The sequence below is a fragment of the Macaca mulatta genome, chromosome 13 (genome assembly GCF_049350105.2).
Source record: "Macaca mulatta isolate MMU2019108-1 chromosome 13, T2T-MMU8v2.0, whole genome shotgun sequence".
NCBI classification, from domain to species: domain Eukaryota; kingdom Metazoa; phylum Chordata; class Mammalia; order Primates; family Cercopithecidae; genus Macaca; species Macaca mulatta.
In genome coordinates this window covers 54,398,131-54,624,327 of record NC_133418.1, presented here as the reverse complement: position 1 = coordinate 54,624,327, position 226,197 = coordinate 54,398,131, and the positions used below count along the sequence as shown (strand labels likewise).

Here is a 226,197-nt window from a genome sequence, read left to right as displayed (position 1 = left end):
CACACCTGTAATCCCAGCACTTTGGGAGGCCAAGGTGGGCAGATGACAAGGTCAGGAGATCAAGACCATCCCGGCCAACATGGTGAAACTCCATCTCTACTAAAAATACAAAAATTAGCCGGGCGTGGCAGCACATGCCTGTAATCCCAGCTACTTGGGAGGCTGAGGCAGGAGAATCGCTTGAACCCGGGAGGCAGAGGTTGCAGTGAGCTGGGATCAAGCCACTGTACTCCAGCCTGGGACAGAGCTAGACTCCGTCTCAAAAAAAAAAAAAAAAAAAGTAACCATAGAGCTTAAGAAACAGGGCCTCCACACTGTAGGTTCTCAGTAAAAGTTTTGAAATGAATGAAGGAATAATGGCACTGCTATTACCTTAGTGATATTAATTTGTAACAGGCGCCAGGCACAGTGGTTCACGCCTGTAATCCTAGCATTTTGGGAGGCCGAGGCGGGTGGATCACGAGGTCAGAAGATCGAGACCATCCTGGCTAACACGGTGAAACCCTCTACTAAAAATACAAAAAAAATAGCTGGATGTGGTGGCATTCGCCTGTAGTCCCAGCTACTCGGGAGGCTGAGGCAGGAGAATTGCTTGAACCTGGAAGACGGAGGTTGCAGTGAGCTAAGATTGTGCCACTGCCCTCCAGCCTGGGCGACAGAGTAAGACTCTGTATCAAAAAAAACCCAAAAACTTAGTAACATGCACCCTTATTGTTTTTTGATTAGTTTTAGTTCTTTGATTAGTTCTGTTTTTCATGTGAGTCTCTGGAATTTTCCACATCTACAAACATTGGTAACTGCCTTCTTTCCAGCAAGTGTTGCCCTTCTTTCTTTCTTTTTTTTTTTTTTTTTTTTTTTGAGACGGAGTCTTGCTCTGTCACCCAGGCTGGAGTGCAGTGGTGCCATCTCGGCTCACTGCAATCTCTGTCTCCCTGGTTCAAGCTCCTGCCTCAGCCTCCTGAGTAGCTGGGATTACAGGCCACCACGCCCAGCTAATTTTTGTATTTTAGTAGAGACAGGGTATCACCATGTTGGTCAAGCTGGTCTCGAACTCCTGACCTCGTGATCTGCCTGCATCGACCTCCCAAAGTGCTGGGATTACAGACACTAGCCACCGTGCCCGGCTATTTCTTTTTCTCATAAAATTTTATCAAATTGAATAGATCTTCCAGAATAATTCTAAATAACAGTGATGGCAGTAGGCACCTTTTCTTGTTTCTAACTTTGGTAATGCTTCTAAGTGTTTCGTTGTTAAGTAAAATGACTACAGAAAGAACAAACTTGATGGGAGAAAATAATGGGTTCCATTTTGGACATGTTTAGAAGGATATTAGTGTGGAAATGTCCAGTAGATGGAGGGACATACAAGAAATTTGGGCCCGGCGTGGTGGCTCATGCCTGTAATCCCAGCACTTTGGGAGGCTGAGGTAGGTGGATCACCTGAGGTCAGGAGTTCAAGACCAGCCTGGGCAACATGGTGAAACCCTGTCTGTACTAAAAATAAAAAATACAAAAATTAGCTGGGCGCGGTGTCACATGCCTGTAATCCCAGCTATTCGGGAGGCTAAGGCAGGAGAATTGCTTGAGCTCAGGAGGTGGAGGTTGCAGACAGCTGAGACTGCGCCACTACACTCCAGCTTGCACAACAGAGCGAGACTCCGTCTCAAAAAAAAAAAAAAAAAAAAAAAAAAAATCCGAACTAGAGACAAAGATCTGGAAGTTAATGTTAGATAGATAGTAAAGCCTTGGGGTAGATAAATTCCAGCTGGAGAGAAGGCCAAAGATAAGAATTGGGGAACAGCAATCTCAAGGCTGAGCTGAGGAAGAGGAAACTAGGAAGAAACCATCACAGAGATGAGTGGAATCAGTAAAAAAAGGAGTTACCTGAACCACAAGATGAATTTCAAGGGAGAGGAAACGATGATATAGCCACAGAGCAAACAGTGGGGAGACTGAAAATGGGCAAGGAGGGGCCAGGCACAGTGGCTCACACCTGTAATTCCAGCACTTTGGGAGGCCGAGGTGGGTGAATCATCTGCAGTCAGGAGTTTGAGACCAGCCTGACCAACATGGAGAAACCCCGTCTCTACTAAAAATACAAAAATTAGCCAGGTGTGGTGGCGTGTGCCTGTAATCCCAGCTACTCAGGAGGCTGAGGCAGGAGAATTGCTTGAACCTGGGAGGCGGAGGTTGCAGTGAGCCGAGATTGCGCCACTGCACTCCAGCCTGGGCTACGGAGAAAGACCCTGTCTAAAAAAAAAAAAATTCCTGATGCCCAGGTCAAAAACAATTAACTCAGAAACTTTGAGGCCTTTGCTCTTTGACCAGGTGGATTTATGATTTACAGGCTCAGACGGAGCCATAGGCTCTGTCCAGCAGTCCTTCAGTACTCTGGAGTCCACACCCCCAACAGTTTCCAGGCCCAAGAACAGTGATTGGACATCACCGCTGCTCTCGGGGCCCCTCTGTCCTTCTTCAGCCAGTGTGGTTGAGAAAGCGCAGGGAAAGGAACGCTCCTTGTCTCCTTTTCTCCCACTTCAGAGAAAGCTAGCAGCGTCCCCGCCACTGCTGGCCACATACTCTGTGCCCTCTGTGCTTTGCTCCATATGCTTTTTCCTCTGTCTCTTTCTCAAACATTTAGTCTGTTTATTGGTCTTTTCCCCTTCAGCTTATGAACATCCTTGTGTCACTATTACCTAGAAAACCCAAATCCTTATCTCCACTCTGTCTCCCCTTCAACTTAGTACCTCACCTCTTAGCTTAGTGGCCACTGCTGGGGCTTTTTCTTCTTCTTTTTTTTTTTTTAGACAAGGTCTCGCTGTACCGCCCAAGCTGGAGGGCAGAGGCGCCATCACGATTCACTACAGCCTGGAACTCCCAGGCTAAAGCAGTCCTCCCACATCAGCCCCTGGAATAGCTGGGACTACAGGCGCCAGCCTCCACACTGAGCTAATTTTTTTTTTTTTTTTTTTTTGAGATGGAGTCTCACTCTTTCACCCAGGCTGGAGTGGAGTGGTGCATTAATTTTTGTATTTTTGTATTTCTAATAGAGATGGGTTTTTACTGTGTTGGTCAGGCTGGTTTTGAACTCCTGACCTCAAGTGATCCGCTTGCCTCGGCCTCCCAAAGTGCTGAGATTACAGGCATGAGCCACCGCACCCAGCCTCACTCAGCTAATTTTTGTATTTTTTATAACAGAAAGGGTTTCACCATGTTGCCAAGGCTGGTCTCAAACTCCTGGGCTAAAGTGATCCTCACGCCTTGGCCTCCCAGAGTGGTTGTGGTGTGTGATTGTGGGTGTGAACTCCTGCCTGGCCATGCTAAGCTTATTGAAGGAGCAGCCCAGAAGCAGTCTGCATATTGTCACCTCTCCTCAACCATCACAGGTGGCTTTGGCCGCATCCCAACAAAGATACTCCCCACACTCACTAAGATCACCAATGACCTCCTTGCCACCAAATCCTTCCTTGCTCATTTTCTTTCTTTAAAAATTCCTGATGTGGCTGGGCGCGGTGGCTCACACCTGTAATCCCAGCATTTTGGGAGGCTGAGGCGGGCAAATCACAAGGTCAGGAGATCGAGACCATCCTGGCTAACATGGTGAAACCCCGTCTCTACTAAAAAAATACAAAAAATTATCCGGGGGGCGGCTGAAAAAAAAAAAAATCCGGGCACGGTGGTCGGCGCCTGTAGTCCCAGCTACTCGGGAGGCTGAGGCGGGAGAATGGCGTGAACCCGGGAGGCGGAGCTTGCAGTGAGCCGAGATCACGCCACTGCACTCCAGCCTGGGAGACACAGTGAGACTCCGTCTCAAAAATAAATAAATAAATAAAGCTCCCTGAGTGAGTCTAACGTGCAGCCATGGTTGAGAACCAATGGGATTAAGAAGTGAATTGAGGCCGGGCACAGTGTCTCACGCCTGTAATCCCAGCACTTTGGGAGGCCGAGACGGGCGGATCATCAGGTCAGGAGATCGAGACCATCCTGGCTAACATGGTGAAACCCCGTCTCTACTAAAAATACAAAAAAAAAAAAAAAAATTAGCCGGGCGTGGTGGCAGACGCCTGTAGTCCCAGCTCCTTGGGAGGCTGAGGCAGGAGAATGGCATGAACCCGGGAGGCGGAGCTTGCAGTGAGCCCAGACAGCGCCACTGCACTCCAACCTGGGCGACAGAGAGAGACTCTGTCTCAAAAAAAAAAAAAAAAAAAAGTGAATTGAGACGTATGGAGACTAAATCTCCAACCCTGGGTGGGAGGACAAGGAGAGGCTCTGCTGCCCTGGCTGGACTAGTGGGGCCTGTTTGGGTTGTGGACATCCCCTCAGTCATAGGAGGATGAATTCCTGCCTTGTTCCTTTGGTTGGATCTGAATTCTTCCCCAACCTCCTGACCTAACTGAAAGCATACAGAGCTTCCCAGACAGAGACCATCAGCCCCTAGGGTGGCAGCGAAAGGCCAGATTCAGGAATGTGATATTAATTATGACAAACAGTATGTTCTCCCACTTAAGAACTAAGGCTGGTTGGCTGAGCGCGCATGTCTGTGAGTGTGTGTGTGTGTGTGTGTGTGTGTGTGTGTGTGTGTGTGTCCAGGGCTGCCTATTCAACTGAAAAACAAAAGCGGCTCTGAGTCTGAAGCTAAAGTTTAACAAGTGACCAAGATGACTCATGCTGCTTGGCTGCAAAGGCCACAAGGTTGCCACTCCCAGTGGGGCAGGGCCTGGATGGGAAGAGTCACAGGTACAGAGGCTTCTGTGACATTCCCACTCTGCCCCTGTATAGACTGCCTTTGGGGCCAACCAAATATTTTGTGAAAATTAAGACAAAAGGCTGGGCGCAGTGGCGCACACCTGTAATCCCAGTACTTTGGGAGGCCGAGGCAGACAGATCACGAGGTCAAGAGATCGAGACCATCCTGGCCCACATAGTGAAACCCTGTCTCTACTAAAAATACAAAAATAGGCAGGGCATGATGGCTCACGCCTGTAATCCCAGCACTTTGGGAGGCTGAGGTGGACTAACATGGTGAAACCCTGTCTCTACTAAAAACACAAAAACTTAGCTGGGTGTGGTGGCCTGTGCCTGTAGTCCCAGCTACTCAGGAGGCTGAGGCAGGAGAATCCGCTTGAACCCAGGAGGCGGAGATTGCGCCACTGCACTCCACACTGGTGACAGAGCAAGACTCCATCTCAAAAAAAAAAAAAAAAAAAAAAGCCAGGCGTGGTGGCTCACGCCTGTAATCCCAGCACTTTGGGAGGCCGAGTTGGGTGGATCACAGGTCAGGAGATCGAGACCATCCTGGCTAACACGGTGAAACCCGGTCTCTACTAAAAATACAAAAAAATTAGCTGGGCGTGGTGGCGGGTGCCTGTAGTCCTAGCTACTCGGGAGACTGAGGCAGGAGAATGGCGTGAACCTGGGAGGTGGAGCTTGCAGTGAGCCGAGATTGTGCCACTGCACTCCAGCCTGGGTGACAGAGTGAGACTCCGTCTCAAAAAAAAAAAAAAAAAAAAAAGAAAAGAGAAAAAGAGATCGAGACCATCCTGGCCAAAATGGTGAAACCCTCTCTCTACTAGAAATGCAAAAATTAGCCGGGCATGGTGGTACGCGCCTGTAGTCCCAACTACTCGGGAGGCTGAGGCAGAATTACTTGAGCCCCAGGAGGTGGAGGTTGTGGTGAGCCAAAATCATGCCACTGCACTTCCAGCCTGGTGACAGAGTGAGACTCCGTCTCAAAAAAAAAAAAAAACTGACTACATGTTGAAGTGTATTTGGATATGGAGTTAAAGGAACTGTACTGTTAAAATTAATTTCCCTTGTTTCATTTTACTTTTTATAATATGGCCACTAGAAAATTTGAAATTATATATATGGCTTTAATATTTCTATTGGGCCGGGCGCGGTGGCTCAAGCCTGTAATCCCAGCACTTTGGGAGGCCGAGACGGGTGGATCACGAGGTCAGGAGATCGAGACCATCCTGGCTAACACGGTGAAACCCCGTCTCTACTAAAAAAATACAAAAACATAGCCGGGCGAGGTGGTGGGCGCCTGTAGTCCCAGCTACTCGGGAGGCTGAGGCAGGAGAATGGCGTGAACCCGGGAGGCGGAGCTTGCAGTGAGCTGAGATCCGGCCACTGCACTCCAGCCTGGGCGACAGAGCGAGACTCCGTCTCAAAAAAAAAAAAAAAATTTCTATTGCATAGTGCTTCACTAAGCCCATCAACCAATGAACTTTTATTGGACAACACTTTGCCCAAGGAAACATGAAATACGAAGTCATATATAAAAATAACAGCAGCTCCAGTTTTTATAAGGTTGACTACTTGCCAGGTACTTTGCACTGATTTAGTAACTTGCCCTAGGTCAGAACCCCCGTTTGTTAGCTTCAGAACTCCCTGTTAGCCATTAGGCCAAACTTCCTCCCTGATGGCAAAGACCTTAGGGAGGTCTAATTGGGGGGCACCACAGACATATGTCCTGATACGATACAGGCTGCCAGTATAAGGTGCTGGGCTGAAAACATTCAAGTTAAAAATTCATCCTCCTCCGTCTCAAAAAAAAAAAAAAAAAAAAAAAAAATTCATCCTCAGAAACACTTACTTTTTTATTTTATTTTATTTTATTTTTTAAGACACAGGGTCAGCTGGGCGCAGTGGCTCACGCCTGTAATCCCAGCACACTTTGGGAGGCTGAGGCAGGCAGATCACTTGAGGTCAGGAGTTCAAGACCAGCCTGGACAACATGGCAAAACCCCGTCTCTACTGAAAATACAAAAACTAGCTGGGCATAGTGGCACACGCCTTTAATCCCAGCTACTTGGGAGGCTGAGACAGGAGAATCACTTGAACCTGGGAAGCGAAGGTTGCAGTGAGCCAAGATGGCGCCACATGGCCGGGCGCGGTGGCTCAAGCCTGTAATCCCAGCACTTTGGGAGGCCGAGGTGGGTGGATCACGAGGTCAGGAGATTGAGACTATCCTGGCTAACATGGTGAAACCCCGTCTCTACTAAAAATACAAAAAACTAGCCGGGTGTGGTGGCGGGCGCCTGTAGTCTCAGCTACTTGGGAGGCTGAGGCGGGAGAATGGCGTGAACCCGGGAGGCGGAGCTTGCAGTGAGCCGAGATCACGCCACTGCACTCCAGCCTGGGAGACACAGCGAGACTCCGTCTCAAAAAAAAAAAAAAAAAAAAAAAAAAAAAAAAAAAAAAGATCGCGCCACAGCACTCCAGCCTGGGCAACAGAGCGAGACTATTTCTCAAAAAAAAAAAAAAAAAAAAAAACTCTGTCACCCAGGCTGGAATGCATTGACAGGATCCTAGTTCACTGCAGCCTCTAATTCCTGGGCCCAAGTGATCCTCCCACTTTAGCCTCCTGCATAGCCACCCTGCCAGCCTTAAATGTTTTTTAACCTGATAGAAACATATAGCAATCTGTCTGCTCTCTTTCCTAGTCTTCCTTTTTTTTTTTTTTTTTAACAAAGATTGCCAAACATTTATGACATGCTGGTAGAGTAAGAGATACAGCAAATACTGGAAAAGAAAAAACAGTGGTTCTCCACCTTGGTTACTCAGTTTAATCGCCTGGCTTTTTTAAAAAAATAATCTTAATGTCTGGGTCCAACCCCTAGAGATTCTGATGTAATTAGTCTGGTCTGGAGCCTGGGCTTTGGGATTTTTTTTTTTTTTGAGACGGAGTCTTGCTCTGTCACCAGGCTGGAGTGCAGTGGCGCAATCTCGGCTCACTGCAACCTCTGCCTCCCGGGTTCAAGTGATTCTCCTGCCTCAGCCTCCCGAGTAGCTGGGACTACAGGTGTGTGGCACCATGCCCAGCTAATTTTTGCATTTCTAGTAGAGACAGGGTTTCACCATGTTGGCCAGGATGGTCTTAATCTCTTGACCTTGTCATCCGCCCACCTTGGCCTCCCAAAGTGCTGCTGGGATTACAGGCGTAAGCCACTGTGCCCGGCCTTTTTTTTTTTTTTTTTGAGATGGAGTCTCACTGTGTTGCCCAGACTGTAGTGCAATGGCAGTCTTGGCTCACTGCAACCTCCACCTCCTGGGTTCACACAATTCTCCCACCACAGCCTCCCTAGTAGCTGGGATTACAGGTGCGTATCACCACACCCGGCTAATTTTTTTTATTTTTAGTAGAGACGGGGTTTCACTGTGTTGGCCAGGCTGGTCTTGAACTCCTGACCTTGTGATCAGCCCGCCTTGGCCTCCCAAAGTGCTGGGATTACAGGCGTGAACCACCACGCCCCGCGGCTTCTCCATGCCCAGCGGCTTTGGGATTTTTAAAAGCTGCCCAGTTGATTCTAATGTGCAGCCAAGGTTGAGAACCACTGGAGTAAAAAGTTAATCAGTGCGTATGGAGACCGGATTCCTCAACCACAAGCTCTGTTGTTTGTTCTCTCCTAGGCCACTCTGCCCACCTAACCATAACCATTTGAAACGGTGCTGATGTCTTAAACTAATGACAAAGGGGTGCTGGAGTGAATGGAGTTCATTAAAAGGAACAAAGGGAGACTGGGCCATAGAGCTTCTCAGGGTGAGCATTTTTACCCAAACTCTTGTGGAATCAGTACCTTTTTTACATTCTTAAAAATTTCAGGTGTGATGACTCACACCTGTAATCCCAGCACTTTGGGAAGCCGAGGCAAGCATATCACCTGAGGTTGGGAGTTCGAGACCAGCCTGACCAACATAGAAAAATCCCGTCTCTACTAAAAACACAAAATTAGCCAGGCATGTTGGCTCATGCCTGTAATCCCAGCTATTCGGGAGGCTGAGGCAGGAGAATTGCTTGAATTGTGGAGGCGGAGGTTGCCGAGATGGCGCCGTTGCACTCCAGCCTGGGCAACAAGAGCGAAACTCCATCCCCTTCCCCCCGCAAAAAAATTATTTGTAAAGAAGGGGTCTCGCTATGTTGCTCAGGCTGGGGCGCAGTGGCTGTTCACAAATGTGATCATAAAGCAGTACAACCTCAAACTCCTGGCCTCAAGGGATCCTCTCACCTCAGCCTCCAGAGTAGCAGGGACCACAGGAATGCGCCACGGCACCCAGTGTGGCACCTTTTAAAAAATGCAGCCATTTAAGGGCACTTTCTGTCGTTTTATTTATCTCTCAAGTTTTACTTATTTATAAACCTATGCACACATACACATGTACTATTAGATGAAAAGAGCAAGAGGCTGTGGAAAGGATACTTGGCATAAAGCCAAGAGCACTTGTCTCTAGGTTTGATCTCCCACCTCCTGGGGCTCCATTTCCCCATTCATAAAATGGGTGGATTGGCCTAAATAGGCCTAAGGACCCTTCCAGCTTAGACACTGCAGGGTTCTAGATTGAAGTCGAACTGTTCCTTAGATTTTGTGTCTGATCCCATAGCCAGAGAGCAGGGCTGGTTTCCTTGTTAGCGCAGATCCAGTGCTGTCAGCCACGAGAGACTTCACCTTTGGAACAGAAATTTCCATCTGCACCCTCTCTGCAGATCATGCCTATCCCTCCTCCCCACTCACACCCCTCCTCATGTAAATCAGCCTGGGGAATCAGATCTTGGAAAAACTTCGATCTCTTTATCTGGAAGGCACAAAGATAGCATTGCAAAGCCTGCTGCTGGTGTGGAGGTGGTGTTCAGGAATGCTTCACATTTTTCTAGCAAGTTTCATTCCTGGTAGTATAATCTTGAGGAGAGGCCTTCCCCGAGGGAGGCTTTGGGGAAACTAGCAATGGAATGAGGGAAAGAGCATGGACTGGGTGGGAGACAGCCTTCTTTAGAAGGAAATACTGGCAAAATCCGGTATTGCAAAGTTTTGAAAAAATCCATCCTGTTGCATTTGCTTAGAAAGAATCTGGGGCTGAGCTGTCGGCCTGGCTCTGTCACTGTGTGATTTTAAAAGACATTTAATGTTTCCAAGCTACTGAGTACAACAGGTTTCTCACTGAGCTTGATTTTGCACCCCTCCAGCCCACCCTCTCTCTACAATGCTGCCAGCACTGACTCTAAAATGCACATGACTCCACCTCCACTCCCACCCCACTGCCTCCATTACCTGTAGCAAAAAATAAAAGAAAATCTAAACTCTTCTCCATGACATTTGAAGCCTTCAAAATCTGGTCCCAGGCTACATTTTTAATCTCATCTCATACTCTCCAGCTCACTGAGCCCTTCCCCTATTGTCCCGAGTCCATATCTGCCTCTGGACAACCATGAGCTCCACTGGGAAGGACAGTGGCTTGGCCACCCCGGCTGTATTCTTCCCCTAGTACTCTTTCCAATTCCTGGCACAGAGGCTTAGTAAAGGTTTGATGCCTGAATAACCAACTAAATGGGCAATCATGTAAATCAAGGAAGGCCCATGGACTGGACAACTCCTAAATTCCCTTCCAGCACTAACTTCTGAGTACTGTTCCCCAGGGCAGAGCTCAAAACTGCTTAGGACTTGACCTAGTTCATACCATTACTGCAGTTTGAAAAACAGAGACAGGTGGTCTGACAAAGGGTTTAAAAGTTTTTTATTCATATGACAATTTTGCATATGGCAGAAAAATTAAAATGCAATGCAATTTAAATATTTAAAATCGTTTTAAAACAAGATTATCCTATGGTTACACAACAATGTGAATGTACTTTTTTTTTTTTTTTTTTTTTTGAGACAGAGTTTCGCTCTTTTTGCCCAGACTGGAGCGCAATGGCGTGATCTCGGCTCACCACAACCTCCGCTTCCCAGGTTCAAGCGATTCTCCTGCCTCACCCTCCCGAGTAGCTGGGACTACAGGCATGTGCCACCACATCTGGCTAATTTTGTATTTTTTGTAGAGACAGAGTTTCTCCATGTTGGTCAGGCTGGTCTGGAACTCCCTACTTCAGGTGATCCGCCCCCTTTGGCCTCCCAAAGTGTTGGGATTACAGGCACATGCCATCGTGCCTGGTTAATTTTGTATTTTTAGTAGAGACGGGGTTTCTCCATGTTGGTCAGGCTGGTCTTGAACTCCCGACCTCAGGTGATCCACCTGCCTCGGCCTCCCAAAGTGCTGGGATTACAGGCATGAGCCACCGCACCCGGCCAACAATGTGAATGTACTTAATGCCATGTGCACACTTACATGGCTGAGATGGTAAACTTTATGTTATGTGTATTTCACTACAATTGAAAAAAAAAACAAAAAACGAGACTGCCAGGCACGATGGCTCACACCTATAATTCCAGCATTTTGGGAAGCCAGGATAGGAAGATCACTTGAGGCCGGGAATCCAAGACCAGCCTGGGCAACATAGCAAGATTCCATCTTTACAAAAAAAAATCGTACAATTAGTTAGGCATAGTGGTGCATGCCTGTGGTCCCAGCTACTCAGAAGACTGAGGCAGGAAGATCGCTTGAACCCAGGAGGTTGACGCTGCAGTGAGCAGCGTTCGTGCCACCCCAGCCAGGGTGACAGAGTGAGACCCTGTCGCAAAAAAACAAACAAAAAACTCAAGACTATCCTGGATGTGTAGTTGCTACTACCATGCCCCTGGCCCTTCTGTACAAGGGGATTTTAAAGAGATAAATATCTCAAGTAGGAGAAGTATTGAAACCTTTGATTCCTAGAGAAGATGGAGAAAGAAAGGATTCTTGGTTTAACAAAATGTTCAAATTTAGTGAAATTTAAAGTACCGTAATATCACCAATGCCCAGAAGCCTCAGCCATCTGTCACACTGAGGGCTAGGAAATGAGCAAAAATGGCTCTGTGGGACCACAAGAAATATCACTAGACTAATCGAAGAACCAATTTTATGAAGTAGATGATCCCCATTTTAAAAACTGTAAAGAAAGCGTTTACGTTTTTGTTTTTATTTTATAAAGACAGGGTCTTGCTGGGCACAGTGGCTCACTCCTGTAATCCCAGCACTTTAGGAGGCTGAGGTGGGCAGACCACAAGATTGAGATCATCTTGTCCAACATGGTGAAACCCCGTCTCCACTAAAAATACAAAAGTTAGCTGGGTATGGTTGCACACGCCTGTGATCCCAGCCACTCGGGAGGCTGAGGCTGGAGAATCGCTTGAACCCAGGAGGCGGAGATTGCAGTGAGCCGAGATTGCACCACTGCACTCCAGCCTGGATGACAGAGTGAGACTCTATCTCAAAAAATAAAAAAGACAGGTATCCCTCTGTTGCCCAAGCTGGAGTGTAGTGGCGCAACTATAGCTCACCATAGCCTCAACCTTCTGGCATCAAGCGATCCTCCCACCTCAGCCTCCCAAGTAGCTAGGACCCTAAGTGTGTACCACCATGCCCGGCTAATTTTTTTTGGTGGGGCTGTAGGGGAGGGGTCACACTATATTGCCCAGGCTGGTCTCAAATTCCTGGCCCCAAGCAATCCTCCAGCCTTAGCCTCCCAAAGTGCTGGGATTACAAGAGTGAACCACTGCACCCAGTGGTTACCATTTTATAGTCAAGGAAATTAAAGCTTAGAAAAAAGTAACTTGTGGCCGGCTGCCATGGCTCATGCCTGTAATCCCAACACTTTGGGAGGCCAAAGGGGGCGGATCACCTGAAGTAGGGAGTTCAAGACCAGCCTGACCAACATGGAGAAACCCTGTCTCTACAAAAAATACAAAATTAACCAGACGTGGTGGCGCATGCCTGTAATCCCAGCTACTCGGGAGGCTGAGGCAGGAGAATCGCTTGAACCTGGGAGGCAGAGGTTGTGGTGAGCCAAGTTCGAGCCATTGCACTCCAGCCTGGGCAACAAGAGGGAAACTCTGTATCAAAAAAAAGAAAAAGTAACTTGTGTAAATTTATATATACAGCTGACCAGTTGAAAACAAAGATTCAAAACTACCTTGGGTGTGGGAAGAGTTAAAAAAAAAAAAAAAAAAAAAGACCCAAAGTCCATGCTGTTTCCAGTGCCCCATGCCTTATAATGGCTTTCTTGTTTGGCTTGGTTTTGTTTTGAGTCCTCCCAAAGCAACTCTGACTACCTAATCCAAACAGGACATTATTGGAAGGAGCCTAGGGTGGCTCCGGGGACTAAAGGAAGTGCTAACAAACAGCCCTAGACAGGCAGGGACCACGGCAGCTGAGGGACCTTCATTCTAAAACACGAGTGTCCATGTGACACAGCTCCACGCTTGCCAGGCTCGGAGATTCTGTCCAGGTTTCAAATTCCCAGGACAGAGAATCTGATTTGCCTGCCTGGGTTAGGTGCCCACAGCCTTATCAGTCAGCTCTGCCCAGGGAGACAGAGTCCCGAACCCAAGACATGGCCACTGGGGTGCATCCTAGGTGTTGGCTCTTCTCAGAGAAGGGAAATCCCTGTGGATCAGGCAGTCCCCTCAGATAAGTCCCTAGCAGAAAATTTTCTGCGGGGAGGAAAAAGGGAACAGAAGTAGCCTGTCACCCGAGAAGCCTCCATGGCAACATTTGGAGCTATCAATTCAGCCTCAGCTTCACAGTTTGCTCCCTTCAACGTTTCATCATTATCAGGGGCTGCAAACCTGGGCAGCATATCTGCAATTTTGGCATCGCTGTATCCCTCAGTGTTAAAACTCATCTTAACTACACCAACATTGTTGGAGCTTGTCTTCCAAAGGCACCCCTGGGGACTTAGTGGGTGCAAGGGCCGCTCAGGGAAAAGGAAAATGAAAGGCACACAACCAAGAGAGCTCAGAGGTACCTGGAAGGCAGGCTGTGCTCACTCTCCAGAAATCCCTGAAGGCTCTTTTGGAAGAAAGAAAAGAAAAAGTGTGCCATGCATTTGACTCGGTTTAGCTGTCATGGCATGGAAACCTGCCCATGCACAGTCAGCCCTAACAAGCAATAACCAGAGGTGCCTGGCCTAAACTCTAAAATGCTCTTAAGGATATTAGAACCATTAACTCTAACTAGAGTTAATCTATAGGCACAAATCACTCACCAAATTAACTGGCCAGCAGTTTAACAGCCTTTCAAAGTCAGGAAGGCCTGTATATAAATCAACAGCAGGCCGGGCGCGGTGGCTCAAGCCTGTAATCCCAGCACTTTGGGAGGCCGAGACGGGTGGATCACGAGGTCAGGAGATCGAGACCATCCTGGCTAACACGGTGAAACCCCGTCTCTACTAAAAAATACAAAAAACTAGCCGGGCGAGGTGGCGGGCGCCTGTAGTCCCAGCTACTCCGGAGGCTGAGGCAGGAGAATGGCGTAAACCCGGGAGGCGGAGCTTGCAGTGAGCTGAGATCCGGCCACTGCACTCCAGCCTGGGCGACAGAGCGAGACTCTGTCTCAAGAAAAAAAAATAAAATAAAATAAATAAATCAACAGCAGCGACTACCACTGCTTAGCACCTTACTGCTATTTCAATTGCATTGCTCTACAATCCTGAGAAAGCTGCTATTGTTATAACCATTTATGGATAAGAAAGATGAGGCACAGAGTTTTGATGTGACCCAGGACACACAATGTTGGGAAATTCCAGACAGAATGGGGACTTGAATTTAGGTCTTCTGACCCCAAATCCTAGACAGATGTTTCTTATGAGGACTTTCTCATGGATTCATCACTTCTTTACTCCCTTTATGTCATCAGCCCTTTTTCTTCAGAGTAAGTTACCTAATGATTCTCCACCCTTGCACAGTGGGGCTGGCTTCTCCATGCCAGTGTAAAGTACATACAGAGAATGCATCGGATTAGTTTCTATGCCCAAGAAAGTAGTGTCACCCTTGTCATGGGCTCTAATTGCAAGAACAGCTGAGCTGGAGCAGATCCTGGTGACCATTTGTTGCCAAGTCCAGGATTACACAGTGGACAAGAGGAGTTTTCTAGGACTACACTAAAGTGAGTACAGTTAGGGTGAAGATTTCAGGACTATGGAACTAGAAGGAACTTTATTCTAAACCTCAGGCTTGAAATTCAAAACCCAAGTTTTTGCCCTTGCCTGTTAGATGTCAATCAGAGCTTAGTTCAGCCTGAGTGCTCCTGCACAAGTCTTCAGTGTTCCTCTATGGATTTATGATTGTCTGGCCTCTCCATCACCCCTCTGGAGTGGGCAATAAGTGACAGTGGCATGGAATGAGGTATGATTTAGGCAGAGAGAAAAATCAGCCTCTTCATGGTCCTGACCTGTTTTTCAAACTCTGAGTCAAGAATCCATTGATGGGTTGTTAAAGCAATTTACTGGGTCAAGACCAACACTTAAAAAAATAATAATAAGATAAAATTAGTCAAGCAGGAAATATCAGATTATATCACATGTAGTTATGGTAAATAATGTTTCACAAAACCTTTTAAAATAATTTTCAAGAATAAATATATTTATGTACAATGGTTAGCTATGTAAAAATGTTTCTTTTTTTTTTTTTTTTTTGAGACGGAGTCTCGCTCTGTCGCCCAGGCTGGAGTGCAGTGGCGCGATCTCGGCTCACTGTAAACACCTCCGCCTCCCAGGTTCACGCCATTCTCCTGCCTCAGCCTCCCGAGTAGCTGGGACTACAAGCGCCCGCCACCATGCCTGGCTAATTTTTTTGTATTTTTAGTAGAGACGGGGTTTCACCGTGTTTGCCACCATGGTCTCGATCTCCTGACCTCGTGATCTGCCCGCCTCGGCCTCCCAAAGTGCTGGGATTACAGGCGTGAACTACTGAGCCCCACCGTAAAAATGTATCTTTTACCACAAGTCTTAGTTTAAAAAAAAAAAAAAAAAGTTTGAAAGGCACTGGCTAAGTGGATTGAGAGCTGGAATGTCTGAGATTTATAACCCTCTCCACTTAATATGAGATCTCAGATGTCAGGGAATATTATGGGGCCTATTTAAAGCTTGCCACCCAGAAACATGAAACCAAAACCGAAAGCTGCAAGGAAAAAGATTTTGAAACTAGATTTTGTAAAATATTTCTAAATTGTCTATGTTAAAACATATAATAGAATTGAAAGGGGTAAAACTGAAAAAACATCTGCACCCACACGTCAAAGTGTCATATTCTTACTATTAAAATAATGATTATAAATCAAGAGGTGAAAAAGTCTGATATCCCCACAGAAGAAAAAGGACAGAGGCGAATCGTGAGAACAAGGGAAATCGATAAAAAGATGTTCGCCGGGCGCGGCGGCTCAAGCCTGTAATCCCAGCACTTTGGCAGGCCGAGGTAGGTGGATCACCTGAGGTCAGGAGTTCTAAACCAGCCTGGCCAACATGTGAAGCCCCGTCTCTACTAAAAATACAAAAATTAGCTGAGAGTGGTGGCACGTGCCTGTAGGCTCAGCTACTTGGGAGGCGGAGGCACAAGGATCACTTGAACCCAGGAGGCAGAGGTTGCAGTGAGCCGAGATTGTACCACTGCACACCAGCCCGTGCAACAGAGTAAGACTTGGTCTCAAAATAAATAAATAAAAATAAAAAGGTGTTCAACTTCACCAACAATGTCAATTAAGACAGGATCTGGGCCGGGCGCGGTGGCTCAAGCCTGTAATCCTAGCACTTTGGGAGGCCGAGGCGGGCGGATCACAAGGTCAGGAGATCGAGACCATCCTGGCTAACACGGTGAAACCCCGTCTCTACTAAAAATACAAAAAACTAGCCGGGCGAGGTGGCGGGCGCCTGTAGTGCCAGCTACTCAGGAGGCTGAGGCAGGAGAATGGCGTAAACCCAGGAGGCGGAGCTTGCAGTGAGCCGAGATCACGCCACTGCACTCCAGCCTGGGCGACAGAGCAAGACTCTGTCTCAAAAAATAAAAAAAAAAATTAAAAAAAAAAAGACAGGATCTAATTTTTTTTCAACTCCCAATGTTTTTTAAATACCCAGTTTTGTCAAGGATATAATACTATAAAGGCACCACATACTGCTGGTGGGAGTATAATTAGGTAAACCGGGAGAAAAATTGGCAATACACACCAGAAGCCTTGAAAATTGTACCCTTTGTCTTAATAATCCTTCTTCAAATAATTTATCTCAAGGAAACAATCATGGGTGTGTTCAAGGTTGTTAACAATACTAAAAAACTTGAGGGAAAAAAACAACCCTGGCTCTCCAACAATAGGAATGTTATGATCTTGTGTACAAAATATAATTAATTAATTAATAAGGTAACTAGCAAAGCCCCAACCTGGGGCTTGAGTTTGGGCCATTTTGGGGGCTGAAAACCTGACCACTCCTTTGGGAGTTCATTTTCCTGAGCTGACCGATGAAGGCAGAAGGAGGGAGGAGTTTGGAAAACACAGGCTTGGGGGTGGTGCGATGCAGACAATGGGACTGTTGAACCTCAGAAGAGAGGGGTCGAGATGGAAGCCGAGAAGCTATTTTCAAGAGATACTTTGCAAGACTCTAAATCTGAGGCCTGGGATTAACAAAAAAGACATCATAGGTCTGTTGGTAAAAAGTGCCCTGGAGAAGAGTACGGCAGACAAGAGAGTCTAGGGACTGTGAGGGACTTTGCAGGTTTATTTAGGGTAGGCAGGGAAGGCCCCTCTGATGAGTTGAGATTTAGCAGAGACCTGAAGAAATGGTGAGAACTACCAAGGGAGGCTAGGCAGAGGGAACAGCCAGTGCAAAGGCCTTGAGGCAGCACATGCTTGCTGTGTTTGAAGAACAGCAAGGAAGCCAGTGTGGCTGGAGTGTGGTGAGCACAGGTGACACTGGCAGGAGACCAGAGCAGTAAAGCAGCCAGGTTGGGTCATTCTGAGGATTTGTCATTTACTCTTAGTGAGATAGGAAGTCGTGGGAGGATTTTGAGTAGGGAAGGGACATGTCCTGACTTAGGTTTTTATTATGTATGTATGTATGTATGTATTTTTGAGATGGAGTCTTGCTTTGTCACTAAGGCTGAGGTGCAGTGGCGCGATCTCAGCTCGCAGAAACCTCCACCTCCCGAGCACAAGCGATTTTCCTGTCTCAGCCTCCCTAGTAGCTGGGATTACAGGCGTGCGCCATCACGCCCAGCTAATTTTTATATTTTTAGTAGAGACGGGGATTCACCATGTTGGCCAGGCTGGTCTTGAACTCCTGACCTCAAGTGATCCATCTGCCTTGGCCTCCCAAAGTGCTAGGATTACAGGCATGAGCCGCTGAGCCCGGCCTTGACTTAGGTTTTTAAAGGATCACTCTAGAGAGTGCAATGTGGAGGACAGGCTTAGGGGACAGCTGTGGGGGCTGAAGATAGAAGTCGGATACCAGTTAGGAGGTTACTGCAATAATCCAGGTAAGAGGTGGTGACTTGGACCAGGATGATGGCAGAGGAAACAGTGAGATGTGTTCAGATCTTGGATCTATTTTGAAGGTAGACTGATAGAATTTGCTAATGGATGGGGTGAGATTTTGTGTGTGTGTGTGTGTGTATGTGTGTGTATAAGCAAGAGAACAGGCTGGGCATGGTGGTTCACGCCTGTAATCCTAGCACTTTGGGAGGCCAAGGTGGGTGGATCACTTGGGGTCAGGAGTTTGACATGGTGAAACCCCATCTCCACTAAAAATACCAAAATTAGCTGGGCGTGGTGGTGCGCACCGATAATCCCAGCTACTCCGGAGACTGAGGCGGGAGATTCACTTAAACCTGTGAGGCAGAGGTTGCAGTGAGCCAAGATTTCTCCATTGCACTCTAGCCTGGTCAACAGAGCAAGACTCCATCTCAAAAAAAAAAAAAAAAAAAAAAAAAAAAGAACAATGGGGCCCACCTCACCCCACATGAACCAGATTCTCTGCAGATAGTTCATGATATTTCTTTTCTTTTTTTCCCTCCAAGTTATTTGTGGAGAAAGTTCATGGTATTTCCTAAACACTCCCCAGGAGACACTAATGTGCAGCCAGGCTTAAGAACCACTGCTCTAGATGGTGAGGTTATAGGAAACTTTTATTCCTTTTTTTTTTTTTTTTAGATGGAGTCTCGCTCTGTCACCTAGGCTGGAGTACAATGGCTCTATCTCAGCTCACCGCAACCTCTGCCTCCCAGATTCAAGCGACTCTCCTACCTCAGCCTCCTGAGTAGCTGGGATTACGGGCGTATGCCACCATGCCTGGCAAATTTTGTATTTTTAGTAGAGACGGGGTTTCTCCATTTTGGTGAGGCTGGTCTCAAACTCCTAACCTCAGGTGATCCACCTGCCTCGGCCTCCCAAAGTGTTAGGATTACAGGCCTGAGTCACCGTGCCTGGCCTGGAAACTTTTATTCTTATCTTTATGTTTTGTGTGTTTTTTTAAAAAATATTCTTATCTTTATTTTCCACATTTTCTACAATAAAAGTTTTAATAAGAGGAGAAAGGGGGCTAGGCTTGGTGGCTCATGCCTGTAATCCCAGCACTTTGGGAGGCTGAGGCGGGTGGATCACGAGGTCAGGAGATGGAGACCATTCTGGCTAACATGGTGAAACCCCATCTCTACTAAAAACACAAAAACAATTAGCTAGGTGTAGTGGGGGGCACCTGTAATCCTAGCTACTTGGGAGGCTGAGGCAGGAGAATGGCGTGAACCCAGGAGGCGGAGCTTGCAGTGAGCCGACATTGGGCCACTGCACTCCAGCCTGGGTGACAGTGCGAGACTCCATCTCAAAAAAAAAAAAAGAGGAGAAAGGATATTTTAAACAAAACATCTCCCCCCACCCATCTTGAACTATGAAATGTAAGATAATACCAATACAACTTTCTTTTAATGATCGTATCTCCACTTGCCAAATACTTACCATCCCCTGACCAGCATAAATGTCACCTTCTCTCTGGAGCCCCTTGCACTTCCCCAACCACCAGTGACAGCTCATTTTTGGCCTCTCCTCCTCTGTTTGGAACTTAGTTCTCTCTCTTTTTTTTGAGATCGAGTCTTTCACTCTGTTGCTTTGCCTAGGCTGGAGTGTAGTGGCGTGATTTCAGCTCACTACAACCTCTGCCTCCTGGGTTCAAGCAATTCTCATGCCTCAGCCTCCCAAGTAGCTGGGATTACAGGCACGCACCAGCACGCTCGGCTCATTTTTGTATTTTTAAAAGTAGAGACAGGGTTTCGCCATGTTGGCCAGGCTGCTCTTGAACTCCTGACCTCAAGTGATCTGCCTGCCTCGGCCTCCCGAAGTGCTGGGATTAGGCGTGAGCCACTGCACCTGGCTAGAGCTTAGCTCCCTAGTGTTGGTACTTGCAGCCTGCTTTTTTGGAGGAGGTCTTTTCTATAAACCCACTCTGGAAACAATGTCAAAGCAGGAAGTGAGAGATTGTGTTTGAGGTCCACAGTCCAGCTGGAAGAAGTGGTAGAGAGAGGACCTTAGATTGTCAGGCCATTGGGCCACAGAATCAGGGCCTGGATCTGGAACAGTCCTTGGTCTCCCCTGAGGTTCTAGGCTCCTGGTTCACCTGTTTGGAATCCTTGTCTCTTGGGTGGCAGGGAGTGAGCTATTTGTGTAAGACTAAGGCCTTAGAATATGTCCCAAGCTCTCTGGCATCAGGCACCCCACTCAGGGGCCAAACAGAAAGCTGTGAAGGGTAGTGAGAAAAGTCTCTTCTTACACCTCCTCTTTACCAACACTATTTAGTGTCTTGCTTTTTTAGCTTTCATGTTATATTATGACTGGTTTCCCATGTCATTAAATATTCTTCAGAAATTTAACTTTGATGATAACATATTATCCCCATTAACCGTAACTTTATCATCCTCCAACTGTTCAAAAGTTACATTATTTCTAGCTTTTACTATTATAGTATATTTAATCTCACCTGGTAATTGATCTAAAAGGAATAATTAGGAATCAGTCCCCAAATTTTGAGATGGCAACCAAGAAGTCTTTTTCATTTTCTACAGCTTTCCCACATTTTTGTTTTTTTTTGAGAGACGCTCTGCCACCCAGGCTGCAGTGCAGTGGGATGATCATAGTTCACTGTAACCTCAAATTCCTGGGCTTAACCAATCTTCATGCCTCAGGCTCCCAAATAGCTAGGATTAATGGCGCATGCCACCATGCCAGGCTAATTTTCTTATTTTTGTAGAGACGGGAGTCTTGCTATGTTGCCCAGGCTGGTTTTGAACTCCTGGGCTCAAGCGATCCTCTCACCTCAACCTCCCTAAATGTTGGGATTATAGAGGTGAGTCACCATGCCTTCTTTTTTTTTTTTTTTTTTTTTTTACTTCTGTTTTGGAAAGGATATCCCTCTTGCCACCATCTGAATAATATATATCTTTACTATTATAATTTATGTCTGTAAATAGCTTTACAGTTCACAAAGCATTTTCTTATATAGTGTCTCAGCTAATCAACACAGCAACACTATGAAATAAGCTATTATTTCCATTTTACATTTGGGGAAATTAAGGCCCAGAAAGGCTATGTGACATGTTCAAGGTAATACATTTAGTGTCAGAGCTGGGATGTGGACCCAGGTCTTGGGACTTCCAAAACCATATCCTTTACCGTGGGCAAAGTGCTATGCTGGGGTCTTGCCAGACACATAGATGGCATTGGAAGAAGGGCAGGTATGGAACAGCACCCCATGCATAGTGGGCGATGCCATTGGTAAGATACAGAGAAAGTGCTACAGACAGTGGCTTTGCAAGGACAGAGCGGTTCCTCCCACAGAGGGCATGCAGTAGGCTTTGGGAAGAAACGTGGCCAAGTCGGGTCTTCAAAGGTGAATAGGATCTAGATATTCAGAATAAGAGACAGGGCTTTGCACAGGCTCAGTGAATGGGAAAGGAAAGTGTGGCTGATTGGGGAAAGCGCCAGCACAGGGAGCAAGAGATGGGGCGTGGCTGGGGAGGAATGGAATTGTAATTCTAGCCTCACAGAGGCTAGAGCCAGCAGGGCCTTGGGATCATGTGGGGAGGAAACCAGAGATGTGTGGAACAATTTGCTGAAGGCGGAACCAGGCAGGGAGAAGGGCAGGGTCGGTTCGTACCCTTGCCTCTGGCCACCCGGGCCAATGCTCCTTCCCTGCAGTAAACCTGATTTATCTCAAACTCAGGTGCCGTTTCCTTGGAATAGTATTTACTACGGGACGCGGTGGCTCACGCCTGTAATCTCAGCGCTTTGGGAGGCTAAGGCAGGAGGATCCCTTGAGCCTAGGGGTTCGAGACCAGCCTGGGCAACATAGCGAGACCCTGTGGTTAAAAAATAATAACAATAAAATTAGCCGATAGTGGTGGCACGCGACCGTAGTATCAGCTTCTTGGGAAGCTGAGGCAGGAAGATCACCTGAGTCCAGAGAGGGCGAGGCTGCAGTGAGCCATCATCATGCCACTGTACTCCAGCCTGGGCGACAGTGTGAGACCCTGTCTCAAAAAAAGAAAAAAAAAGTTGTTCAAGTTGTGTAGTGCTCGGGAGGAAAGAAGTATGACAATAACATAGAACAGCAGCCGGTTCTTTTTTTCCTCAGGATGTGGAGAGTGGGCGCCTTGGGAAGATGAAATTGAGTATGTGCGGGGGAGGGGTCATATGAAACAAGGTCGGGAGGGGGCGGGGAGAGCTGGGGCGCTAGAGGAGCTTGGGGCTCGCGCTGCGGGGGAGGAAGCGCCTTCCGCGGTCGCTGGGGGGAAGCGGTTAGGAGGAAGCAAGGGCAGTGGAGGGGACTGCTGGAGGGTCCCATCTGGGAAAGCAGGCACGGATGCGGGGACATTTCCTCCTGTCACCCTGGCAAAGAGCTCGCCGGGCTGGAGGGTCAGAGTTCTCAGATCCAAGTGGAGAAAACCGGGAACGGTTCCGGCTCTGGGGACTGACATTCATCGCGGCAGTTTCTGGTGGCAAAATAGAGGAAACAAAGGAATAATGAAATGAACTGAGCTGCCTTCATGCCCCGGATGAATGTTCAGCCATTAGAGAAGAGTGAATCCCAGCTGGGATTTGGGGTTCCACAGTGTACTAGAAAAGCAAGACAAAGAGAAGCGCCTACTAGAAGCTGCCATTTTGGAAAACAAAAGCAAACGTGTGTGTGTGTGTGTGTGTGTGTGTGTGTGTGTGTGTGTGATGTTACATGGACATGGGGAAATTACGGAAGTAAAAACTAATGCTAGTGTAAATTGGGATGGTGGAAAATGAGGAAGAGGGCGGCGGGGGAATCCTTAGTACTTACAGAGAAAACGGAGCAAGTGCACAAGCACGCCAAACCACCCGGTGCCCGAGCTCGGCGCTTACGCGGCCAGGATGACGCCTGTGGGGTGCCCCAGGGGCCCTGCTCGCCGCGACGCTGCTCAGGGTCATTTACAGTCTCTCCGCTCTTTGTTAAATAAAGAGGGTGAGACAGGGACGGGCTGGAGTCGGCAGGGGTCTTGGAGGGCGGAGGGGACGTGTCGGGGCGCCCCTCGCTCCTGCCACGCTGCCGCCACCCCAGACAAACACAGCTGCGTCCCGCGGGAGCGCAGAGGCCCCTGCGCGCAGGACCTGACTCTCCTGTCCTGTCTCCCTCTGACACCCACACACCCAAGCGGCAGCCCACTCCCCTTCTACCCTGCAGCCATTTGCTTCCCACCCCTTGATTTTCTTTTTTCTTTTCCCCTTCCCTCAGCATCCCCCCAACCTCCTCTGATACACTTTCTAATTGTCTAATGAATTTACCTATTATAGGCATTTTGTGTAAGTGGAATCATATAATACTCGTCCTTCTGTGTCAGTCTTATTTTGCTTAGCATAACGTTTTTTTTTTATTATTATTATTTTTTCTTTTTTCTTTTTTTTTTTTTTTTTTGAGACGGAGTCTTGCTCTGTCCCCCAGGCTGGAGTGCAGTGGCCGGATCTCAGCTCACTGCAAGCTCCTCCTCTCGGGTTCACGCCATTCTCCTGCCTCAGCCTCCCGAGTAGCTGGGACTACAGGCACCCGCCACTTCGCCCGGCTAGTTTTTTGTATTTTTTATTATTTATTTATTTATTTTATTTTATTTTATTTTATTTATTTATTTTTTTTTGAGACGGAGTCTTGCTCTGTCCCCCTGGCTGGAGTGCAGTGGCACTATCTCGGCTCACTGCAAGCTCCGCCTCCCGGGATCATGCCATTCTCCTGCCTCAGCCTCTCGAGTAGCTGGGACTACAGGCGCCCGCCACCGCGCCCGGCTGATTTTTTTGTATTTTTAGTAGAGACGGGGTTTCACCATGTTAGCCAGGATGGTCTCGATCTCCTGACCTTGTGATCCGCCCGCCCCGGCCTCCCAAAGTGCTGGGATTACAAGCGTGAGCCACCGCGCCCGGCCCTGTTTTTTGTATTTTTTAGTAGAGACGGGGTTTCACCGTGTTAGCCAGGATGGTCTCGATCTCCTGACCTCATGATCCGCCCGTCTCGGCCTCCCAAAGTGCTGGGATTGCAGGCTTGAGCCACCGCGCCCGGCCTATTATTTTTTCTTTAATTGAGACAGGGTCTCGCTCTGTCGCCCAGGCTGGAGCACAGTGGCGCTCGGCTCACTGCAACCTCCACCTCTGGGTTTCAAGTGATCCTTCCACCTCAGCCTCCCGAATAGCTGGGACTACAGGCGCGCCGCCACCACTGCCTAGCTAATTTTTATACCTTTGGTAGAGATGAGGTTTCGCCATGTTGCCCACGCTGGTCTCCAGCTCCTGAACTCAAACGATCCTCCCGCCACAGCCTCCCAAATTGCTGTAATTACAGGCGTGTGAGCCACAACGCCCGGCCGCTTAGCATAATCTTTTCAGGTATGAGAACTTCATTTATTTTATTGTATTTGTGGTAATATGTACACAACATAAAACTTATTTTAACCAATTGTTTAAGTGTACAGTTTAGTGGCACTAAATATAATCACATGGTTGTGCACTCACCACCATCATCCATCTCTAGAACTCTGCCATCATCCTAAATTGAAACTCTGTACCCATGAAACAACTCCTCCCTCATTCCCCTCTACCCAGCTCCTGGCAACCACCAGTCTACTTTCTGTCCCTGTGCACTTGGGAGCATCACCTTTCTGGGACATCTGCAATGGTTCTCTGGAGGATTGTGTCTCCCCTTTTTAAAAAATTTATTTTCTTTTCTTTCTTTTCCTTTTCTTTTTCTTTTTCTTTTTTTTTTTTGGTAGAGAAGGGGTCTCACTTCATTGCCCAGGCTGATGTCCAACTTCTAGGCTCAAGCAATCTGCCTGCCTTGGCTTCCCAAAGTGTTGGGATTACAAGCGTGAGCCACTGTGCCCTGCCTGTGGTCTCATTTTGGAGGGCAAGAGGGATAGAGATAGCCATAACCTGGAGAATATTGAGATGTGGACAACAAGGGTGACAAAATTTGGTCCTATGAGAAATCATCTGTGAGGAAGAGTGGAGGGAACTGAGCATGTTCAAGGCAGTGAGGTCCTGGGATGATCTCAATTCACCTAAGAAAACCAAAACCAGGAAGCAAAGAGGTTTCAGTTAATCAACAGATTTGAAAGGAGCAAGCCTTGTGATATAACTGGAGAAGAGAAGACTCAGGCGATCACACAGACTGTCTTCACCCAAGTGAAGGATGATTATGTAGGAAAGTAGATAGAAGATGCTGTCAATAGAAATATAAAAGGAATTGGGGCCGGGCGCGGTGGCTCAAGCCTGTAATCCCAGCACTTTGGGAGGCCGAGGCGGGCAGATCACGAGGTCAGGAGATCGAGACCATCCTGGCTAACACGGTGAAACCCTGTCCTACTAAAAAATACAAAAAAAAAAAACTAGCCGGGCGAGGTGGCGGGTGCCTATAGTTCCAGCTACTCGGGAGGCTGAGGCAGGAGAATGGCGTGAACCCGGGAGGCGGAGCTTGCAGTGAGCTGAGATCCGGCCACTGCACTCCAGCCTGGGTGACAGAGTAAGACTCCTTCTCAAAAAAAAAAAAAAAAAAAGAAAAAGAAATATAAAAGGAATCATGTTAAAAAAAATTTCAGGCCGGGCGCGGTGGCTCAAGCCTGTAATCCCAGCACTTTGGGAGGCCGAGATGGGCGGATCACGAGGTCAGGAGATTGAGACCATCCTGGTTAACACGGTGAAACCCCGTCTCTACTAAAAAATACAAAAAACTAGCCGGGCGAGGTGGCGGGCGCCTGTAGTCCCAGCTACTCGGGAGGCTGAGGCAGGAGAATGGCGTGAACCCGGGAGGCGGAGCTTGCAGTGAGCTGAGATCCGGCCACTGCACTCCAGCCTGGGTGACAGAGCGAGACTCCGTCTCAAAAAAAAAAAAAAAAAAAAAAAAATTTCAGTAGCCACACTTTTTTTTTTTTTTTGAGACAGTCTTGCTTTGTTGCCCAGGCTGGCGTGCAGTGGTGTGATCTTGGCTCACTGCAACCTCCTAGGTTCAAGCGATTCTCCTGCCTTAGCCTTCCAGGTAGCTGGGATTACAGGCACACCACCATGCGGGACTAATTTTGTATTTTTAGTACAGACAGGGTTTCACCATGTTGGTCAGGATGGTCTCAAACTCCTGACCTCAGGTGATATGCCTGCCTCAGCCTCCCAAAGTGCTGGGATTACAGGCATTAAGCCACCACACCTGGCCAATATTTATTTATTTATTTATTTATTTATTTATTTATTTATTTAGAGACGGAGTCTCGCTCTGTCTCCCAGGCTGGAGTACAGTGGCGTGATCTCAGCTCACTGCAAGCTCTGCCTCCCGGGTTCACGCCATTCTCCTGCCTCAGCCTCCTGAGTAGCTGGGACTACAGGCGCCTGCCACCATGCCCAGCTAATTTTCTTTTTTTTTGTACTTTTAGTAGAGACTGGGTTTCACCATGTTGGCCAGGATGGTCTCAATCTCCTGACCTCGTGATCTGCCTGCCTCGGCCTCCCAGAGTGCTGGGATTACAGGCGTGAGCCACCGCGCCCGGCCCCCAATTTTTAAATTAATAATGAGAGGCTGGGCATGGTGGCACACACCTGTGGTTCCAGCTACTCAGAAGGCTGAGGCGGGAGGATCGTTTGAACCCAGGAAGTTGAGGCTGCAGTGAGCTGTGTTCACACTACTGCACTCCAGCCCAGGCGACAAAGCAAGACCCTGTTGAAAAAAAAAGTTTAATAATGAAATATCTCACATTCTTATTTTTACATTTGGTCTCTGAAATCAGGCTGGCTACATTTCAAGTGCTCTATAGCTACCTGTGGCCACTGTATTGGACAGTGCAGGGTTAGAAACTGGACTTAAGGGTCAGGGCTGGGTTCAAGCCCCACATTCCATCCCTTACTAGGCTGTGTGACTAGACACATTACTTAGCCTCTCCTATTTCTGTTTCTTCATCTGTAAAATGAAACTAAAAATAGTACCTACTTTATAGGGTAATTTTGTGAATTAATGGCACATGAAGCATATGGTGCATGTTCAGTAAATGTTGGCGATTATTAGCAGTAAATTCGGTGGTTATTGAATTAGTGATATTGCAGTATCACTGTTAGGGTGACCTCCATTCTCGTCAGATGATGTGGCTTGGGAGTATTCCAAAGGGGCAAGATTAAAAAACAATAGGCAAACCGGGAAAACCTATTTGCAACACATATGAAAACAAAATGTTGTTATTCTTGCTATGTAGGAAGTGCTTGCAAATAAATAAGAAAATGAATACCAATGGAAAATTCAAAAGAAACAAACATATGAAGTGATTTTTTTTTAAAGCAAGACCCACTTTAAATAGGTTCAACTCTCCTTGGAATCAGACATAAAAATAAACAAAAGACATTTTTTGTTGTTGTTGAGTTAACAGATCAACAGCCAGAATTTGGTGACACCTAATATTGAAGAAGGTGTGGGGAGATCCCTTCTCTTTTTAAATCAAGATTTCCTGAAGTTTCCATTGTTAGATCTGACCACAGACTATCTGGAGAAAAGAGCTGAGTTCTTGGTTCAAGGAGGAACTAGCCAGAGCCTTTTCTACCCATTTTTTCCCTTGTCCAGATAAAGCTCAACAGCCAACAAACCTCTCCTAGCAAGTTGACTTTTTCCTTGTCCTGTGTGCAGACTCTGCACATTAGCTTTGCTAATAGTCCTTTCCCACAGGTGTTGACATTTCACGTAGCTTGAAATAGCCCCCAGCATTGTTCTACATTTGGACAGGGCTGACATACTTAAGCCACAATACCCCAGAATATTCTTAGACGTCTAGCTACCTCCTTCAGGAATGTTTTATCTGCCAGCAGGATTGGCTACATAATTTTTGGGACCCAGGGGAAAATGAAAATATGGGCCCCTTTCTCATAAAAGGAGGAAAAAAGCTCTTTAATTTTTTTTCTGCAGTCTATCTCTCAACCTGTCATGATGTTTTTATTTGCTATTTATTGTTGCACGCTCTCGGACATAGAGATACTTCAGAGGTCAGTGCAGGCCCTCACAGATGCCCAGGACTCTGCCGCAAGGCAGCATGCATTTTCCAGTCAGCGAAAACTTTCTTTTTTTTTTGAGACAGAGTCTGGCACTGTTGCCCAGGCTGGAGTGCAGTGCCACAATCTCGGCTCACTGCAAGCTCCGTGTCCCGGGTTCATGCCATTCTCCTACCTCAGCCTCCCGAGTAGCTGGGACTACAGGTGCCCCCCACCACGCCTGGCTAATTTTTTTGTATTTTTTAGTACGACAGGGTTTCACCGTGTTAGCCAGGATGGTCTCGATCTCCTGACCTCGTGATCCGCCTGCCTCGGCCTCCCAAAGTGCTGGGATTACAGGCGTGAGCCACTGTGCCCGGCCCTATTTTAACCAATTGTTTAAGTGTACAGTTTAGTGGCACTAAATATAGTCACATGGTTGTGCACTCACCACCATCATCCATCTCTAGAACTCTGCCATCATCCTAAATTGAAACTCTGTACCCATGAAACAACTCCTCCCTCATTCCCCTCTACCCAGCTCCTGGCAACCACCAGTCTACTTTCTGTCCCTGTGCACTTGGGAGCATCACCTTTCTGGGACATCTGCAATGGTTCTCTGGAGGATTGTGTCTCCCCTTTTTTTAAAATTTATTTTCAGGCTGGGCGCGGTGGCTCATGCCTGTAATCCCAGCACTTTGGGAGGCTGAGGCGGGCGGATCACGAGGTCAGGAGATCGAGACCATCGTGGTCAACATGGTGAAACCCCGTCTCTACTAAAAATACAAAAAATTAGCCAGGCGTGGTGGCGGGCACCTGTAGTCCCAGCTACTCCGGAGGCTGAGGCAGGAGAATGGCGTGAACCCGGGAGGCGGAGCTTGCAGTGAGTGGAGATCGCACCACTGCACTCCAGCCTGAGTGAAAGAGCAAGACTCCTTCTCAAGGAAAAAAAAAAAAAAAATATATATATATATAGATATAGATATAGATATATAGATATAGATATATATGTATTTTCCTTTTCTTTCTTTTTCTTTCTTTCTTTTTTTTCTTTTCTTTTTTTCTTTTTTTGGTAGAGAAGGGGTCTCACCTCATTGCCCAGGCTGATGTCCAACTTCTAGGCTCAAGCGATCTGCCTGCCTTGGCTTCCCAAAGTGTTGGGATTACAAGCGTGAGCCACTGTGCCCTGCCTGTGGTCTCATTTTGGAGGGCAAGAGGGATAGAGATAGCCATAAGCTAGAGAATATTGAGATGTGGACAACAAGGATGACAAAATTTGGTCCTATGAGAAATCATCTGTGAGGAAGAGTGGAGGGAACTGAGCATGTTCAAGGCAGTGAGGTCTTGGGATGATCTCAATTCAGGAGGTTTCACTTTATTAACAGATTTGAAAGGAGCAAGCAGGCTAGGTGTGGTGGCTCACACCTGTAATTCCAGTACTTTGGGAGGCTGAGGCGGGCGGATCACAGGGTCAAGAGATTGAGACCATCCTGGCCAACATGGTGAAACCCTGTCTACCAAAAATACAAAAATTAGCTGGGTGTGGTGGTGCATGCCTGTAGTACCAGCTACTCAGGAGATTGAGGCAGGAGAATTGCTTGAACCTGGGAGGCGGAGTATGCAGTGAGCCGAGATTGCGCCACTGCACTCCAGCCTGGCGACAGAGTGAGACCCGTCTGAAAAAAAGTATAAAATAAAAAATAGGCCGGGCGTGGTGGCTCACGCCTGTAATCCCAGCACTTTGGGAGGCCGAGACGGGTGGATCACGAGGTCAGGAGATCGAGACCATCCTGGCTAACACGGTGAAACCCCATCTCTACTAAAAAATACAAAAAACTAGCCGGGCGAGGTGGCGGGTGCCTGTAGTCCCAGCTACTCCGTAGGCTGAGGCAGGAGAATGGCGTGAACCTGGGAGGCGGAGCTTGCAGTGAGCCAAGATCCGGCCACTGCACTCCAGCCTGGGCGACAGAGCGAGACTCCGTCTCAAAAAAAATAAATAAATAAAAAATAAAAAAAATAAAAAATAAAAGGCGTAGGCCAGGCACAGTGGCTCACACCTGTAATCCCAGCACTTTAGGAGGCTGAGGTGGGCAGATCACAAGGTCAGGAGATGGAGACCATCCTGGAGAGCATGGTGAAACCCCATCTCTACTGAAAATACAAAAAAATTAGCCAGGCGTGGTGGCGGGCGCCTGTAGTCCCAGCTTCTAGGGAGGCTGAGGCAGGAGAATGGCGTTAACCCGGGAGGCAGAGCTTGCAGTGAGCCGAGATTGTGCCACTGCACTCCAGCCTGGGCAACAGTGCCAGACTCCGTTTCAAAAAAATAAATAAATAAACAAACAAATAAATAATTTTAAAAAAGGCACAAACAGTGTGACATAACTGGAGAGGAGAAAACTCAGGTGATCACAGAGACTGTCTTCACCCAAGTGAAGGATGATTATGTAGGAAAGTGGATAGAAGATGCTGTCAATAGAAATATAAAGTGAATCATGTTAACAATTTTTCAGGAGCCACATTTTTTTTTTTTTTTTGAGACGGAGTCTTGCTCTGTTGTCCAGGCTGGAGTGCAGTGGCATGATCGTGGCTCACTGCAACCTCCACCTCCTGGCAAAACGCCCTCTCTACTAAAAATACAAAAATTAGCCAGGTGTAGTGTTGCACACCTGTAATCCCAGCTAGTCGAGAGGCTGAGGCAGGAGAATCACTTGAACCCAGAGGGCAGAGGTTGCAGTGAGCCGAGATTGCATCACTGCACTCCAGCCTGGGTGACAGAGCAAGACTGTCTCAAAAAACAATCAAACACATTTTTTGGGGGGGCAGGGTCTTGCTCTTTCACCCAGGCTGGAGTGCAGTAGTGGTCTGAAGAGATCCTCCTGCTTCAGCCTTCTAAGTAGCTGGGATTATAGGCATGTGCCACCATGCCTGGCTAGTTTTTTTATTTTTACTTGTGAAGAGATAGGGTCTTGTTCTGTTGCTCAGTCTGGTCTTGAATTCCTGTCTCAAGCAGTCCTTCTTGAGACCTTGGCCTCCCAAAGCATGGGGATTACAGGCATGAGCCAGGGCTCCTGATCAGTATTCTCTTTTTCAAGAATAAATTTGAATATGCTTCATTGTAAGGTATATTGTTTTCACTGAGCACCTAGGATTTCTCAAGTTCTTTGTATATGAGTCTTTCACAGCAATGTTAAGGGACAGGTGAAATAAACATAAAATAATTCCTGGCCAGGCATGGTGGCTCATGCCTGTAATCCCAACACTTTGAGGGTCCAGGGGGGTGGATCGCCTGAGGTCAGCAGTTCCAGACCAGCCTAACCAACATGACAAAACCCCGTTTCTACTAAAAATACAAAATTAGCCAGGCATGGTGGCACATGCCTGTACTCCCAACTACTCGGGAGGCTGAGGCTGGAGAATCGCTTGAACCCAGGAGGCAGTGAGCTGAGATCGCGCTATTGCACTCTAGCCTGGGCAACAAGAGCAAAACTCTGTCTCAAACAAACAAAAAATTCCTCTTTACAGAGGGGGCAATTAAGACCCATTGTCAATCATCTAGTAGGCGTCGGGACTGGGGTTTGAAAGCACATGTCTCTAAAGTCCATGCTTTTATTTGTAATGCCAAAAGACTGGAAACACCTAAACACCCCTCGATGGGAACCAGTTAAATTACAGTACGTCCATACAATGTAATACTCTGCAGCCACAAAGATAGATAAAAATGAGGATATTGTCATATACCAATAAGGAAATGACACCAAGATAGAGTGTTAAAGTGGGGGAAAAACCCAACAAACGTGTAGAACGTGTACAGACTGGCACCATTTATGTTAAAATGGAGTAAGGAAGGGTATAGATTTGTTTTAGCTTGTATGTGCAGAAAAACAATGTTAGAAGGATAAATAAAAACCTTATAACAGGGTTATCTATTTAGGGTAGGGGAACTGGGCATTTGGGGGACAGGGACAGGAGACATGTACATCTTTTCATTTTTTTTTAAAGTTTTGAACCATATAAACTACCTGTTCAAAAAAGCAAATGCATATAAACATTTTTTTTTTTTTTTTTTTGAGGCGGAGTCTCGCTCTGTCGCCCAGGCTGGAGTGCAGTGGCGCGATCTCGGCTCACTGCAAGCTCCGCCTCCCAGGTTCCCGCCATTCTCCTGCCTCAGCCTCCCGAGTAGCTGGGACTACAGGCGCCACCACCACGCCCGGCTAATTTTTTTGTATTTTTAGTGGAGACGGGGTTTCATTGTGTTAGCCAGGATGGTCTCGATCTCCTGACCTCGTGATCCGCCCGTCTCGGCCTCCCAAAGTGCTGGGATTACAGGCTTGAGCCACCGCGCCCGGCCGCATATAAACATTTTTTAAGCAACGTGACATTAAACAAAGCTGCTGTCCCTTCCTTCCACTGTACCATGTGCCTTAGACATCTTTGGAGGGCAGTCTGTCCCCTTTTCCAATGAGTTGCACAGGGCAGCAGGCCTCGGGACACCCTGGCAGCTCTAAGGATGGCTTCAGCACAGACTGCGGAAGGGAGCCCTGCCAGCAGGCAGCACCAGGCCAAGTGTACCCTCTTTCCTTATCCCTGACTTAGAGAAACAAAACCAAGAGGCAAATCCACTCGTCGGCATTTCTGAATCCAGTTGTTAACCAATCCTCTTCCTGCCCTTTACTCTCCTTTTCTTCCTTTTTCCAGAAAATCCTGGAAAGCTCTGCAGCTACTTTGCAAAGTGCTTTACTAGCTCTGGCTGCCTCGTTGTTTTCCTTCTCTCTCATTTGGCCTGTGTCATCCTCTCAGGCAAGTACTGCAGTCAGACTTCCTGCCAGCTTGCCTGCTGGGTTCATCTGTCTTAAAACAAAAACAAAAACAAAAAACAAACAAACAAAAAAACCCTCTTTTCATAGAACTACAAACCTCAAATTTGAAGTTATTTTGTCCGAGCCTCCACCCAGAGCAGAAGATCCCAGTTGTAAAATTTAGCAGAGTAAACCTATTTGGTTTTAAAGCCCAATTCTGTGGTTTCACTTTGTCCATCCAATCAACTTGGAGTGACAGCTCTCATAAAATATTTGCTGTTGTGAAGAATCCCACGGGGCAGGTCTATTTGTGTGTGGAGTCTAGTGGTGCAGTGAGCACCAGTAAATTTCCATTCAGTAATTCAGGGACTTGTTAATCAACACCCAATATGTATCCATCACTGTCTGAGGCCCTGTGCTCCGGACAGAAACAAACACCGAGACTCAGCCTCTGCCCTTAAATCTCTAACAGCCGTGTTAGGATACCTTCAGGTCATCAAGCCGGGTCATTAGTGCCTGGCCTAATTGGTTTTGTTTTTAAAAAGCCATTTTCAAGGTATCAATTATATCACTGTGTTGTGGACATTTTCATGGTGTTATGGGTTGGAAATATGATTTATGGGAATAGGTTTTTTTCTTTATTAAGGTTTTGGGGAAATAGCTTTTATACTGCAAAGATAATGGCCAAAGTTCAAACTCTAGGTAATGTAATTCATATAAGATTAATTAGCCTTTCAGGGTATTAATTTTGTCATAACAGTGTCATAGCTTTCAGCTTTCATTAGCTAAAATTCCTTGGCTAATGTGCAGGAAATTTGAGATGTCTGCCAGGTGTGTTCAGTGAAAGATTTTGCTCAAATCAAATGTGAGTCTAAAAGCAAGTCATTTGGAGAGACACTGAGCTTGGCAGAGATTCAGGTGTCTAGAACCATACCATATACTCCCCAGAGAATGCTGGGCCAGAACATGTCTTCCCTTGAGCGTTGTTCAATTCACTAGGCACACGGAGCAGAAGACTCCGTGGAGGCAGCATGCTCACTCCCCATTACACACGCACAGCGTTACCAGGAACCATACCTCGACATTCATTCCTTGCTGGCTTATTCTCAAAGGAAAACCCCAACCAGAAGATAATGAACACCACAGACTGTTGGAAGCAGCAAGAAGCTACTGCACGTTTGTGGCTCCCACACATCCACCCAAAACACACCAGCAGGAAGAAAGAGCAATATATTATTCAGGTTTCCTGTCAGGACATCCTGGCTTGAAACACAGGTCTGCCACTTAAAAATGTAAGATAACCCACAGATGGGAAACTGCTACATTTTGTCCTTGGGAATCTCAGAAAACTGTCAGCTTATAAAATAGAGCTCAAAAGCAAGTAGAAAATCACCCATTCCCATTAATGATGGGGAGTTTTTCTTCCAGGCAAAGAGAATCGCAGGAACATGGGGGCATGAACTGACTCAAGGAATCCGGGCTGGGGAAGGCCCCAGGCAGTTTCTGGGCAGACTGGGTCTTGTCTCAGACCAACAACCTTGGTCCAAATTTGTCATAAGGACGTGACAAACTCAGTGTACAAGCATTACCACATAAATAGTAGGCCCTATTTTGTTGGTGACTGAAGATTGCCTTTAAACGCCTCACCATCCGCTACTGAACAGTGTAAGGTGTAAGCAGATCAGTTCAGCAGAACAGTATAAGGCTATACTTTGAACAGTAGTTGTCTCCTTGCGGAAACCCTACAATGAAGGGGAATCCATTAAAAAGAGGGTATAGGCTAGATCTCTGTTCTCCAGGCTTGTCATGGCAAGCTCAGGATTAGACAGACCACCCATCCATTCATTAATGCATTTATTCACTCATTCAATAAACATCTATAGAGCACTTTTTTTTTTAGAGTCTCTTAGTCGCCCAGGCTAGAATGCAGTAGCGCAATCTTGGCTCACTGCAACTTCCATCTCTTGGGTTAAAGCAATTCATCTGCCTCAGCCTCCTGAGCAGCTGGGACTACAGGCATAAGCCACCACGCCTGGCTAATTTTTAAAATATTTTTAGTAGACATGGGGTTTTACCATGTTGGTCAGCCTGGTCTCAAACTCCTGACGTCAAATGATCTGCCCACTTCACCTCCCAAAGTGCTGGGATTACAGAAATGAGCCACCACGGCCGGGCGCGGTGGCTCAAGCCTGTAATCCCAGCACTGTGGGAGGCCGAGACGGGCGGATCACGAGGTCAGGAGATCGAGACCATCCTGGCTAACACGGTGAAACCCCGTCTCTACTAAAAAATACAAAAAACTAGCCGGGCGCGGTGGCGGGCGCCTGTAGTCCCAGCTACTCAGGACGCTGAGGCCGGAGAATGGTGTGAACCCGGGAGGCGGAGCTTGCAGTGAGCTGAGATCCGGCCACTGCACTCCAGCCTGGGCGACAGAGCGACACTCCGTCTCAAAAAAAAAAAAAAAAAAAAAGAAATGAGCCACCACATCTGGCCTTTTAATTTTTAATTAAAAAAACCTATTAGAAGCATTCAGAATGTCACAATATCAACAAAACAGCTGCAACTTTTTTTTTGTTTTGCGATTACAGAGTGGTATTCAGTTAACAGAACAATTACTTTGTATAAGCTGCATCAGAGACAACGGAAGATGAAAAAACTACCATCCCCATATATAACTAATTTGTGCTGTGCACCAACAAGAACCTGCTTTAAATTTCCATGCCAATTTACAACCCCCATACCGTACCAGGCAAGGTTAGTGGCTACTGAAAATACCACCAGGACAGGGCTATCTAAAGATGCATTTGGTAGTATGTTAACTATACAAAAAAAGACACTGCACAGTTTAAAAACAAATCTTACACAGCCTTACATTTCAATTTTTTTCTTTAAAAGGAGTTGTGTACAGGGGGGTTAAATGCTTTATAGACAAGAAAAGAAAACTGCGCTAGAACCAACTTATTCATCATGATCATCTTCTTCATCTTCCTCCTCTTCATCTTCCTCATCTTCCTCCTCTTCCTTTTCTTGCTTTTTTCGGCCTTGACAACTCCCTTTTTTGCTGTATCAGGCTTTCCTTCAGCTCGATATGCAGCAATTTCCTTTTCTTATTTTTCCTTCAGCTTCGCAGCCTTCTTGTCGTAAGGCTGCTTGTCATCTGCAGCAGTGTTATTCCACATGTCTCCCAGTGTCTTCGCAACATCACCAATGGACAGGCCAGGATGTTCTCCTTTGCTTTTTGGGCCATACTCAGAGCAGAACAGGAAGAGGCCAAAGGAGGCCCCTTGGGCACATTGGGATCTTTGAACTTCTTTTTTGTCTACCCTTTGGGAGCGATACAGGTTTTCATTTCTCTTTCATAATGGGCCTTGTTCGCCTTTGCGGTATCTTCGAATTTTCCTTTCTCTTTAGCAGACATGGTCTTCCACCTCTCTGAGCGCTTCTTAGAAAACTCTGAGAAACTGGCCGGGCGCAGTGGCTCAAGCCTGTAATCCCAGCACTTTGGGAGGCCGAGACGGGCGGATCACGAGGTCAGGAGATCGAGACCATCCTGGCTAACACGGTGAAACCCCGTCTCTACTAAAAAATACAAAAAACTAGCCGGGCGAGGTGGCGGGCGCCTGTAGTCCCAGCTACTCGGGAGGCTGAGGCAGGAGAATGGCGTAAACCCAGGAGGCGGAGCTTGCAGTGAGCCGAGATCGCGCCACTGCACTCCAGCCTGGGTGACAGAGCCAGACTCCGTCTCAAAAAAAAAAAAAAAAAAAAGAAAAGAAAACCCTGAGAAGCTGACTGAAGCATCTGGGTGCTGCTTCTTATGCTCCTCCCAACAAGTTTGCACAAAAAATGCATATGATGACATTTTGCCTCTCGGCTTCTTAGGATCTCTTTGCCCACGTTTAGTTATTTCTCCTCAGTGAGGCACAGAGTCGCCCAGTGCCCGTCCGGTTCTCACTTGCCCCAGCGCTGTCTCTATGGAGCTCAATGTACTGCAATGGCTGTTAGAGCCTTTTTTTTTTTTTTTTTTTTTTGAGACAAGGTCTTGCTCTGTCACTGGAGGCTGGAGTGCAGTGGTGCAATCACGGCTCACTGCAGTCTCAACCTCCTGGGCTCAAGCAATCCTCCCTCCTCAGCCTCCCAAGTAACTGGTACTACTGGCGTGTGCCACCATGCCCAACTAAGTTTTGTATGTTTTGTAGAGACAGGGACTTATGTTACTCAGGCTAGTCTCAAACTCCTAGGCTCAACCAATCCTCCAGCTTTAGCCTTCCAAAGTGCTGGAATAACAGGTACTGTTATTCCAAGTAACTGGTACTACTGGTGTGCGCCACCATGCCCAGCTAATTTTTGTATTTTTCTGTAGAGACAGGGTCTTACTATGTTACCCAGGCTATTCTCGAACTCCTAGGCTCAACCAGTCCTCCAGCTTTGGCCTTCCAAAGTGTTGGAATAACAGGCGTGAGCCACCGCACCCGGCCAGTGCAAATTCTTGGGAGCCTGCTGTCTCTCTTAGGTAGGTTATAATGGATACTATCTGTTAACACTAGTATTCCTACTGTCCCGTATTTGATCTTTACTCCTCAACCGCAAACTTTTATTTCCTTCTGCTATTCTAGCCCATGATTCTCATAAACCATCAAAATGTCTTCAGAATGCCAAATTTTTGTGTGTCCCGATTTCATCTCTGGCATAAACTTTATAGCTCTGAAACTCTTGGTTCAAAAAATAGTGCCGTGGAGAGCCAGGTGGTCAGCCTGAGACCTCAACTTGTAGTCCCTCCAGACTCATACCTGTATCTGTGAACAGGGAATCTCCTGAGGAAACACACGTGGTCTCCACAGATTCCACAGCCACACCATCTCATGACCTGGTTTCCTCCCCTCCCCCCGCCCAGCCTCCACCCGCTGGGCAGGAAAAGGAGCCGAGAAAAGTGAGTCTTCAGCTCCTTCCTCTTCTGTACTTACATCTATCACATCTCACCACGTCAACACTGTTATTTTCTTAGAACTATATAGTGTTTATATTTGGGGTTTAGGATAAAATCCATTTTGCTCTATCATTGCAACTGGCTTTTCTGGCTTTCAGAGAAAATATCTCCTTTGGAGATCTTGGCTTATTTTTCCCCAGGGATTGAGTCATATTCACAAACACGCTTTATCTTCTGGGACACAACCTGGTCAGCTAGCTACCCCAACTCACAGAAAATGATCACAAAGATTTTGTGTCCCTTTTACCTTTTTTTTTTTTTTTTTTTGAGACGGAGTTTCCTCTTGTTGCCCAGGCTGGAGTGCAATGGCACAATCTCAGGTCACCACAACCTCCACCTCCCGGGTTCAAACAATTCTCTTGCCTCAGCCTACTGAGTAGCTGGGATTACAGGCACCTGCCACCATGCCTGGCTAAGTTTTGTATTTTTAGTAGAGACGGGGTTTCACCATGTTGGCCAGGCTGGTCTCGAACTCCTGACCTAAGGTGATCCCCCTGCCTCAGCCTCCCAAAGCGCTGGAATTACAGGCGTGAGCCATCACACCCGGCCCCCTTTTACCTTTATATCACTCACTTCCACAAAATTTATTTAAAATTTAGAGGAAAACCTCTGTACTTCCTCCTGCCTCCTACCCCTTGTTTTAACTTTTTTTTTTTTTTTTTTGAGACAGACTCTTGCTCTGTCACCAGGCTGGAGTGCAGTGGCACGATCTCAACTCACTACAACCTCCGCTGCCCGGGTTCATGCGATTCCCCTGCCTCAGCCTCCCAAGTCACTGGGATTACAGGAACGCATCACTACCCCCAGCTAATTTTTTGTATTTTAGTAGAGACGGGGTTTCACCATGTTGGCCAAGATGGTCTCGATCTCCTGACCTCGTGATCCACCCGCCTTGGCTTCCCAAAGTGCTGGGATTACAGGTGTGAGCCACCACGCCCGGTCCCCTTGTTTTAATTTTCTCCATAGCACTTGTCATTATCAACATACTAGATAGCTTATTCATTTGTTCATCATTCATTCATTGTTTGTCTCTCTCTCTTTCCTCATGGGAATGTAAACTTCTGGCCAGACATGGTGGCTAACATCTGTAATCCCAGCACTTTTGGAGGCTGAGGCTAGCAGATCACTCAAGGTCAGGAGTTCAAGAACAGCCTCTGGCCAACATGGTGAAACCCCATCTCTACTAAAAATACAAAAAAAATTAGCCAGGCGTGGTGGTGCATGCCTGAAGGTTGCAGTGAGCTGAGATTGCGCCACTACTCTCCGGCCTAGGTGACAGCGCCAGACTCTGTCTCAAAAAAAAAAAAAAAAAGGTAAACTTTTTGAGGGCAGGGCTTTTGTTTGTTTTGTATATTGCTGTATTCCCAGGCCTAGCTCAGTGCCTGGCACATAGAAGATGCTCAATAAAGGTTGAACAAATAAACTGGTGAATAAATAGTTGATTTTTCCTTCCTTGTCTCTGAGGCCTACCACTTCCCTCTCCTGCCACAACGTCTTTCCATTGTCTCAATTCCTAAGAGATCAGATGACTGTATGTTCTGTGTAGGCTCCAGAGGCGAACCACCGAAACAGTGGGTAGTTCCTCTCCATCTCCTGCATCTCCACCTACTGATAGCACAAACATTTTGCAAGTCCTACTCGACTCCTCTGTGGTACCATCCCTTAATCTCCCAGTGATCTCACCTTCTTCTGAACTCACAGCATCCAGTGCACGTATCACTCTTCTACAGTTTAGCACTTTCCGCCTTGTGCGGATAATATAATTCTCCTGAATGTGAGCAAAGCTGGCTTCCTGCACCAACCCTTTCCCCTCTTTTCAGCAGCTCCTCACTTTTTACCTCGTGGAATTTAAACAAGGACCCAGATGTGGGACTTACACTTTCAGGCTGGCCCATTACGACAGGTCTCATCTCTCAAACACCTATTTAGAGAGTTTACACAATGTTGAGGGACATATAAATCAAATGCCAATTTACTGACTTACACTGAGGAATGATAGACATTCAAAATGGACTGGAATGCCTGAATTGGCCTGACTGGCCGATGTCCCCATGGGCTAAGGATTGCTTAGTAAAATGCAGACTTAGAACAAAAGTAACTAACCTAAAGTCAGGTCTCACCTCTAAGGCAGGAGATCCTCTTTCGTGAAACAGGAGCAGCAGCCTGACCAAGGAACTCACTGAGCTCACCTGTTCTCCCCCTAGCCCTGGGCCCTGCCAGGGTTATACTTGGAAGTATAGGTACTTCCAAGGATGGCCAAACCCCTCCTGTTAAGTCTGCCAAACTGGTTTATAACCCAGTTGCTTAGACTTCACCTAAATTACAACCACTTTCCAGCCCCTCTCCTTTTAGACTAAAAGCTCCCAAGGGCCCATGCCTTGCAGGGCTTTTTTTTGTTTGTTTGTTTTTTTGAGGCAGAGTCTCGCTCTGTCGCCCAGGCTGGAGTGCAGTGGCACGATCTCGGCTCACTGCAAGCTCCGCCTCCCAGGTTCACGCCATTCTCTTGCCTCAGCCTCCTGAGTAGCTGGCACTACAGGTGCCCACCACCACGCCTCGCTAATTTTTTGTATTTTCAGTAGAGACAGGGTTTCACCGTGTTAGCCAGGATAGTCTCTATCTCTTGACCTCGTAATCCTCCCGCCTCAGCCTCCCAAAGTGCTGGAATTACAGGTGTGAGCCACTACGCCCAGCGCTTTTTTTTTTTTTGAGACAGAGTTTCCCTCTTGTTGCCCAGGTTGGAGTGCAATGGCGCCATCTCAGCTCACCGCAATCTCCACCTCCTAGGTTCAAGCAATTCTCCTGCCTCAGCCTCCCAAGTAGCTGGGATTACAGGCATGCACTACCACGCCCGGCTAAGTTTGTATTTTTATAGAGATGGGGTTTCTCCATGTTGAGGCTGGTCTTGAACTCCTGACTTCAAGTGGTCCACCCACCTTGGCCTCCCAAAGTGCTGGGATTACAGGCTTGAGCCACCGTGCCTGGCCAGCAGGTTTCAATAAGTATGTTGTGACACAAAGGGCCGCTTTGTCAGCAAAGAAAGCAACAGAAAAACTCACTCCCCCTGCCGTTTTTTTTTTTTTTTTTTTTTTTTTTTTTTTTTTTTTTTTTTTTTTTTAAGAGACAGGCTCTCTCTCTGTTGCCCAAGCTGGAGTGTGATCACAGCTCACTGTAGCCTTAATCTCCAGGGTTCAAGCTTTCCTCTCACTCTCAGCCTCCCAAGTAGCTAGGACTACCAAGCGTGCATCACCACGCTGGCTAGTGTTTTTGTTTTTTGTTTTCTTTTACAGAGATGGGGTTACACCATGTTGCCCAGGCTGGTCTGGAACTCCTGGGTTCAAGGGATCCTCCCACCTCAGCCTCCCAAATTACTGGGATTACAGGCATGAGCCACCTCCCCTGGCTTCACTCCCCATTTAAAGGGTCCCTGGGCCAGGCCACCACACCCAGCTAAAGTTTTTATTTTTAGTAGAGACAGGGTTTCACCATATTGGCCACACTGGTCTCAAACTTCTGACCTCAAGTGATTTGCCCAGTTCAACCTACATCCACTCTCTTGATCTGAAACACTGAAGCTACCTGCCTTGTTCAAAGCCAAAAAGCATCTACCTACAAAGCCCTGGGTTTTTTGTTTGTTTTATTGGAGATGGAGCCTTACTCTGTTGCCCAGGCTGGAGTGCAATGGCGTGGTCTTGGCTCCTGACCTCGTGATCCGCCCGCCTAGGTTTTGAAGGACAAATGCCTGCACCCTTATTTGTTTGCCTTCTCCTGGGAATTCCTCTATCCAATGCGGTAGGCAAGATTTTTTTTTTTCTTTTTTGAGACGGAGTCTCCCTCTGTTGCCAGGCTGTAGTGCAGTGGTGCAATCTTGACTCACTGCAATCTCCGCCTCCCAGGTTCAAGCAATTCTCCTGTCTCAGCCTCCTGAGTAACTGGGACTACAGGCACGCGCCACCACGCCCAGCTGATTTTTGTATTTTTAGTAGAGACAGGGTTTCACCATGTTGGTCAGGATGTTCTGGATCTTGACCTCGTGATCCGCCCGCCTCGGCCTCCCAAATTGCTGGGATTACAGGCATGAGACACTGTGCCCAGCAACAAGATAATTTTAAAAGGAGAGGGTACTTCTGCTTTTGTTGCTTTTGTCTTGTCTTTTGTGGTTCCACATACAACACAGCAGTGTCTATGGGCTGTTAATCGCAACATAATGCAGACAACACAATTGTCTCTGGGGTCCACTGAATCCAAGTTACACATGCACCACACTTCTGCCTTTTGCACTGCAGACTGGCAAGTGAGCAATGTTTTGTAGAAGCAGCAGGTGTGAGGAGAGGTGACTTCTGCCAGATGGTGCTAAAAAAAGGCCCAAGTCTGATACACAGGAGTCCTTCCATTAACCCATCCATGACCAAGGCAAAGTGTGTGCGTGTGGGGTGAGGAGTGGGAGGAACTGCCCTGTCTTTGCCTTTTGGTCTTCTGCCTCAAACACTATCCATCTGTCACCCAACCTGGTTTTGCCTTGATATAAATGGCAGGGGTGGCCAAGAGAATGGGGTGACAGAGGGGGAAACCCACGGTGTTACATGCTTTCACCTATACCCTCCAAGATGGCCCTAGAGGTCTGACCAGGTACTGACGCTTTCTTGTCAAAGCCCTACAACTATCACCTCCCTGCTGTGAAATATGAGGTGAGTTATTTAAACCGGCGGAACCAGTTTCCTCATCTACATAGAGGGATGATGATTCCCCCTAGCTCACAGGACAGCTGTGGGCATCGAATGAGTTCACTCATGTGAAAAATCTAGGGCCGGGCGCGGTGGCTAGGGCCGGGCGCGGTGGCTCACGCCTGTAATCCCAGCACTTTGGGAGGCCGAGGCGGGCGGATCACAAGGTCAGGAGATCGAGACCACGGTGAAACCCCGTCTCTACTAAAAATAGAAAAAATTAGCCGGGCGCGGTTGTGGGCGCCTGTAGTCCCAGCTACTCGGGAGGCTGAGGCAGGAGAATGGCGTGAACCCGGGAGGCGGAGCTTGCAGTGAGCCGAGATCGCGCCACTGCACTCCAGCCTGGGAGACAGAGCGAGACTCCGTCTCAAAAAAAAAAAAAAAAAAGAAAAATCTAGCACAACCCCTGATACATGACACAAGCACTTCAGGACTCATTCATGTTCCTCCTTCCAGGAGATGGCCTTGCACTTTCTACTCTGGTAGGCCAGCCTCATATAAGCTCCTGGAGGCTGGCGTGTCCCCAGGGGTCAGACCATCCCAGGAACGATGACTTGACCACAGCCATGTCATGAGGTACCAGATTCTGGGAAGGGGCAGCAAGAGGAGAAAGTGAAGGGCGCCTCAAGGTAGTGTGTGCCCTAGACAGGGCTCCCAGCCATAAGCACTTACGCAGGTGCAGGGGCACAGAGAAAATTCTGGTAACACTCCTCCTTCAATTCTGATCAGGTCCCAGGCTCAACTAATCAGTTCAGGGAAGGGCCCTCTGCCACCTTTTCCTAACCAAAGCCACTCGCGGGTGCGGAGCTCACACCTAGAAAAGGGAAACTTCTATTAACAGCCAATACGCAAAACACACAAAGCCTTTTGTTTAAAGGACTAACCAGGCGTTAGTGCCCTTCCAGACCGGCTCTCGGGACTGGCGGGGAAGAAGGGGAAAAGAAATCAGCGTATTTTGACAAAACACCCACCATGGGCTAGGCGGAGACTAAGTGTGCGAAGCGGATCCCGCTGTACAAAGGGAAAAACCGCGGCGGGGAGAGCCTGAGCCGCGGGCTCCAGGCCACCAGTCGCAGACAGGGGCGGCCCTCCCGGCGCGCGCCCTCCTCCTCCCCGACCTGGCTGGAGCTGCCCAGGGCGGGCGTAGACCGGGGGGCGGCAGGGCGACGGTATCCCAGGTGGGGCGGGACCTGACTCCGGACGCTACGACTCTTTAACCGCAGCGCCGCGCGGTCTCGAACTCGAGGTGCGGCCCGAGCCCACGTGCCCCAAGTCGCCCCCGCTGCCCTGGAGGACCTGCGGGCCCCGGTCCAGGCGTGGTCCCGCTCGCACTAGGGAGCGGTCGCCCAGGGTGCCAGGAAGTCGGGGCCCGGCCAGCCGCCGACCGGCCGCACCCCTCCCTGCTGAGCTCGCGCGCCCGCCTAGTCAGCACCTTTCCCGCAGCGCAGCCCCACGGTGGGTCACGAGGCGGGCGCGGCCCGACCAGCCCCGGCTGGCCCAGGCATCGGCGCCACTCACCTCGCCCCTCCCCGTCCCGCTGGTCTCCCCTCCCCCCTCCTTCCCCTCCCCCTCTCCGTTCTCCTCCTCCTCCCCATCCCCCGGCGGGCCGCAGCGCGCCACGTCCCTGGCCCCGCCCCTGCGAGCCACGCGGGGAACCCCGGTGACGTCACCACCCTCCAGCGCTCGCATTCCCGCGCTCTCCAGAAAAGACGCGAAGGTGGTGACGTGTCCGGTGCGCCAGGGCGGCTGCGCAGGAGGCATTGGCAACTGAGCGTCCTGCGGCGCCGCCTGGTGGAAGCAAAGCGGCCGAGCCCCCGGAAGCGGCGGCGCGGGCGAGAGGAGAACGTGACTTACGTCATCTGGCGGAGGCGAGGGGGCGGCTGCCGCGTGACCAGCCCCAGCCCGGCGCTGTCGGCGCGTTTCTCTTTCTCTTCTGTTCTCAGTGGAGCGGTTGGAAGCTTGATTTCATGCCCTTTATTTTACTTTGACTGTTTTCAAACCTATCAAGGTAATATTGTTAATTATAGAAGACTTCGGGGGAAAAGGGAAAAGATAGGTAGAAAATGATTCTTAGCACCCCCAAGCATCTTTAACCTTTCATTATGTTTACTTCCAGCCTTTTTCATGAAACAAAATTGTGGTCTGACTGTATACAGTGGTATTAACTACAAGGATTCCTAAGAAGGGACAAAAAGCACTTTTCAGCTTCAAGGCTAATTTATAGGACCAGGTAGAAGAGGAAAAGGTCAAACAATAGACAAAATGAGCGATTCCTCCAGGGTATCTAATCACTATTCAAATCATCCAGAGGAGGAAACGGGGGCTCAGAGTCATGCCAAAGGCTGCGCATGAGAGTGGCAGACTGGGGTTTCAAACCCAGGCTCTAAGCTGTCAACCTGCAAGATGGTGGGAGTGGGGAAGACAGTGAAGAGTTGTGCAGGGGATTCACAGAGCTACAGAATCCATTTGTACTTCTTGAACTGCTGAGTGGGGAGCTAGTTATAAGGAATAAGGCTAGTGCCCCACCAGTTGGAGCAATTTCATGAGAGAGTGGCACAAAGCCCTGGCCACTAGTTAAGTGCCACCCATCTCCAGTGCCACCCATCTCCAGCACGGCCCTCCCCATGAGTGACAGTGAAAGGTGGGAGGGACGTTACCTGACTGTCAGGCATTAGACCTGCTACTCTAAGTGCAGTCTGCAGGCCAGCAGCATCCCTGCTGTCCAGCACTTTAGGCATCACTTGGAAGCTTGATGGAAATGCAGAATCCTGGATCACACTCTTAAAACTTCTGAATCGGGCCACGTGCGATGCCTCACACCTGTAATCCCAGCACTTTGGGAGGCCAAGGCGGGTGGATCATCTGAGGTCAGGAGTTCGAGACCACCCTGGCCAACATGTTGAAACCCCGTCTCTACTAAAAATACAAAAATAGCCGGGTATGGTGGCGGGTGCCTGTAATCCCAGCTACTTGGGAGGCTGAGACAGGAGAATGGCTTGAACCCAGGAGACAGCAGTTACAGTGGGCCAAAACTGTTCCATTACACTCCAGCCTGGGCAATAAGAGCGAAACTGTCTCAAAAAGTTTTAAAAATAAAGCTTCTACATCAGAATATGCATTTTAACTATGTCGCTGGGTGATTCCTGTGCACATTAAAGTTTGAGAAGTGCTGTTGTAAATAAGTGATCCTGCTCCCTTGGTACAGCAGGTGGGATGGTAGATGCGAAGGGTGCTTGCAGAACTGGATGATGGGAAGTCAGGCAGGCAGGGAGCAAGGTCGGTAAGGAGGATTTAAAAAAAAAAAATCAAGTCTGGGTGCGGTGGCTCACGCCTGCAATCCCCGCGCTTTGGGAGGCGGAAGCAGGCGGATCACCTGAGGTCGGGAGTTCGAGACCAGCCTGACCTATATGGAGAAACCCCATCTCTACTAAAAATACACAATTAGCCGGGCATGGGTGGCGCATGCCTGTAATCCCAGTTACTGGAGAGGCTGAGACAGGAGAATTGCTTGAACCCGGCAGGCGGAGGTTGTGGTGAGCCGAGATCGTGCCATTGCACTCCAGCCTGGGCAACACGAGCGAAACTGCGTCTAAAAAAAAAAAAAAATACTACGAGTGTCAGAAAATATGATCTGCCACACAGGAAAACCGGGAAATCAGAATCCGGGAGATAAATGAAGAAGAAATAGGTGAAGCAGGTAATCAGATCTCTTGAGAAAATTCACTAATAGACAGAAGGGCTGCCCCCCTGTGGCTGACTTTTTTGTGTTGTCTATGACTTAGAGGGTACCTAGTTGTTATAATTCACAGAGCTTGGGGAGAGTAACCCCTGCCCATCCCCTCCAGCAGAGTATAGAGACTTCTCTGGGTTCTTCTAGCTGAGGGCATATTCTGGGCATTTTCGGACAGGGGAGAACCAGGGATAGGAGGAGCTGGCTGAGGTTCTGACAGAACAGTGTCTGTTGGATGAGGGCTGGAGTATGTATGATGTGTGCTTGCGTATGCACATGTGGGCTGGAGGGAAGGGCAGGGCATTGACTCCAGCCCAGGACAGCAGTCACTGAAAGATGGGATGAAATTAGGTGATTGGGAATTAGTGGGTCCACAAGGCCACAGGGCTGATGACATCTGGTACCTTGAAAGTCAGGTGGCATGCCTACAGATCTCTTGGGTGGATAGTTCTTGGAGTTAAAGAGTTTTGGAGGTCCCCAAGTAGCTTCTAAATATTAGCAATCTGGCTGGGCGTGGTAACTCACACCTGTAATCCCAGCACACTTTAGGAGGTCAAGGCAGGCAGATCACCTGAGGTCAGGAGTTCGAGATCAGCCTGGCCAACATGGCGAAAACTATCTCTACCAAAAATACAAAAAATTAGTCGGGCATGGTGGTGTGTGCCTGTAATCCCAGCTACTCAGGAGGCTGAGGCAAGAGAATAGCTTGAACCTGGGAGGCAGAGGTTGTGGTGAGCCGAGATTGCGCCACTGCACTCCAGCCTAGGTGACAGAGTGGGACTCCATCTCAAAAAAAATAAACAAATAAATTGTGTGTATATATATATGCAATCTGTTGAGACAATAGTAGTACTGGTAGAGGCAGGGCCGTAGTAGATTAGAAGCAAAGTGTTCTGGGTGGAGGAGTGGCAAGTTGTTGTTCTCATCATGACCATGATGTTGGGGGGTCCAGCCACGTTGCCTGGAGGAGGAAGAGTTAAGAAGGCGTCCCTCTGACTTATTGATACACTCAGTCTGAGAATGATCAGTCTATGCGGTAGACAGCAGGCCGCGTGGGTATGGAGGGTCTTAAGCTGTTCTCTCCAGACTTCAAATGGTGGCTTAGCTTGGAGAGGCAGCAGCTGGGCAGTCCTTAGAGATCCCATTGACTGATGGAGGAGGGGTGCAATGGACAGTAAATGTGGGAATGTGTATGGGTGGGGAGGTAGGTGGATGTGGGGTTTGAGGAGTGTTGCTGTGAGAGTTTCTAGGACCACTCTGAGAGTGGGGCAGGCCCAAAATGAGATCAACACTGATGTTGGCCCAGAGGTATCTGGAGGCTGGGAGTTGGTGCAGCAGTTGTACTGGTCCTCCTAGGCCTGTGCTTGACTTGGTAGAGAGGGTGTCAAGTTAGAAAAAAAGGAGGGACTCTGAACTCCATTCCTGATTGTGATGGGCTGTGATACTGTGCTGGAGTGGTACTACAGGGAAGATTTGACTGCTTGAGTAGAGTCCTCTTTGGGTGGATGATTTGCCACCTGTGTGTTTTATGGCCCTGTGGTTCTTCTGAGTCTGTCAGGTATTACTAGACCAGGCATCTGCCTGTCACCCACAGGTGTGTTTTGTCAAAAAGCTGTGAGTGATGTCCTCCAAATTCTCAGGTTGAAGGATTTCTCAGAATGGCCAACCACGGTCTTTCCTTGAGTGTTCCTGCTCTTCAGGCAAGACTTTGCCTTATCTAGTTTTTGTTTTGTTTTGTTTTGTTTTTTGAGACAGAGTCTCACTCTGTGGCCAGGGTGGAGTGCAGTGGCGCGATCTTGGCTCACTGCAACCTCTGCCTCCCAGGTTCAAGCGATTTTCCTGCCTCAGCCTTCCAAGTAGCTGGGATTACAGGCGTGTGCCAACACACCTAGCTAATTTTTGTATTTTTAGTAGAGACGGGGTTTCACCATGTTGGCCAGGATGGTCTCAATCTCTTGACCTCGTGATCTGCCCACCTCAGCCTCCCAAAGTGCTGGGATTACAGGCGTGAGCCACTGTGCCTGGCATGCCTCATCTAGTTTTATCTTCTCCACACCTATCCAAACCCTTCCTCTCCTTTGAAGCCCAATTCAAATTCTAGGTCTCTGTGCACCTCCCTGGATTCTCAACAATTTCCCCCATTGTCTGATGCACTTAGGAGCTGACACAAACCAGCCCCTCAATCATACAGGGTAGACAACACAATGTGGTTATTCCTTCTCTTTTAGGGGCATAGCACCTCTCTTACCAAAAATGTCTCCCCCTCTGTTAGGCCAATCAGTGCCTTTTTTGGGGGGGGTGGGAGGGGTTCTGCCTTTTGGATCAGAGAGTGGAGCAGTCAGTCCTGTTCCAGTGAGGAAGCCAACATTCAGGCACTTCAGGAGCCAGAATTCCTACCAGGAGGGGCTGCTCTGTGCTGAGATCAAATGAAGCCCCAGAGAGAGGCAGAAATGGGTCAGATGGACCCTAGCTCCACAGGTCCTGAGGCCCAGCCACATCAGCTCCAGCCCAGTATGGTTGTCTAGCTCGACTTTAGTGTCCACAAACCAGTCACAGAGCAGTTCACTAAGGAACATGGCCATCTAAGTGCGCCTAACTAGTATTTAAAGTTGTCAAGGGGTGGGGATGTGCAAATTAAGCAGCAAAAGATTATTATTCATGCCTATTTTGCCCAAGCTGGTTAACTGGCTTTCTGTCACTTGCAATTGAAAGTACCTGGTACAGGCCGGGCGCAGTGGCTCAAGCCTGTAATCCCAGCACTTTGGGAGGCCGAGACGGGCGGATCACGAGGTCAGGAGATCAAGACCATCCTGGCTAACACGGTGAAACCCCGTCTCTACTAAAAACTACAAAAAACTAGCCGGGCGAGGTGGCGGGCGCCTGTAGTCCCAGCTACTCAGGAGGCTGAGGCAGAAGAATGGCATGAACCCGGGAGGCGGAGCTTGCAGTGAGCCGAGAAAGTACCTCGTTACAGCCGGGCGCGGTGGCTCACGCCTATAATCCCAGCACTTTGGGAGGCTGAGGCGGGTGGATCACAAGGTCAGGAGTTCAAGACCAGCCCGGTCAACATAGTGAAACCCCATCTCTACTAAAAATACAAAAAAAAAAAAAATTAGCTGGGCGTAGTGGGGGGTGCCTGTAGTCTCAGCTACTTGGGAGGCTGAGGCAGGAGAATCGCTTGAACCTGGGAGGCGGAGGTTGCAGTGAGCTAAGATCGTGCCACTGCACTCCAGCCTGGCTGCACTCCAGCCTGGTGACAGAGTGAGACTCCATCTCAAAAAACAAACAAAAACAAAGAAAGTACCTGGCACATAGTAGGCATGCAAGAAATGTTCATTCCCTTCTTTCCTCCTTTTTTTTTTTTTTTTTTTTTGAGGCGGAGTCTGGCACTCTTGCCCATGCTGGAGTGCAGTGGCCCGATCTCGGCTCACTGCAAGCTCCGCCTCCTGGGTTCACGCCATTCTCCTGCCTCAGCCTCCCGAGTAGCTGGGACTACAGGCGCCCACCACCTCGCCCGGCTAGTTTTTTTGTATTTTTTAGTAGAGATGGGGTTTCACCGTGTTAGCCAGGATGGTCTCGATCTCCTGACCTCATGATCCGCCCGTCTCGGCCTCCCAAAGTGCTGGGATTACAGGCTTGAGCCACCGCGCCCAGCCCCTTCTTTCCTCCTTAAAGATAGGCTTATACTTCCGAGTTTTTCAGTATCTCTATTCTGTGATCATTGAACTCAGAAACAGCAATTGAATTTTACCGTTTGGAGAACATATAAAGATACAAATATTAAGTGAACAAGCTATTACAAGCATTAGTTTGAAATAGCAATATTCCCTTGACATCTAGATCTCTTTTTCCTGTATCACTATCAGTTAAATCCCGCCCCCCAAAATTTATAAATTTTATAAAAAGGTGACCATGATATAATTTGGAAAAACTAGTGACGCTGTGCTTTGAGAACAGAATAAAGAGCATGGCTGGAACTCTGCCAAGATGGTCTTTAACATTCTGCCCTAGCCAGGGTGTTAACTTTCCAACACTGTTCGTGTATGGCTGAGTGCTGCAAATTTCTCAGATAATTAGCAAAAGGTTGAAATAAACGCTAAAAATGAGTTCATAAGAAGGAAAATAAGCTGGTTTTCTTTCTGTTCCTTTTAAAACTCTAGCCAGAAATACTGCCCAATGCATAATGAAGACTGTACACAGCAGCACCAAAAAGGCTATTTACAAGAGATTTTCTTCAGCAGAATCCACTTGAAAGCACTGAGAATTTGCATCTTAGCTAAGAGCAGTTCACTAAGGAACAGGGCCATCTAAGTGCGTAACTAGTATTTAAAGTTGTCAAGGGGTGGGGATGTGCAAATTAAGCAGCAAAAGATTATTCTCTTGTTTTGCCTTAGGGGAAAGTGATAGTGGTCAGAGGGGCCAGTTCCAAGGGCTGGTCCAAGGCAGGCCGGTGGTCTTGGTACTCTGCCACATGCCCATTCCGGTGGTGGCCATACTCAAACTTGATCCGCAGCTCGCCAATCTTAGATTGGGGAAGGATATCTGGGATCCACTCGATGATGAAAGGTGTTGGTTCCTTTTGATCTGGGGAAGTGTTGCCTAAAGAGTAAAAAGGAGTATTAGTACACTTTAATAGGTGTTCCTAATTGCAAGAAAAAGTGTCTGGAATTGGAGCAGTCTGTTCAGCTTTGATAATCAGAAGGCGGAATGAAGTTTATAAATTCAGTGGTGACTGGGATATCAGATTTATTGATAATCATTAAGTTTTTGTTTTTGTTTTGTTTTTTTGAGACGGAGTCTCACTCTGTCTCCCAGGCTGGAGTGCAGTGGCGTGATCTTGGCTCACTGCAACCTTTGCCTCCCAGGTTCAAGCGATTCTCCTCCCTCAGCTTCCTGAGTAGCTGGGATTACAGGCGTGTGCCACCACACCTGGCTAATTTTTTGTATTTTTAGTAGAGATGGGGTTTCACCGTGTTAGCCAGGATGGTCTCGATCTCCTGACCTTGTGATCCGCCCATCTCAGACTCCCAAGTGCTGGGATTACAGGCCTGAGTCACTACACCTAGCCATCATGAAGTTAAAACTATATATTTAGGCCAGGCATGGTAGCTGACACCTGTAATCCCAACAGTGTTGGAGGGCAAGGCAGGAGGATAGCTTGAGGCCAGGAGTTGAAGACCAGCCTATGCAACAAAGTGAGACCCTATCTCTACAAAAAAATTAGCCAGGTGTGGTGAAATGTGCCACTAGTCCCAACTACTTGGGAGACTGAGGTGGGAGGATTGCTTGAGCCCAGTAATTCAATGCCAGCCTGGGCAATACAGTGAGACCCTATCTCAAAAAAAAAAAGTAATATAAGAAAACAAGAAGGATGGGCCAGGGGCAGTGGCTCATGCCTGTAATTCCAGCACTTTGGGAGGCTGAGGTAGGTGGATCACTTGAGGTCAGGAGTTCAAGACTAGCCTGACCAACATGGCAAAACCGTCTCTACTAAAAATACAAAAATTAGCCAGGTGTGGTGGCGTGCTCCTGTAATCCCAGTTACTTCGGAGGCTAAGACAGAAGAATCGCTTGAACCCAGAAGATGGAGGCTTCAGTAAGCTGAGATTGTACCACTGCACTCCAGCCTGGGCAACAGAGCAAGACTCCGCCTCAAAAAACACCCCCAAAAAACAAAAAAACAAAAGGATGGAGGAGAGGACCCTGATTAATAATGTATACACATTTTTCTCTCAGCACTACTTAACCTTTGACTTCATAAGCTAGTATTTTACTTTTTATTTTTTGTTTTTGTTTTTTGAGATGGAGTCTTGCTCTGTTGCCCAGGCTGGAGTACAGTGTGGCAATATTGTTTCACTGCAACCTCCGCTTCCTGGGTTCAGGTGATTCTGCCGCCTCAGCCTTCCAAGTAGCTGGGACTACAGGCACGCACCACCAGGTCCAGCTAATTTTTGTATTTTTAGTAGAGACAGGGTTTCACCATCTTGGCCAGGCTGGTCTCGAACTCCTGACCTCCGGTGATCTTTCCACCTCGGCCTCCCAAAGTGTGGGGATTACAGGTGTGAGCCACTGCGCCTGGCCTACATTTTACTTTTCACTTCACTGTGTTACTCTCTCTCCACTTTAGCCTAAATACTCACCCCGTTTAAACTCCTTCCCTCAACTTCTTTTGGTCCTTTCTTTCCCACAAAGACTAAGATATCACTGATATGATGAGAAACAAAGCATCCATCCACCCTGGACTAACAACCTTATTGGCAGGGTATTTTGGTCTGTTTGGTTTCTTTTAGTCATAGAATATAAATGTTAGGTATTATCTAGCTCATGTTAGTCACAGACATTCTAGCTTCCATTTCAAATGATATCTGGAGTTGCTGCCAACTTTTCACTTAAATATCAATGAAGACATAGAAAAAGATGAAAACTCACAACTGATGAACATTAAGACCACTGGCAGCTTCTGGGAGGAAATATAAAACAGGTGGAGATGGATAGAAAGAAATCCACCCAGACTTTGGCCATAGCATATCCCATCTTTCCTTCATAAAGGGAGGCTACATGGAAAAAGGCAGGAAAATACTCTCTCTCTCTCACTGTTTGTGCCCTGGCTACTACTTGTACACAGCAGCAAATGAGTAGTGCCACTTCCTTTCCTTTAGAACATCTCACACACACCCCCTCCCCACTCATGTACCTGAATTCTTGATGACTGCAAAGGGGACTTGGGGGAGGGTAGGTGCATGGTTAAAGTTGAATAGCAGGGCTAGGTGCAGTTGCTCGCATCTGTAAACCCAGCACTTTGGGAAGCCAAGCCGGGCAGATCATGAGGTCAGGAGTTCGAGACCAGCCTGATCAACATGGTGAAACTCTGTCTCTACTAAAAATACAAAAATTAGCTGGGTGTGGTGGCACGCACCTGTAATCTCAGCTACTCAGAAAGCTGAGACAAAGGAATTGCTTGAACCTGGGAGGCAGAGGTTGCAGTGAGCTGAGATCACACCACTGCACTCCAGCCTAGGCAACAGAGTAAGACTCCACCTCAAAAAAAAAAAAAAAAAAAAAAAAAGTGAATAGCAGTGGCAGAGTGTGTTCTGGAAAGTACAGTCTGCACTAGGAAAGCAATTTGGGTGGGAGAAAGAGGAGAAACCCTTGAAAACTGTGTATGTGGGGAATCTTAGTTTTGTGTGTTTTTTCCTATATTCCATTATTAGCAATGAAGGAGGCAGAGATGTTCAGGAGATGCCACTGTGGTAGGAAAGAGAAATAATAGATATGAGAACTTTGCATCAGCACCTCACATACAGATCTGAGAGGGAGCCAGCCATCACGCAGGAGTGATCCCAAGCAATCTGCCTGTTACCAAAATTTGAGTCTGTAAAGATCTTGTGTTTTTTTTTGTTTTTTTTTTTTGAGATGGAGTCTTGCTCTGTCACCCAGGTTGGAGTGCAGTGGCTCGATCTCAGCTCACTGCAAGCTCCGCCTCCCAGGTTCACACCATTCTCCTGCCTCAGCCTCCCGAGTAGCTGGGACTACAGGCGCCCGCCACCATGCCTGGCTAATTTTTTTTTTTGTATTTTTAGTAGAGACGGGGTTTCACCGTGTTAGCCAGGAAGGTCTTGATCTCCTGACCTCGTGGTCTGCCCGCCTTGGCCTCCCAAAGTCTGGACAGATCTTAATCTGTTCAGTAATAAGAAAAGAAAAGAACAGGAAGTTAAAAAAAAAAACTATATAAGGAAAAGGGAGTAAATAACTAGAAGAATTAAAGGAAGGGAAAGCAATGACTGATCTATCCAAAAGAAAATTTAAACAGCCGGGTGCAGTGGCTCACTCCTGGTAATCCCAGCACTTTGGGATGCCGAGGCGGGTGGATCATGAGGTCAGGAGTTCGAGACTACCTTGGCCAAGGTGGTGAAACCCCGTCTTTACTAAAAATACAAAAATTATCTGGGCATAGTGGTGGGCACCTGTAATCCCCAGCTACTCGGGAGGCTGAGGCAGGAGAATCGCTTGAACCCAGAAGGTGGGGGTTGCAGTGAGCTGAGATCGCGCCACTGTACTCCAGCCTAGGTGACAGAGCAAGACTGTGTCTCAAAAAAAAAAAAACCAGAAATTTCAGGGAACTGTTTAGCATCCACAAAAGAAAAAAATAAGATCTGGCCTTTATGGAAATAAGGCCAGAATCATAAGGAGAGCCCAGACTGGGAAGAAAAGGCAGCTGGATGAGAGTAAAAGGAAGACAAACAAGAAAAGGCCAAATTTCAAGAACCACAAAGAGTAGAATTAAAATCTACATGGTCAGCTGGGCACAGTGGCTCATGCCTGTAACCCCAGCACTTTGGGAGGACCAGGGTGGATCGCTTGAGGTCAGGAGTTCAAGACCAGCCTGAGCAACATAGCGAGACCCCCATCTGTGTAAGAAATGTTTTTTTGTTTTTTTTTTTTTTTTTTTTTTTTTGAGACGGAGTCTCGCTCTGTCGTCCAGGCTGGAGTGCAGTGGCCGGATCTCAGCTCACTGCAAGCTCCGCCTCCCGGGTTCACGCCATTCTCCTGCCTCAGCCTCCCGAGTAGCTGGGACTACAGGCGCCCGCCACCTCGCCCGGCTAGTTTTTTGTATTTTTTAGTAGAGACGGGGTTTCACCGTGTTAGCCAGGATAGTCTCGATCTCCTGACCTCGTGATCCACCCGTCTCGGCCTCCCAAAGTGCTGGGATTACGGGCTTGAGCCACCGCGCCCGGCCAGAAATTTTTTTTTTTTTTTTTGAGACGGAGTTTTGCTCTGTCGCCCAGGCTGGAGTGCAGTGGCACGATCTCGGCTCACCGCAAGCTCCGCCTCCTGGGTTCACGCCATTCTCCTGCCTCAGCCTCCTGAGTAGCTGGGACTACAGGCGTCCGCCACCATGCCTGGCTTTTTTTTTTTTTTTTTTTTTTTTTTTGAGATGGAGTCTCGCTCTGTCGCCCAGGCTGGAGTGCAGTGGCCAAATCTCAGCTCACTGCAAGCTCCGCCTCCCGGGTTTACGCCATTCTCCTGCCTCAGCCTCCCGAGTAGCTGGGACTACAGGCGCCCACCACCTCGCCCGGCTAGTTTTTTTTTTGTACTTTTTTTAGTAGAGACGGGGTTTCACCGGGTTAGCCAGGATGGTCTCCATCTCCTGACCTCGTGATCTGCCCGTCTCGGCCTCCCAAAGTGCTGGGATTACAGGCTTGAGCCACCGCGCCTGGCCTAATTTTTTGTATTTTTAGTAGAGACGGGGTTTCACAGTGTTAGCCAGGATGGTCTTGATCTCCTAACCTCGTGATCTGCCTGCCTCGGCCTCCCAAAGTGCTGGGATTACAGGTGTGAGCCACCACGCCCGGCCAGAAATTTCTACTAAAAAAAAAAAATCTGACATGGTTCTAAAATATATTACAAACCCATAATAACCAAAAGAGTGTGGTACTGGCATGCATCTAGCCAGATTAAAGGAACAAAACAGAAAGACTAGAAATAGACACAAATAGAACAGGAATTTAGTTAGCCTAAGATAAAGATGGCATTTGTAACTACTGAAATAAAAACAAATAAGTGTTTCTTATAATAAATGGTTTGTATCAACCAGATAACCATCTGGAAGAAAATAAAAGGTGGTGGAACCTTATCTATAACTTACATAAGTTACATCATGATAAATTCCAGAGAATCAAAGTTTTTCTTTTTCTTTTTTTTTTTTTTTGAGACAAGGTCTTGCTGTGTCACCCCGCCTGGAGTGTAGTGACACAATCATGGCTCACTGCAGCCTCGACCTCCAGGGCCCATGCAACCCTCCCACCTCAGCCTCTGAAGTAGCTGGGACCACAGGCATGTACCACCATTCCTGGCTAATTTTTTTTTTTTGAAAGTAAGTTTATTAAGAAAGTAAAGGAGGCTGGGCGTGGTGGCTCATACCTGTAATCCCAGCACTTTGGGAGGCCAAGGCGGGCAGATCACAAGGTCAAGAGATCAAAACAATCCTGGCCAACATGGTGAAACCTTGTCTCTACTAAAAATACAAAAATTAGCTGGGCGTGGTGGCACGGGCCTGAAGTCCCAGCTACTCAGGAGGCTGAGGCAGGAGAATCACTTTAACCTGGGAGGTGGAGGTTGCAGTAAGTCAAGATTGCACCACTGCGCTCCAGCCTGGTGACAGAGCAAGACTGTATCTCAGGCCAGGCGCGGTGGCTCACACCTGTAATCCCAGCACTTTGGGAGGCCGAGGCGGGCAGATCATGAGGTCAGGAGATCAAGACCATCCTGGCTAACATGGTGAAACCTCGTCTCTACTAAAAACACAAAAAAATTAGCTGGGTGTGGTAGTGGGCGCCTGTAGTCCCAGATACTTGGGAGGCTGAGGCAGGAGAATGGAATGGCATGAACCCGGGAGGCGGAGCTTGCAGTGAGCTGAGATCGCACCACTGCACTCCAGCCTGGAAGATAGAGTGACACTCCATCTCAAAAAAAAAAAAAAAAGTAAAGGAATAAAGAATGGCTACTTCATAGGCAGAGGAGCCCCCAGCTAATTTTAAAAATTCTTTTATAGCCGGGCGCGGTGGCTCACGCCTGTAATCCCAGCACTTTGGGAGGCCGAGGCGGGCGGATCACAAGGTCAGGAGATCGAGACCACGGTGAAACCCCGTCTCTACTAAAAATACAAAAAATTAGCCGGGCGCGGTTGTGGGCGCCTGTAGTCCCAGCTACTCGGGAGGCTGAGGCAGGAGAATGGCGTGAACCCGGGAGGCGGAGCTTGCAGTGAGCCGAGATCGCGCCACTGCACTCCAGCCTGGGCTGGGCGACAGAGCGAGACTCCGTCTCAAAAAAAAAAAAAAAAAAAAAAAAAAAAATTCTTTTATAGAGATGAGGTCTCCCTGTGTTGCCCAGGCTGGTCTCAAACTCCTGGGTTCAAGCTGTCCTCCAACCTCAGCCTCCCAACGTTCTGGGATTATAGGTGTGAGTCACTGTGCCCTGTCAGATCAAAGATTTAAACATAGACAAACTCAGGTTAAAGAATACTTTTGAAAAATACAAAATTAGGCCGGGTATGGTGGCTCATGCCTGTAATCCCAGCACTTTGGGAGGCTGAGGCGGGTGGATCACCTGAGGTCAGAGTTCGAGACCAGCCTGACCAATATGGTGAAACCCCATCTCTACCAAAAATACAAAAATTAGCCGGGCATGGTGGTGGGTGCCTGTAGTCCCAGCTACTGGGGAGGCTGAGACAAGAGAATTGCTTGAACCTGGGAGGCAGAGGGTGCAGTGAGCCAAGGTCGCGTTACTGCCCTCCAGCCTGGGCGATAAAGCAAGACTCCGTCTCAAAAAAAAAAAAAAAAAAAAAGAAGAAGAAAAGAAAGAAAAATTCAAAATTAAACACTAGTAGAACTAAACATAAGAATATGGTATCACTGGCCGGGTGCAGTGGCTCATGCCTATAACCCAGCACTTTGGGAGGCTGAGGTGGGCAGATCACCTGAGGTTGGGAGTTCGAGACCAGTCTGACCAATGTGGAGAAACCCTGTCTCTGCTAAAAATACAAAATTAGCTGGGTGTGGTGGCACATGCCTTGTAATCCCAGCTCTTTGGGAGACTGAGGCAGGAGAATTGCTTGAACCCAGGAGGCAGAGGTTGCAGTGAGCCGAGATTGCCCCATTGCACTCCAGCCTGGGCAATAAGAGTGAAACTCTGTCTCAAAAAAAAAAAAAAAGAATATGGTATCACCTTCAAAAACTATGAAGACAAGGCAGAGAACATAGTCCATTTAGCAAAAATTAACACAGAAGGCCGGGCGCGGTGGCTCAAGCCTGTAATCCCAGCACTTTGGGAGGCCGAGACGGGCGGATCACGAGGTCAGGAGATCGAGACCATCCTGGCTAACACGGTGAAACCCCGTCTCTACTAAATACAAAAAAGTAGCCGGGTGAGGTGGCGGGCGCCTGTAGTCCCAGCTACTCGGGAGGCTGAGGCAGGAGAATGGCGTAAACCTGGGAGGCGGAGCTTGCAGTGAGCTGAGATCCGGCCACTGCACCCCAGCCTGGGCGGCAGAGCAAGACTCCGTCTCAAAAAAAAAAAAAAAAAAAAAAAAAAAAAATTAACACAGAAGACCAACTATATCAATTATAATAAATATAAAGAGGATAGACTATTAAAATTAGAAAAAGTAAAAACCAACTATATAATGTTGATAAAAGATTCATCTAAGTTGGGCCTGGTGGTGTGTGCCTGTAGTCCCAGCTCCTTGGGAGGCCAAGTGGAAGGATCACTTGAACCCAGGAGTTCAAGGCTGTAGTGTACTATGATCACACCTAGAAATAGCCACTGCACTCCAGCCTGAGCAACATGGCAAGACCCTGTCTCTGAAAAAAGATAGATTCAATTAAAACAATATCACAAAAAAGTTAAAACTAAATGGATGGCAAACATTAAAAAAATAAAAAACAGGCCAGGCATGGTGGCTTATGCCTGTAATCTCAGCACTTTGGGAGGCTGAGGCAGGAGGACTGCTTGAACCCAGGAGTTCAAGACCAGCCTGGGCAACAGAGTAAGACCTTGTCCCTACTAAAAATAAAAAGAAATTAGCTGGGAATGGTGACATGTGCCTGTAGTCCCAGCTACTCAGGAGGCTGAGGTGGGAGGATCACTTGAGCCCAAGAGTTTGAGGCTGCAGTGAGCCATGATTGTGCCACTGCACTCCAGCCTGGGTAACAGGGCAAGACCCTATCTCAAAAAAAAAAAAAAAAAAAAATTTTAAAACGTAACAGAAAAAACAAAAGAAAGTTGGTGTCATGGTTGTAATACTGGACAAAGAATTTAGGGCAAAAGTTATTTTTATGTTGATAACATACAATTTACATTAACAACATCTGGCAATAACTCTGATGTACCAACAACACTGCATTTAAAATAATTAAAGGCTTTTAGAAATATAAGAAGTCATTCAAGGAAACAATTTTAGTAGAAAATGGTAAAATGACTTTTCTAGTCTTTGGCAGGTCAAAGAGGTAACAGAGAGGAATTAAACACCCAAATAAAATGACTGATTTAAAAGGTATATATAGCCAGGTGCGGTGGCTCACGCCTGTAATCCCAGCACTTTGGGAGGCTGAGGTGGGTGGATCACCTGAGGTTAGAAATTTGACACCAGCCTGGCCAACATGGCGAAACCCCATATCTACTAAAAATACAAAAATTAGCTGGGTGTGGTGGCATACGCCTGTAATCTGAGCTATTCAGGAGGCTGAGGCAGGAGAATCACTTGAACCCAGGAGGCGGAGCTTGCAGTAAGCTGAAATCGTGCCACTGCACTCCAGCCTGGGTGACAGAGCAAGACTCTGTCTGAAAAACAAACAAACAAAAACTATATACGAGTTTACATTGGATAAATAACATCTATGCTAGCACAAATTCATATCATATGTTGTTAGTGAAAAAACATTTTAAAATTCCTAAAAGGAAAGAAATTAAGGCTGGGCTTGGTGGCTCACGCCTATAATCCCAGCACTTCGGGAGGCTGAGGTGGGCAGATCACCAGAGGTCTGGAGTTCGAGATCAGCCTGGTTAACATGGTAAACCCTGTCTCTGCTAAATATACAAAATTAGCTGGGCATGATGGCATGTGCCTGTAATTCCAGCTACTCAGGCGGCTGAGGCAGGAGAATTGCTTGAATCCGGGAGATGGAGGTTGCAGTGAGCCAGGATCGTACCGCTGCACTCCAGCCTGAGTGACAGAGTGAGACTCGGTCTCCAAAAAGAAAAAAAAAAAAAAAAAAGAAAGAAATTAAAGATACGTCTTCTGACCTCAAAACAATAAAACTAGAAATTGATAACTAAGAATATGAAGATCAAAAGCCTCAACCAATTTGAAATTTTAAATACAAGGTACTGAGGACAGAAACTAAACTGTAATTATAGATGATTCAGATAATAACTTTAAATGTTATCAAACATTAATTTAAAAAATTGAGTATTCCTTTTATTATTTATTTATGTATTTTTGAGACAGAGTCTGGCCCTCTCACCCGGGCTGGAGTGCAATGGCACGATCTCGGGCTCACTGCAACCTCTGCCTCCTGGGTTCGAGCAATTCCCCTACCTCGGCCTCCTGAGTAGCTGGGACGACAGGCACGCACCACCACACCCGGCTAATTTTTTGCATTTTAGTAGAGATGGGGTTTCACCATGTTGGCCAGGATGGTCTTGATCTCCTGACCTCGTGGTCTGCCCGCCTCAGCCTCCCAAAGTGCTGGGATTACAGGCATGAGCCACCATGCCCAGCCACACCTGGCTGATTTTTGTATTTTTAGTAGAGACGGGGTTTTACCACGTTGGCCAGGCTGGTCTGGAACTCCTGGCCTCAAGTAATCTACCCGCCTAGGCCTCCCAAAGTGCTGGGATTACAGGCATGAGCCACTGCGCTCGGCCGAGTATTCCTTTTAAAAGCTACAAAAATAGTTCCAAGAAAATATTAGGAAAAATTTAAAAAGAGAAATTATTAATTTACAACAAATTTAGGACCGGGGGCGGTGGCTCATGCCTGTAATCCTAGCACTTTGGGAGGTCAAGGTGGGCAGATTGCCTTAGCTCAGGAGTTCGAGACCAGCCTGGGTGACACGGTGAAACCCCGTCTCTACTAAAATACAAAAAATTAGCCAGGCGTGGTGGTAGGCACCTGTAATCCCAGCTACTCAGGAGGCTGAGGCAGGGGAATCACTTCAACCCGGGAGGCGGAGGTTGTGGTAAGCCAAGATTATGCCACTGCACTCCAGCCTGGTGACAGAGCGAGACTCCCTCTCCGAAAAAAAAAAAAAAATTCAGAACTGATAAAAGCCAGTTATCTGATTTGGAAAACACCATAAAGCAGATGAAATTCAAGTACAGTCTAAAACTACAGACTTAGAACAGATTTTAATTTTTGTTCTTTAAGTAGAGTGGGGGTCTTACTATATTGCCCAGGCTGGTCTTGAACTCCTGGCCTCAAGTGATCCTACTGCCTCAGCCCCCAAAGCTCTGGGATTACACGCATGAGCCACTGTGCCCAGCCTTCATTTACTATTATCACTACTGGGACTTCATCAAGGGTACCAATTCAATACTAAGTATACTAAAACTAAGAGATTTCCATAACTGGCAATAATAAGTTAGTGGCAATAACAAGTTAGAATCAGGATAGATATTTCACTCAAAAGAGCAGCAAAAAATATAATATTCACAAGAATTTGACAGAATAATTAAAAATTCTAAATTTCTTCTGGAAGAATAAATGCACAACTGAAGAAACAAAGGGGAGCCAATAGATATATCACAAAGCTAAATTAGTTAAAACTACGGCTGGCATGCATTTATTCATTCAGCAAGTCTTTTTTTTTGAGACTGAGTCTCACTGTGTCGCCCACTCTGGAGCGCAGTGGTTTTTGAGATCTCTGCCTCCTGGGTTTAGGCGATTCTTGTGCCTCAGCCTCCCGAGTAGCTGGGACTACAGACACGCGCCACTATGCCTGGCTGAGTTTTGTATTTTTGTGGTAGAGACGGGGTTTCACCATGTTGGCCAGGCTGGTCTCAAAACTCCTACCGTCAAGCAATTCATCTGTCTCGGCCTCCCAAAGCGCTGGGATTATAGGCGTGAGCCACAGCACCTGGCCTGCAATTTTATTTTTGAAAACACTGGTTCGAATGAAACAAAATACCTTATCCCACGATTGTCTTTACAAGGTGAATGAATGTGTCTTCTTTGTTTAAGGTCAAGATCCAAAGCTTTGGACAGTGTACTGTACTGTACACAAGCTGACACTCAAAGGAAGATGCGCTTTTGAAGTTCACTTACCAACTTTGAGGAAAGTTTTTAGTTCCAAGGGTCGCAGCACTGGTTGTTTTTCTATACGACCGTAGGTTTCTGCTATGCTCTCTACTTCCACTTTAGGGCATTTAAACAGCTCATAAGTCCCATCTCGGTTCTGGATAAAGCTACGGGTGATTTCCAAGGGCATCTGGACACCAAGACATACCAAAAAAGGGTGAGAGAAAAACTTTCAAAATAGACCAATACCTGGATGACAACAAATCTTTTATTATTCCTTCTTTCTTGTTAAGTATATTCAAATGAATTACAACTTCCCTGTTTTTCAAGAAAATCCTGTCAACAAATTTGCCTTTTCTCCCTTACATCATTCATGGCTTTCCTTTTTTCTCTAAAATCTTAAATTTCCACCCCAGCCAAACCATATACCAGTTGAACCTCTAACATCTTCATGGGTACATGACTGTTGCTGGCACAGACCTGCTCTAAAATCAGTTTTATTCCTTCCCCTACTGCTCTGCTAGCAGCATTCTTCTCTTAAATTCCTCTGTTCATACACCTACAGTTCACCTCACATCCTGTATGCTTCATACTGTCCTTGGGATTGAGCCAGGCAGAACTGGAACTGGATGCTGTGGTGACCCAAAGCAAATTACAAACTTCTCAGAGCCTGTTTTCTCATGGGCAAAATGCAGTTAATGCCAGGACATGGCTGGGAGTTCAAATGAGGTGATGGAGGTAAGTAATGCCCAACAGTGAGAAGCTCCATGATTGTTAGCTCTCTTCTCCCACAAGCCTGCACCCTAGGTTGCTTCAGTGTCTCCCTAAATGTCATCCATTCCAGGCTAAAAGCTGCCTCTGTGACATCTGCATTTAAATGAGTTCCTCAAGTACCTTTAATGCCAATACAGTCCTTTTCTAGGGTTCACTTTTTTTTTTTTTTTTTTTTTAAAGAGGCAAGGTCACTGAGGGCGGTGGCTTGTGCCTATAATTCCAGAACTTTGGGAGGCCGAGGTAGGCAGATCACCTGAGGTCGGGAGTTTGAGACCAGCCTGACCAACATGGAGAAACCCCATCTCTACTAAAAATACAAAATTAACCAGGCGTGGTGGCAGATGCCTGTAATCCTAGCTACTCAGGAGGCTGAGGCAGGAGAATCGCTTGAAGCTGGGAGGCAGAGGTTGTGGTGAGCTGAGATCATGTGATTCCACTCCAGCCTGGGCCACAAGAGTGAAAGTCCATGTCAACAACAACAACAAAAAAAGTCAAGGTCTCACTTGGTTGCCCCTGCTGGAGTACAGTGGTACAATCATGGCTCACTGCAGCCTCCAACTCCCAGGCTCAAGTGATCCTCTTGCTTCAGCTTCCTTAGTGGTTGGGACTACAGGCACACACCACCAGGCCTCACTTTTTCTTTTTTTCTTTTTTTCTTTTTTTTTGGAAATGAAGTCTAGCTCTGTCACCCAGGCTGGAGTGCAGTGGCACGATCTCGGTTCACTGCAACCTTTGCCTCCCAGGTTCAAGTGATTCTCCTGCCTCAGCCTCCCAAGTAGCTGGGATTACAGGAGCAAGCCACCATGCCTGGCTAATTTTTGTATTTTAGTAGAAACGTGTTTTCACCATGTTGGCCAAGCTGGTCTAAAACTCCTGACCTCAGGTGCTGCGCCCACCTCGGCCTCCCAAAGTGCTTGTATTACAGGCATGAGCCACCTCGCCAGGCTCTTTTGCTTGCTTTCTTTTCTTTTTTTTTTTTTAAGAGTAGCGGCATAGCTGGCCGGGTGCAGTGGCTCACGCCTATAATCCCAGTACTTTGGGAGATCGAGGAGGGTGGATCACCTGAGGTCAGGAGTTTAGGACCAGCCTGGCCAACATGGTGAAACCCTGTCTCTACTAAAAATACAAAAATTAGCCAGGCGTGGTGGTGTGCACCTGTAGTCCCAGCTACTCAGGAGGTTGAGGCATGAGAATTGCTTGATCCTGGGAGGTGGAGTTTACAGTGAGCCGAGATCGTGCTACTGCACTGCAGCTGGGCAACAGAGCAAGAGACTCTGTCTCCAGAAAAAAAAAAATAAAAACATAAAATGTCTAGTGTGGCTGGATGTGGCAGATTACACCTGTAATCACAGTACTTTGGGAGGCCAAGATGGGAGGATTGCTTGAACCCAGGAATTTGAGACCAGCCTGGGCAACATAGCAAGACCCCATCTTAAATTTTTTTTCTTTTTAAATTAGTAGGGTGGGCCTGGTGGCTCATGCCTGTAATCCCAGCACTTTGGGAGGCTGCAGCAGACAGAGTCCAGGAATTTGAGACCAGCCTGGGCAACACGGGGAAACCCCATCTCTACAAAAATAGCTGGGCATGGTGGTGGCATGTGCCTGTAGTCCAAGCTACTCAGGAGGCTGAGATGGGAGGATCACTTGATCCCAAGAGGCAGAGTGAGCTGTGACTGCACCACTGTACTCCAGACTAGGCAACAGAGTAAGACCCTGTCCCAAAAAAACCAAAATACAAACAAAAAAGACCAAAAAAAAATTTTTTTTTAAGTGTCATTTCTCAGCCGGGCACAGTGGCTCATGCCTGTAATCCCAGCAGTTTGGGAGGATCATGAAGTCAGGAATTCGAGACCAGCCTGGCCTACATGGTCAAACCCTGTCTCTACTAAAAATACAAAAATTAGGCTTGGCGCAGTGGCTCACGCCTGTAATTCCAGCACTTTGGGAGGCTGAGACAGGCGGATCACGAGGTAGGAGATCGAGACCATCCTGGCTAGCATGGTGAAACCCCGTCTCTACTAAAAATACAAAAAATTAGACAGGCGTGGTGGGTACCTGTAGTCCCAGCTACTTGGGAGGCTGAGGCAGGAGAATGGCATGAACCCAGGAGGCGGAGCTTGCAGTGAGCTGAGATTGCACCACTGCACTCCAGCCTGGGCGACAGAGCGAGACTCCGTCTCAAAATAAAATAAAATAAAAATACAAAAATTAGCCAGGTATGGTGGCACGTGCCTGTAATCCCAGCTAGCCAGGGGGAATTGCTTGAACTCGGGAGGCAGAGGTTGTAGTGAGCCAAGATTGTGCCACTGCATTCCAGCCTGGGTGACAAAGCAAGACTCCATCTCAAACATAAAATAAAAAGGGTCATTTCTCTAATGAGAACAAAGCTGTAGTTTGGGGAGGAGGGTTTAATTGTGCTGGTGCCACTGACTTCACAAATATTATATCATCTCAAATTATTTATATACTTTCTAGCTGCCTGCCAGTCAAATCTAGGACTCATCATAAGTATTAGGGGATCATTATTTAATTTATAAGAAAAAATTGTGTTTTTTTATTCCAAAGGCAAAGAAAAAGTATATTGCAATTTAAGATACTTTTTTCAAGCCATAGGGAACACACATTAAAATCAGAATCAGAACTATAAAGCCAGGGATATTTCTGAATAATCTCTTAGCATGAAAAAAAAGAAACTCTGGTGTCTGTAACTCAAGGAACCAGTGCAAATATACTCCCTGTACTTGCCTCCCTCTCTTCCCTTCACAACCCTCCCACTGTTATAGAAATAAACTCTCACCTCTGGGGTATCTAAGATTTGTTTAACTTGCAGGATATTAGTGATATGCCAAGTATATTTGGAAAAGGTTCCCAGTGGCAAGGCATCTTTCCGAACAAAAGCTTCAACGTGAAAAAAGGACAAAATTAGATTACCAAAAAATAACATTTTCTTTTATTGTATTTGTTACCTAGTTTCTAATACAGTACTATTATTTCCTTATAGATTCTCAGCACTTTTAAAAAGAAATTCTAGAGGCAAATATATAAAAGGGTTTGGCAGAAATGTGACAGATCAGTTGATATAGATAATTGATATGCTGATCATTGAAGGCTTTGTGCTCCAGACATATGAGTAGAAGTCCTAACTCTGAATACTCAATGGTGAGTATTCCACACAGATTTTTTCCAAATGTAATTCTCTATGTTCAAGACATCATCCATCACTATACCAAAGGGAAATCCTGTACCTGTGGTGGAGTTGGGAAGCCGTTTTTTTGCACTTCCTATAGATATTCTCTGTTGCAGGGCATCAAAAAAGGACTGAGGAATGTGGAACACCAGTGGTTCTGGTTTGCCTGTGGGAAACAGGAAGAAACAACTCATTTAAAGAAACTCAGAAGACTTTCTGATGTACAGGGAGAGGTGGAAGAAAAGGAATCATGGGATGGTAATAACTAAAAATACCACTGAGATTTCTTTATACAGAGGCAAAAAGAAGGCTTTGATTGACCTTTCTGGGCCAAGAACTATCATTAGTCCTACTCTTGATCCCTTGCAAACACAAAACACACAGTGTAGCCTGGGCAACAAAGGAAGACCCGGTGTCTACAAAAAAAAATTTTTTTTTGAGATGGAGTCTCACTTTGTTGCCCAGGCTGGAGTGCAATGGCATGATCTCGGCTCACTGCAACCTCTGCCTCCCAGGTTCAAGCAATCCTCCTGCCTCAGCCTCCTGAGTAGCTGGGACTACAGGCATGTGTCACCACACCTGGCTAATTTTTATATTTTTAGTAGAGATGGGTTTCACCATGTTGGCCAGGCAGGTCTAAACTCCTGACCTCGTGATTTGCCCACCTCGGCCTCCCAAAGTGCTGGGATTACAGGTGTGAGCCACCGTGCCTGGCCAAAAAAATTTTTTTTAATTAGCCAGGCGTGGTGGCATGCACCTGCTGTCCCAGCTACTTGGGAGGCTGAGGTGGGAGGATCAACTGAGTCGAGGAGGTTAAGGCTGCAGTAAGCCATGGTCATGCTACTGCACTCCAGCCTGGTCAACAGAGTGAGACCCTCCCTCAAAAAGGAAAAAAAAAGAAAAGAAAGGCCAGGCATGGTGACTCACACCTGTAATTCTAGCACTTTGGGAGGCCAAGGTGAGCAAATTACCTGAGATCAGCTTGGCCAACATGGTGAAACCCCATCTCTACTAAAAATACACACACACACACAAATTAGCTGGGCATGGTGGTGTGTGCCTGTAATTCCAGCTACTCGGCAGGTTGAGGCAGGAGAATCGCTTGAACCCAGGAGGCAGAGGTTGCAGTGAGCCAAGATCACGCCACTGCACTCCAGCCTGGGCAACAGAGTGAGACTCCATTGAAAAAAAAAAAGAAAATGAAAAAACAAACCAACAGAGTAGACCCTTGTCACTCACCAGGTATACATTTCAAATCCGCAATTTTAAAAAGACCAACACAGCACAGACTTTCCTCCTTAAAGGGTATGCGAAGTAAGATGGGATGAGAACAGCAAGGCTAAGGTGGACTGCCTCCACTTGATTCCCTCTTGCTCGCAATCCCCAGGTTCTTGCTATTTGCATTCATGTCTAAGCAAACTAACGACATGCTCTCTCACCCGATGGTCAGCACCATGAATGCTGAGGGACTACAAGTTAGGACACTGCTTACCCAGCAAGCATCTGTCTTTCTCCCTGAATATAACCTCAAGGCAGGCAAAATACTTGAAAGTGCTTAACAAACCTTTTAAAGAAACTTGCGGCCAGGCATGGTGGCTCATACCTGTAATCCCAGCACTTTGGGAGGACGAGGTGGGTGGATCACCAGGTCAGGAGATTGAGACCATTCTGGCTAACATGGTGAAACCCCATCTCTACTAAAAATACAAAAAATTAGCCAGGCATGGTGGCATGCACCTGTAGTCCCAGCTACTTGGGAGGCTGAGGCAGGAGAATCGCTTGAACTCGGGAGGCAGAGGTTGCAGTGAGCCAAGATCACACCACTGCACTCCAGCCTGGGCAACAGAGCAAGACTTGGTCTCAAAAAGAAAAAAAAAAGAAACTTGCCAGGCATTAGGTCAACAAAAAGAGAGTTAAGGGCTGGGTGCGGTGGCACAAGCCTGTAATCCCAGCACTTTGGGAGGTTGAGGCGGGTGGATCGAGAGGTCAGGAGATCGAGACCATCCTGACTAACAAAGTGAAACCCCATCTCTACTAAAAATACAAAAAATTAGCAAGGCGTGGTGGCAGGCGCCTGTAGTCCCAGCTACTTGGGAGGCTGAGGCAGAAGAATGGCGTGAACCTTGGAGGCGGAGCTTGCAGTGAGCCGAGATCGCGTCACTGTACTCCAGCCTGGGTGACAGAGCGAGACTCCATCTCAAAAAAAAAAAAAAGAGAGTTAAGGGGAGGGGGTCTAGTGAGTTCAGAGTCTTCCTTAAAAATTCTTTCCAAACCAGGTGCGGTGGCTCACAACTGTAATTCCAACACTTTGGGAGGCCTAGGTGGGCAGATCACTTGAGGTCAGAAGTTCCAGACCAGCCTGGCCAACATGGTGAAACCCTGTTTCTACTAAAAATACAAAAATTAGCCAGGAGTGGTGATGCATGCCTATAATCCCAGCTACTCAGGAGGCTGAAACACGAGAATCTCTTGAGCCTGGGAGGTGGAGGTTGTAGTGAGCCAAGACTGTGCCACTGCACTCCAGCCTGTGTGACAAAGCAAGACTGTCTCAAAAAATAAAAAAGAATTAACTTAAAGAAGACTTCCCATCCTGGCTAACCCGGTGAAACCCCGTCTCTACTAAAAAATACAAAAAAATAGCCGGGCAAGATGGCGGGCGCCTGTAGTCCCAGCTACTCGGGAGGCTGAGGCAGGAGAATGGCGTGGACCCGGGAGGCGGAGCTTGCAGTGAGCTGAGATCCGGCTACTGCACTCCAGCCTGGGCGACAGAGCGAGACTTCGTCTCAAAAAAAAAAAAAAAAAAAAAAAAAAAAGAAGACTTCATAAAACATACACACTCATAGTCCAGGAGTGAGCTGATGGAAACTTGGACAAAGGTGGTAGTAATGGAGATGGTGAGACAGAGTAGAGGGTGGTACAGGAATGGGGTGGAAGAATGGGATGGAAGAGGGAATGGGATGGGATGGAAGAGGACGATAAGTGTTTAGCTTATAATATTATCAATATTCTGTTTTCTGGGCTCGGCATGGTGGCTCACGCCTGTAATCCCAGCACTTTGGGAGGCCGAGGCAGGTGGATCACCTGAGGTCAGGAGTTCAAGACCAGCCTGGCTAACATGGCGAAATCTCATCTCTACTAAAAATACAAAAAATTGGCCGGGCATGGTGGTGCACACCTGTAATCCCAGCTACCTGGGAGGCTGAGGCAGGAGAATCACTTGAACCCGGGAGGTGGAGGTAATAGTGAGCCAAGATCACGCCACTGCACTCCAGCCTGGGCGACAAGTGATTCTCCTGCCTCAGCCTCCTGAGTAGCTGGGACTACAGGCCTGTGCCACCATGCCCAGCTAATAGAATACTTTTAAGGCAACAAGCAGAGACCGGTTAGATCTGAAAATGCTGATGTTCCACAAGGCTATTAGAAATCACATCCAAATACAGCCTGTGTTCTCCAATCTTCCTCAGCGTGTTTATGTCTTTTTTTTTTTTTTTTTTTTTTTTTTTTTTTTTTTGAGACGGAGTCTCGCTGTGTCTCCCAGGCTGGAGTGCAGTGGCGTGATCTCGGCTCACTGCAAGCTCCGCCTCCCGGGTTCACGCCATTCTCCCGCCTCAGCCTCCCAAGTAGCTGAGACTACAGGCGCCCGCCACCACGCCCGGCTAGTTTTTTGTATTTTTAGTAGAGACGGGGTTTCACCATGTTAGCCAGGATAGTCTCGATCTCCTGACCTCGTGATCCACCCGCCTCGGCCTCCCAAAGTGCTGGGATTACAGGCTTGAGCCACCGCGCCCGGCCTTTTTTTTTTTTTTTTTAGATGGAGTCTCGCCCTGTTGCCCAGGCTGGAGTGCAATGGTGCAATCTCGGCTCACTTCAACCTCCGCCTCCCGGGTTCAAGCAATTCTCCCACCTCAGCCTCCCAGGTAGTTGGGACTATAGGCACCCGCTATTGTGCCTGGCTAATTGTTTTCTATTTTTAGTAGAGACGGGGTTTCACCATGTTGGCCAGGCTGGTCTTAAACTCCTGACCTCAAGTGATCCGCCCGCCTCGGCCTCCCAAAGTGCTGGGATTACAAATGTGAGCCACCACGCCCGGCCAGCATGTTTAGTAATTCTCTATAACTATCTTAGTCTCATGTATTAGATTTTCATTTTTTCTTTTTTCCATACAGGGTCTCGCTTTGTCACCCAGGCTGGAGTGCAGTGGCACTATTTTTTGTAGAGATGGGGTTCGCTATGTTGTGCAGGCTTAGATGTTCATCTTTTTTTCCCCTTGCTTTGATTTTAAGTTTGAGAGTTAGAATAGTTTTATAAAGCTTCGGTATCTCCCTCACCAAACACACACACACACGCACACACACACACACGAACTTGTGCGAGCAGACTATCTGCCTTTACTTATTATTTGCTATGTTTTTTCTCTTCTGTCTCTAAATTATAATAATTTTGCTGTTCCTGAATTTTAATTATGTGATTGTTCTTTTGTTTCAATTAGATTTCTACTTTCTTGTGGCCCAGTGCTCTCTGGACTGAAGTCCAATTACTTTTCCTATAAGAGTAGAATTACAGCACAATTACCTTAATTTCTCCTACTTTCAGTAAGAGCCCAGTTAGATGAACAGTACTTACCATCAAACTGATAGTGCATGGTCTGATGGATGCGTTCTGTGACACTGGCCAGCCAGTCTTGGAAGGATAAAGTCACTTGTGCCTCATCTAACAGCTGACCACAGGCTAGGAAAAAAAAAAAAAACACACACACACACATACACACTTCTTTAGTAACTTTTCTTACAAAATAAACAGCTAACTGAAGTTTGAAAAAGTTAAGAAGTTTTTTATTTTTATTTTTTTGAGACGGAGTTTCACCCTTGTCGCCCAGGCTGGAGTGCAGTGGCGTGATCTCAGCTCACTGCATTCTCCGCCTCCCGGGTTCAAGCGATTTTCCTGCCTCAGACTCCTGAGTAGCTGGGATTACAGGCACCCTCCACCACACCTGGCTAATTGTTGTATTTTTAGTAGAGATGGGGTTTCATCATGTTGGCCAGGCTGGTCTCCAACTCCTGACGTCAGGTGATCCACCCACCTCGGCCTCCCAAAGTGTAGGGATTACAGACGTGAGCCACCGTGCCCAGCCCCCACCTGTTTTTTATTTGTTGACAAGGCTTTGTCATGTTGCCCAGCGGGCTTCGAACTCCTGGGTTCAAGCAATCCACCTGCCTCAGCCTCCTGAAGTGCTGGGAGAAGTGTTAATAAGTTTGTCCAGAAAAAAAAAAAAAAACTTGAAGCTGAACTTCAAAGAAAGCCAATAAACTAAATGAAATAAGATATTCTGGGATTTTTTCTTTTTCAGACAGAGTCTCACTCTGTCACTCTGGCTGGGGTGAAGTGGCATGATCTTGGCTCACTGCACCCTCCGCCTCCAGGGTTTAAGCGATTCTCATGCCTCAGCCTCCTAAGGAGCTGGGACTACAGGTGCGTCACCATGCCCAGCCAATTTTGTTTTCTTTTTAATAGAGACAGGGTTTTTGCCATGTTGCCCAGGCTGGTCTCAAACTCTGGCCTCAAGTGATCTGCCCACCTTGGCCTCCCAAAGTGCTGGATTACAGGCATGAGTCACCTGAGGTCAGGAATTCAAGACCAGCCTGGCCAACATGGTGAAACCCCGTCTCTACTAAAAATACAAAAATTAGCTGGGTGTGGTGGCATGCGCCTGTAATCACAGCTACTCTGGAGGCTGAGGTGGGAGAATTACTTGAACCTGGGAGGCGGAGGTTGCAGTGAACTGAGATCGCGCCACAGCACTCCAGCCTGGAAAAGAGTGAGACTCTGTCTCAAAAAAAAAAAAAAAAAAGAAAATACGAAATGAGAAGCAACACTAAACTGCATATTAAAGAATGGTCCTATATAATGACTGTTTTAGGATGGGCTTGGTTGCTCATGCCTGTAATCCCAGCACTTCGGGAGGCTGAGGCAGGAGGATCACTTGAGCTCACAAGTTTGAGACCAGCCTGGGTAACATGGCGAAAGCTTGTCTCCACCAAAAATACAAAAAATTAACCAGGTGAGGCCGGGTGCAGTGACCCCCGCCTGTAATCCCAGCTCTTTAGGAGGCCAAGGCGGGCAGAGCACGAGGTCAGGAGATCGAGACCAGCCTGGCTAATACGGTGAAACTAAAAATACAAAAAATTAGCGAGGTGAGGTGGCGGGCACCTGTGGTCCCAGCTACTCAGGAGGCTGAGGCAGAAGAATGGCGTGAACCCAGGAGGCGGAGCTTACAGTAAGCCGAGATCGCGCCACTGTACTCCAGCCTTGGTGACAGAGCAAGACTCCGTCTCAAAAAAAAAAAAAAAATTTCCCAGGCGTGGTGGTGCATGACTGTGGTCCCAACTACCTCTGGGAGGATTGCTTAAGCCCAGGAGGCAGAGGCTGCAGTGAGCCGAGATCACGCCTCCACACTCCAGACTGGGTGATAGAGTGAGACCCCATCTCAAGTAAAAATAAATAAATAAGTAAAAATAATGGCTGTTTTAGAGATTTATAAATTAGTTCTATTCCTGATGAATATGTATCCATATGCCCCAGACCCTCTCAATGATGAACGTATTGTTTCATGCCAAGGTTGAGCACAAATAGATTAAGACTGAGTGATGAACACACTGTGGGTTGCAATGATACCTTCAGACTTAAAACCTAAAACCTTGTATTCAGAAATGTAAAATGAATTAATTCACTTTTTTTTTTTTTTTTTTTGAGACAGAGTCTTGCTCTGTTGCCCAGGCTAGAGTGCAGTGGCACGATCTCGGCTCACTGCAACCTCTGCCTCCCGGGTTCAAGAGATTCTCCTGCCTCAGCCTCCTGAGTAGCTGGGATTACAGGTGCCTGCTACTGTGCCTGGCTAATTTTTGTATTTTTAGCAGAGATGGGGTTTTAACATCTTGGCCAGACTGATCTTGAACTCCTGACCTTGTGATCCAACCACCTCGGCCTCCCAAAGTGCTGGCATTACAGGCATGAGCCACCATGCCTGGCCAAATTCACTTTTTTTTTGTTTTGCTTTTTTTTTTGAGGCGGAGTCTCGCTCTGTCACCCAGGCTGGAATGCAGTGGTATGATCTCGGCTCACTGCAAGGTCTGCCTCCCGGGTTCACACCATTCTCCTGCCTCAGCCTCCCAAGTAGCTGGGACTACAGGTGCCCGCCACCATGCTCAGCTAAATTTTTCTATTTTCAGTAGACGGGGTTTCACCGTGTTAGCCAGGACGGTCTTGATCTCCTGACCTCGTGATCCGCTTGCCTCGGCCTCCCAAAGTGCTGGGATTACAGGCGTGAGCCACCGTGCCTGGCATTCACTTTTAAATATAAGTGAAAGAGTGAAATCGTGCAGCCCTGGAGTAAATAACTGGAAAATACAGTAACGAGTGATGGAATTTAATGGAGCCAGTTTAGAGTTAGGAGTCAAAAGGCTATGGGAGGCTGGATGTGGTGGCTCATGCCTGTAATCCCAGCACTTTGGGAGGCCAAGGCGGGTGGATCACCTGAGGTCAGGAGTTCGAGACCAGCCTGGCCAACATGGTGAAACCCTGTGTCTACTAAAAATACAAAAAATTAGCCAGGCGTGGTGGTGTGCACCTATAAGCTACTCGGGAGGTTGAGGCAGGAGAATCACTTGAGCCCAGGAGGCGGAGGTTGCAGTGAGCTGAGATTATGCCACTATACTCCAGCCTGGGTGACAGAGTGAGACAGAGTCTCACAAAAAAAAAAAAAAAAAAAAATGGCTATGGAACCTAGGACCCCTACCCACTGAGTGACCAGGGTCCATGTCTCAAGTTCCTCTCTTCTAAGATGAAGATATGCATCTGGATGATCTCCAAATTCTTTCTTCTCTTAAAATATCTTTAGTCCGGGCATGGTGGCTCATGCCTATAATCCTACCACTTTGGGAGGCTGAGGTGGGTGGATCTCTTGAGCCCAGGAGTTTGAGACCAGATTGGGCAACATGACGAAACTCCATCTCTACTAAAAATACAAATAAATAACCAAATGTGGTGGCATGTGCCTGTAGTCCCAGCTACTTGGGAGGCTAAGGTGGGAGGATAACTTGAGCCCAGGAGGCTGCAGTGAGCTGTAATTTAGATTGAAGCCATCTTCCTTTTTCCTTGCACCAAAGGAAGTGACAAAAAATTATTAAAAATCAGTCAGGCACAGTGGCTAATGGCTATAATCCCAGCACTTTGGGAGGCCAAGGCAGGCAGATCACTTGAGGCCAGGAGTTTGAGAGCAGCCTGGCCAACATAGCAAAACCCCATCTCTACCAAAAATACAAAAATTAGAAGAGCATAGTGGCAAATGCTCGCAATCCCAGCTACTTGGGAGACTGAGGCACAAGAATTGCTTGAACCTGAGAGGCGAAGGTTGCAGTGAGCTGAGATCACGCCATTGCACTCCAGCCTGGGTGACAGAGCAAGACTCAGTCTCAAAAAAATATATGTATATAAATAATTAAAAAATCTATGTGATACTCTTGATCTGCTTACTTTGTGACCTTCCTTAAACACTTATGCCTAGAATGCATAATTTTTCTTTTTTTTTTTTTTTTTTTGAGGCAGTCTTGCTCTGTCACCCAGGCTAGAGTACAGTAGCATGATCTCGCTCACTGCAACCTTCGCCTCCCAGGTTTAAGCGATTCTCCTGCCTCAGCCTCCCAAGTAGCTGGGATTACAAGCACATGCCACCACACTTGGCTAATTTTTTTTTTTTTTTTTTTTTTTTTTGAGACGGAGTCTTGCTCTGTCGCCCAGGCTGGAGTGCAGTGGCCGGATCTCGGCTCACTGCAAGCTCTGCCTCCCGGGTTCACGCCATTCTCCTGCCTCAGCCTCCCAAGTAGCTGGGACTACAGGCGCCCGCCACCTCGCCCGGCTAGTTTTTTGTATTTTTTAGTAGAGACGGGGTTTCACCGTGTTAGCCAGGATGGTCTCAATCTCCTGACCTCGTGATCCGCCCATCTCAGCCTCCCAAAGTGCTGGGATTGCGGATAATTTTTTTATACTTTTTAGTAGAGACAGGGTTTCACCATGTTGGCCAGGCTGGTTTCAACTCCTGACCTCAAGTATCTGCCCACCTCAGCTTCCCAAAGTGCTGGGATCACAGGCGTGAGCCACCGTACCTGGTCATAAGTTCTTAATGAATTACTTAATTAGTACTGTTTTATATTATTCTGTTTTTTCTTTATCTCATCCTGTTACCCATGCAGTGGTGCAATCATGACTCACAGAAGCCTCAACATCCCAGGCTCAAGCAATCTTCCCACCTCAGCCTCCTAAGTAGCTGGGTCTACAGGCATGTGACACCACACCTGGCTAATTTTTTGTTGTTGTTTTGGCAGAGATGGAGTCTCACTACTCCCACCTTGGCCTCCCAAAGTGCTGGGATTATAGGCGTGAGCCACCACACCCAGTCACATAAAACACCGTTTTCCTTCAACTTTGAATCTCTATACCAACTGCACATGAGTAATAAGCAATAAGATGAACACATCCTGCAAGACACCTGCTGCTAAACATGTCAGAATTTTTTGTTTAAAGACATAATTTAGGCCAGGCGTGGTGGCTCACGCCTGTAATCTCAGTACTTTGTGAGGCTAAGGTGAGCAGATCACTTGGGTTCAGGAGTTGGAGACCAGCCTGGACAATACGGTGAAACCCCGTCTCTACTAAAAATACAAAAATTAGCCAGGCATGGTGGCATGCACCTGTAATTCCAGCTACTTGGGAGGCTGAAACAGGAGAACTGCTTGAGCCCAGAGGCAGAGGTTGCAGGGAGCCGAGATCACATCATTGTACTCCAGCCTGGGCAACAGAGTGAGACTCTGTCTCCAAAAAAAAAAAAGGAAATAAAAATAAATACATAAATTACTTTTTGAGATAATTGTACATTCACACGTGGTTGTAAGAAATATAAGGCTTGTATACCCTTTATCCAGATTCACCCAAGAGTAGCAGTTTTTAAAACTATAGTACATCACAGTGAGGAAAATTACATGGCTACAACCTAGTGACCTTATTCACATCTCACCAGCTTTATGTACTTGTGTGTGGTATGCATACATATAGTTCCACGTAATTTTAGGGCATGTGTAGACTTGTGTGACCAACACCACAGTCAAGACACAAAACAGTCCACAACAAGACGCCCTGTGCTACTCTTCTATTGCTGCTGTTACAACCCTCCCAACTCCCTCTTTCCTTTTTTTTGAGACTAAGTCTTGCTCTTATTGCCCAGGCTGAAGTATAATGGTGCAATCTTGGCTCATTGCAACCTCCGCCTCCCGGGTTTAAGTGATTCTCCTGCCTCAGCCTCTTGAGTAGCTGGGATTACAGATGTCTGCCACCACGTACGGCTAATTTTTTCTATTTTTAGTAGAGACAGGGTTTTACCATGTTGGCCAGACTGGTCTCGAACTCCTGACCTAAGGTGATCTGCCTGCCTCAGTCTCTCAAAGTGCTGGGATTACAAGTGTGAGCACTGTGCCCAGCCCCAACCCCCCTTTAAATCTTGGCAACTACTATTCTCCAACTCTATGGTTTTAGACATAATTGAGCTTTTTAAAAAAATTATTATTATTATTATTATTTTTGAGATGGAGTCTCGCTCTTTTGCCCAGGCTGGAGTGCAGTGGCCGGATCTCAGCTTAATGCAAGCTCCGCCTCCCGGGTTCATGCTATTCTCCTGCCTCAGCCTCCCGAGTAGCTGGGACTACAGGTGCCCGCCACCTTGCCCAGCTAGGTTTTTGTATTTTTTAGTAGAGACGGGGTTTCACTGTGTTAGCCAGGATGGTTTCGATCTCCTGACCTCGTGATCTGCCCATCTCGGCCTCCCAAAGTGCTGGGATTACGGGCTTGAGCCACCACGCCCGGCCAAAAAAATTATTTTTTAAAATTAAAAAATATTATTTCATCACCCAGGTATTTTTTAAATTTAATTATACATTTGTTGTGTTTGTTTGTTTGTTTTTGAGACGGAGTCTCGCTCTGTCGCCCAGGCTGGAGTACAGTGGCCGGATCTCAGCTCACTGCAAGCTCCGCCTCCCAGGTTTACTCCATTCTCCTGCCTCAGCCTCCCGAGTAGCTAGGACTACAGGTGCCCGCCACCTCGCCCAGCTAGTTTTTTGTATTTTTTAGTAGCGACGGGGTTTCACCGTGTTAGCCAGGATGGTCTCGATTTCCTGACCTTGTGATCCGCCCGTCTCGGCCTCCCAAAGTGCTGGGATTATAGGCTTGAGCCCCTGTGCCCGGCTGTTTGTTTTTTTAAGTAGAGACAGGGTTTTGCCACATTGGCCAGGCTGACCTCAAACTGCTGGCCTCAAGTAATCCACCTGGCTTGGCCTCCCAAAGTGCTGGGATTACAGGCATGTGCCACCACACCCAGCCACATCACCCAAATTATTAAGCCTAGTATCCATTAGTTATTTTTCCTGATTCTCTCACCCGCTTCCACCTTTCCTCCCTCCTCCCACGTTTCACCCTCCAATAACCCCCGGTGTGTTGCTCCCCTCTATGTGTCCATGTGTTCTCATCATTTAGTTCCCACTTATAAGTGAGAACATGCTGTATTTGGCTTTCTGTTCCTGCATTAGTTTGCTAAGGATAATGGCCTCCAGCATAATTTAGCTTTGAGCATGATTTGAAACTGGTGGGACAGGAAAGACCTCAGCCTCAGTGCCTCTGTTAGTGTTTATGTTGGGACTCTTTGGGTGACAATGTGCAACATTTCTTTTGATTACACTGCTTCTGGCTTCTTTAGGATGACTTTCCACCATGGTAGCCTATTCTAGGGAGGGGAAACTTACCCTGCCTTTTTAACGAGGAAGCAACCACAGGCTTTTTCAGGCCACTTTTCCTTAGATTACTGCTCACTGCATCTTGAGGCAGTGGTGAACTGTTCCTCTGTGCACCTAAACCACAAATCATTACAGGTTTAACAATGTATCTGCTAAATATAAATTGATTTGATGTTAATTTTTAGAGTCTAAAACATATAAACAGTCTTTGCTAATTTCTAGGTTAGCTTCACAGTTTCTAGAAGGAGTTAGCATTAGCCTTTACACATAAAATTTTAGTTTTCTTATGCTCTTTATAGGAAATTGGATGAATAAACAGAAATGAAAGGAAGAAAAACATTCACTTATTGCTCCCACCTGTCAGACAATTACGATGAATTTTCTAGTGAACTGTCTTCCATTTTCTTCCCTGTGAATGTACTGCTGGTTTTGTGATTTTTTTTTTTTTTTTTTTTTTTTTTTTTTTGAGATAAGAGTCTTGCTCTGTCGCCCAGACTGGAGTGCAGTGGCATGATCTCGGCTCACTGCAAGCTCCGCCTCCCAGGTTCATGCCATTCTCCTGTCTCAGCCTCCTGAGTAGCTGGGACCACAGGCACCCGCCAACATGCCCGGCTAACTTTTTGTATTTTATTTTTTTTTTTTTTCTTTGAGACAAAGTCTGGCTGTGTCGCCCAGGCTGGAGTGCAGTGGCACGATCTCAGCTCACTGCAACCTCCACCTCCCGGGTTCATACCATTCTCCTGCCTCAGCCTCCTGAGTAGCTGGGACTACAGGCGCCCGCCACCATGCCCGGCTAATTTTTTGTATTTTTAGTAGAGACAGGGTTTCACCGTGTTAGCCAGGACGGTCTCGGTCTCCTGACCTCGTGATCCACCCGCCTCGGCCTCCCAAAGTGCTGGGATTACAGGCATGAGCCACTGCGCCCTGCCGAAATTCAAGTTTAACTGAGTATTCTATACTTTATCTGGCTACCCAAGTGATCTGAGCATTTTCTTTATTACAATTTATTTTTTATTTTTATTTTTTAGAGATGAGGTCTTGCTATGTTGCCCAGGCTGGAATGCAGTGGCTATTCGCAGGTCCAATCACAGTGGGCTAGAGCCTTGAGCTTCTGGGCTCAAGGGATCCTCCTGCCTCAGTTTCCTGAGTAGCTGGGACTACAGGCATGCCCCACTGCACCCAGACTATACTCATTTTTATGCCTGCCTGATATTCCATGGTAAAGTGGCTTTACCATGGTTCATTTAACTATCCCCAGTGGTTAACCCTTAGTTGTTTCTAATTTTTTAATACTCTAAATAATCATAAAATCAATATCTCCAGACAAAATGTTTTTCCTATACCAATAATTATTTCCTTAAAAAAGATGATTTAGAAGTGGGGCCGGGCATGGTGGCTCACACCTGTAATCCCAGCACTTTGGGAGGCCAAGACAGGTGGATCACCTCAAGTCAGACGTTCGAGACCAGTCTGGCCAACATAATGAAACCTCATCTCTAAAAAAACAAAAATTAGCTGGGCATGGTAGCAAGCACCTATAATCCCAGCTACTGAGGAGACCGAGGCAGGAGAATCACTTGAACCCGGGAGGTGGAGGTTGCAGTGAGCTGAGATTGCGCCATCACACTCCAGCCTGGGTGACAAGAGCCAAACTCCATCTCAAAAAAAAAAAAAAAAAACAGCCAAGCATGGTGGCACACGCCTGTAATCCCACCTACTTGGGAGGCTAAGGCAGGAGAATTGCTTGAACCCAGGAGGCGGAGGATGCAGTGAGCCGAGATCACATCATTGCACGATCCAGAGCAAGACTCCGTTTCCAAAAAAACGGGCAAAGACTAATAAGTAAACATTTAACAACAATTTCTGCTCTATATTCCTGCCAGAACTGCCTCTCTAAAATGCACAAATGACCATGTCACTTTGTTTCTCCATCTTTCTTCAACTTCCCAGCGCCAAAACTCTTATGCATGACCACCTGATCCATCCCTAGCAATATTCCCTATAGGTAGGACCATTTTAAGGATCTTAACAGACAAGCTATATACCAATGATTATAGCAATGTGCACTACACTAGCCATGCCAGAGAGCCTGGATTTTACTTTTGCCTGTGGTCTTATCATTTTAAAAAACTTTGCCAGCTGGGCATGGTGGCTCACATTGTAATTCCAACACTTTGGGAGGCTAGGGCAGGAGGATCACTTGAGGTCAGGAGTTTGAGACCAGCCTGGTCAACCAGTGAAACCCTGTCTCTACAAAAAACAAACCAAAAACTTAGCCGGGCATGGTATCTTGTGCCTGTAGTTCCAGCTACTTGGGAGGCTGAGGCAGGAGGATCTCTTGAGCCTAGGAGGTCCAGGCTGCAGCGAGCATGCCCCTGCACTCCAGCTTGGGCAACAGAGTGAGAACTCATCTCCTAAAAAACAAACAGCCCAGACGCGGTGGTTCACGCCTGTAATCCCAGCACTTTGGGAGGCCGAGGTGGACAGATCACAAGGTCAGGAGATCAAGACCATCCTGGCTAACACGGTGAAACCCCATCTCTACTAAAAATACAAAAAATTAGCTGGGCATGGTGGCAGGCCCCTATAGTCCCAGCTACTCGCAAGGCTGAGGCAGGAGAATAGCGTGAACCCAGGAGGCGGAGCTTGCAATGAGCCGAGATGCGCCACTGCACTACAGCCTGGGCAACAGAGTGAGACTATGTCTCAAAAGAAAAAAACAAACAAACAAAAAAACACATGAAACTTTGCTAATTTGGTAGCAAAAGGTATCTTGTTTTAATTTTGCATTTCTAAAATGTTTGCACTTTTCTGTTTACTAGTAAGTTTGGAGTTTGGTCCACAGGTAGGGACCAAGTAATATTTTCATTTTGTTTAGACTCTAGGTCTCTTGATGCTTACCTACTAGGATACTTCACCATTTTCATATTGATTTATCAGAGTCCTTAACTGACACTAGTATTAAGCATTTGAATTTAAAAATGTGGCCTGGCCGGGCATGGTGGCTCACGCCTATAATCCCAGCACTTTGGGAGGCCAATGCGGGTGGATCACCTGAGGTCAGGAGTTCAAGACCAGTCGGGCCAACAGGGTGAAACCCCATCTCTACTAAAAATACAAAAATTAGCCGGGCATGGTGGTGGGCGCCTGTAATCCCAGCTACTCGAGAGGCTGAGGCAGGAGAATTGCTTGAACCTGGGCAGTGGAGGTTGCAGTGAGCCGAGATCACATCAGTGCACTCCAGCCTTGGCAACAGAGCGAGACTCCATCTCTCAATAAATAAATAAATAAATAAGGCTGGGTGCAGTGGCTCGCACCTGTAATCCCAGCACTTTGGGAAGCCAAAGCGGATGGATCACCTGAGGTCAGGAGTTCGAGACCAGCCTGACTAATATGGTGAAACCCCATCTCTACTAAAAATACAAAAATTAACTGGGTATGCACCTGTAGTCCCAGCTACTCAGGAGGCTGATATGCGAATTGCTTGAACCCGGGAGGAAGAGGTTGCAGTGAGCCGAGATCGCACCACTGCATTCCAGCCTGGGCGACAGAGCAAGACTCCGTCTCATAAAAAAAAAAAAAAAGGGCCGGGCGCGGTGGCTCAAGCCTGTAATCCCAGCACTTTGGGAGGCCGAGACGGGTGGATCACGAGGTCAGGAGATCGAGACCATCCTGGCGAACACCATGAAACCCCGTCTCTACTAAAAAATACAAAAAACTAGCCGGGCGAGGTGGCAGGCGCCTGTAGTCCCAGCTACTCGGGAGGCTGAGGCAGGAGAATGGCGTAAACCTGGGAGGCGGAGCTTGCAGTGAGCTGAGATCCGGCCACTGCACTCCAGCCCGGGCTACAGAGCGAGACTCCGTCTAAAAAAAAAAAAAAAAAAAAGATAAAAAGGAAAAAATGTGTGTGTGGGTGTGTATATGTGTGTGTTTCTCCATATACTGAAAATGAGGACAATAAACTATATTTCTAAATTAGTATGGGGAATATAACCACTGTCACAAATTTTTTTTTTTTTTTTTTTTTTGAGACAGAGTCTCGCTCTGTCGCCCAGGCTGGAGTGCAGTGGTGCAATCTCCGCTCTCTGCAAGCTCCACTGCCTCCCGGGTTAACGCCATTCTCCTGCCTCAGCCTCCCTAGAAGCTGGGACTACAGGCACCCACCACCACGCCCGGCTAATTTTTTTTGTATTTTCAGTAGAGACGGGGTTTCACCGTGTTCACCAGGATGGTCTTGATCTCCTGACCTCATGATCTGCCCACCTCGGCCTCCCAAAGTGCTGGGATTACAGGCGTGAGCCACCGTGCCCGGCCTGTCACAAAAATTTTTTAAACACTCTACGGATGAAAACTTCATAATACTATCCTAAGGCAGATTAAGGTATAAGATTAATCTGTTTAAGGGATGTACACACATATACAGTAAAAGCAGAATTTGGTTGGATCTTATTTTTGGCTAAGGGATCAAACTTTCAGCTTAACTTGAAAAAGAATCATCAATGGAGAGTAAAACGTTTCTCAGGAAAAAATCCGTAAGAACAAAAACATATTTCTTGGCCAGGTGTGGTAGCTCACACCTATAATTCCAGCACTCTGGGAGGCCAAGATGGGAGAATCACTTAAGGCCTGGAGTTTGAGGCCAGCCTGGGCAACATGGTAAGACCCCTGTCTCTTTAATAAAAATAAAATAAAATATAATATTTTCTTATAATTGTTGAGGTTCAGTAAAAGACATAAAACATAGTAAAACAATCTCTAAAGACGATACCACCAAACCAACCAACCAGACTCTTACCAGATACTTCATCCTTTCTCCTCTTCTTTGACTTAGAGGCAGTAGACTCACAAGCTGATACTGTTGATTCTGAATGGCAACCTAACTGGGGTACAATAATCTCTTTAAGACCTAAAAAATAGAAGATTTCTGAATTGTTAATCCTATCCAAGGGTAAGTATGAGTATGGGCCTCTATCTAGCAAAAAGTTAATTTCTTTTTAAAAATCCCCCAAACGAATTATCCCAGTGTGGGCAACATAGGCAGACCCCATCTCTACAAAAAATAAAAAATTAGCACATCTGTGGTCCCAGTTACTTGAGAGGCTGAAGTGGGAGGATCACTTGAGCCCAGGAGGGTCAAGGCTGTAATGAGTCGTGATTACGTCACTGCATGCCAGCCTAGGTGACAGAGCCAGGCCCTGTTTCAAAAAACGAACCAAAAACAAAAACCAAAAAAAATTATGGAGTGATTGCTTGCTTTAAAATAAGTTCCTTGGGCCGGGTGTGGTGGCTCACGTCTGTAATCCCAGCACTTTGGGAGGCCAAGGTGGGTGGATCACCTGAGGTCAGGAGTTCGAGACCAGCCTGGCCAACATGGTGAAACCCCATCTCTAATAAAAATACAAAAATTAGCTGGGCATGGTGGCACATGCCTGCAGTCCCAGCTACTCAGGAGACTGAGGCAGGAGAATTGCTTGAACCCAGGAGGTGGAGATTGTAGTGAGCCGAGATTATGCCATTGCACTCCAGCCTGGGTGACAGAGTGAGACTCCATCTCAATAAATAAATACATACATAAATAAATTCCTTTAGACTGGGCACAATGGCTTACGCCTGTAATCCCAGCACTTTGGGAGGCTGAGGCAGGCAGATCACCCGACGCCAGGAGTTTGACACCAGAGTGGCCAACAGGGAGAAACCCCGTCTCTACTAAAAATACAAAAATTGGTCAGGCATGGTGGCAGGTGCCTGTAATCCCAGCTACTTGGGAGGCTGAGGCATGAGGATTCCTTGAACCCGGGATGCAGAGGTTGCAGTGAGCCAAGGTTGTGCTGCTGCACTCCAGCCTGGGCAATGGAGCAGATTCTGTCTAAAAAAAAAAACATTTTTTTTTGTTCATTCTTTGTTATAATTAACACAGGGCATCTGTGGAAGAGTAAACAGCAAACTAACTTTGCTAGATTGTCTCAGTAAAAAATGATCAAGTCTCTTCATCATTAATTTCAACCAACCAACCAACCTTTATGCAAGTATGCTGACTGGGACTGAAAGAAGGAATGCAACCAGGCACGGTGGCTCACACCTGTAATCCCAGCACTTTGGGAGGTTGAGGCAGGAGGACTGCTTCAGCCCAGGAGTTCAAGACCAGCCTGGGCAACAAAGTAAGACCCCCATCTCTGCAAAAAATTTTAAAAATTAGCCAGGCATGGTGGCACGTGCCTGTGGTCCTAGCTATCTGCAGGGACTGAGATGGGAGGATCTCGAGCCTGGGAGGTCAAGGCTGCTGTGAACTGTGATCATGCCACTGCACTCTAGCCTGGGTAACAAAGTGAGACCCTGTCTCAAAAAAAAAAGAAGGGACACTTTTAATTATCTAGCAACTGTTTCTGAAGGTTGCTAAGACAATCTCCAAATGTATCAATGGAACTCTTTCATTGCAATTTTAGAAAAACATAATAACCAGGTCAACCATACCACCTACCGCTGGAATCAAAATTTAGGAAGTCTGAGAATTCCTGAGCCAATGTCTCGTCACTGGCAAAGGCACAGATGCAAGCAAAGAAATGAATGCATCTCTGGGCTGCCTCATCCTTGGAGGCATTTGACTTGTGCGATTTCAGAGTCTGACAGGAGCAGAAGAAACGGCGCTCAGGCAAGCTTTTGGCACTGATTTTCTGCACAAAAGATGTATGCAAATACCCCAAACTGTGCTTCTGGCTTGCCTTGCATTTCACCACCAAGATGTTTTTAGTAATTCTCTGCACCAGAGGACCTGTGGGTTCCGTGGCCAACTGCCAGATGGTCTGTTTGGTTTCCGGGGAGGCCTGCATTGCATTCAGGACCGAGCTCTTCAGGGTCAGAGGGGTGGCCTCTGCCTGGCAGTTCACCGCCAGCTTGATGTGCTGGCACTGGTTTTCCACAACGCCTTGAGTGGCAGCTTTCAGGCATGAGGGGACATAACACCGTCCAGAGCTCAGCTGAGTGATGATTGTCCCATCCACTGTCTGGATTGTTGTCTCTGAAACCCCGAGCTCCACAAAGCATCGGTAATCAGGGCCCCGGTCTCTTTGCCGCACTGAGTAGACCTGAAGATCAGAGCCTGTAATGATTTTGACAGCTTCAACACTAGGCTGCTTGCGTGCACCATAGCGGAATATGGTTCCACATGTCTTGTTCTTACAGCTCAGTCCCCGGGTTCCATTGTATGTGCCACATCGGGGACACTTTCTGATTCCCCTCAATGTGGCCTTCCCCAAATCAGATAAGAAAGCTGGGACTTTAGTCCTCAGAGAATTTGGTTCCATTTTTCACAGGCCCTACAAAAGATAATATACCCAATAGCATGAGTATACCTTCACACGCAAAAGTTAAAGTCACTTGTAATATTTAGTACAGAAAGCAAAATATAAAAAAGCTATCCACTATTTTTTTTTTTTTTTGAGACGGAGTCTCGCTCTGTCACCCACGTTGGAGTGCTGCGGCGCAATCTCGGCTCACTGCAGCCTCCGCCTCCTGGGTTCAACCGATTCTCCTGCCTCAGCCTCCTGAATAGCTGGGACTACAGGCGCCCGCCACCACGCCCAGCTAATTTTTGTATTTTTAGTAGACATGGGATTTGACCATGTTGGCCAGGCTGGCCTCAAACTCCTGACCTTGTGATCGACCTGCCTAGGCTTCCCAAAGTGCTGGGATTACAGGCGTGAGCCACCGCACCCGGCTGCTATCCACTATTTTTAAACTGTACCACAAAACAACATAAATTTAAACCTACAAACAAAATGAAAGTAAAGGAAACTGCCTTTCATACCTATTTTTTAAAATCCTAATAATCAAAGCATTTCTCCAGGTTTAACTCTGTTTTATATAACAATGGAGGTTAGTTAACCCAATCTTTACATCCCAGATGTTTAACTTCAGCAAAAACTAGAGAACATGAAAGATGAGTTTTTTCCCTTCCATCATTTCCCACAAAACCCAGCCCAATCCTACCTGTACCAGCTGCCAAGGCATCTGGAAAACAGTGTAACCTGAATTAATAAGACCTAAAAGGTGATTCATTAGTTTCTAATAATCAGGCGAAAACACGATCATTTGCAGACTAACGATAAATGCTTAACCCAAAGTCTTCTGAAGTTTGAGCTGTATGGTGTAACAATGCAGACATTCTGCCTCCTCCTTCTTCACCAGCCAATGGCAAAGCTTCTGCCCAATGTTCCGCAAATAAGATTCCCACTTCCCTAAGTGAAGGTCTTGATAGTCTGCAAGTAAAACAAGAAAAAATATCAAAGTTATACAAAGACAGGATGATTCTTTCCTTGGAAATCAAACAGAATAGGAATCAAAGTCTTTCACAATTACTTGAGAAGTATTTGACAGAAATTATTATGGAAATGGTTAAGTGTTTTGTACTTCCAACTGTAAGAAGGTAAAAAGGTGCTAATGTCATTACAAAGGGGGTTGTCAAGAACACTTTAGAGGCCTGACATGGTGGCTCACTCCTGTAATACCAGAGATTTGGGAGGCTGAGGTGGAGGATACTTGAGCCCAGGAGTTCAAGACCAGCCTGGACAACATAGTGAGATCTCATTTCTATAAAAAAAATTTAAAAATTAGCTGGGCATGGTGGTGTGCACCTGTAGTTCCAGCTATGTTGGAGGCAGAAGTGGGAGGATCACCTGAGTCCAGGAGAGCAAGGCTGCACATTGTGCCATTATACCCCAGCCTTGGCGACAGAGCAGGACCCCATCTCTTTTTTTTTTTTTTTTGAGACAGAGTCTCAATCTGCTCACCCAGGCTGGAGTGCAGGGCGCAATCTCGGCTCACTGCAACCGCCACCTCCCAGATTCAAGTGATTCTCCTGCCTCAGCCTCCCCAGTAGCTGGGACTACAGGCACATGCCACCACACCTGGCTAATTTTTTGTATTTTTAGTAGAGACGAGGTTTCACTGTGTTTCCATCTCCTGACCTCGTGATCTGCCCGCCTCAGACTCCCAAAGTGCTGGGATTACAGGCGTGAGCCACAGCACCTGGCCGACCCCATCTCTTTAAAAAAAAAAAACAAAACACCTAGAGCCATGTTATATAATTGGTCAATCACTCATCCTTCCTAATAGTAATACATCACATTTTTAGAGTGCTTTATGTTTTTTTCTGCTCTGTTACCCAGGCTGGAGTGCAGTGGTGCAATCACGGCTCACTGCAGACTCAACCTCCTGGGCTCAAGTGATCTGCTTGCCTCAGCCTCCCAAGTAGCTGAACCTGTAGGTAGGTATTGCCATGCCTGGCTAATTTTTAAAAAATTTTTTGGTAGAGACAGGGGTCTCACTTTGTTGCCCAGACTGGTCTCAAACTCCTGGCCTCAAGCGCTCCTCCTGCCTTGTCCTCTTAAAGTGTTGGGATTACAGGTGTGAGCCACTGTGCCCAGCCTCACAAAGCTTCATTTACTCAGTAAAAATTACAGTCGGGGACGAGTTTATAGCACCAGTGAAAACGTGGACATTTTAAAACTATTCTTATTTGTACTTTCCAATTTGTTAATCAGTGGACTATAGAAGATGTAGAGAGAAAAAAATTTTTTTTGAGACAGAGTCTTGCTCTGTCACCCAGGATGGAGTGCAGTGATGTGATCTCGACTCACTGCAACCTCTGCCTCCCGGGCTCAAGCAATTCTCTGGTTAATTTTTGTATTTTTAGTAGAGATGCAGTTTTACCATGTTGGCCAGGCTGGTTTCAAACTCCTGCCCTCCAGTGATCTGCCCGCCTTTGCCTCCCAAAGTGCTGGGATTACAGGTTTGAACCACTGTGCCTGGCCCTATTCTTTTTTTTTTTTTTTGAGACAGAGTCTCACTCTGTTGTCAAAGATGGAGTAGAATGGCCAGGCGCGGTGGCTCAAGCCTGTAATCCCAGCACTTTGGGAAGCCGAGACGGGTGGATCACGGGGTCAGGAGATCGAGACCATCCTGGCTAACACGGTGAAACCCCGTGTCTACTAAAAAATACAAAAAACTAGCCGGGCGAGGTGGCGGGCGCCTGTAGTCCCAGCTACTTGGGAGGCTGAGGCAGGAGAATGGCGTAAATCTGGGAGGCGGAGCTTGCAGTGAGCTGAGATCCGGCCACTGCACTCCAGCCTGGGCAACAGAGCGAGACTCCGTCTCAAAAAAAAAAAAAAAAAAAAAGATGGAGTAGGCTCACTGCAGCCTTGACCTTCCAAGGTCAAGCAATCCTCCTGCCTCGGCCTCTCAAATAGCTGAGACCACAGGTTTGTGCCACTACAATCAGCTAATTATTAATTTTTTACAGAGATGGGGTCTCACTATGTTGCCCAGGCTGGCTTTGAACTCCTGGGCTCAAGCAATCCTCCTGCCTCGGCCTCCAAAGTCTGGGACTACAGGTGTGAGCCACTATGCCCAGTGGTCTCTATTCTTCTTAAAAAATGTTCTAGGCTGGGCGCAGTGGCTCATGCCTGTAATCCCACAACTTTGGGAGGCTGAGGCAGGTGGAACACCTGAGGTCAGGATTTCCAGACTAGCCTGGCTAACATGGTAAAACCCCGTCTCTACTAATAATACAAAAAAAAAAAAATTATCTGGGCGTGGTGGTGCACCACGTCTGTAATCTCAGCTACTCCAGAGGCTGAGGCAGGGGAATCGCCCGAACCTGGGAGGCAGAGATTGCTGTGAGCTGAGATCATGCTGTTGCACTCCAGCGCGGGCGACAAGAGTGAAACTCCGTCTCACAAAAAAAGTTTTAAAAAGAAGACTAGGCACAGTGGCTCACACCTGTAATTGCCAACACTTTGGGAGGCCGAGGCAGGAGGGATACTTGAGGCCAGGAGTTCGAGACCAGTGTAGCCAATATGATGAAACCCTGTGTCTACTAAAAATACAAAAATTAGGCAGGCATGGTGGCACTTGTCTATAACCCCAGCTACTCAGGGGGCTGAGGCATGAGAATTGCTTGAATGCAGGAGGCAGAGGTTGCAGTGAGCCAAGATTGCACCACTGCACTCCAGCCTGGGCAAAAGAGTGAGACTTTGTCACACACACACACACACACACACACACACACACACACACACACACACAATTTAAAGAAAATAAGTGCTTTGTGAAATAAGATGCATAGCACGGTTTCTCCACCTTGGCACTGCTGACATTTAGGGCTGGATAATTCTTTGTTGCGGGGGCTATCCTATGCATTGTAGAATGTTGAACAGTATCCCTGGTTTCTACCCACTAGATCCCAGTAGCAAGTCCCATCCCTAATTGTAAAAAAAAAGAAAAAAGAAAAAGAAAAAGTCTCCAGATAATGCAAAATGTCCCCTGGAGGCAAAACTGCCCCAGTTAAAAGCCACTGATGTAGAGTCATTAGCCTGTTCACACAGCATTCCTTCCCAGCTCAATGAACTTCTTTAGTAGGTATTCTCATTCAGTCCCACAGGGATTCTTAGAATATTGTTCCAAAGTCAAAACACGAAGGATCAGTTTGCTCTTAACCATGAATTATCTCTGTGACCAAGTCCTTTAACTTCTGGGCTTCAGGATTTTTTCATTTGCAAAATGACATGACATATGTATATATGTGTGTGTGTGTATATATATGTATGTATATGTATATATATACACACACACATACACACATAATTTATAATATATGAAAGAGCTTAAAAAATTAATTTAAAAATTATGTTGCTAATGATGATTTAACATATCATCAAAGTGGAAAAAAAGTCTGTCGTTAAGGGAGGAGGTGGTGTGCCAGCTGTTGGTGCTGTAGCTTTAGCATAGGAATAGCTGTAGCATCAACATAGGAATTCCACTCTTTTATCTTTTCTTTTACTTTTTTTCGCTCTTGTTGTCCAGGCTGGAGTGCAATGAAGCGATCTCAGCTCACTGCAACCTCCGCCTCCAGGGTTCAAGTGATTCTCCTGCCCCAGCCTCCCAAGTAGCTGGGATTACAGGCACGGGCCACCATGCCCAGCTAACTTTTTTGTATTTTTAGTAGCAACAGGGTTTCACCATGTTGTCCAGGCTGGTGTCAAACTCCTGATCTCAAGTGATCCACCTGCCTCAGCCTCTCAAAGTGCTGGGATTACAGGAGTGAGCCACCGCGCCCAGTCTTTTCTTTTACTTTTTGATTATGCCCTTCAGAGGGCGATTTGTGATTATCTTTAACATTATATATGCATATTTCTTTCTTAAAAATGCTTTCAATTTTGGAATAATTTTAGAAAATTTATTTCAGGCCGGGCGCGGTGGCTCAAGCCTGTAATCCCAGCACTTTGGGAGGCCGAGACAGGCGGATCACGAGGTCAGGAGATTGAGACCATCCTGGCTAATGCGGTGAAACCCTGTTTCTACTAAAAAATACAAAAAACTAGCTGGACGAGGTGGCGGGCGCCTGTACTCCCAGCTACTCGGGAGGCTGAGGCAGGAGAATGGCGTGAACCCGGGAGGCGGAGCTTGCAGTGAGCCGAGATTGCACCACTGCACTCCAGCCTGGGCAACAGAACGAGACTCCATCTCAAAAAAAGAAAAAAAAAAAAGAAAATTTATTTCAACACATTTATTACATTTTAGCTTTTTTTAAAAATTGAGACAGAGTCTCACTTTGTCACCCAGGCTGGAGTGCAGTGGCATGATCTTGGCTCACTGCAACCTCCGCCTCCCAGGTTCAAGCAGTTCTCCTGCCTCAGCCTCCCGATTAGCTGGGACTACAGGGGTGTGCCAACACACCTGGCTAATTTTTGTATTTTCAGTAGAGATGGGGTTTCACCATGTTGGCCAGGCTGGTCTCGAACTCCTGACCTCAGATGATCCACCCGCCCTGGCCTCCCAAAGCTCTGGGATTACAGGCATGAGCCACCGTGCCTGGCTAAATTTTAGCTTTTATGGGAAAGCTAAAGACAGTACACAGACTTCCTACCTACCCTTCACACAGATTCCCCAAATGTTAACATCTCACATAACTGTGGGGCATTTGTCAAAAATAAGGTCTTAACATTGGTACACTATTAACTCTACTACAGGCTTTATTCAGATTTTACCAGTTGTCCACTAATGCTCCTTTTTATTTTATTTATTTATTTTTTGAAAGAGTCTTGCTCTGTCGCCCAGGCTGGAGTGCAGTGGCGTGATCTTGGCTCACTGCAACCTCCGCCTCCCAGGTTCAAGCAATTCTCCTGCCTCAGCCTTCTAAGTAGCTGGAATTATGGGCATCCATCACCAAGCCTTGTTAATTTTTTTGTATTTTCAGTTGAGACAGGATTTCGCCATGTTGGCCAGGCTGGTCTTGAACTCCTGACCTCAAGTGATCTGCCTGTCTCGGCCTCCCGAAGTGCTGGGATTACAGGCATGAGCCACCACGCCCGGCCTCAATCTCCCTTTTAAAAAAGAAGAAACCTTTTAGAATAATTTTAGATCTTCAGAAAAGTGGCAGATAGAACACAGTTCCCAAACACCCCTCACCCAATTTCCCGATGTTAACATCATATATTAACATGGGACATTTGTCAAAACCAAAGAACCAACATTGCCACATTATTATTAACTAAACTCTAGACTTTGTCCCTTTTTTCTGTTTCTGGATCCAATCCAAGATACCACATGTCTCCTTAGTCTCCTCGAGGCCATGAGTTTGTCTTTCTTTTTCCTAATCTTGATAGTTTTGAAGAGTCCAATATTTTATAAAATGTCCCTCAATTTGGGCTTGTCTGGTATCTTCCTTGCGTATTTGGAATCAGTATATTTTGATCTGATATTCTGACCCAGCAATTACACTAAGAATTTATTTTACAGATTCCCATGTGTGTGAAATGAGGGAAATTATAAGGCAACTCAATGAAGCATCTTTGTAGCAGCAAAATATAAGAAACAACCTGATGTCCCTCAAGAAGATACTGGTGTAATTAATTATGGTATACCTATATAATGGAATACTTTCCAGAAAATAAAATATTTTTACAGCTATTTTTTAAAAAATGGCATGGCCTAGCACAGTGGCTCACGTCTGTAATCCCAGCACTTTGGGAGCCGAGGCGGGCAGATCACCCAAGGTCGGGAGTTCCCGACCAGCCTGACCAACATGGATAAACCCTGTCTCTACTAAAACTACAATATTAGCCGGGCGTGGAGGAGGGCGCCTGTAATCTCAGCTACTCCGGAGGCTGAGGCAGGAGGATCGCTTGAACCTGGGAGGCAGACGTTGCGATGAGCCAAGATTGTGCCATTGCACTCCAGCCTGGGCAACAGAGAGAAACTCTATCTCAAAAAAAAAAAAAAAAAAAAAAAAAAAAAAATGGCCTGAGTAGCTGGATGTAGTGGCTCACGCCTGTAATCCCAGCACTTTGGGAGGCTGAGGCAGGAGGATCACTGAGCTCAGGAGTTCAAGACCAGCCTGGGCAACATAGTGAGACCCTGTCTCTTAAAAAAAAAAAAGATACAGTGTGGAGTGAAAAAAGTGCAGCACTTTGTAATATGCTATTCTTGGTTTTACTCTTCCTTTTAAAAGAAAAAAAAAAAACGACCAGAGACACACATATGTAGCTATCTATACACACACACATTCAATGTCTGTTGCCTCAGAAGAAATGACATGGGATTTGGGAAATAGAAGTTAGGAGGAAGACTTACATTTCACTGTTTGGCAGTATTTGAATTTTAAAACATGTACTAGTATTACTTCCTAGAGACTCTATATCGAAAGCATATACTAACAATTAACACAACTTGTAAAGAACTTGTATTTGAAACCTGAAAGATCTCCTGGGTAGTCTCTTCTCGGCAAGTTTACAAATCAGCCTCCTTGGCGGGAGTGTTAAGGGACTGGTGTTGGAAGCATTAACCCGCGGTGGGTTTCCATCCAACCACTACCCAGACCTAAATGTTTGGTGGATGCTGTTTCATGCTTGTGAGGCACAGTTAGGGGAAGAGAACGAATGATCATCACGGATAAATAATAAAACTAGCTGAGTACACTGCGTGTTAAACCCTTTCTATGCATTTACTCGTGTACTGCCCACACGACCCTGTGAGGTAGATACTATGTTACCCATCTTAGAGATGAGGAAACTGTTACTCAGATTTGACGGAAGTGTCACAGCCAGCAGGTAACTCACAAACGTGGGTTTGTAGTCTGCTGGATGGCTTGCCAAACCACAACTGGGAGGCTGGGGCACATCAGCCCTGAACGGCCTCGGAACAGCGGAGGAAGGCCGTCGGGGCCCTGCAGTCACGGAGCGGCCGCCCGACCTCCTGGACGCTCACCTCACGGCCGGCTTCCGGGATGGGCCTGCGGCGACACACACATATCCCCTGGGACCTGCTTCCCGGCATCCTCCCCGCGCGAGCGCTCACTTCCGGTCCCAAGTAGGCCCAGGCAGAAGCATCACCTCGCCGGCAGCTGCTCCTTGGACTTGCTCTCCGCTGGGAACCCCAGCTCTACACCCCTGCCCCACCGCAGCCCCGGTCCTCGCTCCAACACGACCCCCTTACCTGCCCTGCGCCCCCCCCCACGAGTCCCGGGGCACTTCGCTGACGACCGCCCTCACCTCTTCTCTCTTCGCCTGCCGCGGCCTTTTACAAACGGGGCCAAATTGTTCTCTGTAACGACAATCATTATTGGTCAGAGCCGCCCACGAGCGGCAAGTAGCCGCCCACCCGAGCTCGCGTTGTCTTATGGGAGTTGTAGTTTTCTCCTTCAGAGACCGCTGAGACTCTAGGGGAATGCGGTGGTAGAACCTACGCCGACCTAGCGGCTGTAAAACTCAGGCTCTGCCTTGGGGCTCGAGTGATTCTGGCAGATCTTACTGCTGACACAGTTCCAGTGCTGGTCTTGACTGTTTCTGGCCTGAGAGAGTCCTATTTCTGAATAGACTTTCGCTGATAATCGATGCGAAAATGGCCTGAGTTGCCGGACGTGGTGGCTCACGCTTGTAATCCCAGCACTTTGGGAAGCCTGGGAGACAGAGCAGGATTCTGTCTCAAAGAAGAAGAAGAAGAAAAAAGTAAATAGTCATCAGTACTTTAGTTTAGTGGGCAGGACAGGTTTTAAATAAACGACTACATGTATAATTAAATAGAATTAAAAATTATGACAAATGCTATAAAGGAGAAGTATAAGATGGAGTGAGAAGTTAGTGATTTAGATTGTGGGGTGAAGAAAGGAAAGCCGAGGAAGTGACTTAAGTGGAGACTTGAAAGCACAAAATAGGGAAAAACTGTTCTTGTGCAAGACCCTGAGAAGGGAGTCTCTCAGCTCCCAATTCACCTTTTTTTGTGAAACATTTTTCCTTTGTTGGCTCAGTGTTAGGCTTTGTCAGTAGAGGGCACTTGGGGAACAATGCAGTGATAGTGGAAAGAAGGCACTTCCTTCATGGGCTCTGGTTCTCTTCTCATACTCAGTGTGGGAGCCAATGGATCAGTGTACAGAAGCCCTAGCAGCGCTCACCTCAGTGGTCCCCAGGACCTGCCCCAGCTGCCCCTCATGTGTCCCACCTGCAGCTGCCTCCAAGGCAGCTTTGGCTGCACCACCCCGCAACTGTCTCTAGAATCGACAGAAAAAATATACAGGACACTCCATTACATTTGAATTTGAGCTAAACAATTTATTTATTTATTTATTTATTTTAGTATAAGTGTGTCCCATGCAACATTTGGCATTGTATTTTTTTTTTTTTTTTTTTTTTTTTTTTGAGACGGAGTCTCGCTCTGTCGCCCAGGCTGGGGTGCAGTGGCGCAATCTCGGCTCACTGCAAGCTCCGCCTCCCGGGTTCACGCCATTCTCCTGCCTCAGACTCCCGAGTAGCTGGGACTACAGGCGCCCGCCCCTGCGCCCGGCTAATTTTTTCTATTTTTAGTAGAGACGGGGTTTCACCATGGTCTCGATCTCCTGACCTTGTGATCCGCCCACCTCGGCCTCCCAAAGTGCTGGGATTACAGGCGTGAGCCACCACGCCCGGCCTTTTTTTTTTTTTTTTGAGACAGAATTTCGCTCTGTCACCCAGGCTGGGGTGCAGTGGCCGGATCTCAGCTCACTGCAAGCTCCGCCTCCCGGGTTTAGGCCATTCTCCTGCCTCAGACTCCCGAGTAGCTGGGACTACAGGCGCCCGCCACCTCGCCCGGCTAGTGTTTTGTATTTTTTAGTAGAGACGGGGTTTCACCGTGTTAGCCAGGATGGTCTCGATCTCCTGACCTCGTGATCCACCCGTCTCGGCCTCCCAAAGTGCTGGGATTACAGGCTTGAGCCACCGCGCCCGGCCTGTATTTTTTATTTTTTTTTATTTTTTGAGACAGGGTCTCGCTCTGTTGCCCAGGCTGGAGTGCAGTGGCATGATCATGGCTCACTGCAGCCTCAACTCCCTGGGGTCAAATCATCTTCCTACCTCAGCCTCCCAAGTAGCTGGGACTACAGGTGCATGCCAACATGCTTGGCTAATTTATTTATTTTAATTTTTTATGTTGTAGAGATGAAGTCTCACTATGTTGCTCAGGTTGGTCTCTCGAACTCCTAGGTTCAAGCGATCCTACCACCTTGGCCTCCCAGTGTGCTCAGATTATAGGTGTGAGCCACCACACCCAGCCAAACCAAACTCTAAAAGACCCTAATTAACTGATGAGTGATAGCCAGGAAGAATCCAAAACATTACCCTCCTAAGTATTTAATTTATCTTTGCAATGTAACTAAAGACTTTGCCTTAAATGGTAGTTAACCTACCTGTATTTGAAAACCTCTTCAAAGACCACTTATTTACTCTGGAATTCAGAAAGGTGCAAAGTCCCTACTTTTTAACCCTTGTATTATTTGTATTGCAACAAATCAGGTGAGAAAGCACTGAAGCCATAGAAATCAGAACTTCTTTCGGTAATTTTCAAAGGCATCTTGAGATTAATGGAAGTACTTACTTAAGGGCACTTGACTACTTTTTGAGAAACCTATCTAAAGATGTTTCATCTTTTTCAAGTAGCAGTTTCCTGCAAGCATAGGAAGGAAAGCTGTGGACTACTCTGTTCCTTCCAAAGCAAAGTCCATTTCTTGAGCTGCCATCATCAGTACTAGAAGCTTCTCTCTGTTATGCAAAATTTATATGCCATTTATTTCTGTATTTTCATCTTTTGATCCCTTACCAAATTGTCTCATATAAAAAACAACTTGGCTGGGGGCGGTGGCTCACACCTGTAATCCCAGCATGTTGGGAGGGTGAGGCAGGATTGCTTGAACCCAGGAGTTTGAAACCAGCTTGGGCCTTTTTTAGAGACCCTGTCTCAAAAAAAAAAAAAAAAAAAAAAATTCAACAACAACAACAACAACAAAACTCAGACCAAAACTGAGCATAAGATAGAATGCACAAAATCAAATTTTCTTTTTTTCTCAACTTTTATTTTAGATTGGGTGTACATATGCAGCTTTGTTACCTGGTATATTGCACATTGCTGAGGTTTGGGGTATGAATGATTCCATCATCCAGGTACTGAGCATAGTACCTAATGGTTAGTCTCTCAACCTTCCCCCCAGTAGTTCCCAGTTTCTATTGTTGCCGTCATTATTTCCATGAGTACCCAATGTTTCGCTCCCACTTATAAGTGAGAACATGGAGTGTTTGGTTTTCTGTTCCTACATTAATTCACTTCAGATAGTGACCTCCAGCTTCATCCATGTTGCTGCAAAGGACATGATTTCATTCTTTTTTATGGCTGCATAGTATTCCATGGTATATATATATGCAAGGAAAATGGCTGCAGGGCAGTCAAGAGTAGGCTGAGGTAAACATCTGGTGCAGCATGACACAGCGGGATTGGAGTGCAGGTGCACAATCCTGTGCATTGTATAATCACAGTTATGTAACCATGTTATAAGTGAGCTCATCACCTGGCTCTGAGGTGCATAAATGTATCATTGACACTGTGAGAGGGGGCACATAATAAAGCCATGTCCCACCTGCCTCCGGACCCCCAAGTGTTCTTTCAACTACTTGCCACCCGTCCACCAACTCCCCTCGAACCCCAGCTCGGGTTGGACCCTGACAATTGGTGTAACTGGCAGGATACTGAAGTGAGTGAGTTCTCAGCACCTGACGATCCCTGGTTGGCCATGTGGCTCCAACATGGGTTGTGGTACCTAGTGGCAGCTGTGTTGCTCAGATGGGCCCTGGTAGAAACAGGGGCGGAGGTGGACATGTCCCCCGGGAGCATGGAGAAGGCGCTGAAGCACCTGGAAGCACACAGCACCAAGAAGAAGCGTGCCTTTGCCGGCAGAGTTGGATGGGCATTTTTGACTATGCTGTGGAAAGTGCATGCCCAGTCCCCGTGGGATGCAGCACAGGTAAGGAACCTCCAGGTGCTAGCTGAGTGCCTGGAGGCCCAGATACACAGCTTGGAACAAGAATTGGGAACTGCCATAAGTGCAGGCTTGAGCCTGCCTTCCCGGCCAGAAACTCCCATTCGATCTGATACCGAGGAGGAAGAACCCCTGCTGCAGGCTGACCCTGTGGTCTGCCAGAAAATAGAGCATGAACAGCCCCTTGGGCCCCAAGGGCGGGCTCAGGGCCCCCCTACAGTGGTGGAGCACACTTCATATAGTGCCTACACCCCCACTGAGTTGCAGGAGTTAGGCAAGTAGCAGGAGCCCCTGCCTGCCTGGATGCTCCGCCTCTGGGACAAAGGAGCTGACGGTATTTCCAGTTCCACTGCTGAGATGGAAAAGTTGGCTTCTGTCACAGCTCACCCCTCCCTCCGTCAGTGGTTGCAGGTGAGCAGGCAGTTGGCACACGGGAAAGGTGACCGCATCCTGATTGAATGGCTGATGGCAGCCATATGGACAGGGTGGAACGATGCCAGAGAAATATCAAAAACTGTGAGTAAATGGCAATCACATGCAGAGCTGGTAGAGGTAATTTGGAAGATGGGTATGTGGCAGGCTATGTTTGATTTGAATACCCAAAGGGCCAGATGATGAATGCTTTACCTCCCACATGAAGGACCTTGTGTTGGGCTCTGCATCCCTGAGTGGTTTTAGCTCTCTGGCTGTTGTCCTTCTCTGTACATGGGGCATAAGGTGACCACCATACCTAAGGTGATACTGCCATGGCAGCTCTTGGGGAAGCAGAAAGCCAGCAGTGTGAGCAGGGAGTCTGTGCCATAAAGAAGGGGAAGGTATCCCTCCCATAGGGAGCCACCCCACAGGACAAAAAGTGGCCCCAGCGGGTGACCCCCAGGCAGATGTGAATTGATTTGTTATTGGCTGGGGTTGCCTGAGACAAAATTGACAGGCAACCCAATGAAGTGCTGTTAACTTTGTGGAAGCAATTGTCCCTGGAGCAGCAATTCTGGAAAATGCCCAAGAGGGGGCAGGATGATGCTGCTCAACCCAGTCCTGCTGGACACTCCAGCTCAAAGATTACTTGCAGATGGATGGAGGAATAAAGCTTTTTGTGTTTGATTAGGGAACTGGCCAAGGTGCCTGGCTTGGCAGGACACCAGAGATTGGAGGCCACATGTGGAATTGGCAATCCACTGGTACCCCACCAATGTACAGAAGGTGTTGGTGCTGGTAGATACTGGCGCAAATTGTAGCCTCATCTATGGGAACCGGGATAAGTGTTTAGGCAAGGCTGCATACATAGGTGGTTACGGAGGCCAGTCAGTGAAAATAAAACCTGTATCTTTGCACCTCGGCATTGGCTGCTTGGCTCCCCGTTTATACACTGTGTATATGTCTCCCATACTGGAATACACTCTGGGGATGGATATTTTGCACGGTCTTAACTTACACACCACAGCCAGAGAATTCAGACTCCGAGTACATGTAGGAAAGCCGGTACTATTGGGACATACGCATCACCTGCCCAGGTTCTGCCACAACCCCGACAGGTTACCTCCACTTTTCAATACTGCTTGCCAGGAGGGCATACGGAGATAAACGAGACTATTAAGAAGCTAGAGGAGGGCCAGGTGTGGTGGTTCATGCCTGTAATCCCAGCACTTTGGGAGGCCAAGGCGGGCGGATCACGAGGTCAGGAGATTGAGACCATCCTGGCTAACACGGTGCAACCCCGTCTCTACTAAAAATACAAAAAATTAGCCGGGCGTGGTGGCAGGCGCCTGCAGTCCCAGTTACTCAGGAGCTTGAGGCAGGAGAATAGCGTGAACCCAGGAGGCGGAGCTTGCAGTGAGCCGAGATCGCATCACTGCACTCCAGCCTGGGCGACAGAGCCAGACTCCGTCTCAAAAAAAAAAAAAAAAAAAAAAAAAAAAAGCTACAGGAGGTGCAGATAGTGCATGGCACCCACAGCACCTACAGTTCTCTGGTATGGCCAGTCAGAAGGCCTGTTGGGACGTGGCAGATGACAGTGGACTATCAAGAACTAAATAAAGTAACACCCCCTTTACATGCAGCTGTCCTGTCAATCACGGATTTGACAGACCACCTGACAATGGAATTGGGACAGTAGCATTATGCAGTGGACTTGGCTAATGCATTCTTTTCAAATGATATTGCTCCAGAGAGCCAGGAACAGTTTGGTTTCACATGGGAAGGGCGACAATGGACTTTCACAGTGTTGCCACAGGGCTATGTGCGTAGTTCTACCACGTGTCATGGTCTCATTGCTATGGATTTAGCCGCCTGGAAATGTCCAAAGGGGATCCGCCTACTCCATTACATTGATATTATGTTAACCTCTGATTCTCTTGCAGATTTAGAAGTGGTGGTGCCCCTCTTGCAACATTTGGCAGCATGAGGTTGGGCTGTCAATGAAACCAAGGTCCAAGGACCTGGACTGTCTGCCAAATTCTTGGGAGTTATCTGGTCGGGTAAGACAAAAGCCATACCAGAGGTCGTCATAGACAAAGTTCAGGCATATCCTAGCCCACTATGGTGAGGCAGCTGCAGACCTTTGTGGGCCTCCTGGGGTATTGGCAGGCGTTCATGCCCCATTTGGCTCAAATGACAAAACTGTTGTACTGGTCGATGTAAAAGGGGGCTACGTGGGATTGGGATGATAAGGCTAAGACAGCCCTTCTGGCAGCCATGGAGGCTATTCAATGAGAACAGACCCTACAAGTGATTGACTAGGGGCGCCATTTAAACTTCCTGCCTTGGCCTTCTAAAGTATGGGAGTTACAGGCCTGAGCCACTGCACCTGGCTGATGTTGAGAATCTAAGGCTAATATTAATTTCAATCCTTTTGTTTGGTAACTTTTAGAATATTGTCTGGTGTCCTAAAATTTCATGGTGGTATAACTTTGTATGGGTCTTTTTATTATTGTGCTAACTCAGTAATAGCCATTTTCCAGTCTTGAAGCTCATCATTTTCTTTTTTTTTTTTTTGAGACGGAGTCTCGCTCTGTCGCCCAGGCTGGAGTGCAGTGGCCGGATCTCAGCTCACTGCAAGCTCTGCCTCCCGGGTTCACGCCATTCTCCTGCCTCAGCCTCCCGAGTAGCTGGGACTACAGGTGCCCGCCACCTCGCCTGGCTAGTTTTTTGTATTTTTTAGTAGAGATGGGGTTTCACCGTGTTAGCCAGGATGGTCTCAATCTCCTGACTTCCTGATCCGCCCGTCTCGGCCTCCCAAAGTGCTGGGATTACAGGCTTGAGCCACCGCGCCCGGCCAAAGCTCATCATTTTCTTATATTTTAAAATAAACTCTAGGCCGGGTGTGGTGGCTCATGCCTGTAATCCCAGCACTTTGGGAGGCCGAGGCGGGCGGATCACGAGGTCAGGAGATCGAGACCATCCTGGCTAACACAGTGAAACCCTGTCTCTACTAAAAATACGAAAAAAAAAAAAAAATCAGCTGGGCGTGGTGGCAGGCACCGGCAGTCCCAGCTACTCGGGAGGCTGAGGCAGGGGAATGGCGTGAACCCGAGGGGTGGAGCTTGCAGTGAACCGAGATTGTGCCACTACACTCCAGCCTGGGCGACAGAGCAAGACTGTGTCTCAAAAATAAATAAATAAATAAAAATAAAATAAAATAAAATAAATTCTAGGCCAGGAATGGTGACTCACACTTGTAATCCAGGCCCTTTGGGAAGCCAAGGCAGGCAAATCACCTGAAGTCAAGAGTTCTAGACCAGCCTGGCCAACGTGGTGAAAACCAGTCTCTATGAAAAATACAAAAATTAGTAGGGCGTGGTGGCAGGCACCTGTAGTCCCAACTACTCAGGAGGCTGAGGCAGGAGAATCGCTTGAACCCAGGAGGCGGAGGGTGCAGTGAACCGATATCGCGCCACTGCACTCCAGCCTGGGCAACAGAGCAAGAGCAAGACTCTGTCTCAAAAAAATAAATTCTACCCGCTCTATTTTCTCAGTTCTTTTCCTGGGATTCCTGTTGGTTGCTTATTAAACCTCCTGTATTGAGCCAACTTTATTTTTTCCCTTCACTTTTAATTTCTGTTCTAAAACTCTTCCTTGTCTTTTAATATTCTCACTGAATGCATTCATATTTTAAATTTCTTTTTCTGATATTTTACTACTATCCTGCTCTAATTGTTTTTTGTTTGTTTTTTGAGGCTGGAGCACAGTAGCACGATCTTAGCTCACTGCAACCTCCGCCTCCTGGGTTCAAGTGATTCTCATGCCTCAGCCTCCTGAATAGCTGCGATTACAGGCACAGGCCACCACACCTGGCTAATTTTTGTATTTTTAGTAGAGACAGGATTTCCCCATGTTGGCCAGGCTGGTCTTGGACTCCTGGCCTCAAGCGGGTGATCCACCCGCCTCAGCCTCCCAAAGTGCTGAGATAACAGGAGTGAGCCACAGTGCCCTGCCATTATTTTATTTATTTATTTTTTTTGAGACAGAGCCTCACTCTGTTGCCCAGGTTAGAATGCACTGGGATGATCTCTGCTCTTGGCACCCTCAGCCTCCTGAGTTAAAGGGATCCTTGTGCCTCAGCCTCTGAGTAGCTAGGATTACAGGAACGTGCCACCATGCCTAGATAATTTTTGTATTTTTAGTAGAAATGGAGTTTTGCCATGTTGACCAGGTTAGTCTCGAACTTCTGACCTCAGGTGATCTACCCACCTCGCTCTCCCAAAATGCTGGGATTACAGGTGTGAGCCACTGCACCCAGGCCCTAATTTTATTTTTTGTAGACATGAGGTCTTGCTATGTTGCCCAGAATGGTCTCAAACACCTGGGCTCAAGCAATCCTCCCACCTTGGCCTCCCAAATTGTTGGGATTACAGGACCGAGGCACTGTGTCTTGCCTTCTAATTTCTTTTTGTTTGTTGGTTTGTTTTTTGAGATAGTCTCACTCTGTCTCCCAGACTGGAGTGCAGTGGCACAGTCTTGGCTCACTGCAACCACTGCCTCCTAGGTTCAAGTGATTCTCCTGCCTCAGCCTCTTGAGTAGCTGCAATTACAGACTTGTGCCACCACGCACAGCAAATTTTGTATTTTGTTTGTTTGAGATGGAGTTTCGCTCTTGTTGCCTAGGCTGGAATGCAGTGGTGCGATCTTGGCTCCCTGCAACCTGCACCTCCTAGGTTCAAGTGATTCTCCTGCCTCAGCCTCCTGAGTAGCTGGGATTACAGACATATGCCACCATGCTTGGCTAATTCTTTTTTTTTTTTTGAGACGAAATCTCGCTCTGTCGCCCAGGCTGGAGTGCAGTGGCGGGATCACGGCTTACTGCAATCTCCTTCTCCTGGATTCATGCCATTCTCCTGCCTCGGCCTCCCAAGTAGCTGGGACTACAGGCGCCCGCCACCATGTCTGGCTAATATTTTACATTTTTAGTAGAGACGGGGTTTCACCGTGTTAGCCAGGATGGTCTCAATCTCCTGACATCGTGATCTGCCCACCTCAATTTTGTATTTTTAGTAGAGATGGGATTTCACCATGTTGGCCAGGCTGGTCTCAAACTCCTGACCTCAGGTGACCCGCCCACCTTGGCCTCCCAAAGTGCTAGGATTACAGGCGTGAGCCACTGTGCCCCACCTAGTTTTGTATTTTTAGTAGAGATGGGGTTTTACCATGTTGGCCAGGTTGGTCTTGAACTCCTGACCTCAGGTGATCCGCCCGCCTCAGCCACCCAAAGTGCTGCGATCACATGCGTGAATCACCGAGCCCGGCCGTAATTTCTTGAGTACAGCATCTTCTCTTATCTGGGGATATTCCAGTTCCTGGAAATTTTCTGATTGAGAGTTGCTTTATGTTTGGAGCTACCTTTCACAATCAAAGTTTTCCTCAAATTTCTAGTGGTACTTTCCCATCCCTATGTAAAAGTGAAGCACTAAAAACCTGTCTGGAAGATTTGTGTACATTGGCAGGCCATTGACTGGCTGTAGAGGGAATGGTGGCCAGTTGGCGTTTTTGGTGGGTGCTCTTAAACGTCAGTAACTGTTGTCTCTCAAGAGTCACTTAGTTTTACCACAGAAGGATCCTCTAACATCCTGCCTGGTGGGCATGTCTGGCTTTTGGCATTCTAGAGCTCAACAAGGATAAATAGCAAAGGATCTCATTTATCCAGTATACAAAATTGTGCTTAATCTCTATTTTCTGAACACCATCACCTAGTAAAGAAGTTTGTGTTTTCCTTTTTAAAGTTGAATTTACTCTCTCAGTAACTTCACCCTCCAACTTTAGGAGCCACAGTGTAATTAATTACTGGTCAATCTTGGGAATATCTCATCTCTGAAGCTAGTGCTGCAAACAGCCATTTGACTGAGCAGACATTTCAAATAACTGTAAGACACTTAAGAAATGCTACCATTGGCCGGGCGCGGTGGCTCAAGCCTGTAATCCCAGCACTTTGGGAGGCCGAGACGGGCGGATCACATGGATCACGAGGTCACAAGATCAAGACCATCCTGGCTAACACGGTGAAACCCCATCTCTACTAAAAACTACAAAAAACTAGACGGGTGAGGTGGCAGGCGCCTGTGGTCCCAGCTACTCGGGGGACTGAGGCAGGAGAATGGCGTGAACCCCGAAGGCGGAGGCGGAGCTTGCAGTGAGCTGAGGTCCGGCCACTGCACTCCAGCCTGGGCGACAGAGCGAGACTCTGTCCCAAGGAAAAAAAAAAAAAAAAAAGAAATGCTACCAGTGACTGGGCGCTGTGGCTCACTCCTGTAATCCCAGCACTTTAGGAGGCTGAGGCAGGGGGAATCACCTGAGGTCAGGAGTTTGAGACCAGCCTATCCAACATGGCAAAACCCTATCTCTACTAAAAATACAAAAATTCGGCTGGGTGAGGTGGCACATACCTGTAGTCCTAGCTATTCAGGAGGCTGAGGCAAGACAATCACTTGAACCCAGGAGGCAGAGGCTGCAGTGAGCTGAGATTGTGCCACCACACTCCAGCCTGGGCAACAGAGAAATACTTCGTCTCAAAAAAAAAAAAAAAAAAAAAAAAAAAAGGGGGGGGGTTTTATACAAGAAAAATAAAGTGAATTAATCCTGTTTTTTTTTTTTTTTTTTTTTTTTTTTTAAAAAAAAGCTCGGCACAGTGGCTCACACCTGTAATCCCAGCACTTTGGGAGGTCAAGGCGGGTGGATCACCTGAGGTCAGGAGTTCGAGACCAGCCTGGCCAATATGGTGAAACCCCGTCTCTGCTAAAATTACAAAAATTAACCAGGCATGGTGACAGGCGCCTGTAATCCCAGCTACTCAGGAGGCTGAGGCAAGATAATGTCTTGAACCCAGGAGGTGGAGGATGCAGTGAGCCGAGATTGCGCCATTGCACTCCAGCCTAGGGGACGAGAGTGAGACATCATCTCAAAAAAAAAAAAGAGTTAAAAAAATCCCGCTACCATTGACACCTGTTGTTTTCCTGTTTGGCTAATACCTTAATTCATATTCTTATTCATATGAATTAATTCATACGAATTAAGGTCTCCAAATGAAGGTAGAAAAACCTATTGAGACACACACATTTTATTAAGGCTCTTAAATTGAAACTCATCATTTTGGATGTACATTCAAATTCTAAACACAACAGTCACAATGCAGTGACTGTAATAAAATATAATAACCTCCTATAAAGAAACAATTGGGGACTATCATTTTTGTGATTTAATAACACAGTGAAAATCCAGGAAGAATGAATTGAGTTCCTTCTAGGAGTTGTTTATCCCTATTCATGCTTAAGATTGATGATTTCGCTGGGCGCAGTGGCTCCGGCCTGTAATCCCAGCACTTCGGGAGGCTGAGATGGGTGGATCACGAGGTCAGGAGATTGAGACCATCCTGGCTAACACAGTGAAACCCCGTCTCTACTGAAAATGCAAAAAATTAGCCGGGCGTGGTGGTGGACGCCTGTAGTCCCAGGTACTCCAGAGGCTGAGGCAGGAGAACGGTGTGAACCTGGGAGGCAGAGCTTGCAGTGAGCCAACATGGCACCACTGCACTCCAGCCTGGGCGACAAAGTGAGACTCCATCTCAAAAAAAAAACAAAAAACAAAAAAAACAAAAAAGATTTCGTGAAATAAAGAACATTATTTAAGAGAGAAAAAAAGATTTTTGTTTTTTTTTTTTAAAAGAAATCATCACTCTCATTTGAAAGGTTTGCTTTCTTATTTCCTATAAGTACATTTTGTTTTTCTAATTCAACTGTAACCTCAGGACCACTGTACAGCACTTAGTAAACCTGTCTTTGTACATGGACTCTAGTTCTTACCAACTGCCTTCTCAAATGGAATAGAACTATAACACACAAATAAAAGGAAGATGAGCAAGCACAAGGACAAACAGGAGGAAAATAAAGACTAGAATGTGAATCTCATTTTCAACAAGTATCAGCAAGGAAAATGAGACCCTGGTTTCATAATTAATTAAATCTGCAGAATGTCAATTCCGTTTGGTGTTAAACAGTAACCCAATGTAAACCACTGATTCTGGAATAAGACTTAAAAAAAATTAACAAATACCTGAGTGAATATAACAATATGGCTAGACCAAAATGAAAAAAAATCTCACACACAATAATCACTGCAAGAAGATCCCACAGGTTATAGAAAACATAAAGGAACTTTAATATCCAAACATTCAGGGTAAAGAATACTGGATTAATGACCCATTAAGTGTGAATCACTTCAGGTTCTTTACAGTACCAGAAAGTAAATCTAAATTTTGCATATTGCAGAGAATGAAACCATTTAAAAAACTTTTAATTTCCTTACCTGATACTAATACCAGTATGATTTTTAGACTGAAAAACTAAGAGTAAGATTTAAACCAAAGATAGATAGGTGTTCCTGAAATGTGAATTTGTTCAGTAGTAACCTTTTCATCGCGAGTACTGATACCACTTTCTTCTCAAAAAGTAGTCAATGTACATTTTAAGATTTGTGCAATAAGCCAATATGCTGGCTAATAAAAATTGTTGTTACTGGAGATAGTCAAAATGAAAGAAAACTATTTAAATTATTTATGCCCAAATAATTTACCCTGCAGTCCATGAGATGTACAGGAAATAATTTTTTTTAATAAGAGAAAAATGAGGGTCCTAAAATAGAAACATAAGCCAGAAGAAATCTAAAAATAGCTTCCTGATATTTTATTTTTTTAAATATTTCATTTAAGCTGCTTTTGGTTGCATGCCCTGATCTGTAGAAGTTAATAAGGAAATAAAATTTCCAAGTATTTAAAAAATGTACTCATCTTCCATAAAGCGACTTTTAATGTATCAACACTTAAAAACACACAGTGACTTAATGAAATAGCACAACTGCATAGAATTGAGCTCCAGAGAATTACACACTTGAGCTATCTTTCCTGGACTCTGGTTTACAAGGGTATTGGCTTAGAGACCAGCTTGGAGTCATTTGCCCCTACCTGGAAAATGCAGGCCAGGAAACTTAAGATTTTGCAGGCCTTTTCTGTTTCTAGGTAAAATGCAGGGAGCTCTCTGAAGGTCTTGAAAACCACTGACCATTCAAATATATATACTGGGACCTTTCCTCTCTGAGTCAAGGAAGAAGGAGGTTTGTGACCTTCACCAAAAACAAAATGAAACTTCCCACACAAGTTTTCTAAGAGACTCTGAAATACAATAGAAATTTCAAAACTAGAACAATGCCATCAAAGATTAAACCTCTTAATGCTTGGAGCCACTCCAAAATAATAAAATTGGGAACTCCAGGAAAACAGGTACCAAAAGAATCAAAATAATGATTGCACTGAGGATTCTTATTTGAAGGCTGTTTAAAGAGGTAGGATTTTAAGTTTTTTTTTTTTGTTTGTTTATCTTTTGGCCTCTGAACATTTAAAAAATGCTTTGCCCAGCTGGTCCTTCAGGCAAAATTTGGAGGTCACAATGAACTCCAAGCCTGACACATAGATATTCTACAGTTTCACAGCTATCATTTGTACATGTTAAGTTGATTTACTCTTTTTGAGCAAATCTACCTATAAAACGGCAAATATATTCCTTTACATACAACTTTGTGTCTCAAAATTCTTGAAAAACAAGAGCAGATGACTTTGTATTCAAAGACTACCAAAGTATGTATTTGATTTTCACATGCAAACAACTTAAAACCTTATAAATTTCATGTAAACTCTGCATGATACCTTGAAGGAAATGACATACAAAGTTTGCTAACTGTGCAAAATATTAAATTGCTAAAACATTTTACATAATGAAATAATACATGTAAATGTTGAAGTTGACACATGAAATTAACATGGCATAAGAACTTATCACATTTCAGATATTTTCTTTAGTAACAAGTTTTTGTTTTTATAGTTCCTGGTACACAGCAAAGTTTATCACAGAAGATAAAAATTCTTTTAAACAAATCCAACAGGGAATTCTTGAGGCACCTTCTCATATAAAACACAAGATGAATGCAATTATCAATCCATCTGAGAAAAATTTTCAATCTAAATGAACATCATTTTTTCCATTTAAGTATATTTTACAGAACTTTAATAAGGCAAGACAAATTTGTGAAAAAAGATGTAGATACAAAAATGACATAAACTAATAATTTATATTAAAAAACCACAAAGGGATAACAGTGGAGATGGGACAGCTCAAACAATGCCTTTTTTTTTTTTAACCTAAAACAGAATTGTGCACAAGCTGAAGATGACAGAGAACTTCTAGACTCTGCACAGTTTTTTTTTTTTTTAACATCTTTATATTACATGTTTTAAATCATATCAGGAATGCAAACTATAACTGCACACTACTTTAGTGGAAAAAAGTTCAATATTGTGCAATTTTCTGCCTCTTAATAGTTAAAAAGTGGCAGCAATCCCTGCATTTGTGTTTGAAACAAGGATCTGAGAAACTTTATCAAAAAAGGTAATGAAGGCAAAAATTGGCAGACATCCAGCATCTTGTTTCTTTTTAAAACAATGTGGATGATAAGTAATTTCATGATTAAAAATGAATCTTTTAAATAAATACATTGTATCTGACATTTGCACTGACTGATTTGATAAATCTTTAAGTAAACAACGGCTTTACTACACTCCCTGTAGCCTCAAGCCACTGGCTTTAGATTCTGGAGTCCTTTTTCACTGGGTTTCATACCCTGCCACTCGATACCCAGAAGGCTGACTGGGCAACATGCTGCCATTTTGCCCTTGAGGCGGTTGCACTCCATAATTTGGTCCCATCCATGGTGCAGAAGACTGTGTCTGACTGGTGGAGAATGTGAAAGAAGCAGAGGGGAGAGGAAATCCACTGATTAAAATAAAGTATTGGCAAGAACAAATAACAAATATGGGAAATGGGAAACATACTTTTTCTTAAACCCAAATAGAATAACTTACGCCAGGGAAAACGAAAGCTTCTACTAAAGTTTTTTTTCTCTTAAAAACAAGCATCCCTGTATGTTTTTTTTGGACAGTTTACTTTTGTTAGAAATTAAAGCTAAGAAAATACCCTGAACTTATCAACACTCATCTCCCCTGAACACAGAAAATCTTAACCCCATTCTCGGAAAAGAAAACTGTCCATCTCATCTCTGTATCTTGGTTGAACATATTTGCTGAGGAAGCCACTACCTGAAAGAGTCAGGTAGGTTCCCCACAATGAAAAAAGAGCTAACATTATACTACTCAAAGAAGAAATCAAAACAATTATTAACAAATATAAGCTCATAAAAATTCATAACATTACAAGATTTTTTCTTTTTTTTTCTTTTTTGAAACAGGTTTTCATTCTGTCACCCAGGCTGGAGTACAGTGATATGATCTCAGCTCACTGCAACCTATATCTCCCCAGGCTCAAGCGATTCTCCCACCTCAGTCTCCTGAACAGCTGGGATTATAGGCATGCACCACCATGCCTGGCTAATTTTTTTTTGTACTTTTTGTAGAGACGAGATTTCGCCATGTTGCCCAGGCTGATCTTAAACTCCTGGACTCAATCCACCTGCCCTGGCCTTCCAAAGTGCTAGGATTACAGGCATGAGCCACCGTGCCCAACCACAAAATTCCCACCACAAAATTCTTTTCTTTTGGAGACACAGTCTTGCTCTGTTGCCCAGGCTGGAGTGCAGTGGCATGGTCTCAGCTCACTGCAACCTCCACCTCCCAGGTTGAAGTGATTCTCCTGCCTCAGCCTCCCAAATAGCTGGAACCTATTGGTAGTGTGCACCACTACACCTGGCTAATTTTTGTATTTTTAGCAGAAGTGGGGTTTCACCATGCTGGCCAGGCTGGTCTCAAACTCCTAGCCTCAAGTGATCTGCCTACTTCAGCCTCCCAAAATGCTGGAATTGCAGGCATGAACCACCACGCCCGGCCCACTACATTCCTTTTTAACCTCCCAAGTATTTTTATTTTCAGTGTGTTTTTCAGAAATGTAAGTAAAATAATGTAATTTAGGGTGTATAAGGAAGCTTGCAATATAACAATGCATGAAAAAACCCTTTGCACAGAAAAAAGCATAATGAATACAACAACTAGCATCAAAGTCAGTGTATATAAGAATGACTAAGTGACCATTAGTCATGTGAAAACCTTAACAACTATTAAGCTCTTATTTTCTTACTAAAAAACAATTAAGTTCTTTGAAGGCTATAGTTACGCTTTATGTAAGAGGCCCTATTATCCACTAATTCTTAAAATTTCTTCCTACTTAAAATATTTTTAGACATTTTCAAAGGTTAGTAAAGGAAGAGATCAGATATGCTTACTTAAATCCTTGCTGGTTCCATGCCTGGCCATACATTCCATATGCAGGAACTTGCCAACCATTAGGCATATACTGGCCAATTTGTTGTGCATTTCCATACCACTGACCCCACTGGCCATAAGGTTGTGGATATCCAATTTGATTCTGCTATTAAATAAAATTTAGTATTACTTGAAGTTAACTGTAAATATACAATCCTAATATGTTGATACCACAAATTCTTAGCAAAAACACACAGGGCCATCATTACAATTAAAATGACAGGATAAACAAGAGTTGACGGCTAAAAAACAAAACAAAAAACAAAACAAAAAAAACTGAGGTTATACTGCTGTAACTCTACATGATACTCTGAATGGCATAGTTTTTGGAAGGCATCAGTTGATATCCTAGTAATAAATGTTAAACATAGTAGAATGTTTAAGTGTTTGGTATACTATCCACATGATTGTTTCCTTTAGATAGGGAAGATGTGATTAGTTATTTCTATATTCAGCTTACTTAAGAAACTTATATAGTTTAGGATTTGCTTACTCCCATCTCTGTGCTCCATTTACAGTTTCCTCATAGAAATCTTTGTGGAATCAAGTCTGAACCACTAAAGCTGCCTGGAAAAAAAAAAAAGGCAGCAAAATCTGGAAGAAAAATGCCAAGGCCCTAACTATATTTACAGCTTTATTTTTGTTTCAGTTGAGTCAAGCATGCTTGTGAGTTCTCCAAATAGTATGTGAATAAATCTACCAAGTATTAAAAAAAGATTTAATACCCTTTTAGGTTTCTCGGAGCATTTTAAAATCCACTGTATGAGCATGAGTCAACTGAGGCGGTCACATTCATCATGTCACCACTGCAATCCATGAAACACCATTCTGGAACTATAATACATGTAGGAAGAGCCCTTATATACTATCATTTTAGCTAGAAACTTATTAACAAGGATTATCAACAATCTTCACTTTAAAATAACATTATTAGCCCAACAATTACTTCTCAAAGTTAAGAACCCTCTCACCTGTTGCACGGGATTTATCATATCAAGAGTTTCTTTGCCCCAATAGCATTTCACAACATGACCTTCAATGGTAGTACCATTAACAGAAACAATTGCATGTGCTGCACTTTCATGGGAATTGAACCTATTGAAAACAATATTAAGAATCACCAATACAAATTCTTTTAAATATTTATGAATAAAGCCAATTTTTTAAAATCAAGGTGAGTCTGAGGTAAAAGTTTGCATAACGTGTATTTTCTTTGCTATTTTTTTCAAAGATCTTGTAGTTCTGGGGAAACTTGTGTTAATCGAGAATGTGTGTTTCACTGGCCTTGTGTTAGGGAGGGGGCTATAAAATCACAGAGGCAAATATGCTAGATGCTAGAGAAATTTCAATTTTTTTTTTTTTTTTTTTGAGATGGAGTCTGGCTCTGTTGCCCATGCTGGAGTGCAGTGATTGTGATCTCGGCTCACTGCAACCTCCACCTCCTGGGTTCAAATGATTCTCCTGCCTCAGCCTCCCGAGTAGCTGTGATTACAGGCATGTGCCACCACGCCCGGCTAATTTTTGTATTTCTGTATTTTTAGTAGAGAAGGGGTTTCACTATGTTGGCCAGGCTGGTCTCAAACTCATGACGGTGATCCACCCGTCTCGGCCTCCCAAAGTGCTGGGAATACAGGCATGAGCCACCGCACCTGGCCAAAATTTCAACTTCTTTATAACCAAGGTAAATTTTTAAGAAAACAAGGTAAATATCCAAAAAATATTTCAGAGGAAAAAGTTTATTTTTTATTTTTATTTATTTTCTGGTTTTCCAGTTACATTACCAAGAAAAAAGTTTTTTTTAAAAAACCATCCCTACCGAACAAACGAATATCCTTTATCTGGAAAGACTCGAATTTCCATTATTTGTCCAAATGGTGAAAAAGTCTGACGCATCAGTTGTTCTGTTAGACAAAAAAACAAAAATCACACTAAGTTATATAAAAATCCTACAAATATTAAGCTTTGCACTTTAAAAATTAATGCCACCCAGGGAAGGCTCCCATACCTGTTAGCCCAGAAGTAACACCTCCACAGTATACAGTACAGTTGCTTGGACTAGACTGATTTACAACCTCATCATATGATAGCTGTTTGGTATTTGCTGGTGAGAGAAAAGGTTTATGTCTTTAATTCATTAAATAAAATGTACAGAAAGAGAAAAGCAATATTCACTACACTACTGTAAAGGTAACATTAACCTTGATCAAAATGCTTATATTATACATATTATACTTCAGTTCAGGATTAAACCTCCCCCACGAATGTCTAAAAAATTACCCAGTATTTTCTACTTAATAGGAGACTTGACATTAGAAATAATATCATTTATAATTACAAAAATGAAAACTAAGTACATTTTTGAACAGTAGTCTTGATTTGCTTCTCATCTATTTCTGCAACAAGTCTCCGGGAACAGCTCTAACATTTAAAATCTAGTGTATTTTTCTCCAAAATTCCACATTTCCTTTTCTTCTCCAATACACCTACACTCATATGTACTCTTTGGAGCGGGAGGCTTTCGGGTTGCCCAGTTAGTTCTGATTTGTCTTCCACCAAGCCACTGGCCACCCATCTGTTGAATGGCGTTTTCAGCATCCTGTTCCGCACATTAGAAACAATAAAGAAGTCACTATTAGTTGATGTTAAACAACTTTTAGCAGTAGAGAAAACTTGGTGCTTTCCACAAATGTTTAAGTGAAAATGCTTTACAAAATACACAATATATGATAGCTTTCCTAAAATGCAGTGGTGTTTTTCATATTTTTAAATTATTTATTTTATTTACTTTTTGAGATGGAGTCTCACTCTCTCACCCAGGCTGATCTTGGCTCACTGCAACCTCTGCCAACTGGGTTCAAGTGATTCTCCTGCCTCAGCCTCCTGAGTAGCTGGGATTACAGGCATCCGCCACCATGCCTGGCTAATTTTTGTATTTGTAGTAGAGATGGGGTTTTGCCATATTGGCCAGGCTGGTCTTGAACTTCTTCTTCTTTTTTTTTTTTTAAAGTCTCGCTCTGTGGCCCAGGCTGGAGGGCAGTGGTACAATCTCGGCTCACTGCAAACTTCGCCTCCCGGGTTCATGCCATTCTCCTGTCTCAGTCTCCCAAGTAGCTGGGACTACAGGCGCCCGCCACCATGCCCAGCTAATTTTTTGTATTTTTAGTAGAGATGGGGTTTCACCGTGTTAGCCAGGATGGTCTCAATCTCCTGACCTCGTGATCCTCCCACCTTGGCCTCCCAAAGTGCTGGGATTATAGGAGTGAGCCACTGCGCCCGGCCCTGGTCTCGAACTTCTGATCTCAAGTGATCCGTCCACCTCAGCTTCCCAAAGTGCTAGGATTACAGGCATAAGCCAGCGTGCTCAACCCAATGGTGCTTTTAAATTATTCTTCTCTTATTTGAATATTAAACTGTGGGAACGTTAATCATCTGAAAAGGTCCTGAGTCCAAAAGCCCTAATGAGGTAGATATCATAAAGTTCATGCAACTCAGACTATTATAGAAGAAAATCTTACTTTAAACAATCTAACAAGCTTGTTAACAATATTTGGTTTCTCATTCATCCAACAAATAAATATTGAACAGTTATGTTCCAGGCACACAGTTAAGAGCTAGGGACACACTGGTAAACAAGCATATATGGTCTCTTACATTCTTTTGTGGGGAACAAATAAAGCAATTACAAATTGTGCTAAGACCTATGACAGAAACAAAAGGCTGAGATACGAGAATATGGGCACAAGGATCTACTACAGACAGGATAAATAGGAAAGGTCTTTCTGAAATGACATTTAAATTGAGCCTGAGAGCAATAGGAGATAGCCAAGTCAAAACAATGGAGAAGAAAGCCCCAGTGGAGAGAAAACTATTGCAAAGTGTGTTAAGGCTTGAGGAGTTTGGTATGCATCTGAAAGAAGCATGTGAAAGACTAGTTTCAGTGGAATCTAGTGAGCAAAACAGAATGTCAGAGAATGAAACGGAAAGATTTTAAGCAAGGAATCATCATGACCTATGTTTTAAGAAGGCCACTCTTAGTGCTAAGAGGAGAATGGCTTCGGGTAATGGGTAGTAAGAGGATAAAGATATTTTATGAAACTTGTGCAATATTCTAGATTTTTAAAAAGTGTTGGTGGCCAGCAGCATTGCAGTAACAGTGAATGTAACCTAAACTCAGGGCCAAAATAATGGGGGCTGGAGGAGATGCCACAAGCAAAAGGAGAGAAATCGAAGATAACTCTTAGGTTCCTCTAGAGAAATTGGAAAGACAGCATTTATTGAAATGGGGAGAAAGACTAGTAAAGAAAAGGGGAACAGGTCTGAGGAAGAATCAAAAAGCTCCATTAAGAAAAAACTTTGAGGCCGGGCGCGGTGGCTCAAGCCTGTAATCCCAGCACTTTGGGAGGCCGAGACGGGCGGATCACAAGGTCAGGAGATCGAGACCATCCTGGCTAACACGGTGAAACCCCATCTCTACTAAAAAATACAAAAAACTAGCCGGGCGAGGTGGCGGGTGCCTGTAGTCCCAGCTACTCGGGAGGCTGAGGCAGGAGAATGGCGTGAACCCGGGAGGCGGAGCTTGCAGTGAGCTGAGATCCGGCCACTGCACTCCAGCCTGGGTGACAGAGCAAGACCCCGTCTCAAAAAAAAAAAAAAAAAAAAAAAAAAGAAAAAACTTTGAGGCCGGGCACGGTGGCTCAAGCCTGTAATCCCAGCACTTTGGGAGGCCGAGACGGGTGGATCACGAGGTCAGGAGATCGAGACCATCCTGGATAACACGGTGAAACCCCGTCTCTACTAAGAAATACAAAAAACTAGCCGGGCGAGGTGGCGGGCGCCTGTAGTCCCAGCTACTCGGGTGCAGTGAGCTGAGATCCGGCCACTGCACTCCAGCCTGGGCTACAGAGCGAGACTCCGTCTCAAAACAAACAAACAAACAAACAAACAAACAAAAAAAAACTTTGAGATGCCTGTGAGACATATAAATGAAGACCATTTGTTAGTAAGTGTGGAACATAGAGAAGTAGACTGAAGACACAAAATTCATGCAGACTAGAGAAAGAGCCTAGGATAGAGCCCTTAAAAACAGCAAAACTTGAGGCCGGGCGCGGTGGCTCAAGCCTGTAATCCCAGCACTTTGGGAGGCCGAGGCGGGCGGATCACAAGGTCAGGAGATCGAGACCACAGTGAAACCCTGTCTCTACTAAAAATACAAAAAATTAGCCGGGCGCGGTGGCGGGCGCCTGTAGTCCCAGCTACTCAGGAGGCTGAGGCAGGAGAATGGCGGGAACCCGAGAGGCGGAGCTTGCAGTGAGCCGAGATCGCGCCACTGCACTCCAGCCTGGGCAACAGCGTGAGACTCCGTCTCAAAAAAAACAAAACAAAACAAAACAAAAAACAGCAAAACTTGAAAAATGGGTAAAGGAATAATCACTAGCTAAGGTGACTAGGGAGGAGTAGCCAGTGATGAAGGAAGAAGCCACAAACGTGTATGGTCAAGGGAGCCAAGAAAACAGAGGTTAAGAGGTGACCTTGAAAATACAGTAGCATTGGTAGAAAATGAGAGTGATAGAGTAGACTAAAAAGTAAATGGGGTACAACTTTTGTGTGCACACATCAAAGGTAAGTTTAATCTACTACTGAAGGAACAGGCAAATTCAAGGCCTTTCTTGAGATACGAAAAGGAAACTCTTTAAAAAAAAATTAAACAGGGTCTTATTCTGTCATCCAGGCATGACCATAGCTTATTGTAGCCTTGAACTCCTTGGGCTCAAGTGATACTCCCACCTTAGCCTCCTAGTAGCTAGGACTATAAGCATGCACCGACACAGCTGGCTTTTTTTTTTTTTACTATGGTAAGAACGGCCTTTACTGGTTGCAACAGGCAATGGTAGGGGATTCGGTGTCCACATACTAGGTTACCAGGCATTTTTTTTTTTAAATTTAATGGAGACAGGGTATTGCTATGTTGCCCAGGCTGGTTGGTCTCTTAACTCCTGGGATCAAGCAGTCCTCCTGCCTTGGCCTCCCAAAGTTCTGTTATTACAGGCATGAGCCACTGTGCCTGGCAGGAAATGTACATTCTTAAAAAGAAACAATTATCATACTAACCTGTCCGAACTCCATGAGATGCTTAACTAACGTTATGTGTTGAATTGTGTCCCTCAAAATGATATGAAGTCCTACACCCTGGTATCTGTGAAATGTGGCCTTATTTGGAAACAGGGTCTTTGCAGAAGTAATTAAGATGAGGTTATATTGGATTAAGGTGGGCCCCAAATCCAAGTCCTTATAAAAAGTAAAGATTAGATTGGGCACGGTGGCTCACACCTATAATCCCAGCACTTTGGGAGGCTGAGGCAGGTGGATCACTTGAGCCCAGGAGTTCAAGACCAGCCTGGACAACATGACGAAATCCTGTCTCTACAAAAAATAGAAAAATCAGCTGGGCATGGTGGTGCACACCTGCAGTCCCAGCTACTTAGGAGGTTGAGATGGGAAGATCACCTAAGCCTGGGAGGTTGAGGCTGCAGTGAGTTGTGATTGTGCCACCACACTCCAGCCTGGGTGACAGACAGAGTGAGGCCCTGTCTCAAAAGAAAAAAAAAAAAAAGATATTATATGGATACACAAGAGAAGATGGTCATGTGAAGATGAAGGCAGAGATTGGAGTTATACAGCTACAAGCCAATGAATGCCAAAGATTACCAGCAACCACCAGAAGCTTGGAAGAAGCAACAAAGGATTCTTCCACAGAGCCTTCAAGAGAGCATGGACATGCTGACACCTTAATTGTGAATTTCATGCCTCCAAAACATTGAGAAAATAAATTTTTGTTGCTCTAAGTCATCCAGTTTATGATACTTTGATACAGCTCCTCAGGAAAAAAATAAAACTACTCACTCAAAAAAGTGGAGAAAAAACATAGATGTATCTATGTTGATGGTTGTGAATGGGAGATAAAAGGGAAGCATATGCAAACAACTCTTGAGAATTATAGCTGAGAAATGGGGATATAGGTAGGGAAGGGATGTGAAGATAAACAGTGGTTTTGATTAAGAGATCCTAGATGGCCGGGAACGGTGCCTCATGCCTATAACCCCACCACTTTGGGAGGCCGAGGTGGGGGGACTGGTAGAAGCCAGGAGTTCGAGGACAGCCTGGGCGACAAAGGGAGACTGTTACTACAAAAAAAAAAATTTTTTTTTTTTTTGAGATGGAGTCTCGCTCTGTCGCCTGGGCTGGAGTGCTGTGGCATAATCTCGGCTCACTGCAACCTCTGCCTCTTGGGTTCAAGCGATTCTCCTGCCTCAGCCTCCTAAGCAGCTGGGATTACAGGCACATGCCAACATGCCTGGCTAATTTTTCTGTTTTTAGTAGAGATAGGGTTTCACCGTGTTGGTCAGGCTGGTCTTGAACTCCGGACCTCATGAGTTGCTCACCTCGGCCTCCCAAAGTGCTGGGATTACAGGTGTGAGCCATTGAGCCAGGCCTTTTTTTTTAAAAAAAAATTAGCTGGGCATGGTGGTGTACACCTGTGTTCCCAGCTACTCCAGAGGCTGAGGCAGGAGGATGGCTTGCACCCAAGAGTTCAAAAATGCAGTGAGCTATGATCACACCACTGCACTCCAGCCTGAATGACAGAGTGAGACTCTGTCCAAAAAAAAAAAAAGAGAGAGAGAGATCCTAGGTGTTTTTTGGTTGACGAGAATGATCCAGTAGAGAAGGAATAGAGTGATGACACAGGATAGTAGTAACAACAAGAACAGCACATATTATGATTCCATTTATAGGAAATGTTGAGAACAGGAAAATCTAGAGACACAAAGTAGACTGACAATTGTTCACGGCTGGCAGGAGGGGCATGAAAGGAAAAGGATAGTGACTGCTAATGAGTCATGTAGCTTCTTTTTGGGGTGGTAAAAATATTCTAAAATTTATTTTGGTGATAGTTGCACAGTTCTGTGAATTACCTAGAAACCACTGAATTGTATAATTAAAAAAAAAATTTTTTTTTTTTTTTTGAGACAGTGGCGCAATCTCAGCTCACTGGATCCTCAACTTCCTGGGGTCAGGTGATCCCCCACCTATGCTTCTCAAGTAACTGGGACTACAGGTGTGCACCACCATGTCTGGCTCATTTTTTATAGAGAAGGGGTTTTGCCATTTTGCCTAGGCTGCTCTCAAACTCTTGGGCTCAAGTAATCTGCCTGCCTTAGTCTCCCAAAGTACTGGGATTACAGGTGTGAGCCACTGCACCCAACCACACTGTATACTTGAATTATATCTCAATAAAGCTGCTGTTTAAAAAAAAAAAAAAAAAAATGAGGCAGTGGCAGCATAAGCTCAAAGTCCTTGAAAAGGCAAGAGAGGTGGGGACACAATCATAAGTGATTTTGCCTTTGACAGGAAGGACCTTTCCTGTACTATAATAGGAGGAAGAATGGGAAGGTGGATGAATTTTATGTAAATTTGGTGGTTGAAAGATGAGAAACATGTTTGCCAAGACAGTACTCTGTACTCATCTAAAGTGTGTGACCATTAAATTAGGAGCAAAACCACTTGAACTCAGTTTTTTTCCAGCAACATTCAGTTATTTTGGGGTAGGCAGAGAAGCTAAGCTCAATCAGTATTGTGGTTTTCCTAGCACGTAGAACACAGGATGAGAGGCTGGGGGTAACTGCAATCAGGGCTGTAGCACTGCATAACACAGCCAAGCACATATCACAAATTTTACGTAAGTTGAAATTTATAGAAGATTTTATAGAAGATTATATTATTTACTCAAAGTTACATCTGTTTTAAAATGGTTGTCAGAATTTGTATACACCTCTGGCTAACTCCAGAGGTCATACACAGGTATCAATAGACATCCTTTGCTATTTGACTCTAGTTCATACAACATACACATTCAATAGTGATTTTTATATAGCAGAATCCTATAGTCCACAATCTTGAAAATGTGAAAAACGAGTTCCTAGCCCACCAAACCCCCAATTTATTTCCCTAAGTTGCACTAAAACATCCTAAAACCTATGAATCAATCCTCTAAGGAACTCAAATTAATCATGGCTATTAATCCATTATAGAAAGTATTTTTCTACCTTTCTAAAATATTATGCTATGATTAATAGTACAATTTTCAGAACCAAATAAATTCTCTTTAATTTTTATTTTCTCATCCTACAGGAAAAAAAAAAAAAAATCTTTGGTAGATGGGACATGTACATGATTGACCTTGTATTGTTTTCACCTCTCAATATACTTTACCATTTTCAACTGTTTTTTTTTTTCTTGAGACAGGGTCTCACTTTATCACCCAGGCTGGAGTGCAGTGGCTTCATCACGACTCACTGCAGCTTTGACCTCCTGGGTTTAAGTAATCCTCCCGCCTCAGCCCCGCAAGTAGCTGGGACTACAGGCATGCGTCGCCATGCCTGGCTAATTTTTTGTAGAGATGGGGTTTTGCCATGTTGTCCAGGTTGGTCTTGAACTCCTGACCTCAAATGATCCACCCACCTTGGCCTCCCAAAGTGCTGGGATTATAGGCGTGAGCCACTGGGCTCGGCTGAATTTTCGGAATTTCCGAAAAAAAAATAATAATAATAATAAATAAATTAAATAAAGTAAAATAAAAATATATATATATTTTGTAGAGATAGGGTCTCACTATATTGCCAGGGTCTATCTCAAACTCCTCAGCCTCCCAATAGTGCTGAGGTTATAGGCATAAACCACTGTACCTGGGTAATATATAATTTTTTAAAAAGTTCCTACCCATCACAGTATTTTATTTTATTTACTTATTTTTTGAGACAGGGTCTCACTCTGTCACCCAGGCTGTGCTGTGGCATGATCTCAGCTCACTGCAACCTCTGCCTCCTGGGTTCAAGTGATCCTCCAGCCTCAGCTTCCTGAGTAGCTGGGACTACAGGCGCCTGCTACCACACCCGGATAATTTTTGTATTTTTAGTAGAGGCAGAGTTTTACCATATTGACCAGGCTGGTCTCAAAGTCCTGACCTCAGGTGATCCACCCACCTCTGTCTCCCAAAGTGCTGGGATTACAGGTGTGAGCCACTGCGCCTGGCCTCCTCACAGTATTTTATTAGCTACTTCTAAGCTACCATGGGAATATAAACTAGGGAGATAATGAATTAAATCCATAAATGAGATTTTCAACATCTACCTTTGGCTGATAATTTAAACAACTTTACTGTCTACATTCTGAAAACATCAGTACTCTGCATGCCAGTACTCAGGTGCCAATAAATGTTAAATAGACAAAACAGAAGAAGATATCTTCTAGTAAGGGTAAATAAACAACAGATTAAAAAGATTAATAATTAAAACTGAGCGCTTCCATTCTTTACTCTTTAAGCATTGTCCATGCACTTCTGATTGAGCTCACCCATTTGTTGAAAAAGGAGACAAAGCCATATCCCTTAGACTTTCCTGTTGCCATGTCTTTTACCACTCGGGCATCTCTGAAATCAGAAACAATCAGAAGTTTAGGTTTGCAAACTGTCCTCTGGATATCAAATGAGAATTTCACACACATCTCATTCTCATGTTTCGCCTTCATTAAAGTGAACCTTTAATGCAAATTCACCTTTTATTCTACAAAATTTATCATGTATTAGGAAATGAGGCTTAATTTTATAGACATGCAAATCAATAACTTAAGTATATATGTTTATTTATATTGTACAGAAATTGCCTCTCTCTTCAAAACACTTTTTAAACTTTTAAATATTAAGCATGGTGAAAGCAGCTACTCACATGAACTACTTAACCACTTATAAGTTCACAGGACATTAGATGAATGGCTTTCTTTAACCATGCAATTTATAACTTATTTGACACTATATTCTACCTAATCATTAAAAAAAAAAAAAGAAAACTGGAAACCAAAAGAATGAAAAAGTTGTATATTCCCTAAACTAATTAAACTATTTCATTTTTTCAGATAAATTTATACCCCCCTTTTTGTCTAAATTTTGAGAACTTGACATTTTCAGAAATGTTAAATCATTGAAGAAAAATACTAGACACACACACGTTTTAAGCTACACAAGAAAAGATTTTACACTGAATTTTAAAATAGCATTCATATAAAATTGATTGGAACTACAAGATATAAAAGCAAAATTTTAAAAAGTCAGAAAGTAAAAAAGCACGCCAACATTTATCCACTGTGAACCGTAGCTTGTAGTTAGCCAGGGCAATTCTGTCCATTCTTCAGAGACACTCTGCAAAATAACCAGAGCCCTATTATTTGAGATTGAGTAAAAACCCAGCCATGATAGCTAAAACTCCATACCTCAAAAAATTGGACTCAAATTGTGCTTCACAGGCAATCTGCTTTTAAGTTAGTCAGGTATGTCACAATGCTTGCTCTCTCAGGACACATGAACAAAACAGGCACTTTTATAACAAAAACCCAAGTCAGAAAGCCATGCAATGTAATTTTCTATTAAAGTATACATAAGCATATTTTAGATCAATCTGAGTGATTTATTAAGTGTTCAGGGTCAAAATGACAAAGACGTGGTGGTGAAAAGGGAAAACTAATGTAAGTCAATGCTCAATAAGTAAAAATACTTAATAAATTATCTGTATGGTACGCATGCATTTAATTTGGTAGCTGACTCTCTTCTACACTGTAATTTGTTAGTCTACCCTTAAACTCAAGGAACAGGAAGAGTTTATAGGCTGTATATAAGGGAAAGCACCATATTTTTTATACTAAATGCTTTTACAGACCACTGTTTATTACACATCTATAAATCAAGCACTGATACTTGCACTTTTTAGAGAATATCATGAGAACCCTTCAATATATAGTTATCAACTTATCTCCTTTAAAAACAAAAAATCAGGAAAATATGCTACTGACTGCCAAATGATTCCTTTAAATGTAGGAAAGCTAACTCCTTATATAGCCTAAAACTCAAACATTATACATTATCTCAATTGAAAATCATGAAACTTAAAGGTCTTACCAAGAAAAAAAAAAAAGCATACACCAATAATCATGGGACCATAAGAAAATCTACAAACTAAATATATGATACAGAAATATATTTAAGAGAAAAAATTATAACCCATGATTTGTAAATCATGAAATTGCTAAAATTTGAAGGTCACTTAAACTCACCAACTGTTAAACAAGCTTTGCCTAATTCCAAACTAAAATTCCCATGTTTTCAAAAAAACTACCTCAATCAAAATCAAAGCATTTAATAAAATAGCTACTTAATCTGTTCACAATGTCAGAAAATTTTTTCTTGTTAAAGTTTCAGAAAATGTTAACCTTGAAAAATATTCAACTCATATTTATTTCTCTCTGAAAAGATTCTCTAGAGAAGCAGCAACAAAGATCTAGATCAGGCTTCTTTATCCTTTTATGGTCCTGTGACTACTCTGACAATAGGATAAAATTTACAAAGATTTTCCACACCAAAATGAAAACACCAAATTTTGCGTAGAGATTTAGAGCTCTTGAGAGGCCAAAGGCTAAGGCTGTCTAAGTCCAGATATTCAAAAGCAAGCTAATTATTATTGAAACTCTAAGATATTATTAGGAGGGACAATCAAGAAATGAAAGCTGTACTTATTTTCCTCATCAGGTCTCACAAAGAAAAATTTCATCTGAAAGAAGTCCATTTACAAGCCCTAATTCTGTGACCACCTTTAAAGTTGGTAATCCCTTGGTTACATGCACTGTCATCCCCTAATCAACGAAGTGTAACACTTGAAATGAAAGCTCCCAAAATTAATCACCAATACTACTGGCATTTACTTTCCAGTCTCCTCATCTCATCTCTGCTGTTGGTCTATTCAAACCAAACCACAGCTAGCATTGCCTTTTTACTATTCTTCTAGGTGGAAAATAATAAAGCAACCAGAAATCCTGAAGAAGTTTTCTAAACTATTTACTCTAAAGTACTATAAACAACTTGTTATTCTTACTCTAATATGGCATGCTTTTCAAAATTTTAAAGTTCTTCTATGATGAATGCTATCTTAAGTAAGGTATTTATTCATAAGGGCCTAAAATGTGTGATTAATAACAAGTGCAGGCAAGGCAGTGCTTCATAAAATATTATTAAGGCACTATTATTGTTAGCAGTTTTTTTAAAAGGGTATAAATATCTAGGAAATAATATTCAACAACTGCTTTTTAAGTTGAATTGTTAAGGCTTCTTTTTGTTAAAATATATTAACACAAAATGCATGGTATCATAGAAGTGCCCAACACATCTAAATTCCTAGTTACAGCACAATTTTATTAAAGACTGTCACGAAGCTAGCTTGATACCTATATAATAAACTATAAAATGTACAATGGCATATTTGTCTCTTAAGAGCTATGCTAACTGAAAAAGGATTTTAAGATAATTGAAAACCAAAGGTTTATTCATCAATGGGAAAACAATCTTTGGCTGTTAACTTCTTGAATGATCTCTAAACAATGTAATACATTATATTCAAGTGATAAAATTAATGTTTTATCACTTTTATCAAAATTCACAATTATTTTCAAGTTATGTCTACATATAATTGTTTCTAATTAAAAGGATTTTATTTATCTTCTGTTACTTACGATATTCTTCCAAATGGTGCAAAAGCAGCTTTTATATCTTCAGTTGTAATTTCTGGACTGAGATCACCAACAAAGACATGGAAATGATCTTATAAGGGGAAGGAAGGGGAAGTGAAAAGAAAAATAGAACTTTAGAATTTAAAAAGTACTAAAATCTATCCAATAAAGTATTCTTAAAATGATTATGACTTATGATAAAGTATAAATAAAACACTATCCTATATCTATACAAATCCTATCAATTTTAAACAATGAATCAAGGTAACAATATAGGAAAAATTCTGAAACGACTGTGATACATCTAACTGTAAAGTGACATTTATATTTCTATTTACAGTCAATTATACTGGTCTAAGAAAATAAACTAATAATATACAAGTTTCAGTTCTGCAAAAAAATTTAATGACTTAGTTACCATTCTAATAATAATTATTTACTTTTATTCAGTTTACCACTATATTAAGGCTTTACAAATTAAAACAAAATAGTGGTACTGTGAATTATGTAGACTAGATTTGCCTCAGTTAACACAATTTACTGAAGCTAGCTACATGATATATACTTGGTTTAACCATATTTTGTGAAGAACAATCAAAGAAATACCTTGCATTGCAACAGTTTGATGTTAAAGTATTTGACAGTTTTCTCAAAAGCCAACAGTTTTGGTTGCCCAGACATTACACCATTCAGTTTATGTGAATCCATGTGCAAGTGAACTAAGACTGAAGGCAACAGAATGAAAACAGTAATCCCTTCACTTTATATCAGAACCATTAAAAAAGCATTGGAGAGAAATAACCATCCCATATCTGAAGTTTTTAAAAAAGACAATTATCAAAAAAAGAAACACTTTAAAAATGCAAAATTGTTGGACCAACACTTTAAAATGGACACATACATCAATTTGACAAAGCATATTTGGAAAGAAAAATTACCCATATTTGACAGGCCTTAAACAACATTTTGGAATACTCTTTGGGAAACAAAATTTGAGGAGCAACTCAAGCATTTGGAAGATCTGGGTATGAAGCCCAGATGGCGACCTCAAGAAAGGAGGGTATATTTTGCCCCTTAGTTGGTGAAAGTAGTTCTAAGGCATCAGCTGCCACCAAAGGGATCAGAAAGCTTGAACTAGCACCAAAGTAGCAGACAAGCTATACTTGGTCAACACCGAGAAAGGAGAAAAATATTGCTAGAGAGACAAATAGAAATAATATCTCCTCCCACCCCCCCTCCCCCAAATATCAAACAAAAAAACCTCAGGTGGTTAGTGAATACCCTTTCAAGAGATTTCATTTTATGTTTAAGAAGATACAATTACCTTGTGAACGCTGTGTGCTGACAACGGTACTACCTGATGACAAAGATTAGATTTGTTCTTAAATTTATTAACACAAACACATTCAATCATATCTTAGGATAACGATCAAAACATTACTGCAAACATGTATGATGTTTATAGGCTTTACAATAAAACTACTGGGTATAATAAAAACAAATGCTCAAAGAGCATAAAATATACTTACTGCTTGTATCTTTCTTTTGACTGCTGGGGGTTGTTGCCCAATTCACTTTGACTTCCTAAAAAAAAATTTCTACATTTATACTTCACAAAAATAAAACCCAAAATCACATTTACATCTATAAAAAGATAGGAAGATATCTGTTTAAGATGAAACACTGAAGGAGATACCAGCTCTGGTCAAGTTTCAATACTTAATCTTCTGACCTATATTTAGGGAAATAATGTTGACAAATCCTAATCTTTGTATGTCTGTTAACATTCAATTAACCTTTCTTACCTAAAGTACACACATTTTTTTCCCTTTCATTCTTTTCCATTAGCATCCAAGCTTGAGTTATTCAGCAAATATTTTGATATTTACCATGTACAAGCCACCATGGAAAATACTAATATAGGCTGCTGGCTCATGCCCGTAATCTCAGCACTTTGGGAGGCCAAGACAGGTGGATCACCTGAGGTAAGGAGTTCAAGACCAACCTGGTCATCATAGTGAAACCCTATCTCTACAAAAATACAAAAATTAGCTGGGCGTGATGGTGGGTGCCTGTAATCCCAGCTATCCAGGAGGAGGCTAAAGCAGAAGAACTGCTTGAACCCAGGAGGCGGAGGTTACAGTAAGCCAAGATTGTGCCACTGCACTCCAGCCTGGGTGACAGAGCCAGATTCTATCTCAAAAAAAAGCCAGGCACAGTAGCTTACGCCACCGTGAGGCCGAGACAGGCAGATCATGCGGTCAGGCGATTAAGACCATCTTGGCCAACAAGATGAAACCCCGTCTCTACTAAAAATACAAAAAATTAGCCGGGCGTGGTGGCAGGTGCCTGTAGTCCCAGCTATTCGGGAGGCCAAAGCAGAATGGCGTGAACCCAGGAGGCAGAGCTTGCAGTGAGCCGAAATGGTGCCACTGCACTCCAGCCTGGGCAACAGAGTGAGACTCTGCCTCAAAAAAAAAAAAAAAAAGAAAAAAAAGAAAATACTAACATAAACACAGGCCTCTGGCCTCTAAAAGCTTTATCTCACCTTTTTAATATTATATGTGAATAACTGACCTTTTGCTATAAAGTGTTTAATGTTTCAGCCAGGCGCGGTGGCTCACACCTGTAATCCCAATACTTTGGGAGGCCAAAGCAGGCAGATCACCTGAGGTGAGCAGTTTGAGACCAGTCTGGCTAACAAGGTGAAACCCCGCTTTTACTAAAAATACAAAAAATTAGCCAGGTGTGTTGGTGCGCGCCTGTAATCTCAACTACTAGGGAGGCTGAGGCAGGAGAATCACTTGAACCTGGGAGGCAGAGGTTGCAGTGAGCTGAGATTGTGCCACTGCACTCCAGATTGGGCAACAAGGGCAAACTTCTGTTTCAAAAAAAAAAAAAAAAAAAGGTGTTTAATGTTTCCAAAAAGTAAACAAAATCATATGTAACTTAAATTTTGTCAGTGCAAGTCACCTTCTTTAATTACGACAGCTTACCTTACCCATTATCTTCCGTCCATTCATAGCAGCTAATGCTGCGGCTGCATGACGATGCTCATGAAACTCCACAAAACAATAGGGATCATTTCCAGCTGTCTGTGGGAGAAGAAACACAAAAGCCAATTTTAAGCTTTATTCACCCATTACCTTAAAATTATGTTAAAAAAAAAAAAAATCTTAAACCAAGTTTTATACATCTAAGTTATCAGGCCATGGAGAATGAATGGTCCATTCCGCAAGTACATTTTAGATTTAAAAAAGTAGGCCAGGTGAGGTGGCTCACGCCTATAATCCTAGCACTTTGGGAGGCCAAGGCAGGCAGATCATGAGGTCAGCAGTTTGAGACCACCCTGGCCAACATGGTGAAACCCCATCTCTATCAAAAAAAAATACAAAAATTAGCCAGGCGTGGTGGCAGGCTTCTGTAATCCTACCTACTTGGGAGGCTGAGGCAGGAGAATTGCTTGAACCCAGGAGGTGGAGGTTGCAGTGAGCGGAGACCACGCCATTGCACTCCAGCCTGGGCAACAGAGCAAGACTCCATCTCAAAAAAACAAAACAAAACAAAACAAAACAAAACAAAACAAACAGTAAACAGCTAGGCCTGGTGGAGAGCTCCTGTAGTCACAGCTACTTTAGGAGGCTGAGGTGGGAGGAATGCTTGAGCCCAGGAGTTTGAATCCAGCCTGGGCAACACAGCAAGATCCTGTCTCTAAAAGAATCAAAAAGTAAAAAAAAAAAAAAAGCAAACACTTAAAATCACACTGCTTTTATATGTAGCTATTTTCTTCAACAGGTTATACTATAGTACTATAATTTAGTATTAATGACTAGGTATCCTAACTGGATATATAGCTATAAATACCCTGTCATCATAAAACCATTTGTTCAAGCTACACAGATGAAGTTTGACTGAACTCCTAGGTTCTGAAGTCTCACTTCGGCTTTTTATGATTTTCTATCGCCTCCCTGTTACATGTTACTTTTTACTGCTACAAATGCACATAGCTCCTTGCTGCTACTAGCTTGCTGAGTAGCAGAAAATCTTAGCCAACCTTCTTAAACCTGTTTTAAAATACAGGTAAATAGGCTCTGAAAACTGAAGAGATTCTCTGGTAAGTAAAATTTTAGAATAGGTTTTAGAACGTGAACTTTCTGACATCAATTTTTTCCTTGTTCAGAAGTCTTTAAAAAATTATCTTCCTGGCCAGGCGTGATGGCTGACACCTGTGATCCCAGCACTTTGGGAGGCCAAGGTGGGTGGATCACCTGAGGTCCAGGAGTTCAAGACCAGCGTGACCAACATGGAGAAACCCTGTCTCTACTAAAAATACAAAATTAGCCGGGCGTGGTGGTGCATGCCTGTAATCCCAGCTACTCGGGAGGCTGAGGCAGGAGAATCGCTTGAACCCAGGAGTTGGAGGCTGCAGTGAGCCAAGATGGCGCCACTGCACTCTAGCCTGGGCAACAAGAGTGAAACTCCGTCTAAAAAAAAAAAACTTCCCTTTGTCAGGCACAGTAGGTCATGCCTGTAACCTCAGCACTTTGGGAGGATGAGGCAGGCGGATCACCTGAGGTCAGGAGTTCAAGACCAGCCTGGCCAAAATGGTGAAACCTCACCTCTACTAAAAATACAAAAATTAGCTGGGTGTGGTGGCGTGCACTTGTAATCCCAGCTACTCAGGAGGCTAAGGCAGGAGATTCACTTGAACCCAGGAGGTGGACGTTGCAGTGAGCCGAGATTGTGCCACTGGATTCCAGTCTGGGCACACAGCGAGATTTCATCTCAAAAAGAAAGAAAAAAAGTATCTTCCCTTTTCTGCTGGTGTTCCAGGTAGGTGAGGCTATGTGATAAGTAGAACCTGGATGTTTAATTATAAATTAAAGTAGCAGAAAAAAATTCCAATTTTTAAATCTATAGTGCAAAATACCAAATGACATTATAGGCCATTTAAAAATTCTTTCCATAACCTCCTAAACAGATTTGTTAAAATAAAAAACTAATTCAAAAGACTAGAAAGCTACCAAAATAGAGGAATATACAATTTTATTTCAAGTACAATTAATACTTTTCACTTAATTTTTTTTTTTAGAGATGTGGTCTCAGGTGTGAGCCACTGTACCCGGCTAAATAATTACTTTTAAAAATACCAAGTAAAAAAAAGTTTAGCTGGAATACAACAGGAAAGAAGGTAACAGATACACATATACATTGTCTTTTCTGGAGAAAAGAAAACTGAAAGTTTATAGCAGGCTGGGTGCAGTGGCTATTACCAAGACCCTGTCTTTCAAGACAAACAAACGAACAAAAAACCCAAAAGTTTACAGAAAGGAGAGACCATGGGACAAAAGGATTTCTCTTTAACATTGCCTTTCCCATTAAAAAATTTAGGCCGGGTGCGGTGGCTCATGCCTGTAATCCCAGCACTTTGGGAGGCCAAGACAGGTGGATCACCTGAAGTCGGGAGTTTGAGACCAGCCTGACCAACATGGAGAAACCCATCTCTACTAAAAATACAAAATTAGCCAGGTGTGGCGGCACATGCCTGTAATCCGAGCTACTTGGGAGGCTGAGACAGAAGAATTGCTTGAACCTGGGAGGTAGAGGTTGTAGTGAGCCAAGATCATGCCATTGCACTCCAGCCTGGGCAACAAGAGCAAAACTCCGTCTCAAAAAAAAAAAAAAAAAAGTATTTTTCCTCCCCAGGAGACAAAGACTCCAGGGAAATAGGGTAACTGTTCCCTAAATGTCTTTTTATACATATTATGAATCAGGGTTAACACCAATTGGATGAATGAGTTCAATGTGTGTGTTTTTTTAATACATTAAGGTCTCATAAATAAGAATTGCCTAAATACAAGAAAAACTTGAATCATGACCTTTAAAAATAAAGTTAAAAATACTTTCACTGTATCAAATGCCTATTATTTTTAAACCTGTTTCCCAATTTAATTGTAAGAGCTGAATTTATTGCCAACCAATTGACACCACATATAAATATTTCTGATGCCTCAATGCACCTGAAAGAGCCCACATTTTTAGAGTTCCCATCTGATCTACAAATAACTAGTTCTATTCTCATCTTCCATTATTTAGTAAAACAAATTAAATTCAGCTGTCAAAACAAGTTCATTACAAATTCACTAAAATCCAAATCCCTATTAATTTAGAATATAGTAAACTAAGACTATATTTAGACTACAGTAAACTAAGAATTTATACTATATTTAGACTATGGTAAATTAAGAATTCCTTCCAAGCAATTGCTTTAAGTAACATCTTAAAAATAAAAAAAAAAAGAATAAAGTTAACTAAGTAAAATACCCTTACATCCATAATCATTTTGCAGTTTTTACAAGGTCCAATCTGGCTAAAGAGTTGCAGAATTAGAGCTTCTGTCACATCTCTGGAAAGGTTACCGACGTATCTGAAACACAAAGAAAAACAATTGACCTTTTTTTTTTTTGAGATGGAGTTTCGCTCTTGTTGCCCAGGACAGAGTGCAGCGGCGCGATCTCGATCTCGGCTCACCGCAACCTCCACCTCCAGGGTTCAAGTGATTCTCCTGCCTCAGCCTCCCCGAGTAGCTGGGATTACAGGCATGCGCGACCACACTCAGCTAATTTTATATTTTTAGTAGAGACAGGGTTTCTCCATGTTGGTCAGGCTGGTCTCCAACTCCTGACCTCAGGTGATCCACCCACTTCAGCCTCCCAAAGTGCTGGGATTACAGGTGTGAGCCACTGCACTTGGCTTTTTTTTTTTTTTTTTTTTAAGAGAAATGGTCTGGCTATATTGCTCAGGCTGCTCTCAAACTCCTGGCCTCAAGCAAACCTCCTGCCTCGGCCTCCTGAGTAATGGACTACAGGAACCACCACATCCAGCTCAATTTACCTCAATTTATCTATTTTTTTTTTGAGACAAGGTCTTGCTGGGTTGCCCAGACTGGAGTGTAGCGGAGCAATCTCAGCTCACTACAACTTCCACCTCCTGGGCTCAAGGGATTCTCCCACCTCAGCCACCCAAGTAGCTGGGACCACAGGCGTGTGCCATCATATCTGGCTAATTTTTTTACATTTTCTGTAAAGAAGGGGTTTCACCATGTTGCTGAGCTGGTCTCAAACTCCTGGGTTCGAGTGATCTGCCTGCCTCGGCCTCCCAAAGTGTAATCTTAAAGATTACAGGCATAAGGCATTGTATCCAGCCCTCGATTTACCATTTTAAATTTGCTTATTCTCCACCAGTTTCTAAAGCTGTTTATTAAAAATTAAACTTGAGAAATAGGCAGATCTTTGCCTTATACTATAATATTTGGGAGTGACTTTTAAAAGTTTGCCAACACTTAAAAATCTCTTTGAAGCCGGGCGCAGTGGCTCAAGCCTGTAATCCCAGCACTTTGGGAGGCCGAGACGGGCGGATCACGAGGTCAGGAGATCGAGACCACCCTGGCTGACACGGTGAAACCCTGTCTCTACTAAAACACGAAAAAAAAATTAGCCGGGCATGGTGGCGGATGCCTGTAGTCCCAGCTACTTGGGAAGCTGAGGCAGGAGAATCACTTGAACCCAGGAGGCGGAGGCTGGGTGAGCGGAGGTTGCACCACTGTACACCAGCCTGGGCAACAGAGTGAGACTATGTTTCAAAAAAAAAAAGAAAAGAAATATGTTACACCTTGCTAGTGAAGGGGAAGCTAGTATGTGCATGTCTGTTTTAGTCATGGTTTTGCAAATTAAACCTATTGCTTGTTTCTAAGTTTCCAGGCTTACCTTAGGAAGATAAACTTTAAAAACACTCAAATGAATCATCATTAGTTATATAAAATATCTTATACAATAATGGCTGGGTGCAGTGGCTCACGCCTGTAATCCCAGCACTTTGGGAGGCTGACACAGGTGGATCACTTGAGGCCAGGAGTTTGAGACCAGCCTGGCCAACATGGTGAAACCCCTTCTCTACTAAAAACACAAAAATTAGCTAGGCATGGTGGTGCCCGCCTGTAATCCCAGCTACTTGGGGGTGGCTGAGGCATGAGAACTGCTGGAACCCAGGAGGGGGAGGTTGCAACAAGCCTGGATCATGCCACTGCACTCCAGCCTGGGTAACGAAGCAAGACTGTCTTAAAAAGGAAAAAAGAAGGCTGGCTACGGTGGCTCACGCCTGTAATCCCAGCACTGTGGGAGGCTGAGGCGGGCAGATCACGAGGTCAGGAGATCGAGACCATCCTGGCTAACACGGTGAAACCCCATCTCTGTAAAAATACAAAAAATTAGCCGGGAGTGGTGGTGGGCGCCTGTAGTCCCACCTATTTGGGAGGCTGAGGCAGGAGAGTGGTATGAACCCAGGAGGCAGAGCTTGCAGTGAGCCAAGATGGTGCCACTGCCCTCCAGCCTGGGCAACAGAGCGAGATATCGTCTCAAAAAAAAAAAAAAGGAAAAAAAATTTATACAATCAAACCTAAGAAGCACTGCAATTATTTCTACTTCTATGGTATTAATATTACTAAGAACACTGACGTTCTCCCATTTTTTTTTTTTTGAACAAAGTCTCGCTCTGTTGCCCAGGCTGGAGGGCAGTGGCGTGATCTCTGATCACTGCAACCTCCGCCTCCCAGGTTCAAGTGATTCTCCTGCCTCAGCCACCCAAGTAGCTGGGACTACAGGCACCTGCCACCACGCCCAGCTAATTTTTTTATATTTTTGGTAGAGATGGGGTTTCACCATATTGGTCAGGCTAGGCTGGCACCCCCAATTTTTAAATTAACATTATTTCCCTTATTTGTTCAATTTAGGTAGACTTTGGTTATGCAATGAACACATTTTTAAAAAGTTATAGGTAAATTATCAGTTGTTTTGAATGCTCACAGTGGGATGAGAAACCTTCCATTTAACATTACTGATCAGTAGAAGAGGGGTGAAAGGGAGTAGAAAGATCACAGATTATGAGTTGGTAATCAATAAACATATAAATAGTGCATTACAAGGCCGAAGACTGTGATGATCTTCATTTAAAGGGCTTAGGCTAGGGGTAGTGGCTCACACCTGTAATCCCAGCACTTTTGGAGGCTAAGGTGGGAAGATCACTTTAGTCCAGGAGTTCAAGATCAGCCCAGTCAATACAGTGACACCCCCGTCTCTACAAAAAATAAAAATAACGATAAAAAATTAGCCAGACATGGTGGCACTATGTCCCATGGCATGGTCCCAGCTACTTCAGACACTGAGGTGGGAAGATCACTTGAACCCAGGAGTTAAGAGGCTGCAATGAGCTATGATGATGCCACTGCACCAGGTGACAGAGCAAGACTCTATCTCTAAAAATAAAATAAAGGGTTTTTTTTTTTTTGAGATGGAGTCTCGCTCTGTCACCCACGCTGGAGTGCGGTGGCACGATCTCAGCTCACTGCAAGCTCTGCCTTGTAGGTTCACACCATTCTCCTGCCTCAGCCTCCTGAGGAGCTGGGACTATAGGCACCCGCCACCATGCCCGGCTAATTTTTTGTATTTTTAGTAGAGATGGGGTTTCACCATGTTAGCCAGTAAGGTCTTGATCTCCTGACCTCGTGATCCGCCTGCCTCGGCCTCCCAAAGTGTTGAGATTACAGGCATGAGCCACCGTGCCCGGCCAATAAAGGGTTTATAAATAAGTTTTTAAAATGAGATTTTGAGATGAGTTTACCTCTAGTCATGTTACAGAGTTAGAGGTTTACCAGTTCTGGAATCAGAGAATGCAGTCTCCCCAAAACGTTAGTTTCTCATTTGTCTCTCAGGTACCCTTCAGAAAATTTGATACAAGGTACGGACTTTCTCCTCAGAAAAATAAATATTCATACATGCTCAAAAAGTGCGGATTCAGTTTCTTCTTTCCATCTACCATTCAACAAACACATACTGAGTACTTAACATGAAGCCTTCGGAAAAGGTTAAGATGGCAAAGGAAGAAATGCTGAGTCAATAACAAATGACATTTAAAGATCAGGTAAAATAATGGTACTCAAAAGAGAAAGTAACAGCAACATTTACCCAACAGCAATTTACCAGTATTGGGAATTATTACTGCACCAAGTCTCTATTCTGAAAAAGAGACAGAATTAAGCATTTATCCTATTAAGTAGGAACTCCTAAATAGTGTAATCTAATAGCTCTAGTTTAGAAAAGTTCTCCTCTACAAAAGAATGCTAGTTAATAAATGTAGAAAGATAGTATTAAATTAACAATGTGTAAACCCTAGTGAAACAACTGATTCAGGGAAGGATCTTTAATCTATGCTTAAATTACTACGTGAATGGTTGGTGTGGAAATAGTCACAAGGTGTCAGAGTTATCACATAGATTACTTAATTCATTGCAAAGGGAAAACCTTACCTCAAAAATGAGAGCTTTGGCTGTTACCACTATAACCCAGTGATAAAATTTTCAATTATTTTATAGATGGGCAACAACTAATGAGACACTGCATATATGTAATACGAATTACACAGTATCACCTATAAAATATTTACATAAAAAAGTCTAACCTAAATCTAACCAAGCTGAAAATTAAATTTAAGTTTATAGGATATCGGGCATATAAAACAATTCCACAAATTCAGATGTGGGACATTTTATAAGACAACTCAGTCTCTTCAAAAAATTATTGTCCTAAAACAAACACAACAGATGACTGTTCTTGAATAAAAGGGAGCGGTGGCACAAGCCCACAGTCCCAGCTACTTGAGAGGCTGAGGTGGGTGGATCCCTTGAACCCAGAAGTTTGAATCCAGCCTGAGCAACACAGCAAGACCTCATTTCTAAGATACAAATAAGTAAAAGAAACAGAAAGTTGGGCACAGTGGTTCAAGCCTGAAATCCTAGCACTTTGGGAGGCTGAGATAGGTGGTTCACTTGAGACCAGGAGTTAGAGACCAGCCTGGCCAACATGGTGAAACCTCATCTCTACTAAAAATACAAAAATTAGCCAGGCATGGTGGTGCACGCCTGTAATCCCAGCTCCCTGGGAGCGGGAGGCACAAGAATCACTTGAACTCAGGAGGTGGACATTGCAGTGAGCTGAGATTGCACTACAGTACTCCAGCCAGGGTGACAGAGCAAGACACTGCCCTCCCCGTCCCCCCACCAAAAAAAAAGGACATAAAAAACACTGATAACCAAATACAATGAATAATGTTTAAATGGATCCTGGATAAGGGAAAAATAGTTTTTTCTTACAGAATTAATTAATAAATGTAGAAAGAATGAGTGAAATAGAAAATCACCATTAACATACCATAGTAATAATTTCTATAGGAAGATCCACCCATGGAAGCTCACATTAGTTGATGAAACCTTAAAAGGGGAAATAGGGTATCTGCATAGCCTCAAAGTACCACCTCTAAAATATTTATTAAATACTGGTTTTGGCCCAGGTGCAGTGGCTCACGCCTGCTATAATTCCAGCACTTTGGGAAGCCGAGGCAGATCACAGGTCAGGAGATCAAGACCATCCTGGCCAACAGTGAAACACCGTCTCTACTAAAAAATACAAAAAATTAGCCGGGCATGGTGGCGCGGGCCTGTAGTTTCAGCTACTAGGGAGGCCAAGGCAGGAGAGTCGCTTGAACCCGGGAGGCAGAGGTTGCAGTGCCAAGATCATGCCACCGCACTTCAGCCTGGCACCAGAGCGAGACTGTCTCAAAAAAAAAAAAAAAAAGGTTTTGACCAACGAACTAATGGTTTTAAATGACTATGAATTCTTTGGATACACCTCCCTCCAGGAAGTGTAACTTAATCTTCCTCTTCTGAGTGTGTGAGCTAGCCTTGGTGACTTACTTCTAACCAACAGAGTAAGTTAAGAAAAAATAAGTCATGGTGATTTTGGAGAAAAGGAGAAACAGTACCCTTCCAAAGTGTCGGCGGGGTGCAGTGGCTCACACCTGTAATCCCAGTGCTTTGGAAGGCCGAGGTGAGAGATTCACTTGAGGCCAGTAGTTTGAGACCAGCCAGGGCAACATAGTGATATGCCCCGTCTCTACAAAAAATAAGAAAAAATTAGCTGGGTGTGGTGGTGTGCACCTGTAGTTCCAGCTACTTGGGAAGCTGAAGTGAACAATGATTGTGCCACTGCACTCCAGCCTGGGCAACAGAGTGAGACCTTATCTCTAAAAAAAAGAAAAAAAGTGTTAAGGTCAAGAAAGACATCTCACAGAACCAAGGAGAATAAAGAGACGACGATGAAATGCAATGTGGTATTTTCCTGAGTTGGATCCTAGAATATAAAAAAGGTATCAGTGGAAAAATTGGAATAAAGCCTATAGTGTTAATTTCTTAATTTTGATAATTATACCATGGTTATATAAGATGGTAACATTAAGGGATGCTAGATGAAGGTCATCATGCCATTCTTCCGCAAAACCCTTCCCCGCAAAAAAAACAAAAGTCTGTACTATCTCTGCATCTCTTCTGTGTCCACTCTCACCTGACTCTTGTGCCTGTAAGAAATTTTCAGGATTAGCCGGGAGTGATGGCTCATGCCTGTAATCCCAGCACTTTGGGAGGCTGAGGTGGACGGATCACTTGAGTTCAGGAGTTCGAGATCAGCCTGGCCAACATGTTGAAACTCGTCTCTACTAAAAACACAAAAAAATAGCCAGGTGTGGTGGTGGGTGCCTGTAATCCCAACTACTCAGGAGGCTGAGGCAGGAGAATTACCTGAACCCAGGACGTGGAGGTTGCAGTGAGCCGAGATCACGCCACTGCACTCCAGCCTGGACGACAGAGACTCCATCTCAAAAAAAAAAAAAAAAAAAAAAAAGGCAGAATTTGATAAGGTCTCTGTGAAAATTTGAGTAAAAAGTATGAATAGTTTTTTACCTAATAATAAATTCCATAAGAGGTTTTCTTTTTTTTTCTTTTTTTTTTTTTTTGAGACGGAGTCTTGCTCTGTCACCCAGGCTGGGGTGCAGTGGCCGGATCTCAGCTCACTGCAAGCTCCACCTCTCGGGTTTACGCCATTCTCCTGCCTCAGCCTCCTGAGTAGCTGGGACTACAGGCGCCCGCCACCTCGCCCAGCTAGTTTTTTGTATTTTTTAGTAGAGATGGGGTTTCACCGTGTTAGCCAGGATGGTCTCGATCTCCTGACCTCGTGATCCACCCGTCTCGGCCTCCCAAAGTGCTGGGATTACAGGCTTGAGCCACCGCGCCCGGCCAGAGGTTTTCATTTTTATTCTTAGTTGGTATCTACCATCCAGAACAGAGGTCCCCAACTCCCCTCAGGCCACGGACCATTATGTGTCAATGGCCTGTTAGGAATTGGGCCACACAGCAGGAGGTGAGCAGCGGGGGAGGGAGCATTACTGCTTGAGCTCTGCCTCCTGTCAGATTAGCAGCATTTGTGAACTGGGCATGCAAGGGATCTAGGTTGTGTGTTCCTTATGAGAATTTATCTAATGTCTGATGTTCTGAGGTGGAACAGTTTCACCCTGAAACCATTCCACCCATGGAAAAATTGTCTTCCACAAAACTGGTCTCGGTGCCAAAAAGGCTGGGGACTGCTAGTTAGAATACTGCCTGGAACACTGCAATATCATTGCAGTGATACTTATTGCTCTATAAATATCTGTTAAAGAGTTAAATGTACTGTCTCAGAACGACTTCTGAGCATTTGCAATTTGCTAGAAAATTCTCTCATTTTGCTTAAGTTACCCTAGGGGGAAAAGATTAGTTATGTCTTTTACTAATGAAGAAATTATGTAGACACCAGGCACGGTGGCTCACACCTATAATTCCAGCACTTTGGGAGGCTAAGGTGGGAAGATCGCTTGAGCCCAGGAGTTCGAGACCAGCCTGGGCAACACAGTGAGATCGCTTCTCTACAAATATTTTTAAAAACTAGCCAGACACGGTGGTACATGCCTGTAGTCCCAGCTATTCAGTATGCTGAGGTGGGAACATCCCTTGAGCCTGAGAGGTCGAGGCTACAGTGAGCTGCGATTGCACCGCTGCACCAGAGCCTGGGCAACAGGATGAGACCCTATCTCAATTAAAACAAAAATAAACTGTGTGGAATAGTAAGTGCTTGTGTATATACTATACATGAGCATCCTAACCTTATTATTATGTAACAAATGTATACCCATCACAAAGAATAATCTGTTACAAGAGATGGCTGAAACTGCCTTATTAGTTGGGACCTCCTTCACTAGGTAAACCAGTTTGAACAAATGTATCCAATACTATGCCTGCAGACATCTTAAGGGTTATCGATCCTCAAGACTTTTCATTTTTACTTATATTTTGCAACAAACTGTAACATTTTAGATAACTGATATTACACATTTTAAAATAAATCCATTTATTGTCGACATTCTCACATGCCACATCTAAGCCACTGGTAATTCCTGTTGCTCTATTTTCAAAACATATCCGTAATTCAACTACTTCCCATCACTTTCACCAGCACTAACTACAATTACAGGCACTGCTTTCTCTCAAACCTGGATTGGCTTCCTGACTAGGCTACTTGCTTCTGCCAGTTTCAAGGTTAAGATAGGCTATACCACTACTATGCTTGAAACCCACTTACAGCTTCCATTCCTACTCAGATAAGACAGTCCTCTTAAGGACCCATATAATCTGGTATTTTCTATCTCCCCTAACATTCCTATTTATCATTCTGACCTCATTTCCTACTCCTCTACTACATTTACTCTCCTCAGGCTAACCAAACAGCATGCCCTGCCCCCAAGGGCCCCTTGCACTAGCTCTTTCTAGGGTGCTCCTCCTTCAGATAGAAGCATGGCTCTCCCTTATCTCCTTCACTTTTTTCCTCAAATGTCACTTATCAAAGGATGACCTTCCTTTATTATTCTCTATAAATATTCACCCCTTCCTCCTTACCATGCATACCCTGCATTATTTTTCTCCATGGCACTTATTACGATCTAACATAATTACTTATGTAAGTTCTTTTTTTTTTTTTTGAGACGGAGTCTCGCTCTGTGGCCCAGGCTGGAGAGCAGTGGCCGGATCTCAGCTCACTGCAAGCTCCGCCTCCCGGGTTTATGCCATTCTCCTGCCTCAGCCTCCAGGCGCCCGCCACCACGCCACCTCGCCCGGCTAGTTTTTTTGTATTTTTTTAGTAGAGACGGGGTTTCACCGTGTTAGCCAGGATGGTCTCAATCTCCTGACCTCGTGATCCGCCCGTCTCAGCCTCCCAAAGTGCTGGGATTACAGGCTTGAGCCACCGCGCCCAGCCACTTACATAAATTCTTTTTTTTTTTTTTTTTTTGAGACGAGTCTAGCTCTGTTGCCCAGGCTGGAGTGCAATGGCCGGATTTCAGTTCACTGCAAGCCCCGCCTCCCGGGTTCACGCCATTCTCCTGCCTCAGCCTCCCGAGTAGCTGGGAGTACAGGCGCCCGCCACCTCGCCCGGCTAATTTTTTTTTGTATTTTAGTAGAGACAGAGTTTCACCGTGTTAGCCAGGATGGTCTCGATCTCCTGAACTCGTGATCCGCCCGTCTCGGCCTCCCAAAGTGCTGGGATTACAGGCTTGAGCCACCGCGCCCGGCCTATACATTCTTAAAAGGCCTACTACATGTACTACCGTATCCCCAGTTCCCAGAAGAGTGACAGCCATGTAGTATGCTCTCAATATTACTGAGTGAATGTAATGTTTCTAGCATATTCTTAATTACTAGCAGTTATTTGGAAACATAAGTATTATCTAATAAATATCTCATTTTAGTCAACCTTGCCTTCAATCTAATCTTTAAGATAGGTCTGATTTCAATCCAAGAGATTTTATTTCATACAAATTACAAAGGCCAATACTATTTGGAGAGTGGGGTAGACAACAAGAATGAAAGATAACCATGGAGCAGAAGACAGACAAGACTCACATTAGTATATAGCAATTAATTGGGCTCTGTCTCGCTCTGTCGTCCAGGCTGGAGTGCAGTGGCGTGATCTCGGCTCACTGCAACCTCCACCTCCTGGGTTCAAGCGATTCTCCTCCCTGAGCCTCTGGAGTCCCAAGTTGCTGAGGCTACTGGCATGTGTCACCACACATAGCTAATTTTTGTATTTTTAGTAGAGATGGGGTTTCGCCATGTTGACCAGGCTGGTCTCAAACTTCTGACCTAAGGTGATCCACTCACCTCGGCTTCCCAAAGTGCTGGGATTACAGGTGTGAGCCACCATGCCTGGCCAGCTGCAGGCTTTTAAAGATGGTCTATAATTTATAGATCTGCACTCTTAGCAAATGTGAAAGCCACACAGTAACAGTATAGTTATCTCAAAAGAGAGCACTTGTGCATTTGAGAGTAAACCACACAAAGGATATTAAGGTGTCTGGATTTGAGGGACTTAATTTTCATCAACTAACACCAGCAATGTTTTTCTAGTCTAGTGTGTAGCTTTTAGTTCACAAGTTGAATATTTTTAAAGTGACCAAGGCCAATTCAGACTTACTATACATGTATTTTTATTTTTTTATTATGGAAAATTTCAAATTTATACATGAATAGAGAATAGTAGTATACATCACTCATACGCTCACTACAAATGTTTGAACTTATTAATTGTACCTTGAATACTCCTCAAAATAATCTTGCAGTATAAACTTTAGGGAAGTTTGTCTCAGAATATGTTTTCAAAGTATTGGTGACAAGAAATCAAATACTAGTATTCTCTAACTTAACATGGAGATGCTGAACACTCAGATGTAGCAAATGAAGTAATTTCCAGTGAGCCATTTAGGTATGCGGGTGATAAAAACTTAAGACTCTATTTTATTCTCAAGAAAAATCTTAATTCACTGCTTGAAATTCTACCAGTTTTTTTTTTTTTTTTGGGATGGAGCCTCCCTCCTGTCGCCAGGCTGGAGTGCAATGGCGCAACCTCAGCTCACTGCAACCTCCACCTTCCGGGTTCAAGTGATTCTCCTTCCTCAGCCTCCTGAGAAGCGGGGATTACAGGCATGCGCCACCATGCCCAGCTAATTTTTGTATTTTTAGTAGAGACAGGATTTCTCCATGTTGGCCAGGCTGGTCTTGAACTCCTGCCCTCAGGTGATCCACCCGCCTCGGCCTCCCAAAGTGTTAGGATTACCGGCGTGAGCCACTGTGCCCAGCCAATTATACCAGTTTCTTAAACAAATTTATTGATCACTTACCATGGACCAGACTAAGAACATATATTAAGAGGCTCTATGTTTTTAATGTGCTAAGAACTGTGTTAAGAACATATATTAAAAGCCTCTGACTTCCAGGGTCATTAAAGCAAAAATCTTACATTAAAATTAAAAGCACTACTAGGAAAACTTAGGGATTAGTACCCTCATGTTTAGCCAAGGTTTGCCTGACTGGAAAAATGGGAGTTTGGGTTGAGGGAGGTAGAAACAAGAGACTTTTACAGTATGACTACTTTGAGGAAGTGTTTCTTGGATGGGGTGTTTTAGTGAGGGATACAAGGCAAAATAAGTCATAAATGTAATAGTTAAGAGTTGAGGACAGGCCAGGCGCTGTGGCTCACATCTGTAATCCTAGCACTTTGGGAGGCCGAGCTGGGCAGATCACCTGAGGTCAGAAGTTCGAGACCAGCTTGGCAACATGGTGAAACCCCGTCTCTACTAAAAATACAAAAATGAGCCGGGCATGGTGCCCGCCTGTAATGTCAGCTACTTGGGAGGGTGAGGCAGGAGAATGGCTTGAACCCAGGAGGTGGAGGTTGCAGTGAGCCGAGATCGGACCACTGCACTCTAGCCTTGCAGCCTGGGTAACAAAGTGAGACTCCATCTCAAAAAATTAAAAAGTAAAAACAAAAAGTTACGTGGTCAGATGCTTCTGGCAGTTTTTAAAATTAAACATTTTCAAACGAAGAATATTAAGTTTACATTATAAAACACGAGCAGTGCCTTAACCCAAAATGCTGATGGCTGTCGTAGCTAAGAGGCAAGGGGGAAGAGACTCCACCAACACCGTGAGGCTAGTTAGTTTTTTAGGGAGTATTCATCTACAGATACAATATTTCCTAAAACAAAGGTCATGCACTAATTGCTACGTCCTATTGAAAAGATACTTTTTGAGCCTCAGGAATAGAGAAAAGAAATTTCAAGGTTACTAACAGATTAACTGACAATCTATTAAGAAAACAAGTGCAACCACATTTCCAATATAGATAAGAAATAGCAACTTAAAAGTGGAAAAATTTTGGAGGTGAAAAAAACGACATCGTACTTCAGAGCAACTTCATTATCTAGAAAGCTGCAAAGAGAAACCTAAAATTGCATTTTTAATGCATGGAGCTCTCAAACTGCCAGTATTCCAAGAATATAAACAAAAAGCTATGTCATCCAAGAAAAACAAAAAGCTATGTCAAGAACTCATTGAGCTTTTCTCTTTCCGAGAAATGCCAACAAAGGCAGGATCAACTCATCCGATAATACTTTGAAAAACAAAGAACGCAGTGGGGGAAACCACACGACAAAGAAAATATCCACGCTCCGATAATTTAACGCTAACTCTAAAAATTCTCTATAAATATGTTACGGCATTTATCAATTGTTGCTTCATAAAAACGGCCCGCTCGTTCAACACCAAGTCAATCACAACAGTAGCAAGCGACTATAAAAATAATATTATATCAATTTCCCCACAATTGATACATTCCTTCTGGGTGAGATTTCCAAATCCTTGGAGTGTCTGGTTAGGCTTTTTGGTCGGTGGGGGGCTACAGAAGGAAAGCCAGAGGTTAAAGAAAAATGCTTGGCTTTTTTCCAATGTCAACTGCAAGAATAAAGTTTACCGCACTGAAAATGAGTACAAGCAGCCTCAAGGGGGGGAAAAAATCTTATCACCGAGAAGAAAATGAAAGGAAGAATTTCAATAGGAAATCAAAAGTAAAATTAAAGGAAGACGGCTGTAAAGATAAGAAGAAGTTAATTAAAAAGGGGGAGAAGCGGGAAAAGAGAAGGATAGAAAGCATAGGACAAAAGGAAGGTTCGACAAGTTCTAAAAAGAGATCTGAATGAAAAAGTCTTCTCCAGGTCTAAGACCACAGAGGGCCCGCGGCGAGAGCAAAGGTCAAGCAATGGTGTAGCTACAGTGAAGGGATTAATTGAAAGGGTTGAGCCCGGTCTCCCTTCACCTTGTCCTCTCACAGATTGGGTCTTGGTTCTAAGCATTCAGGTGCATGCTAAGGAAACAAAAACCACGATATGGCGGTGTCCACGGAGAACAATAGGCTGGGAGCGGCGCAGGGCCGAGGCCTTCCCTCCGGGACGACCACCATCCCGCCTCCCTCATCGCTGCCCCAGACTCACAGAGTCTTGGGCATCTCGTCCTCCATGGCTGCTGCTGTCGCGGCGCCGCCTCCGGGTCCAACTCCCTGCCCTTCACTACCTCCCAAATCGTTTGAGCGGTTATGGCTACGGGATAGCGGGGTTTCTCGGCTGACCAGAGGTTACTCCGCCTCCTTCTCCCGCGGCAATTACACTAAACCGCCCGGCCCAGCGGGAACAATGAAGCCCCAATACAAGATGGCGGCTAGCCGGGCGCCTAGGAGCAGCCAGGGAAGTTACCCGGGCCGCGCAGGCGCAGAATAATCTTGCACTCTCAACCTCCCGGCAGCCAGGCTACACCTTAATCCATAGGTTCACTTGTTGCGCAGCCGCTCTTCCACCCGACGCTAGGGACGTCTCAGGCTGCGCAGGCGCAAGGGTTAACTACTTCAAGGCTTGCGTGAACTTTTTTGTCTTCTGGCTGCGGATTCTAGTGTTTCGACCGCGAGTTATAATGGAGTGGAAACCTTCAGGGACAGTAAAAAGCCTAAATCTTTCCAAAAGAGGAAAGATATATAAAGACTCTTCAAGCTATCTGGTTTTTATAAAGACTCTTCAAACTATTTGGTTTTTGGAGAGCGAGAAGCAAAAGTCGCTTGCGCCGCCCGGGAATCGAACCCGGGTCGCAAGAATGGGAATCTTGCATGATACCACTACACCAGCGGCGCTGTTGGTATAGCTTGCCGCCAGAGTGTTTTAGGAGGAAATAAAAGCAGACGTTGGCTTTCATGTGAAAAGAATTGTCATGTATTATTTATTAATTTAAGAGTAAAAGTTTATTGACAGTCTATAATCTTGTTTTTCAATAACATAAATAATTTATCTTCTCTCATCCCAAACACGGGAATGGATGTTTCAACTTTCTCTGTACAGAAAAAAAAATTTCAATTTAAAATGTTTACTTAAGAAATAAGAAAAAAGAAAAAAAGTTTTACTTTAAAAAGTAAAGATTTTATTAAGAATTTGCCTCGTTGGTGCTAGCCAAATTTTTGAGAGCGGGGACGATATTTCCAGATGCCAGATTTTTATTTGTATTTGCATTTCTTCCGTGTATTGAATGCACATTGAAAAGTATTTCAGAAATATCTGTTTAGGCCGGGGGCAGTGGCTCACGCCTGTTATCCCAGCACTTTGGGAGGCTGAGGCGGGAGGATCACCTGAAATCAGGAGTTCGAGACCAGCCTGACCAACATGGAGAAAACCTGTGTCTACTAAAAATACAAAAATTAGCCTGGCATGGTGGTGGGCGCCCGTAATCCCAATTACTCAGGAGGCTGAGGCAGGAGAATCACTTGAATCCGGGAGGCAGAGATTGCAGTGAACCAAGATCTTGCCATTGCACTCCAGCCTGGGCAACAGAGCGAGGATCCTTCTCAAAAAACAAAACAAAACAAAACAAAACAAAAAAAACCAAAAACCACTATTTAATGCAAATTGGTCACAAGAATCTTAAAAGTAAACAAGTCAAAAGATACATAAACTTCGGTCCAACTTTAGGAGGCAGAGAAATTAGAGCTCTGAAATGTGGTTCAGTATACTCAGTATGCATTTCATATTGCTTATTATATATATGTCACTAAAGTAATCCGATATCTAGGAATCTATCCTACAGAAATAAAAGAATTAAATTATAAAGATTTACGTGCCAAGATACAACTGCAGCATTATTTGTAATAGAAAAAAATGGAGTAACCTGAATATCCATCAATGCCACTTGTGGTAATTTATTCAATTTACACCGAATATGTGTGGAAATTTTTCTTTTTCTTTTCTTTTTCTTTTTCCTTTTTTTCTTTTTTTCTTTTTTTTTTTGAGACAGTCTCGCTCTGTCTCCTAGACTGGAGTGCAGTGGCACAGTCTTGGCTCACTGCAACCTCTGTCTCCTGGGTTCAAGCGATTCTCCTGCTTCAGCCTCCCCAGTAGCTGGTATTACAGATGTGAGCCACCACCTAAATTAGCCTGGCTAATTTTTGTATTTTAGTAGAGACAGGGTTTCACCATGTTGGCCAGGCTGGTCTTGAACTCCTGACCTCAGGTGATCCGCCTACCTCAGCCTCCCAAAGTGCTGAGATTACAGCCATGAGCCGCTGCCCCTGGCCAGAACATTCATTTTATGGACTATTTTGCAGCTATTGAAAAGCTGTTAATCAGATCTGTAGTGTTGAACTGGAAAATATCTATGATGTAAGTTTAAGTTGTAGAAATACTTTTTTAAACATAGGAGAATTTACACATCGAAAAATGTGATGTCGGCCGAGTGGGGCAACTCATGCCTGTGATCCCAGTCTTTGGGAGGCCGAAGTGAGCAGATCACTTGAGCCAGGAGTTCAAGACCAGCCTGGCCAACATGGAGAAACCCCGTGTCTACTTTAAAATACAAAAATTAGCCAGGTGTGGTGGCACCTGTCTGTAATCCCAGCTACTCAGGAGGCTGAGGCAGGAGAACCACTTGAAGCCGGGAGTCAGAGGTTGCAGTGCGCCCCTGGGCAACAGAGCAAGACTCCTCAAAAACAAAACAAAACAAAACAAAACACCAAAAAAAACAAAAAACAAAAACGTGATGTCCTCTTTAAAGTAGTTTGTTCAGACTGGATACACTCTGGATTTTCATTTTTTGGAATTGTCTTTAGAGTCTCTGGCACATTCTTCAGATTATTTTCAAAGATATCAAGTACTAGTCTTTTGATGGTGAATAAAACAAATGTTAATGGTGGATGGTATTTTTAAAACACCTTTTTGGGACATCCATATAAAGTGTTTTTCAGTTTAATAGTTTTTAGTTTATTCACAGAGGTGTGTGTGCAAGAATCACCACAATCAATTTTATAACATTTTCTTCACCTCAAAAAGGAAACCCTTAGCAATTAGCAGTCACTCCCTGACCCTCATCCCATTCCATGTCCCAGCCACTAGTCTTTCTGCCTCTATAGATTTGCCTATTCTAGACATTTCATATAATTGGAAGCATGCAATATATGGTTTCTTGTGACTGACTTATTTCACTTAACATTATGCTTTTCAGGGTCATCCATATTGTAACATGTATCATTACTTCATTCCTTTTTATTCCCAAATGAAACTCCATTATATGGATATTGCACAAGTACTTATTTATTTATTTATTTGAGAAGAGTCTTTCTCTGTCTCCTAGGCTGGAGTGCAATGGCACAATCTTGGCTCACCGCAACCTCTGCCTCCTGGGTTCAAGCGATTCTCCTGCCTTAGCCTCCCCAGTAGCTGGGATTACAGGCGCCCACCACCATGCCCAGCTAATTTTTGTATTTTTAGTAGAGATGGGGTTTCACCATGTTGGCCAGGCTGGTCTCGAACTCCTGATCTCAGGTGATCTGCCCGCCTCAGCCTCCCTAAGTGCTAGGATTACAGGTGTAAGCCACTGCTCCCAGCCGTACTTTTTTTTTAAGTAGAGTAGTTTTTAAGTTACAAAAGTAAAACGTGTTTAGTGTTACAAACGAAATGGATACATAAGGAAAATATTAAAAATGTATCTTCTTCCCCTTCTTGAGGTAAATAATATTAATAGATTCATCTGTAATGTTCCACATTTTACTCTATACAGATGCACATGTATACACTTGGATTTTTAGGGGTTTTTTGTTTTTTATTTTTTGTTTTTTTTGAGACAGAGTCTCGCTCTGTCGCCCAGGCTGGAGTGCAGTGGCCCGATCTCAGCTCACTGCAAGCTCTGCCTCCCGGGTTTACGCCATTCTCCTGCCTCAGCCGCCTGAGCAGCTGGGACTACAGGCGCCCGCCACCTCGCCCGGCTAGTTTTTTGTATTTTTTTAGTAGAGACGGGGTTTCACCGTGTTCGCCAGGATGGCCTCGATCTCCTGACTTCGTGATCCACCTGTCTCGGCCTCCCAAAGTGCTGGGATTATGGGTGTGAGCCACTGTGCCGGGCTTCAGGGTCTCTGTTGCCTAGGCTGGAGTGCAGTGGCAGTGATCTTGGCTCACTGCAGTCTCTGCCTCCTAGGCTCAGGTGTTTCTGCCACCTTAGCTTCCTAAGTAGCTGGGACTACAGGCGCGTGCCACCATGCCTGGCTAATTTTTTTTTTTTTGAGATGGAGTTTCACTCTTGTTGCCCAGGCTGGAGTGCAATGGCTTGATCCCAGCTCACTGCAACCTCCACCTCCTGGGTTCAAGCAATTCTCCTGCCTCAGCCTCCTGAGTAGCTGGGATTACAGGTGCCCACCACCACGCCCAGCCAATTTTTGTATTTTTAGTAGAGATGAGGTTTCACCATATTGGCCAGGTTGGTCTTGAATTCCTGACCTCAGGTCATCTGCCCGCCTCGGCCTCCCAAAGTGCTGGGATTACAAATGTGAGCCACTGCGCCCAGTCCTGGCCTAATAGTTTTTTAATAGTTGCAAAATCGTCCATCAAATGAAAGTTCCACAATGTATTGGATGGTAAATTGAATAAATTACCATAGTGACATTGATGGATATTCAGGTTACTACTTTTAAAAAACCTATTGTATTACAGGCCGGGCGCGGTGGCTCAAGCCTGTAATCCCAGCACTTTGGGAGGCCGAGACGGGCGGATCACGAGGTCAGGAGATCGAAACCATCCTGGCTAACACGGTGAAATCCCGTCTCTATTAAGAAATACAAAAAAAAAAAAAAACTAGCCGGGCGAGGTGGTGGGTGCCTGTAGTCCCAGCTACTCGGGAGGCTGAGGCCGGAGAATGGCGTGAACCCGGGAGGCGGAGCTTGCAGTGAGCTGAGATCCGGCCACTGCACTCCAGCCTGGGCGACAGAGCGAGACTCCGTCTCAAAAAAAAAAAACAAAAAAACAAAAAAACCTATTGTATTACAAATAATGTTGCAGCTGTATCCTGGTACATATATCTTTTTTTTTTTTTTTGGAGACTGGGGGGCAGAGTCTTGCTGTGTGCCCAGTCTGGAATGCAGTGCCGTGATCACTACTCACCTCAGCCTCTACCTTCCAGGCTCAGGTGATCCTCCTGCCTCAGCCTCCTGAGTAGCTAGGACTACAGGTGCACACCACCATGCCAGGCTAATTTTTTAAATATTTTTTCATATAGATGGGGTTTTGCCATTTTGCTCATGCTGGTCTTGAACCCTGGGCTCAAACCATCCGCCCACCCTGGCCTCCCAAAGTGCTGGGATTACAGATGTGAGCCACTGAGCCTAGCCTCTTTCTCGAAGTTTAACTTTATTTTGTAGCCAACCTATTTTCCTCTCATCTATGTCGTTATTCATGTTCATGTACTAGTTATTCTTTTTTGTTTGTTTGGGTGAAGTATTGTAATTACAGAAATGAGATCATTTTATACCCATCATGCAATCACAAGCTTTTCTCAACTGATAATACTAGGACACTAGTTATAGACCCAATTTTTTTTTTTTTTTTTTTGAGACAGAGTCTCGCTCTGTCACCCAGGCTGGAGTGCAGTGGCCGGATCTCAGCTCACTGCAAGCTCCGCCTCCCGGGTTCACGCCATTCTCCTGCCTCAGCCTCCCGAGTAGCTGGGACTACAGGCGCCTGCCACCTCGCCCGGCTAAGTTTTTGTATTTTTAGTAGATACGGGGTTTCACTGTGTTACCCAGGATGGTCTCGATCTCCTGACCTCGTGATCCGCCCGTCTCGGCCTCCCAAAGTGCTGGGATTACAGGCTTGAGCCACCGCGCCCGGCCTTTTTTTTTTTTTTTCTTTGAGGCAGAGTCTCACTCTGTCGCCCAGGTTGGAGTGCAGTGGCATAATCTTGGCTCACTGCAACCCCTGCCTCCTGGGTTCAAGCAATTTTCCTGCCTCAGCCTCCTGAGTAGCTGAGATTACAGGCGTGCACCACCACACCTGGCTAATTTTTATATTTTTATTAGAGACAGGGTTTCACCATATTGGCAGGCCTGGTCTCGAACTCCTGACCTCAGATGATCTGCCTGCTCTGGCCTCCCAAAGTGCTGGTATTACAGGTGTGAGCCACTGCACCAAGCCCCAGCATTCTTTTTTCTTACTTTTTATTTTTTGAGACCAGCCTGTCAGGTTGGAGTGCAGTGGCACGATCTCAGCTCACTGCAACCTCAGCCTCCCAAGTTCAAGTGATTCTCCTGTCTCAACCTCCCAAGTAGGTGGGATTACAGGCATGCACCACCATGCCCAGCTAATTTTTGTATTCTTAGTAGAGGCGGGGTTTTGCCTTGTTGGCCAGGCTGGTCTCGAACTCCTGACCTCAGATATTCTGCCCGCCTCTGTCTCCCAGAGTGCTGGGATTACAGGAGTGAGCCACGGTGCCTGGCTTCTTTTTAATGCATGCATAATGTTCTACTGTATGGTATGTAGGGGAGAAAAAAGAGTTTTCCTCTACGCTTCTGAGTTTTTGGTTGTGATAGACCCTGTAACAAAAGATAGATTAACAAGAAGAAAACAAACAGGACCAGGCATGGTGGCTCATGCCTGTAATCCCAACACTTTGGGAGTCCAGAGTTCCAGACCAGCCTGGGCAATATGGCAAAAAACCATCTCTATAAAAAGTGTAAAAATTAGCTGGGCATAGTAGTGGATGCCTGTGGTCCCAGCTACTCTACTCTGGTGGCTGAGGTGGGTGGATCGCTTGAGCCCAGGAGCAGGAGGTTGCAGTGAGCCGTGATTGTGCCATTGCACTTCAGCCTGGGTGACAGAGCGAAGCCATCTCAAAATAAATAAATGAAAGAAAGAAAAAAAAAGAAAAACAGAAATTTAAAAACATGTACGTCATGTATTCAAAAGAGAGACCAGGGAAATGAGCAAATCTCTAAGAGGTGGCTTTGAATTCAGGATTATACAGCATCTTCAAAAAAGAACAGCAAAGGTTTTTTTTTTTTTTTTTTTTTTTGAGACGGAGTCTCGCTCTGTCGCCCAGGCTGGAGTGCAGTGGCCGGATCTCAGCTCACTGCAAGCTCCGCCTCCCGGGTTCACGCCATTCTCCTGCCTCAGCCTCCTGAGTAGCTGGGACTACAGGCGCCCGCCACCTCGCCCTGTTTTTTGTATGTTTTTAGTAGAGACGGGGTTTCACCGTGTTAGCCAGGATGGTCTCGATCTCCCGACCTCGTGATCCGCCCGTCTCGGCCTCCCAAAGTGCTGGGATTACAGTCTTGAGCCACCGCGCCCAGCTAGAACAGCATATGTTTAGAGAAGTGTTAAGAGAGCCGGGCGCAGTGGCTCACACTTGTAATTCCAGCACTTTGGGAGGCCAAGGCGGGCGGATCACCTGAGGTTGCGAGTTCAAGACCAGCCTAACCAACATGGAGCAACCCCATCTCTACTAAAAATACAAAATTAGCCAGGTGTGGTGGTGCGTGCCTGTAATCCCAGCTACTCAGGAGGCTGAGGCAGGAGAATTGCTTGAACCCAGGAGGCGGAGGTTGCCGTGAGGTTGCACCATTGCACTTCAGCCTGGGCAACAAGAGAGAAACTTCGTCTCAAAAAAACAACAAAAAAGAGAAGTGTTAAGAGAAGGAAAATGATTTTGAGTCTCTAGGGGTGGCAAATTATGGGAAGGCAAATAAGCAATAGAAAAAGGCTCATTAATAAAGTTTGTCATGTAGATTCCTGGCTGATAAAGGTTTGTCAAAAGACAAAATTACAACTAATTTAAAGAGCATAACTGGCTTTTATGCGATGATAGAATTGCGCAACACCTCATTCTATAAAACAGAATGAGTTGAGTGGAGGAGATTGACTTTCAGAAAGGGCTGAAGAAAGCAGAAACAGAAAAGTGAATTGGTTGTTTCGAGGTTACTTTCCTTGTAAAGTTTAAAGCAGAGGGTATTTCCTTATCATGCCACTTAAAACTGATCTGTTTGGGAATCTGGCTATTATTTTTCTTTCTCCTGATTTCTTAGAAAGTCAGATTGACAACTTAGTTTTGACCTTGTGATGTGGAACATGTGTGACATGAGTGCCTCCATTTTGGTTTAGTCTGTTGGGCCTAGTCTGGTGCAGGAGCTCAGTCCAAACCAATGGCTTCCTATAAATTTTATTTAACAGGTGTAAAATTGTCTTCAGTGATTAACCTTTGTCCTTCCAGGCTGTGCGGGAAGAGGGATACCTTTGCCTTTTAAAATTTGTGTCCTGCTTTTAGGCAAATGGGGGAAGGCGGAGAACTTTCTACGTATCTACATCTTCTCAATTGTCTTCGTCTTGAAATAATCCTTAGGCTAAAGAGGCGTATTTTGGGGTGGCACATTCTGGTGTCCTTACAGGTACACTACTTTTATTCATGTCTGTTACTATTATTCCACCCCCTTCACCTTGGGCCACCCTATCTTCAGTCTCCCTCATTTTTCTTTTCAACTAGCACCATTTACCCATTCACTGCGTACCCGACAGTTCTCGCAACAGGGTGATCACTCAGTAAGTACTGTTGTCCCTTTGGTCTGTTTCTGGCAGCGATTAGCTGTGTGCATTCTTAGGAGCGACGGAGGGGATAGAAGAGGGCACTAGTGAAGAACCAAGGTGCTTCAGCCGAATAGGGAGGGAGGAGGAGAGCTGAGGCGAGCCTCAGCTTCTGCCTTCGACGTCTTCTGAAGGAGGGTGGGCTTCGAGGCGGAAGGGTGCTTAGGGCACTGAGTAGCCCAGAGCTGGGAGCTCCTGCAGGACTAAGGGGACCGGCCGGGCGAGGCGCCTGGGCGGGGTCGGGGCGGGGCTCGCAGGGGCTGGGCGGCCTGGGGGCGGGGCTGGGCGGAGCGCGCAGCCGCGCAGCTGTGGGAGGACTGCGGGGCTCTCGAGGCTAGCTGCAGAGCTTGTGGAGGCCATGGGGCGCGCCGTCGCGGAGCTAGTCTCCTCGCTGCTGGGGCTGTGGCTGCTGCTGTGCAGCTGCGGATGCCCCGAGGGCGCCGAGCTGCGTGCCCCGCCAGATAAAATCGGTAGGCGAGAAGGTGGAGGCGCGGGAGGGAGCTGGAGCGCGCCCCGCGCCGGGCGGCCGCTGCGCAGTGCGCCCAGATCCCACAGCCGCGACGCAGGCCAGCGGTGCAGGCCGAGTCAGCCGCGCAGGTCGCGCTTTCCCCCATTCACATCTCAGGGCGGCTTTCAGCTCTGCTTGGAATAGGACTGTGCATTCCCAGGCGTGGAGAGGTGCCCACTTGAGGAATGGGAGAGGACGGGGACGGGCGGGCGGGCAGGCAGGCGCCTAGCGTACCTGTAGCTCCTGTCTCTTAGGCCTGGGGCTCCTTGGAGGCCTAGGTTCCTCTATCTTCCCTTTGAACACTGAGGGTGAAGAGTCCAGTGTTCTGGCTCGACCTGGGGCGCTCGGCCAGATTGCAGGCTCACGCAGACACAGCACAGGGAGGAGTGAAAACAAGCTGACCCTGTCTGCTCCCCTTGGGAGGCTGAACCCCCTTCCCCCAGCTCCGCTTTGCTGAGGTCGGCCTGCTCTCAGAGGCGCCTGGCTTGCACAATTTCTCTGCCTAGGACTAACACAACCACAGAAAGAATCTGTATTCTCTTTCCAGTGTCAGGAGCCTTGGCTTTTTGCTTCCTGTCTCCCTCCCGCCCTCCTTTAAAGTCGTGTTCTTCGATATCATTAACCTCTCTACATTGAATTTAGACACAACAAAGCTAGGCATAAATGGCCGTCACTTTATTAAAAATGCGTGCTGGATGCGTGCTGGAAAGGTCGACCTCTAATGTGCCCGTGAGTTGGGCATCAAGAAGGGTGTGCAGGTCCCTTGATTCCTCCATAAAGACCTGTGAGAATCTTTGAGCATCTGGAAAAAAAATCGAATTAATGTCAATATGTTAATTAATCTACTGCTTTTGTCTGGGGGCAGTGTCTGTCCAGATTCAGGGAGTTAGACCTTCGCTGCAGGTGTCACTCTTCCCCACCGAATTGTTGGTAATAGCTTTGAGTAACAACCTCCGCTATTAGTGGTCTTTCAAAAACAAAAGAACTCACAGAGCTGGTAAAAGGGGAAAAAATAATCTTCTGTTTTTTTCCCTCATAGCGATTATTGGAGCCGGAATTGGTGGCACTTCAGCAGCCTATTACCTGCGGCAGAAATTTGGGAAAGATGTGAAGATAGACCTGTTTGAAAGAGAAGAGGTCGGGGGCCGTCTGGCTACCATGATGGTGCAGGGGCAAGAATATGAGGCAGGAGGTTCTGTCATCCATCCTTTAAATCTGCACATGAAGCGTTTTGTCAAAGACTTGGGTATGTAATTTTGGTCTTGGAGCTCACCAGATTACTGTGTGACATCCCCAGATATTTTTATCAGATGGAGAACTGAAACTTCTGCCTTGTTAATTGCCTTACAGAGACGTTGGTAAAACTGTTTTCCTCAATTTCTTGTTAGTTGGTACTGCCTTAGTTAGGAGCAGTTCTGCTGTAATGGGACACTAGTTATCTGTATCACTAGTTATCTGGAATTACAGCCATAGGGTGGGGGTGGGAATGGCTGCCATTGTCTTTTTTTTTCTTTTGAGACAGAGTTTTGCTCTTGTCGCCCAGGCTGGAGTGCAATGGTGCGATCTCGGCTCACTGCAACCTCTGCCTCCCGGGTTCAAGCGATTCTCCTGCCTCAGCCTCCCCAGTAGCTGGGATTACAGGTGCACGCCACCATGCCCGGCTAATTTTTGTATTTTCAGTAGAGATGGGGTTTCACCATGTTGGCCCGGCTGGTCTTGAACTCCTGACCTCAGGTGATCTGCCTGCCTTGGCCTCCCAAAGTGCTGGGATTACAGGGGTGAGCCACCGTGCCCGGCTTCTGTTGTCTGTTCCTAAACTTCTTAAACTTGTGTTAAAGAATCAGAGAAGGTTTGGAGATAGTCACCTCATTGTGATCATTTTGCAGATGGGTAAATGAGACCCAGAGTCTTGAAATGTCTGGCTCAAAGTCACTCACATATGGCGATGGCCGGGGTCAGTGGCTCATGCCTGTAATCCCAGCACTTTGGGAGGCCGAGGTAGAGGATCACTTGTGCCCAGGAGTTAGAAACCAGTCTGGGCAACATAGTGAGACCCTGTCTTTACTAAAAATAAAAAAATTAGCCTGGTGTGATGGCACAAATCTGTAGTCCCAGCTACTTGGGAGGCAGAGGCAGGAGGATCCCGTGAGCCTGGGAGATAGAAGCTGCAGTGAGCCTTGATTGTGCCACTGTACTTCAGCCTGGGCAACAAAGTGAGACCCTGTCAAAACAAACCACCACAAACAAAACAAACTCACTCACACAGCTGTGGATGCAGACATGTGCCTAGAACTTGGGACGTGCAACTGCTACCCTGACAGCAGAGGAGCTGGATACGTCATGGGGAAAGTCTGACAGGCCACTGCAGGCCCTTTCGGCAGAGAGTATTTCGTAACTTTGGCTTCCCTCCAGTTACGTGAAATATCCAGTTTTACAAAATAGGATTCTCACAGGAATGGAAGTGCCTCTTTCCCCTCAGCTGCCTTCCACATCCTCTGTAGATGCTGCCTCTGCTTCAGTTTCCTCCACGAGGGCAAAGGTATGCCCAGAACAAATTATGCCATGAAGATACATGTCTGACATCTTTGTTTTTAAATTGAATTCAATTGCTACTCTGGCTTTTTTCCTTTGACTATCCAGTTTTTTTAGACTAAAAAATAGCCAGGTAAAAATATATCTACTTTTGATATATTAATATTTACATGATCATCTGACCCATCGCCTAGCACGTCTGCTTTTGGACAGTGTAGTGAAAGTATAGTGTTTCACACTGTCCAAAGATAGAGCTCCTTTATGTGTCTCCTGAGAACTGAGGGAAGCCCCAAATTCACTCAGATTACATTCTTTCATTTGGTCAGGATAGACACCACTGACTTAGCTGCGCTTTATGTTTTTGCAGGTCTCTCTACTGTTCAGGCCTCTGGTGGCCTACTGGGGATATATAATGGAGAGGCTCTGGTATTTGAGGAGAGCAACTGGTTCATAATTAACGTGATTAAATTAGTTTGGCGCTATGGATTTCAGTCCCTCCGTATGCACATGTGGGTAGAGGACGTGTTAGACAAGTTCATGAGGTAATTTTTTTCCTTCCATTTAACCTAAGATCTTTTAATTTAGGTTAAATTAAACTTGATGAACTTCAGGAATTATAATTTCTTGTAAGCATTTTCTACCTCACTGCAAGGCCTGTTTATAACATTGTTAGGCAAAATGTTTTGTAGAAACCATGCAGACTGTTTGCTTGGAAATTGAAAGGTTGGTTTATTTTTGCTTCCGAAGTGTATTTTGCAAATGCTTTTTTAGTGTTGCCAGATGCTGTTAGATGCCTTGAATTCTTATGATAACTCTCTCAGGTAGGTACTGTTTTTAGCTTCTTTAAACAGATGCAGAAGGTGGTGGTGCAGAGAGGTTTTAAGAGGCAAGTTCACCCACATCGTAAGTGGTATAGCTGGAGTTGCCACCCAGGCAGTCTGGCTTTAGAGTCTTCACTCTTAATCTCTGTGCTATGCTGGTCATTGTGTATATGAATGAGATAATGTGTGTAAGAGCTTGTAGAAAGGATCAGAAAACTTAAATGGGCTTTAATAGTGACATGTTTTCAGTGAACCAACAGCCTGAAGTAGAGTAAAAGTTCCATATTCCAAGAATTTACATTCTAGCACTGTTCTGGGTAGTAAAAATTCAGGTGCTTCCTTTTCGTCCTTATGCTTTTCTATATTTAAACAATTTTTTTATGTGTGTGAATATGCATCGCTTTGGTAATCAGGAAGAGTAACATAAAATAGCCAGTCTAATTTTGAAGGGTACAATCTGTTTTTTTTAAAGCTGTTGGCATGTGTTAGTTTTTTTTTTTTTTTTTGAGACACAGTTTTGCTCTGTTGCCCGGGCTGGAGTGCAGTGGCGCCATCTTGGCTCACTGCAACCTCCGCCTCCCCGGTTCAAGTGATTCTCCTGCCTCAGACTCCACAGTAGCTGGGATTACAGGTGCCTGCCACTGCGCCCGGCTAATTTTTCGTATTTTTAATAGAGATGGGGTTTCGATCTCCTGACCTCGTGATCAGCCTCAGCCTCCCGCCTCAGCCTCCTAGTGTTGGGATTACAGGTGTGAGCCACTGTGCCCGGCTGGCACATGCTAATTTTTATGCTGGTTTATAGTTTTAGGTACTGGAGGCCAGTATCGCGCCATTACACTCCAGCCTGGGTGACAGAGCAAGACTCCATCTTGAGGGGCAAAAAAAAAACAAAACCAAAAAAACCCCAAAAATGTGTCATATGACCAGGTATTGAACAGGACAAATATGAGTTAAGCGGAGCTGGGCACACTGGCTTATGCCTCTAATCCCAGAACTTTGGGAGGGTGAGGCTGGTGGATCACCTGAGGTCAGGAGTTTGAGACCAGCCTTACCAACACGGTGAAACCCTCTCTCTACAAAAAATATAAAAAATTAGCCAGTGTGGTGGTGCATGCCTGTAATCCCAGCTACTTGTGAACCTGAGGCAGGAGAATCGCTTGAACCCGGGAGGCAGAGGTTGCGGTTGCAGTGAGCTGAGATCGTGCCATTGCGCTCTAGCTCGGGGGACAGAGCCAAACTCTGTCTCAAAAAAAAAAAAAGAGTTAAGCAGGATATACTCTGGTTTCTCTAACTTATGGTAGTTTGGGTTTTCTTTCTCAACATCATTCTTAGGTCAGTTCCTTATTTGCCTTTCCCGTGGGTACCTTAAGTCCAGCTACAGTGCGTATGGTTTTTAAATAGCCATTCATTCATTCACCCAATATTGAGTGCCTGTTAGGTGCCAGGCATTGTTCTATGTTGAGAATATAGGACCTACAACATGTCCTTGTCCTCAAGAATATATATTCTAGTGGAGAGACAGGCAAGATACAACTAAGGAAATATATAGAATTTGCGTAGAGACAGCCAGTCACTTTATAGAAGGTGGGTGGCATGGTACTGCATACTCAGCAGGCAGATCAAGTTCCGATGGCATCAGCCCTGCTTGTGTGTATCGTTTTACTTTTCTTTCTTTTTTTTTTTTTGAGATGGAATCTCGCTTTGTTGCACAGGCTGGAGTGCAGTGGCGGGATCTCAGCTCACTGCAACCTCCGCCTCCCGGGTTCAAGCAATTCTCCTGCCTCAGCCTCCTGAGTAGCTGGGATTACAGGCGCATACCACCATGCCTAGCTAATTTTTTGTATTTTTAATAGAGACAGGGTTTCACGGTATTAGCCAGGCTGGTCTTGAACTCCTGACCTCATGATCCACCTGTCTCGGCTTCCCAAAGTGCTGGGATTGCAGGCGTGAGCCACCACGCTCGGCCCTCTTTTTTTTTTCTTTTTGACACAGGTTTCACTCTGTCACCCAGGCTGGAGTGCAGTGGTGTGATCATGGTCCACTGCAGCCTGGACCTCCTGAGCTCAGGTGATCCTTCTACCTTAGCCTCCGTGTAGCTGGGACTACAGGCACGTGCCAACAAATCTGGCTAATTTTTTGTATTTTTTTTGTAGAGAGGAGGTTTGGCCATGTTACCCAGGCTGATCTTGAATTCCTGGGCTCGAATGTTCCACTCATCTGGGCTTCCCAAAGTGTTGGGATTACGGGCGTGAGCTCCTGCTCCCAGCCTCGTTTTTCTTATCTGTGGCTTGCTTGACATGTACAGAATTGCCCTTTGAGAAATTAAGGAATTACTTTTTTTTTTTTTTTGAGATGAGTTTCACTCTGCTGCCCAGGCTGGAGTACAGTGGCGCAATCTCGGTTCACTGCAACCTCTGCCTCCTGGGTCCAAGTGATTCTCCTGCCTCAGCCTCCTGAGTAGCTGGGATTACAGGCATGTGCTACCATACCCAGATAATTTTTGTATTTTTAGTAGAGACGGGGTTTTACCATGTTGGCCAGGCTGGTCTTGAACTCCTGGCCTCAACTGATCCGCCTGTCTTGGTCTCCTAAAGTGCTGGGATTATAGGCGTGAGCCACCGCACCTGGCCTAAGAAATCACTTTTGAAGTGAATTCAAGGTATTACAGAACTGGGAAAAAGAACCAGTGAGGGGATACATAGGTTATACTGTTTTTGACTTTAAAAAACAATTTACGGGCAGGGCACGGTGGCTCACGCCTGTAATCCCAGCGCTTTGGGAGGCCAAGGCAGGTAGATCACAAGGTCAGGAGTTTGAGACCAGCTTGGCCAACATGGTGAAACCCCGTCTCTACTGAAAATACAAAAATTAGGCCGGGCGTGGTGGCTCACGCCTGTAATCCCAGCACTTTGGGAGGCCGAGACGGGCGGATCACGAGGTCAGGAGATCGAGACCATCCTGGCTAACACGGTGAAACCCCGTCTCTACTAAAAAATACAAAAAAAAAACTAGCCGGGCGAGGTGGCGGGCGCCTATAGTCCCAGCTACTCGGGAGGCTGAGGCAGGAGAATGGCGTGAACCCGGGAGGCGGAGCTTGCAGTGAGCTGAGATCCGGCCACTGCACTCCAGCCTGGGCGACAGAGCGAGACTCCGTCTCAAAAAAAAAAAAAAAAAAAAAAAAGGAAAATACAAAAATTAGCAGGGCGTGGAGGTGCGTGCCTGTAATCCCAGCTACTTGGGAGGTTGAGGCAGGAGAATCACTTGAACCCCGGAGGCAGAGTTTGCAGTGAGCTGAGATCACGTCATTGCACTCCAGCCTGGGTGACAGGGCGAGACTCGTCTCAAAAAAAAAAAAAAAAAAAAAAAAAAAAATTTACAAATTTCATAGAATTACCCCCATTTTAAATATTTGATTATATGGCACTGACTTTTATGTTGCTAATATTGCATTATACGTTTCTGTTTATTTCAATAAATCAAGATTATGTAATCTTGTTTGATAATTTTATCAAATCCTATGAGATAGTTGGAGAGGTTGTTGCTATTCAGCCAATATGTACCAGTTGTTAAAAGTAGTGAAATATGGGCAAGTGCTGTGGCTCATGCCTGTAATCCCAGCACTTTTGGAGGCTGAAGTGGGAAGATCACTTGAGGCCAGGAGTTGGATACCAGCCTGGACAACATGGCCAAACCTTGTCTCTACAAAAAATAAAAAAAAATTAGTCAAGTGTGGTGGCATGTGCCTGTGGTCCCAGCTACCTGGGAGGCTATGGTGGGAGGATCACTTGAGACTGGGAGGTTGAGGCTGCTGTGAGCTATGATCATGCCACTGCACTCTAACCTGGATGACAGAGTGAGACTCCGTCTGAAAAAAAAAACACAAAAAACAGGCTGGGCATGGTGGCTCATACTTGTAATCCCAGCACTTTGGGAGGCCGAGGTGGGTGGATCACCTGAGGTCCGGAGTTCGAGACCAGCTTGGCCAACATGGTGAAACCCCGTCTCTACTGAAAATACAAAAAATTAGCCGAGTGTGGTGGCGGGCGCCTGTAATCCCAGCTACTCGGGAGGCCGAGTCAGGAGAATCAGTAGAACCCAAGAGGTATAGGTTGCAGGGAGCTGAGAATGTGCCATTGCACTCCAGCCTGGGCAACAAGAGTGAAACTCTGTCTCAAAAACAAAAAACAAACAAACAAAAAAAACCCCACAGAAAACAAACAAACAAACATAAAAAAATTAGCTGGGCATGGTGCTGTACCTGTGGTTCCAGCTACTCAGGAAGCTGAGGTGGGAGGATTGCTTGAGCCTAGGAGTTCGAGGTTATAGTGAACTACGATTGTGCCACTGTACTCTAGCCTGGGCAACAGAGCGAAAGACCCTGTCTCTAAAAAAAAAAATCAAAGAAAAAACAGTAGTGAAATACTGCTGGAGTGGTGAAACTGTTGCTTCCCTTCGTGGGGAGGCATCTCCCCTACCCAAAGAACCCCTCTTTCCTTCCCTCAGCAGGAAGCCTTGGTTTAGTTCCACTTCCACAGCCAGTGCGCTTTCTGTTTCGTGTGTACCACTTAAATATTTTTAATATCACCCCATGTTAGAAATATTCTGGAATGTCACAAAAACCAGGATTAGAAGTCACAGAGATTACCAAAGAGGAACTTGGAACCAGTTACCCTCCATTTCAGTTAAAACAGTAGTTCTCAGCTGGGCGCGGTGGCTCACGCTTGTAATCCCAGCACTTTGGGAGGCTGAGGTGGGTGGACCACTTGAGGTCAGGAGTTTGAGACCAGCCTGGCCAACTTGGTGAAACCCCATCTCCTGGGCTCAAGTGATCCTTATATATATATATATCAGAGTACAGTTAGTACTCTCAAAAGTAGCTTGTGTGATCTGCAGAAACCTTCAGGGGGTTTGTTGACCAGCCTTGTGGAGTCACATTTTCATTTTGCACCTCCATTTCAAAGTATACACAGGGTGGAAAAAGACCTATGTAACAGTAGTAAACCATGACACTCAAAAGAGGGCTCAAGCTTGTGGTAGGCAATACTCGAAAATAATGCATTCATTCATTCTCTGCTGTTGGAGGTACTTGGGTGGAAATCCTGCAGCCCCTGACATTGGCACTAGCTAGCTTAATTTCCAGTTCTGCACATACATTTATGTAGTTGTTCTAGTTGGATGCCATTCTCACTAAAATTTTTTTTTTTTTTTGAGACCAAGTCTTGCTCTGTCACCCAGGCTGGAGTACAGTGGTGCAATCACAACTCACTGCAGCTTTGACTTCCTGGTCTTAAGTCATCTTCCAGCCTTAGCTGGTACTATAGGCATGTGCCATCATGCTTGGCTAATTTTTTAAATTTTTGTAGAGACAGGGTGTTGCCATGTTGCCCAAGCTGATCTTGAACTCCTGGGCTCAAGTGATCCTCTCACTTTGGCCTCCCAAAGTGTTAGGATTACAGGCGTGAGCCACTGCACTCAGCCAGACGCCATTCTTTACTCCCGAATCCAACCTTTTATCTCACTTTTTCAACAAAGCATTTCGTTAATACTTCAATCAACATTCATCTTTCTTTTCAAACATCCCTTATTATATGGTGCATAGCATGTACTTGTGTTCTATACTATGCACAGTAACTAGAATGTAGTAGATGTTTACTCAGATGTTTGTGGAATTGAAATCTCTGGTCCACTGATGGCTTCCTGTTGAGATATCTTGGCTTGTAGACTAGGTTAAAGCTTATTCTTCTCTCTCAAGTTAGTGCATTTCTGGGGACTTGTAAGATCCTTAACACTTCTTGATCTGAGACTAATAGGACTTACAGGGAAAGGCTTTATAAACACCCTTTCTTCCTTCCAGTTACTCCTACCAAACATTTTGAGTCAGTTTTTGTTCTTTCATTTCCCATACCCACTCTATCTTGAATTCTATCAGCCTTTAAAATATGTCCAGAGTTCCACTACTTCTCTCCAGGATTACTGCTACCACTTTGTTCCAAGCCACCACCACTGTTTTTTGTCAGATTGCTAGAGTAGCCTTCTGTTATAGGCTGAATAATCCTCTCCCCTGCCCCCTGCCACAAGATGTCCATGTCTTAATCCCTGGAATGTGTTACCTTTTGAGGTAAAAGAGACTTTGCAGATATGGTTAAGGATGGGTAGATTACTCTGGATTATCCAGGTGGGCCCAATATAATCACAAGCGTCCTTAGAGAGGCAGGAGGAGGATCAGGAAGGAAGAGATTGGAGTGATGCTAGGAAGGGGTGTGCATCCACGAGCCAAGGAATGCAGGTGGCCTGTAGAGGCTGGAAAAGACAAACAGTCTTCCCTCAGAGCTTCTAGAAGGAACCAGCCTTGTGCACACCTTGATTTTAGCCTAGAGAGACTGACTTTGGTCTTCTAACTTACAGAACCGTAAGATTATAAATTTGTGTTGTTTTAAGCCACTAAGTTTGTGGTAATTTGTTACAGCAGCAGTGGAAAACCAATACACCTCCTAAATCATCTGCCATCACTGTTATATTGCTACCATTTGTTCTCGGGTTAGCAGCCAAAGTAGTTCTTTAAAATCTAAGGCTCATTACATCACTCCACTGCTCAGAAACCTTCAGTGGCTCTCTATTTCACTGATAGAAATTTATAGCCAAAATCTGTTTTGTGACTGAGAAGGATTCTGTACTCCCGTCCCTTATTTTTAAATTTATTTTCCCCAAAATTCATAGGTTGAAACACTAGCCATCCAGTACTCAGAATGTGACTGCATATGTAGATAGGGCCTTTAAATATGTGATTGAGTTAAAAATGAGGTCATTAGGGTAGACTCTAAAACAATTTGATGGGTGTCCTTAAGATTAGGACACAGAAGGGAGGCCAAGGTGGGCGAATCACCTGAGGTTGTGAGTTCGAGACCAGCCTGACCAATATGGCAAAACCCCTTCTCTACTAAAAATACAAAAAATTAGCCGGGCGTGGTGGGGCATGCTTGTAATCCCAGCTACTCAGGAAGTCTGAGGCAAGATAATCGCTTGAACCTGGGAGGTGGAGGTTGCAGTGAGCCAGGATTGCGCCGTTGCACTCCAGCCTGGGCAACAAGAGTGAAACTCTGTCTCAAAAAATAAAAAAAGATTAGGACACAGAAGAAACACACACAGACCATGTGAGGACACAGCAAGAAGGTGGCCATCTGCAAGCCAAGGAAACAGGCCTCAGAAGAAACTGAACGCACCCACACCTTGATCTTGGAATTTTGGCCTACAGAACTGTAAGAAATAAAGCTGCTTTTGTTTAAGCCATCCAGTCTCCGGTACTGTGTTATGGCAGTCCTGGCGAACTAATACACTGTTGTCATTTTCAGTAACTGTCCATTATTGAAAATGGGATATTGAAGTCTCCATTATTGTTGGATTATGTATTTCAGTTCTGTCAAGATCATTTGATCATATTCATGAAGGTTTATTTCTGGGTTTTCTTATTTGTTCCGAGGATCTGTATGTCTGTTTTTTTTTTTTTTTTTCAGATGGGGTTTTACTCTGTTGCCCAGGCTGGAGTGCAGTACGTTTACAGCAACCTCTGCCTCCCGGGCTCAAGCAATTCTCCAACCTCAGGCCCCCTGAGTGGCTGGGACTACAGATGTGCACTAGCACACCCAGCTAATTTTTTTTTGTTTTTTGTTTTTTGAGATGGAGTCTCGCTCTGTTGCCCAGGCTGGAGTGCAATGGCACTATATTGGCTGACTGCAACCTCTGCCTCCTGGGTTCAAGCAATTCTTGTGCCTCAGCCTCCTGTGTAGCTGGGACTACAGGCATGCACCACCACACCTGGCTAATTTTTTGTGTTTTTAGTAGAGACGGGTTTTCGCCATGATGGCCAGGCTGGTCTCGAACTCCTGACCTCAAGTGATCGTCCAGCCTGTGCCTCCCAGTGTGCTGAGATTACAGGTGGGGAGCCACTGCACCTGGCCTTTTTTTAAAAGTTTTTTTGGTTAGCCTCTTTTAGCCTCTATTGATATCATAGCCTCCGCCGTCTGTGATGTTAAACAATTGCCACAGTTTTTTTTTTTTTTTTTTTTTGACACATAGACACGTGCCCTCAGGATGGGGTTGTTGCATAGAGTGAACTCTGAATCAGGTCGAATAAAGACAAGCCTTCAGGCTAGAGCTTTTTGGGAGCTGCCAGATAGGTCAAATATTGACAGTTCTCTGAGGATAGTGCTTTTTGGGAGCTACAAACTTGTTGTGTTCTTTCCAGTGGCTTCTAGCTTGCTGGTTTCACATTGCAGTTGGAAGTGTGCTGGTTTTATTTTTTATTTTATTTTTTTTTCTCTCTCTCTCTTTCTCTTTCTTTCGACGGAGTCTCCCTCTTGTTGCCCAGGCTGGAGTGCAATGGCGCGATCTTGGCTCGCTGCAACCTCCATCGCCTGGGTTCAAGTGATTCTCCTGCCTCAGCCTCCTGAATAGCTGGGATTACAGGAGTGTACCACCACACCTGGCTGATTTTTTATATTTTTGGTGCAGATGGTGTTTCAACATGTTGGGCTGGCTGGTCTCGAACTCCTGACCTCAAGTGATCCACCTGCCTCAGCCTCCCAAAGTGCTGGGATTACAGGCGTGAGCCACCATGCCTGGCCAGACATTTTTCTTAAATAAATACTCCTTGGACTTGGAAAGGCTTTGGTTTATCTGCAGAGCTCTGAAAGAGTCAATGTTGATCATTTTTGGCAGTATTCTCATAGCTTTTATGGAGGAGCAGATTTCCAGAGGTCCTTCCTCTGCCATTCTGGAAGTTTCCTTTCCCCAGTAACATTTCTGGCTGTACCACCTGCTGTTCTCCCAGATCACTCTGCTTCAGCTACTCTTGCTTCATTATTTCTTGAATGTGCCAGGCAAGCCTCTGTCATGTGACCTTTGCGTTGCTTTTACCACTACCTGAAATATTTTCCCCCAGGTGTTTGCCTGGTTTGCATCCTCATCTCCTTCAGGTCTTTGCTCTATATCACCTTCTCAGTGAGGCTTTTACTGACCACTCTTGTTTTTGGACTATCTTATTTAGAATTTCAACCCTTCTAACCCCATGCATTTCTAGTCTTCCTTTCAGACCTATTTTCTCCTTTTTTTTTTCCTTTGAGACGGAGTCTCTCTCTGTTGCCCAGGCTGGAGTGCAGTGGCACGATCTCGGCTCACTGCAACTTCCGCCTCCCGGGTTCAAACGATTCTCATGCCTCAGTCTCCTGAGTAGCTGGGATTACAGGTGTGTGCCACCACGCCAGGCTAATTTTTTGTATTTTTAGTAGAGATGGGGTTTCACCATGTTGGCCAGGCTGGTCTTGAACTCCTGACCTCCAGGTGATCCACCTGCCTCAGCCTCCCATAGTGCTGGGGTTACAGGCGTCATCCACCGTGTCTGGCCTTATTTTTCTCCTTACCACTTCCATCCTTCAACCTGTTAACTGTTTCCCCAACTAGAACCTAAGATGCATGAGCGCAGGATTTTTTTTTCTCGTGTTGGCCTCTGTATTCTCAGTACCTAGAATAGTGCCTAACTGAGAGTTGATGCTCCACAACATTTATTGAATGAATGAATAAATAAATGAATGAATGAATAAATAAATAAATAAATATCAGGGGTTATACAAGTGTAATCTGAAATGAAAAAAAGCTGTTTCAGCAGACTAGCAGAAACTACAAGATTTTATATATAATATATAATATATAAATATGTCATATATAATATATACAAAAAAATAAACATATTTTACATATATTATATATTCTATGATATATTTTATATATATTTTATGATATAATATATAAAATATATATATTTATATATATGTATTTTTTGAGGCAAGAGTTTTGCTCTTATCGCTCAGGCTGGAGTGCAATGGTGCGATCTCGACTCACTGCAACCTCCGTCTCCCAGGTTCAAGCAATTCTCCTGCCTCAGCCTCCTGAGTAGCTGGGATTACAGGCATGCGCCACCATGCCCGGCTAATTTTGTATTTTTAGTAGAGACAGGGTTTCTCCATGTTGGTCAGGCTGGTCTCGAACTCCCGACCTCAGGTGATCCACCTGCCTTCACCTCCCAAAGTGCTAGAATTACAGGCGTGAGCCACTGTGCCTGGCCCAGTTATATATTTTTAACAATTACTATTTTTTTGTTTTTGTTTTTTTAAGACAAGGTCTCACTCTGTTGCCCAGGCTGGATGGAGTGCAGTGGCGCGATCACAGCTCACTGCAGCCTCAACCACCAGGGCTGAAGTGATCCTCGTGCCTCAGCTTCCTGAGTAGCTGGGACTGCAGGCATGCCTCACCATGCCTGGGTAATTTTTAATTTTTAATACATATATTTTTTTGAGATGGAGTTTCACTCTGTCATCCAGGCTAGAGTGCAGTAGCGTGATCTCAGCTCACTGCAACCTCTGCCTGCCAGGTTCAAGCGATTCTCCTGCCTCAGCCTCCCAAGTAGCTGGTATTACAGGCATGCGCCACCATGCCCAGCTAATTTTTGTATTTTTAGTAGAGATGGGGTTTTGCTATGTTGGCCAGGCTGGTCTCAAACTCCTGACCTCAAGCGATCTGCCCACCTCAGCCTCCCAAAATGCTGGGATTACAGGCGTGAACCACTGTGCCTGGCTAATTTTTACATTTTGTGTACAGACAGAGTCTTGCTATGTTGCCCAGGCTAGTCTTGAACTCCTGGCCTCAAGCTATTCTCCTGTCTTACTCTGTCACCCAGGCTGAAGTGTGTTGGCTGGCTGTTCACAGGTGCAACCATAATGTACTACAGCCTTGTGCCCCTGGGCTTAAGTGATCCTCCCACCTCACCCTCTTGAGTAGCCGTGACGACAGGTGCATGCTACCTCACCTGGGTGCTGTTTTTTAGTAGTATTTATTCTATTTTTTCATTTATTGTTATTTTTTTGAGATGGAGTCTTGCTGTGTCACCCAGGGTAGAGTGCAGTGGTGTGATCTTGAGTCACTGCAACCTCTGTCTCCTGGGTCAAGCAATTCTCATGCCTCAGCCTCCTGAGTAGCTGGGATTACAGTCATGCACCACCACGCCTGGGTAATTTTTGCATTTTTAGTAGAGATGGGGTTTCACCATGTTGGCTAGGTGGTCTCCAACTACTGACCTCAAGTGATGCCGCCCCACTTTGCCTCCCAAAGTGCTAGGATTACAGGCATGAGCCACCACACCCAGCAGTGTATTTATTCTAATACAATTAGTTGTATCATGAAACAATTAGAGTGCTCTCTGTTTATATTGTGTGTATAGTTTCATCTCACCCCCCTCCAAGGAGACTTGCTTGAGTGAGGTTGCAGCTCTGGCAGGAGCAGGTGGGGAATATGTTTCTTACAGCATCATTAGTAGCTTATTGAATTGACTGCTGTTTTCTCATTGTTGACCATTAGCCAGAGATCACTCTTCTTTGGATATGAGATATCCAGGCTATTATTTTTCTGAAGAATTCAGTGTTTCCATCCTACTTTTTCCAGTCTCCAAAGACTGGGACCCAAATGCTGTGGTTAGAAGGTGTTATTTTAGTTTCTCAGTTTTGGCATAGATATCTGATCAATTTTTCCAATAAAAATGTATTTAACATTTTTACACTTACACTACTTTTAGTATGCTTTTAGTAGGTAATACTGAAATGGTTATAATACTGTCCCTTGTTCTGTAAAAAAAATACAGTTCATTTTGAGAGAAGAACCTTGATGTGAAAGTTTCCCTCCCATGATCAGTGATAGGTATCTTTCCTTGGCTCTTAATTTCTTATATTCTTATACTTATCTCTGCATGTGCCTTATTACTTATCCCAAATTTAAGCCCGTTTTCTGTCTTTGTACCATTTGCAATGTGAAAAATTGTGTTTGAATTACTGAATGTACTAATTTATGTGAATGTTGTTTTAAATCCATAAAATGCAGAGAAATGTTGGGTGATATTTTTCTTTTTGTTTTTGGTCAAGTGATGTTTTCTAAAAAATAAATAATAGAAAGCATCTAATTGTTGAATGAGTGGCACTGGTGCTGTTTTAAGAGGCTTTTGGAGATGATATAACTGTGGACTGGGAAGCTGAGCAAGACTTTTCAGAGAATGTGGGATTCATGTTCTGTTAAGGAAGAACAGATGTTCCATGGTTAGGAATGGGAAGTGTATTCAGGTTGGAGAGAAGAGCTTGTGCACTGGTGGGGATACAACATGTAAGGATATTTAGAGACCAGTGAATGGGTCACATGTGCTCCAGTGGAGACTGTGCATGTGTGGGTGACTGAGAGCAGAGTGGGCAAGTTGTGATTGAGCCTTATACTTGCCATGTGACCTTTAGACAAAGTCTTTTACTTCTAACTTTTTTTTTTTTCCCCGAGATGGAGTCTTGCTCTGTCACACAGGCTGGAATGCAGTGGCGCGATCTTGGCTCACTGCAACCTCCGCCTCCTGGGTTCAAGCGATTCTCCTGCCTCAGCCTCCTGAATAGCTGCGATTACAGGCGTGCGCCACCACGCCCAGCTAATTTTTGTAGTTTTAGTAGAGATTGGGTTTCACCATGTTGGTCAGGCTGGCCTCGAACTCCTGACCTAGTGATCTGCCTGTCTCGGCCTCCCAAAGTGCTGGGATTACAAGCATGAGCCACCGTGCCTGGCCTTACTTCTACTTTTTATTTTTCCTTTTTCTTCTTTCTTTCTTCCTTAGTTTCTTCTCCCTTTTTTTTCTTTTCTTTCTTTCTCTTTTTTTTTTTAAGAGACAGTCTCACTGTCTGGCCCAGGCTGGTGTGCAGCAGCATGATCACAGTTCACTGCAGCCTTGAACTCCGGGACTCAAGCAGTCCTCCTGCCTCAGCCTACCCAGTAGCTGGGACCACAGGCACACACCACTATGCCTGGTTAAGTTTTGTACTTTTAGTAAAGATGGGGTTTTGGCCATGTAGGCCAGGCTGGTCTTGAACTCTGACCTCAGGTGATCTGCCCACCTCTCCCTCCCAAAGTGTGGGGATTACAGGCATGAGCCACTGCACTCGGATGTCAGTTTGATCTTATGACGCCATTTCCCTTCTTTATACATCCCCTTCCCCACATCTTGTTTGGTATTTAATGGAAATTTCTCTTTTCTAAAGGATCTACCGCTACCAATCTCATGACTATGCCTTCAGTAGTGTTGAAAAATTACTTCATGCTCTAGGAGGAGATGACTTCCTTGGAATGCTTAATCGAACACTTCTTGAAACCTTGCAAAAGGCCGGCTTCTCTGAGAAATTCCTCAATGAAATGATTGCTCCTGTTATGAGGGTCAATTATGGCCAAAGCACGGACATCAATGCCTTTGTGGGTAAGCCAGGGCTTGGAACAGTGGTGGACATGAGTTCACAAAGGGGCTTACCTGATGCTATGGTGGTTCTAGACTTTAGGCCATGGATCGGAGGCTACTTTTCTCTGTGAACCTCAGACATTGTTGGCAAAATTGTGCGTATATAGACGTTGATTTTTAGGGGGAGGGGGTCTTTAGCTTTCATTAGTTCAGTGATTCTTCATTGGGGGAGATTTTGCTCCCAGGGGCCATTTAGCAATGTCTAGAGACATTTAGAGTAGAACATGTAAATGGGAAGGGAGAGTGCGTAGAGAGCCTCTTAAAAGTCAGAATTAAAACACATTTTTTCTTCCTGTTGACAGGGGCAGTGTCACTGTCCTGTTCTGATTCTGGCCTTTGGGCAGTAGAAGGTGGCAATAAACTTGTTTGCTCAGGGCTCCTGCAGGCGTCCAAAAGCAATCTTATATCTGGCTCAGTAATATACATAGAGGAGAAAACAAAGACCAAGCACACAGGTAAGCTTGAATTTCTGTCTTATTGTTCCTGATTTCCCCTGCAGAAAATGATTGCTCTCTTCTGTCATCTCTTACTCAGTTCTAAAATGATGAAACTTAAAATTGTATATATTGTGCCATATAGAAATATTCCCCAATGGGCTGGGTACAGTGGCTCACGCCTGTAATCCCTGTACTTTGGGAGGCCAAGGAGGGTGGATCACCTGAGGTCAGGAGTTCGAGACTAGCCTGGCCAACATGGTTAAACGCTGTCTCTACTAAAAATACAAAAAATTAGCTGGGCTTGGTGGTGGGCGCCTGTAATCCCAGCTAGTTGGGAGGCTGAGGCAGGAGAATCACATGAACCCGGGAGGCAGAGGTTGCAGTGGGCCAAGATCACACCACTGCAGTCTAGCCTGGGTGACAGAGCGAGACTCCATCTAAAAAGAAAAGAAAAAAAAAAAAAAAGAAATATTCCCCAATGTAGTTAAGTGCAGTGGCATGACTCCTTGGATTTGAAAAATAATCTTATCTTAAAAAGTAAAAATTCTGTATTTTGTACTTATTGACATTCTGAGTAAGAAATTGGCCTCAATGTAATAAAAATGCAAGGGACAGCTATCTTAAGGGATATAACTTCTTCAATTCTTTAGAATTATAGAGAAATTATGAAGAAGGTATAGAATTATTTTTAGATGGTATGTTAAAAACACTGAACAAATAAATGCCTTATTTCCTCTAGGAAATCCAACAAAGATGTATGAAGTGGTCTACCAAATTGGAACTGAGACTCATTCAGACTTCTATGACATCGTCTTGGTGGCCACTCCATTGAATCGAAAAATGTCTAATATTACTTTTCTCAACTTTGACCCTCCAATTGAGGAATTCCATCAATATTATCAACATATAGTGACAACTTTAGTTAAGGGGGAATTGAATACATCTATCTTTAGCTCTAGACCCATAGATAAATTTGGCCTTAGTACAGTTTTAACCACTGATAATTCAGATTTGTTCATTAACAGTATTGGGATTGTGTCCTCTGTGAGAGAAAAGGAAGATCCTGAGCCATCAACAGATGGAACATATGTTTGGAAGATCTTTTCCCAAGAAACTCTAACTAAAGCACAAATTTTAAAGCTCTTTCTGTCCTATGATTATGCTGTGAAGAAGCCATGGCTTGCATATCCTCACTATAAGCCCCCAGAGAAATGCCCCTCTATCATTCTCCATGATCGACTTTATTACCTCAATGGCATAGAGTGTGCAGCAAGTGCCATGGAGATGAGTGCCATTGCAGCTCACAATGCTGCACTTCTTGCTTATCACCGCTGGAATGGGCACACAGACATGATTGACCAGGATGGCTTATATGAGAAACTGAAAACTGAGCTATGAAGTGACACACTCTTTTTTCCCCTCCTAGTTCCAAATGACTATCAGTGGCAAAAAAAGAACAAAATCTGAGCAGAGATGATTTTGAACCAGATAGTTTGCCATTATCATTGTTTACTAAAAGTAATCCCTGCTGGTCATAGGAAAACACATGGTTCTAATTAAGTGTGAAGGTATAGCTATTGCACTTATGCCATCTCAAAGTATTCTTTTACTATCCATTAGGAGTTTTTCTTAAACTTGTTTGATAATAAGAATCACCTGGAGTTAGGAGGTGGCGGTTGCAGTGAGCTGATCGCGCCACTGCACACCAGCATGAGCAACAAGAGCAAAACTCCATCTCAAAAAAAAAAGCAAATAGAAATAATCACCTGAAGTTTGTTAAACCATATGGATTCTCAAGCTCCTCTCTTGAAGATTCTGATTCAGTAGGTCTGGGGTGGGGCCCTGGATTTTGATCAAAATTGTAGAACATTTTAAGGTGAGTACCTGAGGGAGAACTTAAAGATGTCTTAGTTGGGGAGTAGTCCTTTTGAACTTTACAGGTAGATGTGATCTTCAGTCAGATAAAATTTATGGAAGCTGGTATCTTATGCCTGACTCTTAGTAATTTCATACCTGTTTGAAGTACATGTGCCCATGCCTAAAGCCTTGACTTTCAGAATGTTGTCTTTTGATTATTCTGTCTTGATTTGATTAGGGGTGAAATTTAGAAGTCTTAGTAATGTAACTTGAAGATGTTAAACAAAAATCTCAAGTAAAACGAAAAACAAATATGGGCTACTGAATTAAGAAACTGGCATTCTATTATTAAATCCTCACTTCAGGAGCTTTTAAAAATACGGAGAGACCCCCGTAACTAGAGATTCAGATTCAAAGATTGAGGATAGGACCTTAGCCTTGTAGCTTTTTAAAGTTTCTAATGTGCACCCAGGGTTGAGAATCATCAATGTAGGTGTGAAAATGCCTACAAAGGGGTTTTAGTGCCTTAGAAGTCCTGAGAAACCCAATCTGTATCAAAGCAGATCCATTTTGCAAGGATCTTTCTCTTAGTAAGAACTTTAGAAGTAATCTTGATAAGAAGCACAGACAGCCTAACAGTTGGCGCTAGAACAGAATACTTGGAATGACACCAGAGTTAACCAAGTCCAGCATATGTCCAAAGAGTTAAGTGTTTCAGTTACTGTAGCATTATGGGTGAGAAATTGGTTGCTGAAATCTTAAGACAGTGGCTCTCAACTTTGGCTGCACATTGGAATCACCTGTAGGGTTTTAAAGCCTCCAAATGGTAACTAACATGCAGCCAAACTTGAGAACTAGTTCTGCATCTGCTGTACAAAGATCATGATTAACTGTCAAGACACTGGTAGAACAGAACAAGCAAAAGATTAAGAATTCAAAAGTAAATGCAACCAATTTAACATGTAATGTTATTAAAAAAAAAATAAAACGCTTAGATCAGCCTGGGCAACATGGTGAAACCCCATCTCTACAAAAAATTTTCAAAAAGTTAGCCAGGCATGGTAATGCACGCCTGTGGTCCCAGCTGCTCAGGAGGCTGAGGTGGGAGGATCACTTGAGCCTTGGAGGTCGAGGCTGCAGTGAGTCATGATCATGCCACTGTACTCCAGCCTGGGCAACAGAGACCATCTTTAAAAAAAAAAAAAAAAAAAAAAAAATTCGCTCCATTGAATAGAAACTTAAAAAAAAAAAAGTCCTTCATAAGATCATGGCATTAGCTACTTTAGCAAAATAGTGTTAACTTTGGTTCTGAGTAAAAGTGACTTCTTCCCTACCACAGTTGTGAATGTTAATATGCTGATAAAACTGCCAAGATATATTTGATAGGTAGGGGATTAAACTCATGGTTTGTCAAAAGGGTGTTTTTTTCTAGTTTTATTCTTAACAGATATGTTAAGAGGTATTCATATTTGTTTCCTTTTGTGGTTTTAATGAAGACAATTTGTAAAGAATGTAATACTGTTATGTATATGCTAAATATTGGTAAATACTAATTTCTATCATATGTAGACTTGTTTTGCAATGAGATATATTTTTACTTATAATACCAATTTAGGCTGGGTGCAGTGGCTCATGCCTGTATTCCCAGCACTTTGGGAGGCCAAGGCAAACGGATCACGACGTCAGGAGATCAAGACCATCTGGCCAACATGCTGAAACCCCATCTCTACTAAATATACAAAAATTAGCTGGGCGTGGAGGTGCACGCCTGTAATCCCAGCTACTGTAATCCCAGCTACTTGGGAGGCTGAGGCAGGAGAATTGCCTCAATCGCGAGGCGGAGGTTGCAGTGAGCCGAGGTTGCACCATTGCAGTCCAGCCTGGCGACAGAGCAAGACTCCGTCTCAAAAAAAAAAAAAAAGAAAAAAAAAACTTTAGGCTGGGTATGGTGGCTCACGCCTGTAATCCCAGCACTTTGGGAGGCCGAGGCGGGTGGCTCTCTTGAAGTCAGGAGTTTGAGACCAGCCTGGCCAACACGGTGAAACCGTCTTTACTAAAAATACAAAAATTAGTCAGGCATGGTGGCGCACGTGTGCCAGTAATCCCAGCTACTTGGGAGGCTGAGGCATGAGAATCGCTTGAACCCTGGAGATGGAGGTTGCAGTGAGCAGAGATCGCACCACTGCACTCCAGCCTGGGCAAGAGTGAGACTATGTCTCAAAAAAAAAAAAAAAAAAAAAAAAAAAAAAAAAAAAAATTAAAATGTTGCTGGTATTACATCAAACCTACTCTGGATAAATTTTCCAGTAGGGCATGTGAAATTGCTTTGGCAAAACCAAAACAGGTTATCAATACACCAAGGACATTAGTAGTTTTAATGCAACTACAGTATTGAGTACTTTTTTTAATGGGAGAAAAATTCTAGCAGAACCTGCTACTCCAGGCGCATTAGGTAGTTTTAGGCAACTGTAGTATTAAAGAAGAGTTTTATTGGAAGAAAAACCACTGTCAGAGCTTGCTGCTCCAGACCACTCTTTTTTTTTTTTTTTTTTAAAATAGAAGAGACTGGTAAAAAGGATGCAGGGGCTGAATGAAAGCCAGCTCTGCTCCAGTGGTTTTCTGAGTTGAGCATGCATCAGTTACCTGAAAGGCTTGTTAAAACATCGCTAGGCTCCACCCTGTCTATTCAATAAGTTTGTTGTGGGACATAAGAAGTTGCATTTTATTAAGTTCCCCGGTGATGCTGCTGTTCTACTATAGGAACCACACTTGAAGAACTAGTTCTACAATTCAGCTCTATGTTGTTGCTAAAATAAAATAAAATAAAAAGTCAACGAAGATTTACAAAGAGCTGCTGAAAAATGGAGTAACAGTGTATGGGACTTCATATCAGTTCTCTTTATTGTGATTGTTAGTTTGATCCCTCTTGTTCTTTTGTTGTAAACATTTTCTATAATTAGGAAATGCCATTTAAGAGTGAGAGACGTATATATCTGTGAGCCATTGTGTTTGGTGTTTTACAAGAACTTTACCATACTTGTGTGTATTCCATTCTGTACAGTTTAAAAATGATTCACGATTTGCAGGCTTTTTATCAGATCACAAAAAAAATCAGCCTTAAGCATTTGCTTGGTAAGATTTCTTAAGATTAGGTTTATAATACAACCATCTATAATGTATCTCTTGTTTGAGCTTGTGGGCCATACAGTTCATTAACTAGATGAATACATTGTGGACAGCATCCTCGCTACCCTTCTCTAATCACAAAGAACCACGATGCACTGGAATGTTTTTCTCTGGAATCCTCTTTCTACTCTTGTATTAAAAATTTTCCCCACTTAATGATTATGTTCAAAATAAACTACATCATTACTTCCTGTCTTTTCTTCTGTTGTACTATATTTGGAATGTAGATGTACTTGGGAAAGTCAGACTAGATCAAAGTTACTATTCTTAAGTTTTGAAAATTAGTGTTTTAGAAGAAACTCATTCATGTTTGCAACTTCTTTATCTGTTTAGTGTTGAAAGATGGACAAAAGGAATCCTTGCCATGTTTCACATTTAATAAGATTCTTCCACTTTAATGCATAAAACCCTTTGATATCAGTGTCAACCAGGAAAATTCATGTTAGAAAAAATTGGAATGAGAGCTAATATTCTATATTCAGAACATTTGAGAAAACATTTTTGACTATTACAAAAGTTTATTTAGCAAAAAGTCTAATATGAAAATGTATATGACCTAATTTCCCTATGGAGAGAGGACATGGGTTTCTCTGCTGAACAGCCATTATTTATACTCGTTCCAAGGCTTCTAACATGATGATACTATTTCCTCGTATTACCTAAGAAAGAGAAAAATAAATTTGAAAAGAACTCATGTAACAACATAACTATGATGATTTAAGAATTTTCACCAAATCATTAATGGTTTTTCAATACTACACGTCAGTTTGTTTTGTAAAGCTTTGTTCAAGCCAAAAGGTCACCAAACAACTCTAAGCCCTTTGTAAGACCGACATCTTCTAGATTTAAGGCTAACAATTAGCTTTGTGAGATTCTAATGCCAAGTCTCCAATGACTTAATTTCACCTTTTTTTTTTTTTTTTGAGTCAGAGTCTCACTCTGTTGCCCAGGCTAGAGTGTAGTGGTGCAATCTTGGTTCACTGCAGCCTCTGCCACCCAGGTTCAAGCGATTCTCCTGCCTCAGCCTCCCAAGTAGCTAGGATTACAGAAGCCCCTCTACCACACCCAGCTAATTTTTGTATTTTTAGTAGAGACAGGGTTTCACCATGTTGGCCAGGATGGTCTCAAACTGCTCACCCCAGTCTCACAAAGTGCTGGGATTACAGGTGTGAGCTATCACATCTGGCCCTAATTTCATCTTTTAAAATGCAGGACTCTAAATGCCCATCCCTGACTCTATGGGATCCAAAAATTAATGAGTAAAATATGTACAGTAGAGTATGTTAGGTACAGTTTGGAGGTATAAGATCATTTAGGGAACAAACCAGGATGGGAAATTGTGAAAGGCATGCTTTATGAAAATGACATTTTACCTGGGTCTTGGAAATTGGGTAGAATTTTGAAAAGGAGATTTTAGGAAATTCTAGACAGAACTGAGATGAAGACAAAGTATAAGAGGATAAGGAAGTAATCTAATTTGAATGCAGTAAAAAGTTCATGAAGAGAATCAGGAAACAAAGATACTTGGCACTCAATCTTGGAAAGCTTCAAATGCCAATCTTAGTGTTTGGAGGACATCAGAAACTAACAATGAGCCAGTGAGAGTTTCACATTTGGGGGAATGACAATCATAAGTGTCCTGGCAACAAGATATATAAATACACCAAAGTTTGAAAAGGACAGAACCTAGAGGCAGAAAGGTTATTAAAAAAGGGCTCTAGGAGAATAGTGCTTGACCTAGTAGATAAGCCATAAATGAAGATAAGAATACTTATCGGGGGTGTGGTGTCTCACGCCTGTAATCCCAGCACTTTGGGAGGCCAAGGTGGGTGGATCACCTGAGGTCAGGAGTTCAAGACTAGCCTGACCAACATGGAGAAACCCCATCTCTACTAAAAATACAAAATTAGCTGGGTGTGATGGCACATGCCTGTAATCCCAGCTACTCAGGAGGCTGAGGCAGGAGGATCACTTGAACCCGGGAGGTGGAGGTTGTGGTGAGCCAAGATAGCGCCGCTGCACTCCAGCGTGGGCAACAAGAGCAAAACTGTCTTTTGTCAAAAAAACAAAACAAAAACAAACATCAGAGTATAGATGAATCAGCTGGTAAGTGAATTCAAGAGGGGTAGAAAAATAAGTGAAACAGGAAGGCCAGGGGACTAAAAACAAGAAGTCCCTAATAGACCATAGATCATAATAATCGATAGATCACCCATCAGTCAAATAAAACTGGATAGGTGAATGGAGGGGTACAGGAGGAAAAGGATAAGTAATGTAATAATTTTGAGGTGTTTATTAGAAATGGAGGCATTCTAAAAAGATTCAAACTGGAGCTATGCTTATAGGCAGCTAGAGTAAAAGTAGTTGTAACTTGTTCTTTTCTCCCCGTATCATGCTTGTTTTATTTACACATACACTGTGATTTATTGTGTTCTCCATGCAAATGTAAATTTTATGAGGCCAGGGGCTTTGGTGCAAAACCCTAGTGCCTAAAATAGTAGCAGGCACACAGAGGGCTCAAGTACCTGGTAAATACGAATCAAAGAACTCACATGTGAATACTGCAGCTGACAGAATAGAAGGGAACACAATTGGTAGGAAAAGGCCGGGCGCGGTGGCTCAAGCCTGTAATCCCAGCACTTTGGGAGGCCGAGGCTGGCGGATCACAAGGTCAGGAGATCGAGACCACAGTGAAACCCCGTCTCTACTAAAAATACAAAAAATTAGCCGGGCGCGGTGGCGGGCGCCTGTAGTCCCAGCTACTCAGGAGGCTGAGGCAGGAGAATGGCGGGAACCCGGGAGGCGGAGCTTGCAGTGAGCCGAGATCGCGCCACTGCACTCCAGCCTGGGCAACAGCGTGAGACTCCGTCTCAAAAAAAAAAAAAAAATTGGTAGGAAAAGTGTCTTGGAACCTGGCAGCCAATTATCAGCAATAAGTATGATAAGGTAGTAAAGAGCAGATTTAAAAGAGAATGGCTAGGCACGGTGGCTCACGCCTATAATCCCAGCACTTTGGGAGGCCCAGGTGGGCAGATAGCTTGAGCCCAGGAGTTTGACACCAGTCTGGACAACATGGTAAAACCCTGTCTCTACAAAAAATACAAAAATTATTTGAGGGTGGTGCTACTCGGGAGGCTGAGGTGGGAGGATCAACTTAGCCCAGGGAGGTTGAGACCACAGTAAACCAAGCTCCATGGTACTGCACTCTGGCTTCAGTGACAGAGTGAGACTTTGTCTCAAGCCAACAACAAAACCCAGTAAGAATACAGCTCCCCTCCATTTTTTTGAGACTGGGACTAGCTATGCTAACCAGACTGCAGTAGACTAGACTGGCTATTCACAGGCACAATCACTGCATACTGCATCCTCAAATTCCTAGGCTCAAGTGGTTCTCCCTCCTCAGCCTCTTGAGTAGCTGGGACTACAGGCGCACATCACCGTGCCCAGAATAAGCCAGGAGTAGAAATATGCTTACCCAGTTATCAGAATTTTATTTTAATTATTATTATTATTATTTTGAGACAGGGTCTTGCTCTTGTCAACCCAAGCTGGAATGCAGTGGTTCTATCACAGCTAACTGCAGCCTTGACCTCCTGGGCTCAAGTGATCCTCCCAGTTCAGCCTCTCAAGTAGCTGGGACCAGAGGCATGAGCCACCAAGCTGGGCTAATTTTTAAATTTTCTGTAGAGACAGGGTCTCACCATGTTGCCCAGGCTGATCTCAAACTCCTAGTCTCAAGTGATCCTCCTGCCTTCGCCTCCCAAAGTGCTGGATTACAGGTGTGAGCCACTGCACCTGGCCAGTTATCAGACTTTTAAATTCCCGACTTTTTTTTTGGCAACAGATGTTGAACATCACATCTCACTGACCAAAGCAAGAAAAGTTAGTCTTCCTGACTACCTCCCTGCTAAATTTACACACTTGTCTTGTCAGATATTATTTAGAAAATAAGGTTAGATGGTGAACTTTGTCCCATCTTATCTGTGGTCCAAAAACATTAAATGTATAATTCCAGAAACAGACAATCCATAAGTTTTACATTGCATGCTGTTCTGAGTAGTGTGATGATACCTCACAGTGTGATGATACTGTCCCTGGACGTGGATTATCCTTTGTCTAGCATCTCCATGCTGCCCATTAATCAGTTATCTCAGTTTTCTGACTGACTGTTGTGCTATCAAAGGGTTACCTGTGTTCAAGTAACCCTTATTTCACTTAATAATAGCCTGAAAGTATAAGAGCAGTGATGCTGGCAACATAGATATGCCAAAGAGAAGCTGTAAAGTGCTTCCTTTAAGTGAAAAGGTACAAGTTCTTGACTTAACAAGAAAAAGAATCATATGTTGAGACTGCTAAGATTTATGGTAAGGACGAATCTTCTATCTGTGAGATTGTGAAGCAGTAAAAAGAAATTCGTGCTGGCCAGGTGTGGTGGCTCATGCCTGTAATCCCAGCACTTTGGGAGGCCAAGGCAGGTGGATCACGTGGTCAGGAGTTTGAGACTAGCCTGGCCAACATACTGAAACCCTGTCTCTACTAAAAATACAAACATTAGCTGGGTGTGGTGGTGTGTGCCTATAGTCCCAGCTACTTGGGAAGCTGAAGCAGGACAATCGCTTGAACCCAGGAGGCGGAGTTGCAGTGAGCTGAGACCACACCTTTGCACTCCAGCCTGGGTAACAGAGTGAGACTCTGTCACATACACACACACACAAAATTTGTGCAAAGGGTTCACTACTATCTGTGGTTTCTGGTACCTACTCTGAGGATAAAGGAGGCCTACCGTAGTGCTATTCCTCTTTGCACTGTGTTTGAGGCCTAATTCTCCAAATCAAACTTGAACCATCAGGTCCAGAATTACATACTGCTCCTTTTGTTGTGCTTCAATGATGCTACAGAAGCACAACTCTAGCAAGAGTGCCTGAATTATGTAACATAATAAAATGTAAGATAGAGGCGATGCCACTGACAACTCTGGGGATGTCTCAGAAAATAGTTGAGATTGGGCCAGGCGCGGTGGCTCAAGCCTGTAATCCCAGCACTTTGGGAGGCTGAGACGGGCGGATCACGAGGTCAGGAGATCGAGACCATCCTGGCTAACACTGTGAAAACCCCGTCTCTACTAAGAAATACAAAAAATTAGCCGGGCGAGGTGGCGGGCGCCTGTAGTCCCAGCTACTCCGGAGGCTGAGGCAGGAAAATGGCGTAAACCCGGGAGGCGGAGCTTGCAGTGAGCGGAGATCCGGCCACTGCACTCCAGCCTGGGCGACAGAGCGAGACTCCGCCTCAAAAAAAAAAAAAAAAAAAAAAAGGAAATAGTTGAGATTTATCATTAGGTAATGATCCAGCTGACAGGTTAAAAACAAACTCCTGAAAACACACACACATCCTTTTTCTTTTTGAGACAGGATCTCGCTCTGTCACACAGACTGGAGTGCAGTGGTGTGATCTCAGCTCACTGCAGCTTCGACTTCCTGGGTTCAGGTGATCTTCCTGCCTCAGCCTCCTGAGTAGCTGGGACTACAGGTGCACACCACCACGCCCAGCTAATTTTCTAAATTTTTTGTAGAGATGAGGTCTCACTATGTTGCCCAAGCTGATCTTGAACTCCTGGGCTCAAGAGATCCTCCTGCTTCAGCCTCTCAAACTGCTGGGATTATAGATGTGAGCCACTGTGCCCAGCCAATACACACATAACTGCAATAAAACAGTATTAAGTAATTTCAGTGGCCTCAATGGATCACTGACTTGGACAAGGTAATATTGAAACCAACTGTCCTTTGTCAAACAACTTCTAACAAAATGAACAAAATCTTAACCTATTTGTTTCCCTTCCTCCAACTTTAGAAAAGTCAAAAAGTTCATCTCTGTTCTTGCCTTTTAAAATGTCTTTTTATTAAAGAAGACTGATGTATTATTATTTCTTTTTCAAAGTGAAGACTCAGCAGCAAGAATCATTGTCTGTTGATGAAAACTTTTTTTTTCTTCGGCTGGGGGTTGGGGGTGTGTGTGTCACCTAAACCTCAGAGATGGAACAGGAGGCTGCCCAACACACTAAGTAGGTAATCATTACTTAAATGACTTGGGATGGCAGTGCTTTCAACTAATTTCTGTGCAAAGAAAATTAAGTCCATAAAGTTTTGGGGGAAAATTGACAGAGGGATGCTCTATTCCTTCTCTGATAAAATTCCAATGAGCAGTGTGTTATATAATTCTCTAATTTTCTCAAAGCAGAATTGACAATTAGGATTCCTTCCTGAATCCTTTTCAGCAAATTTGTTGCAAGGAACTAAAAACCGAATCCAGCTTCTATTAGAATGAAAATTTATTTGTAAAAATAAGGGCTTAGAGGAAAATCTTGGGGTATCTAGAAAGTGTTTTTATAAGGACTTGTCTACTAATGATGCTGGCAGCCTTATTCAACAGAAGCTCATAAGGGAATATACCTGAAAGACAAGTCAATTTACAAGGAACTTGGGGGTACAGTGTGGTATCTGGAGACTCTAAACTGTTTTTTCAGTCATGACTATCGATTTGCTTTTCAAAATATAGTAGTGAAAAAGTAACTGAAATAAGTCTCCGAAATAAGTATCTGAAAAAAGTATCTGAAATAAGTAATAACACAAACCTTAGAAAGAATGGTATGTAAAAAAATTAAACAGGCAGAGATGTCAAAATAGGTCTATCTTCAACTGTACTGCTCAAACTTAAAAATCAAAGTTAATAAATCAAGGCTAATAATTAGCAACTCTTAACACTCCTTGGAGGTCTTTATGCTTAATAATTTGCTAAAAGTAAGTTGTCCTTTTTGGCTCACCTTTTTCAATAACTTTGGGTCTACCACTTTATTAGGTATGTTGTCCTGTGTTAGACAAAGAAGGACTCAAAGTGGGGGTATCAAAACTCTTCTTCAGTAATCACTAAAACTACAGCCCAATGAATGTAGGAATGTTTAATCCTATGAGGGCTCAGTATGTGCTTTTTAATTTTTTCCTGCTTTTTCTCTCATGTGAATAACTGTCACTGTGATTATCCCTTGTAACGTTTACCTTGGCTACCTTAAAATTTTGGTATGGTAAACCAGAAAACCCAGGTTAACTATGTATACAAGTAAAACCAGAAAGTGTTATCTGTGAACTGGCAGATCTGCATTAGGCATTAGGAAAATTGCAAAACCTTAATAAGTTCCGCCCCACACCTACTGAAGTAGAATCTTCATTTTAACAAGATTCCCTGGGGATTCATATACACGTTAAGGTTTCAGAACTCCTGCTCTAATGAAGGACCGACTATGAGCCTCTATTGTAGAATAAAGCTCAAAAAGGATTTCCAACAGCTGTTTCAAGCCCTAGGACCTTAGGTTCTGTATAGTTGAGATATTACCTACAGGTAACCAGGATATTACCACATCTGAGTAACTGCCATATGTTCAACTAAAAAGGAAATGGAAAGTCTAATCTTGCCTATTATTTGCCATTTCTGGGGGTTACTAACTAGGAAAGTTAATACACATTCCAAAAGAAAAATGAAATATCCAAGAGAAATCTTGTATCTTTACTTACCACCATTCCAATATTGTTCTGTTGCCCACTAGTTGCCATCTCCACACATTCATCTATCACAAGGTTCATAAAGGGATCAAATCCCCGCAATATTCCTTGGACATGTCTGCCACCATTTAATTTCACTATTAAAAAGGGAAAAAGACGTTTTAGATAAACTGTCCATTAGCTATCAAGCATTCACTAGAAATCAGGTGGGATAAAACACAAGTATTTGAGATGTTTGACCCACTATCCTTACTGTATGCCAAGAACTGGGTTAAACATTTTTGTATTTACTTCCACATTTTAATTTATAAGAATCCTAAAAAGTAGTATTATCCTTACTTTATCGGACAGAACTAAACTTTAGAGCTTTTTAAAATTTTTATAAAGATGGGGGCTCCCTATGTTGCCCAGGCTGGTCTCCAACTCCTGAGCTCAAGGGATCCTTCTGCTTTGGCTTCCCAAAGTGCTGGGATTACAGGTGTAAGCCACCGTGCCCAAGCTTTTAAGTAACTGGGTTCATGGTTATACAGCTACTGTATGGTAGAAGTGAGACTCAAGCTGAAGGCTGCTTGCTTCTAACACTCACGGTTTTTTTCCCCTACATATATTTCAAGTACTGCGTGGGTCAGATTTTTAGATAAATTGAACAAATCTGTTATTCCTACATATTCCCAAGAAACAAAATAATTGTTTCTTGTCTAAGTCCTTTGTAGCTTGTTTAAAGAAAAAAGGTTGATAAATCCTGTTAATTTTGCCAGAGTGAGGAAAGGCTTATATAAGATAAAAGTCTGAAGTGCTGTTAAATTAATTCAATATCAGAAATTAGGTAAATAAAATTGTCAAGTTAGGATTAAGTAATCTGTTTAATTAATGGATGTGAATTAGAGGTCCTGTGTGCTTTAAATTTTTATAAAGTTGCTCCAAACATATTGCTAAGACACACGTAAAAAGCAACTGAATGATTTAAAAAAACTCCAAAACAACAACAAACTTACATGATAACTTCTTGTCCATAAATCTGAAAAAGGAAAAGGGTAAAGATTATATAACCAATTAAAAAAATTTAAGCATAAACAAGTACATAAATAGGTACAGTTAAGATAATTTGCTAAAATTTATACAATGGGAATAATGAAATTTAAAATAGTAAAAATACTGTATTGCTGTACAGAGTGAGGGAGTAGGGCGAGGTAGCTCATGCCTGTAACCCCAGCACTTTAGGAGGCTGAGGTCGGAGAATCACTGGAGCCTGCGAAGTTGAGTCTGCAGTGAGCCATGAATGCGCCACTGCATTCCAGCTTGGGCAGTAGAGTGAAACCCTGTCTCAGGTTAAAAAAAAAAAGAGAGGGGGCATAAAGGGTTACCTAAATTAGACATTCTACAACGCAAAGTAACTTGGGAAGAGGAAAGACAATAAAAATGAAATATATTTAAACTATATTAATCTGGCCGGGCGCGGTGGCTCAAGCCTGTAATCCCAGCACTTTGGGAGGCCGAGACGGGTGGATCACGAGGTCAGGAGATCGAGACCATCCTGGCTAACACGGTGAAACCCCATCTCTACTAAAAAATACAAAAAACTAGCCGGGCGAGGTGGCGGGCGCCTGTAGTCCCAGCTACTCGGGAGGCTGAGGCAGGAGAATGGCGTAAACCCGGGAGGTGGAGCTTGCAGTGAGCTGAGATCCGGCCACTGCACCCCAGCCTGGGCGACAGAGCAAGACTCCGTCTCAAAAAAAAAAAAAAAAAAAAAAAAAAAAAAAAAAAAAAAAAAAAAAACTATATTAATCTACATATACTAATGTGAATTATGAAAACATTCTTATTGTTCAATACTATGTTGTTTCATTGACCGAAGTTTCTTTCTTTCTTTTTCTTTTTTTTAAAGAGATGGAGTCTCACTATGTTGCCAACCTGGTCTTGAATTCCTGGCCTCAAAAAATATGCTCCCCCTCAGCCTCCTAAAGTGCTGCTGGGATTACACAGGCATGAGCTACCACATCTGGTCTCGCTAACCTAATTTTCAATGATTGGATTTTATAGTCATAAGAGAAAAACAAAGACTTGCCTACATTTGGTTATTTCCAAAACTAAGTTGTAAAGACAGCAAACAGTAATCAAATCATATCCAATTCAACAAGTATTTTATATTTGAGATAAATAGTGTTCATTTAATATTAAAGCATCAAGCATAAATGTTCAGGGTAGTCTTCAACATTTAAGTATACTTTAGTATAATAAATGCACATTTGAAACTTCAAACAATATGAATTAAAAGAAAATTCTATTTTAGTGGAATACGAGAATACTAAGCCATCAGTCAAACCAGTTTTTAACCTCTTCCATTTATAGGCCAGAAAACATGAAATTTCATTCAAATTTTAAAATATAAAAAAATGGAAAAAAAAAGTTTAGTATATGGGCCATGAAGTGGGGAACTTAGTCAATTTTAATGTATAGGATTATCATGGGAGAATGTAAATATAAAACAAGGAGCATGACTGAAGGAGGGAGTAGATACATTTACAAGTGAAAATATATTTATGGGCCATGTGCAGTGGCTCATGCCTATAATCCCAGCCCTTTGGGAGGCTGAGACAGGTGGATCACTTGAGGTCGGGAGTTCAAGACCAGCCTGATGAACATGAACATGGAGAAACCCCGTCTCTACTAAAAAAAAAAAAAAAAAAAAAAAAAAAAAAAAAAAAAAAAATTAGCCGGGTGTGGTGGTGCATGCCTGTAGTCCCAGCTACTCGGGAGGCTGAGGCAGGAGAATTGCTTGAACCCGGGAGGCACGGGTTGCGGTAAGCCGAGATTGCACCATTGCACTCCAGCCTGGGAATTAAGAGTGAAACTCCATCTCAAAAAAAAAAAAAAAAAAAAAAAAAAAATATATATATATATATATGTATATATATAAAAAAAAGTAATATATATGTAATATTATATGTAAAATTATATATGTAATATATATTACATATTATATATAATATATACACACATTTATGAAGTATGATGAACAAAACTATTTTAATAAGATACATAAAACATATCAAATATAACACAAGATCTTATACAATCTTTACAATGACTTTGCATGCAATTATGGTCTGTCATTTCTACCGTTTTTACAGATGGAGAACTAGGCTTGGAAAAGGTAAATCAATTTTTCGAAGTCACACAGCAAGTGAGAGCAAACACAAATAGTTCAGTCTGACTGGAGAAGAGAACACGTGAGTATTAGCAGCTGTAAGGTTTGGCGTTTGAATGCTGGCTTAAGTATAGATTCAGTTTTGCATACTGTGATAAATTATTAAAGCTGTCACTGGCAAGACCACTGTGGCAGCAAATTTTAAGAAGTGGAAGGAAGAATTCGGTTAAGCCAGTGTATCTCAACTTCTGCACTAATGACACTTGGGACCAGGTAATTTTGTATTGTTGGGGGCAGCCGAATAACGGTAGGATGTTTAGCAGCATCCCTGGTGTCACCAGATTCCTTACCCCCCATTTAAGAACCCCTGAGTTACGCTAAGCCAGAAGGAGGGCATAATGGTGTAAAAGAAGATGCTATCAGTGAGAAAGCAAAGAAAGAAAAAATTTGAAAGTCATTTTGACGGCAGATCTCACGGGATTTCACAATTCATGAAACCTATGGATGAGAAGAGAAAGGTATTAAAACTAGCTTCCTTCTCTGAAATTTTCAAAAACTATGTTATGAATCACAAATAAAATCTTAGATTACAAGTAGAGAATGGTGCTTTTGTTTAAAAAAAGAAAAATCACCATTTCACCAGTCCCTGATGAATCCAGAGGATACTTACATCACCAACTCACCAATAAAATAACTTTCAGATAAAAAGAGTAATTTTCACAATAATTTCTAACTTCTATTTTTCTAACGTTGGGCTATGTTTTAATAATTAATTCCTTAACAGACCTAACTAAAATATACATGAAAGTAGTTTTCATACAAAAGATGGCTTTGATACAAATATACCTTTAAATGCAATATTATTATTATTTGAAACAGAGTTTCGCTCTTGTTGCCCAGGCTGGAGGGCAATTGCTAGATCTTGACTCACTGCAGCCTCCACTTCCCGGGTTCAAGCGATTCTCCTGCCTCAGCCTCCCGAGTAGCTGAGACTACAGGCGCGTGCCACCATTCCTGGCTAATTTTTTGTATTTTTAGTAGAGACGGGGGGTTTCACCATGTTGGCCAGGCTGGTCTCGAACTCCTGACCTCAGGTGATCCACCCACCTTGGCCTCCCAAAGTGCTGGGATTACAGGCGTGAGTCACCGCCACTGGCCGCAAAATTATTAAATAGGAACTTTTCCTTATGTCTGACTTCCAGGGGCCTGGTAATAAATGAACTATACACAAAGCCAACCACATGCTACACCAGAAAAAATTGATTCCTGTAAAAATTTTGCATCCTCTGTGCAATCCAATAAATACATGTAGAATTCCAGCATCAGGGAGTACAAGCAAAACAGAGACGTACTGAGGAAACACATAACCTGTTAAGTCCAGTCAAAAAGTATTTGAGGAGTTTAAAGTTTTACGTTGAGTCCTACATAAATTAAGGCTCTCCTCCTTAAAGTTGTTTGTCTTTACTGGGTGTGTAAAAGAAACTTAAAAAAATTAGCCTTCTCTGATTAGAAAAAAATTAATGTTCTAAAAAAAATTTTATTTTTTAGAACATTAATTTTAGAAATGAATGTTCTTACATAGTTTCAATATCAGAGCAAGATAACACATGACATTCAAGCTTAATGTAAAAATAGGCAACAAAAAAGAATGAGGTTTCTAAGTAAAAGCTCAAAGAAACACCTACAAACACATTCTCTAAGGCTAAAGTGGCTTTTGGATTCCGATGCCTCACGTAGTTTTAAAAACACTTCCCTTCCATCCCCTCCTTAGTTCCTTTAGAGAATTTCCCCCTCTAGCCGTCTATCTAGAATATGATGCTATTAGAGATGTTCAACAAAAGCTGGCATTGGAGATCTTCAAGGAACGAGGGACAGCGCCGGGTGACTAGGGGCCGGAGCGCGGGACAGAGAGACTAGTCGGCCAGAAGGAGGTGCGGTGGCTGCCGGCGGTAACCACGCCAATGCGCGAGCTCTGCGCGGGCTTCACGTCTCATGAGCCGGAGCCTGGCCGGGATGCCGGCGACCTCGGACCGGAAGAAGAAATAAGGTGAAGCGGCTCAAGCCATTCGGCTTGAAACACCAAGGGACTCGGGGGACGCAAAGAAGCGACCACTTCGGTTTGGCTCTCACACATACTTACTTTTTCAACTCGGGAGGGTGAGCTTTGCTCATGGCGTATACTCCGCGGACTCACAGACGCCTTGGAACTGAATGCACGGCTTCCCTCAGGCTCCCGCGGTAGGCCCGGCGTCTTGCGTTTGGCGTCATCGACCTAGTTAGCCAATCGATTGTTGGCAGTTTTTAACACTTCACATCGCGATATCTGAGCGCCTCGGTCATTGCTGAGCTTCCGGTTGCGTCGTCAGCTATTGGCCAGGACAGAGGGGTGGGCCCTCTAGGCACCTTTCTAAATTCGGTTTTCCTTGGGCAAAATTGAGATAACGGGTATTCTGACGATGGAGTATCCGTGTTCTTGTCTATGGAACAGCCAAAAAAAAAAAAAAAAAAAAAAAAAAAAAAAAAAAAGCCTGGCGCCGTAAATCCCAGAACTTTGGATCTCTTGAGCCCAGGAGTTCGAGACCAGCTTGGGCAACATAGGGAGACCCCCTCCTCTATTTAAAAAATAAAATTGAAATACTGAGATAACAGTCCCCTCTCTAACTTCTGGGCAAACCCGGCAAATCCCGCATGTCTGTGGATCGTATCGCTTGTTTTCTTCATCTAAACCAAAATACCAAATAATGATCCCTGGAGGAATGGGCCTCTATATTTCTTTTTTTTTTCTGAGACAGTCTCGCTCTGTCCCCCAGGCTGGAGTGCAGTGGCTCGGTCTCGGCTCACTGCAAGCTCCGCCTCCTGAGTTCACGCCATTCTCCTGCCTCAGCCTCCTGAGTAGATGGGACTACAGGCACACGCCGCCACGCCCGGCTAATTTTTTGTATTTTTAGTAAAAATGGGGTTTCACTGTGTTAGCTGGGATGGTCTGGATCTCCTGACCTCATGATCCGCCCGCCTCGGCCTCCCAAAGTGCCAGGATTACAGGCGTGAGCCACCCGCGCCCAGCCGGGCCTCTATATTTCTTTGGCAGGTATCCTACAGCATACTTTCAGACCAAGTAGGGTTCCGGTAACATGCAAATTAGCAGCCTCTGCACCATTTGGAGAGTAAGGTGACTGGGCCTGTCTCCAAGAATTTCAATCTATTTCCGACTGATGGGTCTTGCAAAAAAAAATTTTTTTTTGTTTTGAGATGAGGTCTTGCTCTGTCACCCAGGCTGGGATGCATGATGTGATCATGGCTCACTGCAACCTCGAACCCCTGGCCTCAATCAATCCTCCCACCTCAGCCTCCTGAGTTGTTTAGACTACAGGCGCAAGCCACTGCACCCAGCTAATTTTTTTTTTTTTTTTTTTTTTTTTTTTTTTTTTTTGTAGAGACGACGTCTTGCTTTGTTGCCCAGGCTGTTCTCGAATTCCTGGCCTTAAGAGATCCGCCTGCCTCCAGCTCCCAGAGTGCTGAGATTACAGGCATGAGCCAGCATGCCTGGCAGTTCTGCAATTTTTCAAACATTACCTCCAGAACTCACTGATGTGCCATTGCCCCGTATATAAAACGTGAAGTGCAGCACACAAACATTCTCTAATACAAGGTATTCCTTTTTCATGTCAAGATGTGTAAAAAGTGGCCTCGGACTTGTTCCCAGTTATGTTACCCCAAAATAGGAGAATGCACGGATTATAGAAGACTAAACCAAAATAGAATGCCGTGTTGATTTTAAATAGGGGATGGTTCTCAAAAATTCAGTTAATTCCTGATATTCTGGAATGACTCTATTTAAATACCAATGATAGTAAAGACTTAAACTCATCACATATTTTGCACTCTCTTAGTACTCAAAATCTTAGACACTCTATTTTTTTCTAGCAGGGTCATAGCTTTGTACCTTTACTACCACTTGCTATTAGTGTTTAGTTGAAGCTAGAGACTGACATAGATAATGAATTTCTCTTTTTAGCCTCATAGATAATTTCTTTTCTACATTAATGAACTTCGAGTCACAATGTCCTAGTCTCCTCTCAAAGTTTTTCCCGTTTACAATGAACCAGTTCTGAATCTGAACCATAACAACTAATTTCTGCTCTTCTGGACATTTTAAACTCATTTAACCTTTTAAAAGGAGAAGCATCCTGAGAAAGTTATATATTCACTGCCCAGATATAAGGAAAGAAAACACAATAGTGGGGAGAAAATTAAACCTTATTTATTTTTAAAACCAAACCACTAAGAAAATATGTCACAGCCTAGAAACAGCAAATGGACAGGCTATAATTTCAAGTAATAAGTTGGTGAAAATACAACGAAGTTGCTATCAAAACAGTAAGTTGCCACGCCAGGGCAGGAACACTGCCAGCTGCACAAGCCCCAGACAAAAATGGTATTTGGTAATGGGGGCTGCCTCTCCTTTGCTCTAAGGGAGTCAGCTCATCCTAGCCCAAGTTGCTTACTTTTTCTCCCTTGAATTCCTATTGTCAGGGGTTTGTCTCAATTGGGCTCTGTTAATTCAGGGGGCTAAGTAGGCAATGTTAGGTTTAGGCTTTCATTCCATCTGTTCTAATAAAACCAGGTTTTTCCAAATCCAGTACTTCATTACTCTGTTGTAATAAAGTAGCCAACTGCTCCTCTTTTACTGTTCATTCCTAGATACTAGTATATATCACAATCAAAACCCCCTTCTCTTCAAGGGAAAAGTGTTACTGCAGGATTGTCCTGACATTTTGCTATACACAGCCTCAGGGGCCATCAGCCAGTAATTCTGCTTCCCATAATTAGTGTGTCATCACCTCTCATGTTTCTGCATGGTCTCCAGGCTGAAAGATGCAGCATGTAATAACTTTAAGAAACATACATCCACATCTTGATGACCAGAAATGGGGATCCACAAGGAACCTTTCAAAGTTCTTATCCAAACTAGTCTCCCTCCCAATTCCACATCTTAAGATCAACTTGTATGTCCTTGTATAAATTACCCAAAACCTATAAAACAAAGACCCAGAAAACTTTCTTTCCCTTCTAAGTTAGTGACCTCATTGATTTTGTTTCACAGCTTATGGAAAATGGTATGGTGACACTTCTGGTAAACAGGATGTTGGCAACAAAGAGAAAATATTTCTTCTCAGACTCCACCAACTCTAACCTGCCAGCCTGTTACTACCTGTGCAGTAAGAAAAGTCTGGTACCTTGGAAGGCTCTGGCTTGTTACAGGGGAGAGCCTTATTGCCAGGACAAGCGCTGGCCACAGGAAATAATAAGCTCTAAAACTCTCCTGTAATCTCTCTGACCCGATTTAGCACCACTTTTTTCCATTTCATTTTTTTTAGGACTGAAACATAAAATAACCAGTGTCCAGAGGCAAGTGACATATGCCTTACACTTGTGGCCATCCTTCATTTCTTCATTTGTAAACCTTGCTTAAAAGACTAAAATTCCCAATTCCTTATAAAAAATATATTCTTGCCCTCAGCCCCGATGGCCACTGGCAAAGACTTTTATTTCCCAATAGATAAGAGAGCCTCCTTCATCTTCTTGGTCATAGTTGGGATGAGGTGCATGTGGTCATCCACACACTTGGTCACACAACTGTCCAGCTGCTGCTTCACCTGAAGCTCCTTACTCCCAGCATCTATTGAATCTTTGGCTTTGTCGTTGCAATGCATGGTGCACCGGGCCAGGCGGTCCTGTGGCAAGAAGGAAGAAGGCAGAAAAAGCTGAGAGTAAGGCCTCCATCTACTTACTGTGTGCTCATTATGTGTTAGGCCCTGTGGTACAGGTTTAATACGTATTATCTTGGTCAATTAAAGGGACATGGTAGTGTGATTGGCCAAGGTTTTTTTTTTTTTGAGACAGAGTCTCACTTTGTTGCCCAGGCTGGAGTGCTGCGCTGCAGTGGCACAATTATGGCTTTTGCAGACTCAGTGTCCGAGGCTAACACTATCTTTCCACCTCCGCTCTCAAGTAGCTAGGACCACAGGCACAAGCTGCCACTCTTGGCTAATATTTTCTTAGAAATTATTTTTGTAGAGATGGGATCTCCCTATGTTGCCCAGGCTGGCTTCGAACTCCTGGGCTCAAGTGATCCTCCCTCCTCGGCCTCCCAAAATGTTGGGATTATAGGTGTGAACCACTGTGTTTGGCTTTCCGAGACTGTCTTGACTCAAACAGAAGATGGCACCAGGAGGGCTCAAACTATTACTAGAAAGCAAGTGAATGACAGAATAAATTGTACAGAACATTCTTCCAGGAAATGAGGTCCCTAGAGGTTATTGTAAGACTTACAAACACCTTCTTTTGTTTTTTTTTTTTTAGACGGAGTTTTGCTCTTGTTGCCTGAGCGGGAGTGCAATGGCATGATCTCGGCTCACCACAACCTCCGCCTCCCAGGTTCAAGTGATTCTCCTGCCTCGCCCTCCCGAGTAGCTGGGATTACAGGCATGCGCCACCGTGCCTGGCTAATTTTGTATTTTTAGTAGAGAGGGGGTTTCTCTATGTTGGTCAGGTCGGTCTCAAACTCTTGACCTCAGGTGATCTGCCTGCCTCAGCCTCCCAAAGTGCTAGGATTACAGGTGTGAGATGCCACGCCCAATCTAAAGTCTGTTCTTTCTACAGGAAAACATTCAATTCAACAAATATTTATTGAGCATCTACTATGTGCCAGGCACTCTTTTAATGTTAGGGAATATAGCAGTGAGTAAAACAAAGTTCTTACCCTTACAGAACTTATATTCCAGTGAGAGGAAAGAGGCAAAGTAAATGGAGATGTTGAGGAATTAGTTGGATATGTGAATGTGGAGTTTATGAGTGAGGTCTGGCCTATAGATATAAATGCAGGAGCTGTCAGCATAGAGATTATATTTACAGCTATGAGGCTACAGGAGACTAGAAGAGTAGTCAGAAAGGAGAAAAGAAACAAGGACAGCCCTGGGCATTCTGATGCTCAGAGGCTGGAGCAGGGAAGAGATAGCAAAGGAGGGCAAGAAGGGGAGGCTAAGGAAGGAGGCAGAAAACAAGGCAAGTGAGACATCCTGGTGACCAACTGAATAAAGTGCTTTAAGAAGGAGAGGGATCCATTGTGTCAATGATGCAGACAGAGTAAGATGAAGACTGAGAAATGACCCCCGGATTCGGCCCCATGGAAGTGAGTGGCAGGAGCAGTTCTGGTCCAGTGAAGAGTTGAAGTCCACTTGGAGAGGACTAAAAAGATAATGCAAGGAGAGTTATAGAGCAATCCAAGAATCAAATTTTCAAAGACCCCATCTATAAAATTAGCTGTCAAAAAGAACACAAAGAAACCCTTTGGGGTTCCATGATCTTGAAGAAGTTATTCCTTCATAATGGCAGTAACTTTGAAGTTTTGAATGGAAGAATGTAAAGATGTATCACATTAGGTATAAGTTTTCCATGTGGATGGAACCTCAGGCTATGAAAGGCTGGCTTGGAAGTAGGTTTGCTTCCCCCAGCTTCCAGAAAAATATACTTAGAAGATGGGAGTAAAATGAAGTTGTGGATACTCTTTGCTCCAGAGAAGGAAAGAGGGAGCTCTTTTAGTAACCTCAGAGGGGCTTGTGAGCCAGAAATCAGTAAGTCAACAGTAATAATGATTCACATAAATGACTGCTCCTTAGTGACAGAGGGGCGGCCCTCTGGGTATAGCAAGTAGCGGCAGTCCTGGGTGGGTGTATAAGTCCACAAAATGGTGGAAGGGTGTTATTCTAATCTTTACCTTTTCAAGGCTATCCTACCTTTCTAGAGATTCTGCTCTTTTAAAAATAAATTAATATGTTTTAGGAAACTTCATTTTTATTTTATTTTATTTTTTGAGACAGAGTCTCTGTCGCCCAGGCTGGAGTGCAGTGGCACAATCTCAGCTCACTGCAAGCTCCGCCTCCCAGGTTCACGCCATTCTCCTGCCTCAGCCTCCCGAGTAGCTGGGACTACAGGTGCCCACCACCACGCCCGGCCAATTTTTTGTATTTTTAGTAGAGATGGGGTTTCACCGTATTAGCCAGGATGGTCTGTATCTCCTGACCTCGTGATCCGCCCTCCTCAGCCTCCCAAAGTGCTGGGACTACAGGTGTGAGCCACCGTGCCCGGCCATTATTATTTTTTTTTGAGACAGAGTTTCACTCTTGTTGTCCAGGCTAGAGTGCAATGGAACGTGATCTTGGCTCGCTGCAACCTGCGCCTTCTGGTTTCAAGCGATTCTCCTGCCTCAGCCTCCCGAGTAGCTGGGATTACAGGCACCCACCACCACGCCTGGATAATTTCTGTAGTTTTAGTAGAGACGGGGTTTCACCATGTTGGCCAGGATGGTCTCGAACTCCTGACCTCGAGATCCACCCACCTTGGCCTCCCAAAGTGTTGGAATTACAGGCGTGAGCTATGCGCCCAGTCAGGAAACTTTATATTATACAGTATACATATTATATTTGGTGGTTATGGCAAAAGGAACAAACAAACGCTTTCTCTCCAACAAACTGTATAAGGGCTCTGGGTCATGAACTCCCCTGGAAACTCCCCATTACATCATTTCTTTTTTTTTTTTTGAGACAGTCTCGCTCTGTTGCCAGGCTAGAGTGCAGTGGTGTGATCTTGGATCACTGCAACTCCGCCTCCCGGGTTCAAGAGATTCCCCTGCCTCAGCCTCCCTAGTATCTGGGACTACAGGTGCATGCCACCACGCCTGGCCAATTTTTTGTATTTTAGTAGAGATGAGGTTTCACCATGCTGGCCAGGATGGTCTTGATCTCTTGCTCTCATGATCCACCAGCCTCAGCCTTCCAAAGTGCTGGAATTACAGGCATGAGCCACCCCACTTGGCCTACATCATTTCTATAGGAAATGATGTTCAACTTAAGGCACTCGACTGCCAAGACTTTTTGCAAAATTTCAAATCCTGTGAAAACTGGTTGGCCATGACTATCACAACTCTTAACAGAACCAAGACACTAAAGCCAAGAGTTTTGAACAAATGCTTGTCATCTCCTGTAAAAGTCTGTATCAAAGACTAGAGTGCTATGTCTAGGATATTTCTCACCTGGAACTTCTCCAACTCACTGGTGACCAAAGCCTGGGCTTGAGCCAGAGGCACATGGCAGCGCTCGATGCACTGGTGCACCTGCTTCATGGAGGCCTGGCTGTCCTCACAACAGCTGGCGCTGCATCGGAACATGAGACCCTGGGGAGAAAGGGCAGAGAGAGATTAGGTAGGAAAGCCTCTGGGGACACAGATGAGTATGGAGCACTACACGAGTTAGAAGGCCATGTGTATATCTGCACCTCCCTCTCTACCTTCTGCTTTCACCTTCCCTGAGAATAGACACCAGGACCTTAAAACCACCACTGGGGAAAATTATCCTCAATGTCTAGTGTAGTGTTTCATGGTCTCCTTGCTGCTAGCTCATCAGCACCTGTTGCACCGATGGTTGGGTGAACAGAGGTATGCCCGAGTGGGTGAGGGTAGGGTGGTCTGACGAAGCCAAATTCTGAAAACTAGGTGCTTCTTCCACGGGGTTCAGAGGTCAGCAACCTAGTAATACAAATTCCACCAGAGGGCAGCCAACCCTCTAATCAATGACTCAAGGGGCACTATCTGGGAAACGCATACTCCGTGAGAGAAGCAGGACCGACACACACAGAGGCATTGCGGGGCTCAGAGAACAGTGTAGAAACCCGCGCTGTGTGAAGCGGAGTTGGGCGCAAGAGAAGAGGGCATGACCTGGCTATCGGGGAGGCCGGAAGCCCTCGCCTTTCTGGTCTTTCACCTTGGCAGCGCCTCTGCTGGGCCTCGGGCCGCTCACTTGTGGAAGGGGCCGCGTAAGAGGGGAAGGTGGTGGGGCGAGCGCCTGCCACCAGGGGCTTCCCACCTGCCGCCGGGGACGCTCCTGCCCCGGGCTGGACGGGGCAGAAAACAGCCTCGCGCATGGCGAGGGCACACGGATTTCATCCGATCTGCCAAAGCTTCCGAAGTCCTGTCCGAGGCCGCCGCGGCGACCCCAGGGCCGCCCACACCGGGTCTCCGGGGACGCGGGCTGCTGTGCCAGGCGTCGCGTGGTGGCTGAGGGAAGGGCCCGGAACCCACCCGCTGAGAAGAGGGTCCCGGTTCGGCCCCAACCTCGCTACCTGCATCTTCCGGATGTTCTCTCTTTCCAGACTCTTCACCATGGAGTCCACCGCCTCCTGCACCCGCAGCTGCTGCAGCTCCGCCATGGCTACCCTGCGCTGCCCCGCGGCGCTCCGCGCCGGCGCCCATATAGAATCGGCGTACGGGCCCGCCCCCTCACCGCCCTTCGCCGCCCGCCCTTCCCTGGCCCACGCCCCCCACCTGGCGGCCGAACGGAGCCACTGCATGCTGGTGTCTGCGAGCCCACCGTCGTCCTCCCGCCTGGGAACCAGTCACCGGAACACCTGCCCCGCGGTTGCTGCCTGCCTTTCCTCCTCCCCTCCCTTGATCCCTACCTTTACATTCTTTAAAATAATTTAATGTAATTTACATACGGATAAATGCCCAGATCTTAGGCGTGCTGCTTGATGAGTTTTAACAAACCCTGTCGGCCGGGCGCGGTGGCTTAGGACTGGACTGTAATCCCAGCACTTTGGGAGGCTAAGGCAGGTGGATCACCTGAACACAGGAGTTTGAGACCAGCCTGGCCAAAATGGCGAAACCCCGTCTCTACTAAAAACACAAAAATTAGCCGGGTGTGGTGGCACATGCCTGTAGTCCCACCTATTTGGGAGGTTGAGGCAGAAGAATTGCTTGAATCCGGGAGGGAGAGGTTGCAGTGAGCCGAAATCACGCCATTGCACTCCAGCCTGGGCGACAGTGAGACTCTGTCTCTAAACAACAACAACAAAAACCCAAACTCTGTCTTGTCCCAATCTCCGTCCTTTCTTCCCCGTCTCCCCACCCCTGCTCTCACTGGTCTGCTTCTGTCACTGTAGATTATATTTTCTCTTTCTAGAATGTCATATGTATGTTATTATTCAATAAGTACTCCTTTTCTGTCTGGCTTTTTTTCTATAGCATATTGCTAAAAATTGCTTAGCATAATGCTTTTGATATTGAACTGTGTTGTTGGTTATTTTTTGCTGCTAAGTAGTATTCTATTGAATGGACATATCACATTTTTTGTTGTTGTTTTTTGAGACAAGGTCTCATTCTGTCACCCAGGCTGGAGTGCAGTAATGCGGACTCGGCTCATTGCAGCTTCCACCTTCCTGGTTCAAGTGATTCTCATGTCTCAGCCTCCCAAGTAACTGGGATTACAGGCATGCACCACAATGCCTGGCTAATTTTCGTATTTTTTTGTAGACACAGGGTTTCACCATATTAGCCAAGCAGGTCTCCAACTCCTGGGCTCAAGGGATCCACCCACCTCAGCCTCCCAAAATGCTGGGATTGCAGGCATGAGCCACTGGGCCCAGCCTACATTTGTTGATCCATTCCCCTGCTGATGGGTGTCTGGATCTTTTAGTAGCTATTATGAATAAAGTGGTGACTATGAACATCCTTGACCACTTTTTTTTCCCTTTTGGAGATGGGATCTTGCTATGTTGTCCAGGCTGGTCTCAAACTCCTGACCTCAAGCTATCCTCCTGCCTCTGCCTATCAAATGGATTATGGGCATGCACCACCATGCAGTCCTTGACCAAGTCTTTTGTAGACACATATTTTCTTTTCTTTTGGGTAAATATTTAGAAATGGGATTGTTGGATCACAGGGTAGATGTATGTTTATGCATTTATTTCTTTTTCTTTTTTTTTTTTTTGAGACGGAGTCTTGCTCTGTCGCCCGGGCTGGAGTGCAGTGGCCAGATCTCAGCTCACTACAAGCTCCGCCTCCCGGGTTCCCGCCATTCTCCTGCCTCAGCTGGGACTACAGGCGCCCACCACCTCGCCCGGCTAGCTTTTTGTATTTTTTTAGTAGAGGCGGGGTTTCACCGTGTTAGCCAGGATGGTCTCGATCTCCTGACCTTGTGATCCGCCTGTCTCGGCCTCCCAAAGTGCTGGGATTACAGGCTTGAGCCACCGTGCCCGGCCTATGCATTTATTTCTAATAAAAAATGAACCTCAGAGAAAAGCAGGGGCTGCAGATCATCAATGAAGCACTATGTGCCAGCAACATGAAACTGTTTCTGAATTCCTGAAGCAGTTTTATTCAGAATGCCTCACTGTCCCACCCATAACAGTACTGTTGTGTGCATTCATTTATCGAATACGTCAGCTAGGAGTGCGGGTCCAGAGGGTAGCGTCAGTGGAGAAGGGAAACACATGCTCCATGGAGAAGGGGAAGGGGCAGTGTTGGAAGAGGTGTGCTGGAGGAGGTGGCCCAGGCTGGCAAGAAGGAGTGAGCCATCCGGGTTCCTCAGGAAAGCTTTCTTAGAGGAGATAAGGCTTGAATTGAGGCTTTGAATTGAATTGAGATGAGTGGGTGTTTGCTTGGCATATGGGGCTGAAGAGAAAGCCATGTCAGGCATGGGGGTGCAAGATGGGGATGGGGTGGAACAAAGGAATGGGGCCGTCATTGGAATTTAACCATTTTCTGCCATTGGGCACTAGATGGCAGGAGAACTCTAGTTTGAGGGCAGAGGGGAGTTTGACTCAACCCAAGCTTCTTTGAGGAAAGCTGTGCTCTGACTGGGCGCGGTGGCTCATGCCTGTAATCCCAGTACTTTGGGGAGCAGAGGCAGGTGGATCACCTGAGGTCAGGAGTTTGAGACCAGCTTGGCTAACATGGTGAAACCCTGTCTCTACTAAAAACACAAAAATTAGCCAGGCATGGTGGCAGGGACTTGCAGTCCTGTCTGCTTTGGGAGGCTGAGACAGGAGAATCGCTTGAATCCTGGAGGCAGAGGTTGCAGTGAGCTGAGATCATGCCACTGCACTCCAGCCTGGGAAACAAAGTGAGACTCCGTCTCAAAAAAAGAAGAAAAAAAAAAAAAAAAAGAAAGCAAGCTGTGTTCTTCCAGCACCAGGCCCTCTCTAGTGAGTACAAGTATGAGTATCTCCCCATAAATCACAGTTCAGGGTCTCGAGACAGCCTGTTCATTTCAGACTCGACTACAGGCGGCTCCCAGCAGCAGCTGGAAAAAGGGTGACGCCAACTATTAAATAATGTGCCAGACAGTGTTTTAAGTGCCTTCTACGGAATGATCTCATTTAATTTCCATGACAAAGCACCCTATGAGGTGGGTACTTTACTCTCCTCTTTTCTCTCACTCAGGGCAGAAAATTGAGGCCTAGGGAGGTGAAACCACTTGCCAGAGATTGCACATTTTTAAACTGGTGGAGCTAGAATTCCAATCCTGATGGGCTAACTCCAGACTAGAAAAAGTAGGAAATCTCCATTGTGACTGACTTAGTGTTTATACTTATGTCCCATGTTCCACAGAAAGTTCTTTCTTTCTTCTTTATAGCACAGTCTGAAACTACTCACCTTTCCCTCTTATTCCTAAAATTCCAGACAGAACCTCTCCAACAGCTCCTACTTGTAGGAACCAAGTTAATCACGCTAAATGAGTTTAAAAGTCCTTGAGTAATTCAGGCTTGTTAGTTTGTATACACAAATTGAATGGTACTTTTAGTATTTATGAAAAATGATTCTTGGCTAGGGTGGTGGTTCACATCTGTAATTCCAGCACATCGGGAGGCCGAGGCAGGCAGATCACTTGAGGCCGGGAGCTTGAGACCAGCCTGGCCAACATGGTGAAACCCCCATCTCTACTAAAATTTAAAAACATTAGCTGGGCATAGAGGCACACACCTGCAATCCCAGCTACTCAGAGGCTGAGGTGGGAGAATCACTTGAACTCAGGAGGTGGAGGTTGCAGTGAGCTGAGATGGTGCCACTGCACTACAGCCTAGGTGACAGAGCGAGACTCTGCCTAAAAAAAAAATAAAAAAAAAGAAAGAAAGAAAAAAAAGAAAAAGAAAAATGATTCCTGACTTGCAGTTAGCTGGCTGTGGAAATCAGATGGGAGTCATGGTGGAAGCGGAGTTTAATGTCATGTTAGGAAGCTCAGATACCTGTCTGTGATATATTACCCTGGTACTTTGAGGGTGGGAAAATGAGGTTTCAGGATTATCTGGCTCAAGCCTGGGCTGATTCACTGGAAACAAGTCACAGCTCTTTCAGGATCCTGGGTAGTCAGTTCTGTCATCTTGATTCCTTTCCCACCTCTCCTGCCTGCCATCCTGTGAACGCCGGCCCAGCAGTGGCAGAAGCACTCCCAGCCTCTCTGCCAGAGACAAACAGTGGCATAAGAGGGACTAGGGCTCTTTCCTATTTGCTCATGTTCAGGATGTGGGTGAGATAAATGGGGGCCAGGAGGCCCGGGATGAGGGGAGGAAGTAAATTTTGCTAATTGCTGCTACCTTTTCTAACCCTCAGGTTAGCTATGGGTGATAGCCAGAAACCCAGCTATGGCCAACCTTGGTTGAAGACTTCCAGATGAACCTTTATAAATCAAACTGATAATTTAGAAAGCAATTCTCATGTTATCACTTTTTTTAAAAAAATAATGCCAATAAGAATGAGCTTGAAGTGTTATCACTCTCTAGTCATGATACTCCTTGGTCAATTATGATGCCTTGGTGGGGAAAAAAAAGCTCACAAGCAAAGAAAACTGTCTTCTGCAGAATGAAGAATTCAATCAACATTTTGGAAGTCATGAGTACTTTTAAAAAATATATTCAGTTGTTGGCTGGGCATGATGGCTCACGCCTGTATTCCCAGCACTTTGGGAGGCCGAGGCAGGTGGATCACTTGAGGCCAGGAGTTCGAGACCAGCCTGGCCAACACGGTGAAACCCCATCTCTACTAAAAATACAAAAATTAGCTGGGTGTGGTGGCGAATGCTTGTAATACCAGGTACTTGGGAGACTGAGACATAAGAATCACTTGAACCCGGGAGGCAGAGATTGCAGTGAGCTGAGATCACGCCACTGCACTCCAGCCTGTGCGACAGAGACCCTGTCTCAGATTAAAAAAAAAATAAAAAAATATATATATACACGAACACACGCACACACACACAATTGCTTCAGAGCTCTCTGCCAAAAAAATACATATATATTCAAAACTTTGGTTGAATAATTATTTTATATAAGTATATTATTAAATATAAAATAAAGCAAATGTTTTATGATTATAAATATCCAATTATGTAAATATCTCTTGAATCTATTCACATCTCTCTAGCTTACTGTTATCACCCTAAAGCCACTATTATTATTATTATTGCCTGGCCTACTACAATTGATCCTGTTTAAATCTTCCTATTGTGGCTGGATGGCGGCTCACGCCTATAATCCCAGAAGTCTGGGAGGCTGAGGTGGACGGATCACTTGAAACCAGGATTTTGAGACTGGCCTGGCCAACATGGTGTAACCCAGTCTGTAATAAAAATACAAAAATTAGCCAGGCACGGTGGCACAGGCCTGTAATCCCAGTTACTCAGGAGGCTGAGGCAGGAGAATTGCTTAAACCTGGGAGGCTTAGGTTGCAGTGAGTTGAGATTGCTCCACTGCACTCCAGCCTGGGCAACAGAGCAAAATTCCATCTCAAAAAAAAAAATCTTTCTATTGAGTGGTCATTTACTTGTTGGCTTGTCGAGTACTTTTATTTTATTTTATTTTTTTATTTTATTCTATTTTTTTGAGATAGAGTCTTGCTCTGTTGCCCAGTCTGGAGTGCAGTGGCGTGATCTTGGCTCATTGCAACCTTCACCTCCCAGGTTCAAGCAATTCTCTGCCCCAGCTTCCCGAGTAGCTGGGATTACAGGTGTGTGCCACCACGCCCATCTAATTTTTGTGTTTTTAGTAGAGATTGGGTTTCACCACCTTGGCCAGGCTGGTCTTGAACTCCTGACCTTGTGATTCACCCGCCTCGGCCTCCTAAGGTGCTGGGATTACAGGTCTGTGCCACTGCACCTGGCCTGTCGAATATATTTACATAGTATCGTAATGGCTCTTTGTCAGTTATATGTGTTACAATATTTCCTCCTACTTTGTGGACTTTTAATAATTCTTTTTGTGTTTTGTTTTAAAAGAATCCTTCTGGATGGTCAAGAGGGCTCATAGCTGCAATCCTAGCACTTTGGGAGGCCGAGGAGGGAGGATCACTTGAGGCCAGGAGTTTGAGACCAACCTGGGCAATATAGGGAGATCCTGCCTCAGTAAAAAATAAAAAAATTAGCCGGGCATGGTGGAGCTGTTGTCTCAGCTACTCAGGAGCCTGAGGTGGGAGGACTGCTTGAGCTCAGGAGATGGAGGCTCCAGTGAGCTATGATTGTGCCCCAGCACTCCAGCCTGGGTGACAGAGTGAGACTCTGTCTCAAAAAACAACGACAAAAAAAAAAAGAATAATTTTCTCTTTGGTTAGTTAGTTTTCAAATTTAACAACTAGGTGTGCAGCGGGGTGGGGGGACAACTACAGTATAAAGAACGGATGATTTTTTGTTTTGTTTTGTTTTTTGTTTTTTTGTTTTTTTTGAGACGGAGTCTCGCTCTGCCGCCCAGGCTGGAGTGCAGTGGCCGGATCTCAGCTCACTGCAAGCTCCGCTTCCCGGGTTCACGCCATTCTCCTGCCTCAGCCTCCCGAGTAGCTGGGACTACAGGCGCCCGCCACCGCGCCCGGCTAGTTTTTTGTAGTTTTTAGTGGAGACGGGGTTTCACCGTGTTAGCCAGGATGGTCTCGATCTCCTGACCTTGTGATCCGCCCGTCTCGGCCTCCCAAAGTGCTGGGATTACAGGCTTGAGCCACCGCGCCCGGCCCGGATGATGTTATTTTAACAATCTTGATTAATTTTTAAAGTTTACATTTCAAAGTTTTATTGTAAATAGACTATCTACTGTGCCATCCAGGATGGCAGCCACTTAGCCACCTGTTGTTACTTAAATTTAAATGAAAAGTAAATAAAGGCAGATGTGGCGGCTCATGCCTGTAATCGTAGCACTTCGAGAGACTGAAGTGAGAGGATCCCTTGAGCTCGGGAGTTTAAGACCAGCCTGGGCAACACAGTGAGACCCCATCTGTATTTTAAACATAAAATTTTTTTGGCCAGGCACAATGGCTTATGCCTGTAATCCCAGCACTTTGGGAGGCTAGGGTGGGTGGATCACTTGAGGTCAGGAGTTCTAGACCAGCCTGGCCAACATGGTGAAACCCTGTCTCTATTGAAAATATAAAAATTAGCCAGGCATGGTCGTGCTTGCCTGTAATCCCAGCTATTCAGGAGGCTGAGGCAGGTGAATCGCTGGAACCCAGGAGGCGGAGGTTGCAGTGAGCTGAGATAGTGCCACTGCACTCCAGCCTGGGTGACAGAGCAAGACTCCATCTCAAAAAAAAAAAAAAAAAAAAAAAAAATAGGGGTCTGGGCACGATTTCTCACGCCTGTAATCCCAGCACTTTGGGAGGCTGAGACAGGCAGATCATGAGGTCAGGAGTTTGAGACCAGCCTGGCCAATATGGTGAAACTCTGTCTCTACTAAAAATACAAAAATTGGCCAGGCGTGGTGGCACACACCTGTGGTCCTAGCTACTTGGCAGGCTGAGGCAGAAGAATTGCTTGAATCCAGGAGGTGGAGGTTGCAGTGAGCTGAGATCATGCCACTGCACTCCAGCCTGGGCGATAGAGTGAGAATCCATTTCAAATTAAAAAAAAAATTAATATAAAAAAATTAAAGAATTCAGCTTAGTCACACTAGCCACATTTTAAATGCTCACTAGGATATGTGGCTTGTGGCTACTGTATGTAGATACACAGTATTTCCATCATTGCAGAAAGTTCTCTTGGCCAGTATAGCTCTAGAACAACAAGGTCATTTCAATCAACACAAAAAAATTGAAACTGGGTTATGAATGACATACCAGTCCTAGGGCAGTCTCAGCTTCTATTGTACATCTCAGTTTTGCTTTATTTACACAAAATCAAGACACCCTTGATTTTACCAGGTAAGTAGTTACATATGGTGGCCTTTTCCCACCACTTTCTCTTTCAGTCTTGAGATACTATTTTACGAAGCGGAGGTAGCAGAAGAAGCTTCAGTTTGAGCCTGAATTAAAGCAAGTTAACCTGGTGGCACAAGAAAATTCCCCAGTGATGTCTCCTAGGCTAAAAGATGGCATATAATATACTTGAGCAGGTGTTTTTTGAAGGACAGATAAAAAATAATTTTAAAACATTAAAAAAGTTAAAATTCTCACATATCTTGTGGAACCCTGAATGCATCTCTATGGAGCCCCAGAGTGATGTGGGGCACAGCTTGAAAACTCTTTAAAAAAAATAACTTGCCGGATGCAGTGGCTGACACCTGTAATCCCAGCACTTTGGGAGGCCAAGGAGGGCAGATTGCGAGGTCAAGAGTTCAAGACCAGTCTGACCAACATGATAAAACTCTGTCTCTACTAAAAATACAAACAAATTAGGGCCAGGCACAGTGGCTTAAGCCTGTAATCCCAGCGCTTTGGGAGGCTGAGGTGGGCGGATCAGGAGGTCAGGAGTTTGAGACCAGCCTGGCCAACATGGTAAAACACCATCTCTACTAAAAATACAAAAATTAGCTGGGTGTGGTGTCACATGCCTGTAGTCCCAGCTACTCTGAGGCAAGAGAATTGTTTAAAAAAGCCGAGAGGTGGAAGTTTCAGTGAGCTGAGATCTCTCCACTGCACTCCAGCCTGGGCGATAGAGCAAGACTCCGTTTTGGGTGGGGGGAAAGAAAAAGAAAAATTAACCAGGCATGGTGGTACATGCCTGTAATCCTAGCTACTTGGGAGGCTGAGGCAGGAGAATTGCTTGAACCTGGGAGGTGGAGGTTGCAGTGAGCCGTGATGGTGCCACTGCACCCCAGCCTGGGTGACAGAGTAAGACTCTGTCTCTAAATAAATAAATTAATTAAATAGAAAATACTTATTTTGGCCTGGTACAGTGGCTCACACCTGTCATCCCAGCACTTTGGGAGGCTGAGGCTAGCTAGTGAGACTCCATCTCAGAAAAAAAAAAAAAAGAAAATATTTATTTTTAGTAGAGACAAGATCTTCCCATGCTGCCCATGTTGGCCTTAGGCTCCTGGCCTCAAGAGATCCTCTTGCCTTGATCTCCCAAAGTGCTGAGATTGAGGCAGGAAATTAGGGTCCGGAGGCTGGGAACATAAGGCTGATTCAGAATTCATCTATGAGAATAAATATTCTCTCCATAGGGCGTACACTGAGTAAATGACTTTGTAACTTTACTTCATCCTCTTCATTTACGTTAGGCGTACCCCAAGTAGAGGGTATTTAAACTCACAAAAACTCTGTAACGGGACCCTTGAGTCCCTATGCTTGGATCTGCTCCTACACTGTGGAGTGTACTTTTATTTTCAATAAATCCCTTCATTCCTTCGTTGTTTTGTTTGTGTGCTTTGTCCAATTCTTTGTTCAAGACACCAGAAACCTGGACACCCTCCACTGTTAACAAGGTTATAGGCATGAGCCACCATGCCAGGCCTGAGCTTGATAATTCTTGATCCAAATCAACCTTCTCATGAAACTGGGCCCTAGAAAGACATGGGTTTCATGTCATCACACAGTGAGTGTCAGAAATTAGAATAGACATGGATATCTCTGACTGTCATCCCAGTGTGTTTTCTATACACCTCTGAAATGACATGGCTTGAATACCCCAGCCTCTGTCCTCCCCATCCTCTAGGTCACATTCTCCTGAAGCCACTTCATGATAACACTCCTTGTTGCCAGGTAGGCTGTGGAGCTGAGTGCAAGTGGGGGCTGAGTGGGGCCTCACTTTTCTCATCTGGGATTTTACCTTCAATGATAATAACCTTAGCTTCTGTTTACCGACCACCCACTGTGCACCAGATATACCAGGCACTTAACTTAAAGATAGGACTTCTAACCCTCTCCACAGCTTTGCAGATGTTACTGTTATCCTTATTTGACAGACAAGTGTCAAATAAAAACCACATTCAGACTTAGTAAGGAGACACTTTAATTCAAAAGGATTGTTGCAGCCGGACATGGTGGTGTACAACTGTATGGTCAGCTACTCTGGAGGGCTATTTGGGAAGCAGGAGGATCACTTGAGTTCAGGAATTCTAGTTCAGCTTGGACAACACAGCCAGACCCCATCTTTAAAAAAAGAAGATTGTTGCAAAAGGGGAGAGGACTATTGCAATAGAGGGAGAAGGACTGTTGCATTAGCGGGAGGATACAATTGAGTAGGAGGAGGGGAGCATCGCACTGGGGTAGGGGACTGTTGCAATCGGGGAGAGAGAATATTGTAATAGTGGAGGGGACTATTGCGATGGGGGAAGGGACTACGACAGTAGGGAACACCTTGTCTGCTAAGATCTTGAGAGTTAGACAAAGAAGAGGAGTTTTTTTCTTTTTCTTTTTTTCTTTTGTGAGACAGAGTCTTACTTTGTCACCCCGGTTGGAGTGCAGCAGTGTGATCTCTGCTCACTGCAACCTCTGCCTCCCGGGTTCAAGTGATTCTCATATCTCGGCCTCCCGAGTAGTTGGGATTACAAGTATGTGCCACCACGCCCATCTACGTTTTTGATTTTTAGTAGAGATGGGGTTTCGCCAGATGGCCAGGCTGGTTGAGACCTCAGGTGACCTCCTGACCTCAAGTGATCTGCCCTCCTCAGCCTCCCAAAGTACTGGGATTACAAATGTGAGCCACTGTGCCTGGCCAAGGGTTTTTTTAGAGGAGTAAAAAAGCTAGAAAAGAACCAGGTGTTGGGAAGCAGGAGAAGAGGACGATGTGATCAACAAGATAGTAGATCACAGAATGTTTTACTGTGAGGCTATCAAATTTTCTGGGGGTTTCTCTCGGGAGTGTTGTGCTGGCTCAGGCTGAGGGTGGCCAAACCTCAGAGGTCTAGAGAGAGGAGAAAAGCTCAATCCAAAGTTTGGTTAACCAACATCTTGTTCCTATTGATCAATGGGAGCAAGCAATTCAGGTAATTATTTATAAGGCAAAGAATGGGAATTTGGAAACTGTGTCTGGCCTGGTCACATGTAAACAAGGGAGGCATCTGTGAGTTTTCTGTAAGTCATACGGAGAAGTGTGGATCCTTGCAGTAAGTGTTTTCCAGAACACAAAGAGTTGGGGATTTCTTAACCTTCACTGTTTTTCAGAATCACTGGGTTCAGGTAAAATTCAACATTGTCAGGAGGAAGTGCTTTTAGAGGTCAAGTACATTGTTTAAGGTCATACTGCTAACACACAGTGGAAAACGGACTCAAATGAGATCTGTGGACTCCAAAACTCACGTACTCTCCCCTGCTCCTGCTGACCTCACAAGTCAAAATTGTATTGTCAATCAGAGCATTTCTCACAGCATCTGGTGGAGTGCTGGTCAGATGTACCTGGTAGATACTTATTGAGTTGAACTGTCCCATTTTTCCAGGGTGGTGAGGGTAGGGTGAGAGTGTGAGAATGTGTAGGTTGGTTCATAGCTATTACATCTTTTTTTTTTTTTTTCTTTTTGAGATAAGGTCTTGCTCTGTTGCCCAGGCTGGAGTGCAGTGGCAAAATCATGGCTTACTGCAACCTCCCACCTCAGCCTCCCAAGTAACTGGTACCACGGGCATGCGCCATCATGCCCAGCTAAGTTTCGTATTTTTTATAGAGACAAGGTCTTGCTATGTTACCCAGGTTGGTCTCGAACTCTTGGGCTCAAGCAATCTGCCCGCCTTTGCCTCTTAAAGTGCTATATGCATAGGTGTAAATGTGAAATTATATTTCCTACTGTGGATAATGATCAAAAGAGTTCGGAAAGTCCTGAGTTGAAGTACTGTGTAGGTTGCAGATCTAGTTTCTGTTGAAAACATTGGTTTACAGATTCAATCTTGGGCTGAGCATCAAACTCTTCTGTGTTCTTAGCCTACTTCTACCAATTTGTCCTTCAGCTAACTCAGTGATAGAGTCACTCCCTTCTCTCTTCCTTCCTTCTCCCTTTTATAAATTGTGGACAATACTATTAACTCTCAGGGGTGTGGTGGCAGGCCATGAGTTAGTGTCTCTGAGGTATGAGGTAAATAATTATTATTGTTCCTGGGAATCCTGTATTTCCCTCTCTCCCCCTCTTATTACTGTGGTTGTTATAGCAAAAACAACAATGGTGATAATAATAATAATTTGTGGAACCTGTTGTGGGCCAGGCCTTGGGAGCAGAAGTGCTGAGTAACCCCTTAAGGAAGGTCTCTTGTGGGGCTGGGCTCTGTTCCACCAGAGGAGGCGACCTCAGGCCTGTCACACACACTCAACCCAAAGGGCTCTGCTTCTCCTTACAGTAAAGGTCCATTCGGGAAACTTTGGTTGAAATCTTTGGATCTGGGTTGGTCTTAGGCATTCCTTTTTCTGGGATTCAGTTTCTTTATCTGTAAAATGAGCTCGACTGGATTAAACCATCTCTCTGGTTCCTTACCAAAGAGGCCAAGAGTCCCTTCCTAATTAGGCAACATCCCTGGCTCCAAATTGTGAAGAGTAAGAAGAGAGGAGAGATCCATTCTGAGGCGTTGACAAGACTGGGTGGGGCGGTGGGATTTGAGGAGACATTGCCAAAGTTGTGGACAGTTAGAGGGCTGAATGTGGAGACTGGGCTCCTGAGAGGACCAGGGATTAGGAGAGAAGTTTTAAGAGGGAATCCAGAGTTGCCAAAGACTTATTTCATCTACTGTAAATACTGAATACTTTACCCACGTAAACATCATGCCACACAGATACTAAAAATATACCCAAGCTCAACAATGGCTGGACATAGCTTCTCTTGGTGATGGTAGAACATCCGTGGCACTTCACATAAAGTCAGACATCTCAGTTCTCACAGGACAAGTATCTGGACCAGGACCACTGTGGGTCATTTAATCCTGGAGGAATGAAAAGGTTGCTGTCAACTTTTCTTCTTTTTTTTTTGGCAGGGCCTTACTTAGGCTGGAGTGCAGTGGCACGATCACAGCTCAAGTGATCCTTTCACCTCAGCCTCCTGAGTAGCTGGGACTACAGGTGTGCTCCACTATGCCCGGCTAATATTTTATTTTCTGTAGAGATGGGGTCTTACTGCGTTGCCTAGGCTGGTATCAAACTCCTGAGCTCAAGCAATCCTTCCACTTTGGCCCCACCAAAGTGCTGGGATTACAGGCGTGAGCCACCACCTCCAGTTTGCCTTCAACCTTTAAAGACAAGATCTGTATACTTACTTCTGTCATTAAGTCAACGTAACTTAGTGGGGTGTAGGGAGGGTGATGGTGGACTGAGAAGGGATAGTTGCCATTTAGGTGGTCTGTGTTGAGAGGGGGTGAGAGATGCTTCAGGGAATGAGAGGGGGGCTATCATTGTATCAGCAGCACCACTGGGCTTGGGACCTCTAGCCATGGCTTGTGGCTCCTGGTCAGGAACCCAAGAGAGGCAAGACCATCAGGTTCCAGCTGAACTTTTAGTGGACATGCAGGGTGGCTCCACCAGACACCAAAGGAGGTGGGACGCATTTCTTCTGCTGACTTGAGGTTATGCTGGCCATGACCAGAAAGAACATTAGTGGGATTTTCTCTCTTCCCTGTTAGAAGCATGGAGAGTAACTTAGCAGAGGGCCAGCTGAGCACATTCTTAATGGAAGGGCAGAGGGGAGGAGTAAATGCCCTTGGTCCACCTGTGCAGTGGAACCCCTACATGGAAAGACCTCAAGCCACCCAGGGCAGACTTGTGTTATTCAGAGGAGCGAGGCACAGGGCATGGCCAAGGTTGGGTTTCTGCATCATTTGTGCACAGGAATAATAATGCTTAAATGTATTCAACAGGCAGATATGAAGGAAACAAGATATTGTATCTGGACAACTGCAAAGGGGTGAGTTGTGGGTGGGAGGTGTGGATTCAACAGCTGGTATCCAGAGAGTTGCCTGGAGTGCAGTCAGGTTGTATGTACACGAACCTCAAGTCTATTTTAGCACCAGATTCTTCATACCTGGTTGTCCCCATCACTACTCCACTGGAGCTGCCATCTCCTGAGAGCACCCTGGGCCTCTGCAACCTGGAGAGGTGGACATCATGTGGAGTGGTCATCCCTTGGGACAGTGGAAATACACAAAGACCAGCTGAATGAGAAAAGCAAAGCCTATTTATTATGAACTTGCTATAGCAAGGGAGTCAGCCACCATCACTTGTGTTTAGTGAAGGCTCAAAGGCAAGCAGAGTGGGAAAGCTTCACAGTGGAAGAAAGCGAAGGCATCAGGTGTGCTCTGGTGTGAGGCAATTAGTATGGGGAAGCTGTAGGGGCCCCTAAGGCGAAGTGAATGTGCTCAATCCTCTGTGATTCATAAGAGGGGCATATTTGGCTTTCTCTGGTTTGTTTTAATTGGATGTGTGGGCCGGGCGTGGTGGCTCATGCCTGTAATCCCAGCACTTTGCGAGGCTGAGGTGGGTGGATCGCTTGAGTCCAGGAGTTTGAGACCAGCCTGGATGACATGGTGAAAGCCCATCTCTACTAAAAATACAAAAATTTTCCCAGTGTGGTGACAGACACCTGTAATCCCAGCTGTTAGGATGGCTGAGGCAGAAGAGTCACTTGAACCTGGGAGGTGGTGGTTGCAGTGAGCCGGGATCGTGCCACTGCACTTCAGCCTGGGCAACAGAGTGAGACTCCATCTAAAAAAAAAAAATGAAATAAATTGGATGTGGGGACAAAAATTAGGGAGGCTGCCTCCTGGATTGTCACTAGAGTCAGCAGGCTGGCTTGCTGCAAGTCTGATTTATAGCAGTCTGGTCTCCTAGTTTGTTTATTGTGGATGGTTTCCCGGCGGGCTGCTGCTGGTTTCAGGGCAGCATCTCATCTCCCATATGTGCTATTCCATTTTTGGACCTTGTCATCCTACACTAGGTTTTTCTCTGATTGCTACATGCCCTCTCAGTACCGCAAACACAATGGAGCGAGTGTGAGTGGTGGTTGTTGACTGAAAGTTTGAGGCAACAAGAGAAGTCATACAGCATCATGGCAGAGCAAACAGCTTTAACTTGAACATAGGATCGTGTGGTTCAGAAAGGCCTCAGCCATTCCTGCTTCTGTGGAGAAGAACATTCTACTCACTACCCACCAGTTGTGGTTGTACTTTTACTTTTTTTTTTTTTTTTTTTTTTTTTGAGATGGAGTTTCTCTTTTGTTGCCCAGGCTGGAGTGCAATGGCGTGATCTTGGCTCACCACAACCTCTGTCTCCCAGGTTCAAGCGATTCTCCTGTCTCAGCTTCCTGAGTAGCTGGGATTACAGGCATGCGCCACCACGCTGGCTGATTTTGTATTTTTAGTAAAGACGGGGTTTCTCCATGTTGGTCAAGCTGGTCTTGAACTCCCGACCTCAGATGATCCATCCACCTCGGCCTCCCAAAGTGCTGGGATTACAGGTGTGAGCCACCACCCGGCCGTACTTTTACCGTTTTTAGGGGATGATATTACTACATATATGGCAGAAAGTGTACACCCCCCAAGGGTATTGTTCCCATGATCCTGGAGGGAAGGGGATGATATTACTTTAAATATCACAGAAAGTGTACACGCCCCCAGTGATATTGTTTCTAATTTCCACATGGGAGAGGAGGATATGACACCCAATACCATAGGGAGTAGAAACACTCCCGGGATACTGTTCTTAATATTCAGGGAGGAAGAGGATGATATTACCCCCAATACAGATGGGTGTACACCCTCTGAGGGGGTACACACTGAGGATGTACACCCGTCTGTGAAAGAGTTCATAATATCCAGAGGGGCAGATGATATTACTCACAATATCGTAAACAGGCTGTGAGTCCACCATGGATCGTAATAGCCAGGCGGGGAGAGGGGGTGGCTCTTACTCCCCATATCGCGGGGGGTGAGGTGTACACCCCCTGCGATATTGAAAGTAATATCATCCTCTTCCCTCCTGGTTCATGGGAACAACATCACTGGGGGGTGTACACTTTCTGCAATATTGGGAGTAACATCATCTTCTGTGCCTTGGAATATTAAGGACAATATCACGGGGGGGCGTGTTCAGCTTCTGCAATATTGGGAATAATATTATCCTCTCTCCCCCTGCATATTAGGAAAGATATCACAGAGTGGGTGTTCACCTCCTGCGATATGGGGATTAACACCATCTTCTCCCCTTCCGGATATCAGGAAGAGTATCACACAGGGGTATACAGTGTCTGCGATACTGGGAGTAATATCAACCTCTCGGCCTTGGAATATTAAGGAGAATATCACAGGGTGGATGTACACCCCCTACCATATTGGGAGGAATATCAGCCTCTCCTCTCCATGGATATTAGGAACAATATCCCAGGCTGGGTGTACGCCTCCTGCTTTACGGGGAGTAATATCATCCTCTCCCTTCCAGGATATTAATAACAATGTCACAGGGCGGGTGAACACAGCCTGCAATACTGGAATTATTATCATCCTCTCCCCCTCCGGATACTAGGAACAATATCACAGAAGAGCTGTACCCTCCCTGCGATATTAGGAGTAATATCATATGCTTCTTCCGTGAATATTAGGAGCAATATCACCGGGTGGCTGTCCATTCATTGCTATGTTAGGAGTCATGTCATACTCTACCCCCTGGATATTAGGATCAGTGTCACAGGGTGAGTGTACACCTCCTGCGATATTAAAACTAAAATCATGCTCTCCGTCCTTGGATATTAGGAACAACATCACAGGTAGGTATACACCCCCTGTGGTATTAGGAATAATAATATGATTAATTATTAAACATCAATGATCAATTTTAATAATTATAAATGATACTATTAATTAATAGGATACCATTATTAATTATGGATAATTATTTTAAATATGATTATGCAAGTTTAAAATTAATTATTAATATTAATGTCATTTAACAATATTATTAGTTCTTAATATTAAGTATGAGTTTATTACCAACATCACTTAGTATTGATTTAAGTAACACTAATTGCTTATATCATTATTTCATTATTAATAGTGATATTACTATTAATTATTAATACTAATCATTAACATTTTAAAACCAGTATTAATTTTTACTATCTTTATTGTGATTATTAATATCGATGATTACTATTAATTTTTATTATATTTATTAGTATTTATAATTAATAGACTTGTTCCTGATATCCGGTGGGGAGAGGATGATATTACTCCCAATATTGAAGAAAGTGTACACTCCTCTATGATGTTATTCCTAATAGCCAGGGAGTAGAGGATGACATTATTGAAACTATCGCAGTGGGTGTACATCCCTTCGGTCATCTTGTTTCTTATATCCTGGATGGGAGAGGATGATATGACTCCCAATATCGCAAGGGGCGTAGACTTCCCCCGTGATATTGTCCCTAACATCCAAAGGTGGAGAGGATGATATTTCTTCCGATTTCGCAGGGGGTGTACACCACCTCTGTGATATGGTTCCTGATATCCAGGGGGCAAGAGGATGATATTAGTCTCAATATTGCAGGAGGTGTACACTCCCTAGTGATATTATTCCTAATATCCAGGGACGGAGAGAACGATATCACTCCCAATAGAGCAGGGGGTGTACACCCCTTCTGTGACATTGTTCCTACTAGCCAGAAGGGGAGAAGAAGATATTACCCCCAACATCGCAGGGGGTGTACACCCCCTTGTGATATTGTTCCCTATATCCTGGGAGGGAGACGATGATACTAGTGGCAATATCGCAGGGGGTGTACACACCGAATATCCAGAGGGAGAGAAAATGACATGACTCCCAATATCACAGGGAGTGTACATCCTCCTGTGATATTGTTTCTTATACTCAGGGGGAGAGGATGATATTACTCCCAATATCGCAGGGGTTGTACACACCTCCTGCGATATTGTTCCTAATATCCCGAAGGGGAGAGCATAATATTACTCTCAATATCGCAAGGGGTGTACACTTCCTTTGTAATATTGTTCTTAATATCCATGATGGGAGAGGATGATATGACTCCCAATATCGCAAGAAGTGTACAGCCATCTGTAATATAGTTCCTAACATCTAGGTGGGGAGAGGATGATATTACTGCCCATATCGCATGAGTTGTAAAACCCCTTCGATACTTTGCCTACAATTCTGAGGGGAGAGGATGATATTACTCCAAATATCGAAGAAGGTGTACACCCCCCTGTGACACTATGCCCAATATCCACGTTGGGAGACGATGACATTACGCCCAATATTGCAGGGGATGTACACCCACCCTGGGATATTGTTCCTTATATCGAGAGGGGGAGAAGATGCTATCGCTCCCAATAACACAGGGGCTGTGGCTGTACACCCCTCCTGGGATATTGTTCTTAATATCCTAGGGAAGAAAGGATGATACTACACCCAATATCGCAGGGGCTGTACACTCACCCAGTGATATTGTTCTTAAGGTACTCCACCTCCCACCACCAGGGATATCGTTCCTAATATCCAGGGGAAGAGAGGATAACATTATGCTCAATACCGCAGGGGAGTGTACACACCCTCTGTGGTGTTTTTCCTAGTATCCAAAGGTAGAGACGATGATATTACTGGCCATATTGCAGGGGGTGTACACCCTTCTGTGATATTGTTTTTGACTTTAAGTGGGGGAGAGGATAACATTAATCCCAATATTGCAGAAGGTGTGCAGACCCCTTGATGTAGTTACTACTGTACAGGGGAAAGAGAAGAATATTGCTCCCAATATTGCAGGGGGTGTAACCACCCTGCCCCCCGTATATTGTTCCTAATGTGCAGCAGGGTGGAGGCCGATAGTACTCCCAATATCCCAGAAGGTGCACACACACCTGTGATGTAGTTCCTAATATCCAGCGGGAAAGAGGCTGATTTTACTTTCGATATCGCAGTGGGTGTACACTGCCCCCAAACCCGGGGTATTGTTCCTAATATCCAGGCGGGAAGAAGATGACATGGCTGACAGTATCGAAGGGGGTGTACACCACTTCAGTGATATGGTTCCTGATATCCAGGGCGTGAGTGGATGATATTACTCCCAATAAAGTAGGAACCGTACAGACACTCTGGGATTTTGTCCTTAATAACCACAGGGGAGAGGTGATATTACTACCAATATTGCAAAGGGTGTACACCCCTCCTGTGATATTGTTTCTTATATCCAGGATAGGAGAAGATGGTGTTAGTACCAATATTGAAGGGATGGACAGCCCCCATGGGGTATTGTTCTAAAGATACAGGTTGAAAGAGGGTGAGATTCCATCCAATATAACAAGGGGTGTACACCCCGCCTGTGATATGAATGGTAAAACCTAGAAGAGGAGAGAATGACATTGCTTCCAAGAACACACGGGGTGTACACCTACCCTGTGATATTGTTCCTGTCATCTAAAGGAAGAGATGATGATACTACTCTCACTACCGGAGAAGGTACACACCCCCCTGTGATATTGTTCCTCATCACTTGTGGGGGAGAGCATGATATTACTTCCAATATGACAGTGGCTTAACACCCAGTCTGTGATATTTTCCTAATTTCCACTAGGTGAAGTATGATGTTCCTGCCAAGAGAGTAGTGGGTGTACAGTCGCCCTGTGATATGTCTCTGAATATTCAGGGAAACACAGGATGACATTACTCCAAATCTCCCAAAAAGTGTACACCCATTGTGTGATATGCTTCCTAATATCCGGAGGTGCAGAGGCTGGTATTCGTTCTCCTATCGCAGGCTGTGTACACACCACCTGTGAAATTGTTCCTAATATCCTGAACAAAAGAGACGGCTAATAATGGACACACATTGCAGGGGGGAGTAATTATTACTATCCACATCGTAATGGGGAGTAATAGCAACCCCCTCTCTCCCCCTCGCTGTTAGGATCCACATCGCAGGGGGGTGAGGCACCCCCCGCGATATGGGGAGTAAAAGCATCCCCCTCTCTCCCCCTGCGTTAAATAAGGAGGCTGGCCTTATATAAGTGCTCCCCAATGCCATCGCAGGCTTTAATGTATTCACTTAAAGTTTTTTCCTCATTTAGATCTGCCTTTCCCTTAATAGGTCTAATTGCTGCCTGACATTCTGTATTAGCAGTTTCATGAGCAAGCAGCTGAACGATCACTTTCTTGGCATGAGCATTGGAAATAACCTTTTGAGCCCCATCCTGCAAACGGGCGACAGAATCTGGATAAGGCTCCCTTGGACCCTGTTGAACTATGTTAAAAGAAGGATAAGCGGCAGCAGGGTCGTGAATTTTTTCCCAGGTTCTTAGGCACGTAGTTCTGAGCTGATTGACAGCCTCATCACCCATTACCATCTGTTGATTTAGAGTACTCCATGCCTGTCCGATTCCAAGCAATTGATCAGATGTGATATTAACCGGAACGTTGGGCTTGAGCATTTCTGCGTGCCCGATTTGTTGCTTCATCCGTTTTCAATTGGAGAAATTCAGAGGGGAACAGGGTGGATCGGGCTAATGCCTCCCAATCCATAGGCATTCAACGTCTGTTATAAGACACACGTTGTAACAAGGAATGAACATAAGGAGAATTTGGCCCATATTATCCAATTGCTTGCTTTAAGTCTTTTAATATTTTAAAAGGAAATGGCTCCCAACATGCTTGAGCAATTTCTCTGGGCTCCTCAGCTGGTGAAATAATTACCAGAAACTGTCAAGCATTCAAATCCCCCATTTCTTGTGCCTGGCGAATAGATGCCTGGATTGTCCCTGTGCCATAATTTGTGCTTGGACCGGCTCGCAGTATTCCTCTACCCTAACTAACAGGTGGGCAAGCCTGGATCATTCCCTCATCGTAATTGGCTGTTGGACAAGCCTGAAGCTTCCCTTCGCCATAGTTACTGGCGGGACCTGCAATAGTGGGAGCCACAAGGCTCGTCTCAGGCTCCCCTTCCAAAAATTCCTAAGGCTGGCCTAGGGGTGGCCATTCCAGACCTTCCCCTAAAGGCGCAGTAGGTGGCACTGTTTCTTTTACAAGTTTTTGGAGATTAGCATACATACCTTCCCGTTTCTTGCCCGTTTTTAAACTAGACTGTCATGGTTCACTTTGCTGATAATTAGACTCCTGATTATTCAACTTTCCTATGTCATCCTGCAACTCCTCATTCTCCTCCTCAGTGTGGAAGGGCTCCAGTGCTGTTTTAATTGCCGACCACACAGACCAAGCAGAGACGGGAATATGGTGGCCCTCTTGTTGTGCTCCTTTTAAGTCTGATCTGACCTTGTCCCAATCTTTTACATTCATGGTTCCATATTCTGGGAACCAAGGAGAATACTTGTCTACCAGATGGAACAAAGATGTGAGATTTTGGATACTCAGAATTACCCCTTCGCGGCGCAGTAACTGCCGCACAAGGCTTAAGTAATTAGCGAACTTACTCTCAGCCTGACCCATATTTTTCCGAGGTTTCCCTGGAATTCTCCAAGCGCCCTACTTACCATAGAGCTTGAAGTGAAAACCTACTCGGGAGTCCTCTGTCAGTCGTGCTCTGCTTTCCACGCTCTGGTGTTCCTTCACTGGATTATTTGTAGAGATTACGGGGAGCTTGATGATGGTGATGTACTGATGGGGTTTTGGTGTGGGTGTCCTTCTTGTTTGTTAGTTTTCCTTCTAACAGTCAGGACCCTCAGCTGTAGGTCTGTTGGAGATTGCCTGAGGTCCACTCCAGACCCTGTTTTCCTGGGTATCAGCAGCAGAGGCTGCAGAAGATAGAATATTTCTGAACAGCGAGTGTACCTGTCTGATTCTTGCTTTGGAAGCTTCCTCTCAGGGGTGTACTCCACCGTGTGAGGTGTGGGGTGTCAGTCTGCCCCTAATGGGGGATGTCTCCCAGTTAGGCTACTCAGGGGTCAGGGACCCACTTGAGCAGGCAGTCTCTCCGTTCTCAGATCTCAACCTCCGTGTTGGGAGATCCACTGCTCTCTTCAAAGCTGTCAGACAGAGTCGTTTGCGTCTGCAGAGGTTTCAGCTGCTTTTTGTTGTTGTTGTTGTTTAGCTGTGCCCTGTCCCCAGAGGTGGAGTCTACAGAGACAGGCAGGATTCCTTGAGCTGCTGTGAGCTCCACCCAGTTCGAGCTTCCCAGCCGCTTTGTTTATCTACTTAAGCCTCAGCAATGGCAAGCGCCCCTCCCCCAGCCTCGCTGCTGCCTTGCCGCGAGATCGCAGACTGCTGCGCTAGCAATGAGGGAGGCTCCTTGGGTGTGGGACGCTCCTGGCCAGGTATGGGATATAGTCTCCTGGTGTGCCCATTTGCTAAGATCCTTGGTAGAGCACAGTATTGGGGTGGGAGTTACCCGATTTTCCAGGTGTTGTGTGTCTCAGTTCCCCTGGCTAGGAAAAGGGATTCCCTTCCCCCTTGAGCTTCCCAGGTGAGGCGATGTCTCGCCCTGCTTCAGCTCTCGCTGGTTGGGCTGCAGCAGCTGACCAGCACTGATTGTCCCGCACTCCCTAGTGAGATAAACCCAGTACCTCAGTTGAAAATGCAGAAATCACCTGTCTTCTGTGTCCCTCGTGCTGGGAGTTGGAGACTGGAGCTGTTCCTATTCGGCCATCTTGCTCCGCCTCTTTATTTTTTTTTTTTGAGACAGGGTTACACTCTGTCACCCAGGCTGGAGTGCAGTGGCATGATCTAGACTCACTGCAACCTCCCACGTTTAAGTGATTCTCATGCCTCAGCCTCCCTAATAGCAGGAATCATAGGCACCTGCCACCACATCCGGCTAATTTTTGTATTTTTAGTAGAGATAGGGTTTCACTATGTTGGCCAGGCTGGTCTTGAACTTCTGTCCTCAAGTGATCTGCCTGCCTCAGCCTGCCAAGTGCTGGGATTACAGGTGTGAGCCACCACACCACATCTCTTGGTAGTTTTTGAGGAGCAGTTTAGAGTGCCAGCAAAGTTCTTCACAGATCCAAGAGGCGTTGACTGATGTAATCCGGCTGGATGGGGCAGGTAGAGAGGAAGGGAAGAGGTCATGGGTGGCTGAGGGCTGTTGCCTAACATCTTGACTGTGGCAGCAGACACAGTGGAGGTTGCAAGATTTGTTATGGATGTTAAGAAGGGCTGAAGAGCCACCAGGTGACCATAGCTCACTGTAGGCCGGATACAGTGACTCATCCCTGTAATCCCCAGCACTTTGGGAGGCTGAGGCAGAAGGATCATTTGAGCCCAGGAGCTTGAGGCTGCAGTGAGCTATGACGGTGCCACTGCACTGAAGTCTGGGCAACAGAGTGGACCCTGTCTCTTAAAAAAAAAAAAAAAAAGCTCACGATAGCCTTGAACTCCCGGGCTCAAGTGATCCTCCAGGCACAGCCTCCCTAGTAGCTAGGACTACAGGCACATGACACTATGCTCAGCTAATTTTTAAATTTTTTGTATAGACAGAATCTCACCATGTTGTTCAGGCTTGCATTGCATTGTTCTTTTTTCTTTTCTTTCTTTTTTTTTTTTTTGAGACAGAGTCTTGCTTTGTCACCCAGGCTGGAGCACAGTGGCACCATCTCTGCTCACTGTAACCTCCACCTTTCAGGTTCAAGTGATTCTTTGGTCTCAACCTCACAAGTAGCTGGGATTACAGGTGTGTGCCACCAAGCCTGGCTCATTTTTGTTATTTTCAGTAGAGATGGGGTTTTGCCATGTTGGCCAGGCTGGTCTTGAACTCCTGACTTTGGGTGATCCACCCATCTTGGCCTCCCAAAGTGGTGGGATTACAGATGTGAGGAGGCTTGCATTGTTCTTTAGATAAAATAAAATACAGTTTCTAGGAAATGAAAAAAAAAGATAATGCAATAATAGAAATGAAGATGGATCTGCCTACTGGAGTACATAAAGAGGAAGGAAGATGAAATAAAAAGGAAAGAATACTTTGAAATGAAATGTGGTAGTGGTTTCCATAGAATTTAAACATGTTTTAGAAATGGGGATCTTATGGGAAAATCTAGGTTTCAGTTAAGGCAGGGAGGTAAAGGAAACCTTCATAGAAAGGTTGGCAGTATGGGGGCATTTGTTACACTCAAAACTAATTCCGGTGGGCATGGTGGAAAAGCTTGAGAAAGAAACAGAAGGAAGTTGAGTCAGGGCATGGAAACCCTGAGTGCTATGATGATGAAAATACCAGAGGCTGTAGACGGCCAGAGAGCCTTGTGTTATGGAGTCATGGGTGTGGGGCAGGGTGAGTTTACTTGGCCACTCAGGGCAGGACACAAACAAGCTAAGGCTCTGGAAGTACACATGCACCTTTCACCAGGAGCATATCCCGCTGGTGTGTGTGCAGCAAAGTACAGCCATTGTTAATAGACACTCAAAACAAAGGCAACCCAGAAAGGCTTCAAATAAGAGAGCAGTCTTCCAAAGGCAGACCCAAAGAAATCAGGGATTGCAGCATCAGTACCAGGAAAAATGAATCCAAGATAGAAACACACTGAAGTTCTTTTAGACCTTCTTTTTTTTTTTTTTTTTTTTTTTTTGAGACAGAGTCTCGCTCTGTCGCCCAGGCTGGAGTGCAGTGGCCGGATCTCAGCTCACTGCAAGCTCAGCCTCCCGGGTTTATGCCATTCTCCTGCCTCAGCCTCCTGAGTAGCTGGGACTACAGGCGCCCGCCACCTCGCCCGGCTAGTTTTTTGTATTTTTTAGTAGAGACGGGGTTTCACCGTGTTAGCCAGGATGGTCTCGATCTCCTGACCTCGTGATCCGCCCGTCTCGGCCTCCCAAAGTGCTGGGATTACAGGCTTGAGCCACCGTGCCCGGACTAGACCTTCAAGGAAAAAGATGAGTCCCACGTTTAATAAATCCAACACTGACTAACTGAAATTAGTAAAGGAATGTATTGGTTTAAGTCATCAAATCAAAGAAAGAGCAGAGACAGGGCTGGCTTTGCCCGAACCAAAGGACCCCAGGGCAGTTTGAGTGGTTTTTGGTTTTCATTTCTGCATTTCTCTGTGTGTTGGGTCTGTTTGATCCTCCACATGGAGAAGAGCGTGGATCTTGGCAGCTTGAGGGTCACATTCTTTCAGCTTGTGCCCAGAGAGGAAAAGAAGGCAGCTCTTACTGCTAGCTTTTACAAGAAAAAGCCTGGGAAAGAGCTCTGATTGGTCTGGCTTGGTCCCATGTATACCCTGGAAACAGCAATTATGAGGTACCTGATTGGCTTGACCTCACATGTGTGTATTGAGGTCAAGGCTGCAGGGTCTCTTAATGGAGAAGGGGTTGGGGAGAGGATTAACAGAGAGCTTTGCAAAATATAGCCACTATCATAAGTAGATAAGCAGATTCAACACATTGTTATTAAAAACAAAGCAATACCACACTTAATCAAATAAAGACAAAATGAGTAATCAGAAAAGGAACACAGATACCATGCTGAACAAAAATTATTAGGAGAATATAATGCATAATGCTATGCTAATGTTTTTAAACCTGATGGAATTATTTTTAAAGATAATATAAATCATCAATATATGTTCAAGATGCTTCTTGCATACTGAGTTTTTTCAAGTCTTCAAAGGAAAGAATTCCTGGCTGGGAGTGGTGGCTCACGCCTGTAATCCCAGCACTTTGGGAGGCCAAGGCTGGTGGATCACTTGAGGTCAGGAGTTCGAGACTGGCCTGGCCAACACGGCAAAACCCCATCTCTACTAAAAGTACAAAAATTAGCTGGGCGTGGTGGCAGGCACGTGTAATCCCAGTTACTCAGGACGCTGAGGTAGGAGAATTGCTTGAACCTGGGAGGCGGAGGTTGTAGTGAGCTGATAGTGCATCATTACACTCCAGCCTGGGTGACAAGAAGAGACTGTCTCAATAAATAAATAAATAAATAAATAAATAAATAAATAAATAAAATAAAAAAATTAAAAAATAAAAAGAAAAGAATTCCTGTAACACATAAATTATTGGATAGTAGAGACTTTTATTTTACAAAGCTAGCATGAAACAAAAAGAGAACAAAACATCCCCTCAACAAGCTAGGCATGGTGGCTCATGCCTGTAATCCCAGCACTTTGGGAGGCCGAAGCAGGAGGATTGCTTGAGCTCAGGAGTTCAAGACCAGCCTGGGCAATGTGACAAAATCCTACCTCTACAAAATATACAAAAATTAGCCAGTGTGGTGGTGCACACCTGTAACCTCAGCTACTCAGGAGGCTGAGGCAGGAGAATCACTTGAACCTGGGAGGTGGAGGTTGCAGTGAGCCAAGATTGCACCACTGCACTCCAGCCTGGGTGACAGAGTGAGAGTCTGTCTGAAAAAAACCAAAAAACTCAAAGACATCCCCCCAACAAGCATACAAAACATGTAGACTGATTTAATGAATGAATGTGGATGCAAAATGATAATGTACTTCCAAACAAAATCCAGGGGTATATTTAACAACTAAACATCACACTCAGGTAGGGTTTATTCCAGGAATGTTGACATAGTTCAATATAAAGTGATATATCAGTATAAACTATTCATTTCATCACATCAACAGGTCAAAGGCAGCAAAAGCGATCACTTCATTGTTGAGATATAATTCAGTGATGTGCATGTTGAAAACACAACATGGTTTCCTATATAAAGGCAAAACGCCTTAGTACACAAGGCCCTGTATGTTGGGCCCTCCTCTCTCTCCAGGCTTATCTCCCCTGTGCTCTGCCTGGTGCTCTGTGTTAAACATGCACACTGGCCTTTTTATTTCTTCATGTGCACCAGGCTTCCAGCACCACAGGGGCTTTGCACATGCTTTTTCCTCCTCCTGCAACTCTTCCCTCCCTTTTTGACTTAGTGCCTTCTCTCCTTTCAGATCTAAGTTTACTCATTGCTTCCTGCAGGAACCTTTCCTTACCTCTGTAATCAGTCAAATCCTCCCTACTCCTGGGCTTCTCAAACTATGAAGCATCCTGGTAAAGTGCAGATTCTGGTTCAGAAGGTCTGAAGATGCTGTGTTTCTAACAAGCTCCCAGGTGAGCCCAGGCTGCTGGTACATGGACCACATGTTGAGTATTGTAACCCTTTTCTTCCCAGCACCAGTTGTGGTTGTACTTTTACTTTTTTTTTTTTTTTTTTTTTTTTTGAGATGGAGTTTCTCTTTTGTTGCCCAGGCTGGAGTGCAATGGCGTGATCTTGGCTCACCACAACCTCTGTCTCCCAGGTTCAAGCGATTCTCCTGTCTCAGCTTCCTGAGTAGCTGGGATTACAGGCATGCGCCACCACGCTGGCTGATTTTGTATTTTTAGTAAAGACGGGGTTTCTCCATGTTGGTCAAGCTGGTCTTGAACTCCCGACCTCAGATGATCCATCCACCTCGGCCTCCCAAAGTGCTGGGATTACAGGTGTGAGCCACCACCCGGCCGTACTTTTACCGTTTTTAGGGGATGATATTACTACATATATGGCAGAAAGTGTACACCCCCCAAGGGTATTGTTCCCATGATCCTGGAGGGAAGGGGATGATATTACTTTAAATATCACAGAAAGTGTACACGCCCCCAGTGATATTGTTTCTAATTTCCACATGGGAGAGGAGGATATGACACCCAATACCATAGGGAGTAGAAACACTCCCGGGATACTGTTCTTAATATTCAGGGAGGAAGAGGATGATATTACCCCCAATACAGATGGGTGTACACCCTCTGAGGGGGTACACACTGAGGATGTACACCCGTCTGTGAAAGAGTTCATAATATCCAGAGGGGCAGATGATATTACTCACAATATCGTAAACAGGCTGTGAGTCCACCATGGATCGTAATAGCCAGGCGGGGAGAGGGGGTGGCTCTTACTCCCCATATCGCGGGGGGTGAGGTGTACACCCCCTGCGATATTGAAAGTAATATCATCCTCTTCCCTCCTGGTTCACGGGAACAACATCACTGGGGGGTGTACACTTTCTGCAATATTGGGAGTAACATCATCTTCTGTGCCTTGGAATATTAAGGACAATATCACGGGGGGGCGTGTTCAGCTTCTGCAATATTGGGAATAATATTATCCTCTCTCCCCCTGCATATTAGGAAAGATATCACAGAGTGGGTGTTCACCTCCTGCGATATGGGGATTAACACCATCTTCTCCCCTTCCGGATATCAGGAAGAGTATCACACAGGGGTATACAGTGTCTGCGATACTGGGAGTAATATCAACCTCTCGGCCTTGGAATATTAAGGAGAATATCACAGGGTGGATGTACACCCCCTACCATATTGGGAGGAATATCAGCCTCTCCTCTCCATGGATATTAGGAACAATATCCCAGGCTGGGTGTACGCCTCCTGCTTTACGGGGAGTAATATCATCCTCTCCCTTCCAGGATATTAATAACAATGTCACAGGGCGGGTGAACACAGCCTGCAATACTGGAATTATTATCATCCTCTCCCCCTCCGGATACTAGGAACAATATCACAGAAGAGCTGTACCCTCCCTGCGATATTAGGAGTAATATCATATGCTTCTTCCGTGAATATTAGGAGCAATATCACCGGGTGGCTGTCCATTCATTGCTATGTTAGGAGTCATGTCATACTCTACCCCCTGGATATTAGGATCAGTGTCACAGGGTGAGTGTACACCTCCTGCGATATTAAAACTAAAATCATGCTCTCCGTCCTTGGATATTAGGAACAACATCACAGGTAGGTATACACCCCCTGTGGTATTAGGAATAATAATATGATTAATTATTAAACATCAATGATCAATTTTAATAATTATAAATGATACTATTAATTAATAGGATACCATTATTAATTATGGATAATTATTTTAAATATGATTATGCAAGTTTAAAATTAATTATTAATATTAATGTCATTTAACAATATTATTAGTTCTTAATATTAAGTATGAGTTTATTACCAACATCACTTAGTATTGATTTAAGTAACACTAATTGCTTATATCATTATTTCATTATTAATAGTGATATTACTATTAATTATTAATACTAATCATTAACATTTTAAAACCAGTATTAATTTTTACTATCTTTATTGTGATTATTAATATCGATGATTACTATTAATTTTTATTATATTTATTAGTATTTATAATTAATAGACTTGTTCCTGATATCCGGTGGGGAGAGGATGATATTACTCCCAATATTGAAGAAAGTGTACACTCCTCTATGATGTTATTCCTAATAGCCAGGGAGTAGAGGATGACATTATTGAAACTATCGCAGTGGGTGTACATCCCTTCGGTCATCTTGTTTCTTATATCCTGGATGGGAGAGGATGATATGACTCCCAATATCGCAAGGGGCGTAGACTTCCCCCGTGATATTGTCCCTAACATCCAAAGGTGGAGAGGATGATATTTCTTCCGATTTCGCAGGGGGTGTACACCACCTCTGTGATATGGTTCCTGATATCCAGGGGGCAAGAGGATGATATTAGTCTCAATATTGCAGGAGGTGTACACTCCCTAGTGATATTATTCCTAATATCCAGGGACGGAGAGAACGATATCACTCCCAATAGAGCAGGGGGTGTACACCCCTTCTGTGACATTGTTCCTACTAGCCAGAAGGGGAGAAGAAGATATTACCCCCAACATCGCAGGGGGTGTACACCCCCTTGTGATATTGTTCCCTATATCCTGGGAGGGAGACGATGATACTAGTGGCAATATCGCAGGGGGTGTACACACCGAATATCCAGAGGGAGAGAAAATGACATGACTCCCAATATCACAGGGAGTGTACATCCTCCTGTGATATTGTTTCTTATACTCAGGGGGAGAGGATGATATTACTCCCAATATCGCAGGGGTTGTACACACCTCCTGCGATATTGTTCCTAATATCCCGAAGGGGAGAGCATAATATTACTCTCAATATCGCAAGGGGTGTACACTTCCTTTGTAATATTGTTCTTAATATCCATGATGGGAGAGGATGATATGACTCCCAATATCGCAAGAAGTGTACAGCCATCTGTAATATAGTTCCTAACATCTAGGTGGGGAGAGGATGATATTACTGCCCATATCGCATGAGTTGTAAAACCCCTTCGATACTTTGCCTACAATTCTGAGGGGAGAGGATGATATTACTCCAAATATCGAAGAAGGTGTACACCCCCCGTGACACTATGCCCAATATCCACGTTGGGAGACGATGACATTACGCCCAATATTGCAGGGGATGTACACCCACCCTGGGATATTGTTCCTTATATCGAGAGGGGGAGAAGATGCTATCGCTCCCAATAACACAGGGGCTGTGGCTGTACACCCCTCCTGGGATATTGTTCTTAATATCCTAGGGAAGAAAGGATGATACTACACCCAATATCGCAGGGGCTGTACACTCACCCAGTGATATTGTTCTTAAGGTACTCCACCTCCCACCACCAGGGATATCGTTCCTAATATCCAGGGGAAGAGAGGATAACATTATGCTCAATACCGCAGGGGAGTGTACACACCCTCTGTGGTGTTTTTCCTAGTATCCAAAGGTAGAGACGATGATATTACTGGCCATATTGCAGGGGGTGTACACCCTTCTGTGATATTGTTTTTGACTTTAAGTGGGGGAGAGGATAACATTAATCCCAATATTGCAGAAGGTGTGCAGACCCCTTGATGTAGTTACTACTGTACAGGGGAAAGAGAAGAATATTGCTCCCAATATTGCAGGGGGTGTAACCACCCTGCCCCCCGTATATTGTTCCTAATGTGCAGCAGGGTGGAGGCCGATAGTACTCCCAATATCCCAGAAGGTGCACACACACCTGTGATGTAGTTCCTAATATCCAGCGGGAAAGAGGCTGATTTTACTTTCGATATCGCAGTGGGTGTACACTGCCCCCAAACCCGGGGTATTGTTCCTAATATCCAGGCGGGAAGAAGATGACATGGCTGACAGTATCGAAGGGGGTGTACACCACTTCAGTGATATGGTTCCTGATATCCAGGGCGTGAGTGGATGATATTACTCCCAATAAAGTAGGAACCGTACAGACACTCTGGGATTTTGTCCTTAATAACCACAGAGGAGAGGTGATATTACTACCAATATTGCAAAGGGTGTACACCCCTCCTGTGATATTGTTTCTTATATCCAGGATAGGAGAAGATGGTGTTAGTACCAATATTGAAGGGATGGACAGCCCCCATGGGGTATTGTTCTAAAGATACAGGTTGAAAGAGGGTGAGATTCCATCCAATATAACAAGGGGTGTACACCCCGCCTGTGATATGAATGGTAAAACCTAGAAGAGGAGAGAATGACATTGCTTCCAAGAACACACGGGGTGTACACCTACCCTGTGATATTGTTCCTGTCATCTAAAGGAAGAGATGATGATACTACTCTCACTACCGGAGAAG

The 226,197-nt window shown here is 44.9% G+C and overlaps 5 protein-coding genes, 2 long non-coding RNA genes, 1 other non-coding gene and 1 pseudogene across 62 annotated transcripts; 2 read left to right on the top strand and 7 right to left on the bottom strand.

Moving 5' to 3' along the window:
• Positions 1–21,030: 21,030 nt before the first annotated feature.
• Positions 21,031–23,293, bottom strand: LOC114671943 (uncharacterized). The gene is made up of 2 exons (XR_003722118.2): positions 22,991–23,293; positions 21,031–22,655 (listed from the first exon to the last, which is right to left on the bottom strand). It is a non-coding gene; the product is annotated as an uncharacterized LOC114671943 (long non-coding RNA).
• A 12,487-nt stretch (positions 23,294–35,780) lies between these two features.
• Positions 35,781–36,474, bottom strand: LOC106993002 (high mobility group protein B1 pseudogene; annotated as a pseudogene).
• A 13,612-nt stretch (positions 36,475–50,086) lies between these two features.
• Positions 50,087–93,567, bottom strand: C13H2orf42 (chromosome 13 C2orf42 homolog). Of its 7 annotated transcripts, none has more exons than XM_015112607.3 (10): positions 93,097–93,567; positions 85,970–86,238; positions 84,462–85,296; positions 82,779–82,889; positions 77,993–78,097; positions 70,776–70,880; positions 66,211–66,318; positions 65,763–65,863; positions 62,219–62,381; positions 50,087–50,994 (listed from the first exon to the last, which is right to left on the bottom strand). In XM_015112607.3, exons 3-10 carry the CDS (start codon positions 85,282–85,284, stop codon positions 50,786–50,788), a joined length of 1,725 nt encoding a protein of 574 aa, XP_014968093.1. In that variant the 5' UTR covers positions 85,285–85,296; positions 85,970–86,238; positions 93,097–93,567; the 3' UTR covers positions 50,087–50,785. The 7 variants fall into 7 exon arrangements, with proteins under 7 accessions (XP_014968093.1, XP_014968091.1, XP_014968090.1 ...); XM_015112605.3 differs by having other exon boundaries at positions 93,245–93,567; XM_015112604.3 differs by having other exon boundaries at positions 93,473–93,567.
• Positions 93,568–105,876: 12,309 nt separating this feature from the next.
• On the bottom strand, positions 105,877–143,260 carry TIA1 (TIA1 cytotoxic granule associated RNA binding protein). Of its 45 annotated transcripts, none has more exons than XM_077958401.1 (15): positions 143,011–143,239; positions 135,589–135,719; positions 130,042–130,144; positions 126,714–126,812; positions 125,247–125,301; positions 125,042–125,074; positions 124,324–124,442; positions 123,721–123,808; positions 120,523–120,598; positions 112,603–112,711; positions 112,121–112,216; positions 111,932–112,016; positions 111,087–111,210; positions 110,076–110,221; positions 105,930–108,574 (listed from the first exon to the last, which is right to left on the bottom strand). In XM_077958401.1, exons 7-15 carry the CDS (start codon positions 124,328–124,330, stop codon positions 108,448–108,450), a joined length of 858 nt encoding a protein of 285 aa, XP_077814527.1. In that variant the 5' UTR covers positions 124,331–124,442; positions 125,042–125,074; positions 125,247–125,301; positions 126,714–126,812; positions 130,042–130,144; positions 135,589–135,719; positions 143,011–143,239; the 3' UTR covers positions 105,930–108,447.
• Positions 143,261–143,625: 365 nt separating this feature from the next.
• On the bottom strand, positions 143,626–143,696 carry TRNAG-CCC (transfer RNA glycine (anticodon CCC)). The gene has a single exon. It is a non-coding gene; the product is annotated as a tRNA-Gly (tRNA).
• An 8,080-nt stretch (positions 143,697–151,776) lies between these two features.
• On the top strand, positions 151,777–174,338 carry PCYOX1 (prenylcysteine oxidase 1). Its single transcript, XM_015112608.3, has 6 exons — positions 151,777–151,916; positions 152,994–153,200; positions 154,854–155,028; positions 168,417–168,628; positions 168,970–169,122; positions 169,844–174,338. The coding sequence occupies exons 1-6, from the start codon at positions 151,805–151,807 to the stop codon at positions 170,500–170,502; spliced, it is 1,518 nt and encodes a 505-aa protein (XP_014968094.1). The 5' UTR covers positions 151,777–151,804; the 3' UTR covers positions 170,503–174,338.
• On the bottom strand, positions 152,615–187,108 carry SNRPG (small nuclear ribonucleoprotein polypeptide G). Of its 5 annotated transcripts, none has more exons than XM_077958417.1 (5): positions 186,986–187,108; positions 186,531–186,869; positions 182,693–182,715; positions 181,710–181,834; positions 174,646–174,806 (listed from the first exon to the last, which is right to left on the bottom strand). In XM_077958417.1, exons 2-5 carry the CDS (start codon positions 186,536–186,538, stop codon positions 174,756–174,758), a joined length of 207 nt encoding a protein of 68 aa, XP_077814543.1. In that variant the 5' UTR covers positions 186,539–186,869; positions 186,986–187,108; the 3' UTR covers positions 174,646–174,755. The 5 variants fall into 5 exon arrangements, with proteins under 5 accessions (XP_077814542.1, NP_001180369.1, XP_077814543.1 ...); XM_015112526.3 differs by lacking the exon at positions 186,531–186,869 and adding an exon at positions 185,196–185,343; XM_077958416.1 differs by lacking the exons at positions 174,646–174,806; positions 186,531–186,869 and adding an exon at positions 152,615–152,756.
• A 1,977-nt stretch (positions 187,109–189,085) lies between these two features.
• FAM136A (family with sequence similarity 136 member A) lies at positions 189,086–195,121 on the bottom strand. Its single transcript, NM_001267012.2, is given in 3 exon segments — positions 189,086–190,580; positions 193,937–194,077; positions 195,022–195,121. Coding segments are annotated over 3 exon segments (417 nt in total). The 5' UTR covers positions 195,109–195,121; the 3' UTR covers positions 189,086–190,391.
• LOC144333752 (uncharacterized) lies at positions 194,376–196,401 on the top strand. Its single transcript, XR_013402721.1, has 2 exons — positions 194,376–194,715; positions 195,052–196,401. It is a non-coding gene; the product is annotated as an uncharacterized LOC144333752 (long non-coding RNA).
• The last annotated feature ends 29,796 nt before the right edge of the window (positions 196,402–226,197 follow it).

Bases quoted from the DNA above. Each gene is read 5' to 3' on its own strand.
- C13H2orf42 (XM_015112607.3), bottom strand. From the start codon at position 85,284: ATGGAACCAAATTCTCTGAGGACTAAAGTCCCAGCTTTCTTATCTGAT. The intron at 82,890-84,461 runs GTAGGTGGTATG...TCTATTTTTTAG, and splicing joins CCTAAATTTTGATTCCAGCG to GTCTTAAAGAGATTATTGTA. The intron at 66,319-70,775 runs GTAAGTACTGTT...TGTTTCCCACAG, and splicing joins CATGCACTATCAGTTTGATG to GCAAACCAGAACCACTGGTG.
- TIA1 (XM_077958386.1), bottom strand. From the start codon at position 143,036: ATGGAGGACGAGATGCCCAAGACTCT. The intron at 123,809-125,041 runs GTAATTGTATCT...TCCCCTTATAAG, and splicing joins CAGCACACAGCGTTCACAAG to ATCATTTCCATGTCTTTGTT. The intron at 108,575-110,075 runs GTAAGCATATCT...ATTCTCCACCAG, and splicing joins TGGAACCAGCAAGGATTTAA to TCAGACACAGTCTTCTGCAC.
- PCYOX1 (XM_015112608.3), top strand. From the start codon at position 151,805: ATGGGGCGCGCCGTCGCGGAGCTAGTCTCCTCGCTGCTGGGGCTGTGG. The intron at 151,917-152,993 runs GTAGGCGAGAAG...TTTCCCTCATAG, and splicing joins TGCCCCGCCAGATAAAATCG to CGATTATTGGAGCCGGAATT. The intron at 155,029-168,416 runs GTAATTTTTTTC...TCTTTTCTAAAG, and splicing joins GTGTTAGACAAGTTCATGAG to GATCTACCGCTACCAATCTC.
- SNRPG (XM_077958416.1), bottom strand. From the start codon at position 187,017: ATGAGCAAAGCTCACCCTCCCGAGTTGAAAAA. The intron at 181,835-182,692 runs GTAAGTTTGTTG...CCTTTTTAATAG, and splicing joins TATGGACAAGAAGTTATCAT to TGAAATTAAATGGTGGCAGA. The intron at 152,757-181,709 runs GTAAGTAAAGAT...TTTTTTTTCCAG, and splicing joins AGAACAATATTGGAATGGTG to ATGCTCAAAGATTCTCACAG.